Raw genomic sequence first — 288,358 nt, 5'->3', positions numbered from 1 at the left:
TTTTTTTTTCACATGGGCAGGCACTGGGAATTGAACCCTGGTCCTCTGGCATGGCAGGCAAGCATTCTTGCCTGCTGAGCCACCGTGGCCTGCCCTCATCCTGGGATTTTTGTCCTACATTACCAGGGAGAGTTACACCCCTGGGAGCCATGTCCCATGTAGGGGGGGATGGCAATGAGTTCATTTGTCACATCGACTTAGAGAGAAAGGTTGTATCTGAGAAACAAAAGAGGTTCTCTGGGGAAGACTCATAGCCTCATTTTAAGTAAGCTTAGGCTACCCTTTCCTGGAATAACTTTCAGAGAGAGAACCCCAAAACCAGGGGCTTGACCCATTGATTTGGTTGTCTCCACTGTTTGGGAGAATAACAGAAATTCTCCAAATGCGGAAGTTGAATATTTCCTCCTCTCTCCCTAGTGTCCCAAGGGTACCTTGCAAATACTTCTTTATTTATGGCTCAAATTATTCTGGGATATATCAGGGAATCACACTAATCTGGACAAACCAACAGGATGTCATACCCTATTCAAGATTCCATGTGCTTATGGTGTTCAACTAAACTGACTATACAAGTTAAATTAGGAAATGCACTACCCAGAATATAAATTTTGCACCAAATAAACATCTCTCCCTTTGGTCTCATACAGAAGTTGAAGTTTTAAAATATGGACATTATCATCCTTTACCCTGTATGGTGATTTACCTTAATCCTATCTAGATCAACTTCATTTGTATCTCTACTTCAAGTCGGATCCCTTTTTCACCTTTTTAAGCAGTTCCTGTATGGGGTATTGCTGACTTTCATAGCTTCAGAGCTCTAATTTTGAGTCTCAGGTGTCACAAAAAAACCAAAGTTTCTGGGAATCACCACGTGCAAGCACACGGGCCCCCTGTCATGTCCTCCTACTCTGGAACTCCGTTTATGACACTCCTATGCTCACGCATGCACACGGGCCCCCAATCACGTCCTTCAGCTCTGGGAGCTTCAGTTTATGGCACATCTTGACCTGTGCATGTGTACGGGTCCCTAATCACAAAATTCAGCTCTGGGAACTTTAGCTTATGGCAGTTCTAGAACCATGCATGTACATGGCCCTCAGTCACACTTCCCAGCACTGAGAAAGTGCTGACCTGCGCAGCTGACTCACACCTGCCCCTACCAAATGAAGGAAAAACACTGACCTGCTGCCAAAGCTCTAGGCATGCACACAAATGGCCCCACGCCCTAGACCAGTGCACACCAGGGTTACACCCCCCAGTCCTGTGCACCTGCACAGCTAAATCCTCCCTGGCTGCTGGGTGCCCACATTCACAAGCACCAGGGTAACATCTGAATCTGCACATATACCCATATACCTGCCCTTAAATGAATCACTGCACTGCTGTGCCTGCCCCATATCCTGCTCCCCGCTGCACCTCCATTCTGCAGACACAATGCCTTAGACTACTTAAAGATATCAACTCCCAAAGTAAGTCAATCAAGAAATTTACATGCGATGAAAACAACAAAAGATCACTAAGCATATCACAATGCTGACAGATATAGCCCTGCCTAATGACCAAATTAAAACACCAGAGGAGACACAGACATTGGAACAACTAATCAAAGATGTTCATATAGCTTTACTTAAGATAAGTGGGATGGCAAGTGATATAAAGGAGATCAAGAAGACGGTAGAAGAGCATAAAGAGGAATTTGAAAGAATAAATAGAAAAATAGAGGATAGCACAGAGATTAAAGACTCTATTGACCAAATAAAAAAACATACTAAAGGCACACAACACCAGATTTGAAAGACAGAAGAAAGAATAAGTGATATAGAGGACAAGATAGCTGACTTTGAAGACTCAAAACAAAATGGCAAAAAAGATTTAAAATTTTTGAATTGGATTTCAGGGAAATGATAGCAAAACAAAATGCACAATTATAAGAATCATTGGTGTCCCAGAAGGAGAAGAGAGGAGTAAAGGGCTAAGAATAGTAGTTGAGGATATAATGGGGGAATACTTCTCAAACCTTATAAAGGGCATAAATATACAAGTCAAAGAAGCCCAATGAACTTCAAACAGAATAAATCTAAATAGGCCTTCCCCAAGGCACATACTAATCAGTCTGTCAAATGTTGAAGAGAAGCAGAAAATCCTGAAAGCAGCAAGAGAAAAACAATCTACTACCTACAAAGAAAACCACATAAGACTAGTTCAGACTACTCAACTAGCACCATGCAGGTGAGATGGCAGTGGTATTTAAGATACTGAAAGAGAAAGACTTCCAGCCAAGAATTCTGTATCTAGCCAAACTGTCCTTCAAAACTGAGGGAGAGATTAAAGTTTTCAGACAAACAAGTCCTGAAAGAATTTGTCAACAAGAGATCAGCCCTACAAGAAATTCTAAAGGGAGTTCTGCAAGTTGAAAGAAAAGACAGGAGAGGGAGGTCTGTAGGAGGGCAAAGAAATTAAGAGTACCAGTAAGGGTAATTTAAAGGATAAAAAGAGAAAGAGGGAAAAGAATATACAGACTTGACAAATAGAGTCCAAAAGATAAAATGGTAGATTCAAGAAATGCCTTTTCCATAATAACTTTGAATGTTAATGGACCAAATTTACCAATAAAAGATTCAGATTGTCAGAATGAATTAAGAAACATAACCCAGCTATAATGCTGCTTACAAGAGACTCATGTTACACACAAGGATACAATAGATTGAAAGTGAAAGGATGGAAAAAGATTTTCTGTGCAAGTTGCAACCATAAGAAAGCAGGAGTAGCTATACTAATATTGAGCAAAATAGACTTTAAATGTAAAGATATCATAAGAGACAAAGAAGGACACCATACACTAATTAAAGGGTCAATTCATCAAGAAGCTATAACAATTATAAATGTTTATGCTCTCAATCAAGGAGCTCCAAAGTACATGAGACAGCCACTGGCAAAACTGAAGGGAGTGATAGATGCTTCAACAATAATAGTAGGAGACTTCAATACACCACCCTCCTCTATAGATAGAATAACCAGACAGAAGATCAAAAAGGAAATAGAGAAGTTAAATAACTTGATAAATAAATTAGACCTAACAGACATATGTAGGTCATTGCACCCCAAAACACAAGGATATACATTCTTCTCTAGTGTTGATGGAACATTCTACAGGATACATCATATGCTGGGAAACAAAAAGGTCTTTATAAATTTAAAAATATTGAAATCACTTTCTCTGATCACAATGGGATAAAGCTGGATCTCAATAACCACCAAAGAATGAGAACGTTCATAAATATATAGAGATTAAATAACATACTCAAACAAGTAGTGGGTCAAAGAAGAAATTCCTAGAGAAATCAGTAGCTATCTCAAGAAGAATGAAAATGAGAATACAACTTAACAGAACTTATGGGATGTGGCAAAGGCTGTGCTAAGAAGGGAGTTTCTTGCCCTAAATGCTTATATTAAAAGTCAAGAAAGAGCAAAAATCAAGGACTTAACAGCACACCTGAAAGAACTTGAGAGAGAACAGAAAACTAGCCCCAAAGCAAATATAAGAAGATAAATAACTAAGATAAAAGCAAAGATAAATGAATGGGAGAACAAAAGAACAATAGAATGAATCAACAAAAGCAAAGTTGTTTCTTTGAGAAATCAATACAATTGATGAGCCTCTAGTAAGACTGACAAAGAAACAAAGAAAGGGGATGCAAATAAAATCTGAAAGGAGAACAGGTGTGTAGCCACCCTGAAGAAATAAAAGAAATCATAAGAGGATACTATGAACAACTATATGCCAACAATCTATAGACAACTTAGATGAAATGGACAAATTCCTGGAAGCACATAAACAAGCTACACAGACTCAGGAAGAAATAGAATAACTCAGAAAACCAATCACAAGTAAAGAGATTCAATTAGTCATCAAAAATCTCTGTACAAAGAAAACCCGAGGCCAGACAGCTTCACAGGGGGATTTTATAAAACATTCGAAAAATTACTAACACCAATTCTGCTCAAATTTTTCCAAAAAAATTGAGGAAAAGAGAACTCTACCTAACTCATTTTATGAAGCTAACATCATTTTAATACCAAAACAAGGTAAAGATGCTATAAGAAAGGAAAACTACAGGTAATTTCCCTAATGAATATAGATGCAAAAATTCTCAATAAAATATTAGCAAATCGAATCCAACCACACATTAAAAGAATTATGGACCACAACCAAGTGGGGTTTATATCAGGAATGCAAGGATGGTTCCATACAGGAAAATCAATTCATGTAATACAGCACATTAACATATCAAAAGGGAAAAATTACATGATCATCTTCATTGGTGCTGAAAAAGCATTTGACAAAATTTAACATCATTTCTGATAAAAACACCCCAAAAGATAAGAATCAAAGGTACATACCTCAATATTATAAAGGAAATATATGAAAAACTGATAGCAAGCATTGTACTCAATGGAAAGAGACTGAAAGCTTTCCCCCTAAGATCAAGAATGAGACAAGGATGCCCACTGTCACCACTATTATTCAACATTGTGCTAAAGTTCTAGCTAGAACAGTAAGGCAGGACAAAGAAATAAAAGGCATCCAAACTGGAAAGGAAGAAGTAAAACTCTTATTATTTGAAGATGACATGATACTATACTTGGAAGATCCTGAGAAATCTACAGCAAAGTTACTGGAGCTAATAAACAAATTCAGCAAGTTGTTGGGATATAAAATTAATGTGAAAAAATCAGTAACATTTCTATACACAAGCAATGGCCTGGCTAAAGAGTCACTTAAGGAAAAAATTCCATTCAAAATAGCCACTAAAAGAATCAAGTAATTAGGAATGAACTTAAACAGGGACGTAAGGACTTGTACACAGAAAATTATATAACATTGCTAAAAGAAATCAAAGGAGATCTAGTTGGTGGAAGATATTCTATGCTCATGGTTAGAAAAGTTATATATAGCTAAGATGTTAATTCAACTCAAATTGATCTATAGATTCAACACAGTACTAATCAAAATTCCAACAACCTACTTTGAAGACTTGGAAAAGCTAGTTACCAAATTCATCTGGAAGGGAAGAGACCCTGTTCTAGTTTGCTAGCCGCTGTAATGCAATATACCAGAAACAGAATGGCTTTTTAAAAGGGGACTTTAATAAGTTGCTAGTGTACAGTTCGAAGGCCAAGAAATGTTCCAATTAAACAAGTCTATAGAAATGTCCAATCACAGGCATCCAGGGAAAGATACCTTGATTTAAGAAGGTCAATGAAGTTCAGGGTTTCTCTCTCAAGTGGAAGGACACATGGCAAACACAGTCAGGGTTTCTCTATCATCTGGAAAGGCACATGGTAAACACAGTGTCATCTGCAAGCTTCTTCTCCTGGTCTCATGTTTCATGAAGCTCCCCGGGAGGGATTTTTCTTCTTCATCTCCAAAGGTTGCTGGCTGGTGGACTCTGCTTCTCATGGCTATGTCATTTTCTGCTCTCTCAGAAATCTCTCTCATTCTCCAAAATGTTTCCTCTTTTATAGGACTTCAGGAACTAATCAAGACCCACCCAAATGGGTAGAGACATGCCTCCAGCTAATCCAGCTTAACAACCACTCTTGACTAAATCACATCTCCAGGAAGATGACCTAATTACAGTTTCAAACATACAATACTGAATAAGAATGAGAAGAAATGGCTGCTTTTACAAAATGGGATTAGGATTAAAACATGGCTTTTCTAGGGTACATACATCATTTCAAACCAGCACAGACCCCAAATAGCTAAAAACAACCTAAAATAGAAAAAATGGGAGGATTAACACTCCCTGACTTTAAAACCTATTATAAAGGCACAGTGGTCAAAACAGCATGATATTGGCACAAAGATAGAAGTATTGACCAATGGAATGAAATAGAGAGTACAGAAATAGACCACCAACTGATTTTTGATAAGGCTCCCAAATCCTCTGAACTGGGACGAAATAGTCTTTTCAATAATTGAGCATTGAAATTGGATATCAAGAGCCAAAAGAATGAAATAGGACCCCTATCTTACATCCTACATAAAAATTAACTCAAAGTGGATCAAACAACTAAATGTAAGAAGTAGTGCCATAAAGCTTCTAGAAGAAAATGCTGGGATACATCTTCAAGACCTAGTAATAGGAGATAGCTTCCTAAACTTTACACCCAAAGCACAAGAACAAAAGAAAAAATAGATACATGGGAACTCCTCAAAATCAAATGCTTCTGCACCTCAAAAAACTTTGTCAAAAAGGTGAAGAGGCTGCCAACTCAATGGGGGAAAATATTTGGAAATCACATACCAGAAAAAGGTTGATTTCCTGGGTATACAAAGAAATCATACAACTCAACAACAAACGAACGACCCAATTTTAAAATGGGCTAAAGATATGAAGAGGTATTTTTCTGAAAAGCAAATACAGATGGCTCAAAAATACATGAAGAGATGCTCATTTTCATTGGCTATAAGGGAAATGCAGATCAAGACTACAATGAGATACTACCTCACACCTATAAGAATGGCTGCTACTAAACAAACAGGAAGCTATATGTTGGAGAGGATATGGAGAAACTGGGACACTTATCCACTGAAGGTGGGAATTTATAGTGGTGCAGCCACTATCGAAAACATTTTGGCGGTTCCTTAGGAAATTAAATATCGAGTTGCCCTATGACCCAACAATAACACTACTTGGTATATACTCAGAAGAACTGAAAGCAATGATACAAGTAGTCATTTACACATCAATGTTCATAGCAGCACTATTCACAATCACCAAAAGATGGAAGCAAACTAAATGCTCATCAACAGATGAGTGGATTAACAAACTGGTATATACATCCTATGGAATATTATGCAGCAGTAAGATGAAATGATGTCCTGAAGCATAGGACAAGATGGATGAGCCTTGAGGGCATAAAGCTGAGTGAAATAGCCAAACACAAAAGGATAGATACTGTACTATTCCAGTTTTATGGCCAGTATAAAGGCATAATCAGAGGCTTATAATACAAAATATAGGGGAGTTAGAGATACATAGAAGCTAGAGATGGGTTAATGGTTAGTTAATGAGGTTGAATTCCAATGTAAGGGAATACATAGAAGTGAACGTAGTTCTCTAGTGGGTCTATAAGTAATATTAACTGTATTGAAGATGAAGATTGAAAGAGGTTGTATAGACCTACGTGTCTCATTGATTAACACTAGAAATATGAATTAGTTCTTCCAAGAATTACTTCAAATATATAATTCATGTAAAAAGAGTGTTAATCCTACCCAGGGTATAGGGCAAAAACCGCTATTGCATGCTATGGCTATGTTCAAAAGGAAAACATCAACATTACCACAGCAACAGCAGAGGTAAGTAATGGGAGAAGGGACAAGAGTTAAGAGGAGGTTTAGATTTCCTATTTGGCAAGGGTGTGTTTATTGGTTTTCTTTCTCTTGGGAACAATGAAATCATCTAAAATTCAGAATCTTGATGAGCTTTGGACTTGGGCACTATACATGATGCCTGATGAACGCAGATGGCTAAAGGATTCACTGACTGAGAAGTAGATTGTAGAATGATGGTGTGTTCTTATGAATGAAGGTTGTGCCACTACAAAAATTAACAAGTTATGAGGCATGCAACGATGTGAATGAACATGTGGGACATTTGGTGAGGCAAAATAAGCTAGAAACAAAAGAACAACAATGATATGGTCACCTTTAGAAAATACTTATAAGGAAACTGGGGACTAGATTGCAAACTTTTTGAGCAGACACATTAAGTCCAGAGTGGTAATTATTATTTCTGATTTTTGAGAGACTGTGTGCATATATATATATATACACACACACACATAACCTTATATTTAGAGATAAGAATGAAGCTGATCAGGTGGGGGTTAAAGTAATTCAGAGTATAGGGGTAAAGAAGACAGTGTCTATATTTTGGAACCATGCATACTCTTTGAGACCAATGGAAGAAAGGTTTATTTGGTCTGGAACTGAAATTTTCTGTAGCTCACAATCTAACTCAACCTATCTGGATAGCTCATTTGGACAGTTGACACACAGGGAGCCCAGAATAAGAAAGAGGGCCTTTAATCCTGTATAGATTATTGTAATGCCTAGATATATCCTAGAGTATATTAAGCAGATAATCAAAAAATATTGGCAAAGTCCCTTCAGGGATGGGAGAAAGAATATGGAACTATTAAACCCTGATGGTAATCAGGGAATCCCCTGACACTGTGTCAAACTTTAGGGACACCTAAATCTATAGGTTATACCCTTGATCCTGAAGCTTATTCTTGTGAAGCTTATATAGGTAGCGGAAAAGCTTAGACTATCCATAGGCATGCCTAAGAGTTACTTCTGGGGGACCTCTTTTGTGGTTCAGATGTGGCCTCACTCTCTCTAAGCCCAGCTCTGAAAGTGAAAGCATTTCCCTCTCCTTTCCATGGGACATGACACCCAGGGGTCAAAGTCTCCCTGGCAACATGGGAGATGACTTCCAGGGATGAATCTGGCCCTGGCGCCATGGAATCAACAATTCCATCCTGACCAAAAGAGGGAACAGAAGTGTAATTAATAAAGTATCAGAGAGAGTTCAAGTAGAGTCCAGAGGCTACTCTGGAGGTTGCTCTTACGGAAGCTTCAGTTTGACATTGCCACCTATCTAACCTGCCAAACCCCAAACAGGACCATTCCAGCTAATCCTAAAGAACACCTAAGGCAATATATAAGATTCCACAAGGGTTCCATGCACTACAGCAACTTTCCAGAAAGCTACAACCTCCAATGGATCCCTGGTCCAGATAAGTTCTGAAATCTAGAGGGTCCAGCCTCTCCAGAACATCAAATAGTTCCATCTCCCTACCCCATATTAGTGACAGACCCTTCCAGTACAAAAGTTTTAGAACAGCCATAGCCTGAACACCCCTAAAGAGAGGTATGGAAAGATCAAAGGTGCTGGTGGAGCTATATAGTGAAGATATGATTTAACAAATGAATATGAATGTTGAATCATTAAATTGATATCTCATTTATTCTCCAGTATCTTAGAGCAGCTAGAAGTAAAAACCTAAATTTGTGGAATTGCAACCCATGCCAAATTCTGAAATCTGTTCTATAACTAATCATGGTGCTGTGCTTTGAAATTTATTGCTTTTTTGTATAAATGTTATTTTTCACAAAAAAAGAAGGAAAAAAGTTGATTGTGATGATAAAAATAAAATTAAGCCCTCTAGTCTCCTATATTCTGGAGCAGCTAGAAGGAAAAATCTGAGAGGATCATATGGTAGCCCATGACCAACTCTGGGAGCTGGCCTGTAACTACATGTTGAAGAGTGCATTGAAAACTATTGCATTATTTCTTTGCTTTCTATATATGTTATACAATAAAAAAAATTCTAAAAAATGAACTGAGGGGTAAATATAAGAACTAAAATTATAAAACCCTCAATAGATATTTTTCCAAAGAAGGGCCAATGAATCCAGGAAAAGGTGCTCAAGATCTTTATGAATTAGGGAAATGAAATCACAAGATACCATTTCACATCCAGAAGAATAGCTATTATTAAATAGAAAAAACATAAATTAACAGTTGTTGGGCAACATATAAAGAAACATCAAGAACCATTGTACATTGTTGATAGGAATGCAAGATAGTACAGCCAGTGTGCTGGTTTGAAATGATGTATGTACCCTAGAAAAGCCATGTTTTAATCCTAATCCTATTGTAAAGGCAGCCATTTCTTCTAATCCCTATTCAGTATTATATGTTTGAAACTATAATTAGATCATCTCCCTGGAGATGTAATTTAATCAAGAGTGGTTGTTAAACTGGATTAGCTGGAGGCATGTCTCTACCCATTTGGGTGGGTCTTGATTAGTTTCTGAAGTCCTATAAAAGAGGATACATTTTGGAGAATGAGAGATTCAGAGAGTGATTCAGAAAGAGCAGAGCAGAACTACATAGCCACAAGAAGCAGTCTGCCAGCCAGCGACCTTTGGAGATGAAGAAAGAAATTGCCTCCCAGGGAGCTTCATGAAACCGGAAGCCAGTAGAGAAAGCTAGCAGATGACGCTGTGTTCACCATGTGCCCTTCCAGCTGAGAGAGAAGTCCTAACTGTGTTCGCCATGTGCCTTCTCGCTTAAGAGAGAAACCCTGAAAAAAATTCATCTGCCTTCTTGAACCAAGGTATCTTTCCCTGGATGGATGTCTTTGATTGATGTCTATAGACTTTTAATTGGGACATTTTCTTGGCTTTAGAACTGTAAACTAGCAACTTATTAAATTCCCCTTTTTAAAAGCCATTCTGTTTCTGATATATTGCATTCCAGCAGCTAGCAAACTAGAACAGCCAGTATGGACAACAGTTTGGCATGTCCTCCAAGTATTAAACATAGAACTACCATATGACCCAGGAATCCCACTTCTAGGTATATACCCAAAGGAATTGAAAGCAGGAATCAGACAGATATTTGTACAATAGTATTCCAAGCCAAAATTTGGAAGAAATCCATTTGTGCCTCAACCAATGAAAGTATAAATAAATTCTTGTATTTAAATGCAATGAAATATTATTCAGTCATAAAAAGGAATGAAGTTCTATTATATGCTACATCATGAATTAACATTGAGGGTCTCATGTTGAGTGGAAAAGGCCAGACATAAAGACCATATTGGATGACTTGACTTATGTGAAATAACTAGAATATACAAGCACACAGAGACTGAAATTAGATTATGGGTTATTAGGACTTGGGGGTGTGCTAGTTTGAAACTGTTATGTACTCCAGAAAGAGCCATGCTGTTTTCTAATCCAACCTGTGGGGGCAGACCTATTATTTAGTGAGGAAATCTTTGATTAGATTGTTTCTATGGAGATTGACCTGCTCAATTGTGGGTGTGACCTTTTGAATAGATGGATATGTGACTCTGCCCATTCAAGGTGGGTCTTTATTAGTTGACTGGAGTCCTTTAAAAGGGGAAGCATTCGAAGTTGCTCCAGAGCTGATAGAAACACAGGTGTTTGGAAATGCAGAAGCCTCAGGAGATGGCAGGAACTGAGAGAGCTGGTAGAAGCTAGACAGGAATCAGAATTAACATAGATGCAGATATTTGGAGATCGAGACAGAAACAGCCTGGGTGCTAAGCAAGGACTCACAGAAGTAGCCAGAACTTGAAGAGAAGAACTCACTGGCCACAGGAGATGAAGTTAAGAGATGAAACCCAGAGTTTTGCCCTGGAACAGCTAAATGTGAACCCACAAATATTTAGAGAGGAAGCAGCTGGAATCAGAAGCTAGAAGCAACAGAATCAGATAAAACAACCAGCAGATGCCAGGCATGTACCAGGGGAATAGTGAAGGGAAGGTTCTGAAAGAATGGGAAAGCCAGCACCCACCCAGACAAGGGATAATTGGCAGAAAATCAAAAACTCCCCAATGTAGACCATAATTGGGATAATAATGGGCATAAAGGCAGAGTACAAATGAAGGACCTTAGAAATCTCATTACACAAGGGATAAAATTGGCTATACACAAATCTCAGACGCTAAATAAAGCCTTTGAAGTAACAACAACAACAACAAAAAAGATGAGACTCCCTCTGTTTACCTGTAAAGGTTGAGGGACCAGGTAATAAAGAAAAATTTTCAGAAATGGACCCTAATAGTCCTGTGGCCCAAGGAATGCTAAAGGTCATTACATAAAGGGATTTTGGCCTAAGATTCAAAAAAAGATCCAAAAAATAAATGGGGATAAATAAACCACTAGAAAAGTTATTACGAGAGTCTCAGAAAGCGAGAAAGGAAGAAGAAAAGCAAAAGCAAAAAGCTAAAGCCATAATAAGTACAATAGACCACATGGTCAAGAAAAGATTAGAGACAAAGCAGGGAGGACACAGGCAGAGGCAAAATATAGAAGTGGTCTGAGCCAGATGGGATAAAAGAGCAAGGAGGGTACAAGACTCCACAGGGTATTATCACTGTAGGGAACCTTGTCATTTCAAAAGGGAATGTTCAAGTCTTAAGAAGGAAAGTCAAATAGTACTCATGATGAATTTTGAGGATTAAGAAAATCAAAGACTCCTCATCTCAAGAGCCCACCTGGAGCCTTTAATAAATGTGAAAGTGGACCCATATTAAAAAAAAATTACATTTTTGGTGAACACCAGGGCAACTCAATCTTCAGTGAACTGCATCCCAAAAGGGATTGAATTCTTCTATAGCTTTCTCACAGTTTTGTGGGTAAAAGGGGAAGAAATTGGTCCATGGAGAATTAATAAAACAAATACTAACCAATCTACTTTTACCAAGGGAAATATCTGAGGTGCCTTTAAATGGGCACCAAAAAGGCCATACCCTTAAGGCAAAGAGCAATAGGTTAGCAGATGAAAAGGTGAAAGACGCTTCCCTTTGTCCAGATGGCAAAAATAAAATAAGACTAAACTCACTACACTTGAATAAAATGACCAATGCCTGAGCTGGATGAAAGTACACAACAACAGTCTGATTCCTAGAAAATAACTCCAACTTCAGGCTCTTTAAAAATTACATTAAAGAGACAATAGTTGGAAAGGTAGAAGGGGTTTTTGGATTTGGGGTTGAGATTTTATATTGTAACCTAAAGTCTTAATCAAGGAAGATAGATGAGGGATTTAAAGCTCAAATTAAAAATGAAAATAATTACACTAACAAGTTCCAAATTTGGCATGCAATGAGCCCCATCAAATTGATGGTGAATGTAGCTGATGGTTTAAAGTTCCAAACTGTATAGTTTGATGCTTGCCAAATATTAGATTGCAAAGACTTAATGAGTCAATGGCAATTGAGTGGGGAAAACAAGTACCTATGTCTAAAACCAGTAGGAAGGTGTTACAGTCGAGCCTCTACTTGCCCCTCCTAGGATGATGTATGATGGACTACCCATTTTTCAAGGGTGGAATATGAACATGGGATTAATTTCACAAACCTAGGGGCCATTAAAGGATAAAATAACCATTCATAAAAAAAAGTCCCCACAAAACTGCAAAAATCTTCAATGTAACCCAGTGGTAATAACCATCAAGAAAGCAGACAAACATCCAGCAGGGGTGGCAGCAAAAACACAATTATAATTGATAAAATATATGGGATGGGGGCAGACCTCACTGGAAAATTCTCCTGTCTAGGAACATTCAGGATATAAGTCCTCTCCTCCATACCAACAATATCCTCTCCAGTTAACTCTTCAATAGCACCAAAAGAAACCCTGTTGGAGTTTAGTTCCCCAGTACAAAATAATCCCAAAGTTGGCAGGGTGGTCAAGGCAAAACAAAACAAAACAAAACTGAAGCAAACCACAAAAGTAGAGAGAAGCTATGGAAATACAAATGCCTAGATGGGATAGGTTAAATATTCAGTCCAGAGTCTAAACAAAAGCAACTGTTATGCTTGCACAACAGCCTTTATCATGCCCTTTCCCACAGTATGAGGAAACATGAAAAGGAGTTCAAATATATGGTACTCCTTTTCCAGAATTCTACTCCTAATGAAAATTACAGTATTTTGTCCTCTCTTTTCCCTCCAGTCAGGGGCAGAAAAGTAAAGGCTACCAACTTTCCACATCAGTCCAAGAAACCACTCTGCCTGTCTCTCCAGATGGGGAGAAGCCTTCAGGACCTTGGGACCGTGGCCTCATGTATCCAAACACGGGATGTGACTAAGGGTAGTACTGGCAATTTCTCCAGTGTAACCATACCCCTAGCAGACCTTTGGTGATATTGTGGAAAAGGCATCCCCTGACCAGTATTCTCTAAGAAGTAGAAGAAGACCTGTATTCTGGTCCAATTAGCCATCCCATTCACCCTGGCATTAGAAAAGGAGGAGGAAGTTCTAGCCCAAAGGAAAAAGAAAGCTCATTTGGCTCCTTTGATGATCCAATCTATTTGGACAATATAAGCATCCCATGGGGAATCCCAGATGAGCTTAAGTCTAGGAATCAAGTAGCTTATATATATTATAATCAGCAAAAATTTATCAGTTACACCAAGGATGCAGTTATGAGAATAGCACAACAGTTAGATGCTACTATCTGAATGACATAAGAAAACAGGATAGCCCTAAATATGATACTAGCTAAAAAGGGAGGCCTTTGTGTTATAATTGGAGGTAACTGTTGTACATTCACTCCAGATAATATAGCCCCAGACAGAACTATCAACAAAGCTTTGCAAGGTTTAACGGCCTTATCTAAAGAATTGGCAGAAACTTCAGGCATTAATAACCCTCTCACAGGATGGTTTTTTTAGAAAGTTGGTTCAGAAAATGGAAAGGAGTGGCACTGTCCATTTAAACTTCTTTAATCATTGTAGCTAGGATGCTAACAGTGACCAAGTATTGCATCATCCCATACACCCAGAGGTTAACTCAAAAACTTATTAAAGCTGCCCTAACCAAGCAAATGCCTATTCAATACAGACAAACAATTTGTACCTTCTTAAAAAAAAGAAAATCCCTATAATGAAAAATGTAAAAAAGCTCTTACCAAGTTTTAAACGGAACTAAGTAAGATGCGAAAGCTAAAAAGATTCAAAAGAAAAAGGGAGGAATTTGTAAGAATAAAATTTAAGTTTAGCTTTCACGCAAAATGACGTGGAACAGGGGAAACAAAACTAACTAAACAAAGGGCTGCAAAATTAGCTCAGGTCAGACACACAGACCAGGGAAGGAGAAGGCCTCTAACATAAACCCAGAATTGGCATCAAATCCTTATCTAAATAAATACAAATCTAAACAAGTAATGACCAGGGTCACTGGGATATAAAATATAATCAAAAGTGGGACCCATCAGTTAGTTAGACTGCTTGAATAGGCTGCAATCTCTGGAGTATCCAATCAGTGGAGATTTCTCTGTTTAGGGCTGGGACCTGTGTGTTAAACTTAGAAAATAAATGCTAATGCTTTCGGTTGCTTGGCATGCCAGCCACCACACTTTTGTTGCACACCCATTCTTGCAAGGTCATTAATAAATTCTTTTCTTCTCCACAATCAAATAAGTGTTTATTCTCTTTCAAGTACGGCTTTCTTTCCAATAATTCTAGGGCTTCTCTATCTGAGCCCTGCATAGTGATATGTGAAGACTTGACAATAAGCCCAAAATTGGGGATCCAGATTTGACATAAACTGGCCACTTCTAGAAATCCCCATAGCTGCCTCTTTGACTTAGGGTCTGAAATATTCATAAGAGCCTGGTGCCCATCAGGTAGGAGGGCTCTCTGACCTTGGGAGAGCAAATTTCCTAAATACTTTACACAAGGCTTAGTGATTTGAGCCTTTTTATGAGACTTTCTATATCCCCTAGCATTTACATAACAATATTTAAATTAATGAACATCAAGGTAAAGAGTGAATATCATACAAGATCTTGAATACACATTTGGGGAATGGGATAGCACATTGTCTGACGGATGCAAAACAGATGCATCATGTTAAGTGGAATTTTGACTCCATTACTATCTTTAGTTGGAGGATAAGTATGTTTTAAGGACACGCATATGGGTTCAGAGTTGACAAGGGAGGGACTATGACTGTTAATCTGAGAGTCAAGTTGCCTAGGATGAGGTACCCAGTTGTATATTCAACCACTGGCCTAGATGTTGCTGTGGTGATGATATATTGTAGAAGTGATTAGCATCTACCAGCTGTTGACTTTAAATTAAGGAGTTTACCCTCAATAATGTAGATGGATCACATCCAATCATTTGAAATCCTTAAGGAAAATACAAACTGGCATCCCGAAGAGGAATTTTTGTCTCATTTCTAGTCTTTCCTTCTTAATTTCTAGCCTGTATGTTTCCATTAGAAACTTGAAATAAAAACCCCAAAATCACTATTTCCAGAATTTCTCTGTCCCATAGAATTCACCCTGCCCTGTGGAATTCAGACTTGCCAGTACAATTCATTATGCAATTTCTTTAAATTAAATCTCTTTTACATACATGTGCATATATACTGTTCATTCTCTTTCTCTGGATATCTCTGATATTAAACATATCCATATATTGATATAATTAAAATCCATATATGAGGTTTCCTTGTCTTGAAGCAGATCAATGTTTATAACCCCAGGGGATATCCTACAAGCACACTCACCTCAAGCTTTCAGTTTTGTCCTTTCCTAAATTCATGTTGGAAAATTATGGCTTTTCATATAGATGTGATGCTACTGTGTCTCCACCAAAACCATGTGGTCCCCCTTTCCTGTGAGCACTGATAGATTTCATATATGGCAGCTTAAATAATGTGTTCAGTATGTGTGTTCAGTGGTGCTTCCAAGTTTTCTATGTCAGCAGCAGACAAAGTCAGTCAAGAGATAAATTACCACCCCCACCCCCTACACACATGCACCCACACTCTTCAGGGATGTAACTAAAGAACCAGAGAAATTACTGGCAGTAGATGTTCCTTGGCAGCAGTGCCTGTTACTGTCATGAAAGAGGTGACCCCAAATTGAGTCTCCACCTCTAAGGAGACACACATATGCCACTCCACTCTGCTGCTAATCATACAGTCATATATTGGATTTCAGTAGACCCTGTGAGGGTCAAAATCATGTGGTTCCAACAAGAAATTTTCTTTCCATGATTAAGGAAGGTTGTGCATGTGGAAGTGCTGACTGCCATCTGTTCACAGAGAACTCAGATCTTTGCAGGACGATGATCATGTTGTGAACTTTCCTATTGGTCATAGAAGTTTAATATCTTTCCAAAACAGCCAACTACCCAAGACACATCTGCAATCCAAAAGAAAATGACATCTCATTTTTGAAAAGTTAAAGACAAAGAAGGACCAGGCTATTCTGAACAGATTACTATAGGAAAAATACATTCTTGCTCTTCTAATAACAGTGAATGTCCTTTTATTGTGTATGCTGGTTTGAAAGGAAGTAAGCCCCCTAGAAAAGCCATGTTTTAATCAAAATCCCATTTCGTAAAGGTAGAATAATCCCTATTCAATACTGTATGTTTGAAACTGTGATTGGATCATCTCCCTGGATGATGTGATTTAGTTACTTAAACTGGATTAGGTGATGACATGTCTCCACCCATTTGGGTGGGTCTTGATCAGTTTACTGGAGTCCTATAAAAGAGGAAACATTTTGAAGAAAGAGATGCAGAGACAGCAGAGAATGCTGCAGCACCATGAAGCTGAGAGTCCACCAGCCAGCAACCTTTGGAGACGAAGAAGGAAAATGTCTTCCGGGGAGCTTCATGAAACCGGAAGCCAGGAGAGAAAGCTAGCAGATGACACCGTGTCTGCCATGTGCCCTTCCAGCTGAGAGAGAAGCTGCTGCAGTTTGCAAATACCAGGAGAAGAAGCTAGCAGATGACACCATGCTCACCATGTGCCCTTCCAGATGAGAGAGAAACCCTGACTGTATTCACCATGTGCCTTTCGAGATGAGAGAGAAACCCTGACTGTGTTCACCATGTGCCCTTCCACTTGAGAAAGAAACCCTGAACTTCATCGGCCTGCTTGAACCAAGGTATCTCTCCCTGGATGCCTTTGACTGGACATTTCTATAGACTTGTTTTAACTGGGAAATTTTCTTCGCCTTAGAACTATAAACTAGCAACTTATTAAATTACCCTTTTTAAAAGCCATTCTGTTTCCAGTATATTGCATTCTGGCAGCTAGCAAACTAGAACATTGTGTCTCCTTGTTGTCATGCCTTATTTTGTTATCATTTCTTACTTATTTCATCAAGATCACATGCCAGTAGGGTGGTCCACAGTGGCTCAGCTGGCAGAGTTCTCGCCTGCCATGCCGACCTGGGTTTGATTCCTAGTGCCTGCCCACGTTAAAAAAAAAGCTAATAAAACAAGATCATATGCTAGCAACTGAAAGAACAATGCATAAAGCGTAGGTTTATTCTCAAGGTAAGCATTCATACTGCTTGCAGATGAAAGACGTAGAAAACATTTTGATTTAGAGTTGTTTAAGGAGACTACACATGCACTCATGTGCAAAAATATATTAAATGGACAGAATAATAATACAATACCATGAAAAAATTAGAAAGGACTTCAGAAATTTTAACTTCAAATATTACACTGCCTTAATTATTGATATATTATTCCTTAGAGTCAGCATATTGTTTCCTAACAGTGCATGTATGTAACTGAAACTTCAGTCCCAATCACATAGGTATTGACTATAAATTCAATTCACCTGGACATCTATACAACTGCTGCAGGAAAGAAAAGAACAAGATTTTCTCCACACACCTGCCCAACAGTTTCCCTAATAGCGACAATTTCCCCTATGCTGGCACACCTTGGACAAGTCCAGAATAATAACTGGAAATAATAATCTGAAATTATTCCAGATCAGATCTGAAATGCACCCCAGTATATTGCTTAAAACTTAACTCTTCTATAAACCAAGAAAATTTGGAAAATTCACCCCATAAACTGGTCACATCCTGAAATATACCAGGCACTTCATGTTTTTTGACATGATGAGGAGGATGTCATTTTTAAGGTGTTCCACAATTGACCTGCTAGTCCTGAAACACAACACATCTGGAAAGTAATTCCCATTTATGCAATTTCTGGATAGGGACATTGCAGGAGACAGACATTAATGGGGCCTCCATGATCCCCACCTCCTGTTACATAGAGCCTTTTATAATCCACTTCTCTTGACATATGGACAGGACCTGTGAACTTCTTCTAAACACTGAGAATGGCAAACATGATGGGCTATCACTCCCACGATTGTGTTACATAATCCATTTTGCTAGTAGACTCACTGTAGTAGCACTCTCTCCGTTGCTGACATTGAATAAGTCATCATGAACCTTCATCACAAAATCTTGAATTCTGCTTACAAACAGACATTTCCCAACATGACTCTCTGATGGGAATACAGTCCAGCCTACTCTTTGATTTCAGCATTGGGAAACATTGGATATAGCACCTAACTAAGCTGTTCCTGGACAACTGACCCACAAAAGAACTACTGACCCACAGATACTTTTAGATAATGAATGTACAATGAAGTTATAAATGTGCTTCAGTAATAACTTGTTCATTACATGGGACCTAACATTAAAACAAATCCCCTGATATTACTCATTATTTCAGGACACCTTTAGCCACCCTACCTTTAAGTTCTTCTGCTAAGTCTTTGCTGGAGATACTACCCTTCCCTGGGTATAGTAGAATTCCACAAATCAGCCATTGCCAAGATGTTTCCCACTGGGATTACTGTTTTTCCTTCTATATGAATGCAAAAACAACGTCTGTACATTGTTTTGGTTTGGGACCAGAAGATTCAGCAAGATAGACCTGATGCATTTATAAAACCGAGTAGTAGACCCCTCACTGTTATTCCCATGTCCCATAAGGGAGGTTCTGTAATAATTAAGGGAATTGAGAAGGTGGAGAAAATCCTCTTGACTATTTCTTGTTTGAGGCCAAGGAAACTGTGATGGAATTTCCCAGTGCTTGAGCCTTGACTTAATATTCTGTTGGAAAATATGTGATTCCAAGTACTTTGATACACAACATCTACTAAATGTGAGAAGGTGTTTTTTTCCTGTTCTGATTCATGTGACTAACTGGCTTTAGAGGATCGTCTTCTGGCAAAAGTTATAATGTTGAAGTTATAATGGGCTGTAGCCCAATGATATTGTTTAAAGGCATGATTCCTACAAATCTAGATTATGCAGTGAATAATCACTTTCCGAAAATTTTAACTTTCTTCGGTGCCCTGGGATGCATCCCATCAAGTCTGTCCTCTCACATAATCACCACCTTCTCTCAAAGTATGCTATTCCTGTCCTAGGCACAGTCACTGCTTCTGTCCGTTAAATTATGCTATGTATTTGAATAGTATTTAAACAGTGAAATTAGTTTAAGATAGATACATTAGTAAATTTAAGATAAAATGATGAAAATGCTGCATCATGAAACTATCAACCGAAGTAAAATGATGTGGCTTTATTAAGTATTAGACAGGTCAGACATCAGAACAATGTCTATTGTGAGAAAAAAAAGGCATATTAAATAGTTTTAAAGGGGTCAATTAATCAATAAGGCAAAAACTTGCCAATCGCATATGACTCCAATAATGAGGACTTAAGATGCATGAAAGAAAAAAACTGACAGTGCTACAAAAAGGAGAGATATCCCAAATTGTAATTAGAACTTCCAACATTTTCTCAAAATCATTAGAAAATTAGATGAAAATAAATACTTATGTATAAGGCTTGAACAACATTTTCCACAAATTTGGCCTCACTGGCCTTGTGGCAAAAAATGATGAACACCCAAAGTGTAACAATCACTGGCTATTTATTCGGGCTTTGCCACATGTAATCAGCCAACAACATTTGTATTTGGCATGTGTTTCTTCCGTCTCTTGGTTTAAATTAGAATTTTTATGCTGTCATTTATCATATCCATTAACTTGATACTCATTTGCTGTTTTATTAACATTTAAGTGGTTGCTATAGGATTTATAATAAGCATTTTTGAATAATCTCATTCTACTGTTAGATATGCTCTATCATTACAGGTGTGTGCAAGGACACTCTATCAGCTTATTTCCAACACTTTCATCCTTTGGTTCTGTTTTTTTTCTGATATCTCTAACATACATTATAAACATACAATTACTGCTTATAATTATTGCTATAAATGGTTATTTCTTAGTGCAGTCAGATTGAGGAAAAGGTTAAATATCACCTCCAATAATTTAAACCGTATATTCAATTTATGAATATTCATAAATTTATGACATTGCATCATATGCATTTTCCTGATAAATTCTTGTACACATTTATCAAAGATAGGTATGCTAGAAATAAGTTACCTCACTTTTTTGCCTATCTCAGAAATTTCTTTTAAGAGGCTTGTTTCAGTGGATGCAGGAACATGGGTCGAATTCTTTCTTCTATCATCACTATGTTATCACCCCATCATCTTGCTTCCATGATTTAGGTTATCAGCATGTTGTAATTAGTTTTCTTGTTCCTTTGATAGGAGTGCATCATCCACCACTTTCAGTTGTCTTCAAGATTTTCTCTTTGTAGTTCCCCAGTTTTAGTACACTATTACCCCCCCGCCCCATGTGTATGCATGTGTGTGTAAGTGTATCTGTGTTTGTGGTTATATGAGATTCTTGATTCAGTGTTATGTTTTCTATCACTAATTTTACAAAAATTTTTAGTAATATTCCTTCAAGGGTGTCTTTATCCCTCTTCTTCCTCTTCCTCCTTTTTTTATCCCAACAATACCCATACTAAACTGCATGATATTAACAACTATTCTAGGATGTCCCATTCTCTTTTCCTCAGTCTTAATTTTTCCCCTTGATTTTTCATTTTGAGTAACTTATATTGAACTAAGTTCACTGTTTATTTTGACAGACGTGCTAAGTGTCCTGAGGAAGGCATTTTTCGTTTTGCTCCTGTGTGGCTTTTTTTGTATTGCTTGTGTATTAATTATTTTAACAATTCCCAAATTTCTGTTGAAACTGCCTATTTAACTTTGCGGTCAGACCTTTTCCTTTAACAATTTTAACATTTTAATGTGATGATATTGAGAATTGCTGATTGTATATGTAGAATGGAATGATATGTTAATATTTTTGTTTGTTGTTAATTTTTTAAATTAATAAATAAAAAAATAAAAAAAGAATTTTAACATTTTACTCATAGTTATATTAAATTTGTAATATGTTATATTTATAAATATTTATTTTATGAAAATATAAAATAAATTATAATAATATAAATACAAAATTCTTTGTTTTATAGTTTACTTCTAAATATCTTGGTCATATATTAATCTCATTCTAATAATATGTCCATTAAGACTGCTCTCTTGTTCTTCGATTTTCCTCCAAATATTCGTTGAAAAAAGATATGTTGCATGAGATAGTGGACATTGTTCTATTATTTTGTTTTATTATTCATTTTTATTATGATTTGTTTCCTACTTGAATAGACTCACAACTTACCTTCAACTAGGTCTTTATTGTGGGTGTTTGAGTGACTCTTATCAGAACTGGTTAGGAGTTTATTTTTCCCATGCTCACCAGAGTTGAAATTTGTCTGCTCTGGGCACCAAATATGTTAGCTTCCTCTAAAGATACCTTGTTTTTTGTCTCCCTGCTTGGCTTAGGATCTAGAGACCCTTGTTCCTTCCTGCTAGAACTCTCAGCTCAGTTTCACCTTCAGGTTTACTTGATCATTGTCAGTGTGGTGGAGGAGGTTGGGCTAAGGGGGCATTCTCTGAATCAGACTGAGCCTGATTCTTCCGGAGAGGCAGTTTTGGAGGAACTAGCATGAATTGCATCCCCTGAAGGTTGAGTGCTGTTTTTCCCACTCTTCCCTCTTATAGCTGTAAAGTTTTCTTTTCACTAGTGTCCCCTGCTATTGGTTTTGGTGCTTTTCTCTGAAGATAAGGTTTTCATTCTTGAGGGAAGGCAGAGGAGATATGAGAGCGTTTCAGTGTTAGAGTGTACTTCCTAACCAGTGTCTATGGGACTTCACCTGTGCCCATTGAATATAAGATGTGATGGTTTTCCCTTTTCAGATTAAATATTAAATCTGTAGTGGAACTAGGGGAAGTGGGTATGGGTGCATTTTAGCAGTGGCTGCTGTTCTCTTCCCCCAGACAGCACAACCACAGAAGGTGGGAGTCTTGCTGTGGATTATTGCCAATCCTGTAACAAAATCCTGCAAAATGGAAATGCCTACAGGATCCAGAAAGGGAGCATAAAGAGTTAAGAGATACGTCCTCTGGCTAGGAAGTGCCATCCCTAAAGGGCCCGGTTGCTACTCAGCTCCAGTTCAGTACTTTCCTTTTGGGAGAATGGACATAGTTTCACCACATCTTCCAGATTTTTTTTTTTAAGCCAGAAATTTTGAAATCAGCTGATTTTAAAAGGTTGGCTCAATTTTAAAACACCATGTGGGCCAAAGAAAACACTCTGCCTGTGGGAATGTCACACTCTTTTGATTTATCACACGTGGCCTTAAGAGATTGATTGGCTCTCTAGTTTGATCATTCAGTAGGATAAATCCCATCTGGCAGCATCTCCCCAGGTAAGTTAATGTATGGGTCCTGTTTATCCCTTCAGGCATGTGTCTCTCTCCAGCATTCAATTTGTTGCTTGTCCTGTGACTCTCATTACTAATGTGTTGAAGTCAATTAGTTAATTTGCAGTTTGTCCAGTTTTTCTTGTTGTCTTTGTTGTTGCTTTAGGAGTAAAAGAAATCTTTGCCTCAGCTCCCCACATTTTCAAGCTGAGTATCACTCTTCTTTCTAATAGCTAGAAACTAGAAACAACCTAAGTGTACATGAGCAGGCGAGTGGATAAATGTATTGCGGTATATGCATACATTGGGGTACTACTCAGTTTCAGAACAGTGAATGCTTGGAATTCAGGGCCGTGTGGATGGATTACCACAAATAATACTGAGTGAAAGTGCATACTGCATGATTCAATTTATATAAATTCTGGAAACGCAAAAGTAATCTAAAGTAACATAAAGAAGAATGGTCGATTCTGGGGCAGGGTTGGAAAATAACAAAGGAGAGACAAGGAAGAATTGTAAGGATGTTGGGTTTGCACCTTATCCTAAGTGGTGCTAGTTGCATGGATGTATGCATATATTAGTACTTATTGAAGTGTGCACTTTAAATATATGTGTTTTATCATATACCAATTATACCTCAGTGAAGCAGGTCTCAGTGAAGACAGACTGATATGGATGGAGAGATGGTGGCATAAAAATGACATGTGATATGTCAGAGACTCCTGAAAAGAATTTCCTGGACTCTGATTCTCTCCGCATCACTCAGGTAAACACTAGAATGCGGCAACACCACAGCGGGTTCTCATTTCACAAAGGTAGCTGTGGGGTATAAACCTCAGTAGGATTATCCCACTTTGTCAGTGCATATAAACATGTCACACAACCTCTATTATTTTGTTTGTATTTTTACATCTGTGAAATAGAGTTAACAATAATTTCTTCACAAATTTATAGTGGGTTTTTTTTTTTAATATGATGGGTATAAATGTTTAGCCTGGCAGAATCACAACATAAGAAATCACATTTCCCTGAATACTATCATTAAGACCCAACTACGCAAGGACAGTAATCTGCTCTGGGCACTGTCCCTGTGAAGTCATCCAACCCTAGATCGTGCCATATGGTAAGATAAATTAAGAACAGAGCCTCTCCCTCTCCTGAGAAAACTAGCCCATCCCCAACCCTGAAGGTCTGAGAGGAGAGCCAGCCCTGGGGTCCCCAGGTGTTCACATTCTGTGATAAGCACAGATCAGAGAAGACTGGTCATGGAATTTGGGCTGTGTTGGGCTATCCTTATTGCAATTTTAAAGGAATTTTTTGGAGAACATTTATTTTTGAGTATATAAGTGCACATCGTTTTAAAGAGTGATTGGCTGTGTCTGACAGTTTTCTGACCTGGATGTCTTTGGACCTGGAGGTGTCCAGTGTGCAGTGCAAATGGTCTTGTCTGGAGGAGATCTGATACAGTCTGGGTCGTCCCTGGAGCCTCTCTTGGGCAGTCTCTGGATTCAACTTCAATAGTGACTGGATGTGCTGAGCTGACAGGAGTGATGAAATTAACACACACTATACAAACTCTATGAAGGTCAAGTTCATCATCTAAAGGAAAAATGCCAAGAGCACACTGCACACACTGTGGCTGTACCCAGACAGTCTGAATGCTGAGGACATGACCATACTGACCACAACTATAGCTCAGCCATCCATGGCCAGGACATCTGCCAAAGACAGTTCCAGCTGCTCCCTAGAGCCAACAACATGAATGCTTAGGACCAGGCAATATGTGTTCTCTGGGACCTAAATTTCAGGGAAGTAAGTAGGAACCCAGACCTACAGCTCTCTGTAGGACAAGCAGGAGTGACTGCAAGGGGCCCTCAACCACAAGTCCAGGAGCTAGGACCAGGGTAGTTGCAGGGGAAGCTCAGAACCACTGAGTCCAAGGTCAAGACCAAGTTCAGGACGAGGAAGTTATCTGGACAACTGATCCAAGGGCTGGGTCCTAGATCAGGAGCAGGGGGAGCACAGAATCACTGGACAAGGGGCATGACAAAGACAGCTGCACAGAGAGTATAAGGAAGCTTCCTTTCAGCATCTAGGGTTTCTTCTTATGACTTCTCTTTTCATCTTATAGGAAGAATCAGGTAAACCTGGTCATGAGTATAATGTGTGGCTTAGGAAGAAGGTTCAGTGAAATTTCATTAATGTGTTTATATTTGAGAAATTTTATTGATAAATAAAATATATAAAGTAATGTGAAACAAACAATATACAACAAAAGTTCATCTATGAGAATATATATGTGGTAGTTAGATTCAGCTGTCAACTTGGCCAGGTGAAGGTGCCTAGATGTATTGCTGTGGATGTGAGCCAATGGCGTGTGAGCCTCATCTGTTGCTGATTACATCTGCAGTCGGCTAGGAGGTATGCCTGCTGACATGAATGATGTTTGATTTAATTGACCGGTGCTTAAAAGAGAGAGTTTAATGTAGCACAGCCCAAGCAACTCAGCATACCTCATTTCAGCACTCACAGCTCAACCCAGGCTTTGGAGATTCAGAGAGGAATCACCTGGGGGAAAGTTGTTGGAACCCATAGGCCTGGAGAGAAGGCCAGAAGAGATCGTCCTGTGCCTTCCCATGTAAGAAAGAACCTCAGTTGAAAGTTAGCTGCCTTTTCTCTGAAGAACTAATGAAATAAATCCCCTTTTACTAAAAGCCAATCCATGCCAGAAAATGTAGAGCTGTGTTCCAGTAGCCATGTTTCTTGATGATGATTGTATAATGATACAGCTTTCACAGTGTGATTGTGTGATTGTGAAAACCTTGTGTCTTATGCTCCTTTTATCTACCTTGCCAACAGATGAGTAGAACATATGGAATAAAAATAAATAATAGGGGGAACAAATGTTAAAATAAATTTAGTTTGAAATGCTAGTGATCAGTGAAAGCGAGGGGTATGGGGTATGGTAGGTATAATCTTTTTTTTTTTCTGTTTTCGTTTTATTTCTTTTTCTGTTGTCTTTTATTTCTTTTTCTGAATGGATGCAAATGATCTAAGAAATGATGAATATGCAACTAAGTAATGATATTGTGAACTATTGATTATCTATGTTAATTTTTATTTCATTTGTTAATTTTTTAAATTAATAAATAAATTTTTTTTAAAAAGCCAATCCATCTCTGGTGTGTTGCATTCCTGCAGCTAGTAAACTAGAACAATATATAACCAAATGCTAACCTCACGATAGTGCATCAAGCAGTGGGATGTGGATATATGCCATCCATGAAAAATGCACTTTGACCTGCAGCACAGTATCCTATCAGTGATAAAACTTATTCTACTTTGTGAATTTAATTTTCCTGTGTGCACATCTCCTCACAGCACCTCCATCCATGGACTTTCTGAATGCCTCATGTATCAGGTTCTAAAACTCGGAACAATCCTCATGATGTTCTCCTGAATCCCCAAATCCTGCCACAATCATTGGTAACTTTATCATCCAGGCCAAGTCCTTTATGCCTAATATTGCTGTTTCACCAACTTCGAACCAGGCTAGAGATAAATTTCTTTCTATACTTATTATTTAATCCATAATTAACATTATTGAATATCTAGGTTGCCATATGCTGCTTTTAAGTTGTATTCATGATATGATAAGTTAGAAAAACATATATAGAAGTGAGTGGATCAAGCTCTATCAATATTCAAGTGAGGAAACTGAAGGTGAGTGGTATTGACCTGCCCTATTTACACAAGTGTGACATGTCAGGAGTGGGACCAGAACAATTGGTGCTTGTGCAGTCATGGAAGTGAGAGGTGAGGGTGCACACAGGTCCTTTCTAGCTTCCATGGGGACTTGTACCACTAATAGCAGTAATCACTGACAACTTACTAAAATTTCATGCATGAACTTACAACCAAGGAATGACATCAACAAAGTGAAGAAGGTAGCACCAAACACCCTTCCCTCCACTGATACTTCAAAAATCTACCAGAATCAGTTATAGCCGATATGGTCAGGGAGTATATATTGACCATAGGGATATGGTCAGGGAATGTATATGTATACAATATATTATATACATATTACATATATGTGGAATATATGTATATAAACACACACACACTGCTACACGTATATAAACCCTAGGGGTAGGGCACACTGACCACATTCCCAGAGCCATTCTAATCATTGACCCCATCTGAAACCCCATGTGAGACATTTCCTGCCTGAAAGTAAAGGAACCAGGGATTATTGAGGGGCACCACAGGGAAAGGACAGTGTTTTCCAAGGACTCAGACAGCATTCTCCTCCCAGGATACCCCTAACACAAGGACTTCCCCTCACCCCCTTTCATTTTATGGACAGAGTTACCTCCCAAATGCAAATCACCACACAGACAAGCAGATGAAACCATAGGACCCATTTTACTTAAATTCATGTTCCCCCTCAATCTGGAAAATATTTCCTGGGCATTATGGAACTCATCCACAGGAAAATGAAACCTTTGTAGTTGATCCTTTTTTCTGGCTGCAGCTCCCAGATGTGAGTGTCTCAGGGATTTAGACATGAAGGTAATGACTCACTCTGGCTCTCCTTGTCCTAGGTGTCCTCTTCCAGGTACAAATGAAGGAATTGGGACCTGGCCTGGTAAAGCTCTTGCAGACCCTGTCCCTCACCTGCACTGTATGAGGATTTTCTTTAACCAGCTATGCTGTAAGATGGATCTGCCAGGCTCATACATGAATATGTAAAAATGAAAAGGGGCTGGAGTGGGTTGGTATCATGGATTATGATGAGATACAATAATCCAGTTCTTCATTCCCAACTCAGCATCACCCAGGACAACTCCAAGAATGAAGTTTATTTGAAGCTAAACGCCCTGAGAGCTGATGATTCGGCTATGTATTACTGTGCAAGACACAGTGAGAGGAAGTCAGGGTGAGTCCAGGCCCCAGCAGGGTACAGGAGTGGGCTGGGCTGCAGGGGGTGCTCAGGACCTTTAGAGGGCTTTCAGAGGTGATCCCTAAGCGCAGGGGCAAGAGGAGAGTGGGAGGAGTCCCTGGCCTTGCCTGGGGTTCCCTCTTCTTGCTTCACATGTAACCCTGTGTGCTGGTTTGAATCTGTTTTGTACCCCAGAAAAGCCAAGTTCTTTAATCCTCATTCAGTATTATTGGATTGGAGCTTTTTGATTGTTTCCATGAAGATGTGACCCACCCAACTGTGGGTGGTAACTTTTCATTAGATGGTTTCCATGGAGATTGTCTCCACCCATTTAAGGTGGGAATGCTTACTGGAGCCCTTTAGGAGGGAACCATTTTGGAAAAAGCTTGAGCTCAACCAGAACCGAAAAGCCGAAGCAGCTGGAGACCCCCAGAGGAGCTTCAGGAAACAAGAAGCCAGGAGAATAAGCTAGCAGACGTCCCATGTGGCCTACCAGCTGAGATAGAAACCCCGAACTTCATCAGCGTTTCTTGAGTGAATGTAACCTCTTTTTGGTGCCTTAATTTGGGTATTTTCACAGCCTTAGAACTGTAAACTTGCAAGTTAATAAATTCCCCTTTTTAAAGCCGTTCTGTTTCTGGTATATCACATTCCAGCAGTTTCAAACTAAAACACCCTGTAACATGTGAGCAGTGTGCTATTTTATATCCAAGATGTAGACAGAACAGTTATTTGATTACTAAATGTATGCTTTAATGCATACATACATGCATACGGATTATATAACATTTTATGTAAAGTGTATCCTGTCCTCTGAATCTGACTGAAATTGTGAGAAAAAAAACTTGCATTTACCATCTCTGTGAAGTTATTTCCCTCAACATAACTCACATTTCTGAGAATGTTCAGGCAAAATAATCCTCCACCCACCGTCATGTAGAGTTCCATGTCTTCAGGGGAAGGAAGCAGATATGGGAAAGCGTGACCCTCCCTAGGAGCGGCATCCAAATGCCTCACATTGTTCCCTCCTTCTCATGGGGCATCAAATATCAGGTCCCTGGGACTTGAATTAAGGCCCTTATAAATTATGATTCTATTACATAAAATGCCATCATTGTATCACACACACAGTTTTTCATTATATATTAATAGATATATAATCTAAAAATAGCAGGTTCACAAGTTATTTTTAATCTAAATAGCATTCCTGATAAAACTGATATTTAATAAATATTTTTCTTTTAATACTTCTTTCCTGTACCAATCAATCATTTGCCAATATTCTTTCCCTAAAATCATCAAATGTTTTTCTCTAAATTAAGCTCTTTGTAATATTTTTCTGTGAAGCAGATAAGGTCTCCAGAAAAAACTTGTCACATTCCTAATCCTTCCTGCACAACCACAGGCTTCTGGAGGCAGGGCTCACTTGTGTGTCCTCCTAGCAAGGCCAGACCTATTCTGGTGCTTCCTGGGAAGCCAGGCATGCCTCAAACTCTCTCCAACTGTCATGCATCTGAATCTGGGAAACAGTTTTTTCATAATTGCAACTGATCTTTAAGAAGGAGAATTCCCTTCCCAGCTGTGCAGGCCCAACTTCATCTGTATGACCCAGCAAAGAGAAGGGACACACTTCTAGGAGAATACGACCTCCTAGGAGAGGCAGGGATATGATCAGAATGGACAGGAGTGGGAACATTATCCGAGTGGCCCAGTTCCTCTTCAGGAGGCAGTGCTTAGCCTGTCATGTATTTCTGTCCCCTCCCTGGGGTTGAGTGTGTGTGTGTGTGTGTGTGTGTGTGTGTGTGTGTCCCGGATGTTTCCTCCAAAGCTGGATTGGTTTCTCAACCGTGTCTACAGGCTGCCTATCTCAGAGTCCTTCTTCTGTAAGTTAAGGCTATTATTCCCCAGTGAGGAGAGGGGACATGTTTCTGGACATACATTCCACGATAAACTCTGTCTCTTCCCACTTTTTATTGGATACCATCCATAGTGCCCACAGGATATTGGTTTCATTTGCTTTCCCTGTGCAGAGTAATTGTTTTGTTTTGTGGTAGAACGTGAGAGGTGGTTGTGGCTGAATTTCTACAATTGTTGCTGTTTTTCTCCCTAAATACCACTGAGGGATAATTATTTTGTTTGTTTTGTTCTGTTTAGCTTTTCGCTGGATTCTGACTATGCTGAAGTAAAAGCCTGCAAGACAATATGGATAGAGCTACTGTGAAATTTACTCCAGAAACTTTATCTTGCTTAAAATTTAGAAATGTATTAACAATATGTAATTTAATTTTCTTACTAATTTATATGTGATCTTGTGATATCTGTGCCAACTAAATATTTAGTTTGGGTCCTATTTCATTTTTATAGTAACTCTGTATCCATTTTTTAGGACTCTTCTTTGTTTTGTGGCTTAAGTTCTGTGATATATTGAATAGACTTTGATACTTTGCAAGTTTTCCACATCTCTTGTTTTTCCTGTTCATGCAAGAATGGAGCAAAATTTTTCTCACTTACTATATGTCCAAGATGATTGGATTGTAATTTCCATAAATTGGGAACAACAACAAAAAAACCATCAACAGATTAAAGAAGAAACAAATTTAGGCAAATAGATATATTGAAATACTACTGACTATTCAAATGAATAAATTCTGGATACATAATAACTTAAGAATGAATTGCAATAACTATGCTGAGTGAAAGAATCTAAAAAAATACAAGCATGTAAGTGGTGCTTCTTCCCAGGAAGAGCAGGATATCAGCAGGTCCCATACTGACCCAAATGCTGGTTCTGAGAGTAAGTCCAGGGTGAGTGTGATCAAGAAGTAGTGCTTCCTTCTTTTACTCAACACCAACTCATAGAGTTGATGTTCAATCTGTGTGTGGTTCCCTAAGAATATTTCTTTCTTTTTTTTTTTGTTCATGGGGCCATGAATCTAATCTAAGAGGGCAAATCTAGAGGACCTCAATTGTTTCCTCTCATTCACCTACCACTCAATTACTAGAGTGAGGTGTCTCAGAGTGAAGTTTCATTTTCCCAACCCAGCCTTAGAGATCTGATCCAAGTTCTAGGTTTAGTTCGTTTTAACTGAGTTGGGAGAGTTTAAAGCTAAGAATTGTGGTGAAGGGAGTTGGAAAAAAAATCCTGCACCTAATGAAGACACAGCCTAAATGGAAGACCAGATAGTTTACAAGTGAAAAATGCAGAATAAAGACAGCTGAGAGGATACCTTTTATGTTAGAGAAAAACACCAAACACTGACTTCATAGCTAATTATCATAAGTGAATGAAATTTGATTACATTATATTCTAGATGTATTTTAAGCATCAAAGTATAGTTGTAACAAATAGAGCAACTGGCCAACAATTAGTTATGTTCAATAATGAGGTGTGACTGGGGAAAGCTTTGAAGAGAGGACAACCAGTCCATCTCTCATTCCAGGAGGACTGTGAGAATTACCAAATCTGTAACTCCCTGAGGAAAAACATCAAAGACTTAACACAGTGGTTCAAAAATACTTCACTGATTTATTTCAGCTAGTCACTAAACAAATTAGACAGGCTTAGTTTCTTAGTTTCATCATGAAATGGACAGATTCCTAGAAATGTGCAAACAATCTATAGTAAGTCTAGAAGATATAGAAGACCTCAACCTACCATATACAAATAAAGAGATTAAATCAATCATCAGAAACATCTCAACAATGAAGAACCCAGGACCAGATGACTTCACAGGTGAATTCCACAAAATATTCCAAAAAGAATTGATACCAATCCTGCTCAAACTCTTCAAAATATTGAACAAGAGAGAACACGGCCAAAGCCTTTCTATGAGGGCAAAATCACCTAATGCCAAACCTAGGAAAAAACATTTTTACATCTATTTTCAGAGATAGATGTAAAAATCCTCAACAAAGTACTAGCACGTTGAATCCAACATCACATTAAAAGAATTATGCACGATGATCAAGTGGGATTTATCCCACTCATCCAAGGGGAGTTCAACAAAATAAAATCAATCATCTTAATAAACATTAACAAAATGTAGAATAAAACCACATGACTAACTCAATTGATGCAGAAAAGGCATTCGACATAATTGTTCATCTTTACTTGAAAAAAAAAACTTAAAATAAGAATAGAAGGAAATATCCTCAACATGTCAGTGGGTGTATATGAAGAATTCACTGCTAACATAATACTCAATGACAATTGATTGAATGCTTTCCCTCAAAGACCTGGAAGAGGACAAGGATGCACATTGTCAGCATTGTCATTTAACATTGTACTAGAAGTTCTGACCAGATTGATTAGGCAAGAAAGAAAAATAAATATCATTCAAATTGGAAAAGAAGAAGTAAAACTTCCACTACTTGCAGATGACATGATCCGGTACATAGAGAGTCCCCAAAAGTATACACTAATGCTACTAGCTCATAAAGGAATTCAGAAAGTACAAGATCAACACACAAAATTCAGTGGCATTTCTATTCACTAGTAATGGACACTCTGAGGAGAAAATCAAGGAAAATATTTCATTTATAATAGCAGATAAAATAGGCAAATATCAAGGAATAAATTTAACAATGGATGTAAAGGACGTATCTATGGAAAATCAAGAAATATGAAACCAGAAGACTCACACTTCCTGACTAGAAAATTTATTACAAAGATACAGTGGTCAAAATATCATGGTATCAGCACAGGCACAGATACACAGATCAAAGGAATCAAACTAAGAGGTCAGAAATGGACCCTTCCATTTATGGCCAATTAATTATTGACAAGGCTTCTGGGTCCACACAATTGAGAAAGAATAGTTTTTTCAACAACTGGTGCTGGGAGAACTGGATATCCATATGCATAAGAATGAAGGGAACATCTAATCACACCATACCCCAAAATTAACTCACAAGGGATCACAGACTGAAATATAAGAACCAAGGCTGTAAAAACTGTAGAAGAAAGTGTCGGGAAGCATCTTCAGGATCTTTTGTTAGGTAATGATTTCTTAGACTTTATGCAAAAAGCACAAGTGATAAAAATAAAAAAAAAAGAAAAGGATAAATGGGACCTCTCAAAAATTTTTGTGCATTAAAGGACTTTATCCTGAAAATGAAAGACAACGTACACAATGGGAGAAAATATTTGGAAACCACATGTCTGATACAGGTTTAATATCCAGAACATATAAAGATATCCTATGACTCAACAGTGAAAAGACAAAGAACCCAATTAAAAGTGGGCAAAAGAGTTAATCAGACATTTCTCCTAAGAGGATATACTAATGTTCATAAAACACATGGAAACACACTCAACATCATTAGTCATTAGTGAAAGGCAAATCAAAACCACAATGATGTACTATTTCACCTCCACCAGACTGACTACTATTGAAAAAAAAAGAACAGAAAAGTACAAGTGTTTGACATGATGTATGAAAATAAGGACACTCCTCATTGCTGATTGGAAAGTAAAATGGTACAGCCACTGTTAAAGACAGTTGGGCAGTTCCTCAGAAAGCTAAGAATAGAATTACCAATTCCACTACTAGGTATATAACCAAACAAAATAAAAGCAGAAATTCGAACAGATATTTGCACACTGATGTGCAAAATTGCCAAGAGAAGGAAGCCACCCATGTGTTCATCAGCTGATGCTGGGATAAAAAAAAAAATGTGATAATATATTGTGATAATTCAATGGAATATTATTCAACATTAGAAAGGAATGAAGTTCTGATACATGCAGCAACACAGGTGAACCTTGAAGATGTTTTGTTGAGTTAAATAAGCCATACACAAAAGGACAAATATTGTATGATCTCACTATATGAACTAATTATAATAAACTCATAGAATCAGAATCTAGAATATTTGCAACTGGGGATGGAGTAGGGGTAGGGAAGGGGAAGTTAAGGCTCAAAATGCACAGAACTCCTATCTGGAATGATGGAAATGTTTTGGTAATGGATGATGGAGATGGTAGTACAACATTGTGAATGCTATTAATAGTACCGATATATATATCATATATATACATGAATAAGGATATGATTAAGGGGGAAATGTTAAATTGTATATATGGTAACAGAATAAAAGTTTTAAAAAATCCTTGGAACAACACAATACAGTGAATCCTAAGTTAAACCACGGACTTTAATTAATAGTACAAGTATGAAAATGTGCTGTCATCAATTATAACAAATGTTCCTCACCAATGCAAGGTATTGGTGGTTAGGTGGGTTATGAGAACCCTGTATTTTTTGCATGATTGTTCTGTAAGCACACAACTTCTTTAATAAAGAAAAAAAAATAAGGTGACTCAGCAACTTAAAGTGAAATTTCTAAAGCTCTACAGTTAATAGAATAGTGGAAGTTAATGTAGTATAGGAGTATATTTCTGTGCCTTATCATTACAAATTCAGAATGACATATATTTTTTAATCGAAGGAACTTCTTCAAACTCTCTAAGAAAAAAATATATCTGTATGTGTAATACTCATACAAAAAATAGAAAAAATAAAGTATTGTTTGTTTTTAAAAATATATCAACTGTCTTCTATTTACTTGCAATGAAAGTTGGAAATTTTAATTAAAAAAACAAAGATTTATAATAATACTAACAAACCTTAAAATACCAGTAATATATTTTGGAAAATGTTAGCAATACTTCCAAACTGAAAGTCACAATGCCTTGTTTATAGAGATTTTTAAAAACCTGAATAAAGGAGGTGAATTCATTGTTTTATTTGACATGGATTGGGAGAATAATATTTTTGGATGACAGTTTTTGCCATCATTCTCTTGATTGAATGCCATTCAAATCAAAATCCCAATAGGATGTTCACTTTACAGATTTTAAAAGAGAATTCTAAAATTTATTATGAAAATGCAAATAATTTAGAATAACCAAGACAACTTTGAAGAGCAAAGTTGGAGTAGTGATAAAAACAGATTTTGGGTCTTACTGTAATTATAATCCTATAGTAACTAAGACAGAATTTTATTGGCAAGATGATAGGCATACAGATCATAGCCATCTGTCCTATTCTCCCAGTTTGTCTGTTTTTTTTCCGTTGCATTTTTACATATTCTAAATGGATTTTTAATGATGTTATGGATACTGTGATTTCAGCAAAGACACATTTGTTGCAAACCTTTTATATTTCTCTTCTGCTGAATAATCTTCTTAAACTAGAATATCATCATTAAAATTAGAGGAACACTTCTACAGACCTGGAATTCAGAAACCCAGGACTCTCTTTACAGTTAAGACTCAGGATATGTTTTCTGATCATTTTATTTCAAAGTGGAAAATTTGAGCAATAGCTTTAGAAGATTAAGTTGAGATAATTCCAGAGAATATAGAGCAAACAAGAGATATTATTTTGAAAATAAATTATAAAAATACTCCACTGCATAGAGGTACCAGAGTGTTTATCAATTCAGCTACTAACTGACATCTTGATTGCTTCCAGTTTTGGGCACTTATACTAAAGATGTTATAAATGCTCACCTGCAGGTTTTTGTGCAGACACAAATTTTCAACTCATTTAGGGAAATACTTATTTTAGATACAAGTCTTTCATCAGCTATGTGTTTTGCAAATATTTTATACCAGTATGTGGTTTGTCTTCCATTCTCTTAACAGTGACTTTCACAGGAGTTTGTAATTTTAGGCCCAGCTTACCATTTTTTTACTTCTATGTCTCCTGCTTTTGATTTTCTATCTAAAAACTCATCACCGCAAACGCCAGTCTGGCTGATGGGAACAAGCACTACTACTCCTGGCATATGTTGGCTCCTACTGCGGCTCCTTCTAATTCTTTCAGGTGGTTCTTTTCCCTGCTGTAGTTCATTCCTTCACATGCTTGTGTTGATCATGATTCCACTGAATATTTGAACTCTCCAGATGCAGAGTTCTCTTTCTCTGCAGCTATCTCCCCTTCATTTCTCTGTCCGACACACTCAAGCTAGCTTGGTCTCCCAGATCTCAACTCAATCTTGACTCTGTCGAGCTCTGTCTTTGGGCCCACACAATTTGCCACAGCCCAAAATATCCCTCAAAACAGTAAGTAAAAGCAATCTTAGGGCTCACCTCATTTATTTCTCATCTCTCAGGAATCACTGTCTGTTGTCCGAATTCCGATGCCCTAAAAATTAATGCTTCATGTACACTGTCCAGTTCTTTAATTGTTTTCGGTGGAGGGTTTAAATATGGCTCCATATTGCCCTACATTATATTTTTGAAAATAAAAAATCCTCTCCTATAAATATAATTTATATTTATCAATTTCATAAATTAAATTTTCCAATGACTTCTGTTTTCTTACAAGTCTAAGTAAATATCCTTTTTATGTACCTTTTTTATGTATCTAGTGTTAATGTTGATAAGTATATATAAGAGAGAATAACATCAACAGTATTATCATATAAGATAATACAACTATATATTCCTTTAGGAAAATTTATATACAGATTCTCAGAATATTCAAACTAAACTTCTAACATTTTTTTTAATCTCTGGGACTCTAAGTAGGATTTGACGTAGATGACCTGCTGAAAAAAAGCTTCCAATTTTCCTATTTGCATTTTATTAGTGAGGCTGAAACCTCTTATTATCTGTGTAAAACAATTGTATTCATAGCACTGTAAGTCAAAAAGAAAACCCATCACTAGGACAAAGAAAAATCCAGCACTGTAACTCAAAAAGAAAACCCATTACTAGAACAAAGAAAATTCCAGCACTGTAACTCAAAAAGAACAAAGAAATATCCAAAGGACTGCTGGGCCACACTTTACAAGATTGTATCATGTCATGCTTATGAGCATGGACACTGATACTAGAAGGTTCAGTCAACGTTTTACCATTGATTAGCAATATGATGCTGGTCAAGACACTGAACTTCTTGGGAATCAGTGTCTCAAGTCATTCATGAAGATGATACTGTAACTTCATAGCGTATTGTGAATTTTTTTTTTGCATGGGCAGGCACCAGGAATGGAACCCAGGTCTCTGGCATGGCAGGTAAGAACTCTGCCACTAAGCCAGTATTGCCAGCCCATAGATTTTTTTAAAAATTAACCCATGGAACGTTACCGGCCCAACATCTCACATATGCTGACATCCATAATAGTGCACACTCAAAGACAAAAAGAAGACTGAAATAAATATGAACCACGCCATGTTCTTCAGTATAAAACTTCATATTGTGAAAGTATACAATCCTTGTTGTAAACCAGAAATTCAATGTAATACAAATAGAATATTTTATGAATGGATTCTCAATGTCATGTGGATAGTACACAAGAATAGTGAAAATAACGGATATAGTCAAATTAATATCTTACAATGATCCCATGAAATATATGTAGATATTAAAAGAAGCGGGTTAGAAATATTTCAACTCGCTCACAGGGATATATGTATGGAATGACATCTAAGAAATGTTCTTAACTGGGGAAAGAACGTCACAGAAATATATATATGTATATATACCCTGTATACAACATAATGAACAGATGTTTCTATTATTTATATAATTTTTACATAAGCAGATGAAAATTTTTATTTTACAATTGTCTTTACATGTTTCCTGGGTGGCCGATATCATGGCCATGGGGTATTGGGACAGACCTAAAGTCCAGCACCAATCTCTTTAATGCCTGCACTGTCACAACCTGGGGGCCCACCCATTCATCCATCCACACATCAAGACGTCCAATCCCCACAAAGCCACTCATGGCCATCCCAGGGCCTTCCAAAGACAGAGATGGAGAAGAGTTTCTCACTTGAGAATGTTGGGCAAGTAACTGTGTTCTGGGTAACCAAAGAGGATCTGGGAGTGGTCACAAAGGGTCTACCCAGGCTCCTAAGTCACCGGTCCCTCTCACCTGGCTCTCAGGCGATGTTGGGTAATTGGAGGAAGACTGTGGTATGGGGAGCTGCAAACCCAGTCCAGAGAAGTGTCCTGGAACTGTTGCTGGTTCCTGAACACTGTGAACCTTTGAACCCTTTGCCAGCATTCTGAGCCACAATTTCCTATCTATGAGGTTCTGAGTCTAGAGAAATGATCTTTTTCCTACGTACAAAATAACATTTGCATTTCCCAACAGCCACATCAGCATTTGCTCCAAGTTTTTGCCTGCAAGAGTATTGCTCTTTTCTCTCAACAAGGAAGGTATGTGCAAGCTCCTTTTTCAGAGGTGTCCTCACAAGTCACTGAGGATATCTAGAGGATGTGTGGAGAAGGAACAGACCTCAGCACTGACAACACATGAGAAGGAACAAATCCATCTGCCTAAGCTATACATTCTTCCACTCCTGCTGGGCACCGGGGGCTTCCTTAACAGAGAATGTGTGTTTCAGCAGGCTGAAGAAGGACACTTGGGGGCATGACCTGGTGAGTATACCCAGAGCCTTCAGAGAAAATGACCCTAAAATCTGGGGTGGGAGGGTGGATGCATTCAGGGAAAAACTGAGAAGAGCTATGAAGGTGCCTCCTTACTATGTGATGGGCTGTGGGAGATGGCAGAAAAAAACACCATTGATATCCCCCATAGCTGTCTGTAGCATCACCCTCATTCAAGGCTCCAGCTGGGTTCATCTCTCTGAGGCCCAGGTGGCTCACAGCAATGAAGGCAGCTGATCTACTTTTGTGAGGAGGGGACACCTACTTCCCCTCTCCTTCTGCTGGGGAATGCCAACCCAGCCCTCAGTTCATCGACGGAAACTCCCACCAAGTGTCTGCACTGTCCCCTTTCTGTGACGTAGACTGGACTCAGAGTAAAAACATCTCCTGAGCATACCTTTGCCATTTCCTGAGGCCATCTGGAAGGCTGAAAAACCAACTTCAGAGAACAGACAAGACCAGCATTTTCTAGACCCCAGAGAAGGGTTAGTGAACATCTCCCTTGCACCAGATTCGATATCACTCAGGCATTTTATGTGGACTGCATAGGTGAAGGCCTGACTCATCACCTGCAGGTACACACCTACAGCAGGTGTGCATGTACTAGTGGCCTAAGTATAAAGACAAAACAAACAGCCAGTCTACCCTACAGGACCATGGCAGCCAACCTTATAGCACTCCACTGTTGCTCGAGGATATGAGAACCCCAAGGGTGAACGGGGGTAACTGAGAAGAGAAGAGATAGGCCAAAGGCTGAGGTCCACATGGAAAGATGGAAGAGGAATGTACCAGGGGAAGCTCCTCTATTATCATTCTAGTACTCTCCACAAAACCACCCCTTGCGAAACAGAGGAACTTTGAAGATCCTGGCCATGGCCTTAGCCCTCTGGAAACCTAAGCTGTGTGTTGACTGCTCATTCATCACCCTAGAAGCCACCCCTTTCACCACCATGGGTTCATGCTACCCCCTGGCCCAGCACTGTGGCTTCCACCCCTAGCTGAGGTCTCCATTTGTTACCATGGGGCCATGGTATCCCAGGACCCAGCACTGGACCATCTGACCCTAGCTCAGGACCTCTGAGGAAACATCAGGAAGATGTCTGAAGTCGAGTCTGCATGCTATCTGGAATCGAGTGAGGGCCTTCCAAGGACAATTATGAGGGTATAGACAAATCCAGTGTAACTACCACCTCAGAAGGCAACCCAAGCCCATTCACCAGAGCTACTACCAAGAATAGAGTAGAAGGACTTCTCTTGGACCATGGGAGAGCCATAATGAAAGACCAGAATTGCCCAGGAGGTGGCCAGTTCCATGACACCATATCTATTCGAGGGCTTCATCTCTTATTACCAGTTGGCTTTGAAGGTGACTTGAAGAGATGAGGGGAGAAGTCTGCTCTCCAAAGACCCCATGGTAGCTCCAACAAGGCAGCCTGATGGGTAACTGGCCAGCTGCTTTAAGGGGAAGCAGCACACAAGTGCTGTTCCTCTAGTCATGCATAGAATGTCCTCCATCCTGGAAACCTGTCCAGACCCAAGACTCATGGGCTAGGGACAGATCAAGAAGACATGACCCACATTGTCCATTCTCTGCCTTGGAATCCCAGAGTCTCTGCCCACTATGTCTTTCTCTAATCCATCCAGAAGTCAGCTCCCCTTTTCCATTCTCCCAGATAGAACTCTAATTGTGAACTAATTATCTTATCATCCAATTCTCATCCAGTTCTAGAAACCTTGCCTGGATTAAAACTTGGATTTGCTACTAGCAAGCTAGTGATCCTGTATAGATTCCTACATCTCCATTTGCCTCAGCCTCTCCCTCTGCCCAATTGGATAATGATGATAATAATGATGATGATGATGATAATAATAATAAAATAATAATAATCATCTCTCCTGGATAAGTGTTGAGGACTGTGCTGGTTTGAAAGAATTATGTACCCTAGAAAAGCCATGTTTTAATCTTGATCCAATCTTGTGGGAGCAAACATTTCTTTTAATCCCTATTCAACAATGTGGGTTGGAATCTTTTTATTAGATTATCTCCATGGAGATGTAACACGTCCAATTGTGGGAATTAACTTTTTGATTAGACGGAATGGCTCCATCCATTTCAGATGGTTCTTGATTAGTTTACTAGTTTGGAATCCTTTAAAAGAAAAGCCTGGGGAGAGCAACAGAGCCAGGAGAGCCCATGAAGCCAGGGACTTTTGGAAACGAAGAAAGAATACACCCACGGGCGAGCTTCATGAAACAAGAAGCCTGGAGAGGAAGCTAGCAGATGTCGCTATGTTTGTCCTGTGCCTTTCCAGAAGAGAGAGAAACCGTGAATGTCATCAGCCTTCTTGAACCAAGGTATCTGTGCTGGTTTGAAAGGAGGTATGTCCCCTAAAAAAGCCATGTTTAATATAAATCCCATTTCGTAAAGGCAGAATAATCCCTATTGAATACTATATGTTTGAATCTGTAATTAGGTCATATCCCTGAGATGTAACCCAATCAAGAGTGGTTGTTAAGTTGGGTTGGGGAAAATGTGTCTCCACCTATTTGGGTGGGTCTTGATTAGTTTCTAAAGTCCTATAAAAGAAGGAACATTTTGGGGAATGAAAGAGATTCAGAGAAAGCAGAGCAGAATGACATAGCCATGAGAAGCTGAGTCCACCAGCCAGTTACCTTTGGAGATGAAGAAGGAAAATGCTTCCTGGGGAGCTTCATGAAGCAGGAAGCCAGAGAGAAAGCTAGCAGATGACGCTGCATTCACCATGTGCCTTCTCACTTGAGAGGGAAACCCTGAACTTCATCGGCCTACTTGAACCAAGGTATCTTTCCCAGGATGCCTTAGATTGGACATTTCTATAGACTTGTTTTAATCGGGACATTTTCTCAGCCTTGGAACTGTAAACTAGCATCTGATTAAATTCCCCTTTTTAAAAGCCATTCTGTTTCTGGTATATTGCATTCTGGCAGCTAGCAGACTAGAACAGTATGTTTCCCTAGATGGCTTAGATTGGACATTTCCATAGGCTAGCTTTAATTTAGACAATTTCACAGCCTTAGAACTGAAAATTTGCAACTTAATAAATTCCCTCTTTTGCAAGCTATTCTGTTTCTGGTATATCACATTCCAACACCTAACAAACTAGAACAAGGACTAAATGAGACAACACACATCAAGTAACTGGTGTTGTGCCAGCCTATAGCACTCATGTTTATGGAAGTTGATTTTGTTAAATTATTGCCACCCTATTCTTCCATCCAGAACATCTTTGTCTGCTGTGCCTGAAAACCTATCCCATTCCCCTACTTTGCATGAAACAAGTGTACAATCCCCACCAATCTTCTAAAGATGTCCATTACTTGGTAAGATGAAGCTCAGCCAATAAATACCAGCACACCCACCTGTCACCTTGCATGAGAAGCAGAACAAAGCAATAGTTCTTCAAGCAGGAGGGGATGCCTCTCTCTCTCTCCCATTCTATGCCACCGTCCAACTCTTCAAGGCAGAGCTTCCTCATGCATAATCTCTGCAGGGATCTACCAACAGCACATCACTTCCTGCTGCAGGGTTGACTGCCTTCTCCTCCCTGTGGCTCTGTGCCCACCTGGATCACCTACTCCACATGGTAAGCACTATTTCTGATTTAATCACAGGATGGCTCCTATGCAGCAGAGCACATAGCACATAGGGAATGCAATTGTTTGTATAAAATTTAGTGTTAGTGACAATTTATTTGATGGAAAGTTGAACATTTCCTTTTAGAGCAATAAAATTGAAGAAAACTGACTCAAAAAGAAGTTGAAAACACAACTGGAACAATGCTTCTCAAGACAGCAGTAAAATCATGAAATAATCGCCTGCATAGAAGACTTCAGGCTCAGATGGATTTATGGGCAAGTTTTCAAATTTTCACAAAACTGATCATTTCCATATGAACTCTTATAAGACTCCGAGAAATGCAAAGATTCAATTAATGAATCATGCCCCTTATACCAAAATCAGACAAAGCCCCCCAAAAGAGAAAGATGGGTGAATTTATGTTTGAATAAAATACAATTTCCGACTAGCTCATTGAACATGGGCATAAATCAGGAATTAGGGACTATTCTTAGTTGATCTGTACACTCAGGCATATGACAATTCATGATCTTTTAGATAGAAACAAAGATGCACTCAAATTTAACTCCTAATCTGACTAAAATTTCTAAGAGACTGTCCCTAGAAGGTCTCACACCATGCCAAAGAACACTGATGCCAAACTTGCCCCTACAGAGAGGAACTGAGGCTCCAAAAAGACAGATCCAAAACCTGCACAAGTTCCAATGGGTATCATTGTAAAACCCAAATTATGAAATGAGGTAACACTTATAAAAAGTCTTTACATTTAAAAAATATCAAGATTCAAAAACAAAATAAGGAACTAAAAAAACAACAACCAATATGTAAAATTTTATACCATTAATATACAAATAACTCATTTAAGTTAATGAGAAAAATAGTAAATCCCTTAAGAAACAGGCAAACTATGAAAGTTAGCAGTACTTCTTACAGGAACTATTTAAAAAGTTGAAAAAGTGATCAGACATTGAATACAGATATGAATGAAGCTGATCTGGATAGGACTAAGGTATATCAGAAGACTGGGTAAAGGATGATATCATCCATATCTTAAAACTTCAACTTCTGTGTAAGACTAAAGGAAGAGATGCTTATTTGGTGCAAATTTATATTACGAGTATTGCATTTTCTAATTTAACTTGTATGGTCAGTTTAGTTGAACTATATAAGTGCATGGAATCTTGAATAGGACATGAGATTTTGTTGGTTTGTCCAGGTTAGTGTGATGCCCCAATAAATCCCAGAATGATTTCAACAGTGAATAAAGTAGTATCTGCAAAGTCCCCTTGGGGAAATGGGGAGAAACGGAGAAATATTCAACCTCCCCATTTGGGGAATTTGTGATATTCTCACAAGCAGTGGGGACAACCAAATCAATAGGCCAAGCCCTCAATCTTGGGGTTTGCCTCTTTGAAACTTAACCTGGCAAAGGACAGGCTAAGCTTACTTAAAATTATGCCTTAGAGTCATGCCCAGAGAACCTCTTTTGTTACTCAGATGTGGGCTCTCTCTCTAAGCCAACACAAGTGAACTCACTGCCCCCCCCCCCCCTTCGTGGGACATGACTCCCAGGGGTATAAATTTCCCTGGCAATGTGGGACAGAAACCCTGGGATGAACTGGGACCCAGTATCAAGGGATTGAGAAAAACTTCTTGACAAAAAGAGGGAAGAGAATAATGAGAAAAAATAAAGTGTCAGTGGCTGAGAGATTTCAGATAGAGTCGAGAGATTATCCTAGAGGTTACTCTTACACAATATGTATTATATATATATATATATCTTTTTAGTTTGTGGTCTATTGGAGTGGCTAGAGGGAAGTACCTGAAACTGTAGAGCTGTGTTTCAGTAGCTTTGTTTCTTGTAGATGATTATATAATGATATAGTTTTTATAATGTGACTGTGTGATTGTGAAAACTTTGTGTCTGTTCTTCCTTTTATCTAGGGTATGGACAGATGGGTAAAAAATATGGGTAATAATGAATAAATAATAGGGGGACAAAGGTTAAAGTAAATTGGCTAGATGAAATTACTAGTAGTCAATGAACGAGAGGGATAAGAGGTATGGTATGAATGAGTTTTTTCTTTTTTCTTTCTTTTTGTAGAGTGATGCATCTGTTCAAAAAAATGATCATGGTGATGATTGCACAGCTATGTGATGATATTGTGAGCCACTGACTATATGCCATGTATGAAATATTTGTATGTTAAGAATGTTTGTATGTTAAATTTTATTAATAAAAATATGGAAAAGGAAAACAATGAGAAGTTAATGGCTCATGGTGTCAAGGTCAGGAAAAAATCCTGTATCAAGGTATCATCAATGCAATGCTTCCTCCCCAAACACTACTGTTTTCTGTAGCCTTTCCCTTCTCTTCTGGGTGATGTTAATGCTCATCTTCTGGCTGCTCCTTCAGTTGGCTTTCTCTCTATGTGTCTGAGTTTCATTCTGCTTATAAACGACTCCAATAAGAAGATTAAACACATTCTGATTGAGGTGGGTCACACATAAACTGAAGTAACAGGAATGGACTAAGTTTAACAGCATGGTTTTCTGGGATACATATAGCGCTAAGTCATCACAACGACTTTTCAAAAACAAATAGCTACTGACAAAACTGAAGCATTTAAGCTGGATAAGGAACCTCATGAGGCCATACCTGAAGTTTTCCCCAAAATTATTGATGGGAGACGAATACAATGATGTACCTCAAAACCTCATGAGCCCATATATGAATATTACAATAGGTTCAAAATAAACCTTTATACAATCTCCAGTATTAACTGTGAAACCTGTACCCTATTTAATTCTACTTCTTTAATGACCTTTAAGACTAATTGAGCACCACCCTAAAATATAAACAATGATTATGCAACAGATTGCACCATTCAAAAGACAGTAAAAAAGTAATCCTCCCAACCTAAAACAGCACAAATACATTAGCACAGGTCATGAGCTTCCAAGTACAGCAGCAACATAAGCCCCTATTGAACCCTTTAAACACCAGAGTTTAGGGCACTTGTAATTGTAATTACTATAAACAATCTGGACATTATAAAAGAGATGGCCCAAAACTCAGAAATCAAAATTTTAAAAAAACCCAAAACATCAGCAATGCTTGAAAGTGTTCTTTGTCCTCTAAGAAAGCAAGTTGCCCCTCAATGTGACTGCTAGTGCTGATCTGGAAATATGTCAGAGGTTTGACCCATTGTTCATATCATATCATTAGGCAAATTAGCCCTGGCAATTGGAAATAGGAACATATAGTCTCTGACAGGCACTGGGATCACCTTCTTTGTCTTATATCCCATCACCCTCATTTATCCTCCTTCCCAAGAACAGAAAACAATTCATTTGATAGGAGTCTTCAACAAACCCATGACTATATTTCAATTCCTCTCAATTTCCCTTCAAACAGAACTTTTACAAAGCCTCATTAATGTTTGTTGGTCCCCCCTTCCCCAGTTCACCAACTTAGAAAATATTTCCTTGGATTACTCCAAGCACACATATCTTTCTCTTAAAGGGGGGAAATTAATGTGGAATTCTTAGAACCAGATTCAACAGACCAAGATAAGTAATAAAGTCCCATACAATATTCCCCTCTTTTCAGTCAAAGGGATAAAATGTAAATACCACCTTTTTCAAGCTACTATTCAAAGCCATTTATTGACCACATTGCCTATTGAAATGGTCCACATTCTTCTTTTCCACCTGTCCCTGCCTCCCAGCCTTTGACCTGATCCAAAGCACTCTAACTTTCCCTCTTCCAAAGACCGAATATCATTTAAGTAGATTTTTAGGCTTTGTAGAAATTTGGATTTCTAATTTTTCTCTAAAAATCTCAAACTTTATATTACTTGCTTAAAGCTGAACAAATTGAATACCTTATTTGGGATGCAACTATTCAAAATTCCTTTAAGCAAATAAAGCATAGTTTTCTCAGCACTGTCTCTCTGGAATACCCTAATTACAAATTACTCTTTTTCTCTTTGGCCACGAATGGGAAGGGAACACCTAGATGTCCTTACACAAAAGCATTTAGGCCACCATAGACATCTAGGATATTACAGCCAGCAGTTGGATGTGGTAGCCATGGGATTTCCCTTTTGTATGAGATCTATTGCTGTGATGACAAGCTTTTAATATCAAGTGAAGAATTAACTATAGTATCTTCCTTACTTATATTTTCCTCATTCTTTTGAAGCCATTTCTACCAATAGATTAATTTCTTCCAAAATTCTCTTACATTCTCCTCCCAATATCTCTTTTGCTTTTTGTCACAACCTTAATTCTACTACTTTTTTTCCTGCTATTTCTGATGAAAGTCCTCAGGACTACATAGCTTTAACTGACCAGTAGTTAATCTCTCTGTGTTAGCTAGGGTTCTTTAGAGAAATAGAACCAGCAGGAGATATCCGTAAATATAAAATTTACAATGGTGTCTCACGTAACCATGCGGATGTAGAGTCCAAGGTCTGTAGGGCAGGCCACAAGCTGGCAGCTCCAGTGAAGGTCCTCAAAGAACTCTCAGGAGAGGCTGGCTGGCTGAAGCAAGAAGAGTTATTGCCTCTTTTGAGTCCTCCTTAAAAGCCTTCCAGTGAAGCGATGATTAAGCATCGCTCATTTCAGAAGACACCCCCTGAGCTGATTGCAAAAATGCAATTAGCTGTGGATGCCAGCAACATGGTCATGATTTAAGTCTGTGAAATGTCCTTATAGCAACAGACAGGCTAGAGCTTGCCCAACCAGACAACCTGGCCAAACTGACACATGAACCTGACCACGACACTCTCCAATAGATTTACAAGAAATCTGAACTGATAATACAGATGTTATCTGTTATATAGGAGGTTCCTACCTTTAAGGTAACTCTGGAACCTATCATGTTGTATATGAAATAACAGAAAAAATTCCTTAACTACTGCCACACAATCTCAACCCCCAGGAAAGCCTGTATACGTTCAGAAGGAAAGACAGTAAGTATACTGAAAACCTTTGAGATTATTCATGATTTGGTGATGTTATGGAAACAAAAAGTTTTGTAACCTACAATAGAGGGGGGAAAAAGCAGTTCTTAAGTTATGGAATTATTAAAGGCTATATTTTTATCAAAGTTTTTGGCTATAATTAAAATTTATGGTCATGCTTGGGAAAATATAGAGGGAAGCACTGGCAGCCGTATGGTAGATACAGCTGCAAAATGGGCAGTTATAAATTCTAATCCTATTCCTGTTTTTATAATGACTTTTGAAGCAAATAACTTTATTAGAAACATACAAAATTATTCCTTGATGCTCAATAAAATGATCCTTCAAGGAGATAGAAAAATGGAAAAGTGCTGGCTGCTTTTATGAGCCTGCAATTAAATCATGATTAGGCCCTAGTGGTAAACCAGTCATTCCTAATTTCCACTAGGAGTCAGATTTGAAAATTATTTATAACATGCTTCACTGGAATATTGATGAAATGGTAAGCAGGGGAAAACAATATTTCTGAAACTATCGCATATCATCACTCTATAGATATATATAGATATATATCACAATTGCTTAATTTGTCCCAAGAATAACCCTGAAAAATTTTCCAAAGCTCTTAAGGAGATTTTACCATACAAATTGGACCTTTTTAAATGTGTTATTGGGCTTAAAACACTTATCCCCATTCCAAGTCCATAAATAAGTTTTTTAACTTTGTTTTTATATAATAGAACATATTTACAAATATAAATATGTTTCAACAATGATTTGTATGTACTCCCAGTGGGCTTAAACCTTTCCCTGTATACAAGATACTGATGCTACCATTGCAAAGGTGTTATCATAAAAATAATTCCAAGTCAGGGAACTGTTTTGGAACTTCACAGTAACTGAGGAGCCACTTTGAAGGACAAGTTATGAAAGCACTATGCAAAACATGGCCTATTTTGCAACATTTTCATTGTGCTTATCTCTTCCAACTCTCAGGCTTAATAGAAAAAAACAAATGGTATATTAAAACTCAATTATCAGCCAGTGTGACTGCGGCTCAGTGGCAGAATTCTTGCCTACCATGCTAGAGACCCGGGTTCGATTCCTGGTGCCTACCCATGCAAACAAGCAAAAAAAAAAAAAACAAACAAAAAAAACTCAATCATCTAACTTCATGGAATCTCTCAGTCTTTCATTGCCAAGAACCTTACTTATAGTCTTATTAAATCTATGATCCTCTTTTTTGGAAAACATTGTAACATGGAATTATAATAGGGAGACCAATGAAAATAAACATAGGAAGATAAGAGCCCTGTCTGGAATATTGAGTGCTTCCTTGGAAATTTGCTTCTTCCCCCACAATCTGCACCTATGGCATGCCCACTGTGGCCCTTGCCTTAGGCTTCAAGGTTCACCAAAGTGGCCCTCATACTCATCTTGGTGTAGCATTCATGGGGTGGCAGATCTGAAAGATGCTGAACTATGCCTGGACAGGGCAAAGCCAGAGGAAACTCTGGTGGAGTTCTGCAGCAATTCCTGTGTGCAAATCAGTCCTCTAACCTGAATGTTGAAGCAAAAGACTAATTGAGCACTCTGGTAGCTGGTTTCCTCCAAACTTTCCCTCAGGATAGCTGCTGCTCTTGCATATGACCCACGATCATGTTTTATCTGGTTAAGTGACTGATGAGAGGTCTTGGGTTTGAAAAGATCTAAATCTATTCCCAAACTTTAAATGGGTAACAAGCCAAGTTCACTGGCATAGAACCAGGCATGGAATGTGAGTGCCTAGTGGGCTACTTCTGGTGCAGAGCTGGTGCTGCAGGATGACCTGAATACGGGGTTAAGTCACCTGATGCTTATAGTACATCCCCAGGAGAGAAAGATATACGAAACCACAACCTTTAGCCTGGTAACTTTGTATATTGGAAAAGAAAGGCTGTAAAGATGCACTTAAACCTAACTGGATAAGACCTTACCAGTACCTCTAAAGAATGCATGTGCAGCTAAATTAGAAGGCATTGGTTCTTGGATTCATATTCATCATTTATAAAAGCTCTCGGCCCTGCCTGGAAATCCATAACCCCTGGGGATATGAAGCTCAAAATTACCAAATATCTGATGCAGACAACACCTGAGGCAGAAATCTAAATGGATTCCTGGGATCAGACCTGTATAATTAATACTTACAGGTAATCTTAGGGTTAAGTCACTTTGAAGTAGACAGTATATGATATAGAGGATTAATATTAGAACAAGGACCAGATCTGATTTTCAACAAATTGAATCAAACTCAATAGTACCTGGCTATATTTTCATTACTATACTTTAGTCTCTTTTACTCACATTTTACTTTCTCCTTCACTCCCTTTACTGTACCCCAGTCCATCTTTGTCCCTTCCATAATGAATCCTACCCCTTTTATTCTCCTTATTCTCACCTTTGCCTTATCTTCTTGGTTCCTTGTTATTCATCAACCTTTTTAACTCAAAGGGCTGCTGATCTAGGCAATCTATAAAATTGCTGAATTTTTGCTAACTTGGATTTCATAGAAGGGCCTCATTTATTGGCCGCACACACAAAGCATTCAAAGCTGGATAATCAAGGAATCAATGAGAAATTCAAGTATCATATGAATTTGAGAACCCTGAACTCAATACAAATAAGTAGTTGGCTAAATATTAGATCTTGGGGATACTGGATTCATACCATATTTTAAATCTTGCTGAGCTTTTACTTATTATCCTCACTGCTATGTCTCTTCCCTATTGTCTCATCTCCAGAATAACAGGCACAACAATCTCATTAGAAATGCTAATGCTCCAAGCCCTTGATCTTGAAGCTTGCACTTATGAAACTAATTTCCATAATGATCAAACTAAGCCTAATTATAATTAATGCCTGAGTCACCCCCCTCAAAACCTGCTCATTGCTCAACCGTGGCCCCTATCTAGGCCAGACTCTACAAATAAGCTCACTGCATTCCACCCAATGAGGGGTATGACTCCAAGGGATGAGGTTTCCTGGTGCCAAGGGATTAACACCCAGTGTCGATTAGCAATGCTTTCAGAAAAAGATCTTGTTCAAAAGGGAGGAATGTGATAAGAAATTTAACACGATAGAGTTAGAATGGCTAAGAGATTTCAAATGGAGTTGGGAGTCATTCTGTGTATGATTCTTATGCACATCTCAGCCAGGTATCAAAAACTGCCAAAGAATGCACAGACCCAAGTAAAAATATTTCCCAAATCTCTGAGGACATCTGGACACCAAAATCAAACCACAAAACGAAGAAATCGGTAAACTACATAAATTGAAGGGCATTTAGAATACCCACAATATCCACTGATCATAATACTTTAAAAGCAACTTACATAATCTCCTTTTTCTTTAAAAATTCTTAACTTGAAGCCTCAAAACAGGATGCTATTTAGGTTACCACATAATTCTCTGCCCCCAGTTATAGTTCTAAGACTCTAATAAATGTTTTTGTTGCCTTGGAGTTCAGCTTGCTATTCCTTGATCTACAAATGTAATTATATAATTTGTGTAAAGTATTTCATAAGCTTTTTGTTATTTTTATTTTTGCTGGTGGTATTTTTCTCTTATAAACTTTTTCTTTTGAAAAAGTTTAATTTAATTTCTTTTTCTTTAATTTACAGCAACATGAAGGAAATATCCCTCCATTCCTTACTTTCTTGCATGGTTTGATGGCAATCTTCCATAATTGGTTTTCTTTTTCTTCTGTAAGGAAAGCTTCCTTGCTCCCCCTTGTTTGCTTTCAATGTTTCCTATTTGTCTTTGTCTTTCCACATTTTTAATATGAAATGCATAGTTTGTGTCTGTGCACGTGTACGTGTGTGTGTGTGTGTTTAAGTGTGCTTCAGTTTTGGAGTTCTCCGATATTCTTGAATCTGTGATAAAGAGTCAATTAGTAAATTTGGAATAGATATGCCCAGCCATTATTTCTCCAATTATTCCTTCTCTGTTCTTTCTTTTCCTTTGAGATTGACATGCCACCTATGTTATGCTGCTTGATACAGTCCCACAGCTCTTAAAAGTTATGTTCAATTTTCATCACTGTTGTTCTCTTTTAATTTCAGTGTATTTAATTTCTGTTCACCTGTTTTCAAGTTACTGCTTCTTTTGAAAGCTGTGCCGGGTCTGCTGATGAGTGTATAGAAAGCATTATTGAAATCTGTTTTCATGTTGCTTTGTTTTTATTTCTTTTATTTCACTTGGTACATTCTTATAGATTTGTCTACCTGTTGGAATTTCTTATTTGGTTCAGAATTCTGTCTACCTTTTCCTCTAGAGTTTTTTAACCTACTAATCATTCATTTTAAATTTCCTGTTCAATTTCATCATTCTGAGAAGTTTGTCACATATGACCTTATTCTCATAATTTGCCACATATGATCTTATTCTCACAATTTGCCCAAGACTGTTTTCTTGCTCTGTAGGATGTCCTATATTTTTGTTATTCTTGAAAGTGAGAGGTGCTAAATAGAACATATCTATGGAAATATATTTTATTTATTCATTTATTCATTTTAATTTTTTTGTCTAAGAAATGATCGCACACTTCCTCTGAAAGGCCTTTGTTGTGATTGCTTGTGTGAATTTATTCAGACCTGCATACAAAATTTTTGGATGCCTTGGATACCAGAATTGAACGATGAATTGGCTATAGGTAGTAGAGACTTCAGATTCCTATAGCAATATGCTGTTATTGTCTCCCTGCTTAGCTTTGGGTCTAATGTCTTGGTTGTTTTCCTGATGGTAATGGTTGGGTTAAAGGGGCATTCTTGCTCTGCTAAGAGATTAGAACTTGCACAAGAATTTTGACACCAAACTGGGTGAGAGAAACAAGTGTTCCGGTCTCTTGTCCAGAGGTAATGCTGGGTCTCCTACTCGTCCCTGCTACTGCCCTGCAGGGAAGAGTGCTTTGTTTTCCCATCTGTTCCCCTTTGGGTACAATGGTCATTCACCTGTTTCTTCTGCTTCTAGGATTGGTGCTCTTCCCTACAGATTAAAACTTTTATTCCTCAGGGAATAAAGGGAGATAGGGGTTAAGTGGTAGATTCTGTTTCCCTACCAGATTCTATCAGATTCCACCAGTGTCCATAGAAAAAAAAAGCTCTGATGCCACTCAGCCTGCTTTATAGGGAGCTAGGAGAAGTGGGTTTTGGCCATTTCAGCAATGGCTATATTACTCTCTCTACACAACAGCACAGGATGTTGGAGGAGTTTCTACTGGAATCATCAACTGCAAGATGCTAAGAGTGCACTAGGAAATTGTGACCTGGGAACTTCTTACTCAAATGACTTCAGCACACTTGGCGTTTAGCAATTCTTGAACTACTTCCTGTTTCATCTGCTTCTTAGCTTAAATTTAACTTTGAGCATCTGCTCCAGGTAAGTTAATGTTAGGGTCTAGTTTCTCCTGGCAAACACCTGTTTGTCCAATTCTCAGGATTATTGTTTGTCCTCTGACTTCAGCTCTTGGAGGAGTTGAAAAAAGAAATTGTAAAATTGCACTTATCCCAGTTTTCTAGTTAGGGTTGTTGTCTGAATATAGATCATGGAATTGCTTAGCAGTGGCGGTTCTCTGGGGTTTGCATATTTTAAAATAAGAATAGGGAACCTTAGAACAAGGACAGGGAACTCCTCTCCAGCCCCTCTGTACCTGCCCCTCATGATGGCCCCTGAGCACACTCTCGTGGTCATGAGAGCCCCTGCAGCTCAGTCCCCTACTGTGTCCTGCAAGGGAGGTTTGTGCCTGGGCTTACCCTAACTTCCTCTCACTTTGTCTCTTGCACAGTAATAGTGGCCATACCCTTGGCTCTCAGACTGCTCCAAATTTAAATAAACTTCATTCTTGGAGGTGCCACTGGTGACACTGAGTTGGAACTGAAGATTTGGGTTGTAGCATGTTTCCACCACCCTATATTGCACAAATCCTCTCCAGCCACTTTCTTGGAGCCTGGTAGACCCAGTTCACATCATTACTGGTTAAAGCTAATCCAAAGACAGAGGAGGTGAGGAATAGGGCCTGCGAGGGCTTCACCAAACCAGGTCCCTAGTCCTGCAGCTACACCTGGGACAGGACACCTGAGGACAAGGAGACCATGGTGAGATGTGCTCAGATGCAGCATCCCCATTACCTTCATGGTTGACTCCTGAGGCCTCAAATCTGGGACTTGTTCCCAGAAAGAGGAAGAACCATAAGAGTTTCATGTTCTTGTAGATGAGGTCCATGACTCCCAGAAAATATTTTCCAGGGTGAGAAGAAGCCTGAATTTCAGTAAATATGCCCTGTGGTCTTATTGGGTTAGGGAAGTAGTGATTTGCATGTGGGTGGTATCTTTCTACATAAAGGTGAAAGGCGGAGGGAAGGTTATTGTCTCTGGTGCTGCCCTGCATGAAGGATGCTGGGGGTGCTCAGTATTCTGCCCACAGATTCCTTTTCTCTAAGCCCAGGTTTCCCTTCCTCCAGGACTGAAACATGCTGAATGAGCTGATCAGGGGCTAGACATGGCAAGAGTCGAGGATTCTTTGGAATATGGTCAATGTGCCTCTATTCCCAAGGATGTTTTATATATCAAATATCCGTCAAATCCAGGGCCCTCTAAATTTGTGGAAACAGATTCTGATATTTTTCTTTCCTCTGATGCCTAAAGTACATGGCATACTCCAAAACTTTGAGGCAGCAGCTAAAAGTAGCAATAACACTGAATTCCCAGACAACCGTGTATATTCATTTTTCTGGGAATAGGAATGGCTTTCATTGAATCACTAATTTGGGTGGGCATATGTCAAATAAAACAGCTTCATTCCAGTGCATATACAAGGGTTATTGTGCAGTTGAATTTGTTAATGTAAACCTCTCAATAAGTATTTTTGAAACAGGGTAGACATTTCTGCTTAGGTTGGTAATCAGTTTCAGTGTTGGGCAAACCATGCAAAGCCTCCTAATCCTGTTCTTTTCTTATTCAAACTGCATAGCAGTAAGAAAACTCTATACATTGAGCTCTGTCCCCGAGGCAGAACTTTTAGGAACTCAAACTCTCCACAGGTTTAAAATAGAGACAGCTACTGGCAGGAAGTCAGCCCATATATATACAGAAACCTGATCTTCACATACCAACACATATATGCTAGGCATGTCCAGTTATCACACTTAGGATTAATGAATTTGGATTCAGTGAATTTTTTTCACTCTCTCAGTTGAAGTAATATGCATAATCCTTGGCAATAGACTTACACAGAGGGGTTGAGTTTACTGTGGCCTAAGGAAAACAGATCCCTTGAAAAATCACCTGAGAGCTACCCTCCTGAGACCCTTTGTCACCGAATCCTGAGATTATGTCTGAGTTCCTGTAAGTCATGGATCCTGTGATCCTGTAAGTCATGGATCACATCACAGGTCCATCTCCTCCTTGCTGTGTGACCCTGGATATGTGACCTCACCCCTCTGTCCATGAAGCTGAAAAGCGGTAAGTTGGGAATTTCAGTAGTAACATTAATGTGAATTGCATGGGTTTCCAATCATGTTAGATGTTACCATCACTGTCATTAATATTACTATCTCCCTTGAAACTAGAGTGGGGTTGTGTGAACCCTCATCTCTGGCCACCATGATTGCACAAGGATCACGTGCTCTCTTCTTGCTCCTGACTTGTCACACCTGTGTGACAGAGGAAGGTCAACCCTCATTAGCCTCACGGTCAACCCTGATACATTAACTAATTGTTGTTGAAGTCTTTTTGAAAAAAAAATGAAAGCATGAACTCATTGAAGAAACAGAGCAGTATTCTTCACAGTAACCACATTTCACTTGAATTATGTTTTGCTATTGTATAGTTTGTGGCTTCATTTTCCTTGTTTATATTGTCTAGTCTCTATTAGAAGCCTAGTTTCTAACTTTAGAAATATAGTAGAATCAAATTCATAGCTGGTAAATTCTCACTGAGTTGGTACACACAGATTTGGGAATAGTTAAATTTAGATTATCACAAATGTTTTTTTGATAATTTAGATATCAATTTCTAAGATGGAATAAGAGGATGAAAATTGTTCTTCTAAACAGCATCATTTTCTTCTTGTCCACTGATTATAAAACCACAGAATAATTCCAATAATTGTACTTATTGGAGCTGATTCACTTCAATATAATACTTTAAAATGGTCAGCCTAACTAACACAATCTCATTTTCCCCATCAGGTGTATGTTTCTCTGTGGGCATATGACATGGTTCCAGCTAGGGAGGCAGGAGAGATTTTCTCTTGGGGCATTCCTAGACCTCCAGAAGAACTTCCTCAGAAGAAATGCCATCTTATCCAGAATTCATCACCATATCTTCATGTAGTCCTTGGGGTGCTGTTACCATGTCCATAAATGATAGTCATCAATGGGGGGATGAAGCTGACGTACCATATATTTTATAGTGTAAAATTGCTGGAATGGCTATGAAGGATGGCAATGGAGTTACTAGGGTTACAAAGAAACCATTATTGTTTCACAGGGGAAGTTGGTAGCCAGCTAGAATTATGGAAGAAGGGGAACCAAGAGCCCAGCATTCAAAACCAATGATATGTACATAAATTATATAAATTTAGAACCTATACTTAGACTAACATCCTGCACTTGTGGTTAACTACATCCTTCTTCTCTGGTCAGGAGCAGAAACTTGATTCAACTGGTTGCAAGCACAGGTGCAACAGCCCCAAGACTGTCCTTAAGGTGACACAGTAAAAGCATAATAAAACACGCAGCCAGAGGTGCAACTTCCAGTCATTTTTGAATATGCAATGTATGAAATAGTATGTAGACAACATAGAATTATACAACCCTAGGGACATGCTCATTAATAAGTAGTAAAAACACCTGGCCCCAAGCTACACAAGCCAATATAAGCCAAGGATGGGATAGCTTAGGGGTTCAGACTTCTAGAAGAGGATTGGGCCCTTGCCTCCTCAGACACAATTAAACTATTTGAAACTCCTACTTATGTTGTGATTCTTTTAACTTAGAGCTCTCACTGTTGATTTTCCTAAGAAGTTGGTAGTTCCCTAACCTAACATTATGATGGGTAAATACCCAGGTGTATGCCCCATTGGATTAATCAACCTGGAGGCTCTCACATCTTAGCTTCCTATTAATTAGATTGTGAATTTCCTCATTGTTTAGGCAGTCAGTGTTGTCTTTTCTTCACTTAATGTTGGAAAAGTCATACATATCAATGAATAAGTATTGTGATATAATTAAACAGATTTTAAAAATCAGAAGTCTGAAAAAGAAGTGTAACTAAAGTATCAGTGGCAGAGAGAGTTCAAATAGAGTCAAGAGGCTACTCTGGAGGTTGCTCTTAATGCAAATAGATATTGCTACCTATCATAACTGGCTAAACCCCAAAAAGGACCATTCCAGCCAATCTTAAAGAACACCTAGGGCAATATATAAGGTTCCAGAAGGGTTCCATGCACTAGAGTAACTTTCCAGAAACTTACAACCTCCAGATGGGTCTCTGGGCCAGATAAGTTCTGAAACCTAGAGGGCCCAGCCTCTCCAGAACATCAGATAGTTCCATTTCCCTACCCCATATTAGTGACAGATCCTTCCAATATGAAAAAGTTAGAATTGCCATAGCCCAAACACCTCTAAAGAAAGGGATAGAAAGATCAAAGATGATGGGGGAGTTATACAGAGAAGATAGGATTTAACAAATGAATATGATTGCTGAATCATTAAATTGATATCTCTTTTAGTACCCAGTATCTTAGCACAGCTAGAATCAAAAACCTAAAATTGTGGAATTGTAACCCAAGTCAAACTCTGAAATATGTTCTACAACTAATTGTGGTGCTGTGCTTTGAAATTTATTGCTTTTTTGTATATATGTTATTTTTCACACAAAAAAAGTCGATTGTGGTAATAAAAAATATTTAAGCCTTCTAGCCTTCTATACTCTGGAGCAGCTGGAAGGAAAAATCTGAGAGAACTGTATCGTAGCCCATGACAAACTATGGGATCTGTCCTGTAACTATCTGTCGAAGAGTGCTTTGAAAACTATTGCTTTTTTATTTTTTTGCTTTGCATATTTATTATACTATAAAATAAAAAAGTTTTTAAAAAATCAGAGGTCTGAGTGAGCATTGGTCAGCATAGGACAAGAAAGAGAGACATGGTTAAATCACACGATTGTACTTAGAATGATTTAAGTACACCTCTGCCAGGGAGGGAACATCAGAGCTAAAGCTGCTTTACTTGGTAATTTGATGTGTTCTGAGATCATATGGATTAGAAGCAGGGAGAATATTTGTATCTGGGTAAGAGGAGGGATGGGGTATACATTACTAACATGATGAGTTAGTGGGCCTATTTGAAACTGAAGAATAAAGTAAATGGGACATACATCACAATAATGAGGATAATTTGTGAAAATGCAGAATTTGACATGTGTGGAAAAGGAGTAGATAACTAATGCAGGGACATGTGAGTGAGACAGTGGGACCTGAAATCCCTAGGGAAGATGGGTTATGGAAAATATATCATTAACACAGAGATAAATGCGTAGGGCAGCCAGGCCAGTCATCCTTGGGATAGAGAAGGAATGGGAGATACACCAGAATCAAGAGTAAAAAGGTATGAGGGGGACAACTAAATTTGCCTGAAGAACATGAGATATACAAGGTACATCATCAGCAAGTAGGGGAGGCAGTGAAGCAAGGTCGGAAAGATTCATACTGGGCACTGAAGTGGCCAAAGGCAATGGGACAATTTGACAGTAATGGAGAAAATAAGGAGACAACTCGTCAGTTATCATGTCATCAGGGGACACTGAGAGAGGAGTGGTGAGATAAAGGTGGGGAACCTCAGAGATAGAATCTGCATGGGACAGTCTAGAAACAGAAACTAGACTCAGGTTGTCGAGTAATCATTTTGGTGCAGTACTGAGGATCGAAGATGAAAAGAACTCTTCTACTACCTTATAGAGCATGAGGCAGGAGAACATAATTACCATGGAATACGCTGGACTGACAGTTATTTCTGGAGTTAGAATGGAATCTTAGTATAGAGGTGAAGGTATATGAAGGTTGACAATCATTGAAACAGCTTCCAGAAAGTGCAAATAAATTTAAGATTGTGAAAGGGCACAGGGCAAAAGCTTGGGGAAAAGAAAAAACAGAGCAGTAGGAGAAAGAGGATGCAGGGCCAAAAAGACTTACCTGGCATAGTGTGCTCCTTTACAAAAGAATAGGTCCTAGACAGTGAATCACCTGTGATCAGTTTTGTCAGTGCCCTCGATACATGTTATGGACACCTACCAGGTGAGAATGGGGCCTGGCCATTCATTTAACAATTGTCCTACGCTTGGAAATTAGTGATTATTTCAGGTCTAAGGGACACCCGGTGTACAGAGGGAGAAAAAATATCACCCAGAATTCAAGAAACATGGCTCTGTCCTTGGAGATAGGACTGTATTGTTAGGGACGATATCCCAGCAAAGAAAGCTCCATGGGGATCAGGCCCTCCATGTTGGGCCAGGATGTAAGTTGACTCCTCAGTGTATGAGGAGCACATCAATTTCCCTTCTCCCTCTTTCAGATTGAGAAATGAGACAAGAATGGGATGATCCAGCCACAATGTCCCTGAGGCAGCCCCATGGCCCTCCATTCCAGTTGCAACACTCTCAGCACCCCGGGGGTTGTTCGGCTGGTCAATGGCCCACGGTCCTGCATGGTATCAAGGCCACCCATCAGAGATTTCCCAGAACTCATCTGGACAGGAAAAATTTGCCAGAGTTGAGCTTAGATTTTAAGACAAACTTGTCCCAGGGACAGTAATATTGGGTGAAATTCAGAGAGTTTTTCCAGTTGCAGTTTGTGAATACATCATACCTAATTTAGCAATACCCTGTTTTCCCTTACAAGATAATACATAGTCTGCCTGGAGGAGGTGTATAAGGGTAAAATTATTTATATCCCAGGATTACCCTAACATAAATAGCTTCTTGGTTTAGGGATTCCATGACAATACCTTGAGGACAATCTGCTTGAGAAAAAAATAGAGAAGTTTATTTCAGAAGAAAATTGAAAATGTTGTTCTCTCAGACCAGGTCAAAAGGGGTGGCACTGTCCATGTTAACTTCTTTAATCATAGCACTTGGGTGTTACATTATCTTATGTGCCCTAGGGCAAGGTCAGAGACTCATTAAAACTGCCCTAACCAAGCAAATGCCTGTTCAGTACAGGCAAAACAACTTGTACCCCCTTAAAGAGAAGATCTCTGTGTTGAGGAGAGTGAAAAAAACTCTTATTAAATTTGAAAAAAAAAACCAAAAACTTGAATGCGAAAACTAAAAGAGTTCAAGAAGAAAGACAGGAAATTTGCAAGAGTAAAATTAAGTTTAGGGCGGGCCATGGTAGCTCAGCAGGCAGAGTTCTTGCCTGCCATGCCAGAGCCCCAAGTTTGATTACCAGTGCCTGCCCAGGCAAAAAAAAAAAAAGGGATATTAAGTTTAGCTTTCATATAAGGTGGTACAGGATGAGAGAAATGGAACTAACTAAACAAAGGGCTGCAAAACAGCTCAGACTGGCCTTGTAGGCAGGGAAAGGGAAGGGCCTCTGATGCAAGCCTAGAATTGGCACCAAATCCTTATATAAGTAATAAGTAATAGCCAGGGTCACTGAAATGTAAAGCAGAATAAGGACCTTTCTTTTTCCTTGGGTTAGAACTTCCTCTTCCTTTTCAAATGCCAAGTGAATGGGATGGCCAATTGGACCAGAGCATAGGTTCCTTTCTGTTTCTTAGGTAGTACAGGTCAGAGAATGCCCTTTCCACAATACCACCAAAGGTCTGCTTGGGGTATGGTTAAACTGGAGAAATTGCCAGTTCTATCTTCAGTCACATCATATGCTTGGATACACGAGGCCATGGTCCCAAGGTCCTGGAGGCTTCTCCTTATCTAGAGAGACAGGCAGAATGGTTTCCTGGATGGAAGCAGGATGTCAGTATGGCCTTAACTTTTCTTTCCCTGACTGAGGGGGAAAAGAGAGGACAACATGCTACAATTTTCACCGGGAGTAGTATTCTGCAAAAGGAGTACCAGGCATTTGAACTCCTTTCCGTGTTTCTCCATACCTATTGGAAAGGGCATGATAAAGGCAGTGGGTCGGCCTGTTACGCAAGTATAGCAGTTGTTTTTGTTTAAACTCTGGACTGTATATTTAATCCATTCCACCCAGGAATTTGTATCTTCATACTCTGTCTCTATTTCTATGGCTTTCTTCAAATTTTCTGCCTTGACCACTCTGACAACTTTGGGATCATTTTGTATTGGGGAACTGACCTCCTCCTGGGTCTCCTTTGGTGCTATTGAAGAGTTAACTGGAGAAAGCATTGTTGGTGTCAGGGAGAGGACTTGTATCCTGGGTCTTCCTAGAGGGTTTTTTCCAGTGAGGTCTGCCCCTATCCTATATATTCTATCAATGACTACTGCATCTCTGCTGCCACCCCCTGCTGGATGTTTGTCTCCTTTCTTGATGGCTATCACCACCAAGTTACACTGAAGATTTTTGCAATTCGATGGGGGAATTTCCTTTACAGAAGGTTATTTTATCCTTTAATGGCTCTTAGGTCTGTGAAATTAATCCCATGTTCATGGTCCATTCTTGAAATTGGGCAGTCCATCATACATCATCCCAGGAGGGGCAAGGAGAGGTTTGACTGTAACAGCCCCTACTGATTCTGGACAGAAGTACTTGTTTTCCCCACTCAATTGCCACTGAGTCATTAAGTCTCCACAGTCTATTACTTTGCAAGCAGCAAACCACACCGTTTGGGACTGTAAACCTTCAGTTACATTCATCACCAATCTGACAGGGCTCATTGCATCCCAATTTTGGAACATGATACCTAGTATAACTATTTTCATGTATCTTCCTTGGTAAAACTCTCTGACCAAGGTCACTATTAACTATGCTAGATTAAAATTCAGAATCCAAACCCCAAATCCAAAAACCCCTTCTACCCTCCCAACAATTGTTTCTTTAACATAATTTTTAAAGGGTCTGAAGTTGGAGTTATTTCTCAGGAATCGAGACTGCATTGTTGGGTACTTATCATTTGGCTCAGGTACTGGTCCTTTCACTTGGGTTTAGTAAGCCCAGCCTTTCTTTGCCATATGGATGGCCATCTCAGTCAGTGGTCAACAGAACTTGATAGGATCCTTCTTAGCCCAGTTGGAGTTTGGATTCTTTCTGTGATTTGATGAGGATGCAACTGCCATTACATTGTTTTAACAAACAAATTCAAGAAGTGGGGTCTGGACCAGCAAGCCATGGTGCCTGAGAGATGACAGAGTAGAGGACAAAGCTAGTACATAATGCTTAAGGAAGAGATCCTTTGAGTCTAAGGAAGGGAGATATGTATTTTTCCTGAAAAAGGCAAAGGCAAGCCAAAAAGCATTTCATAGGGGGAGACACTTAATTCTTTCCAAGGAACAGTTGTTATGCTTAGCAGAACAATGGGTAGACAATAAGTCCAAGGTAATTTGGTTTTAGACCAGTTTAGAAAGACTTTTTTTAAAGGTTTGATTCATTCTTTCCACCCTTCCTGAGGACAGCAGATGCCAGGGTGTGTGGAAATCCCATGCAATACTTAAGCTTTGCATAACATCTTATAATACACAGGAGGTAAAGTGGCTACCATTGTCAGAATCAACATTTTCTACCAACCCATAGAGGGGAACAATTTTGTTCAAGGATAATTTTGGAAGTTCCTGATGCTATAGCTGAGGCTAGAGGATATGCTTCCACCTGTTAGATGGTCTACAAGAACCAGAATATATATTAGTTCTCCTACTAGAGGCATCTCCAAGTAATAACTTGAATGGTCTGAAATGGCCTGAGGCCTGATTCCCTTCCTTTTTCATTTTAATTTTGATAAGAGGAAACTGCAACTCTCCCTGTTTCACTCCCTCACCCATACTCCTTCTTGGATGTCCTTCTTATTTTCTGCAGTGAGCAAGGCTAAGACCAGTTCTATTTGACCATCCCTTACCTCCAGGTCCAGTCACATGGGTACTATTATGTCCCTTCCCAACCAGTTACTCCTAGCTTCTGGAATGTACAGCAGGGGGCTTATAATCTGGTTATCTTCCCAAAAGATATTAGTAGGTTTGAAAATTGGGACTTTAAATCCTCCGCCTTTTACCCCCAAAACTGTGAGGGAGCTACCAGAGAATTTGATCCCCTTTGGGATGTGGTTCACATTTTGGTGTCTACCAAAAATGTAATTTCTTCCTGATATGGGTCCACCTTCAGATTACCAAAGGCTCCTGGTGGGCTCTTGAGACGAGGAGCCTCTGACCCCCTAATCCTCAAAATTCATCAGGGGTATCACCCGACCTTCTTTCTTTAACCTTCTTTCTTTAAACTTGGGCACACCTTTTTGAAATGACCAGGTTTCCAATAGTGATAACACCCTGTGGAATTCTGTTCCCTCCTCGCTCTTTTATCCCTTCTGGCTCAGACTGTTTCTTTATCTTTCCTCTGCCTGTCTCCTCCCTGTTTTGTCTCTAATCTCTTCTTGAACATGCGGTCAGCTGTGCTCATCATGACTTTAGCTTGTTGCTTCTGCTTTTCCTCTTCCCTTCTTAGAAACACTTTCTGAGACTCTCTTAATAACTGTCCTAATGGTTTATCCATCCACTCATCTATTTTCTGGATCTTCTTCTGAATGTCAGGTCAAGACCCCTTTAACATAACCAACTTCTAGGATTGCTTGGGCCACAGGATTGTCAGGGTCCATCCCTGAGTATTTCCTCACCTGGTCCCTCAACCTTTGAAGGTAAGCAGAGGGAGGCTCATCTTTTTCTTAAGCCACCTCAAAGGCCTTATTTAAGTTCTAAGATTCGAGTACAGGCAATTTTATTCCCTGTATAATGAGGTCTCTAAATTCCCTCATTTATGCCCTGTCTTCCTGATCATTGTTATCCTAATTGGGATCTACAATGGAGAATTTTTGTTCTGCTGCCATTACCCCTTGTCCAGGTGTGTGCTGCCTCTCCCATTTCTTCATAGCCACCCTCCTCACCATTCCCCTTTCTTCCAACATAAAGAGGATATTTAGGATAGACATAAATTCAGCCCAGGTATATAAATTGGGGCCTAGACATTGATCTAGTTGTTTGACTAGCCTAATTGGATCATTCATTAATGATTTCATCTCTTTCTTAAAGTTCCTTACTTTTGTACTTGTCAGTGGGGCATTTACATAACCAATTTCCTTTGGTTCAATAAGTACGTCTCTCAGAGGGTATAGGGACTCAACAGGTCTATGTTCTTTCCCTTTTTTTCCTCAGGAGCCCCCGGAAATGGAAGATTCTGTACATCTTTCTTACCACTGTTCCAACTCCTTCCTCAATTGGTGGGTTGTCACAGGCAGAGTAGTTGGCCCTGATTGGCCCTCTGCTTCCCTGGGGGGTAAGGACATGGGTAAGTTCTATTGGGCCTTCAAGGTCCAGCAGTCCCTGCGTCAGGGTGGGTGGTGCATAGGGCAGGGGAAGACTCAATAAAGGATCATAGGCATTAGTTGCTAAAGATTTAGTCTTTGGGTCTGGGGTTTTAACTTTTATGGAATAAAGAGTGGCCTCACCCCCTTTTAGCTAACACGTGGCATAATCAGACTACTCTTTGGAGAAGGGTTTCTTTTCATTAACATAACGTATGAGGTTGGCACAGAGCCAATTGTTATCTGCCATGTATTTTGGTCAGAATACATTGGTTGGCACAATGCTTTCTTTTGTCCAAATGTAACAACAATATTTAATCATTTTCTTTTTGTCCTTTCCCTTGGTCCAATCACTATCAATCCAATTTTCTAACATTCTCTCTAATGGACTATCTAGAGGAATGTTCCCAGGGGACCCTATAGGTACCCCCTTCTCTTTTTCCCTGGCCAGCTGACTGCCTCTATTGCCCATGCCTGGGTTTATTTCTCTCAGCACTGTTTCACTTCATCCATCTCCAGCCCTTTCCCTCACAGAAGAAGAGAACTGCAAAATGGGACTCCACACTTGCTTATTCAACTCCACGCTCATCACAATTTTTATCAACCATCGAGGCAATACTTAATAGTCCTTTTTCTTACCTTGGTCTGTGCACAGAGTTGCCTGGTCACTGTGAGGCAGATTTTACCTTCTCACATTTCTCGTTCACAGTCAGTGGATCCAAGCATCCAGTCTCAGTCCTTCTGGCTGTTGGAAGTGGGCTCCCAATTGTGGTGTCTAAGACCGTTCAATCAGCAGGGCATGCTTTCCCTTCACCCTCCCTGAGGGTTCCCTTCTGAAGCCTTGGATCCTGGATGAGGCCCCAAAATTGCCAGAAAGAAAGCATACCTGAAAGAGAATAAATGCTCATCCGATTGTGGAGAAGAAGAGAATTTATTCACGATCTTGCAAACATGGGTGCGCAACCAAAATGTGGCTGGCATGCCAAGCAATAGACTGCCATAGGCTTTATACTTTAAGCTTAGCATGCAGCTCCCCACCCCCCCTCCCCTGATTGGATATTCTAGAGGTTACAGCCTGTCTGGATAGTCAAACTAATTCAAATTTCCTGCTGAAGGTTCCCACTTTTGATTATGCTTTACATTTCAGTGACCCTGGCCATTACTTATTTAAGCTTGTTTTTACCTATATAAGGATTTGGTGCTAATTCTAGGCTTGCATCAGAGGCCCTTCCCTTTCCCTGCCTACAAGACCAGTCTGAGCTGTTTTGCAGCCCTTTGTTTAGTTAGTTCCATTTCTCTCATTTTGTGCCATCTTGTGTGAAAGTTAAACTTAATTTTATTCTTACAAAGAGTGAGTGATTAGCAGCACAATAGAAGGGTCCCTCCCACTTACGGGAAGCTGTTCTTTGGGATATTTACTCTTCAATGTTTTCAATAACGCTAGGTCTCCCAGCTTGTAAGGGTGTAAGGCTATATCTTCAGGGAAAGAAAGTCAATTATCAGCAAACTTAGAAATCATTTTTATAGTACACTTTAGGGAGATGACTGCAACTCTTTGCAATTTATCATACAAGTCTTGCATAGATATATTCTCATTTGAATTCTTAAGGAACAGCCTCTCATAGATCATTTCAAAAGGACTCAAACTTAGCCTGCTTCTAGGGGAAACCTGGATTTTGATGAGGGCAATACACAATACTTTATACCAGGTGAGGTTAGTTTCTAGGCATATCTTCAAGTCTTTTTTCAAAGTATGATTCATTTTCTTAGTTTTTCCAGTTGATTGAGGCCTCCAGTTAGTGTGTAATTTCCAATGTATCCCCGGTGTCTGCAAAACTTCTGGAGTTATTTTTGAAACAAAGAAGTGCTATTATGGCTCTGAGTAGTGAATGGCACACCAAATGTAGGTATTATTTCTTTTAACAATACTTTTGTGGCTTCAGTTGCTCTTTCAGTATGATGGGGAAGGCCTCTATCCACCCTGAAGATGTGTTGACTAACACTAGAAGATAACAGAAGTTCCTAGTTGTTTGGGGCAAAATATGTTTACGATTCTTCTGATTTTCTTTTGCTAGATAGCTCTTTGGATTTTGATGCCCCAAACAGTGCATTACAGCAACTTCTGATGGCAGCGGTGCAGCTTCTAATAAATCTGATATGGTCTCTGGGTGATTTATTTACTAGTTGTTTATTTATAATCTTTTAAGGCTGAAAGTCCTCTTTCGTTCCAAATTGTGCCATGAGCATGCACAGATAAAGCATAGTGAGAGTCTGTATAAATATTTATTTTCATACCTCATCCAATGATCAAGGCTCAGGTCAGGGTAATGAGTTCAGCTTTCTGGGCTGATGTACGGGTCTCGGGGATTTGCTTCTAGCACCTCTGTCAGGGTTACCATGGCATATCCCAGTTGTCGATGCCTATTGTTCATAAAACTACTCCCATCCAAAAATATTTCCAGTACAATTTCTTTTAGTAAATCTGACTTACTAGAGAACACTTCTTTAATCACCTGAACACAGTTATGCAAAGCAGGTCTCTTAGATTCAGGTAACAGTGCAGCTGGATTTTAAAACTGTAGAACTTAAGAGGTGCATATTAGGGTTATTTAATAACATGGCTTGACATTTTCCTAGTCTGCTGACAGTTAGCCAAGAAACCTACTTTTTTGTTCAAGGAGAGAGAGCACTCTGTGGAGTATGTACTGTAATCTGATGCAAGGTGAAAAAATATATATATATATTTTTTGCTTTTTGTAAAATATCGTAAGTGGCAGCCACAGCCTGAAGGCAAGGGGGGCCATCCTGTGTCATCAAGTCCAGTTTCTTTGAAAAATTTTCCAGAAGTCATTGATGCACTGTAAAGTTTTGCATGAGAACACCAAGCCCTATTCCTTGCCTTTCATGTGCAACAGGTCAAAAGGCTTTTACACATCAGGCAGCCCCAAGGCTGGAGCAGTGTTCAGCTTTTCTTTAACTTGATGAAAGGCTTGATTACATTCTTCAGTACATTCCAGGACTTCTCTGTCTAAGACCTGCACTGCAATGTGCAGTGGTTTGATAATAAGCCCCAAATTGGGGCCCCAGATGCAGCAGAAACTGGCCATTCTTAAAAACCTTTGTAGCTGCCTCTTTGTCTTAGAGACTGATATATTCAAGAGGGCCAGCATCTATTAGGCAGGAGGGTTCTCTGACTTTGGGAGAACAAATATCCTAAATACTTTACACAAGGCTTGGTGATTCGAGCTTTTTTTCTGAGACATTTTATATTCCCCCAGCATTAAAAAAGTTTAGAGTTTTAATAGCACTTGCAGCTGAATCTTACACAGCTTCACTGGCTATCAAAATATTATCTATATATTGCAGAAGGGCACCTTGATGCAGCTGCAGATCATGCAAGTTTTTTGCTAAGACTTCTCCAAAAAGTGTGGGAGAATTCTTAAATTTTTGTGGTAAAACAGACCATGTAAGATGCCCTTCAACTTTAGTGCTGGGTCGTCCCATTTCTTGGGATTCAAGAGTTACAGGTATGCAAAAAAAAAGCATCTTTTACGTTTAATCAGCAAACTATTTGAAGCTGCCAGTCAGAGTTGTGAATAGAGTGTAAGGGTTAGGCATAACCAAATGAATGCTTCTCACAATTTTGTTTATAGCTCTTAACTCATGGACAAAACTATATTCTCTATCAATGCTAGGTTTCAAGTCTGAGCGTTTAGGTGTACATGGAGACTGGCAAGGCTGAATGAGGCCATTTTCCTTTACAATTTCTACTACTGGTTTAAGGCCTTTCCACTTGTAATGACAAAGGATATTGATATACCTTGGATTGGTTTGTTCCTGCTTTGAACATAATCTTTACTGGACAGGCAGTTATAACTCTTCCCAGAGTGCTAAATGATTATGCCTCAAAGGTGTCACATTAGTGTGTGACCCAGTATTGGTTCTTTTTCAGGTTCTTTAGCTTGTAGGACAGCTTGCAGATGCAGTCTTCTCTCTGGAAGTACTTGGATTTTTATTTCTCCTTTTGAAAACAGAACTTGAACATTTAATTTAGTTAGCAAATCCCTGCCCAGCAAGTGTACGGGCATTCAGGCACATATAGAAACTGATGTAGCAAACACTTTTTCCTAATTTTACAATCTAAAGACTGTAGAAGCACCCTAGTCATATTTTGGCTATTTATTCCCACTACTATAATTTGTTCATTTTTCCCAGTGGTCAGTTGCTGGTTTATCACAGAATAAGTTCCTCCTGTATCAATGAGAAAGTCCACTAGTTTGCTTTCTATGCTTATTTCTACCAAAGGCTCTTGGTGGGAAATTGGCAAGGCAAAAGAAAATGTTGCTAATGCCCTCAGGCACCCCTAATCAGATTCTTCTAGTTCAGGGCCATGGGCCATTGCATTCTTCTAATTCTTATTTGTCAGCTTGGGACAGCCTGACTTCCAGTGTCCTTCCTCTCTTTAGTAAGCACACCGATATTTACTAAGTTTCTTCTACCTATTCTCTCCTTTAGGCCTTCCTCATGCCCAGTGCCCATGCAGAACAGCTGCCAGAAGGGCAGTCTGTTGCTTCATCTGCTGTTTTTTGCTGAGCGTGTTCTCAATTGTTGAATACCTTGAAAGCACATCTATAAGCATTGCCATGGGCATTCGAAGCCCACCCTCTAGCTTCTGCAATTCACCTTGAATGTTCAGAGCACTCTGACTAATAATAGTCATGTTAATTATTCTAGTGGTTGTCCAAACTGTCCAGTCTATATCAAAATACCTGTGGTAAGCTTCAAAGAGTCTTTCTACAAAAGCAGAGGGATTTTTCATTAGGCCCTGCCACAGCTCCTGTATTTTGTTCAAAGATTATGGTTCTGAAGCCCATTCTTAAGGCCAGCCAAAATGTATGCTTTTACAGTGCTCAAAGCAGGCTTGTTCCCCAGGATCATTAGGGTCCCAGCGGGGATCCTCCTCAGGAAATGCAGCATTTGGGACAGCTGTGTAGACATGGCTTGGTGATATGCCTCGCATAAACAGTCTGCTTCCTGCCTCACTTTATCTAACACAATTAGTCTTTCCTCCAAGGTTAGTATCATATTCATCAAAGACTATTCATCTGCCTAGTTTGGGGTGTGAGGCAAAAATGGACACAAACAGTCTTTTCATTTGGTCTGAACCAATCCTGTAGCCTGGCATGCTAATTCTCCAGTTTAAAGAGTCAAATGTTGGGAACAGCATGTGGACCAACATAGTTCATTGAGTTCCTAGAGGAGCCTGATGGGTTAAAAGTTGCACTGCCGCAGAAGTGGTCACACCTTGTCCAAATTGCACACCACTGCAGGTATGAGAGGGAGAGGTCAGTCCTCTAACAGCATCATATGGGGGTGCTGGAGGAGTGCTCGGGGACTTGGCTAGGCTCACAGGTGGTAGAGGGGGTGGGAACGGCACTACTGCCAGAACTGCATTGTGAGGTGTCACTCCACCCCTTGATGCCAGAAACTTTGAGTAAGATACTGTATCTGCACCCCAGGTGGAAGAAGTGAGAGAATGGGAAGGAAAGAAAATCATTCAATGAATCCTCACATGTGAGGATTTCGTGTAAGGCTTTAATAAGCCATCTCTTTTCCCCTTGGATCTCATCTAGGCACTCCTTTTTAAAACAACTTACAATGTTTTAAAGCCTCCTCTATAGATTTCTTCTCTGTTGCAACAGGCTGCTCCTCCCATATAGCTCCCTCTGAATTTTCAAGGTGCAGTAAATTAAATATTTACAATGTCTTCATCTTTACACAACCCTAGAAGTTGTTGACTATAGCACAGTTCCTCTAATCTCTTGTTTGTCTTGCAATACATCTCTAATTGGATAATTGTCTGAAGTTTAAGGGTCCCAGTCTCTGGTCACTCCATTTCTTTACTTAACCTATATTATGGCCACACTAAGAGTTGCAATAATGTACTAACAATTCCTTATTTAAATGGCACTATAAATTTAGACCAAGCATTGAGAATAGTTACCAAGGAAGATGTAGCTGGCACACTTTGAGAGTTGCTGGGAAATATCAACAAAAATCATGAAGACAGAACTTCAGAGTAGGTGCTCCTAAAACACAATAATTTCCCACACAAATGCAAACTGCACAATTCTGCAAAATCAAAAGGAGAACCACAAATGCAGGGTCATGGATAGTGGGGCTTAAATCTGCCAAGTCCACATGCTTGTCTTCTGGATCAACTTATGCAAAGTCAAAGGGACAATCACAAATCTGCAGTCATGAGTAGTGGAGCTCAAACCCACCGAGTCTGCTCAAACCCACCGAGTTGACCCACCTCGATCAACTCAATAGCCTTTTAAACAATATGCTAATTGAAACAAAAAGAAGCAAAGTAAATATGACAGAAAAGTAAAAGGTTACACAATTACCCAGTACAGGGTAAGTATTGATTGAAAAGCCACTTCACCCAGATGTCCCTGGTATCCATCCACAGCAGGTGCTTCAACCTGGACACCCCCATCCAGGCCCACCAGGAAAAATTCCCAGGCAGCTTCTAGGCATGGAGCCAAGGAGTCTAGGAGACAGCCCCACAGCCTAAGAGACATGAATCAGGTTTGCCCTAAAAGCAGAGGTGGTGGGCAAATTGCTACCATCATAAAACGTGGTCCTAAATAGTCAAGCAGAGAAACAAGTTTCTTTATCTTGGTGAGAAGGTAAGTTTATTGAAGATGCATTATCAAGGAGCTGGAGGAAAAACTTTCCAAGACCAGTTCAGCAGTTAGAGTGGAAAGGTGGATTGGACTTTAAAACCCCAAACAGACAAAGAAATGGCCAGGACACAGAAGAAAGCAGAAGAAGGAAAAAATAGAAGAGGAAAAACTATTTGGTGAAAATGTCCTGTTATCTTGTAGGTAACTCTTGTTGTTGACTATTTGAGCTTTTGATTTTTGTCCTTCCAAAGGGAGGAAGGTGCTGATATTAGATCATATGATGTCTCATTCCTGCAAGCAGAGCAAGAGAGGGTTTCTGGGAATAAGAGTGTGAGTTTTGAGATTAGACCAAAAGCAAACTATTTCACCAATGGCTCTTTATGCTTAAGTTAACATCAAGGCTGCTTTAGTGAAGTGATAAAAATACTCTTCTAGCACTGAAGACTATACCAAGCATTTTTAGCTAAAGGATTAAATTGAATATTTTCTATTTGTCCAGCTATCAGCTTCCACCATCTACATCTCCCACTGTATGCCGGCAGGCAAAAAGATATCCAGGTCAGGAAAAATGTATATATCCAATCTTTCTCTCAGTCATATCCAATCCCATATTCAATATCATGTATTCTCCAGAAAATGACCCTTTAAAACAGCAATCTGGAAAATCTGGCTCAGCGCAAACTACTGGCACACCATTGTGTTCATACTAAGTCACCAAGTGAGAACACTTGTAAATTCCTGGCTGAAGGTCCTTTCTTCAGGGCTGAAGGCTCAGAGCTGGAATGGTTTTCACAAGCAGAGGGAGGGTCTTAATTTGCATTTTATTGTTTTATACAGCAAGTTCTATGGTTGGGCATCTTCAGAGACAACAATGCCCAGAGCAGATAGGAGTGACTTGAGAGACAAATGTTGCAACGGTAGTAGCATTTGTGAAAATGTGAATTCTTATTATGTGATTGTGCTGGTGTAAAGATTTGGCACCCAGCATCTTAATTCATCACCATATATGCATTCATTATCTGAAGTGCCTGAGGGTTCAACATTCTCAACATGCTCACCAATTCTGGATATTACATATTAGATAATAAAAGTTCTACAGGAGGGAGAGAAGTAGAAAGTAATTGTAATTTAAATTTCCTTTAATCTAATAATATTGAACAATTTTAATATGCTTATTTCACATTTGAATCTTTTCTTTTCAATCCCAATTTCGGGGTGGGAACACCTAGGAATCCTGGGATTAGGGTTTGTCTCCAAGAGAAGCAGGGTTGGGGATAGACTGGGCTTCATAAGCAGATGGTGGAGCCATATTTGCATGTCCTTTTACAGAGCAGATTCTGGGATAGGGGACCTTCAGAATGACTCGGAGCAGTGAGTATCCCAGGGAAGATGGGTGGCATTCAAGAACATATGAATTTCATTATATGACTGAACTATGCTAGACACTTAATCCCCATTATCTTATTTCATCTTTAAATATGTATAAGGAATATGTTATGAAAGTGCCCATGTTAATTTTACAGACCTAAATGCCCATACAGAAGCTTAAAGGGATGTGTTATATGCCAAAGAGTTCATTTCTGGTATGGTGAGCTCCAGTGTCTGAGCCTGTGCTCCTCTTCTCTGGACTCCACTGCTCCCCTGAAACAAATGGAGAGCAGAGATGGACATTGCAAGTGAGATTTGATAAATAGTGCATCCTGCAGTGGAAGCAAGATATCACTGCAGCTGATCTCACCTAAAAAAAAAAAAGGAGGAATAACAGGTTCCAAGCAGATGAATTTTGAGGAGTTCCTGAGATTCCACACGTCATTATCTGTCTATCTGTTCTTTCCTACCTATATTTCCATTTGTGTGTGGTGGCCCAATGCCCGGGCCCCCTCCTAAAAGTCCATAGCAGACCTGCTTTAGCTGAGAACAAAGGTCAAGGAAGTAAACAATCTCACAAAGGGGGAAGAATATAATTGCAGATGTAAAAAAAAAAAATGGCAATGATTTTATCTTAGTCTTAAACACTAGCCTTAGTAAATCTTAGGCTCCTTTAATGATTATACTAGAGATCCAATGTTCTCATACTATATGGAATGTCTTTGTTCTAAAATCATATATTGCCTCATGCATTTCTGGTCTCTTTGCAGAGTGCTGATGCCATGAGTGGCCACCATCTAGAAAAATACTCTCCTGTTCATAAGTCCCAGTAAAGCCCATGTCCACTTCTGTGCCTAGTGTATTTTTTGGTTTAGCAGCTACCCCCTCCCATGCTCTGTAGAAGATTGGTCTGGGCCCTAAAAATTGGCAATACAGCCAGGTGACCAAATCACCACCTACAGCAAAAGGCATGGGTCCAGCAAGGGGAGAATACAAGGGGGAAATCCAAAATTGGCCTATATCATCCATGTGGAGAGGGTTGGCTTCCTTCCTTGACAAATGGGGACTGCCATGAGAGTATGGAAACATTCTGAAAACTCCAGCAGGGTTGCTAACTGTTTTGAAAGAAATAGCAGAACAATTAAATTTTAGCAAATAGAAAAGAGAATGCCAAGTGGTAGCAGCCATAGCCTGGCCCTTTTTAGGAGCCTTATATATGGCCACAGAGGCAGAAAAGATGGTGAAAATAACAGCTCATGATCTAGAGAAAGAATTAAAATTAGAGAGGTACACATGATTCACTCAAGAAGATATTAGAGATGCTACAACTGAGCACTTGTGTCATGTGGATGATCAATTAGAAACATTTACCTGTAGATATGCTAGAGCCTGTGGTAGAAAATTACCCCAAGTTTGAGTCTGGAGAATACTAACTAATTTGAGGTTGGACCCAGAAGCTTGTAATCCCATAGGTTCTTCATCTGATGATGAAGAAGAGAGAAAGGAAGAGGTTTGGGAAGCAGAAGATATCATAACATCACCTTTGTATGCAACTGTTCCGAACATTGCCTCTACTACAACAAATTAATACTCAATTACGTCATTATCACTTTGTTTTAGATTTTGCTAACATTTTCTTTAGTATTCCCTTATATTAGGTCAGTCAGCTTGCTTTCACCTTCACCTGGGAAGGGTGACAATGGACTTTCACTGTGCTCCCACAAGGCTATTTACATAACCTGAACATTTGCCATGACCTAGAGGCAAAAGATTTGGCCAGTTGGGTGAAACTCAAATCTGTGACTTTATTTCATTCTACTGATGATATTATGGTAACCAGCAATTCTATTTAAGAACTAAAAGAGGTGTCAGAAATGTTAATATGCCATCTCAAGAGCCAGGGATGGGCAATCAATTGTGAAAGGCCCTGGTTGCTCTGTCAAATTCTTCTGTACTGTGTGGTTGGATAAGACAAAAATTATTCCTTCTGCAGTAATTGATAAGATACAATATTTTCCTATGCTGCATGTGTCAAAGCAAGTAATGGCCTTTCTAGGACTACTAGGATATTGGAAAACTTTCATTCCCCCATTTATCTCAACTATTAAAACCACTGTATGTGCTAATTAGAAAAGTCCTTACTTGGTAATGGGAGGCTCAAGCAGGATGCTTTTGAAAAAGTAAAAAGGGCAATAGGACAGGCACAAGCTCTGAGGAGGGGTTAGATCCTGATTTACCTTGTGAACTGGATGTGTCTAGCACTGAAATTGGCTTTGGGTAGGGTTCATGGCAAAGGCAATGTTTTAAACAAGTCCTAAGGTTCTGGTTTAGGCAGAAATGAGATATAGCCCCTTAGAAAAGCAATTGTGTTCTACTTATAATGCTCTATTGCAAGGAGAAGATCTGAAGCAGAAATGTCTTATCAACTTGAGTCCTCCCCATACAGGAATAGATTATGGACATGGCCAACAAGTCACACTCCGGCAGTGCCAAATTAAGTACCTTAACAAAGTGGAAAGCTTACTTGCTGCAATGCAGTGTTTTCAACATCAGCCCTCTTAGTGCTGAGATGCATGGAACTTTAGGACTACTGTCGTATGCAGAAGAATCAACAGCTAAAATTGCTGCATCTGAAATAGCTGTTGAAATACCCACTATAGAGGGCACAAGAACAATTCCCGAGTCTGCTTCACACTGATGGATCTGCTAGTAGGCAGCATCCCACATGGATATCGGTGGCAGTACAACCCAACAGTGACACCAAATGATGGGAGATTGGTGTTATGCAAAGGAGCCACTTTGCTGAATTAAAAGCTGTGTGGATGGTAATAGTGCATGAATGAGGAGCTGTGATGTCTGTACTGATAGCTGGGCTGTTTACAAAGGCCTCACAATCTGGATGGCTACCTGGAAGCAAGAACAATGGACAGTTGTAAGTCACCCCCTATGGGAATGAGAGCTGTGGGGCAGCTGCCAGTGATGAAAGGTTAACTATAATGCTCCCTCACACACACTAAACAGGAAGCATTGAGGCAGATGCCTTCATTTGAGTCTGGAGCCACACTACTGAAACTCAAGAAACAGCTGAGTGGCTTCACAGAAAGGTGGATACTGACAGTCTCAAACTTTATGGTGTTTAGACCAGCAGTTCCAGCTAATCATCACATGCCAACAACTTACGGACATCACATGGGAGGGCTTGTATTCTCCCTATGATGACTATATTGATTGCCCCATCAGATGGGCCACATCAGCTGATCACAGGTTCCAGTGGCCTGGTGGCAAGTGGATTACATTGGTTCCCTTCCACTCTCAGAAGGGCAAGGTATGCATTTACTGCAGTAATACTGCCATGGGATTTCTGTTAGCTTTTTCAGTGAGGAAAACTAATCAGAGAGTTATTTACACTGTCCAATAAGCAGTAAGGGCCCTCTATGGAATACCTACACAGATAGACAGTGATTGGGGTACCCCTTCCACTGGACAAATGACCCAAATATGGGCTATGGACTATGATGTAATTTGGACTTTTCATCTACCCTATAATACTACAGATGCAGGCCTTATAGACAGAATGAATGGATTTTTAAAGGAACAGTTGAAAGATGATAAGAAGTCCCTATATCAATGGACTAAAAGGCTTTATTAGGCTATAATCCACCTAAATTCTAGGCATTGCAGCCCCAGCTCCTATTGAAATGTTAATGTCAGGATTGATGGTGGCAGGAGAATACAAATTGAAGGGTCAGCTTCTGCATAGCCTAAAAGGGGGAATATGATAATAATTTATTGTTGCCTGTGCCTCAGACTATACAAATGGGGGAAAATGAAGTCCTTTAGCCTTGGTGCTGGCTTATGCAGCTATGCTTGTTGGGAATCTTAAGCCCTTTAGAAATAGGGGTCACCCAAAGTCTTGTAATCCAACCACAATTTATACAAAAAATCCCTGTAAAATATTTATCACCAATCCAGGGCCTCCTATTCCCACAAGAACCTTGTGTCACTATGTGGACACTTCTTCTTCCCAGACTAAACATTGCTGTCATTGTGGAGGGCTCTCAAGATTTACAGGGGGAGAATATCTAGTATTTAAAGCCTCTGCACAATGGCCCCCTCCCTGGTATCTTACAAACAAGCAATGGAATTCTTATATGTATATCATTGAAGCAGAGTTGAGTAAGGCATCAAGGCTGTGGCCCTTGGTTTTACATTCAGCTTTGAAAGAGTTAATACAGAGCTGCAAACATCAGCTGAAAACTTCATGGGACAAACATTTTTTTCTACAGCCCCCAAGCCTCTGAAGACCAAAAAAACCTCCCCACACCATAAAAGCTTGTACAATCCTGGGCCCAAAGCAAAGTCTTAGTTAATAACAGAAAGTCTGGGGTTGTAAAGATTGCTAAACATCTGCCCAAAGACAATTTGTGGATAAATGATAGACTGGCCACAACTGTTGATAGCTATCTCTTCTTGAAACAATGTTAGTCCTGTATGCACCTGGTTAATACAACCCATGTAAACCCCTAGTGTTCAAAGGTTACTATGGGAACTTGCATAACCCAGTATTCAAAGGTTACTATGGAAACCTGGCACCAGTGAAACTCTCCTCTAAAACAAGTTGACCTACTCCACTCAGTACATGCTCCTCCTTTGGGCATGTCTGCATTAACCTCTTTAATGTGCACTCTCTCTTTTCTTTAATTAACTTTGATACTTACTCCTACTGGCCCTCTCCTCTCTAAATCATTTTTATTGTTGAGACTAATGAACCTGGACTGGGGCTCAGCTGGCACCATTGCCAGCTGGGCACTGGTTACATATTCTATATACATATGTGCCCAGCAGGAGTGATTCCAAGAGATCCCAGGAGAGCAGCATCTTCCTCGAGACCTCCGTTTCACACGTCATGCCCCTTGATGTCAGTTCTTTCCATTCTACTTGGCCCTTTCTCATTATCTACCTTTTCCTAGACATTATGCACCTTATGCTTCATTCTCATTAGCCTCTGCCCCCCCCCCCCATATGGGTAAGCTGCTTAGCATGGATTCCTCACTAGGTCCCTTCCCTTCCTTCCCCATTTCAGGTGTACTCTCTCTTCTTTTTGCCCTGCTCTCCTCCCTTTGCTGCTGACTGCTAAGTCCAAGTATTTTCCTCCTCCTCTTTTGCCTCCTCCACTGTTCTTCATTCTTCATGCAAACTTGACGTTGGGTTTATAGTAAGGTTTTTCTTGGGGAGACTTCCTGTGGTGCAAAGGTTGTCACTTTTCCAGGGGACCATCCTTATAGCCCCTGTAGAGATATTCATCCTTGGCCATGCCCCCTCATTTTCCCTTCCCTTTCCTTAGAGGAAATTCTTCAGGATATTTTTTGCTTACTTCCTTGTTTGTACATGGCGTATGTTATCATTCCCATAAACAACCCTTATGCACCATTTGTGACATCAACCTTCTCCTCTTAAAGAAGAACACAGGCCTTAGCAAATTGGAGCTCCATTCCTTCAAGTTCTGTTTGTGGTGGTTTTAGATCTGGTCATGCACAAAACTTACCAAAAGATTTTTTGCCCACAGAGTTGGAAAAGTAGCAGAGGGTCCACTCAGAGCCACTGGGGTGATGAACTTAGCTCACCAGCCTTCTGAAACTGGCTAAGAGCCACTGGGATGAAAATTGATCTCACCTGCCCTCTGAGTTAAGCCAAGAGCCCCCTGGGTGGGAAGTCTGACTTACCAGTCCTTTGGATCTCACTTAAGAGTTAAGGGGTGAATCCTGACAGCCCATCTACTAAAGTCTAAGGTTTTCTCCCCCATAGGGATGCCCTAGGTGAGAAGATGTTTGGACGGTACTATTCAGCTCAGATCCCAGTGAATGAGTATCTCTCTCTCTACTTTCAGAATAATGCACATGCATCCAGTATCCCAGCACAGCATAGCTCCCTGTGCTGCATCCTAAACAACTGGAACAATCTGCCAATCAATGAATTGAAAAAGAAAATGTTGATTTCTCAGTGTAATGTTGTTTGGCCTCAATATAATTTGGGAGATGGAGAAGAAAACCTGTAAAATAGCACTCTTAGCTTGAAATGCCATTCTCCAATTAGGTATTTTTTGAAAAGAGAAGGGAAAATGTCTGAAACTCCCTTTGTCCAGCTTTCATGGTTCTTTATCAGAACAAGGCCATGTGGAGAGCTTGGAAATTATGTTATCTTGAGGGGGAACTAAGAGATGAATCCTTTCTGTCTCAGGAAGAGAAGGAGGCAAATATTTAAAATAACCCATTGGTAGTTAAACTCCCAAAGTTTAAAATCTCAAAAAGACTGAGGAATGATCCTCCGCCTAAACCAGACCCTGAGCCCACTGAAACTGAAACTCCTATAACCCCTCCTCTTTTAAAGGAAGAGGCCTCTAAGCCCACTGCAACCCCTCACAGTGGAGTCCCTTACTATCCCCCAAAGAAGGCAAAAAAAAAGAGCTCAGAAGGAAATGGCATGTAACCTCTCCAGGAAGTAGCCAATGGGAATATGGGATCTATAAGGATCTATGTCTCTTTTCTGTGAATGACTTAGCACAGTATAAGAAGCAATTCAGAAAAATTTGAGGGCCCCTCCAAGTTTCTGGAGGAATTTCAAAGCCTGTTCCTCACCTATGAGTTCACCTGGGGAGACATTCAAGTTATTCTTTCCTCCTGTTGCACCCTAGAGTAGAAATGTAGGATTTAGGTAGAAGCTCAAAGATATGCAGACAAGCGGCATGGGGAAAAGCCAGCACAAAATAGGGCAGGGACTGTAGCTTTTCCAAATGCAGACCCAGACTAGAACTATCAAGGAGGGCAGCGAGATCTTGATGCAAGGGACCATATAATTGCTTGTTTAATAGAAAGTATAAAAAAATGTATTATCAATTCTCTAAATTATAACATGCTATTAAGTATAACTCAAAAAGACAAGGGAAATCCTGCTTTGTTTCAAAGGAGACTAATGGAAGCTATGAAAAAATATAATAATGTAGATCCAGATTCTGAGGAAGGGAAAATCGTGTTTAAAAACTTACTTTATAGGCCCATCAGTTTCTGACATAAGAAGAAAACTGCAAAAGATGTCCTCAGACCTCCAAACATCTATGAAGAACCTTATGAGTACTGTCTTTTCTGCCTTTAATAACTGAGACAGGGCTATAGAGGAGGAGAAAGCCAGGATAGTTCACAATAAGGCAAGGCTTTAACAATGAATGGTAAGCTGCCACCTCAGGTCCATGTGGGGCAGAAGCCACCGGGAACCTGTGGAGAGTCAGGACAGTGGAAGTGGGAGTGTGCCCAAAGACCAAAAGACCCCAAAGGATGGAGAGAGTCTCCAAGGCCCTGTCCATGGTACAGGAAAGCAGAACATGGGGCCCTGAGAGTATGTTGAGCCACCAAGGGGGAACAAAGCCTCTCCAGAAGCCCTGTTGGCCACCCCCAACCAAGACTAAAGGGGTCCAGGGCCAATAGCTCCCTGGATCTCACCAAAGACTGTCAGAATTGCGGAGCCCTAAGTGTTTCTAGACACGACAGGTAAGACTGTTAATTTTAAATTAATACAGGAGCCACACATTCTATCTTAAACTCTCACTCTGGCCCTCTCTCCTCCAAAAGTAGTCCCATAGTGGGAGTTGATGGGAAGTCTCAGGTTTTGCCCCAACACTTCCCTGCAGAATGGTAGTATTCTTTTGAGTCATCAATTTGTTATAATACCAGAGTGTCCCACCCCACTTCTGGGAAGGGATATATTAAGGACATTAGGTGCCCAAACCCAAATAACAGGCTGTCTGCCAAGGCAGGAACCTGAAAGCCCCATTGACTATATTGTAGTATTAAGTACGGTGTTAACTGGGACTAAAAGCACTCTAGAGTCCGTCCCCTCAGGGTTAAAATGTCAGGTGGACCCCAAAGTCTTGGGAAAGCAATTCATATCACTCCTACTATAATCCAATACAGAAAAAAAACAAAAAAAAAAAAACAAAGCAGTATCCCCTGAAGCAGGAGGATATCGAAGGTATTCAACCTCTCATACAAAAACTTCTGAAAGCAGGGCTTCTTGTCCCCTACAGGTCCTCGTGTAACACTCCCATCCTTCCCAACAAAAAACCAAATGGATCCTACTGGTTAATGCAAGACCTTAGGGTAATAAATTAACTTGTCATTCTACTTGTCATACCTAACTCTTACACTGTAAGAGTTCGTCTCTTCTCAATAAAATCTCAAGCTCTAAACAAAATCCCAAGCTCTACCCCGTGGTATCCAGTCTTTGATTTTAAAAATGATTTCTTTTGCATACATTTATAACCAAATTCTCAGTTTTTATTTGCTTTTGAGTGGCACAGGCCCAGAGATGCAGTCCCAACTCAACTCACCAGGACAGCCCTACCCCAAGGGTTTAGGGAGAGTCCTTACCTTTTGGGAATACGCTAGCACAGGACCTACCTAGCCCTTCTGCATTTGCAGTCTAGCTCCCTTCTTATAAATGATTTATTAATATGAAGTCCTACAAGGGAATCCTCCATAGAGATACTACCCTAAATTCCTAGCCAAATGCGGGTACTGAGTTTCATCTTTGAGGGCTCAAATTGCCTTATAAAAGTTCTTTTCCTTGGGTTTGTCCTCACCCCAAGGGAGCACTCCTTGTTATCTGAGAGTCCAAGCTATAGCTTTGGTCCTACCCTGTGAGACAAAGAAACTATTAAGAGCCTTCCTGGGGATGGTAGGACATTGCAGGATTTGGATAGCCAGATTTGGAGAAATTACATGGCCTCTGTATGAAGCCATCTGGGGACTTGATAGTGGCTCCTTAGAATGGGGAGCAGATCAGTACCTTACTCTATAATTCTTTTTACTCCCATAGCAGTTAAAATCAGTGGAATATCCAGTGAAATTCATCTGTTCAAATTTAAAAATGTTTTTGCATGAGGAGGAATAAAGAAATGTCAATACTGCAGGGTGTTGAAAATAGATGGTAGTTAATATTTTAAAACTTTAACTTATGTTTGAGACTAAAGCAAAAAATGTTCACTTGGTACAAAATTTATATTTTGACTAGTGCATTTCCTAATATAACTTATGTGGACAGCTTAATTGAACACCATAAGTACATGGAACTTTGAGTAGGACATGAGATTTTGTAGGTTTGTCCAGAGTGATGCCCCGATAAATCCCAGAATGACTTGAACAGTGAATAAAAAAGTATTTGCAAAGTCCCCTTAGGGGAATGGTGACAAAGGGAGAAAACTCAACTTCCCCAAGTGGAGAATTCTTGATATTCTCACAAGCAGTGAGGACAACCAAAGCAATAGGAAGAGCCCTCAATCTCAGAGTTTGTTTATATGAAACCTAACCCCTCAAAGGATAGGCTAAGCCTACTTAAAATTAGGCCTAAGAGTCACCCCACCCCCACCCCGGGAGAACCTCTTTTGTTTCTCAGATATGGCCTCTCTCTCTCAGCCAACATGACAAGAAAACTCAGTGCCCTCCCCTTATCTACATGGGATATGACTCCCAGGGGTGTGGACCTTCCTGGCAATGTGGAACAGAAATTCTAGAATGAGCTGGGACTCAGCATCAAGGAATTGAGAAAACCTTCTTGACCAAAAAGGGGAAGAGCAAAATGAGACAAAATAAAGTGTCAATGGCTGAGAGATTCCAAACAGAGTCGAGAGGTTATCCTGGAGGTTATTCTTATGCATTAAATAGATATCACCTTTTTAGTTAAGTCACAATGGAGAAGCTGGAGGGAACTGCCTGAAAATGTAGAGCTGTGCTCCAGTAGCCATGTATCTTGAAAATGATTGTATAATGATATAGCTTTCGCAATGTGACAATGTGGTTGTGAAAACCTTGGATCTGATGCTCCTTTTATCTACCTTATCAACAGATGAGTAAAACATATAGATTAAAAATAAATAAATAATAGGGTGAATAAATGTTACAATAAATTTAGTAGACTGAAATGCTGGTCATCAGTGAAAGGGAGGGGTAAGAGGTATGGTATATATGAATTTTTTTTCTGTTTTCTTTTTATTTCTTTTTCTGAATTCACGCAAATGTTCTAAGAAATGGTCATGATAATGAATATACAAAAAAAAAAAAGAAAGAAAGAAAAAAAAAGGAAATTCATCTGTCCAGAGTCAAGGTCCTGCAAATGCTCCTGACCAGAAAGAATCCTACAGTTGTCAACCACTAGATGAATGAAAACTCCTACTAAAGAAGCAGAGCTAAGTACAATAAGCTGTCTCTCTCTCTATTTTTTACCTCTACTATTCCTTGTACCTCACATTCTATTTTAACCACCCCTAAAAAACTCTTAAGTTACACCTCCCATTACCTCAATCTGTCCCATTATTGGCTGTATCCTAAAAATCCTAAATCCACTATAGTTTGACTAACTAACAGTATATATCGGGGAATTGCAAGTTTTTCCATTTCTCCAAATCTGCAATGCATAGAACCTTGGTCTCATTATACCGCCTAGATTCCTTCCCAGGAGAACCCTCCTACCTTTTACATCAACTTAAAATTATCAACCTACCACACCTGCTGTTACAGGTGCTATATACTCCAAAAATAACAAAATAGCTCTTAGCACCACTTCCTCTTTTTGCATCAAGTAAAACTCCACCAAGGGTCCATACTTAGGAGAAATACCACCTAAGCTGTACAAGTCCATAATTTATGTCAACCCAAATGGTCAGACTTGGGGCCTCAAGGTAACAACCATAAGCCCCAAAATCCAAACCTGAGGGAACCCCCAAGGGTGTTTAAATAGTTTCAACACTCTCAACTATTTCCTCACTGCTATGTCAGTTGAAGAAGCAGCTATTTCTTAAACCAATTCTTAATTAACTGTCAGGATGAAACCCAATTCTTTCCAAAACAGGCCAAAACCCAAGTTTTTTCTGAGAAACTACAACTAAACAGGTAAAGTGCTGTAGAGTACACCCTAAAATGACAGACCTTTTCTTTAATATGACTTAGCAAAATGCAAAGCCCCCCTGGATTCTTTTTATGAACACCTGAAGGCATCATCACTTCTTCTTTCACCCATAATTGCATTGAAATAGGTCTCTTCAAAATATGCCTTCACACCCCTGAGGCAGATAAAGGTAAAAATGCCAGCAGAGTAATCCAAATCAGCTTTGGACAACCAGCCAGCTCTATTACTTCAATATGCGGGCATCTAGCTACTCTACACTTGATATCACCCTCAAAGCTGAGGAATGATTCTTTCTCTACAGTAATAATACCTATCTAACTTTATCCAGCATTTGGACTCACTTTTACTCCTTAGCCTATGCTAGCCCAGAACTATCCTATTTACCAGACCCTAACCAAGTTCCTCTCTCCTCCTGTACAATGTTCTTCTGACCAAAATGTGCATTTCCTCTCCTAATCTCTCTTTTGCTAGGCAGCATACTAACAGCCACTGGACTTGGTGTAGGAGGGCTTGTTACCAGCCACCAATTCCACCATGACCTCTCCTTTGAGCTCACACATAGTGTAGAACCCACTGCATGCACTCTAGGCCTCCTCCAAACCCAGTTAAAATCTACAGCAGTGGTGGTACTCCAGAACAGATGAGACTTGAATGTACTCACTGCTGCACAAGGGGGAATTTGCATCTTCTTACAAAAAGACTGCTGCTTTTATGTCAACCACTCAGGTGAAATTCAAGAAAACATAAAGGATCTTTGGGAACAATCCCAAAGAATTAAAAATGATGCTGAAAGTGACTGGAGTCCTTTTCCACACACTTACCTAATCTAACTACCTTTTCTGGGTACTTTAATTCCTTTCCTTCTCATTCTTTTTTTGGCCCATGTATATTTAACCTACTTGTCAAATTTTTCCAACAGACTACAAGCATTCCACACTAAGTTCATGCTCACCCATGAATATGAGGCCATTCCGGACCAGGACCAGCCTACCCCCACCCTTATTAGAATAGAAAAGAGTTTTATATCATTGCATGTAGGGTCTACCATCCTTAAGACAGCAGGAAGAAATTACAGAAGACAACCTTTGCCTTAAGATTAAGAGTGTTCTACCCTTTCAGGGGGGAAATTAAGGCAGGATAGAATAAAGCATCAAAGCTGTAGTCCCTGGTCATCTATTCAGCTTTGAAAGAGTTAATAGAGAACTGCGAACTTCATCTGAAAACTTCACGGGTCAAAATTTTTCTCTAAGGCCCCCAAATCTCTCAGGACCATCAAAATTTCCCCAAACCATAAAAGCTTGTAAAATCCTGGGCCCAAAGCAAACTCTTAGTAAATAAAAGAAAACCTGGGCTTGTAAAGATTGTTAAATATCTACCTGAAGACATATTTTGGATAAGTGGCAGGCTGGACACCATGGAACTCTGCACAAAAAAAGACACCTAGTATTCAAAAGTTACTATGGAAAACTGCCACCAGTGAAACTTTCCTATAAAACAAGCTCACCAACTCCACTCAGGCATGTTCTTCCTTGGTCATGTCCAAGTTAACTTCTTTACTGTGTACTCTCTGTTTTCCTTAATAATTTTGCTACTTATTCCTAGTGGTCCTCTCAATTCTTTTAGTGTTAAGACTAACAAACTGGATTGGTGCTCAACTGACACCATTGCCAGCTAAGCACCAATTACATTACTAGATCAAGAAAACTTATCTCTTATTTTTCCCCATAGACACTTTTCTTTTTACAAATAGCACTTTAGCAAACACCTTTCTACAGTGGATTTCAATGGTGACACATACCTACAATCAAACCCAATATTGGTTAATACTGACCTGTCATCTGTGAGTACTACTGCCCTTCCCTGGACCATAGTTCCTGCTAACTGGACTGTGTGGAATGCCCTGTTGATGTGGTAGAATTTGATGCATGGACAAGTCTGGAGTGACCCTTTCTCTCTCTCTCTCTCTCTTTTGGCATGGGCAGGCACTGGGAATCGAACCTGGGTCTCCAGTATGGCAGGCAAGAACTCTGCCTGCTGAGCCACAGTGGGCCACCCTAGCCTTTCTCTTTTAAGACTGAAATTCAATTGCCATCTCTTAATGTGACTTGGCTTACATTTTTTCTTTTGTGAGAGAACAAATAAGTAAGCCCTGGCCTGTTTTAGGGTATGCTGTATATGATAGACTAGTATGGCTTACAGCAGAAGCCATATTGCCACTGCCTGCATGGAACATCTTAGTGGGAACTGAGATATGGAGTGGCTACCCTTAAAAGTGTGTAATTTTACCATTAAGCTACAAAATGATATCCTTTTCTAACGGCAAACTGCCTCCAACAGATACAGAACACACGCTTCCCTGTTGTGTCGTTATGGACCTGTGGGCAATATGGATAAGCCTATTTACCTTACAATTGGACAGAGCACTGTACATGGGGCAGCAATATGCCCCTGCCACATTACATTATTCTTTACCACACAATCCTAGCAATTGGGAACTGGTTAAAATCTAGGCATTGACTGAAGCATAACCCCTGGTGGTTTTATCCTTCAGCTCTTCTTGTTCAGGGGAAGTAGTGATGGTTGCTGAAAAGCATATGATAGCCTTAGCTAATCACACAGTTCAGGCACTTAATGAATCTAAATTGACAATATCATTGTTAAATGATGAGGCCACCCTATTATGGAAGATAGTCTTATAAAATAGAATAGCTTTAAACATTTTAACTGAGGCACGTGGAATCTGTACCCTTATAAACATAAAATGTTGTGCATATATTCCTGATCATTCACATATTTCACAAACTTTAAATCATATGCAAGAGCACATATACAGTATTGATCAATAATCTACTGACCTCATTTTCACTTGGTGGAATTCTCTTACTCAAGTATTTCTTTATAGGATTATCTGCCTTATGTGTTGGATTGTACTAATCTTTTGTTTTTAATATTGTTGTGGTATTTAGATGCAATCTCTGTCCTATGGTCAATGCAGCCTGTTTTGCAGGTGGCAGTGGAATGTGATGGCTCAATACCTGAGCCCCCTCCTAAAAACCCATAACAGGCCTGCTTTAGCCAAGGACAAAGGTCAAGAAAGTAAACGATCTCACACAGGAAGAATGTAATTAGAGATGTAAAAAAATGGCAATGATTTTATCTTAGTCTTAAACACTAACCTTAATAAAACATCAGGTCTTACGTCCCTTTAATGATTACACTAGAGACCCAATGTCCTTGTACTATATGGAATATCTTTGTTCTAAAATCATATATTGCCTCATGCATGTCTGTTTCTTTCTTGTAGTGCTGATGTCCCAAATGGCAACCATCTGGAAAAATCTTCTCCTGTTCATAAGTTCCAATAAAACCCATGTTCACTTCTGTGCCTGGTGTGTTTTTTGGTATAACAGCTCCCCCCTCCCATGCTCTTCAGAATCTTGGTCTGGGCCCAAGAAGTGTGTTTTAACAATAGTTTCATGACATATAACTGATACGTTATGCACTGAGCAATATTTAAAGTATAAAATTTGATAACGATTGATAAATATGTACATTGATGCAACCATCACTAAAAGAAGACAGTTAGTAAATTGATCAACACAAAAGTTGCCTGTTGCTCCTTTGTAATTCCACTTCCTACCCCGTTCCCAAGTGGTCACGGAACTTGTTCCTACTTTAGATTAGGTCTCATGGTCTAGAATTTATATAAATGCAATTATAGAATATATACTTGCATGTCTTTAGTTTCACTAAGGAAAATTCTTTGGAATGTATCCATATTTTGTGTGTATCAAGATTTATTGATTTTAATGTTGAGTAGAAATTCTACATGCATATACCACAATATGTTTAACTATTCACTTGCGGATAATTCTTTGGGTTGTTTCCCGTTTCTAACTATAGCATAAAAGTGTGCTACTCAGCTTGGAGATAGACCTGAGAAGATGTTTGCTCTGTTTCTTAGACCAAATGTAAAAACAACCCTAATAAAAAAACTAGGTTAACTGCAATTTTACAAATTTTCTTCAACACCTCAGAGAACTGAAGTCACAGGACAAAATAGCAGTCCTGATAACTGGATAAAGGCAGGTGTCTGTAGGGAGAAACTAGACCCTAACAGTAGCTTATCTGTGAAAGATGGCACCAAGCGAAATTTAATCTAGTAAGCAGGTTAAATGAGAAATCATTACAGACTTGCTAAATTCCAAGTGTGCCGAAGTCATCACTGTGAGAAGTTCCCAAATGGCACATTCCTAAGGCATTCCTAAAGCTCCCCACATCAGCCTATGTTGCTGTCAGGGGAAAGTAACATGGCCATTGCTGAAATGGCCCAAAGCAACCTTCTCCAGCTCCCTCTGAACCCAGGGTGAGTGGTATCAGATCTTTATCCTAAGGGCACTGGTGATAGAAACTTGGAGGGAAACAGAATCCACCACTTAAACCCTATCTATGAACCCCACCTTTCTCCCCTGAGGACTAGAGACTTTAATCTGTAGGGAAGGGCACCAATACTGGAAGCAGAGGAAGTTGGTGAGTGATCACTGCATTCCTAGAGGGAATAGATGGGAAAACAATACGCACTCACCTGCTGGGCAACAGACAGGGACAAGTTGGGAGCCCAGCGTTGTCTCTGAACTTGAGACAGGAACACTTGTTCCTCTCATCTAACTTAGTGTCAGAGTTACCGTCCAAGTTTAAGTCTCCTGCTCCCTTAACTCTAGCTCCACCGTCAGGAAAAGAGTGAAAACGACAAAAGGCCCAAAGCTAAGCAAGGGGGACGACAACAGCATATTGCTATAGGAATCTGAAGTCTCTGGTGCCTATAGCTAAATCAATCTTCAATTCTGGTATCCATCACAATAAAAAGCTTCAAATGAAGGCCTGACCAGTGTCACACAAACATCCATAGCAAAAGCCTTGCAGAGGAATGATCATCTCTAAGAAAAAAAGTTAAAATAAATAAATAAGATAGAATACATTTCCATAAATACTGTTCTACACAGCATCTCTAACTTTCAACAACAAAAATATAGGGCAAGAAAATACAGTCCTGGGCAAATTATGAAAATAAGATTCATAGGTGGCAAAGTTATTAGAATAATAAAATTGACAGGAAGTTTTAAATAAATGATCAATAGGTTGAAACTGCTAGAGGAAAAGTTGGAGTCCCGAACCAGGTAAGTAATCCCAACAGATAGATAGATCTGTAAGAATGTACCAAGTGAAATAAAAGAAATAAAAACAAAGCAACATTGTAACAGATTTCAATAATGCCTTCCAGTGGTAGAACTGGCCAGCTTTAAAAAAAAAAAACTGATTTGAAACAAGTCAACAGGAATTGAATACACTGAAATTAAAGTGAAAAAATAGTGGTGAAAATAAAATAGATCTTCCAAGAGCTGTGGGACTGTATCAAGCATTGTAATGTAGGTCGAATGCCAATCTCAAATAGACAAGGAAGATGGAATATTGAAGAAATAATGGCTGGGCATATCTTTTCCAAATTTACTGACTGACTCTATATCACAGATCCAAGAATATCAGAGAACTCCAAAACTGAAACACACACACACACACACACACTGATGCTTTTTATATTTAAAGTGGGGAAAGACAAAGAAAAATAGGAAAACTTGAAGGCAAACAAAGGGGAGTAAGAAGGTATCCCTTACACAGGAAGAGGAAAACTTCAGGGAGATTCTCATTAAGCCATGCAAAGCAATTAAGGAATGGAGTGAATTTATAAATTAAAAATTATTCCCCCCCAAATTATAAAGGTACAAGTAATATCAAAAATAAAAATAAAAAGTTTATAGAATATATTTACAACAACTATACACTTACATTTGTAGACCAAGAAGTAACAAACTGAGCTGCCATTAGTTCTAATCTTAGAATCACAATTCAGAGAGTACAGATTCAATGCTGTCCTGTCTTGGGGTTTCAAGCAAGGATTTTTAAAGAAAATGTAGATCACGTAACTTGTTTGAGGTTGTTGGATATTCAGGGTGTTCCAAATGTCCTTCTGGTTAGATTTATGGGTTTCTTTTCCATGTGGTTTGCTCATGGTTTCCAGATATCCTTAGAATTTTGAGGAACATTGTTGATTGTAGTTCTGCATACTTGGCGGTTTGTATTATTTGACTGAGGTTTACATTAGAGTATCCTCCTGAATGACCCCTGATTCCATTTTAAATTTCTTAGCCTTAGTAATTCCATTGCTTTATTTATGTTCACACTTCCTTCCTTCCTCTCTTTCTTTTAGAGTCTGAAAGTCTTCATCTTCCAGAAACCTCAGCTTTTGCCCTGAAGTCCTCTAGTTGATTGAATGAGGGTACACCAAATAGCTGAAGGTAATTGTATTAAGGTCAACTGACTGTAGATGCTATTATAACCACATTTACAAAATACCTCCACTGTAACACCTAGCCCAGTGTTTGACACCATAGCCTTGCCAAGTGGACCCATCAAATCAACCACCATGTGATTCCCATCATATTCCCTATGCACCACACAGAGCCTGATATGAACTAGGTCCACAAGGATACTATCTGAATGAATGAGTAAATGAATGAGTGAACAAAGAAGCTTCATGACAGTGGGATTGAGTGCAAAAATAAATTAACTGTATAAAATGTAAATCGCAGAGGAATATGTGCAGAGTAATCCCATTGTTCTGTTAACATCTATTTGTAACTGGAGGGGGAAGGGATGAGGAAGGGCTAGCTGCAGGAAGGTATAGTCTCTGGCTGTGAAAAGGAGGGACTTAGAACAGTTTGGGGCATAAAAGACGCAGGAAAGGGGACTCACAATTTCCTTGAGAACTATGTTATAGGACTGTGCTGGTGTCCAGCTTACTTGCCTCCTGTGTACTGCGGAAAGGGATGGGGAGAAAGGGGGAACAGTGAAGGCAGCCTGTGCCAAAACCCAAGCTTCAGGGAGAAAGCAGGTAGCTGGCAGCTGGCAAGAACCAGAAGCAACAGTCAGAGCTTCTTTCACCTGTGACTGGGACTGGCCATTCCCTTTACCATGGCAGAGACCTCTACAAAGATGAAAGTACTGGGGGACACATGCCTGTTGCCCTCATCCAGCCCCTGCCGAGGGGTCCTCTAGTACAGTGGGATCTTGGGCCAGAGCCCAAGCTGAGCCACCTGTGCCCTAGGCCTATGTTCTAGGCTTCCTGAGAAAAGGCTGGTGACTCCTTGGTGTTTGCTGGCTGTCATTTCTCCACCTGACCCAGAATCTTGCCCCTTTGCAGGGGGTAGGAACTGTCTACCTGAGTGGCCGGTACCTTTGTCTGCCACATGAAATGGTTAGGCATGGAGCCCCATTGGTCAGTGCCAGCCAGAAGCCTTGGCTGCCAGTCTGGCTGGATTCCTCAGGGCAATTTTGGACAAAGCCTCTCAGTATATCCATTTTAGCTTCAAGCCTCCCAGAGTCTTCTAGGTACTGTGGATACCATCTCAAAATGGGTGTTCTTGGCAAGAGGCAGCCAGTGAGGGTCTGCATTGGGATGGATTTCTGTCATTATATGTTCATAATCATCAGCCCTGGGCTCTGGGCAGCCACCAGGACAGTTTTACATGGGGCATGTGTCACTGTGACTCCCAGATATTACTGTTCCACAGGTCTTCACAAATTCTGCTTTGGCATGTGTCATGCTCAGGCCACCCCTGTTCGAAACTTTGTTTTTATCTGGCATCGGCAGTGGGTAGGGGGATTTTGCAGCCCCTTTGTGTATTCCCAGTCCAGCCTCTATCACGGGGGAGCTGGTATTTGCCCTGATGTCTACCACAATGGTAGCTGCTACTACAGTATTACAGTGATAGAGCCTCATACTAAATCCTCCTTGCATGCCCTGCATCTGTGCTCACCCACCCCTACCCATTGGTGGTATATTGGCACTCAACAAAGATGCCCATAGAGAAAAAGAGGGAAGAGAATGGAGGCTAGAGGAAGAAGAAACAAGATTGGGGGTGCCCTGTGTTCCTGGGGTGGGGATGTCACTCCCTGAGACGAGTAGTGTGTTTCCTAAAGGCAATGACCCTGGCCATGACCTGTCCCACATTCCTGTACCCTCTGGACAGGAGAGGGTGATGGATGGGCTTCCCAGGGCAGAGGCTGGGACTGACTTGGCTCTTCTGGCATAAGAACAAGACTGAGCAGCAGGCAGAAGTCCAGGTGGCTCAGAGCTTAGGGTGACACCCCATTAACACCTTTCCTGGACAGCATACTCCTAGGAGCACATAATCCCTGTCCCTGAGGAAAAAATCCCTGGAGTACCCAAGGCTCCCTCACAGCCTAGAATCAAGACCTTCTCTCTTTGAACTGGTTACTTCACCATGGAGTCTGTGCCCCCTGCTCATTTCAAACTCCTGAGCACATGCACACAGCCCCAGCTCCAGCGTCTGCTCCTCACTAGGACTCTCAGAGGCCCCACAAGGAAAGGCCAGGGCTCTCTTTTGTGCTGGAGAAGCCAGGGACTCCTTCCTTAAAGGTCTGCTTGAACTACCAGACTAGGAATTTTCTCGATGGTTCAATAGATGGGAAGAGAACTCCATGTCTGAATCATGGCACTGAAGGTTGTGGGGGCATGTCATAGGGGTCCATCCCCCTGGTAGCTTGCCCATAAAATATGGTTTGCCCTAAATCTGTCTCTGTGTTCCCAAAGGCCAGGAAAAAGTCTCATGCTGCAGAGAGCATGGCAATCTCTGCAAGTCTTGCATGGGTCCAAGTATGACTGTTGGAGAAAGGTGGTGGAAGGGGTCAGTTGCTATCTCAGTCCCTGGTTCTTTAAAACCCTAAGTTGGCAGGGTATATTGCACATGGACACAAGGTCATTGGCTGGCCTGAACCTCAGAAGGTGAGAATAGGCAGAGGGTAAAAGCGTTTCCTGCCATGTGGGGGCAGATTCATAGTCAAGGGAACCAACACTGCACCAGTGGGTTTTCTAGCATGTTCTTGCTCTTAGGTCTATCTCTATTATAGCTATTTCTGGGATGTTTTCAGTTATTTTAGGACATGATGTGACTTTGGTCATCCTGTAGAGTAATCCTCTGAGTTCTCCTAGGCAATGAGTAGAGAACTCATAGTCTTTAAAATTATCCCCTATAGGCAACATAAAACGAAAACCATCTACGTGATAGCTGGAAAATATGCTTGCCCTAGCTGAGCTTAGCAATCTAGTCTTTGTACTTATTTCCCAAAACATTAACCAGTTCTGCTTACAGAAATAAGATAACAGAATAACATCAAGGACATCCTATGACATAGTGAATCATTGACTCCCTTCTCAAAATATAAGTTTACATTTCTGAGGGTCAACTAAGAAAAGAGTCATAAAGACCCTGCACATAAGATATCGTGCATCAACATCAACAGCTAATCATTGAAGCTGGAACAAGATATGCTTAAGACAACACAGAATGAGACATTCGCCTGTACCCTCCTCACAAAGACACAATGTCATTGCTGTACTGACAAAAATGGATCGTGTGGATATTACTTAGTTTTTGGCCCCTTTCTCCTTCCCTTTACCTATATAAACCCTAAATCACATCCCCACTTTGAACTGATTTGGGGAAGATTCCTCCAGTTCTTTGCAAACTGCACTTGCAATAAATCATCCTCACACTGAGAGACATGTTTCTCCATTGCAGCACTGGGTCAGGCAAGCCCCTCTATGGAAAGTGCCATGCTTGTGGTAACAATTTGGTAACTGCCAGGACCCCTGTGTTGCTCTGAAATGCATCTCTAATCCATGTTATGTCTCCTGCAGGGCTTTCCTAGATCCCTCAGCTCCATGCCTCGTAGCTGTCTGGGGTTTCCTCTGGAGGACCGAAGCTGGAGATTCTGGGTGAGCCTTCTGCTGTGGGTGGAAACATTTGCTTGATGGTGACTTTAAAGTTAAGACTTTCCCTGTGTGAGGTAAGCATACGATATTTTCTTTTCTGATCTGTGTTTGCTTTCACTCTGTCAGTCTTTTTCTGCTATGTTTACTTTCATTTTGCCAGTCTGCTTATGAGGAGGAGGCTGTTGAAATGGCCTGGTTCTGTAAATGTAGACTCAGTGGGTTTGAGTTCCTCTATCTACGATCCCAGATTTGTGGCTTCCCACTGGTTTTATATTTTGTACTTTTGAATTGAGGGGCCATTAGTTATTGAGGAATTGCTTGCTTGCATGTTTTGTTTTCATGGTTTTTCTTTAGTTAGAGAACCTGTTGACTTTGAGGAATTCCTTCTCTGCATATTTTGCCTTCTTTGTTTTTCCTTTTGTTTTAAGTTAGAGAACCTGTTGATTTTAAAGAACTCTTGTCTTGGTGTTTTGTCTTCATGTTTTCTGTTGATGTTACCTAGCCTTAGGACACTCTCGGGATGTGCCAGCTATGTCTCCCTTGGGTTATTTTGAATAATCCGTCTAAATTTGAAGGAGACTCCCTTAAGAAGAAATCAATTTTCTCTTGTAACGCTGCCTAGCAATGGTATAAATTGGAAAATGGTGAAAAGTACCCCAAGAAGGAGACTTTAAATTTCAATACATGGAAGGGTCGGGTCCGCAGGGCAGGGCCCAGAGGCGGAGCGAAGCCACCCGGACAAGGCACTTGCAAAATTCTCCTCTGGCTCTGAACTTATAAAAACTCAAAACAGGGGGCCAAGATGGTGGCTTAGTAAGGTACGTGCGTCTTAGTTCCTCCTCCAGAGCAACTACTAAGTGAACAGAAACAGTGCAGAACAGCTCCCGGGGCCACGGCAGGGAATGGACACACGGTGTACCCCAGTCTGGACTGGCTAGTCTGACTGCGAGACTTGGCTGTGGTGAGATCCCCGAGCGGCACGCGACCCCCCGAGCAGCGGCAGCTGTGGCGGCCGGAGCTCCTCCCTCCCTCCTTCCCGGGCCGGCTGAGAGTCTCGAAGAGGCAAGTTTCCCAAGCCGCGGCAGCCGGCGCCCCTCTTTTGCGGGCGGCTTCCTGGTCCGGTAGTGAATTCCCCGGACCCGCTGCAGCCGCGACCGACACCCCTCCAGGGAGAGGAAGGAATTTCCGACAGTGGCAGGGACTGGGTCCAACCAAACACCAATAGGGAAATTAATAAAGGAGCCACAGGGTCCCCTCAAGCCGCGGCAGCTGACGCCCCCACCACGCGCGCCTCCCCGAACCAACTGAGAGAATTGGATTGGAAATCCCCAGGCCACGGAGAATGGTGACCAGGGGGATCCCTTCCAAACACGTGAGACAAACGTGTGCCACGAACGCCACCTACTGGGCAGGATAAGAAAAACAGAACCCAGAGATTTCACAGAAAAATCTTACAACCTTGTTGGGTCTGACACCCAGGGAAATCTGACTAAATGCCCAGATGCCAGCAGCAGAAGATAACGGTGCATGCTCAGAAGATTGAGAATATGGCCCAGTCAAAGGAACAAAAAAATAGTTCAAATGAGATACAAGAGCTGAGACAACTAATGCTGAATATACGAACAGAAATGGAAAACCTCTTCAAAAAGGAAATCGAGAAATTGAGGGAGGACATGAAGAAGACATGGGCTGAACAAAAAGAAGAAATAGAAAAACTGAAAATACAAATCACAGAACTTATGGAAGTGAAGGATAAAGTAGAAAAGATGGAAAAAACAATGGATACCTACAATGATAGATTTAAAGAGACAGAAGATAGAATTAGTGATTTGGAGGGTGGAACATCTGAATTCCAAAAAGAAACAGAAACTATCGGGAAAAGAATGGAAATATCTGAACAGGGTATCAGGGAACTCAAGGACAATATGAACCGCACAAATATGTGTGTTGTGGGTGTCCCAGAAGGAGAAGAGAAGGGAAAAGAAGGAGAAAAACTAATGGAAGAAATTATCACTGAAAATTTCCCAACTCTTATGAAAGACCTAAAATTACAGATCCAAGAAGTGCAGCACACCCCAAAGAGATTAGACCCAAATAGGCGTTCTCCAAGACACTTACTAGTTAGAATGTCAGAGGTCAAAGAGAAAGAGAGGATCTTGAAAGCAGCAAGAGAAAAACAATCCATCACATACAAGGGAAACCCAATAAGACTATGTGTAGATTTCTCAGCAGAAACCATGGAGGCTAGAAGACAGTGGGATGATATATTTAAATTACTAAAAGAGAAAAACTGCCAACCAAGACTCCTATATCCAGCAAAATTATCCTTCAAAAATGAGGGAGAAATTAAAACATTCTCAGACAAAAAGTCAATGAGAGAATTTGTGAACAAGAGACCAGCTCTGCAAGAAATACTAAAGGGAGCACTAGAGTCAGATACAAAAAGACAGAAGAGAGAGATATGGAAAAGAGTGTAGAAAGAAGGAAAATCAGATATGATATATATAATACAAAAGGCAAAATGTTAGAGGAAAATATTATCCAAACAGTAATAACACTAAATGTTAAAGGACTGAATTCCCCAATCAAAAGACATAGATTGGCAGAATGGATTAAAAAACAGGATCCTTCTATATGCTGTCTACATGAAACACATCTTAGATCCAAAGATAAACATAGGTTGAAAGTGAAAGGTTGGGAAAAGATATTTCATGCAAATAACAACCAGAAAAGAGCAGGAGTGGCTATACTAATATCCAACAAATTAGACTTCAAATGTAAAACAGTTAAAAGAGACAAAGAAGGACACTATATACTAATAAAAGGAACAATTAAACAAGAAGACATAACAATCATAAATATTTACGCACCGAACCAGAATGCCCCAAAATACGTGAGGAATACACTGCAAACACTGAAAAGGGAAATAGACTCATATACCATAATAGTTGGAGACTTCAATTCACCACTGTCATCAATGGACAGAACATCTAGACAGAGGATCAATAAAGAAATAGAGAATCTGAATATTGCTAAAAATGAGCTAGACTTAACAGACATTTATAGGGCATTACATCCCACATCAGCAGGATACACCTTTTTCTCAAGTGCTCATGGATCATTCTCAAAGATAGACCATATACTGGGTCACAAAGCAAGTCTTAACAAATTTAAAAAGATTGAAATCATACACAACACTTTCTCGGATCATAAAGGAATGAAGTTGGAAATCAATAATAGGCAGAGTGCCAGAAAATTCACAAATACGTGGAGGCTCAACAACACACTCTTAAACAACGACTGGGTCAAAGAAGAAATTGCTAGAGAAATTAGCAAATACCTCGAGGTGAATGAAAATGAAAACACAACATTTCAAAACTTATGGGATGCAGCAAAGGCAGTGCTAAGAGGGCAATTTATTGCCCTAAATGCCTATATCAGAAAAGAAGAAAAGGCAAACATGCAGGAATTAACTGTCCACTTGGAAGAACTGGAGAAAGAACAGCAAACTAATCCCAAAGCAAGCAAAAGGAAAGAAATAACAAAGATCAGAGCAGAAATAAATGAAATTGAAAACATGAAAACAATAGAGAAAATCAATAAGACTAGAAGTTGGTTCTATGAGAAAATCAAGAAGATTGATGGGCCCCTATCAAGATTGACAAAAAGAAGAAGAGAGAGGATGCAAATAAATAAGATCAGAAATGGAAGAGGAGACATAACTACTGACCTCACAGAAATAAAGGAGGTAATAACAGGATACTATGAACAACTTTACGCTAATAAATACAACAATTTAGATGAAATGGACGGGTTCCTGGAAAGACATGAACAACCAACTTTGACTCAAGAAGACATAGATGACCTCAACATACCAATCACAAGTAAAGAAATTGAATTAGTCATTCAAAAGCTTCCTAAAAAGAAAAGTCCAGAACCAGACGGCTTCACATGTGAATTCTATCAAACATTCCAGAAAGAATTAGTACCAACTCTCCTCAAACTCTTCAAAAAAATCGAAGAGGAGGGAAAACTACCTAATTCATTCTATGAAGCCAACATCACCCCCATACCAAAACCAGGCAGAGATATTACAAAAAAAGGAAACTACAGGCCAATCTCTCTAATGAATACAGATGCAAAATTCCTCAATAAAATTCTAGCAAATCGTATCCAACAACACATTAAAAGAATTATACATCATGACCAAGTAGGATTCATCCCAGGTATGCAAGGATGGTTCAACATAAGAAAATCAATTAATGTAATACACCATATCAACAAATCAAAGCAGAAAAATCACATGATCATCTCAATTGATGCAGAGAAGGCATTCGACAAGATTCAACACCCTTTCCTGTTGAAAAGACTTCAAAAGATAGGAATACAAGGGTACTTCCTTAAAATGATAGAAGGAATATATGAAAAACCCACAGCTAATATCATCCTCAATGGGGAAAAATTGAAAACTTTCCCCCTAAAATCAGGAACAAGACAAGGATGTCCACTATCACCACTATTATTCAACATTGTGTTAGAGGTTCTAGCCAGAGCAATTAGACAAGAAAAAGAAATACAAGGCATCAAAATTGGAAAGGAAGAAGTAAAACTATCACTGTTTGCAGACGATATGATACTATACGTCGAAAACCCGGAAAAATCCACAACAAAACTACTAGAGCTAATAAATGAGTACAGCAAAGTAGCAGGTTACAAGATCAACATTCAAAAATCTGTAGCATTTCTATACACTAGTAATGAACAAGCTGAGGGGGAAATCAAGAAACGAATCCCATTTACAATTGCAAGTAAAAGAATAAAATACTTAGGAATAAATTTAACTAAAGAGACAAAAAACCTATATAAAGAAAACTACAAAAAACTGCTAAAAGAAATCACAGAAGACCGAAATAGATGGAAGGGCATACTGTGTTCATGGATTGGAAGACTAAATATAGTTAAGATGTCAATCCTACCTAAATTGATTTACAGATTCAATGCAATACCAATCAAAACCCCAACAACTTATTTTTCAGAAATAGATAAACCAATAAGCAAATTTATCTGGAAGGGCAGGGTGCCCCGAATTGCTAAAAACATCTTGAGGAAAAAAAACGAAGCTGGAGGTCTTGCACTGCCTGACTTTAAGGCATATTATGAAGCCACAGTGGTCAAAACAGCATGGTATTGGCATAAAGATAGATATATCTACCAATGGAATCAAATAGAGTGCTCAGATATAGACCCTCTTATCTATGAACATTTGATCTTTGATAAGGCAGTCAATCCAACTCACCTGGGACAGAAAAGTCTCTTCAATAAATGGTGCCTAGAGAACTGGATATCCATATGCAAAAGAATGAAAGAAGACCCATATCTCACACCCTACACAAAAGTTAACTCAAAATGGATCAAAGATCTAAACATTAGGTCTAAGACCATAAAATAGTTAGAGGAAAATGTAGGGAGATATCTTATGAATCTTACAATTGGAGGCAGCTTTATGGACCTTAAACCTAAAGCAAGAGCACTGAAGAAGGAAATAAATAAATGGGAACTCCTCAAAATTAAACACTTTTGTGCATCAAAGAACTTCATCAAGAAAGTAGAAAGACAGACTACACAATGGGAGACAATATTTGGAAATGATATATCAGATAAAGGTCTAGTATCCAGAATTTATAAAGAGATTGTTCAACTCAACAACAAAAAGACAGCCAACCCAATTACAAAATGGGAAAAAGACTTGAACAGACACCTCTCAGAAGAGGAAATACAAATGGCCAAAAGGCACATGAAGAGATGCTCAATGTCCCTGGCCATTAGAGAAATGCAAATCAAAACCACAATGAGATATCATCTCACACCCAGCAGAATGGCCATTATCAACAAAACAGAAAATGACAAGTGCTGGAGAGGATGCGGAGAAAGAGGCACACTTATCCACTGTTGGTGGGAATGTCAAATGGTGCAACCACTGTGGAAAGCAGTTTGGCGGTTCCTCAAAAGCTGAATATAGAATTGCCATACGACCCAGCAATACCATTGCTGGGAATCTACTCAAAGGAATTAAGGGCAAAAACTCAAACGGACATTTGCACACCAATGCTTATAGCAGCGTTATTTACAATTGCAAAGAGATGGAAACAGCCAAAATGTCCATCAACAGACGAGTGGCTAAACAAACTGTGGTATATACATACGATGGAATATTATGCAGGTTTAAGACAGGATAAACTTATGAAGCATGTAATAACATGGATGGACCTAGAGAACATTATGCTGAGTGAGTCTAGCCAAAAACTAAAGGACAAATACTATATGGTCCCAATGATGTGAATCGACATTCGAGAATAAACTTGGAATATGTCATTGGTAACAGAGTCCAGCAGGAGTTAGAAACAGGGTAAGATAATGGGTAATTGGAGCTGTTGGGATACAGACTGTGCAACAGGATTAGATACAAAAACTCAAAAATGAACAGCACAATAATACCTAATTGTAAAGTAATCACGTTAAAACACCGAATGAAGCTGCATCCGAGCTATAGGTTTTTGTTTTGTTTTGTTTTTACTATTATTACTTATATTTTTTCTCTATATTAACATTCTATATCTTTTTCGGTTGTGTTGCTTGTTCTTCTAAACCGATGGAAATGTACTAAGAAACGATGATCATGCATCTATGTGATGATGTTAAGAATTACTGATTGCATATGTAGAATGGTATGATTTCTAAATGTTGGGTTCATTTCTTTTTTCCATTAATTAATAAAAATAAATAAATAAATAAATTTCAATACAATCTTGCAATTAGATTTTTTTTGTAAAAGATATCACAAGTGAGATGAAGTGGCTTATATTCAAGTTTTTAAAAAAATTATAAATGATCATGAAACATGAAAGAGTGCAAATTCTAGTTAAAAATATATATTATCATTTCAAAAAAGCATTGACTAGAGCCACTCTTCCCAGCTCTGAGAAAGTGCTGAACTGTGCAACCAGATCACATTATGCCCCCAGCCTATGAAGGCCTAAGGTCTACCCACTACATAACTCTGCACATGCACACTAGACCAGTGCACACCAGGGCTATATCCTCCAGACCTGTGCACTCACACAACTCATCCTTCCTGTCTGCTGGGTGCCCATGTTCACAAGCCCCAGCTTAACATCCCCAACCTGTGCTTATATGCACTACAATGCATCACTGCACTGTTGTGCCCTGTCCCATACCCTGCATCCTACTACACACCCCCTTCCAAACACAAGGCTTTAGGCTACTGAAATAAGTCAACTCCCAAAGTAAATCAATCAAGATATTTACATGTGACAAAACAACAGAAGATCACTAAGCATATCACAATGCACATAGATATAGCCCTACCTGATTACCAAATTAAAACACCAGAGGAGACATAGACATTGGAACAACTAATCAAAGATATTCATACAATTCTACTTAATAAAATAAATGGGATGGCAAATGATGTAAAGGAGATCAAGAAGACAGTAGAAGAGCATAAAGAGGAATTTGAAAGAATAAATAGAAAGATAGCAGATGTCACAGAGAGTAAAGGCTCTGTTGGTCAAATGAAAAACATACTAAAGGCACACATAACCAGATTTGAAGAGACAGAAGAAAGAATAAGTGATATAGAGGACAGGATAACTGACTTCATAGACTCCAAACAGCAAATGGCAAAAAAGATGGAAAAATTTGAATTGAATTTCAGGGAAATGATAGACAAGACAAAGTCTTGTCCAAGCTCTTATTAAGGACATAAATATACAAGTCAAAGAAGTTCAACAAACTCCAAACAGAATAAATTCAAATAGGCCTTCCCCAAGACTGATCAGTCTGTCAAATTTGAAGAGAAGCAGAAAATTCTGAAAGCAGCAATAGAAAAACAATCTGCTACATACAAGGGAAACTACATGAGACTGAGTTCAGACTACTCAACTAGCGCCATGGATGCAAGAAGACAGTGAGTGGTATGTTATAATTAAGATGCTGAAAAAGAAAAACTTCCAGCCAAAAATTCTGTACCAAGCCAAATTTCCTTCAAAACTGAGGGAGATATTAAAATTTCACAGATAAACAAATCCTGAAAGAATATGTCAATAAGAGGATGGCCCTAAAAGAAATACTAAAGGGAGTTCTTCCACTTGAAGAAAAAAGATAGGAGAGGGAGGTCTGGAGGAGGGCACAGAATTGAAGAGTACCAGTAAGGGTATCTGGAAGAATAAAAAGAGAAAGAGGGAAAAGAATATAAAAATCTGACAAATAAAATAAAAAAGATAATACGGTGGATTCAGAAACACCTTTTCAGTAATAACTTTGAATGTTAATGGACAAAACATACCAATTAAAAAATAGAGATTAGCAGATTGAATTAAGAAACATAATCCAGCTATATGGTACTTACAAGAGACTCATCTTAGACACAATGATACAAATATATTAAAAGTGAAAGGATGGAAAAAGATTTTCCATGCAAGTTGTAACCAACAGAAAGCCAGAGTAGCTATACTAATATTGGACAAAATAGACTTTAAATGTAAAGATATCACAAGAGACAAAGAAGGACACTATATATATGCATTTTTTTATTAATTAAAAAAAGAGTTAACAAAACAATTAGAAATCATTCCAATCTACATGTACAATCAGTAATTCTTAATAACATCACATAGTTGCATATTCATCATTTCTTAGTACATTTGCATCGATTTAGAAAAAGAAATAAAAAGACAACAGAATAAGAATTAAAACAATAATAGAAAGAAAAAAAAACAAAAACAAAAACAAAAAACCTATACCTCACATGCAGCTTCATTCAGTGTTTTAACATAATTGCATTACAATTGGGTAGTATTGTGCTGTCCATTTCTGAGTTTTTATATCCAGTCCCGTTGTACAGTCTGTATCCCTTCAGCTCCAATTATCCCTTCTCTTTTTTTTTTTTTTAATTAACGGAAAAAAGAAATTAACCCAACATTTAGAGAGCATACCATTCTACATATGCAATCATTAATTCTTAACATCATCACATAGATGCATGATCATCATTTCTTAGTACATATGCATTGGTTTAGAAGAACTAGCAACATAACCGAAAAAGATATAGAATGTTAATATAGAGAAAAAAATAAAAGTAGTAATAGTAAAATCAAAACAAAACAAAACAAAACAAAACAAAAACCTATAGCTCAGATGCAGCTTCATTCAGTGTTTTAACATGATTACTTTACAATTAGGTATTATTGTGCTGTCCATTTTTGAGTTTTTGTATCTAGTCCTGTTACACCGTCTGTATCCCTTCAACTCCAATTGGCCATTATCTTACCCTGTTTCTACCTCCTGCTGGACTCTGTTATCAAGGACATATTCCAAATTTATTCTCGAATGTCTGTTCACATCAGTGGGACCATACAGTATTTGTCCTTTAGTTTTTGGCTAGACTCACTCAGCATAATGTTCTCTAGGTCCATCCATGTTAATACATGCTTCATAAGTTTATCCTGTCTTAAAGCTGCATAGTATTCCATCGTATGTATATACCACAGTTTGTTTAGCCACTCTTCTGTTGATGGAGATTTCGGCTGTTTCCATCTCTTTGCAATTGTAAATAATGCTGCTATAAACATTGGTGTGCAAATGTCCATTTGTGTCTTTGCCCTTAAGTCCTTTGAGTATATTCCCAGCAATGGTATTGCTGGGTCGTATGGCAATTCTATATTCAGCTTTTTGAGGAACCGCCAAACTGCCTTTCACAGTGGTTGCACCATTTGACATTCCCACCAACAGTGGATAAGTGTGCCTCTTTCTCTGCATCCTCTCCAGCACTTGTCATTTTCTGTTTTGTTGATAATGGCCATTCTGCTGGGTGTGAGATGATATCTCATTGTGGTTTTGATTTGCATTTCTCTAATGGCCAGGGACATTGAGCATCTCTTCATGTGCCTTTTGGCCATTTGTATTTCCTCTTCTGAGAGGTGTCTGTTCAAGTCTTTTTCCCATTTTGTAATTGGGTTGGCTGTCTTTTTGTTGTTGAGATGAACAATCTCTTTATAAATTCTGGATACTAGACCTTTATCTGATATATCATTTCCAAATATTGTCTCCCATTGTGAAGGCTGTCTTTCTACTTTCTTGATGAAGTTCTTTGATGCACAAAAGTGTTTAATTTTGAGGAGTTCCCATTTATTTATTTCCTTCTTCAGTGCTCTTGCTTTAGGTTTAAGGTCCATAAAACCGCCTCCAGTTCTAAGATCCATAAGATATCTCCCAACATTTTCCTCTAACTGTTTTATGGTCTTAGACCTAATGTTTAGATCTTTGATCCATTTTGAGTTAACTTTTGTATAGGGTGTGAGAGATGGGTCTTCTTTCATTCTTTTGCATATGGATATCCAGTTCTCTAGGCACCATTTATTGAAGAGACTGCTCTGTCCCAGGTGAGTTGGCTTGACTGCCTTATCAAAGATCAAATGTCCATAGATGAGAGGGTCTATATCTGAGCACTCTATTCGATTCCATTGGTCGATATATCTATCTTTATGCCAATACCATGCTGTTTTGACCACTGTGGCTTCATAATATGCCTTAAAGTCAGGCAGCGCGAGACCTCCAGCTTCGTTTTTTTTCCTCAAGATGCTTTTAGCAATTCGGGGCACCCTGCCCTTCCAGATAAATTTGCTTATTGGTTTTTCTATTTCTGAAAAATAAGTTGTTGGGATTTTGATTGGTATTGCATTGAATCTGTAAATCAATTTAGGTAGGATTGACATCTTAACTATATTTAGTCTTCCAATCCATGAACACGGTATGCCCTTCCATCTATTTAGGTCTTCTGTGATTTCTTTTAACAGTTTCTTGTAGTTTTCTTTGTATAGGTCTTTTGTCTCGTTAGTTAAATTTATTCCTAAGTATTTTATTCTTTTAATTGCAATTGTAAATGGAATTCGTTTCTTGATTTCCCCCTCTGATTGTTCATTACTAGTATATAGAAACACGACAGATTTTTGAATGTTGATCTTGTAACCTGCCACTTTGCTGTACTCATTTATTAGCTCTAGTAGTTTTGTTGTGGATTTTTCCGGGTTTTCGACGTATAGTATCATATCGTCTGCAAACAGTGATAGTTTTACTTCTTCCTTTCCAATTTTGATGCCTTGTAACTCTTTTTCTTGTCTAATTGCTCTGGCTAGAACCTCCAACACGATGTTGAATAATAGTGGTGATAGTGGACATCCTTGTCTTGTTCCTGATCTTAGGGGGAAAGTTTTCAATTTTTCCCCATTGAGGATGATATTAGCTGTGGGTTTTTCATATATTCCCTCTATCATTTTAAGGAAGTTCCCTTGTATTCCTATCTTTTGAAGTGTTTTCAACAGGAAAGGATGTTGAATCTTGTTGAGTGCCTTCTCTGCATCAATTGAGATGATCATGTGATTTTTCTGCTTTGATTTGTTGATATGGTGTATTACATTAATTGATTTTCTTATGTTGAACCATCCTTGCATACCTGGGATGAATCCTACTTGGTCATGATGTATAATTCTTTTAATGTGTTGTTGGATACGATTTGCTAGAATTTTATTGAGGATTTTTGCATCTGTATTCATTAGAGAGATTGGTCTGTAGTTTTCTTTTTTTGTAATATCTTTGCCTGGTTTTGGTATGGGGGTGATGTTGGCTTCATAGAATGAATTAGGCAGTTTTCCCTCCACTTCGATTTTTTTGAAGAGTTTGAGGAGAATTGGTACTAATTCTTTCTGGAACGTTTGGTAGAATTCACATGTGAAGCCATCTGGTCCTGGACTTTTCTTTTTAGGAAGCTTTTGAATGACTAATTCAATTTCTTTACTTGTGATTGGTTTGTTGAGGTCATCTATGTCTTCTTGAGTCAAAGTTGGTTGTTCATGTCTTTCCAGGAACCTGTCCATTTCCTCTAAATTGTTGTATTTATTAGTGTAATGTTGTTCATAGTATCCTGTTATTACCTCCTTTATTTCTGTGAGGTCAGTAGTTATGTCTCCTCTTCCATTTCTGATCTTATTTATTTGCATCCTCTCTCTTCTTCTTTTTGTCAATCTTGATAGGGGCCCATCAATCTTATTGATTTTCTCATAGAACCAACTTCTGGTCTTATTGATTTTCTCTACTGTTTTCATATTTTCAATTTCATTTATTTCTGCTCTGATCTTTGTTATTTCTTTCCTTTTGCTTGCTTTGGGATTAGTTTGCTGTTCTTTCTCCAGTTCTTCCAATTGAACAGTTAATTCCTGCATTTTTGCCTTTTCTTCTTTTCTGATATAGGCATTTAGGGCAATAAATTTCCCTCTTAGCACTGCCTTTGCTGCATCCCATAAGTTTTGATATGTTGTGTTTTCATTTTCATTTGCCTCGAGGTATTTACTAATTTCTCTTGCAATTTCTTCTTTGACCCACTCGTTGTTTAAGAGTGTGTTGTTGAGCCTCCACGTATTTGTGAATTTTCTGGCATTCCGCCTATTATTGATTTCCAACTTCATTCCTTTATGATCCGAGAAAGTGTTGTGTATGATTTCAATCTTTTTAAATTTGTTAAGACTTGCTTTGTGACCCAGCATATGGTCTATCTTTGAGAATGATCCATGAGCACTTGAGAAAAAGGTGTATCCTGCTGTTGTGGGATGTAATGTCCTATAAATGTCTGTTAAGTCTAGCTCATTTATAGTAATATTCAGATTCTCTATTTCTTTATTGATTCTCTGTCTAGATGTTCTGTCCATTGATGAGAGTGGGGAATTGAAGTCTGCAACTATTATGGTATATGTGTCTATTTCCCTTTTCAGTGTTTGCAGTGTATTCCTCACGTATTTTGGGGCATTCTGGTTCGGTGCATAAATATTTATGATTGTTATGTCTTCTTGTTTAATTGTTCCTTTTATTAGTATATAGTGTCCTTTTTATCTCTTTTAACTGTTTTACATTTGAAGTCTAACTTGTTGGATATTAGTATAGCCACTCCTGCTCTTTTCTGGTTGTTATTTGCATGAAATATCTTTTCCCAACCTTTCACTTTCAACCTATGTTTATCTTTGGGTCTAAGATGTGTTTCCTGTAGACAGCATATAGAAGGATCCTGTTTTTTAATCCATTCTGCCAATCTATGTCTTTTGATTGGGGAATTCAGTCCATTAACATTTAGTGTTATTACTGTTTGGATAATATTTTCCTCTGCCATTTTGCCTTTTGTATTATATATATCATATCTGACTTTCCTTCTTTCTACACTCTTCTCCATACCTCTCTCTTCTGTCTTCTCGGTTCTGACTCTAGTGCTCCCTTTAGTATTTCTTGCAGAGCTGGTCTCTTGGTCACAAATTCTCTCAGTGACTTTTTGTCTGAGAATGTTTTAATTTCTCCCTCATTTTTGAAGGACAATTTTGCTGGATATAGGAGTCTTGGTTGGCAGTTTTTCTCTTTTAGTAATTTAAATATATCATCCCACTGTCTTCTAGCCTCCATGGTTTCTGCTGAGAAATCTACACATAGTCTTATTGGGTTTCCCTTGTATGTGATGGATTGTTTTTCTCTTGCTGCTTTCAAGATCCTCTCTTTCTCTTTGACCTCTGACATTCTAACTAGTAAGTGTCTTGGAGAACGCCTATTTGGGTCTAATCTCTTTGGGGTGCGCTGCACTTCTTGGATCTGTAATTTTAGGTCTTTCATAAGCGTTGGGAAATTTTCAGTGAAAATTTCTTCCATTAGTTTTTCTCCTCCTTTTCCCTTCTCTTCTCCTTCTGGGACACCCACAACACACATATTTGTGCGGTTCATATTGTCCTTGAGTTCCCTGATACCCTGTTCAAATTTTTCCATTCTTTTCCCGATAGTTTCTGTTTGTTTTTGGAATTCAGATGTTCCATCCTCCAAATCACTAATTCTATCTTCTGTCTCTTTGAATCTATCATTGTAGGTATCCATTGTTTTTTCTATCTTTTCTACTTTGTCCTTCACTTCCATAAGTTCTGTGATTTGTTTTTTCAGTTTTTCTATTTCTTCTTTATGTTCAGCCCATGTTTTCTTCATGTCCTCCCTCATTTTATCAATTTCGTTTTTGAAGAGGTTTTCCATTTCTGTTCGTATATTCAGCATTAGTTGTCTCAGCTCCTGTATTTCATTTGAACTATTGGTTTGTTCCTTTGACTGGGCCATATTTTCAATTATTTGAGCGTGATCCGTTATCTTCTGTTGGCGTCTGCGCATTTAGACAGATTTCCCTGGGTATTGGATCCAAAAGTTTGGAAGATTTTCCTGTGAAATCTCTGGGTTCTGTTTTTCTTATCCTGCCCAGTAGGTGGCGCTCGTGGCACACGTTTGTCTGCGGTTCCCACCAGTAAAAGGTGCTGTGGGACCTTAAACTTTGGAAAACTCTCGTCGTCCAGGGGGTTCGCTAGCTGAAGCGGCTTGAGCCGGCCCGTGGTCCGAACGCAGGAAGGGTTGCTGGTCGCCACAGCCCGGGAAAGAGCCCGTCCGAATTTCCTAGTCGGCCCTGGGCGACAAGCGTGGCAGGAGGGCGCCAGCGGCAGCGGCCCACCCGAGAGAGTGCACATTCCCCGGGAGTCACGGGTTTGGAAGGGGCCTCCCCCACCCGTCACCGTTCTCTGCGGCCTGGGGGTTTCCGATCCAATTCTCTCAGTTGGTCCGGGGGGCTGCGCGTGGTGTGGGCGCCAGCCGCCTTGGTTTCAGGGGACCGCCTCTCCAATTCTCCCAGCCGGCCCGGGAAGGGGGAAGGGTGTAACTCCAGCCGCTTGCCGCCCCGCCTGGTGAAGCCCACGCGCCTCGGCGATGTCACCCCAGCTGCTTCTCTCAGCCAGCCAGCTGTTCCAGGATGGGGTATGCTGTCTTTTTTATCTCTGTTGTGGCTTTGGGCGCTTTCTGTATCGTTTCTACTCCCCTAGTAGCTGTCCTGGAGAAGAAACTAAGATCTGCGCGTCTTACTAAGCCGCCATCTTCCAGGAAGTCCCATAGTAGTTTTCTTTCAGGACACTATATATTAATAAAAGTGACAATTCAACAAGAATTTATGACAATTGTAAATGTATATGCTTCTAATATGAGACAGACACTGGCAAAACTGAAGGGAGCAATAGATGTTTCAATAATAATAATAGGAGACTTCAATACACCACTCTTCTCTATAGATAGAACAACCAGACAGAGTATCAACAAGGAAATAGAGAAGCTCAACAACATGATAAATGAATTAGATCTAAGAGACATATACAGGACATTGCACCCCAAAACACAAGGATATACATTCTTCTCCAGTGCTTATGGAACATTCTCTAGGATAGATGGTATGCTGGGGCACAAAACAGGCCTTTATAAATTAAAAAACATTGAAATGATTGAAAGCACTTTCTCTGATCACAATGGAATGAAGCTGGATCTCAATAACCATGAAAGAATGCGAACATTCACAAATATATGGAGATTAAGTAACACAAACTTAAACAACCAGTAGTTCAAAGATAAAATTGCTAGAGAAATCAGTAGCTATCTGGAGATTAATGAAAATGAGAATACAACATCAGAACTTATGAGATGAGGCAAAGGCTGTGTTGAGAGGGAAATTTATTGCCCTAAATGCTTATACTAAAAAACAAGACAGAGCAAAAATCAAAGACTTAACTGCGTATCTGGATGAACTTGAAAAGGAACAGCAAACTAACACCAAAGCAAATAGAAGAAGAGAAATAACAAAGCTTAAAAGAGAGTTAAATGAATGGGAGAACAAAAGAACAGTAGAAAGAATCGATAAAACCAAAGGTTTGTTCATTGAGAAAATCAATAAAATTGATGGGCGACTAGCAAGACTGGCAAGGAAAAAAAGAGAGAGGATGCAAATAAACAAAATCAGAAATGAGAAGGGGTGCATTACCAAAGACCCTGAAGAAATAATAGTATACACCAGCCTGGACCAGGTGGAACAGCTGAGATCCCACACAGAACTGTAAGTCCCCCAAGCCATGGAGGCTGGCCCCAACAGGCATGGCAGGTTGATACCCCAAGGGGAAAGGAAACAATCTTTACTAGTAGCAAGAAGTTAGATAAACCAAGCTACAAATGTGGAATTAATGAACAACTCCTAACTGCTGAACAAACCAACAGTTCAAATGAGATACAGGAGCTGAAACAACCAATTCAGGATGTTCAAACGGACATGCAAAACCTCATAAAAATCAAATCAATGAGTTGAGGGAGGACATAAAGAAGACATTGGGTGAACGCAAAAGAGAATTTGAAAGCTTGAAAAAACAAATCACAGAACTTATGTGAATGAAAGCCACTATAGAAGAGATGAAAAAAAAACAATATATTTGAAGAAGCAGAAAAAATGACTAGTGAACTAGAGGACAGGACACCTGAAATTAGGCACACAAAAGAAAATATAGGGAAAAGAACGGAAAAATATGAGCAGCATTTCATGGAATTGAATGAAAACATGAAGCACATGAATATATGTGTTCTATGTTTCCCAGAAGGAGAAGAGAAGGGAAAAGGAGCAGAAAGACTAATGGAGGAAATAGAAGATAGGAAATCACTGAAAATTTCCCAGCTCTTATGAAAAACATAAAATTGCAGATCCCTTCACCAAGAAATTTACTAATCAGATTCTCAAATGAAAAAAAAAACCAACAACAAACAAAAAAAAATGAAAGAAATATTGAAAGCAGCAAGAGAAAATCAATCCGTCATATTCAAGGGAAGCTAAATAAGACTATGTGTGGCTTTCTCAGCAGAAACCATGGAGGTGAGAAAGTAGTGGTATGATATATATAGGATTCTGTAAGAGAAAAACTGCCTACCAAGAATTCTACATCCAGCAAAACTGTCATTTAAAAAATGAGGGGGAGGGCAGGCCATGGTGGCTAAGCAGGCACAGTTCTCAACTGCCATGATGGAGACCTGGGTTCGATTCCCGGTGCCTGGCTAAAAAAAAAATCAGGGGGAGATTAAAATATATTCAGACAAAACATCACTGAGAGAATTTGTGACTAAAAGACTGGCTCTATAAGAAATACTAAAAGGAGCACTACCAGGAGATAGGAAAAGACAGGACAGAGAGTTCTGGAGAAGAGTGTATAAATGAAGACTATCAGGAAAGGTAAAAAGAGAAAAAAAATAGATATGACAAATAAAATTTAAAAAAAATATTAGGAGAAAATACTCTCTTTACAGTAATAATATTAAATGTTAATGGATTAAATTCCCCAATCAGAAGATCTAGACTGGCAGAATGGATTAAAAAAAAAAAACAGGAGTGCACAGGTGGTCCAGTGGTAAAATGCTCTCCTCCCATGTTGGAGACCTGTTTGACTCCTGGACCATGCACCCCCACAAAAATAGTACATGAACCCTAATATTTAAGGGGGAAAGGAAGTGTAGCAAATAAGGTATCAGGGGCTGAGATAGTTCAGGTGGAATCAAGAGGCTACACTGGAGGTCATTCATATGCATGCTTCAGTTAGACATTGCTATCTATCATAACTTGCCAACCCACAACCAAAACCATATCTGACAATCCTAAAGAATACCTAGGGCATTATATAAGATTCTACAAAGGTTCCATGCACAAGGGTAACTTTCCAGAAATCTACAACCTCTTGATTGGTCTCCAGACCAGATAAGTCCTGAAATGCAGAGGGGTCAGCCCTTCCAGAACATCAACTAGTTCTATCCCCCTGTCCCATATATTGACAGCCCGTTCCAACATGAAAAAGTTAAATGGATATAGCCCAAATACCCCTAAAGAGTGGGAGAAAGATCAAAGTTGATGATGGAGTTATACAGAGAAGGTTGAGTTTAACAAATGAGTATGAGTGATGAATCATTACACTGATATTTCTTTTAGCTTCCAGTACATGAGAGCAGCTAGAAATAAAAACCTAAAATTGTGGAAATTAACCCATACCAAACTCTGACATCTGTTCTATAACTAATTGTTGTGATGAACTTTGAATTTATATGCGTTTATGTATACTATTCAAAGAGAAGGAGGAGTATAACAGAGAAGATAGGATTTATCAAATGAGCATGACTGCTAAATGATTATATTGATATTTCTGTTGTTCTCCAGTGTCTTGGAGCAGCTAGAAGAAAAAATGACAAATCGTGGAACTGTAACCCATATCAAACTTTGAAATTTGTTCTATAACTACTTGTTAAAATGAACTTGGAAATGTGTTGCCTTTTTGTATGTATATTTCATACATTCATTTTAACATAAAATGTTGAAAACAAACAGGACCTATATGTAGGCTCTCTACAGGAGACTCACTTTAGACCCAAGGACAAAAACAGGTTGAAAGTGAAAAGTGAAAAAATTACTTCATGCAAGCAATAATCAGAAAAAAGCAAGGGTAGCTATACTAATATATGACAAATTAAGGTTCAAATGTAAAACAATTTAAAGAGACAAAGAAAGACACTATATTTTCTTTTTGGGTACATGGTCTGGGAATCGAACCCGGGTCTCCCGCATGGAAAGTGGACATTCTAATAATTGAATTACCCATGCACCCTTGACACTATATTTTAATAAAAAGAACAATTCAACAAGAAGATATAACAATCATAAATATTTATGCACCAAACCAGAGTGCTCCAAAATACATGAGGCAACACTGAAGGGAATAGACACCTCTACCATAATAGCTGGAGACTTCAACTTCCAGCTCTCATGAATGGATAGAATATATAGACAGAGGATCAATAAGGAAACAGAGATTTTGAATGAAACAATAAATGAACTAGATTTAGCAGACATTTACAGAATATTATAGCAAACAACAGCAGTGTAACATTTCTCAAGTGCTCATGGATCATCCTCAAGGTGACAATATGTGGGCCACAGAACAAGTCTCAATAAATTTTAAAAGATTGAAATTAAACAGACTACTTTCTCTGATCATAATGGAATGAAGCTGGAAATCAATAACAGGCAGAGAGCCAGATAATTCACAAATATATGGAGACTAAACAACACACTCTTAAACAACCAGAAGGCCAAGGAGAAAATTGTAAGAGAAATCAATAAATATCTCAAGGCATATGAAAATGAAAACACAACATATCAGAATTTACGGAATGCTGCAAAGGCGATGCTGAGAGGGAAATTTATTTTCTTAAATGCCTATATTTTAAAAGAAGAAAGAGCAAAAATCATGGTATTAATTGCCCACTCGGAAGTACTAGAGAATGAACAGCAAACTATCCCAAAAGCAAACAAAATGAAAGATACAATGAAGATTAAAGCAGAAATAAATAAGATCGAGACTATGAAAACAATAGAGAAAATTAACAAAACCAGAAGTTGGTTATCTGAGAAATTAGATAACATAAATGGACCTTTAGCTAGGCTGACAAAAAAGGGAGAGGATGCAAATAAATAAAATCAGAAATGGAAGAGGGGATACAACCAGTGACCCCCAGAAATAAAAAAGATAATGAGAGGATACTATGAGCAACTATATGCTAATAAACCAGAAAATGTAGATGAAATGGACAACTTCCTAGAAAGGCATGAACAACAAACATTGACTCAAGAAGAAACAGACAACCTCAACAAAGCAATGACATGTAAAGAGATTGAATCAGTCATAAAGAAGCTCCCAAAAATGAAAAATCCAGGACCAGATGGCTTCACACATGATTTCTACCAAGCATTCAAGAAAAAATCCTGCTCATACACTTCAAAACAGTTGAAAAGGAAAGAAAGCTACCTAACTCATTTTGTGATGCCAACATCACTTTAATAACAAAGCCAGACAAAGATACTACATGAAAAGAAAATATGAACAATCTCTTTAATGAATATAGATGCAAAAATCCTCAACCAAAATACTTGCAAATTGAATCCAGCAGCACATTGAAAGAATTATATACCATGACCAAATGGGATTTATTCCACATATGCAAGTCTGGTTCAATAGAACAAAATCAAATAATGCAATACACCATATCAATAAGTCAAAGTGGAAAAAATACATGATCATGTTTTTGATGTAGAAAAGGCATTTGACAAAACACAACATACTTTCTTGATGAAAACATTTCAAAGAATAAGAATAGAAGGGTACTTCCTCAACATGATAAAAAGAATGAAAAACCCATATTTAACATCATCTTCAATGGGAAAAGACTGAAAGCTTTCCTTCTAAGACTAGGAACAAGACAAGGATGCCCATTGTCACCATTGTTATTCAATATTGTGCTGGAAGTTCTAGCCAGAGTAATTAGACAATGAAAAGAAATAAAAGGCATCTAAATCGGAAAGGAAGAAGTAAAACTCTCACTGTTTGAAGATGACATTATATGTCAAAAATCCAAAAAAATCTACAGCAAATCTACTAGAGCTAATAAATGAGTACAGCAAAGTGGCAGGTTACAAGATCAACACCCAAAAATCAGCAGTGATTCTACACACTAGTAATGAGAAATTTGAGGGGGAAATCCCATTTACAATAGCAACCAAAAGAATAAATATTTAGGAATAAATTTAACTAATGATACAAAATATGAATACACAGAAAACCACAATAAATTGCTAAAAGAAATCAGGGAAGAACTAAATAAATGAATTGGTATTTGATGTTCATGGATTGGAACACTAAATATAGTTAAGATGTCAATTCTATCCAAATTAATTTATAGATTCAACATAATACCAATTAAAATTCCTGCAATTTACTTTTCAGAAATAGAAAAACCAATGACCAAATTTATTTGGAAGTGCACAGTACCCTGAAAAGCTAAAAATTTCTTGGGATAGAAAAATAAAGTTGAAGTCTCACATTACCTGACTTTAAAGCCTATTCCAAAGCCACAGTGATTAAAACAGCATGGTACTGGCATAAAGATAGATATACCGACCATTGAATTGAATTGAGTGTTCAGAAACAGAGCCTCTCATCTATGGACAATTGGTCTTTGATAAGGCAGTCAAGCCATCCCAACTGGGATAGAGCAGGCTCTTCAATAAATGGTGTTTGGAGAACTGGATATCCATAAGCAAAAGAATGAAAGAGGATCCATATCTCACACCTTATACAAAAATTAACCCAAAATGGATCAGAGACTTAAACATTAGTGCTAACACCATAAAACTTTTAGAAGAAAATCTAGGAAAATATTTTATAAATCTTGTAATGGGAGGTGGTTTTCTAGACCTTACACCCAATGCATGACCAATGAAAAATAAATATATGAATGGGATCACCTTTAAATTAACACTTTTGTGCTTCAAAGAACTCTGTCAGGAGAGTAAAAAGGCAGTGTATGCAATAGGAGACAATATTTGGAAACCACATGTCAGATCATGGTTTAATATCCAGAATATATAAAGATATTACACAAATCAACAACAAAAAGAGAAACAATCCTATTTTTTTTTATAGGCAAAAGTCATGAACAGACCTTTTCAGAAGAGGAAATACAAATGGCTAAAAGGCACATGAAAAGGTACTCAACTTCACAAGCTATTAGAGAAATGCAAATCAAAACAACAGTGAGATATCATCTCACTACCACTAAAATGGCCATTATCAAAAAAAAAAAACCAAAACAGAAAATGAGAAGTGCTGGAGAGGATAAGGAGAAAGAGGCACACTTATCCACTGTTCATGGGAATGTAAAATTGTGCAACCACTATGAAAGGCAGTTTGGTGGTTCCTCAGGAAGCTAAGTATAGAATTGCCACATGATACAACAATCCCATTATTAAGCATACTCAGAGGAAGTGTAGGGAAGGACACAAGAAGACATTTGCACACCGATTTTTATAGCAGCATTATTTACAATTGTCAAAAAATGGAAACAGCCCAAATGTCCATCAATGGACGAGTGGCTAAATAAGCTGTGATACATGCATATGATGGAGTGCTATGCAACTGTAAGACATGAAGCCTGTAACAACGTGGATGGACATCATACTGAATGAAATTAGCCAGAAACAAAAGGACAAATACTGTATGGTTTTACTAATATAAACTAATATATTAATATTAATAATATATTAGTAAAATATACTAATATATTTTACTAATATATAACATGAATAAGTGAACTTTGAGAGCTTGTGTTAACAGGTTATTAGGAGATAGAAAGCAGGTAGAGATTTGGTATTGAAGGAATACAGAGTGTGCAACAGGACTGATTGTAAAAATTCAGATATGGATAGCACAATGCTATCTGGTGGCAGCACAATATTATAAACTACAATGAAGGAAGCCAAATGTGAATATGATAGAAGGAGAAGGGCTGAAGGCACCAGAATGAAAGATAGAGGATAAAGACTGAGATGGTATAACTTATGAATTTCTAATTTGAACAAGGATGATGATTAAATGTACACATATAGAAATGTTTTTGCATGAGGAGAACAAATGAATGTCAACATTGCAAGGTGTTTAAAAGAGGTGGTATACAGGAAAAATACAATAACTGCAAGCTAGGTTCTGTTGTCAACTGTAACATTGTAATATGCTTCCACTGAACGTAACAAAGGCATTACGCCAAAACAAATGTCAACAAGTGGAGGATATGCAGGAAGAATATGGATTCTTTGCAGAAGGAAAGGAAAGGTCTTCATACAGATTATGGTGGTGAAGGCATGGCTATTTACTTAGGTTGGATTGTAGCATGTGCAAATAAAACTCTAAAAATGAACAGAGAGAAAAAAGTGCTAGAGAAAATGGGGAGAAAGAGATGTACCTATTCACTGTTGGTGGGGGGGTTGAAAGGCACAGCCCCTCTGGAGGGGAGTGTGGTGGTGTCACAGCAGTCTAGGGTTGGGGTTGTCATACGATCCTGCAACCCCATTGCTTGCTATATAACTGTAGGAACTGAGAGGACATGAATGAACATTTGTACGCTGGTGTTTATGGTAGCAGTGTTCATGATTCACCATGGATGGAGGTGGCCTCAGGGTCCAAAGACTGAAGAATGGAAAGGGGAACTGTAGTGTATACATGCAATGGACTACCGCATGAAGGAATGCGCTGCAAGAAGGAATGAAGTTGTCAGGCATGAAGTTAGGTTAATGAAATTTGAGGACATTATCTTAAAGGGAATGTCAGAAACAAACAGACAATTATTATCATGCCTTATTCATAGGCCTAACTAACAACCTCAGAGAACTGAAGTTGCGAGCATGGGTTATCAGGTTGGAGCCTATCGAAAAGGGTCCTAGACTGTAAACTCTTTCAGCAGTCACAGTTGTTCTGGAGTTATAATTGTTATTTCCAAATTCTGAGATACTGAGCTATTTGGGTATAACCTGGTCATTCCCAGAAACTTCGGGTATTTATGTGACACCTGAGACTCATAGTTAGAGCTCTGAACCTATGAAAGTCAGCATTACCCCATATAGCAACTCTTTAAACAGTTGAAAAAGTAATCAGACTTCAACTAGATATATGAATGAAGCTGATCTGGATAGGACTAAGGTAAATCAGAATACAAGGTAAAGGTTGATATGGTCCATATTTTAAAATTTGAACTCTGTGTGAGACCAAAGGGAAAGATGTTTAGTTGGTGCCAAATTTATATTTTGGGTAGGCTGGATTCCGAGACAATGTGAAATGGTTCATACATTGTATGATTTCCACCCCCATCCCTACCTTTGACCCTTGAGTGTGAAGGGACCTATGAATAAAATGGATGTTAATCATGTTTCATGACTCTGCTAAGGTGCAATTATGCTGGACTGCCTAATATAATCAGATGAGCCTTTTAATTCTGATTCTAGTGGTCAGAAGCAGAGGAAGTCAGAGAGATTTGAAGCATATAGTAGATGCAATGTGTTTGGGGGTCTTTGAAGATGAAGAGTGTCATGTGATGAGGAATTTGGGGAACCACTAGGAGTTGAGAGCAGTACCAGGCTCACAGCTAGCAAAGAAATGGGGACCTCAGACCTATGGCCACAAAAAAACTGAATTCTGCCAGCAATCTGAATGTGTGTAACTCTAGATTCTCCCTGAGGACCTCCAGGAAGAGCTCAGCTGGCCAACACCTTGATTTTAGCCTTGTAAGATGTTGAACAGAGAATACAGCCACTTTGTCCTCAGATGTCCGATTTTAAAGAACCATGAGCTTATGAATGTGTACTAAATTTGTAGGTATTTGTTAGCACAAAAACTAACATACTTGTGTATTTGAGGACTGCAGTTTGCTGTTTTCTTCATGTGAACTTTCCAGGATCTTCAAAGCTGTCATTCAACACCATAGTCACTGCAGTAATCTTTGTTACTACGATGGCTGTTTTCCAATACTTTGCCCTCCACTTAGATTTCACCTGAAGCCTCCAACAGTAATGAACTGAACATTCACAATGTCCCTGTACAACTTGGATTACCAGGCCCCATTTCCTCCTGGCAAGATGGTTATCAATACATCCCTCACTTCTGTGGGCAACCCTGAACCCCAGTATCTTTTTTTAAGGTCTGGTGCCAATGATTTTACCTGTTACTGTCATGGTAGGAGATGAGGGGATGCTTCAACAGGCTCACTAAGAAGGCGGCATGGGAGATAATGTATTGGACTGTGGGTGGTGGAACACATAGACTAACACAGAGGAGACTTTACACTCCTGGTACAGATGAGAGAAGGGAGTACATGAACCCAGAGACCTAGTATCTGGGAGAGGACCAAGGATGGGGACCATGGCACTGGGGGATGGGCACAACCTCTGACCAGCAGGGTAGGAGTCAGATGAAGACACCCCAACCTACTCCTCTTCCACCTCTGACTTGTCAGTGGCCCCTGCTTGGTCTGGTCAACAGAAAGCAAGGAGCTGGCTGCTCATGGACACAGCCTGTACAGGTGAGACCACAGAGGTAGGGCATAGAGCAGTCGGGAGTGTGGATAGAGGAGAAGGCTCACTGATGTGCATGGTGACACACACTTCATGCACTGAAGAGCATGTTACACAGGCATTTGCTCACATGGGCACCATCAATGTGGCCAGGGGCTTGGTCTCATTTGTTTCTTGTTCTGTACTCACCATATAGAACTGTGCTTGCATTATTGCAGGGATAATATATTTGTTGGATGAGTGAATGGTTGATTGTCATGTAGGGGTAGCTTGCATCAAACACTGGAGAAAGTCTTGATTGGGCTAGGCAATGCAAGGTCAGCTGTCTGCAGATTGTCTAGGCTTCCAGGGGTCTCAAAAGGGGCAATGCCAATATTCATGAGGTGCGGGAGTCCTGAGGAAACAAGTGAACACACATTAACCTCCAACATACTGTTCCAGCAGAGCCGAAAGGTGCTCTCAGTGTGGACGGGACGGTCACAGTGCACCCTTTGCCACACTATTGTTCACTGGCTGTGCAATTTGAATTATGGCAGTGAACCACTTTTGGTCAGAATCTTCACTAGGACTTTATATCTTAATATTACATTCTCTGCTTGGATGATGGTGAGGATTAGAGATGATGCTGGTCTGGAACACAGTCATTGTTCAACCAATGCAGGGGATTCTGTGACCATTACTTGTCTGGCATAAGAAAGTGTGAAACTGACTTATGGATTAAAAAATTCAATTTTTAGTAATTGAAGAGATAACATATACAACATACTTGATGCAGTGTGGTTCCCTGGGAATACTCAAGAAAGAGAAATAAATGACCTAGAGGGGCGGGTTTAGGAATGAAAACCAGCTCCCTGTTTGGTGAGTAGACAAAGAGGCAGGAAGCCTGGGTTTTGGGGGAGAGGAAGACAGAAGAGACATAGAAGGCTGCTTTCACACAAGACAGTTTCTCCTGGAAACAATGGAAGGCTCACCCCAAGCTCATCCTCTCTCTCACAGAAACTTCCTGGCCCACCTCTGTCCAATCCCCCATTCCTAGGTCACCTCACATCATCCCTTCTATCCTGACCTCATCCTACCTCCCCAAGTCCTTCATCATTTTAGCCCCACTTTCATAATTTCACACACCCTCACCCATTTGTCTGTGCTGCTTGGGGAAGTAAGCCCAACTGCTGTGCGTTGTATTGCTATGTCTGACACTCCTGCTAAAATTAGGAGAGGAGAGCCTCTGGAGAAGCAGGTTACTGACCATTGAGGAAGGTCCTCACCTAGCCCCTGCCCTGGAGCTCAGCTCCCTGCCTCCTGCATATGGAACTGGGATTGGTGGAACTGCTTGACTGCCATTGAAGCAGGTTAGAATAGGACAACTGCAGGTCCATGATCCATCCAGCTCTGACAAAGTTAACAGAAAACTGCAAATCCCTGGTTTCCTATCCACCTCTTAAAAGAATTAATGGACAACTGCAAAGTCCCTTGTTTCATATCTAGCTCCAAAGGAATTTCAAGCATTAGCTACAAACTTCATAGGACAAAAAATTCCTCTAAAGCCCCAAAACATGAAAGCATATAAAATCATGGACCCAAAGCAATTTCTTAATTAATATCAGAAAGCCTGGGGTTGTAAAGATTGCTGAATATCAGCCCATAGACAAATTTTGGATACATAACAGGCTGGCCACAAGCAGCAATAGTTATCTCTTCCTAAAACAGTGCTAACCATGTAAACACCTGGTTAATACAAACCGTGTAGGCCCCTAATGTTCAAAGGTCACTCTGAGAACCTGAGCAAGGAAAACATCTGGCATTCAAAGGTTACTATAGAAACCTGCCACCAGTAAAACTTTCCTATAGAATAAGCTAACTCACTCCACTCAGGGCACGTTCCTCCCATGGACATACCCATGTTAACATCTTTAAAGTGTACTCTCTTTCCCTTTAATAAACTTTACTACTGATTCCCACTGGTCCTCTCATTTGTCTAAATTCTTTTAGCAGAGAGACTCCCGTATCTGGAACAGGCTCTGCTGGCACTGTTTACACCATGACCCTGCACGGAAGGCCAGCCGTGGGCTCTGTCCTCATGCTTAGGGGACTGATCTCTGCACACCTGCTCTGGGTATGTCCCTGTAGGTGGTGAGTCAGGTCTAAATTGCCTGAGTGATATTGCATCTGATGCAATGGAGATGCTTGACTTCTTTCCCTAGGACCTGGAAGACCCATATCTTGTCTAGTTTCTGAGGCTGTATCATGAGCTTCCCAGGTGACCACAGGAAAAAACTGAGGTGTGCTTAGGAGATGTTCTCACTGAGTTCATCTTGGGTCACAAAAAGGGATCTGTGCAGGCAGGCAGTGGGGGCTCCCTTTGCAGGGCTGAGGGCAGGGCTGACATTCCCAAGCCAAGGCGGAGGAGACAGTGGATGTTCCCCTATCCACAGAAGTGTAGCAACTGCATCCTTTGCTGTGGGCCTTCTGGGCCTCAGAGAGATGACCCCCACCTGGAGCCTTGGTTGAGAGTGATGCTCCAAAGGCCCATGGGGGGCAAACCTTATATTCATTGTACCTCACCCAGCCCTTCTCAGAGCGGGAAGGCACATTAAGGACTCCTCTCAGTCTTGCATTGAACCATCCCACCCACCTCAGGGATCTAGGGTAGCTGCCTGTGCTGGCACTGGGCATACTAACCAGCTCATATCCTTGACTGTTCCCAGGCTTCTGAGCCACATATTCTTTGTTAGGGAAGCCCCTGGTGCCCAGGAGACTTAAGATTTTTTACGAATGGAGAGAGTTGTTCCTTGTGTTCTCCTCAACCTGTAGATATCTTTAGGGACTTGTGGGGCCACTTCTGAGAGTAGAGCTTGCTCATATCTTGCTCATTAAGAGAAAAATGCAATGCTTTCACAGGCAAAAACATGGAACAAAAGCCTATGTTTATGTTGGGAACTGCAAGCGCTATTTTTTAGGTAGGTAAAAGATCATTTAGCCCAAAGTTCAGCACTTCATAGATAGGACAATGAGCCTCAGAAAACTGGTGAGGGGCCCAAGCACTCACGGTGAATAGGAGCTGGGAGCAGGTTTAGGATGCCTCTCTGGCTGGGTTTACAGCCCTCCATGCCACAGTCTCCCCTTCAATTTCTCAACAGTATTCAAGATCCAAGTAAGAGGTACTCCACCCCTGGATGAGCCTAGCCTGACTCTTTGCACTCACCTCTAGGTACTTTCTGGGTACCCAGGACCCAGAATTACATGCCTAAACATTTGCAAGTGAGAAACTCTTAATCAGTCTTTTGAGGGCAGTGGGATGAGTGTGAAAATCTTTTTGGGGATTTGACAAAGTCTTGATGTATGGATGGATGCATGGGGAGACCCCCAGATTGTGACAGGGCAGGGATCAGAAAGATGGGTGCCCAGCTTGGGGTCCGTCCCATGATATGGGATGCCTTTCAAAGGGGATATGATTCTTGGGTGTGAATAAGAGATATTTACCAGAGGAGCTATCCCATTTGATGCATAGATACTGGATAAATTTTGAAATCTCCACATTTCCAACATGTTGGGAGATTTTGCTCAGGCCACTGCCAAGATAGGGCTGCCTGTGACTACAAACACCACTGTCCTCAAGGAATTCAGTCTTGTTTCACAGGTCTATTCTCTTCTCCCCCAATTCAGAACTGACATCTAAGGAAATAACAGCAATTTCTGAAACACACTAACTTGGGTTCAAATTATGTTCCTGTTGCTTGTATACTTTCCTTAGGTCCTCTAGGTCCTGGGGAGAATTCCCTTAGAGAACAGTTTTCATAAGTCTCCTACTAGGACTTAGGATAATGTGGGGTCAGTGTCAGAACCTTCTCTCTTTCTACGGGAGAAGTAACCTTGGTTTACATGTCTCAGAGACCAAGGCACAGAGCAGAGGGCCAGTCCCTGGGCATACCTTGCATGTGTTCATGTCTTTTGTCCATTTTGTAATTGGGTTGTCTGTCTTTTTGTTGTTGAACTGAACAATCTCTTTACATATTTTGGATACTAGACCTTTATCTGATATATTGTTTCCAAATATTGTCTCCCATTGTGTAGGCTGTCTTTTTACTTTCTTGATGAAGTTCTTTGATGCACAAAAGTGTTTAATTTTTTTAAACTTTTTTATTAATTAAAAAAATTTAAACATAACAAACACATTCTTACCATATTATCATTACATTCTACATATATAATCAGTAATTCACAATATCATTACATAGTTGTATATTCATCATGATCATTTCTTAGAACATTTGTATCAATTCAGAAAAAGAAATAAAAAGAAAACAGAAAAATTCATACATACCATACCCCTTACCCCTCCCTTTTATTGATCACTAGCATTTCAATCCACTAAAAGCTTTAATTTTGAGGAGTTCCTATTTCTTTCTTTCTTTCTTCAATGCTCATGCTTTGGGTGTAAGGTCTAGGAATCCGCCTCCTAGTATAAGATTTATAAGATATTTCCCAACATTTTCTTCTAAAAGTTTTACGGTCTTAGATCTAATGTTTAGGTCTTTGATCATTTTGAGTTAACTTTTTTATAGGGTATGAGATATGGATCCTCTTTCATTCTTTTGCATGTGGATATCCAGTTCACTAGGCACCATTTATTGAAGAGACTGTTCTGTCCCAGGTGAGTTGGCTTGACTTCCTTATCAAAGATCAATTGTCCATAAATGAGAAGGTCTATATCTGAACAGGAAATACAAATAGCCAAAAGGCACATGAAAAGATGTTCCACTTCCCTAGCTATTAGGGAAATGTAAATCAAAACCACAATGAGATATCGTCTCACACCCACCAGAATGGCCATTATCAATAAAACAGAAAAGACAAGTGCAGGAGAGGATGTGGAGAAAGAGGCACAGTTATCCACTGTAGGTGGGAATGTGAAATGGTACAACTACTCTGGAAGGCAGTTTGGCAGTTCCTCAGGAAGCTAAGTATAGAATTGCCATATGACTCCGCAATACCATTGCTAGGGTCTACTCAGAGGACATGAGGGCAAAGACACAAAAGGACATTTGCACACCAATGTTTATAGCAGCATTATTTACAATTGCTAGCTATAATTCCAAGAGATGGAAACAGCCTAAATGTCCATCGACAGACAAGTGGCTAAACAAGCTGTGGTATATACATATGATGGAATATCATGCAGCTTAAGACAGAGTAAAGTTATGAAGTATGTAACAACATGGATGAACCTTAAGGACATTACGCTGAGTGAGATTAGCCAGAAACAAAAGGATAAATACTGTACAGACTCACTGATATGAACTGACATTAGTGAATGAACTTGGAAAACTACAGTTGGTAACAGAGACCATCAGGAGATAGAAATAGGGTAGATATTGGGTAATTGGAGCTGGAGGGATACAGATTGTACAACAGGACTGATTGTAAAAATTCAGAAAAGGATAGCACAACACTACCTAACTGTAATACAATAATGTTAGACCGTTGAATGAAGCTGAATGTGCGAATGATAGCAGAAGGAGGTCTGGGGGCATAGATGAAATCAGAAGGAAAGATAGATGATAAAGACTAAGATGGTATAATCTAGGAATGCCTAGAGTGTATAATGATAGTGACTAAATATACAAATTTAAAAATGTTTTTACATGAGGAAGAATAAAGGAATGTAAATACTGCAGGGTGTTGAAAATAGACGGTCATCAATATTTGAAAACTTTAACTTCTATGTGAGACTATAGAAAAAAAGTTTATCTGGTACAAAAATTTATATTTTGACTAGTGCATTTCCCAATATAACTTATGTGGAGAGCTTAATTGAACACCATAGTGCATGGAACCTTGAGTAGGGCATGAGATTTTGTTGGTTTGTCCAGAGTGATGCCCTGATAAATCCCAGAGTGATCTGAACAGTGAATAAAAAAGTATTTGCAAAGTCCCCTTGGGGGAATGGTGAGAAAGGGGGAAAATTCAACTTTCTCAAGTGGAAAATTCTCGATATTCCCACAAGCAGTGGGGACAGCCAGAACAGTAGGTTGAGCCCCCAATCTTGAGGTTTTTCTCATATGAAACTTAACCCCGCAAAAGATAGGCTAAGCCTAACTAAAATTAGGCCTAAGAGTCACCCCCCAAGAGAACTCTTTTGTTGCTCAGATGTGGCCCCTCTCTCTCAGCAACATGACAAGCAAACTCACTGCACTTCCCCTCTCTATGTGGGACATAACTCCCAGGGGTGTGGACCTTCCTCGCAACATGGGAGAGAAATCCCAGAATGAGCTGGGACTCAGCATAAAGGAATTGAGAAAACCGTCTCAACCAAAAGAGGGAACAGTGAAATGAGACAAATAAAGTGTCAATGGCTGAGAGATTCCAAACAGAGTCGAGAAATTATTCTGGAGGTTATTCTTATGCATAATACAGATATCACCTTTTTAGTTAAAGTGTAATGGAGAGACTGGAAGGAACAGCCTGAAGAAGTAGAGCTGTGTTTCAATAGCCATGTTTCTTGAAGATGATTGTATAATGATAAAGCTTTCACAAGGTGACTGTGTGATTGTGAAAATCATGTGTCTGATGCTCCTTTTATCTACGATATGGACAGATGAGTAAAAAATACGGATAAAAAATAAACAAAAAACAGGTTAAAATGATAATTAAAATAAATTATTCTATTTATAAAATAAAATAAATTGATGGTCCTTTTATCTACCTTATCAACAGAAGAGTAAAACATATAGACTAAAAATAAATAAATAATAGGGAGAACAAAAGTTAAAATAAATTTAGTAGATTTAAATGCTTGTGATTAATGAAAGGGAAGGGTAAGGGGTATGATATATATGAATTTTTTTCTGTTTTCTTTTTATTTCTTTTTCTGAATTGATGCAAATGTTCTAAGAAATTATTATGATGATGAATATACAACTATGTGATGATATTGTGAGTTACTGGTTATATATGTAGAATGGAATGATCACATGGTAAGAATGTTTGTGTTTGTATGTTGGTATGTCTAATAAATAAAATTTTAAAAAAAGAGAGTATGAAAAGACAAGCCATATCCTGGTAAAAAAATATTTGCTAATATTTTAATATTAGCAAAACACATAGCTGATGAAAGACTTGTATAAAATTAGGTATTTACTCAAATGAGTTGAAAATTTGTGCTTGCACAAAAACATGCAGATGAGTGTTTATAGCATTTTTAGTCATAACTGCCCAAAACTGGAAGCAACTATCATGTTCTTCAATAGCTGAATTGATAAACACACTGTGGTACATCCATGCAGTGGAATAATTCTTTCTTTCTCTTCAAAATAATATCTCCTGTTTGCTCTATATTCTCTGGAATTATCTCAATCTTCTAAAGCTTTTGCTTAAGTTTTCCATTTTAGAACAAAAAGATCAGAAAACATATTGCTGAGTTTTAATTGTAGAGAGTCTTGGGTTTCTGAACTCCAGGTCTTTTAGATGTGTTCCTTTATTTTTTTTTAACTGTTTTTATTGTACAATATAACATATATAAAAAGCAAAGAAAGAAAAAAGCAATAGTTTTCAAAGCACTCTCCAACAAGTAGTTACAGGACAGATCCCAGAGTTTGTCATGGGCTACCATACCATCCTCCCAGATTTTTCTTTCTAGCTGCTCCAGAATATAGGAGGCTAAAAGGAATAAATATTTTTTTATCATCACAATTGACTTTTTTCTTTTTTTATGAAAAATAACATATATACAAAAAAGCAATAAATTTCAAAACACAGCACAACAATTCGTTGTAGAACAGATTTCAGAGTTTGGTATGGGTTACAATTCCACAATTTTAGGTTTTTCACTTCTAGCTCCTCTAAGATACTAGAGACTAAAATAAATATCAATTTAATGATTCAGCAATCATTGTCATTTGTTAAAACCTACCTTCTCTGTATGACTCCACCATCACATTTGATCTTTCTATTCTTCTCTTCACGTGTATTTGGGCTATGGCCATACTAAAGTTTTCATGTTGGAAATGGCTGTCAATAATATGGGGTAGAGAGATGGAACTAGCTAATGTTCTGGAGAGGCTGGGCCCTCTAGGTGTCAGGACTTATCTGGTCCAGGGACCCATCTGGAGTTTGTAGGTTTCTGGAAAGTTACCCTAGTGTATGAAGCCTTTGTAAAATCTTATATATTTCCCTAGGTGTTCTTTTTGATTGGCTGGAATGGTTTTGGTTGGGGTTTGGCAAGTTATGATAGGTAGCAATGTCTAACTGAAGGTTGCCTAAGAGTGACCTCCAGAGTAGCCTCTCGACTCTATTTGAAATCTCCCAGCCACTGAAACTTTATTAGTTACAGCCTTTTCCCCATTTTGGTCAGGATGGCATTGTTGGTACCATGGTGCTAGGGCTGAGCTCATCCTCTGGAGTTATCACTGATGCTGCCTGGGAGATTGCCCACTCCTTCGGGGGAGGGTAATGATTTCTCTTGCAGAGTTGGGCTTAGAGAGAGTGAGGCCACATCTGAGCAACAACAGAAATCCTCCAGAAGTAACTCTTAGGCATATCTGTAGGTGGGTTAAGCTTCTCTGCTACCTACATAAGCTTCACAAGAGTAAGCCTCAAGGCCAAGGGCTTGGCCTATTGATTTGAGTGTCCCTAATGTTTGACACAGTATCAGGGGATTCCCTGATGGTAAAGTTTAACAGTTTCATATTTTTTCTCAAAGGACTCTGCCAATACTTAATGATTATCTGCTTACTATATTCTGTGGTGTATCCAAGCATTACATTAAGCTATACATGATTAAAGACCCTCATTCATATTCTGGGCTTCCTGTGTTTCATTTGTTCAAATGAGTTATTCAGATATGTTGAGTTAGATTATGTGCTACAGAAAATTTAGCTTCTGGACAAAATAAACCTTTCTTCCTTTGGTCTCACAGAGCAGGTCTCGTTCTAAACTAAAGGCTGTCTTCTTTCTCCTGGGTTCTGAATTACTTTAATCCCGACCTGATCAGCTATGTTCTTTTCTCTAAATACCAGGTTATAGATACATAAAAAAAACCTTTCAAAATCCTCAGACAATAACTACCACTCCAAACTAAGTGTATTTGCTATAACAGCTTACAATCGAGGGCCCCGTTTCTTATGAGTATTTTCTAAATGAGACCATACGATAATTATTGTTTCGTTTCTGGCTTATTTTGCCTTGCCAAATGTCCCACAGGTTCATTCACATCATTGCGTGCCTCACGACTTCATTCGTTTTTGCAGCAGTACAATATTTGACCATATGTATTCACCATCGTTCACCAATGTACTCAGTCAGTGCATCCTTTAGCCACCTGCATTCTTTCGGCATCAGGTATAATGACCAAGGTCCACAGTCCATCAACACTCTCAATTTTAGATAATTTCATTGTTCTGAAGAGAAAGATAACCAATAGGAAATCTAAACCTCCTCTTAACTTTTGTCCCTCCCATTATTTGCCTCTGCTGTTGCTGTGGTACTGCTGATGTTTTCCTGTTAAATAGCCCACAGAATGTAATAGTAGTTTCTCCCTGTACCACGGACTTAAACACTCTTTGTACATGAGTCATACCTTTGAAGTAGTTCTTGGAAGAACTTATTTATATTTCTAGTGTTAATCAGTGTGACACATAGGTCTACAAAACCCTTTCAATCTTGTTCAATTTCCACATGGTAAATTACTTATAGACCCACTAGAGAACTACCTTCACTTCAATCTATTTCCTTGTATTTGAGTTCAACCTCATTAGCTAATGGTTCACTCATCTCTAGCTTCTATGTATCTCTGAGTCCCCTATATTCTGTTTTATAAGCCTCTGATTTTACCTTTACCATGGCCATAAAAGTGGGGTCATACATTATCTATCCTTTTGTGTCTGGCTAATTTCACTCAGCATTATGCCCCCAAGGCTCATCCATCTTGTCATGTGCTTCAGGATGTCATTTTGTCTTACTGCTGCATAATATTCCATCGTATATATATATATGCCACATTTTGGTAATCCACTTGTCTGTCAATGGGCATTTGGACTGTTTCCATCTTTTGGTGATTGTGAATAATGCCACTGTGAACATCAGTGTGCAAATGACTGTTTGTGTCACTGCTTTAAGTTCTTCTCCAAGTAGTGTTATTAGTGGGTCATAGGGTAACTTTATATTGAGTTTCCTAATGAATCGTCAACTGTTTCCATAGCAGCTGTACCATTATACATTCCCACCAGCAGTGCAAGTGTCCCAATTTCTTCACATCCTCTCCAACATTTATAATTTTCTGTTTGCTTAATAGCATCCATTCTTATAGGTGTGAGATGGTATCTCATTGTAGTCTTGGTCTGCATTTCCCTTATAGCTAATGAAAAGGAGCATCTCTTCATAAGCTTTTGAGCCATCTGTATTTGTTCGTCAGAAAAATTCCTATTTATATCTTTAGCCCATTTCATAATTGGGCTGTTTGTCTTTTGTTGTTGAGCTGTATGATTTCTTTACATATACAGGATATCAAACCTTTGTCAAATGTGTGATGTCCAAACATTTTCTCACATTAAGTTGGCTGCCTTTTCAACTTTTTGACATGAGGTACAGAATCATTTGATTTTGAGGAGTTCCTATTTATCTATTTTTGTTGTTGTTTCTTGTACTTTGAGTGTAAAGTTTAGAAAGCTACCTCCTGTTACTAGGTCTCAAAGATTCTTCCTTACATTTTCTTCTAGAAGCTTTAAGGTACTGGTTCTTATATTTAGGTGTTTGATTCACTTTGAGTTAATTTTTCTATATGGTATAAGGTAAGGGCCCTCTTTCATTCTTTTGGCTATTGATATCCAGTTCTTCCATGCCCATTTATTGAAAAGGCTATTTTGCCCCAGTGCAGTGGATTTGAGGGCCTTGTCAAAAATCAATTGACCATGGATTTGGTGGTCTATTTCCGCACTCTCAATTCAATTTCATTGGTCAATACTTCTATCCTTGTGCTAGTAACATGATTTTTTGATCACAGTGGCTTTATAATAAGTTTTAAAATCAGGAAGTGTTAATCCTCCCACTTCGTTCTTCTTTTTTAGGATGCTTTTAGCTATTTGGGGTGTCTTTCCCTTCAAGATGAATTTAGTAACTAGGTTTTCTGAATCTTCAAAGTAGGTTGTTGGAATTTGGTACTGCATTGAATCTGTAGATCAATTTGGGTAGAATTTACATCTCAAGTATATTTAATCTTCCTATTGAAGAGAAGAGAATGTCTTTCTATCTATTTAGATCTTCTTTGATTTCTTTTAGTAATGTTATTTAGTTTTCTGTGTACAAGTACTTTATGTCCCTAGTTCAGTTCATTCCTAAGTACGATTGTTTTAGTTGCTATTTTAAATGGATTTTTTTTCCTTAACTGACTTCTCAGCTAGGTCATTGCTTGTGTATAGAAACATTACTGATTTTTGCACATTAACTTTATATCCCACCAATTACTGAATTTGTTTATGAGCCTAAGTAACTTTGTTGTAGATTTCTCAGTATTTTCCAAGTATAGTATATTGTCATCTGAAAATAGTGAAAGTTTTATTTTTTCCTTTCAAGTTTGGATGACTTTTATTTCTTTGTCCTACCTGATTGCTCTAGCTAGAACTTCTAGCACAATGTTGAGTGATAGTGATGACAGTGGGCACCCTTGTCTCATTCCTGATTTTAGGAGGAAAGCTTTCAGTCTCCCTCCATTGAGTATCATGCTAGCTATCAAATTTTCATATATGCCCTTTATCATATTGAGGAAGTTATGTTTGTTTCTTATCTTTTGAAGTGTTTTTATCAGAAAAGGATGTTGAATTTTATCAAATGCTTTTTCAGCATCAATTGAGATGATCATGTGTTTTTCCCTTTTGATATGTTAATGTGCTGTATTACATTAATTGATTTTCTTGTGCTGAACCATCCTTGCTTTCCTGGTATAAACCCCACTTGGTCGTGTTGTACAATTCTTTTAATGTGTTGTTGGATTTGATTTGGTTATATTTTGTTGAGAATTTTTTCATCTATTTCATTAGGGAGATTGGCCTGCAGTTTTCCTTTCTTATAGCATCCTTACCTGTTTTTGGTATAAAATGATAATAGCTTCATAGAATGAGATAGGTAGAGTTCCTCTTTCCTCAATTTTTTGAAAATATCTGAGTAGGATTGCTGTTAGTTCTTTTTTGAATGTCCCATAAAATTTCCCTGTGAAGCCATCTAGCCCTGGGCTTTTTTTGTAGGAAGATTTTTGATGACTGATTGAATCTCTTGTGATTGGTTTGTTGAGATCTTCCATTTCTTCATGAGTCAGTATAGCTTTTTTGTGTGTTTGAAGGAATTTGCCTATTTCATCTAAGTTGTCTAGTTTGTTAGCATATAGTTGTTCATAGTATCATCTTATGATTTCTTTTTATTTCTTCAGGGCCTCTGGTAACGAATCCCTTCTCATTTCTGATTTTGTTTATTTGCATCCCGTTTTTTTCTTGCTAGTGGCCCATCAATTTTATTGATTTTCTCAAAGAACAAACTTTTGGTTTTATTGATTCTTTCTATTGTTCTTTTGTTCTCCCATTCATTTAACTCTCTTTCAATCTTTGTTATTTCTCTTCTTCTATTTGCTTTGCAGTTAGTTTGCTGCTCTTTCTCAAGTTCCTCCAGGTGAGCAGTTAACTCCTTGATTTTTTTGTTTTTTAATATAGGCATTTAGGGCAATAAATTTCCCTCTCTGCACAGCCACTGCTGCATCCCGTAAGTTCTAATATGTTGTATTCTCATTTTCATTCATCTCCAGATAGCTACTGATTTCTCTAGCAATTTCTTCTTTGACCCACTGGTTGTTTAAGATTGTATCATTTAATCTCCCTATATTTGTGAATGTTCACATTCTTTGGTGGTTATTGAGATCCAGCTTCATTCCATTTTGATCAGAGAAAGTTCTTTGAATAATTTCAATGTTTTAAATTTATAAAGACCTGTTTTATTTCCCAGCATATGATCTATCCTGAATTTGATCTATCCATGAGCACTAGAGAAGAATATATATCCTGGTGTTTTGGGGTGTAATGACTTATATATGTCGGTTGAGTCTAATTCATTTATCAAGTTAACTTCTCTATTTCTTTGTTGATCTTCTGTCTGGTGGTTCTATCTATAGAGGAGAGTGGTGTATTTAAGTCTCCTACTATTATTGTTGAAACATCTATTGCTCCCTTCAGTTTTGCCAATGTTTGTCTCACGTACTTTGGAGTTGATTGGGAGCATAAACATTTATGATTGTTATTTCTTCTTGGTGATTTGTCTCTTTAAGTAATACATAGTGTCCATCTTTGTCTCTTATGATGTCTTTACATTTAAAGTTTATTTTGTCTGTTATTAGTATAGCTACTCCTGCTTTCTTTGGTTACCACTTGCATGGAGCATCTTTTTACATCCTTTCACTCTCAATTTCTTTGTGTTCTTGTGTCTAAGATAAGTTTCTTGTAAGCACCATACTGCTTACAAGCTTATATTTCTTATATCAATTCTGCCAATCTGAGTCTTTTAATTAACATTTGACAGACTGATTAGTATGTGTCTTGGGGAAGAACTATTTGGATTTATTCTTTTGGAGTTCACGAGCTTCTCTGATGTGTTTATTTATGTCTTTTATAAGGGTTGTGAAGCCTTTCCCCAGTATATCCTCAACTAATCTTCCTAGCCCTTTACTCTTCTCCTTCTGGGACACCAATGATTCTTATGTTCATTTATCTGAGGTTCAATTCAAAAATTTCCATCTATTTTTGCCATTTGCTGTTTTGAGTCTTCGAAATCAGTTGCCCTGTCCTCTACTCCACTTATTCTTTCTTTTGTCTCTTCAAATCTGCTGTTGTGTGTCTCTAGTATGTTTTTTACTTGGTCTACAGCATCTTCAATTTCCATGATATTGGATGTTTTTTTCTATTTATTTTTTCAAATTCCTCTTTGTGCTCTTCTAGCATCTTCTTGGACTCCTTTATGTCATTAGCCATCCCATGTATTTTATTTTATTTGCTTTTCCATCCTATTTATTTTATTTAGCAGAGTTAGATGAACATCTTTAATTCGTTGTTCCAATGTCTGTGTCTCCTCTGGTGTTTTAATTTGGTTGTTAGGCTGGGCTATATCTGTTTGTATCATGATATGCTTAGTGATCTTCTGTTGCTTTTGCAGCATTTAAATATCTGGATTGGTTTACTTAGGAAGTTGATTTCCTTCAGAGGTCTAAATTCTTAAATCTGTGGTATGGATGTGGTGCAGGATACAGGTACAAGGCAGGGCGCAACAGTGTGGTGATGCATTACAGCGCAGTATAGGCACAGGCTTGGGATGCTACACTGGTGCACAGGTCTTGGGGACAGGGCCCTGGTGTGCGCTAATCTAGGGTGTGGGGTTCTTTGTGCACATGTGCAGAGCTATGTCAGCAGGTTGGCATTATGTTTGCATGGGTCACCTTCCCTTCCCTTCTCCAGGTGTTCCTTGGAGCAAGGTTGAACTGTATCTATCCTATTCTGCCACCTTCCTGAAACTCCCTGTTCCTTAATTCTAACAGTGATGCTCTCATTTAAGATTATTCAACAGTAAAGAAATTTAAAAGGTTTTCAATAGATGTGTCTTTGCAGAAATCACAGTATCCATTACATCATTCAAAAATCTATTCATGGGTAGGCCACGGTGGTTCAGCAGGCAGACTTCTCGCCTGCCGTGCCAGAGACCCAGGTTCGTTTCCCTGTGCCTGCCCATGCAGAAAAAATATATATATTCATAACATGTAAAAAACTAAAACCTAGGGGAAAAAAACAAGCTGGAGGAATAATTTAGATTACTATGATCTATATGTCTATCATCTTGCCAATGAAATTGTCTTAGTTGATATAGGATTATTATTACAGTAAGAGCTGAAATCTGTTTTTATCAGAAGTTTGTTCTTTAAAGTCATCTTGGTTATTCTAAATTACTTGCACTGTCACATAAGTTTTAGAATTCTTTTGGATTTCTGTAGCGTGAACATCTTATTGGGATTTTGGTTTTGATTGCATTCAATCAAGTGACTGATGCAAAAATTGCCACCCCAAAATATCATTCTCCCAATGCATGCCAAAGATAGTAGCACTCCTTTATCAGGTCTTAAAACCTGTCTAAACAATGCATTGCAATTTCCAGTTTGGAAGTCTTGCTAACATTTAAAAAAATATTTTACTGGTATTTTAAGGTTTGTTAATCTTTTATAAATCTTATTGCTTTTCAAAATTAAATTTTCCAACATTCGTTGCTAGTAAATTACTTTTTTCTGAAAACAAAAAAATGCTTTATTTCTATTTTTAATGAGTATTACATATAAAGATTTTCTTAGAGAACTAGAAGAAGGTGCTTCAATTAAAAAAAAATTCATTCTTAATATGTGGCCCAAGAAATGTTCTTATACTACACTAACTTCAACTATTCTATTAACTGTGTAACTTCAGAAAATTCACTATAAGTTGCTGAATCATTTTATCTTTCTTTAAGAAGTTTACTAGAAACTTTTTCTTTATTTAAGAAGTTTATTAGAGAGAAGTTTTGAACGAGTAGAAATCATGCAAAAAATACAGTTTCCCATAACCACCTCATCACCAACACCTTGCACTGGTGTGGAACATTTGTTACAATTGATGAGAGTACATTTTTCTATTAGCACTATTAATTAAAGCTTAATTGGTTTAACTTAGGTTTCACTGTTTGTATAGTGTAGTTCCATGGATTTATGGATTTTTAAGAATTTTTATGTTACAGTATATACAATCAAACATTCCCCCTTTCAATCATATTCTGACATTATATCTGAGATTATACCTGAGATATATATATGCTGTTATTACCATTCACAATGTTGTACTATGATCTCTGCCAGCAACTACCAAAATATTTCCATCATTCCAAATAGGAACCCTGTTCATTTTGAGCCTTAATTTCCCTTTCCCTATCCCTACTCCATCCCCCCATTACCAATATTCTAGATTCTGACTCTGAGTTTGCTTATTATAATTAGCTCATACCAATGAGATCATACAATATTTGTCATTTTGTGTATGGCTTATTTCATTCAACCTACTTTCAAATTTCACCCATTTTACTGCATGTATCAGAATTCGATTCCTCTCTAATGTTGAATAATATTCTGTTGTATGTATTTACCACATATTTTTTATCCAATCATGAGTTGATGGGTACATGGGTTGTTTCCATCTTTTGGCAACTGTGAATAAAGCTGTTAAGAACATCAGTGTACAAATGTCTGTTTGAATCCCTGCTTTCATTTCTTTTGGTTATATACCTAGTAGTGGGATTGTCAGGTCATATGCTATTTCTATACCTAGCTTTCTGAGGAACTGCCAAACTGTCTGCAAGAGTGGCTGAACCATTTTACTTTCCAAGCAGCAAAGAAGGAGTGTTCCTATTTCTCCACATTTTCTCAAACACTTGTAATTTACTGTTTTTTTCATCTTCTTCAGCATTTGTATCCTTCTGTTTATTTATTTATTTATTTTTGCATGGCCAGGCACTGGGAATCGAACCCAGGCCTCTGGCATGGCAGGCAAGAACTCTGCCTGCTGAGCCACCGTGGCCCACCCCTTCTATTTATTTATTTTATTTTTAATTAATCAATTAAAATTTTCCTTCTGTTTATTTTTATTTATTTATTTTTGCATGGGCAGGCACCGGGAATCGACCTGGGTCTCTGGCATGGCAGGCGAGAACTCTGCCTGCTGAGCCACCATGGCCTGCCCTCTGTTCACTTTTAAACAGCTTAAATCATACAATCCATCCCAAGTATACATTCAATGGTTCCTGGTATAAACATATAATATGTTATACATTCACCACCACAATCCATCTCCATTTCTTCTGCAAAGAAAGAAAAAACCAGGGGGTCCAAGGGTAGTTCAATGGTAGAATTCTCGCCTGGCATGCAGGGACCCAGGTTCAATTCCTGGTCCATGCACTTTCCCAAAAGCAAACAAAGAACACAAACAAAAATTCAAGAAATGATGCTGCAATAATGGGATATTCACATGGAGAAATAATGAAATGTGACCCTGCCATAGAGGGAAATAAAAAAGGAAAATCACATACTTCTCCCCTATATCCTTTTTCTCTCATTGACATGTTCAAATGAGAACTGTTAAACAGCCTTCCAGAGAAGTTGCACCATTCTTCATTCCCACCTTCCCACCAACGGTGAATGAGTGTACTTATTTCTGCACATCCTCTCCAGTACTTGTAGTTTTGTTTTATGGCCTTTCTAGTAGGTATGAAATGATATTTGCATTTCCCTAATCGCTAGTGAAGTTGAACATTTAAAAATATATTTTAGAACCATCTGTATTACAAAGAGCTTAATATTACACTTAGAGAAAAACATTTGATGATTTTAGGGAAAAAGAATATGTGACAAATGATTAATTGGCACAGGCATGACAAATTAAATGTGTTAAATATATATTGTTGTCAGGAATGTTATTTAGATTAGAAATGATAAATTGTGAACCTGTTAGTTTAGATTATATAACATACATGTATTAATATATATTGAAAAGCTGTGTGTGTTACAGTGATGGCATTTTATGTCACAGAATCATAATTTATAAGGACCTTAATATCAGTGCAGGGACCTGATATTTGATGCCACATGACAAGGCGGAAAGCGTGAGGCACCTGGATGCTGCTCCGGGAGAGTCAGGCTTTCCCACCTCCTCCCCTTTCCTGAGGACATGGGGCTCTACGTAATGGTGGTGGGAGATTATTTTGTCTGAACATATTCAGAAATGTGTTACATTGAGGGAAATAACAGAGATGGTAAATGCATGTTTTTTCCCACATTTTCAGAAGACAGGAAAATTCCCACAATTTGTATGAAATTCTATATATATACATATATTAACTTATTTTATTATACATCCATTTTTGTGACATGTTCTGTTTGAATCCTGAATACTGTGCACCCCAGGAAAGTCATGTTTTGATCTTGATCCAATCTTGTGGAGCCAGACCTATTTCTTAGGGTAGGAAACTTTGGATTATTTCTGGGGAGGTGTGACATCCAATTGTGGGTGTGGCCTTTTGGTTAGATAGAGATGTGACTCCACTCATTCAATGTGAGTCTTGATTAGTTACTAGAGCCCTTTAAAGGGGGAAACATTTGGAGAAACCTCAGATGCAGATGCTTGGAGAACAATTGCTTCAGAGCTAATAGAAACACAGATGTTTGGAGACACCTGGAATGCCAACAAAGACAGCAGATGCTTAGCATGGGCAGAGCCCAGCACACAATGCCATGTGCCTTCCCGTGAGATGCTAAGCAAGCCAGAACCCGGAGAGAGCCGAGGAAAACCATGAGATGAAACCCAGCCAAGTGAGGAACCTCCACAGGAAACAGAGGCTGAAAGCAATGCAGCCCACAAGCAAGGGACCAGTAAATGCCAGCCACATCATGAGAGAGGTTTTCCAGATGGCATCAGCCTCTCTTAAGTGAAAGCAACCTCTTGCTGGTACCTTAATTTGGACATCTCCATGGCTTTAGAACTGTTAACTCGCAACTTAATTACCTTTCTAAGAGTTGTTCCATTTCTGGTATATTGTATTCTGGTAGTTTTAACAAACTAAGACAGATTTAATATAGCAGTGTTTACATGTTATGGGGTTACATGTTGTGAAGCAACAGGGAACCCCAAGCATGGCCAGGAAACTTTTCCTGAGCTTCTCTTTGCACCTGCTTTTAGAGATGGCTCCTGAGCACCCCCTGGTGATCCTGTGCACCCCCTGCAGCCCAGTAGCCAGCTGCACCCTCAGGGAACATTTGTGTCTGAGCTCACCCTGACTTCTTCTCTCTGTGTCTTTTACACAGGAATTCATGGCTATGTCATTGACTCTCAGGCTGTTCATTTTTAAATAAACTTTATTCTTTGAGGTGTCCTTGGTGATGCTGAGTTGGGACTGAACAGTTTGGTTATTATAATCCATGGTACCAACCCATTCCAGCCACGTTCCTAGGGTCTGGTGGATCCAGTTCACAGCATAGTTAGTTAAAGAAAATACTGATAGAGTACAGCTGAGGGATAGGGTCTGCAAAGGCTGCACCAGGCCAGGTACCAATTTCTTCAGTTGTACCTGGGAGAAGACACCTGAAGACAAGTAAAACCACAGTGAGTCATGTGCTCAGATGCATTACCCCCATTACTTTCATATCTGAATCCCGGAGATACTCCTATCTGGGAGTTGCCACCAGGAAGATGATGAACAACAAAGGTTTCATGTCCCTTTGGATGAAATCCGTGATGCCCAGGAAATATTTTCCAGGCTGAGGGTGAACCTGAATTTTAAGTACCTTTGTTCTGTGGTTTCATCTGTTTGTCCATGTGGTGATTTGCATTTGGGAGGTAATTGCATGTAAAATGAAAGGGGATGAGGGGAAGTGTTTGTCTTAGGAGGACCACTGGGAGGAGGATGCTGGTGGTGCCCTTGGAGAACACTGTTCTTTCCCTGTGGTGCCCTTCATGAATTCCTGGTTTCTTTCATTTCAGGCAGGAAATGTCACATGGGGTTTCAGATGGGGCCAAGGATCAAGAATGGCTCTGATAATATGGTCAATGTGCCCCTACCGCTAAGGATTATATATGTACTTGTGTGTTATATATATAAAACATAATATATATATTCACCTATTTTGAATATATAGTACATATCTATTACCTGACCATGTTGGATGGATTCTGGTTGATATTTGGTTACTCACTTGAATATTGATGGGGTTTGATCTACTCATTTCTGGATGTTTTTCTACCTCATCACATCCTGATTATAACTTGAAAGCAGTATACTTCAACCTAGCTATTCAATATTAATTAAAGATGAAATAATAAATATAGTAAGAAATTCATCTGTAGCCTGGCTTCAAGATGGTGAAATAGAGACATGAGGTGTAAAGGACTTGGCCTGGATGAAGTCACTAATGGTTGTGGCAGGATATGGGGATTCAGGAGAACATAAGGCATGTTCCAAGTTTTAGGATGTGGTACACGAGGCATTCACAAAATCTATGGATGGAGGTGTTGTGAGGGGAGGTGCAGGCAGGAAAATCAAATTCACCTGTGGATTAAGTTTTATCACTGTGAAGATACAGTGTTGCAGTTCAAAGTGCATTTTTCATGAGTGGCATATATCGACGTTTCCCTGTTGCACTAATTGCGAGGTTGGCATTTGGTTACGCGTATTGTCAGATAAACTTCTTAATATACTGTTTCACATTACTTTATGGTTTTACTTTAGCAACATAATTTTTCAAAAACAAACAATATTTCATCAATATAAACATCACTGAAATTTCACTGAACCTTTATCTTAAGCCACGTGTGCTGGTTTGAAAGGAAGTATGCCCCCTAAGAAAAGCCATTTGTTTTAATATAAATCCCATTTCATAAAGGTAGAATAATCTCTATTCAATACTGTATGTTTGAAACTGTGATTGGATCATCTCCCTGGTTGATGCGATTTAGTCAAAAATGGTTGTTAAACTGGATTAAGGGACGACATGTCTCCACCCATTTTGGTGGGTCTTGATTAGTTTCTGAAGTCCTATAAAAGAGGAAATATTTTGGAGAAGGAGAGATTCAGAGAGAGTAGAACGATGTAGCCATGAGATGCAGAGAGTCCACAAGCCAGCAACCTTTGGAGATGAAGAACGAAAACGCCTCCCAGGGAGCTTCATGAAACCAGAAGCCACGAGAGAAGGCTAGCAGATGACGCCGTATTCGCCACATGCCCTTCCAGCCGAGAGAGAAGCCCTGACTGTGTTCGCCATTTGCCATTCCACTTGAGAGAGACCCTGAACTTCATCGGCCTTCTTGAACCAAGGTATTTTTCCCCAGATGCCTTTGATTGGACATTTCTATAGACTAGTTTTAATTGGGACATTTTCTCAGCCTTAGAACTGTAAACTAGCAACTTATTAAATTCCCCTTGTTAAAGGCCATTCCATTTCTGGTATATTGCATTCCGGCAGCTAGCAAACTAGAACACCATGTAATAGACTCATGACCAGGTTTACCTGATCCTTCCCATTAGATGAACAGAGAAGTCATAAGAAACCCCAGATGCTAAAAGGAATCTTCCTTATACTTCCCTTGCAGCTGCCTTTGTTCTGCCTCTTGGCCCAGTGGTCCTGAGCTCCCCTGCTCCTCCCTGTTTCACGAAGACACACATGCCAAATGCAAAGATTGTTGGGTGACTACAGGAGGCAAAGTCTGAGTAAATACCCAGTGATTGTGACCCTTTGGGTGTTCATCACTTATTTCCACAATGCCAATGAGGCCACATTCGTTGAAAAAGATGTTCAAGCCTTATATATTATTTTTTATTTTTGTCTAAATTTATATTGATTTCAAGAAAAAGTTGGAAGTTCTAACTATAATTGTGGGTGTCACTTTTTTGTAGCACTGTCAGTTTTTTTCTTTCATGTATCTTAAGGCTCCATTATTGATGTCATACGCAAGTGGTATGGTTTTGTCTTATTAACTGACCCCTTTATAGCTATGAAATATGCCTCTTTCTCATAACAGTCATTGTTCTGTTGGGACTTGTTTAATTATTAAAGCCACTTCATCTTATTTTGAATAATTTCATGATGCAGTGTTTCTATTATTTTATCTTAAATTTATTAATCTAATTTCATTGTTTAAATACCACTCAAATACACAGCATAATCTAATGGATAGCGGCAGTGATGATGCCCAGGACAGGAACAACATACCTTGAAAGAGGTGGTGAATATGTGAGCACAGACTCCATGAGGATGCATCCTGGTGCAAAAGCTGCATGGGGCCCCCAAAACTGACATTTTCAGTAAGTGATTACACTAAATAATCTAGATTTGTAGGAATTATACCTTAAATCATATCATTTGGCTATAGATCCCACAATTTCAACTTTCTAACATTTGCCACAAGACAGCAAAAATGTTAGTCATGCGAAACAGAACAGGCAAGAAAGAATCACCTTCTCACATTTAGCAGACATTGCTTATCAAGGTACTTGGAATAACATTTTGCCCAATTGTGTATTTAGACAAGGCTCAATCACTGGGAACCACAGTCTTACTGGCCTAAAACAAGAAATAGTCAAGAGGATCTTTCTCCACCTTCTCAATTCATTTAATTCATTACAGAGCCTTCCTTATGAAACATGGGAATAACAAGTAAGGTGTCTTCTAAAATTCATCAAATGGAAATCCAGGACCATAATAGTCTTTGTCTTGCTTTATTTTCTGGTTCCAAACTAAAATAAAGTGCAGAAAGCTGTTTTTGCATTAATATAGAAGGAAACACAGTAATTCCAGTGAGAAACATTTTAGCAACGGTTGAGATGTGGAATTCTACAATACCCAGGAAAAGGTAATCTCTCTAGTGAAGACTGAGCAGAATAAGAACTCAAGAGAAGGGTGGCTAGAGTATCAGGGGATTTGTTTTAATGTTAGGGCTCATGTAATGAACAAGTTATTACTGAAGTACATTTGTAACTACATTGCATGATTATCTAAAAGTTTATGTGGAAAAAAAATTTTTTTTAAAAGTTTATGTAGGTCAATAGTTCAGGAACAGCTTAGTCAGGTGCTATACCCAAAGTTTTATAATGTTGAAATCAAAGTAGGCTGGGCTATATTTCCTTCAGAGGGTTATGCTGGGAAATGTTTGTGAGCAGAACTCAAGTTTTTATGATGAGAATTCAAGATGACCTGTGGATTCAATGCCAGCAATGGAGAGAGTACCATTACATTGAGCATATTAGCAAAATGGAGTACAATATTATGGAACATAATCATGGGATTGTTAACTTATCATCTTTGCTATTTTCAACGTTTAGATGAAATTCACAGGTCCTGCCCACACCTCAAGAGAAGTGGGTTATAAAAGTCTATGTCAGAGGATCATGGAGGCCCCAATAATGCATATCCACTGCAATGTCCCTATCCAGAAACTGTATAAATGGGAATTATTTTCCAGATGTGCTGTGCCTCATGTCTAGCAGGTCAACTGTGGAGCACCTTGAAAACGACAACCTTCCTCAATACTGTAACATGAAATGCCTGATATATTTCAGGATGTGAACAGTTTATGGAATGAACTTTCCAAATTTCCTTGGTTTATAGAAGGGTGAAGTTTTAAGGTATATACTGGCGTATATTCCAGAACTGCTATGAGCTGGTACTGGTTCAGGACTTGTCCAAGGTGCACCAGTAAAGGGGAAATTGTTGGTATTGAGGGAAACTCTTAGGAAGTTTTGCGGAGACCAACCTTTTCTTCTTTCCTACAGCAGTTACACACATGTTTGGGTGAACTAAGTTTGTAATCGATACCTGTGTGATTGGGACCGAAGCTTCAGCTATGTGCATACACTGTTAGGAAAAAATACATTGCCTCTAAGGTATAAGAAGTTAAAATCTTAGTCCATTCTATTTTTTCACAGTATTTTAATTATTGCCCACTTAATATATTTTTCCATGTGTGTATAGATGTATAGTCTCTGCCAACAGTAAATCAAGTACTATTTTGTATGTCTTTCATCTCTAAGTAGTATATATGCTTACCTTGAGAATAAACCCATGCTTTATGCACTGCTCTTTCAGTTGCTGGCATATGTTCTTGATGAAATAAGTGAGAAACAATAACAATGTAAGTGTGACAAGGAGACACAAGAAAGAGACATTCACTATAATTAGGAGCACTAGATTATATTTTTCCTATGATAATCTGTTCAGAATAGCACGGTTCTTCTTCTCTGTCCTTAACTTTTGCAAAACGGGTAGTCAATTTCTTTGGGATTACAGGCATGTGCCAGGTAGTGGGTTCTCTGCGAAAGAGCATCATCACTGTCCTGCAAAAAGCTGAGTTCTATGTGAAAAGATAGTAGTCAGTACTTCCACATGCACAACCTCCCTTCAACATGGAAAGAAAATTTCTTATTGGAACCACATGATTCTGACTGCATCAGGGTCTACTGAATTCCAATATATGATTAGCAGCAAAATGAAGTGCTATTTATGTCTCCTTAGAGGTGGAGACTCAATTAGCAGAATATAGGTCAGGTCTTTCACGATAATAACAGCCATTACTGCCAAGGAGCGCCTACTATCATATCAGTAACATCTCTGGTTCCCTAGCTATATCCTGAAGGTTGTGGGTGCATGTTGGGGGGGGGGGATTTAATCTCCTCTCAATTGACCTTAGTGCCCGCTGATAGAGAAAACCTGGAAGCCACCAATGGTCACATATAATGAATACATTATTCAGGTGCCATATATGAAATCTATCAGTGTTCACAGGGAAGAGGGACCATATGGCATTGGAAAAGACACAGTAGCATCAAATCTATATGAAAAATACGGAAGTTAGTCCATTATTTCTCCACCATGAACATAAAGACAGAACTGACTAGGTTTGGGGTGAAGGTACATATGAAATCTTGAAGTGAATTTGCTGTAGGATATCTTTTGGGGATATAAACATAGATCTAAGTTTCAAGACTAGGAAACCTCAAATATTGATTACAATTACTTCAAGATACAGATATGTTTATTATCAGAGATTTCCCGAGAAATAGAATGAACATTATATATGCACATGTATATAAAAGAGATTTGGTTTAAGAAATTGCATAATCAGTTGTGCTGGCAAGTGTAAATTCCACAGGGCAATGTGCCTTCTGCAAGACAGTGAAACTCTGAAAATAATGATGCTGAGGTTTTTATCTCAAATTTCTCATGGAAGTCAGCAGGCTAGAAATTAAGGAGGAGAGATTATAACTGAGGCAGAAATTCCTCTCCTTCTGGAAACCACAGTTCATCTCTATTTTCCTTAAGAATTTCAAATGGTTGGCTGAGGTCCATCCACATTATTGAGGGTAATCTCAATTTAAAGTAAACTGTCTGTAGATGCCAATCACTTCTGCAATATATCATCACCACAGCAACATCTAGATGAGTGATTGAATATAAAACTGTGTACTATATCCTAGGCAAGTTGATTTCTAAAACTAACAATTGCAGTCCATCCCTTGTCAACTCTGAACCCACATGCATATCCTCAAACCATACTTACCCTCCAAGTAAAAATAATAACAAAGTTAAAATTCCACTTAATATAATACATCTTTTCTGAACAGATCAGACAATGCATTATCCCATTTCCCAAATGAGGATTCAAGATCTTGGATGATATTCACTCTTTTCCTTGATGTCCATTTATTTAAATACTGTTATGTAAAATTAACACAATTTATGCTATATAATGATGTAAGTGGCACGAAAACAAAGGTGATACACACAAAACATATTCATAACGTATAAGAAAATAATACTCATAACTTTATTGCTCATTTCTGTAACTTGTCATTTATATGCTAGTAACGTATATTTATAAATAGTTTCTCTCACTACCCATTATCTATTTTCTTTTACAAGTTTCTCAGGTTACTGTGGTTCTTTGCCTGATGGATGACCTAAACCCATTCCTTAATGGAATGGCATTAGTAGTCCTCTTTAATTGGGTTATTGTCATTTCCATCAAATTAAGTCAAAGGGCATAGTAGTACTAAGATATACCCTATGTGATCTCCTCTGTTTAAGACATTCTGTTATTTACCCCTCTTGTGTAGTAACAGTCAATGTCCCCTTGGTAATCAGGAGAAATCACTTCAGACAGTTCAGTAACTTTCTTCTTTGACATTCAGATACATGAGGAGCTAAGTGTTTAGGAAGCTTTCTTATTTTCCAGTTCAATGGAATAATTGCTATGTCTCCTGTTGGAAGCACCCCATCTCCCTTTGGGAGTAACAACTCCAGAGCAGCCAAGTGGAAGATCACAGGGACAGGAGCAAATATTTTGCTAGTGGATCACTAGCAGTGATAGTGAAGATGACACTATTTTCAAAACTTGATTCATAGACCCATGAATCCTAGCTAAGTTAAACAACACCTTATATTGGATGTTGCTACAGAGTGTATATGGCCTAGAGATCACTGCCTCAGTCACTGCGAGGTATTTTGGCACAGCTGGCTCCATAAATGAGCCTTCAAATGTCATTCCATTGATTTAACATTCTAGCTGCTTCAGGATGGTGAGTTCCATGAGCATGAGTTCAAATTCATACTTCTTTCCTGTGAAGTGGTTTCCTTGATCAGAAGAAATGCTATGTGGAATCTCAGGAGGGTGGGAAAAGCATTCTATAAGTTCATGGATGGCAGCTATGGCAGAAGTACTGCATGCAGGAAAGACAAATTCATGTCTTGAATAAGTATCTATTCCAGGTAGAACAAAACACTTCTCTTACTAATGGAAGTGGCCCAGTGTAATCAAATTGTTACAGCTGAGCACCTCATATAATGGCGTCATGAGGACTGAGTGTTGGTCTTTGATGCTAGCAAATTGGGCACACAGAATCATCTATAGCCAGATCTGCCTTAATGATGGAAGTATAAGTTGCTGAACCCATGAATAACCTCTATCCCTGCCATTATACCCACATTATTCATGAGTTCATTGGGGAATGAAATGAGCAGCTGAGTAAACAGGAGTCCTGGTGTACACAGAAGGGGTAATCCTATCATTTGATTTTTAAAATCCTCTGATAAGGTCACTCTTTGGTGACCATTCACTTGGTACACTAATACCTTCATTGTGCCCATTCAGATGTTTACCTTATTAATTCTCTCACAGAACTCCTTGTCACCAATTTTCAAATGTTCTTTCCAAGTTTTTAACCACACAGTTCCATCAGCCTCAGTCCATGAGTGCATATACAAATTCACCTCTAGCTCTTACCCCTTCCAAGCAATATAAAAAGACCAGATGAACTCCTTGAAGTTTTGTCCACAGGAAGCCTTACCCTTCCCACTGCTCTTCTAGGATGTGCCAGAATGAGGTTCAGGGCTGCAGTTCTCTACACTGGGGTGGTGATTAAATATCAAATTGTGTGTAATCCAGGCTCAGGCTTCTCATCCCAATCAAATTCACTTCATGACAGTCAATTCAGCTAACATAGTAGTTGTGGCTAAAATTTAGTCTCTAAAGACCCAGTGGTAAACAAAACTCTATTTCTCAAAAGGAAGGCAGATCATTTCTCCAATATCATAATAAGGTTGTACACTATGATTCACTTAAAGTGGTCAACCAAAGTTTCTAAACTGCAAGAATGAGATTTGGTTGAAATCACAAACCTCGCATCCTTTAAGTCCTTGATGTCAGATATTTGAATTTCTTTAAAGTCAACCAGTTGTTATGGCAATGGTTACTAAAAAATATCTTCACAGCAACATCTCTGCCATTGTTTGGCCAAACAACTGTGCACCATTAGCCAAGATGTCATGTAAAATTAATCAACACCTTATGTTCAACTGTATTATGATTATATACAATATATAAAAAAGTGATTGATGAAATTTTAACTGATATTCCTTAAATGCATGCTCCTTCTCCTTAAGTCTTCCCTGTCCCAATTATCTGCAGTTGTAGCAACTGCATCTGTCCCAGCTGTCAGAGCAAGCTGCCAGTCCTATCACATTGACATTCAAGATATATCCTAGTCTGACAACATACCATTTTTTTAATTTTTTCTTTTTGTATGGGCAGGCACTGGTATGGCAGGTGATAACTCGGCCTGCTGAACTACCGTGGCCCACCCAAAATATCATTTTTGAACTCACCCCTTCTATGCTCTAAATCACCATCATCTCTCACCCATGTCAGTGTAGTTATTTCTGAAAATTTGCAACCCTCTGCACCTCTGGGTATTTTTTTTTCTCCTGAGGATTTATTATTATCTTTTACACTATTACATATTTGTTATTTATCTTATTTTTTCAACATGTAACTGAGCTATCAAGTGGTAAATGAAAAGTGGTAGAAATAGGAAGTGATGAATGAGAAGGAGAACTGAGAGAGGAACTAGAGAACCACTTAAGAGATGATCCAAATTGATTGAGGTTCAGAGGTAGGTGCCTGAGAGGTGGGTGTCTAAGAGATGGCAGCAACTGTTGAAGAAATATTTGAAAGATGAGAGATGCTACTGCAGAGGAGCTGAGCATTGTTCTTTTTTGCTGTTTTGCTTTGGCTTGACACAAACAAGCAATAAGCACTTAGGCAAACATTCATATTATGGTGCATGTACATATATATAAACTTGCACACATGTACATTCATAAATAAATGGCTTTGGATATACCATTCCAATTCAAACTCTTTATTGGTGGCACATCACAGGGCATTTGTATTCCTCTTGATCCTTTGTTCTGTTTTCCAGGTTTAAATTCTATAATACCCTTTATTTTTATCACTGTACATTAACCTAGTAAATCATCATCTAAGTAGTTTTTCTGAGAATAGGCAATGATAATAGGAAATTATGAAATAAATAAACAGAATTACACTTCAGCTCTGACACTTAAAGGTGATATGAAATGATGACTCCCTTGTATATAAAATGGAAAGCTGAACATAGCTAAAAGAAGCCATAAAACCTTTTTTTTTTCTTTTTCTTTTTTTTTTTTAACTTATCAGTGAACTGAGATCACTAGGAAAACCACTAACTTGACACGGAACCAGGGGCATTCAGAGAGACATATCTGAGATCTGTTTACCTGGAGCTGAATCTTCTGGAGCCATACAGTAGTAGGAACACTTCGATGTAATTTTGTTTATGGGCTTGAAGCTGAGTTTGGACAAGCATAAGAGTGTGAAACTCTTGGATGCTATGGTCTTAAGAGGGACTCTAAATTTTGTGCGATTTCCCTGCAAAACTCACCAAGTTCTCAATGTGAGGATCCAAAAGATATCCTTGTTCCTCTGGCAGGGGGAGATGAACAATCACTGGGAAATACACTCAGACCTTCCTTATTGAATTCTACTTCCCAAAGAAAGGACTTTTCCAGAGACATATTCCAGCTTGGGGACTAAATCCTTCCCTGATCCATACTTCCTATTGGCTTCTTTTATTTCCTAAATGAAGGGCATATTAATGGAAGGAAATAGACTGGGGACTCTGCAGTCAGGGAAAGGTGTAAAGGGCAAGGGGAATATTTACAACTGGAACATATTTGTGAAGCTGACAGCTCAGACACAGACCCACTAAAACACTGGGATTTAGTCTTAAGGCTATATAGAATTCTCTCTCCCCATAACTCATAAACACACTTATAGTCTTCTACACTAATATCAGACCACTAATAAAAGAAGATTGCTGAATGAGCTACAAGACACAGACTCTCTGAGGAGAACATAAGGAAGCTCAAATTCAAATGCAAAGACAAGACAAGGTCAATTGAAGCATTATTTTTTTCCTTTAGAGAAGTTGTGGGTTTATGGAATAGTCATGCATAAAATGTAGAATTCCCTTAAAACACCTTGCACTGGTACAGAATATTTGTTATAACTGATGATAGCATATTGCTACAACTGTACTATTCAACTATGGTTTAACATATGGTTCATTATTTGGGTAGACTAGTTTCATGGACTTAAAAAAATTTTATTGTTACTACATGTGCAATCTAAAATGGGGCCTTGTAATTCAGATCTATATATTTCATTGCTGTTAATTACATATGCAATGTTGTGTTAGCAAAACCACCATCCATTACCACAACATTTTCATCATTCCAAATAGGAATCCTGTACATTTTAAGACTTAACTTCCCATTCCCTATCCCCACCTCCTCCCCTTATAACATTTATTCTAGATTCTGACTTTAAGAATTCACTTATTCTAATTATTTTAAGTCAGTAAGATTCTACAATCTTTGTTTCTTTTTGGGCCTGGAATATTAAACTCAGTTTTATGCCTTCAAGGTTAATGCATATTGTTGCATGTATCAAGACTTCATTCCTATTTATGGCTGAACAATATTCTATTGTATGTATATACATTTTATTTATATATTCATTGGTTAATGGACAGTTGGGTTGTTCCATCTTTTGGCAACTGTGAATAATGTTGCTATGGATAGGGGTGTGCAAATATCTAATCAGGTCTATGCGTTAGTTTGGATATATACCTAGTAGTGGGACTGTTAGGTCAAATGGTAGTGCTATACTTAGCTTTCTTAGGAACCTCTAAACTGTCTTCTACACCAGTTGCCTGTATTACTTTGCCACAAGCAAATTCAATGAATAGACCTATTTATCCACATCCTCTCCAGTTTGTTTTTTTCATTTTCATTTTCTTTCTTACTCTAAAGAATATTTTACTGACAAATCTTCACACACACAGAGTCCATATATGGTGTAGAATCAACGGCTCACAATATAATCACATAGTTGTATATACATCACCATGAAATTATTCATCACCATGATAATTTTTAGAACATTTGCATCACTCCAGAAAGAGAAATAAAAAACTCATACATCCCATGCCCCTTACCACACCCTCTCATTGACCACTAATATTTTCATCTACCCAACTTATTTTACCCCTTATCCTCCCTATTACTTTTTTATTTTTTTATCCTTATTTCTTTTACTCATTCATCCATACCCTGGATAAAAGGAGCATCAGACACAGGTTTTCACAAGCACATAGTCACATTGTAAAAGTTATATCATTATACAATTGTCTTCAACAATCAAGGCTTCTGGAACATAGCTCAACAGTTTCAGGTGCTTCCCTCCATCCATTCCAATACACCATAAGCTAAAAAGGGATATCTATATAATGCATAAAAACAACCTCCAGGTAAACCTCTCAGCTCTGTTTGAAATATCTCAGCCACTGAAGCTTTATTTTCTCTAATCTCACACTTCCTCCTTTTGGTCAAGAAGGCTTTCTCAATCCCTTAATGCTGGGTCCTGGCAAATTCTGGGAGTTCTGTCCCAGGTTGCCAGGGAGATTTACAACACTGGGAGTCTTGTCCCATGTAGGGGGGAGGGCAGTGAGTTCACTTGTTGAGTTGGCTCAGAGAGAGAGGCCATACCTGAGCAACAGAAGAGGTTCCCTGGGAGTGACTATTAGGCATAATGTTAAGTAGTTTAGCCTATTCTTTGCAGGAATAAGTTTCATAGGGGTGAGCCCCAAGATCGAAGGCTCAGCCTATTAATTTGGTTGTCCTCACTACTTACAGGAATATCAGGAATTCTCCAAATGGGTAAGTTTAATATTTTCTCTTTTCCCCGGACCCCCAAGGGAATTTCGCAAAGACTTCTTTATTCACTGCCCAAATTACTTGGGATATGTTGCGGCATCACATTAACCTGGACAAACCAACAAGATCTCATGATGTATTCAAGATTCCATGTACTTATGGTGTTAATAAACTGACCCTACAAGTTAAATTAGGCAATGTGCTAACCAAAATATAAATTTTCTATCAACTAAACATCTCTCCATTTGGTTTCACAGGCTTTAAAATACGGACGATATCATCCTTTACCCTGTACTCTGATCTACCTCAGTCCTATCCAGATCAGATTCATATGTAATCCCTTTTTCAACTTTTTAATATTTTAAATAGTTCATGTATGGGGTAGTACTGACTTTCATAGTTTCAGAGCTCTAACTCTGATTGAAGGTGACAAATGAACATCTGAATGTTCTGGGAATGATTAGGTATTATTCAAAGAGCTCAGTATCTCAGAATTTAGAAACAGCAGTTATAACTCGAGAACAGATGTGACTGCTGTAAGAGCTTACAATCTAGGACTCTTTACAACAGGCCCCAACCTGATAACCCATGCTCCTGACTTCAGTTCACTGAGTTTTTATATTATAGTCTATATGAATGAGGCATGATATTGTCTTTTGGTTTCTGACATTTCATTCAATATACTGTCCTTAATATTCATTCACCTCGTTGCATGACTCAATAACTTCATTCCTTCTTGCAGCTGCTCAGTAGTCTGATGTATATATACACCATAGTTCCTCCTTCCATTCCTCAATTGTTGTACCCTTAGGCAGCCTCCATCCATTGTGGATCACAAACACTGCTGCCATAAACACCAGTGTGCAAATGTCCATTCGTGTCCCCACACTCAGCTCCTCCATGTATATAATAAGCAAAAGGATTTCAGAATCATATGACAACCCCACCCCTAGTCTTCTGTGGAAGGGGCTGGACCTCTCAGTTTCCCTACTGACAGTGAATAGATACATCTTTTTCTCTGTATTTTCTCTAGCACTTGTTTCTCTTCATTTTTTTTTTTTAGGTGCATGGTCCAGGAATTGAACCCGGGTCTCCCACATGGAAGGCAAACATTCTACCAGGGAACCACCGTGCACCCTCTGTTCATTTTTTAAAAATATGTACACATGATACAATCCAACCTAAATAAATAGACATGCCTTCGTCCCCATAATCTATATGAAGACATTTCCTTTCCTTCCAGTGGAAGCATATTATGATGTTAGTATTGACTATAGACCCTAGCTTGCATTGACTTTTCTTTTTCCCTTATACCATCTATTTTCAACCCCTTGCAACACTAACATTCATTGGTTTTCCCTCATCCAAAGACTTTTTTTTTTAATTTATACATTTAATCACCATCATTGATCACTTTAGGCACTCCTAAAATATACCATCTCAGTCTATCCTCTAGCTTTCCTTCTGGTTATGAAACCAGCCCTTCTCCTGCAATCATACTCATATACAGCTTCATTCAGTATACTTATATTATTGTGATACAGTCAGATAGTATTGTGCCATATATTTCTGAATTTTTTTTTTACCTTTCTGAATTTTACAAACAGTCCTGATGCACAATCTGTGTTTTTCAGTATCAAATGCCCAATTTCTACCCTATTTCTATCTCCTGATAACCTCTGTTCTTTTTTTAAATAGGGTACGTCTTCTATTATTTATTGCAAAAAATAACATATATATGAAAAGGGCAATATATTCCAAAACACATCACAACAATTAGTTATAGGATGGATTTCAGTGTTTGATATGGGTTACAGTTTCACAGTTTCAGGCTTTTTGTTCTGGCTGCTCCAAGACACTGGAGACCAAAAGAAATATCAATATAATGATTCAAGAGTTATCCTCATTTGTTAAATCCTTTCTTCCCTTTTATAACTCCACCGTCTCCTTTGATTTTTTTAGTTATTTATTTTTTATTGATATATATATTAACATACCATGTAATCATCCAAAGTGTATATCAATGGTTCACAATATCATCATAGAGCTGTGCATTTATCATCACAATCAACATGTTTCTTTTTGTGAAAAAAATGCATATACAAAAAAGCAATAACTTTCAAGGCACATTTCAACAATTAGTTGTGGAACAGATTTCAGAGTTTGGTATGGATTACAATTCTACAATTTTAGGTTTTTATTTCTGGCTGCTCTAAGATACTGGAGACCAAAAGAAATATCAATATAATGATTCAGCAGTAATCCTCATTTGTTAAACCCTATCTTCTGTGTATAACTCCACCATCACCTTTGATCTTTCTCCCACTCTTTATGGGTATGTGGGTTATGGCCATTCTATATTTTTCATGTTGGAAGGGGCTGTCGATAATATGGGATGGGGGGTGTAACTAGTTGATGTTCTCTTCTGAGAAATGCCTATTCATGTCTTTTCCCATTTTCTTTCTGTTTCTTCTTTTTTTTTTACCTTTTTTTTTTGCATGGGCAGGCTCTGGGAATCAAACCTGGGTCTCTGTCATGGCAGGCAAAAATTCTGTTGCCCATTTCTTAATTGGGTTGTCTGTCTTTTTGTGGTTGAGTTGAAGAATATCTTTATATATTCTGGATATTAAATCCTTATTTGATACGTGGTTTCCAAATATTGTCTCCCAATGCATAGGCTGCCTTTTCACTTTCCTGAGAAAGTTCTTTGATACAAAAAAGTGTTTAATTTTGAGGAGAACCGACTTATATATTTCTTTTTTCAATGCCTGTTCTTTGAGTGTAAGGTCTAGGAAAATGCCTCTTATTACAAGATATATAAGATATTTCCCCACTTTTCCTTCTAAAAGTTTTATGGTCTTAGCTCTAATGTCTAGGTCTTTGATACATTGTGAGGGTATTTTTGTATAGGGTGTGAGATATGGATCCTTTTTCATTCTTCTGCATACAGATATCCAGTCCTCCAAATACCACTTATTGAAGAGGTTCCAGTGTCCCAGTTGGGTTGGCTTGACCACCTTATTAAGGGTCAATTGTCCATAGATGAGAGGGTCTATTTTTGAACACTCAATTTGAGTTCATTGGTCAGTATATCTATCTTTATGCCAGTACCATGCTGTTTCGATCAATGAAGTCATTTAATATGCTTTAAAATTAGGTACTGAGAACTTCCACTTCATTTTTCTTTGTCAAGATATTTTTAGCTATTCAGGGCAACCTGCCCTTCCAAATAAATTTGGTTACTGGTTTTTCTATTTCTGCAAAGTAAGGTGTTGGAATTTTAATTTGTATAGCATTGACTATAATGAATTCGGGTAGAAGTGACATTTTAACTATATTTAGTGTTCCAATCCATGAATATGGTATGCCCTTCCACTTATTTAGGTCTTCCATGATTTTCTTTAGCAACTTCTTATAGCTTTCTGTGTATAAACTTTAGTATTCTTAAATTTAGTCCAAATATTTTATTCTTTTGTTGCTATTGTAAATGGAATTTTTTTCTTGATTTCCTCCTCAGATTACTCATCACTAGTGTATAGAAACACTACTGATTTGGGGATGTTGATCTTGTACTCTGCACTTTGCTGTACTCATTTATTAGCTCTAGTAGCTTTGCTATAGATTTTTTTTCGATTTTCAACATATAGTACCATGTCATCTGTAAACAGTGAGAGTTTTACTTCTTCCTTTCCAATTTGGATACATTTTCTTTCTTTCTCCTCTCTAACTGTTCTGGTTAGAACTGCCAGCACAATGTTGCATAACAATGGTGACAGCAGGCACCCTTATTTTAGAGGGAAAGTTTTCAGTCTTTCCCCATTGAGGATGATGTTAGCTATGGCTTTTTCATATATTCGCCTTATCATGTTGAGGAAGTTCCCTTCTACTCCTATCCTTTGAAGTGTTTTTATCAAGATGAGATGTTTGATTTTGCCAAATGCCTTTTCTGTATCAATCAAGATGATCATGTGGTTCTTCTGCTTTGATTTGTTAATAGGGTATATTACATTAATGGATTTCTTATGCTGAATGAGCCTTGAACACCTGGAATAAAGCCCACTCGATCACATGTATAATTCTTTTAACATGCTGCTAGATTCAATTTGCAAGTATTATGTTGAGGATATTTGCATCTATATTCATTAAAAGGATTGGACTGTAATTTTCTTTTCTTTTTGTATTTTTATCTGGCTTTGGTATTTGGGTAATGTTGGCCTCACAGAATGAGTTAGGTAGATTTCCCCCCTTCTCAATTTTTTTGAAGAGTATGAGCAAGGTTGGTCCTAATTCTTTCCTGAATGCTTGATAGAATTCATATTTGAAGCCATCTGGTCATGGACTTTTCTTTTTTGGGGAGCTGCTTGATCACTGACTCAATTTCTTTACTTGCCATTGGTTTAAGGCTATTTCTTCTTGAGTCAATGTTGGTTGTTCATGCCTTTCTAGGAAGTTGTCCATTTCATCTCTGTAGTCTACGTTATTAGCATGTAGTTGCTAATAGTATCCACTCAGTATACCTCCTTTATTTCTGTGGGGGCAGCGATTATGCCTCTCCTTCCATTTCTGATTTTATTTATTTGCATACTCTTTGTTTTGTCAACCTAGCAAAAAGTCCATCAATTTTTTTTTTCTCAAATGAACTTCTGGTTTTGTTGATTTTCTCTATTGTTTTCATATTCTCAGTTTCATTTATTTCTGCCCTAATCTTTCAACTTCCATCTCTGTAGTCTACGTTATTAGCATATAGTTGCTAATAGTGTCCACTCAGTACCTCCTTTATTTCTGTGGGGGCAGTGATTATGCCTCTCCTTCCATTTCTGATTTTATTTATTTGCATACTCTTTGTTTTGTCAACCTAGCAAAAAGTCCATCAATTTTTTTTTTCTCAAAGAATGAACTTCTGGTTTTGTTGATTTTCTCTATTGTTTTCATATTCTCAATTTCATTTATTTCTGCCCTAATCTTTGTTATTTCTTTTCTTTTGTTTGCTTTATGGTTTGTTTGCTGTTCTTTGTCTAGTTCTTTCAAGTGAACAGTTAATTCTTCATTTTTTCTTTTTCTTTTTTAATATAGGCATTTAAGGCAATACATGTTCCTCTCATCACAGCCTTTACTGCACTGAATAAATTTTGATATGTTGTGTTTTCATTTTCATTTGCCTTGATATATTTACTGGTTTCTCTTGTAATTTCCTCCTTGACCTACTGGCTCTTTGAGTGTATTGTCTAACTTCCATATATTTGTGATTTTTCTGGCCCTCTGTGTGTTAACTGATTACCAACTTCATTCCATTATGGTCCAAGAAAATGTTTTGTAGGATTTCAATCTTTCTAAATTTCTTTAGAGTGGCTTTGTGGCCCAGCATATGGTCTATCCTTGAGACAATCAGTAAAGATAACAAGAAAAAAAATTAAGCTATGACATATAAAATCCCAAAGATAAAATGGTAAGAAAAAGTACTGCCTTTACAATAATAACATTAAATATTAATGGACTGACCTCCCCATAAAAAGTCATATACTTGTAGAATGGATTAGAAAACAGGACCCATACTTATGCTGTCTACAAGCATAAGCATGTCCTTTTGTTCTGAATTGAGTCTCTTGTAGACAGCATAAGTATGGGTCCTGTTTTCTAATCCATTCTACAAGTATATGACTTTTTATGGGGAGGTCAATCCATTAATATTTAATGTTATTATTGTAAAGGCAGTTCTTTTTTCTACCATTTTGTCTTTTGGATTTGATATATCATATCTAAATTCTTATTTAATTTTTTTTTTACCTTTACTGATTGTCTCATTTCTACACTCTTCTCCAGACATCTTTCTCCTGTTTTTCCCTATCTGCCTGTAGTGCTCCTGTGCTGTTTTGAAAGTGTTATGCACCCTAGAAAAGCCATGTTTTGATCCTGACCTCTAATCAATTCTAATTAAATTACCTAAATGGAGATGTGGCATTCCCAACTGTGGGTGTGACCTATTGATTAGACAGAGATGTGACTCTAACCATTTCAGTAGGTTTGATTAGTTTACTGGAATCCTTAAAAGAGTAAACATTTTAGAGAGTGTCAGAAATGACAGAAGCCTCAGAGCCAAAAGAGCAGATGCAGATGCTTGGACACCCGTTACTTCAGATAACAGACATGGATGTCTGGAGATGCTTGGAGCCCAGCAGACATCATCATGAGATGTTAAGCAAGCTAGAACGTAGAGAGAGCCAAGGGAAGCCAAGAGATAAAAGCCAGTCCTGGAGAAGCAAAGTAAGAAAGCTGACAGGAACAGAGGCTGAAAGTAACAGAGCCCAGGAGCAAGGGACCAGTAGATGCCAGCAACATGACTACTCAGCTGACAGAGTTGTCCCTGGCCCACTGACCTTCCTTCAATTAAGGTAATTTTCCTTAGATGCCTTAGTTTGACATTTTCATAGGTTCAAAACTGTAAACGTGTAAGTTATTAAATTCCCCCTTTTAAAAAAGCTGTTCCATTTCTGGCATTTCACATTCTGGAAGCTAGCAAACTAACAGAGCTCCCTTTAATATTTCTTGTAGATCCATTCTCTTAGTCACAAATTCTCTCAGTGTGACACCCTGAAAATATTTTAATCTCTCCCTTTTTTTGAAGGACAGTTTTCCAGGGCATAGAATTCTTGGTTGGCAGTATTTCTTTTCTTTTTTTTTTTTACATGGGCAGGCACCAGGAATTGAACCCGGGTCCTCTGGCATGGCACGTGAGCATTCTTGCCTGCTGAGCCACCGTGACCTGCCCAGGTTGGCAGTATTTCTCATTCAGAATGTTAAATATATCATACCACTGCCGTCTCACCTAGATGGTTTCTGCTGAGAAATCTACACATAGTCTTATCAAGCTTCCCTTGTATGTGATGGATGGATTTTCACTTGCTGCTTTCAAAATTCTCTTTGTCTTGACACATGACAATCTGATTAGTAAGTGTCTTGGAGTATGTCTATTTGGATCTATTCTATTTGGGGTATGCTGCACTTCTTGGGTCTATAATTTTGTCTTTCATAAGTGATGGGAAATTTTCAGACTGTATTTCCTCCATTCATCTTTCTGATCCTTTTCCCTTGTCTTTTCCTTCTGGGATACCCACAACACATATTTGTGTGCTTCATGCTTTCAGTCAATTCCCTGAGATCCTGCTCATATTTTTCCATTCTTTACCCTATATTTTCTTTTTTGTGTCAAATTATAGATGTCCAGTCCTCTAATTCACTAATTCCTTCTTCTCTCTCTTCAAATCTATTTTAGGTTTCCATTGTTTTATTTCATCTCTTCTACTAAGACTTTCATTCCCTTAAGATCTGTGATTTGTTTTTTTTCAAACATTCAAGTTGCTCTTTATGTTCACCCAATGTCTTATGTGTATCTTCTCTCAACTTGTTGATTTTTGATCAAATTTTGCATGTTTATTCAAACATCCTGAATTAGTTGTTTCAACTCTTGTATCTCAATTGAAATGTTGGCTTATTCTCTTGTCTGGGTCATATCTTTGATTTTCCTAGAATGACTCATTATTTTCTGCTGGCATCTAGGCATTTGATTTCCTTCTTGGTTGGTAATTCCAGACTCTGTACAGTACCATTCTTTTTTGATTACCATGACTTTCTAATAACTTTTAAGAACTTCATTCTGGTTTTCCAAACTTCATTCTTCTTCACTAAGATGGCTATAGATATTTAGAGCCTCTAAATTTGATGACTGGCTTTTCTATTTCTGAAAAGAAGGCTGTTGGAATTTTGTTTGGAATCACATTGAATCTATAAATTGACCTGGGTAGTACTGACATCTTAACAATCCATGAACACAAAATATCTTTTAATTTGTTTAGGTCTCCTTTGATTTCCTGTAGCAAAAAAAAAAAAAAGTTTTCTAGCCATTCTGATACATCATTGCAATCTTAATTTGCCATTTCCCTTACAGCTAAAGAAGATGAGCACCTCTTCATGTGATTTTTAGCCATCTGTATTTGCTCTTCAGAAAAATGTCTATTCATATTTTTTGCCCATCTTATAATTGGGTTGTTTATTTTTTGTTGTTGTTGGGTTGTACAATTTCTTTACATACATGGGATAGCAAACTTCTATTTGATGTATGGTTTCCAAATAATTTTTCCCATTAAGTTGGCTGCCTCTTTACCTTTTTGACAAAATCCTTGGAGGCCCAGATGATTCTGAGGCACTTCCATTCATCTTTTGTGTGTGTGTGTGTGTGTGTGTTTCTTGTGCTTTGGGTTTAAAGTTCAGGAAAATACCTCCTATTGGTGGGTTTTGATGATGTTTCCCTGGATTTTCAAACAGTTCTATAGTAATGGCTCTTATATTTAGTTCTTCAATCCATTTTGAGTTAATTTTTCTATAGGGTGTAAAATATGCATCCTCTTTTACTCCTTTGACTGCTGATATCCAATTTTCCTAAGTCCATTTATTGAAAAGACTACTCTGTCTCAGTTCAGTAGATTTGGAAGCCTTGTCAAAAGGTCAAATGACCATAAATTTGGTGGTTATCTCCACACTGTCAATTCAGTTTTATTGCTCAGTACTTCTATCTTTGTGCCAAAACCATGCTGTTTGATGTCTATGGCTTTGTAGTAAGCTTTTAAGCTGGGAAGTGCTAATTCTCCCACTTTGCTTTTCTTTTTTAGAGTATCTTTAGCTATTCAAGACAGCTAATGAATTTGGTACCTAGCTTTTCCAAGTCTTCAAAATAGGTTGTTGGAAGTTTGGTAATGCATTGACTCTAAAGATCAATTAAGGTAGGACTGACATTTTAACAACATTCCTACTTCCTATCCATGAGCACAGAATATCTTTCCATCTGTTTAGATCTTTAATTTTGTTAAACAATATTTTGTAGTTTCCTCTGTAGAGGTCCTTTACTTCATTGGTTAAGTTCATTCCTAAATACCTGATTCTTTCATTGGCTAATTTGAATGAATTTTCCCCCCTTAATTGTCTCCATATTTAGATCATTATTTGTATATAGAGACATTTCTGATTTTTGTACATTAATCTTGTATCCTACCACTATATGAAATTTTATTTATTAACTCAAGTAGCTTCATCTTGGATTTCTCCAGATTTTCCAAGTATAGAATGAGATCATTTGTGAATAATGAAAGTTTTACTCCTTCCTTTCCTATCTGGATGCCTTTTATTTCTTTCTCCTGCCTAATCACTCTAGTTAGGACTACTAGTACAATGTTGGATAACTGTGGTGACAATGAGCATCCTTGTCTTGTTCTTGATTAAGGGGAATGTTTTCAATATCTCACCATTGAGAATGATGCTGGCTATGGGTTTTACATATATGCCCTTAATGAAGTCGAGGAAGTTTCCTACAACTCCTGCATTTTGTAGTGCTTTTACCAGAAAAGGATACCGAATTTTGTTGAATGCTTTTCCAGTATGAATAGATATGATCATATGATTTTCCCACTGAATTTATTAATTCACTGTATTACATTAATTCATTTTCTTATGTTGAACCATCCTTGCATTCCTATTATAAATCCCATTTGGTTGTAATGTATAATTCTTTTAATGTATCACTGGATTTGATTTGCTAGAATTCTGTTGAGAATTTTTGCATCTATGTTCCTTAAGGAAATTGGTCTCTAGTTTTCCTTTCTTATAACATCTCTATCTGGTTTTGTAATTAAAATGATATTAACTTCATAAAATGAGTTAGCAAATGATCCATTTTCCTCCATTTTTTGAAAGAGGAGTTTGAGCAGAACTGGCATTTGTTCTTTTTGCAATGTTTGATAAAATTCCCCTGTGAAGCCATCTGGCCATGGACTTTTCTTTGTAGGAAGATTTTTGATAATTAATTCAATCTCTTCACTTGTAATTGGTTTGTTAGGATCTTTCTCTAGATAGATTGAGACAGTACTGGTAAGTCTTGTTTCTAGAAACTTGTCTATTTTGTATAAGTTGTCTATTTTGTATGCATATAGCTGTTCATAATATCCTCTTATGATTTTAAAAATTTATTCAAGATCCATTGTAATGATTCTCTTCTCATTTCTAATTTTGTTTCTTTGCACCCTCTCTTTTTTTTTCTTTCTCAATCTAGCTAGGAGTCCATTGATTTTATCCACTTTTTCAAAGAACTTTTAATTTTGTTGATTTTTTTTTTTGGTTGTTGTTGTTCTCCAGTTCATTTATTTCTGCTTTAATCTATGTTATTTCTCATCTTCTATTTACTTTGAGGTTGGTTTGCTGTATATTTTGATATTTTAGGGTGTAATGATCCAAAAATATAAATTAGGTCTAATTCATTTATCACATTGTTTAAATTCTCTGTTTCTTTTTTGATCCTCTGTCTGGATGTTCTATCAACAGAGGAGCATGGTGCATTGAAATCTCCTACTATTATTGTTGAAATAATATTGTTCAATATTTAAGTACTTTATAAGAGTTGGCAAGTTCTCTCTATCATTATCTCTTCACCTAACCTTCCAATCCCTTTACTCTTCTCCTTCTGGGATACCAATAATTCTGCTATTTGCAAGCTTTGTGTTATCTGTTGCTTCCCTAAGCTCTAGTTCCATTTTTTTTCTTTCTTGCCATTTCTTCTTTTGTGTTCAAGTGCAATTGTCCTATCTTCTAATTCACTTATCCTTTCTTCTGCTTCTTCAAATCTACTGTTGTATGTCTCTAGTATACTTTTAATTTGGTCTACAGTACCTTTTATCTCTATGAGACCTGCTATATCTCTATTTATTCTTTTATATTCTCTCTTATGCTCTACCAGTGTCTTTTCAGTATCTTTTATGTTACTATGAACACCCTTGATTAGTTGTTCCACATTCTCTGTCCCCTCCGGTGATTTATTTGACGGGGCCATATCTGCATGAGTTAACGTGCTTTATGATTTTTTTGTTACACATGGGGCATCTAAATGTTGTAATAAGGTTATTGCTGTATTATAAGCATATTATAACTTGCAAAAGCTAATTTCTTTCACGCATCTGTGGTTTTGCATTTAGATTTGCATTGAAAGTCTTCTTGACTTGGTTTGTCAGTCCTTCTCCCCCAAACCAAGTCCAAGATTTCAGATGGGGGCTGCAATTCTTCTTACAGTTCTACTGAAAGCAGGGCAGATAAGCCATTTGCATGACTACACTTTCCACCTTCCCAGCAGATGGTGCTCTTGAGCTGCCTCTTTCATTCAGACCCAAACTAATTTAATTAGAAACCCAACGTAATTTCAGCCAGTGCCCACTGCTTGATTGCCTGATGGTCCCCAAACTCCGACTCGGGATGGTCTTGAACTGTGGAACTGGGTATTTCAACTTTACCTGCCCACGGCCAATCTGGAAATGTCTGGTAGGTGGTCACAGTGCACAGCTGGACATGCTTTTTGGCCCTGCCTCTCTGTCCATGAACACCCAAGGTTGCCGGGCCTCCATGGAGGGAGGGGAATGATATCTGTGATTCACAGAGTCTGGGTCTCCATCCATTTTTGAAATCTTGCAATCTCACAATATGATCACACAATCCTTTCCTGTCTAAATCAACATGAATTGTTTTGTTACTTGAAATTAAGCTCTATGATGGCTGTCACTTTCTCTGTTTTCTCCCCTGTAGTTCTATATTAAGATAAATCTTACATTAACCTCTTGCCTCTGTAACTTGAATCTTCCGGTCTAGCTGGAAACATGGTCAGTGAGAAGTGGCTGGGAGAAGAGGGTGTATGACCTTAATGAGCCTGAGGCAGAGAGAGCCCTGCTGGAGGTCCATTCTAAATCAGGCCAGCCACAAGGACACACTCCTCTTTCATTACTGTTCCCACAAAAACATTCGTCCAATCACATATCACTGGATTATAACAATATTTCCCAGTTTCTATTTTCTTCTGCTCTTGTCCCCATAACACTTTCTTAAAACAGTGATCCCACTAAAATGTGTCAGATTATGTCAGTTATCAGGGCAAACCCTGTATACCTTCCCAATTCTCTAAGATAAAACTCTTCATGAGGCTTAATGCCCCACACTGTGTTTCTGTCCAAAAAATTCCTATTGTGTTAGCTAGGAAAAGCTAGTGCAGGATGGGAGTTGGATATGGAAAGTCTACCTTGTTGGGTACCCCTAGCCCCCATTCACTTTAGTAACCAAGCTATAGCCTCCTGGGACCTTCAGAGCACTGGGCTGTTCCACAGGGCAGGAAGGGAGAGGTAAGGGAGTGCATATCCTGAATAGGGAGTATAATAAACATTTGGGAAACAGAACTAGAAAACTACAATAACCATTGTCAGGTTCAAGTTCCTCAGCTACAGAAGGGCACCCTGGTCCAGAGGTGAACTGATAGAAAGTACGAGGAGTCACCAATAGAGTCGTCATCCTTTAATGTTTTCTCTGCGCTGCAACCTACACAGCAACGTGCTTCTTATATTAAATCACACAAAAGTGGCAATTTACCAAAAGAATACATCATATGCAAAGCATATCATTGGCTAAACATGTGCTGTGTCGTGGTTATATAACAGACGCTGAATCACGGTTATATAAACTATGCTGGATTATTCATCCCCAGAACTCCAGACCTGGAAGGACTTCAGGCAGCCATTTTGGCAGGCTGTTTATATATATATTTTTTTAAATTCCCTGGGCTCCAAAACATAAACATTTATAGTTTGAAAGATTATCAAAATGTGAAAATACATTTTATTTTCTGGATTGGGACACTGTACTCTTGTTCTACCCAAAGCTAGGACCATCGGGGGCCAAAGGGAGTTTCTTCAAGGTTATATGCAGATCACATTTAACAAAAAGGAATCTCAGTGAACCTCAAAGGAAATACTAGGGGGGATACCCAATCCTCAAAAAGCCAGGCTTCCAGGAATATGTGAGAGTCAAGTTGAGGGCCAGTGGCCTTTGTCACCAGGCTGGGAGAAGGAAAGGGAAGAGAGCAGGCCTCCAACAGAAATATACCAGTGCAGCTTCTGGAGGTCTGTTGGAGAAATCATATAATGTCACTAACATGGCTGCCGTGCCTGATGCAAGGCAACATGAAATGGCTGACCTGAAATCTGCCCTCCGCCCTAGCAACAACGACCACCAATCCCAGCCCGACACGTGTCCCTGCATGCTTCCCAGCCTATATAAGCCTGTGCACTTCCTGAATAAAGCAGATGCCTTCCATTTTCCTCTGAGGGTTGTCTCCTGAGTCGTGTACTGTGTGTCTGTGTCTGTGTAACTGACTCAGTACGGCCGCTTACCCCCAGCCATCAGCTAACCAGCCATCAGTGAGACAACAGAGGTTCACCCAGGTGGTGTGTAGTGTGGCCGCCTGGCAGCAAGGGCCTGCAGTCCTCTTGCTTCCCAGTTGGCTCCTGGAAGCCCTTTAAAACTGAGCTCCCATTGTAGATTGCTAGGAATGGTTTTGAAGGCCCTCAAGGTCTAGGGGGTAAACTGGTTCCTTCAGGGTCTCCTAGGGGCTAACAGCTAGGGGGCAATTGATTCCTTCAATGTCTCCATCCCCACTGCAATTGCTGTGGAGAAAGGGTAAAGTCATAGGACTAAGCCAGGGGCCTGCGCTGGGCTGCACCAAGATGACTGAGAGTTTCTGGTGTAGGTGGAATACAGCTGGGGTGTCTGCAGTTGAAGTAGAAGTACTAGAGGCTCCTGTTTCTGGTGTGTTTTGCCTTACTCTGCCCTTCTCAATGATGGCCTGGTCAAGGCTAATCCTCTCCACAAGAGGGGTATTACAGGGTTGAATGGTGGTGGGGAAGAAGTGTGTGGAGGGAACAGCACACAGTTTCTTACAGCAAGTTTATAATTATAATGACTAGAAACTAGAAGAAAGAAAAAAAGATGTCCTCCTCTAGGTGAATGGAAAACCAAACCCTGTGGTATTACCCAGTAATCAAAACAGAAGCACTATTCTGCCACATAAAGACACAGATGCATTTCAAATTCATATTGCTAAGAGAAAGAAGTCAGTCAGAAAAGCCTATATAATGCTTTATTATGGCTACAGCTATTACATTCTGTGAATGGAAAAATTAGAGATGGTAAACAGATGAGTGGTTGCCAAGGATTCATTGTGGTGGGCTAGAGGACTGAACAGGTGAAGCATTCTGTATCATATTTAGTTATGGATACCTGCTTCTATGAATTTTCCAAATCCACAGAATTTTTACAGCACAAAGAGTAATTCTACATGTATACAACTTTTAGAAAATCTATTAAGAGGTAGATAAAATTTTAATGTGAGTTACGAATCTAACTGAATTATGAATGTATAAAGCAATTTTACTGCAAGTGGGAATGGAAAATGTGATGACCTAAGTAACTTTGAAATAAGTGAAATTGGCATGGCTGTGGACAAAGAGAACTGTGCGTAAGCACTGGACTCTGTTAAATTCTTGCCCACAGGCGGACTGGTTAACAACTGTGAAAACACTGAACATAAACACTGGAAACGAAAAATCAATTCAATAAATGGGAGATGGTGGAGACAGATTTTCACTGTTTGAGGGAGAAGTTACAGATAAGTCATGGGAGAAAGGTGAAAAGATACATTTGGTGATGGAATAGAGTTTGAGACTTGGTCATGAGCTCCAGTCTCAAATTCTATTTAAATAGTTAGTTGTATATACAAAGCTTAGTATAACCACATGAATCTCCTGACACCGTCAACAGAGAGGGTGAAGATTCAAGGACACACCTGATTCAGGTTTTTAATGCTTTTCTCCAATAAAAGGAGCCAGTTCTCCTTCCAGAAAGGGCTCATTCTAGTTCTTAGGAGGAAATATAAAAGGCAGTCTGTGAGAATCTTCTAGTGAGAAACTAAGGAATTAAGAAGCAACAATGACAACTGAATAAACACACTTACACACTAACTCACACATATATTAAAACAGGAGCAAACTGAAATAGCTCCCAGTGGCCAAACCTGGAGTAAATTGAGCAATCAAATAAATCACATGGGATTACACTATAGTCCAAAGTACAAGATGAATATGTGAAGACCAAGATGATACAAATGATTAAATTGATGAATAAATGGGGAAGAATACAATTATCCTATCCTAAAAAACTCCAATTTATTGGTATAGTTACTTATCCATCAAGGAGATGGAACATAATTTCCAACTCCTTAATGGTGGGCTGTGTATAGTGACTTCAAAAAAGTACAGACACTTTAGATGGGGGGCAAAAGAGTAACTTTACAGTGGAGAAACATGACAAATAACACCTCAGTTGGGTGGCGAAGAAGGCAAACTACCATAAGTCATTTTGAGAGTTATGTACCCTTGGTATGGAGTGATGAGGAAGGCACTTTACCATTTTGGTTTTCTTCCCCCAAAATACACAGAAAAGATAAATGGAAAAAAATCTTTCTCAGTATGTTTAAGGACATGAAAAACCAATGGATAACATCATACTTACTGTGGTAAGACTAACACTTTTCCTGCTAATATTGGGTATAAGAAAGAAAGCTGTTTTTACCTCTACTGTTAAAATTTGTACAAGAAGTTCAAGCTGAACAAAAAGAAATGAAAGACAACCAAATAGAAAAGGAATAAGTAAAACTATTTCCATTGACAGATGACATGACCTTATATATATAGAAAATCCCAAAGAATCCAAAGAAAAATTATTCCTAGGAAAATCAGTCAGAAAATCTGTGGAATACATCATGAACATAACAAATATTAGTAGATGTGGTATATACACACTATGCTGGTTGAAGTGTTTATATACCCCCCAAAACCATGCCCTTTTTCTTGATTCATTATTGTGGGGGGAAAACTTTAGGTTGTTTCCCTGGAGCTGTGACGCACCCAATTGTGAGTGTGGCCCTTTGATTAGATGGAGATGTGACTGCATACATTCAAGGTAGGTACTGATTAGTTTACTGGAGTACTTTGAAAGGGGAAACACTTTTGGAGAAACCTCAGATGCTTGGAGAAAAGTTGTTTAGAGCCAACAGGGTCACAGACATTTGAAGATGCTTGGAGTGTCAACAGAGAGCAGATGCCTAGACATGGACATTAGGAGATGCAGAGCTCAGCAGAAACTGCAATGTACATTCCCATGAGATGCTAAGCAAGCCAGAACCCAAAGTTGTGTCCCAGAGAAGGTCAGTGAAGATCCACAGACACTTAGAGAGGAAACACCATTGGCATCAGAAACTGGAAGCAACTGAACCGAGAACTAAGATCAGCAGTGGCCAGCTATATGCCTTCCCTCATTCTGGGAAGGCACGTTCTAGGGAGGGGAAAGTTCTGGAAGAGAATGACAATATGGCCCAACCAAACGAACAAACTAACACCACAACTGAGATGCAAGAATTGAAACAACTAATTAATGATGGTAAAACAGATCTTCTAAATCACTTCAATAACTTGAAGGAAAATATGGAAAAAGACATGAAGGATATAAAGAAGACATAGGGCATCCATACCGAGGAACCTGAAAGTTTGAAAAAAAAAATGGCATAACTTATGAGAATGAAAGTCACAATAGAAGAGATGAGAAAAAAAAAAGGACTATAGACCCTAGTTTGCACTGATTACTTTTCCCCATATACCATCTATTTTTGGCACCCTGAAATGTTGACGTTCATTTGTTCTCCCTCTTACAAAAAGGTTTTTTTTATTTGTACACTTAATCATCATCACTGTCCACTCCAGGCATTCCTAAATTATACTGTCTCAGTCTTTATTCTCTATCTATCCTTACTGTTGGTTTATCCAGTTTAGTGTGATACTCCAGTATATCCCAGAGTAATTTGGACAGTGAATAAAGAAGTATTTGCAATGTCCCCATGGGAGACTGGAGAGAAAGGAGGAAATATTCAACTTCCCCTTTTGGAGAACTGATATTCTTGCAAGCAGTGGGGATACACAAATCAATAGGCTGAGACCTTGACCTTGGGGTTCAACCCTATGAAACTTATTCCTGCAAAGGATAGGCAAAGCCTACTAAAAATTAGGCCTAAGAGTCATGCCCAGAGAACATCTTCTGTTGCTCAGTTGTGGCCTCTCTCTCTCTAAGTCAACTCAGCAGGGGAACTCATTGCCTTCCCCACTATATGGGGCATGACTTCCAGGGGTGTAAACCTCCTGGCAATGTAGGACAGAAATCCCAGGATGAGCTGGGACCTAGCATCACAGGATTTGAGAACGCATTTCTGAACAAAAGGGGTAAGAGAGAAATGAGACAAAATAAAGTGTCAGAGGCTGAGAGATTTCAAACAGAGTCAAGAGGTTATCCTGATGTTATTCTTATGCAGTATCTAGATATCCCTTTTCTCAGTTTATGGTGTAGTGGAGGAGGTATCTGAAACTGTTGAGCTGTGTTCCAGTAGCCTTGATTCTTGAAGATGACTGTATAAAAATATACTTTTACAATGTGACTGTGGAATTGTGAAAACCTTGTATCTGTTGGTCTTTTTATCCAAGGTATGGACAGATGAGCAAAAAAATATGGATAAAGAATAAATACTTTTATTTATTTATAAATAAATTTTATAATTTATAAATAAATTAAAGGGGAGGACAAAGTATAAAATAAATTGGGTAGAGGGAAACACTAGTGGCTAATGAGAAGGAGGGGTAATGGTATGATATGTATGAGATTTTTCTTTTTATTTCTTTTTCTGAAGTGATGCAAGTGTTCCAAAAAATCATCATATGGGGCCTTGGGAGGACAAGATAAATATGGACTTTATTCACAAAATCTCCATATGGAAAGAAGGCACATTGAATAATATTGTGATGGGATGGAAGAAGGGGCAGAGCAGCAGGATATAATTTCACACTCATTAGAATGGCCATGATTAAAAAACAAAAAATTACAAGTGCTGGAAAAGATGTGGAGAAAAAGGACCTAATCATTTTTTGTTGGTAGGATTGTAAAATGGTACAGCCTTTGCAGAAGATAGTTTGGCAGTTCCCCAGGAAGCTAAATACAGAATTACAATATGGCCTAGCAATCCTTTACTGTGACTGTAATTAACAGTACTGAACTATGTATGTGACTGTAGTTGAAAGGGGAACTTCTGCATCATACATATCATCAGAGTGAAAGAAGATAAAACATGACCATAAAACAGTGAACCCTGTTTTGGACAATGGAATGGGGTTAATAGTGTAATACCAATGTTTTCTCATTAATTATAATAAATGTATAACACTATTACAAGGTGTTAATAATGGGGTATATTTGGAATAAATGCATGTAATGAAAACTAGGGACTAGGGCTAAAAGCATTTTTCAGTATCCTTTCATCAATTGTATCAAAGGCATCAAACATGCAAAGTGTCAACAATAAGAGGAATATGGGAACACTGGATTACACACATAACTTTTCTATAAACCAAACTTCTTTAATTAAAAAAAATTTCTGCTTAAGAACCAAAGTACCACACATTGTATGATTCAATTTATATAAAGTGTAAATATAATTAAGTCTAAAGAAACAGGAATAAATTAGGGGTTATCTAGGGATGTGGAAGGATGGAGAAATTGAGAAGTGACTGCTAAGGGGCTTGGGATTTTTCTTTCTGAAGTAATGAAAATACTCTAAAATTGATGGTGGTGATGACTGCACAATTTCATGATAATACTAAAAGCCACTGATTGTTTATATATCTTGGACAAGATACAGCAATAAAGCTGTTTTTATTAGAAAAAACATGAGGGACATTTTAACACATTCCCAGATAAAAAAGAAAAATACTAAGTGTGTTCATTACTGTAAGACATACCCTGAGCTATGCTAAAGAGTTTTTAAGACTAAAAGGTAAAGCGGACACTAAATAGCAGTTCAAAATAGCACAAGGAAATAAAAACCTGTTATCATATGGGTAAGTAAAAATGCTGGTGTAACGGAACAGTATTTTTTGGAACGTAACTCCACGTCTTATATTTTACATGTCCTACCTATAATTCAAATGTGTAAAAAGTAATGATAAATTTTTTGGTTTAGGACAAGGTGTAACGATGTAATTTGCAAAAACTAAAACAAAAAGGTTGGGTAAGAGGGAGATATAGGAACAGTGTGTGTGTGCTATTAAAATTAAATTCACTGAATTAAAATTAAAATCAACTGAATAAACCTTGGGGACAATGTGTTGTGCAAAATAAGCCAGAAACAAAACAACAAATATGCTTAAGTCTCTTTCAGAAAAATATGAAAATGGGAGCTTAGATTAAAAGCCCTTAGAGCAGCCACACTTATAGTCTGAAGGTGTAAATGTATTTCTAGATTCTGAGACACTGAGCTATACATGTATCAGCTGTTATTTCCCTGGAATTTTAAGTAACACCTAAGACCCAGAAATGGAGTGCTGCAGCCCTGAAAGTTAGCATAGCTATATATAATAATAGTGAAAGTAACCAAAAAAAGAGGTCAGACCCCAATTAGAGTTTAAAATGAAGCCAATCTGCCAATCTAGCTGGGTCTCAGGTAAATTAGAATACAGGGTAAAAGATGATAGTGTATGTACTCTAGACCTTCACCTATACTGTATGAGACCGGCAAAGAGGTTTATTAAGTCTAGAATAAATTTTCTGTAACACATAATCTAAATCAACTTATGTGGATAACTATAAACAACCCAAATTCCTGGAGCTCAGAATGGAAACAAACCGTTGATTCTGTATAGCTTAACATACCAGGACACATTTCAGACTATAGTGGGCTGATAAGAAGCCCTAGATTTTGAGGCTTGCCCTTATGAAACTTATTTCTGGAGGGGAGAAGCTAAGACTACCCATAATAAAGCATAAGTGTTGCTTTCAGGAAGCTCTTTGTTGCTCAGATGTGGCCCCTCTCTCTCTAAGCCCAACTTGGCACGGAAAATCATTACCCTACCCATTACATGGGACATGACTTTCAGGGCTTAAAATCTTCCTGACAATGTGGGGCATGACTCCTAGCAATAAGCCGGGCCCTGACACCTTGGAATTAACAAAGACTTCTTAACTCAAAGGGGTAAAAGAAATGTAACAAAATAAGGTATCCATGGCTAAAAGAGTTCAAATAGAGGTGAGAAGCTACTCTGAAGGTTACCCTTATGCAAGCTTCGGCTAGATATTGCTAATTGCCATGGTTTGCCAAACCCCAATGAATATCATTTCTGCTAACCCCAAAAAACACCCAGAGCTCTATCTGAGATCCTACAGAAATTTACTTTTCAGAAATTCAAAGCCTTTAGATGGTTCCTAGGCCAGGTAAGTCCTGAAACCCAGTGGTGCCATTCTCTCCAAGACATCAGCCAGTTCCATCTCCCTATCCTATATTGTCAATATCTCTTTGCAATGCAAAAAAAATTAGTATGGGCACAGCCCAAATATCCCTAAAGACTGGGAAAAGGAGGAGTTATAATAGAGAAGTTAGGAGTTAATAAATAAGTAGGACTACCGAATCATCCTATTGATATTTTCTTTAGTCTTCAGTGCCTTGGAACAGCTAGAAGGAAAACCTGAAATTAGAGAACTATAACACATACCAAAATTTGACATCTGTTCTATAGCTACTTGTTAAAATGTATTTTTGAAATGTATTGCTTTTGTGTATATATATTTCATAATAAATGATGTTAAAAAAATTAAGTTCATGTATCAAAATTGTTATAGATATATGATTTAAAATTTAGCCCATTAGAAATCACAAAGAAAATACATGGTAAATACATACAGAAAACAATGAGAAGGAGCTCTAGGCAGGTTTGAAAGTATTATGCACTCCAGAAAAGCCATGTTTTAATCCTGATCCACTTTTGTGGGGACAGCTGATTCTTTTAATCCTGACTGAGCACTGTAGGTTGAAAACTTGATTAAATTATCTCAATGGAGATGTAAGCGACCAGTTGTGGATGTGACCTTTGATTAGATGGAGATGTGACTCCACTCATTCCAGGTGGGTCTTGCTTAGTTTACTGGAATCTTTTAAAAGAGGAAACATTTTGGAGAGATCAGAAAGAACAAAAGCCTCAGAGCCCAGAGACAAGCATGTTTGGAGCTATCTGCAGCCCAGCACACATCTCCATGACGTATTAAACATTAAAGATGCTTGGAAAGGTAAAACAAATTTAATCTAATAAGTAAAAGAAAGGAAATAATACTGACAACTGTGGAATTCTTGGAAATAAAAATAAATAAAAACTTGGTTCTTTGAAAAATGATTAAAATTAATAAACATCTAGCTGGATAGAGAAAGAAGATAGGAAAGACAATAACAATATTGATGATGAAAGAAGGGAATATAACTAGACCTAAAGTCATTAAAAGGAAAGTATAGAAACACTATGAACAATTTCATGCAAATAAATGAAACCTTTCAGACAAACTGGAAAATTTCCTTAAAATACACAAATTACCAGAACAGACAGAAGAACCAATAAACTGAATTGCCCAGTGAAGAAATTAAATTTGTAATTAAATATTTTCATGCAAAAAACAGTAGGCCCAAATATTTCTGTGCTTAAATCTATTAAACAGTTGAAGGGAAAATAATGCCAATCATCCTCAACTATTTCAGAGAAATAAAAGAGGAGAGAATTCTTCAGAACAAATTTTAAATGTTAATGTTAAATATCATTTAAAAAAAAAATTACAAGTCAGCCTAACTATAATAATCAAAACCAGGCAATGATACTAAGGAACAAGGGAAATTTTGGAGTTGATTACATTTTTTATTGTAATGGTGGTTTCATGACTGCTGGCATTTGTTAAACTTAGAAAATATACCAGAAAAGTGTGAATTTTACTGTATGTAAATTAAACTTCAATTAATTAAAAATGTGGTACATATACCCAACAGAATATTATGTATCCATAAAAAGCAATGTAGTTGTGATAATTGTGACAACATGGATGAACCTTGAAGACATCATGTTGAGTGAAATAAGCCAGACACAAAATACGAATCCAGAATATAGATCAAAAGGAGGTTGTTGGTGGTAGGGAATAGGGAGGTAAGGCTTTAAAAAAAAAAAAAATTAAAAATTGTCTGAGACCTGAAAAACAAGAGAGCTACTGCCAGAACTATACCTTGCTTCAAAAGTGAGCATCAATGGCAGAGAGTCTTGGAGACAATGATGCACAAATTCCTATCAATGATGGAAAAGGCTTAGGCTGGTGGTAGCCTCCCTCCCTAATCCAATGTTCCAACCCCTGGCGCTTCCTGGCTGTTTTAACCAGAGAGGACATGGAAATTCCATGATTAATGCCTAAGAGATTAAAGCAAGACCCTCAAAACCAGTTGGCAGTGTTGGGCCCTTGAAAAAGTGGGTAGAAAGTCAGTGAAAGTGAAAAACGATTCCTGTTTCAGATTAGACAGGAAAAAGGCTATAGAGCTGGTGACCAATGTTCTGTTTTGTGCCTGCTGCTCAAACATCTAGGCAACACACTCTCTTACTCTCAAAATGGACCCAGTTTGTCTGATAAATCCAACTACGAGACTTCTAGCTCCAGTCAAGATTAGAGCAGTCCCATTCCTCAGGCATCATACAACACACAAATGTAGGAAAGGCTCTGAATTGTGGAAAGAAAAAGGTGAGTTGGCTAGGGACCTCAGGACTTGGTGGAAAATGTGGCGGTGAGCTCCCTGTGCCTCCCATATAGCTCAAGTGGGTGGGTTAGAGAAGGCCACAAGCCAGAATCAAGAGGTGCAGACAGAGGCCTGCCCCTCTCACCAAATGATCAAGAAAAGGCACAAGAAAAACGTTTTTGATAATATAAACTAGGAAAAAAGGGAATCTTCTTTAACAAACACCCGCAAAAAACATTATAGCAACATTGGAAGGATTCTTTTCAAAAGCAAAATGTTCATTATCACAATTTATAAACAATCTTTTCTAGAGGTCCTAGCCAAGAAACTAAGTTGACCAGAGATTACCAGTATACTGAGATAGAATTATATCTGAAAACCCGAAGGAATCTACAGATAAATTTTTGGAGTAAGAGAGTTTAACAAGATTGAGGGAATTTAGACCAAAAAAGTACACAAACAGGAGGAGTTTCATAAAGTTTAGAATATTAATATTAGTAACTTCTTTTCATCAAAAGACACTGTAAGGAAAGTGAAAAGCAAGTCATAAACTGGGATAAGATATTTATGATACTGATAAGCATCAGTATCTAGACTATAAGAAGAATTAAAACTCATTTTTAAAATGACAACAGAGGAGAAAAATAGGAAAAAGACATGAAAAAGCATGTCACACAAAGGAAATATGACGGGCCCATAAACATACCAAATTGTACTCAGATTTACTGAGAACCAGAGATATGCAAATTAAGGTCACTGGAAACAATTTTACATTTATCAGATTGATAAAATTAAAAAGGATGTAGAATAGCATCAACTATTATAAACTGTTGTTTGAGGGGTTCTGTCATTTTGAAAAAGCAATCTGGTATTAAATTATGATGCTGAACAATGTTGTATTCATTACCCAGCAATTCCATTACAAGGAAAACACCCCAGAAAAACCCTTTCTATTTACAAGCCCAGAAGATATATGTAAGAATCATCTCAGTTCCTAGTCCCTCTTCCTTTGTTTCCTTCTCTACTCTGTTGTTTGAGGACCTTGGGATTTTCAGTGGCATGACAAGTGAAATATTCTTAGCACCTGGGGCTGCTGACTTTTGAGTCCAGGATCTGGCTGAGCCATTCTTCTGGGGGACCTATAACTGCTAGTCTTTTCTTTTGAGGTGGGAGTGCTGCAAACAGGGGACCTTCTTTCCAAGGAGTCTCAGAACAGGGCTCTGCCCCTAGTCAGCTGGGCTTCTGAGCTCTTCTTCTGGAGCTCACTTCGCAGTCACTGCTGGGCAGGGGGCCACATCTATAAGAGGCACGGGTAGGGAGAAACTTCTTCCAGCTGCAGTCTCATGCAGGATGCCTTAGCCACTGGCCTCCATGCTCCATTCTTCTAAGGCAGTGACCACTGTCCACCTAGCTCCAGTTCCACAAGATTCCTACCTTTCTACCCTCATGGATTTTTGCCTGAATTAAAACCCTGGAAAAGGAGGCAAATCTGCCATATCTAACAAGTGGTTTTCTATATTAAACTCTAAACTTTGCCAGGATAGGAAAAAGAGTTGTCCCACTGGGGAAGCCACTTTGCTGTGGTTTACTAGACCAACAAACTCAGGTGCCTGAGTTCACAGAAACGGTTTCTCCCGGATGGGAAAACTGAATTCCAAGCTTGGGACTGGGGCCATCCCGTGGCAATTGCTCAGAGCAGCTTTTCCAAAACCCGTAATGACCAGGGTGAGCCCTTTTAGGGGTCCTGCAGAATCGTCACGACGGATTGTTCTCACACGACCCGTCAACGGGGTTGAAGTTCTACCTACTGTGTTTCACCGAATCTACGATTCCATCAGTTTTAAGATGTACGATTATTTCCAGAGTCGCTAAGGAAAACAAAATGCTGTCAATATAGCAAGAACACACCATTCATTGTTAGACACGTTCTGAGTTTTCAGAGATGTTATGATGCAAACAATACGCACCTTAAAATCTAAGAAATATAGTGGCTCTTTCGTCAGTTTTCTCATTGTTATGGTTTAGGGAGATGGCCTTCTGCGGCTGAACAAGCTCCTTCGCCCGGGAAAAACCCGCCTTCCCTCTCCCGGCCTCACTGACAGGACTGCGCGGGGACACCGGAAGCGCGTTCCTTCCGGCTTCCTCTTCCCGGGACGAAAGCCCTGTTATCGCGAGAGTTTCGTGCTCCAGGGCTCTTAATTTGAGCTCGGGTCCCGTGAGACCGCAAACGGAGCGGCGGCTTTGAGCAACCGGGGCGGCTGGGATAGACGCTAGGCCGCGACGGCTGGTGTAGCTGTAGTAGGTGAGTCCGCAGCTCCCGAGAGCCGCCCTTCGGATGGCGGGAGCGTGTCGCTGGCCCAGCCTGGGGTGCAGAGGGTCTCCCAGGATCCAGGCCCGCAAGGACCTACGCCGCCGTTCTTAGAAAGCGGGATGAGGGAAGGCGGAGGGAGTGCGCTGTCAGCACCCACTCGCGGGGGTACCAGGTAAAAGTTTTTAATCATGTTATTTTATTTTCAGTAATTAAAAACCAACTTGTAGAAGGTTCTGATAACGCAATAAGGTTTCAAAAAGATGGTAGCTATTAAGAAAATTGTGAGCAGTCGCTCACATATTTTAGGTGATTGAAGGTACTTTGTAGGTCTGTTGAATTGCGAGTTCAGTTCTTCCGTAGGGTTCTTATTTATTTACATACATTTTTCCAATTTGGTAAAAACGTCCCAAAGGGGAGCTAAGCTTTCTTTTGAAAGCATAGGAAGTTATCAGGTCATAATAAATCTTACTTGAAACCTTAACGTACATCAGACAAAATTATGCGTACTTAGAATGTGCCAACATTATTTCTCACAGAATGTAAGGTATAAGATAGTGATAAATGAAAAATCGTAGGTCATAGTCATCCTCGGGGTCTCAGAATTAACCTTTATAACCCTAAGTAATGGGTAGGTGGTCCTCTTATTGTTATCACTCCATAGAGAGTGGAAAATGAGAGCATAGGAAGGCCAAGTCACCCAAATTATTCTCACCTGTTGTGTTCATGTATTCTCTTACAGCTTTTCTTCTGGTAACGTACAGGATCCGAGTTTTCCTCTTTGAACTGCACTCAAACTCATCTTTCTTTGTTAATTATTCTTATCGTATGTGGTGCCACACAGTATTGTGCTATCCATTTCTGAACCTTTACACTCCACCTTATTAAATATTCTGTACTCCTTAAACACCGATTGCCCAGTTGCTACACTCTTCGTACCTCCAAATACCAATGCTCTCAAAATTAACCCCCAGAGTTTGCTCATTATAGTTAGTTCCCGTTAGTGAGAGCATACAATATTTGTCCTTTTCTTTCTGGCTTACTTTATGCAGTGTAATGTCATCAGGGATCATCCACATTGTTGCATGCATCATGACTTCATTCCTTTTTACTGCTGCATAATATTCCATCGTTTGTTTATCCACTCACCAGTTGATGGACATCTGAGCTGTTTTCATCTGTTGGCAACAGTGAATATTGCCGCTGTTAACATTGGCATGCAAAAGTCTATTCATGCCCCTGCTTTCAGTTCTTCCAAGTATATACCTACTAATGGGATTGCCAGATCACGTGACATTTTTATTTTTTGGCATGGTCAGGCACTGGGGATCAAACCCAGGTCTCCTGCATGGCTGGAGAGAATTCTGCCTGCTGAGCCACCATTGTCCACCTTATATGACAATTTATAATTAGCTTCCTGAGGAATGACCAAACTGTCTTCCAGAGTGGCTGCAGCATTTTGCTTTCCCACCAGCAGTGAGTAAGTGTTTCTCCACATACTTTCCAGCACTTTAGTTTTCTTGTTTTTTGATAACAGTCATTCTAGTATGTGTGACACGGTATTTATTTCACTGAGGTTTTGGTATGCGTTTCCCTGACAGCTAGTGAAGTTGAACATCTTTTCATATACTTTTTAACTATTTGTATTACCTCTTTGGAAAAGTGTCTATCTCTTTTGCCCATTTTATCCATGCAGATTTTGTTGAAATATATTCATGTACCATATAATTCATCAAAAGTAGACAGTGTTTCACAGTATCATCCCCTAGTTGTATAATCATCACCACATTAAATTTTCAATGCTCCAAAATAAAAAATAATAGTAATAAAAAGAAAATCCATTTGTATTTCCTCCTTGGGAAAGTGTGTATCCATGTCTTTTGTCCTTTTTTTTAATTGGGTTGTTTGTCTTTGTTGCTGAGTTCTAGGATTTCTTTATATGTTCTGCATATTCAACCCTTATTGGTTAGATAATTTCCAAATATTTTTTCTCATTGAGTACACTACCTTTGTACTTTTTTGACACAGTCCTTTGATGCACAAAAATGTTCAGTTTTGTGGCAATCCCATTTATCAATTCCTTCTTTCATTGCTTTTGCTTTGGATATAAGTTCCAAGAAAGCACGTCCTATCACAAGATTTTTAAGATCTTTCCCTGCATTTCCTTCTAGAGTTTTATGTCCTCTAATGTTTTAGGACTTTGATCCATATTGAGTTAATTTCTGTATATACATAAAAGATAGGGATTCACACAGATATCCAGATCTCCCAGTGCATTTGTTGAAGAGGCTATTCTGTGCCAATTGGGTGAATTCGGTCTCCTAGTCAGAAATCAGTTGGCCAGAGATAAGAGATAAGGTTCTTTTTCTGAACTTTCAGTTCAATTCCATTGGCCAGTATAACTAACCTTAGGCCAGTACTATGTTATTTTGACCACTCTAGCTTTGTAATATGCTTTAAAGTCAGGAAGTATGAGACTTCCAAGTTCATTTTTCTTTCTCAAGATGTTTTTAGCTGTTCGGGGCACTTGGCCCTTCCAAATAAATTTGATTATTGTTTTTTCTATATCTGCAAAGCATGCTGTTGGGATTTTGATCGATATTGGGTTGATCTGAAGATCTATTTGGGTAGAATTGACATCTTTATGACATTTAGCCTTCTACTCCATGAACATGGAATGTCTTTCTACCTTTTTAGGTCTTCTTTAAATTTTTTTTTGAGCAATATTTTCTAGTTTTCTGTGTACAAGTCCTTTACATCCTTGGTTAAGTGTATTCCTAGGTATTTAATTCCCTTAGTTGCTTTTGTAAATGGATTTTTTTTCTTGATTAGCTCTTTGGATAACTCATTACTACTGTGTAAAAACTCCATTGATTTTTTTTGTGTGTTGGTCTTGTAGCCTGTCACTTTGCCAAACCTATTAGCTCAAGTAGTTTTGTCATTTTTTTTTTTTTTTTTTAGAATTTTCTAAATACAAGATCATGTCATCTGCAAACAGTGACAGTTTTGCTTCTTCCTTTCCAATTTGGATGCCTTGTATGTCTTTTTCTTGTATACTTGCTCTAGCTAAAACTTCCAATGTAATATTAAATAATAACGGTGATTGGACATTCTTCTCTTGTTCCAGATCTTAGAGGGAAGAGTTTCAATCTTTCTCCCTTGAGTATGATGTTAGCTGTGGGTTTTCATATATGCCTTTATCATGTTGAGGAAATTTCCTTCAGTTCTATCTTTTGAGTGTTTTTATTGAGAAAGGATGTTTGATTTTGTCAAATGCCTTTTCCACATCGATCTGGATGACCTGTGGTTCTTCCCTTTCAATTTGTTAATTGATTTTCTTGTGCTGAATCTCCCTTGCATACCTGGGATAAAACCCACCTGATCACGGTGCATGATTCTTTTACCATGCTGCTGGATTCAATCTGCAAGTATATTTTTGAGAATTTTTGCATCTATATTCACTAGAGAGATTGGTCTGAAGTTTTCTTTTCTTGTAGTATTTTTTGTCTGGCTTTGGTATTAGGGTGATGTTGTCTTCATAGAATTAGTTACAAAGCATTCCTCTTCATTGTTTTTTGCATGAGTTTGAACAGGACTGCTATTCTTACTGGAATGCATGTTAGAATTCACCAGTGAAGCCATCTGTTCCTGGATCTTCCCTTGCTGGGAGATTTTTGATTACTGATTCAATGTCTTTACTTGTAATTGGTGTTTTGAGGTCTTCTATTTCTACTCTCGTCAGTGTAGGTTGTTCATATGTTTCTAGGAAGTTTTCCATTTCATCTAAGTTCTCTAGTTTCTTGACATTCGGTAGCTTATAGTATCCTCTTGTGATCTCTCTTATTTCTGTGGAGTCAGTTGTAATATCCCCCCTCCCATTTCTGATTTTATTTATTTGCATTCTCTCTTTTTTTTCTTTGTCAGTCTAGCTAAGTGCCCATCATTTTTATTGATTTTCTCTAAGAACCAACTTCTGGTTTTCTTGATTTTCTCTATTGTTTTTTTGTTCTCAGTTTCATTTATTTCTACTTTAATCTTTATTTCATTTCTTCTGTTTGCTTTGTGTTTGCTCTTGTTTTTCTAACTCCTCCAAGTTGTGCATGTGCAGTTACATCTTTGATTTTAGTTCTTTGTTCTTTTTGAATGTAGGTGTTTAGAGCAATAAATTTCCTGCCTTTGCTGCACCCTGTAAGGTTTGATATGTTGTGTTCTCATTTTCTTTTGCCTTGAGATGTTTTCTAATTCCTCTTGTAATTTCTTCTTTGATCCACTGTTTGTTTAACTGTGCTTTTAGACTCCATAATGTGTGAATTTTCTAGTCCTCCTCCTGTTATTTTCAGCTTGATTTCATTATTTCAGAAGCAGGGTTTTGTATAATTTCAGTCTTCTTTAAATTTCTTGAGATATGATTTGTTACCCAGCAGGTGGTCTATCCTAGAGAATAATCCATCAGTACTTATAAAGAATGTATATCCCGTTGTTTTGAGGTGCAAGATTCTATAAATGTCTTTTAAATCTAATTCATTTATCATATTATTCAACATCTGTTTCCTTATTGGTCTACTTCTAGATCCTTTGTCCACTGATGAGAGTAGTTTATTGCCGTAGCCAATTATTACTGTGGAGATGTTTATTTCTTCTTCCAGTATTGCCAGTTTTTGCCTCATGTATTATTGACACTGTGGTGAGGTTCATATTGTTCTTTCTACTTGGTGGATTGCCCCTTTTATTAATATTTAAGGTTCTTCTTTGTCTCTTTTAACATTTTTGCATTTAAAATCTATTTTGTGTGATATTGGTATAGCAACTCCTGATTGTTTTTGGTAACTGCTTGCGTGGAATATCTTTTTCCAGCCTTTCACTTTAAACCTATTTCTGTTCTTGGGTCTAAAGTGAGTCTCTTGTGGACAGTGTATAGGTGGATCATGTTATTTTATCCATTCCACTAGTCTCTGTCTTTTGATTAGGTAGTTTAGTCTGCGTCATTTAGTGTTATTATTGTACAGGCAGTACTTTCTTCAACCATTTCATCCTTTGCATTTTATGTCATATCTTATGTTTTATTCTTTTTACATTTTTAGTTATCTGTACTCATATTTTTCATTTCTACACTCTCCTCCAATCCTCTCTCCCCTGTGTTTTTCTATCAACTGTTGTACTCCTTTCAGTATTTTTTGTAGAGCAAGCTTCTTTTTAACAGACTCTCTCACTTTCTGTTTATTTGTGAATGTTTTAAACTCCCCCTCACTTTTGAACTACAACTTTGCTGGATATAGAATTTTTGGTTGGAAGTTTTTTCTTTCAGTATCTTAAACATATCATGCCTTCTTGCCTCTCTTTTTTTGATGAGAGAAATCTGCACTTAGTTTCAGTATCTTAAACATATCATGCCTTCTTGCCTCTCTCTTTTTTTGATGAGAGAAATCTGCACTTAGATTTCCTTGCTGTCCTTGCATGTGCTGGATTGCTTTTCTTTTGCTGATTCTAGAATTCTGTCTTTCTCTTTCACATTAGGTAACCTGATTAGTAAGTGTCTTGGACTAGGTCTATTTGGGTTTATTCTTCATAAGGTACATTGCATTTCAGAAACCCCTCTAAATGAACTCACCTGAATAGTTGAGGATCCAGTAATCTTTAAGCCATTCAAGATGGACATGTGATGGAAGGAAAGAAACAATCAGCTCAGACTCATGATGTCAAACCTCATGGCTTGAATGTGTGTATGCCCACTGGGTTTTAAAGTATATTCTATTCCAGTAACTCTGGCTAGAGGGGTATATTGCTTCCAAATCCCTTTTTACCTTGACTGTGACATACTAAAACTATATTTTTTAAAACCTTTTTAAACTGAGACTAAAGCTGGAGAAATAATTGGCTTCTGAGAAACATTAGTGCAAACCTTGCCCTGATTATTTGGAAAAATCCATTTTGTACTGCTTTAGCTTCAGGTTAGACTAAATAATCTTAGTGATGTATTGGGAACTTCATTACCTAATTTTGTGTTATCTTGTCCTAAACAAGAACCTTAATCATTGCTTCCTAGGTAAATAATGCATGTGATGTGCCACAAGTAACATGTACATTAACAAATCATGGAGTAGTGGTATTCCCTGACTACTTTAAACAACCTTGGCCCCTGTGCTGGTTTGAAAGGAAGTATGCCCCCTAAGAAAAGCCATGTTTTAATAAAAATTGCATTTCATAAAGGTAAAATAATCTCTATTTAATGCTGTGTGTTTGAAACTGTAATGATATCATCCCCCTGGATGATGTGATTTAGTTAAGAATGGTTGTTAAACTGGATTAGGGGATGACATGTCTCCACCCATTTGAGTGGGTCTTGATTAGTTTCTGAAGTCCTATAAAAGAGGAAATATTTTGGAGAATGAGAGATTCAGAGAGAGCAACACTATAAAGCAGAGAGTCCACCAGCCAGCGACCTTTGGAGATGATGAAGGAAAACGCCTCCCGGGGAGCTTGATGAATCCGGAAGCCAGGAGAGAAAGCTAGCAGATGACACTGTATTCGTCATGTGCCCTTCCAGCCCAGAGACAAGCCCTGACTGTGTTCACCATGTGCCGTCTCATTTGAGAGAGAAACCCTGAACTTCATTGGCCTTCTTGAACCAAGGTATCTTTCCCTGGATGCCTTTGATTGGACGTTTCTATAGACTTGTTTTAATTGGGACATTTTCTCTGTCTTAGAACTATAAACTAGCAACTCATTAAATTTCCCTTTTTAAAAGCCATTCCGTTTCTGGTATATTGCATTCCGGCAGCTAGCAAACTAGAACAGCCCCCTTGATACTGTTCTGAAACAATGCTCTGGCCTTGTCAGGGAGGGGTGCCTGAGATCTGTTTGACATCTGGGTACAGTTAAAAGCCAGACTTGGCTGCCATTTCCTATGCAGCAAATGCACTTTCCTTATTTTTTTGACATGCGCAGGCACCAGGAACTGAAATCGGGTCTCCGGCATGGCAGGCAAGAACTCTGCCACTGAGCCGCCGTTGCCCGCCTTACACTATCCTTTTTGATAGTCCTAATGCATCACTTTGTCCTGCATCCAGTGCTTCACGCATTACTTCTTGGGCATGTACTGTAGGAAGGGTGCTTATCTTTTATGCGTCATAGAGAACAAATAGAAGTCTTGCATACCCTTTCATGCTCTTGAAAGTGATATTAATTTAACTCCACTTTTAGTGAAAAACTCATAAGGGAAATCATGCTGGGTACTGGTTGATCTAGATAAAAAGATATTAAACTTTTTTAAGTAAGGAAGATGGCTACCCCAGTTAGAACATAGTTTTCACATTTGTGTGAGACTAGTGTTACTATGTTTTTATTTCATTGCCCAGCACAGAACCAGAAGACTTTTTTCTTTTTTCTGGAGTATTGAGGAAATTAAGATGTTGCTATTGAAAATATTTTTACCCGCAATGTACCTCATCCTTTTATAAGCATTCATATCTTACTTATGAAAGGAGAGAGCAAAGCTGCTTTTTTATTTCTTTTCACTTTCCATATGTTTAGTCATTGTCTTGAAACCTGACTCAAATTCCTGTTGCTTTATGTTTTGGATATTATCTTGTCTCCATAAGGAGGTCACCTTTCCATAGAGTGATCTGGGAGCCCAGGATGAGCAGATTAATAAAATTTATTAATTTATTAATAAAATTAATACAAATTAATTTGTGATGTTCTTGTGTCAATACACCAAAAAAATATCCATGGGGAATTAATTGTTTGAATGTCAGAGTGTTCTGACATTCTGGGGTCAGATGGAAGACAGAATTTGGAAATGACAAGCTTGGATATTTAGCTAAGGAAATTTCCAAGCTAAATATGAAACATTTATATTTAATATAATGACTTCTCATTGCAGCGTATAGTAAAATTCAAGAGGAAAGGGATAAGCTGAGAACTGAACTCTGGGGTATAAAGAAACCAGAAATTGATAGTTTGGAAAATTTTGAGATTTTGGAAAACAAGTACCCCATATGAGGATTTAACCAAACATGGAACAACTTAGCCATTTCATTGCAAGTCAGGATTAGAGATAGAGTTATCCAGAAAGGATTTGGGGAAATCCTCTTGTTTGACAGTCAGGACCCTTGTGTGCTACATGTGAAACCAATGGGTTTTCCATGAGATCTGTATGAATGGAACCACTACCAACTTGAACTAAATGGGACAGAATGAAGGAAAAATAACCTCTGGCAGAACCATGAAAGCTTAGGTCTGGAATCAAGAAACCTGAGTCCAGAAGGGTGTACTCACCCATGCATGTGGAAAGTGTGAGTTTGCAGAAGGCAGTTGTTCTAGTTTGCAAGCTGCCAGAATGTGATGTACCAGAACTGGAATAGCTTTTAAAAAGGGGAGTTTATTAAGTTGCATATTTATAGTTCTAAGGCTGTGAAAATGTCCAAATTAAGGCATGGCTATAAAAATGTCCAAGTTAAGGCATCTAAGGAAAAATCCTTTGTTCAAGAAGGCCGATGATGTTTGGAGTTTCTCTCTCAGCTGGAAAGGCACATGGCTACGTCTGCTAGCCTTCTCTCTCGGCTTCTTCAGTGGCTTTCCAGGGGCTCTGTCCATTCCATTGGCTTTGTCTGTTCTGGTGGCTCTAAAGCTTTTTCTAGAATGGTTTCCTCTTAAAAGGCTCCAGTAAGCAACCTCACCTTGAATGTGTGGAGACACTTCTCTATGGAAACCATCTAATCAAAAGTCACCACATTTAGGTGGGCCATATCTCCATGGTCATATCTCCATGGAAACAACAAAAAAGATTCCATCCAGCAATACTGAATGGGGTTAAAGGATGGGGTACAGAAAAGCCATGTTTCAATCCTGATCCAGTTTTATATGGGGTAGCAGTTTCTTTTAATCCTGTTTCAGTATTGCAGGGAGGAAACTTTTGATTAGATTTTCTCCACTGAGATGTGATGTCCCCAGTTGTGGGTGTGGCCTTTGATTAAGTAGAGATTTGACTTCACCCATTCACGATGGGTCTTGATTTGTTTCTTGGAGTCCTTTAAAAGAGGAAACATTTTGGAGAAAGTTCAGAGCTGACAGAGAGAACTGATGTAGGCATTTGAAGATTGAGACAGAGCCCAGATGCTATGTGAGGGCTCACATAAACAGCTAGAACCTGAAGAGCAAAAATCTCCAGCCCTGACATGATGCTGAGCTAAGTAATGAAACCCAGAGTTTTATCTTGGAGCAGCTAAGTGAATGCCCACAGATACTTAGAGAAGAAAGCACTGGCATCAGAAGCTGGAAGCAATGAAACTGGGAACAAGGTGCACCAGATGCCAGCCACATGGCTTCCCAGATCACCCTTCTTTGAGCCAAGGTATCTTTCTCTGGATGCTTTAGTTAGGACACATTTATGGCTTTAGAACTGTAAACTTGTACCTCATTAAATTCCCATTTTTAAAGCCTCCATTTTTGGTATATTGCTTTTTGGCTGTTTTAGCAAACTAATACACAGGCCTTCCAAACCACTTGGTTGTTTAGGAAGTGTGTTGCTGCCCTAGGGCTTCAGATCCCTGGGGAAATTAGGAGACTTGGCTGCCCCATTGTTCAGGAAGAACAGAGAGGGTGGAGCCCATTCCTCTCGGATTGGAGACAGCCTGGCCACCACCTAACTATTTTGAGGGGGCTGAGTCTTTGCCTCTGAGAAGGTAGAGAGTCTAGCTGCCCCCAGATGCTTGAGGAGGGTGGGGTTGAGTATGTGGTCTTCTTCCCTGTCTTTGGAGATATTGGAGCCCCAGTGTTTGGAGATGTTGGAACCCTCAACCCAGTGTTTGGAGAGAGCAGGGCTGCTGTGTACACCCTTAGAAACGGTGGAACTGCAAGTCTTCTCAAACACCAAGGATAAAACATCATTCTATAGATAATTCTCAGATCTTAACGTCTAATGAAGTATGCCCTGCAGGTTTTCAGAGCTGTTTGGATCCAATGTCCCCTGTTTTCCTTCCAGTTTTGCGTATGGAAATGGGAGCATTCACTCTATGACTCTCCCTCCTTTGTATATTGGTAGCGTATAACTTGTTTTAAGTTTCACAGATTCACAGCCAGAGGAGAATTTTGCCTTAGGACAGACCACATCTGTAATGGATTTCTTTTTTAATACAATTTTAAATTTTTGTTATAATGCAGTTTTACTGAGATATACTCACACACCTCAGTAATCCATCTGAAGTATATAATCATTGGCTTCCAGTATCATATAGTTGTGCATTCATTACCACAATCAATTTTAGAACATTTTCATTACTCCAAGAAAAAAAATAAAACCAATAAAAACATCCCATACCCCTTATCTCTGCCTTTATTTATGTATTTTTTGTCTTTATTTTATTACTCATCTGCTCATACACTGGATAAAGGAATGTCATTCACAAGGGTTTAAAATCACATGGGTGGGACCTTTTGATTGAGATGTACCCTACCTGGTTCAGGGTGGGTCTTAATCCTTTTTTACTGGATTCCTTTATAAGGATAAAAGATGCAAAGACCCAGAGCGCTCAGAGAGAAACACCCAGAGAAGTTTGGAGAGAACCATCGAAAACAAAACCCAGGGGAGAAGGACCAGTAGGCATCACCATTTGCCTTCTCATGTGACAGTCCCAGACACCAGCATCCTTTCTTCAGAGTTCAGGTATCAAACTTTTGATGCCTTTAGGACATTTTCATTGCTTTAGAACTCTAACTTTTAAGTTAAAAATTCCCCATTGTAAAAACGAATCCATTTCTGGTTTATTGCATTCTGGCAGCTTTAGCAAACCAAAACAGGTAATATCCAGTCCATAAAACAGAGGTCGTCTGAAGACAAGAGCAATGCTTATAGAAGCAGACCAAGGAAGTCTTAAAGGAAATAGTCTTATGACTGAAACAGGCAAGTTTTCCTTGGCTTAGCCTAGAGTTAGAGGATGTAAGGAAAAAAACAGGAGATGTTGATTATTATTGTGTATTCTCCGGTTTCAGGTCCTGGGAGAATAGGCACTTGAAAGAAATAGGAACTTAGGTAAACCTCAGTTTGCTGAGATAGGGCTTAGCATGAGAGACTCCATGTTGAGCCTACTTAATATTTTTAACAATTTCCCCCATTTTGATCTGGCTCTCAACTATTGATAGCTGTGATCCAAATCTTGCTGTTGAGCTCCACTCTCAGTTACTGCCTAAGGTGTTGTAGTAGTAATTGTAGGTTGTTTTGATGTTGGGCTCATAGGTGGAGTACCTGTTTCAAAGTATTATGTACCCCAGAAAAGCCAGGTTTTAATCTTGACTCAAGCTTGTGGGGGCATTCATTTATTCCCTAATTCAATACTGTAGGAAAGGACCTTTTGATTAGATTATCTCCAAGGAGATGTGGCATGCCATTTTGTGGGTGTGACCTTTTGATTAGATGAAGATGTAACTCTACCCATTCATAGTGGGTCTTGTTGTGTACCCCAGAAAACCATGTCCTTTAATCCTCATTCAGTATTGCTTGGTAAGATCTTTTTTATTGTTTCCATAAAGATGTGACCCACCCAATTGTGATTGGTAACCTTGGATTAGATGGTTTCCATGGAGATGTGTATCCATCCATCCAAGGTGGGCCTACTTACTCGAGCCCTTTAAGAGGAACCATTTTGGAAAAAGTTTTAGAGTCACCAGAACCAACAGAGCCCACACAGCCAGAGACCATTAGAGATGAAGAAAGAAAATGCCCCTAGGAAGCTGTTGGAGAGCCTGGAGAGAATGCTAGCTGATGTTGCCATGTGCCTTTCCAGTTGAGAGAGAAACCCTGAACATTATTGTTCTTGAACCAAGGTATGTCTCCCTGGATGCCTTAATTTGGACACTCTTAAGCCATGCCTTAATTTGGATATTTTCATGGCCTTAGAACTGTAAACTTGCAACTTAATTAAATTCTACTTTTTAAAAGCCATTCCAGTTCTGATATATCACATTCCGGCAGCTTGTGTACTATAATAGTTAGTTTACTGGAGTCCTTTAAAAGGGGAATCATTTTGAAGGAACCTCAGAACTGACAGAGCAGATGTAAACCCTTGGAGAACAGTTTCTTCAGAGAATAGAAACATGGATGATTGAAGATGTTTGAAGCCCAGCAGACATTGCCAGGTGCCTTCCCATGAGGTTTTTTTTTTGCATGGGCAGGCACTGGGAATTGAACACGGGTCTCCGGCATGGCAAGTGAGAACTCTGCTTGCTGAGCCACCATGGCCTGCCCTTTCTCATGAGATTGTAAGCAACCCAGAACCCCAGGAAAGCCAGGGGAAGCCAAAAGATAAAAGCCAGTCCAGGAGAAGCAAAGTGAGGAACCCCCACGGGAACAGGCTGAAAGCAGTGGAGCCCAGGAGCAAGGGGCAAGCAGATACTAGCCATATACCTTTCCAGCTGAGAGAGATGTACCAGACCCATTAACCTTTTCTTGAATTAAAGTATTTTTCCCTGGATGCCTTACTTTGGACATTTTTATAGGCTTAGAACTGTTAACTTGTAACTTATTAAATTCCCTTTATAAAAGCTGTTCCATTTCTGGTATATTGCATTCTGGCAGCTTAACAGACTGATACAGGTAATCATGATCTTGTCAGCTTTTCCTTGTTCATTTTATAGGCTTAGAACTGTTAACTTGTAACTTACTAAATTCCCTTTATAAAAGCTGTTCCATTTCTGGTATATTGCATTCTGGCAGCTTAACAGACTGATACAGGTAATCATGATGTTGTCAGCTTTTCCTTGTTCATCTCATTTTCTTGTCATTCCAGGCATAAAAAAGACCATTTGCTGGTTCATATGTAGCTGGATACCCCCATTTAATTCTTGGTAGAGAAAAACGTACACCAGAGAGACTATAATGATGAGTACCATGATCAACTATCCAGATACCTGTCTCTTAATATGCTCCTAAGCTCAGGTCACATATTTTAAACCAGCTGAAATCGAAGAAATTTAAAAATGGCCCTGAGGAAGACCACCTGTTTGAGCCATGTGGCTTGTTCAGTTATTTCTTGCAATTGTGTCTCATTTCCCCAGAGGTGTTTTCCCAAGTACAGGAGGTGGTTTTGGCTATTGCAAAATGATATAGGTAGAGACTGTGGTAAGGATTTGATCCATCATCTTGGGAGTAAGTAGTCTATCTTGTGACATGGTCTACTTCACTTGGCTAATTGGATTAAGTCTCCAGAATTAAAACAAGTGCAGGACTCCGCAAGAGCCTTTTTCATTTTAAATATATGGACCCTTGGTTTAACACATGGTAATTTAATTGCAGTGTCTGAAGTCCCTCGCAATTGGTAGGTTTCTTTTAATAAAGATTTTGGGCAGTGTTTTGTTGGTTTCATTTCCAGTAGACAGACCCAATTTCCTGGCTCCAGATTATGACTGATGGGATGCCTATCATGTCAGTCAGGAAAGGCGTCCTTTACCTGTAGGAGATTATTTTTACATAATGCTTTTAAGGATTTTCAAATGGATCACATTATGGTTTGACAATAAGTGATCAATGTCAGTTTTTGTCACAGATCCATAGATCTGTCAGTAACATTTACGTATAGGTTGAGTTTGTATTTCAAAAAGGGAAATGCTATGAATAATCATGGCAAAGGTGAAATTTGGGAACAGGGAAGGCTTTTTTCTTCAGTTAATTTAGACAGTTTCCTTTTAAGTCTGTAATCTCAGCTGTTTTAGTGAAGGCTGTTTCTGCATGAAAATCTGCAAGAGCATTTTTTTTTTTTAATTCAGTGTCAGTTCTTTCTATGTGAGCCTCTTTCTTGATGGCAGCCATAGATGGGAGTAAAGAGGGAAAAAGGACATATTTGTGTATTTTGACTTAGAGTATCAGAATAAGTGAGGAACTGTCTTTGTTTCCACAGTTGATATCATGGACTGCACCAAAAGCGTATGTGTTATTAGTATAGATGTTAACAGATTTTCCTTCAGAAAGCAAGCTAGGATAAAAGCATAGTGGTCATCTGTTGACCAGAAGAAAGTTGTGGAGGGTTACCTCATTCCGTCAGTATACTCCGTCAGGGTAGTACCTGAATAGGCTACTTATAATTTATCATCAGAACTTCTATCAGAAGAAGGAATGACAAACTATCTAGGATAGTTAAGGGAGTATATCTGGAGTCATTTATGAAGTTTACCAGTTTACAGTTATGAGGTTCTGCTTTATCAGATAAAAGCGTTAAGAATACTGTAGCACTTTAGGTGAAGATTAGAAGGTAAAAGTATAAGGATCTCATAAGTCAGATTTCTGGAAGAAAAATGTTGGGTCTACTTAAGAGTTAAGTTTGCTAAGGCTTTAACTAATTTGGCAGCCTCTATAGCTTTTATACATTTTGAGTAAGCAGAAGCAACTGCATCAAGTTGTAGGCTACAATAGGCAATAGGTGTGGAACTTCCTTTGGGTTTTTGAGTTATCATTCCTAAGACTTAGTTATATAACCAGTGTCTCCTAGTATTTCCAGTTACAAGGAGGACAGATTCTGATTGGCTGTGTAAATTATTATATTGCCAAAAAAATAACATTCATAAGAGTTTTCCAAATTCTGGAGGAGTCAGGCACGGAGATAAAGATGAATGTTTCATGAATTTTAGGTATTTTAAGGGAAAAGGATAAGGGATTTCTTGTATCTGGAAAGTAGAATAGTAAGACATTAGCATGAATCCAAAGAAAACTATATTTCTTTATCAGTTCACTTAGTCCTAGGTAATTAATCCTTGTTTCACTTGGTTTAGTATTAGCAATCTCATGAACCCATCAGCTTCTTCACTAGAATTTTTCACTGGAATCTTGACTCAGTCCAATAGTATGCTTTCAAAGTTATTTAAACAGTGCTATTAGAAGTCTGTGCCTCAGAGAACTTGGCATTGTCCTCTTCATAGATCTCTCAGATAATCCTTTATATTGAAGATGAAGTACAGTGGTCTGTGGCTCATTGCATATATTTTCAGAGAAGCACCATAAGAATGCTGAGTGACAAAAGACATAAAATGGCCATGGTTGTTAGCTTATTGCTGTTTTACAAATTATCTGATGAGAGTCCATTAAACATTTTTTTAAGAATAACTGAATTTATGAATAATAATACTGTTGTCCAATATCAGGTACATAAGTGCTTGGACATCTTAGAGAGTGAGGATATTGAGAAATCTCTAAAACTTTATGTAATTTCTGAAATGTTTATATGAATAACATGATATTCCAAAAATTTAACCCACAGAAGGGTAGAAAATCCTTTCTAATTTGATAATACTTCCTGTACAACTAATGCCATAGTACATAACTAACTAGTTATAACACCTATCTATTTATAAGGTGAAAGGATTTACCTGGAAAATCCCAATGCGTGAGTAAAGAAGACATCATCTAGGGTTAAAGTTTGGGAAGGCAATCCATCAAAAGTTACCAGGTTTTAACTGTTAAGTAGGATTATGGGTCTCTGAAAAAATATTTAGTTCCCTTTGTTGTGGGGCCCACTGAAAGGGAGACCACATAATTCAAAACTGCAAGCCAATTTGGAGTCTTTATTAGCCGGCCAGCAACTGCCTCAGAAACTTCGAAGAAGGAAGATTCAGAGAGCAGCCTCCAGAGGTTTTCAAGGTGTGCTTATAAAGGCTAAAATCATGTTGTGGTTTTGCAGTTGCTAGCAAGCAAGTGTATCATAGGAGCAGAAAAATGCCATTAGCTGTTGCCAAAACACATCCCGTTCTCTCAGTTCCCTCACACTGGTTATTGTTTAACTCTTGGGGACATTCTGCTCCAATGTTGTGGGGGGCTTTCCCTGCTCGGGCCTGACTGATTGCTCCTGGCCCTTCACGCCCTTGTAACCAAATTGACAATAAAATATTTTAAAAGTAAAAAGAGAAGGTAGCAAATACATAATTATTTCAAAAGTGAGAAGAATTATTCTCTAAAACAAAGAATGATTCAGTCAATGTAAAGCACAGGAGAATTCTGATAAGATAAAGAATGTCTGGTAAGCAGGTTACTGAGAATTAAGAAAAACCTTCTGGATAAAATGGCAAAAGGGAGGAGCCAAGATGGCGGCTTAGCAAGGTGTGGGATTTAGTTCTTCCTCCAGAACACCTACTAAATAACTAGAAACAGTACAGAACAGCTCCAGGGGCCACATCAGTGACCGGACACACACTGTATCCAGTCTGGACCAGCTGCAAGCCCCCCCCAGAACTGTGAGTTCCCCAAGCTGCGGCGGCTGGTGCCCCTCCCCCATAGGCTGCTTCCCAGAGGGGAAAAGAAAGAGATTTTTCCAGCATCAGGGGCTGAGCACAACTAAGCTTCAAGTGTGGAATTAAATCACAAATTCTGACTACTAAAAATAGGCCCCCAGCTCAGGTGAACCTGATCAAAGCGGAGGTGACTGATTTTTGCCCTGGCACTAAGGGGGCAGGGCTGATGGAAAAAGAAAAAAAAAAAAAAAACAGGTTTTTGTGGCTGTGTTCTACAGAGGCTTGGCTGCCCTTGGATACAGCGGCAGGGCTTCTCAGGCTGCAACTGCCCCAGGCAGAAACAAGCTTCTTTGAGAGCTTGTCTGGTGCCAGTGTCTTCCCTAGGGGAGGGGTGAGGCCCAACTCAGGTGGAATCCCTCCCTCAAGGAATTCAGACCCCAGGGCTTGGTAATTTGAAGCCATTAAAACCAGCCAACAACCTCTCCTCTATCTCCACCACACCCCGAGCAGGGAGAGTCTGCCAAAGTTAAAGGTACCACATCATCTTATGCTGATGGGACCTACAGGGAGACAAGTGCCACATACTGGGCAGGATAAGAAAAACAGAGTACACAGACTTGAGAGCAAAGTTTTTCAACTTGCTGGATTCTCACCCTCAGGGAAAACTGATGCAGGTGACTCTTTCCTCCTGACAGGAGGCCAGTTTGGTCAGGGAAAATCTGGCAGCGGTCTATAATAACTATGTAGACCCTCCTAAGGGCGGGGGGGGGGGGGGAGGCACCATACAGGCAGGGCAAGAAACTGAAGAATTCTCCTCTCTTAAACAAAGCCTAAGCTAATGGTCCAGAAAAAGCTGAACTGAATGTCAAAGAACAGACAGACAACAAATTCATCCAGAAAGAAAACTCTAACTCTAGATATAAGAAGTGAAAACAATCTCCAGAATAAATTAATTAAGGTAATTAGATGCCTAGACACCAGCAAAAAAATAACAAATCACACTAGGAAAACTGAAGATTTGGCCCAGTCGGAGGAACAAACCAGCAATTCAAATGAGATACAGGAGTTGAAACAATTCAGAATGTATGAACAGACATGGAAAACATCATCAAAAATCAAATCAATGAATTGAGGGAGGACATGAAGGCAAGTAATGAACAAAAAAGAAATCAAAAGTCTGAAAAAACATATCACAGATCTTATGGGAATAAAAGGCACAGTAGAAGAGATGAAAAACAATGGAAACCAACTGTTAGATTTCAAGAGGTAGAAGATAGAGTTAGTGAACTGAAGGATGGAACATCTGAAATCCGACAAGCAAAAGAAAATATAGGGGAAAAAAATGGAAAAATATGAGCAGGGACTCAGGAAATTGAATGACAATATGAAGTGAACAAATATACGTGTTGTGGGTGTTCCAGAAGGAGAAGAGAAAGGCAAAGGAGGAGAAAAACTAATGGAGGAAATTATCACTGAAAATTTCCCAACTCTTATGAAGACTTAAAATTACAAATCCAAGAAGTGCAGCATACTGCAAAGAGAATAGATCCAAATAGATATACTCCAAGACATTTACTAACCAGAATGTCAGAGGTCAGAGAAAGAGAATCTTGAAAGCAGCAAGAGAAAAGCAATCCATCACATACAAGGGAAGTCCAATAAGACTGCAGATTTCTCAGCAGAAACCATGGAGGCAAGGAGACAGTGGGATGATATATTTAAGTTACTAAAAGAGAAAAACTACCAACCAGGAATTCTATATCCAGCAAAATTGTCCTTCAAAAATGAGGGAGAAATAAAAATATTTTCAGGCAAAAAATCACTAAGAGAATTTGTGACCAGGAGACAGGGTCTGCAAGAAATACGAAGGGGAGCACTAGAGGCAGATATGAAAAGTCAGAAGAGAGAGGTGTTGAGAAGAGTGTAGAAACGAAGACTATCAGTAAAGGTAAAAGGAAGAAAAATTAGATATGACATAAAATCCAAAAGGCAAAATAGTAGAAGAAAGTACTACCTGTACAGTAATAACACTAATGTTAATGGATTAAACTCCCCAATCAAAAGACATAGACTGGCAGAATGGATTAAAAATCAGCACCTATCTATATGCTGTCTAAAGAAACACATCTTAGACTCAAGTATAAACATAGGTTGAAAGTGCAAGGTTGGGAAAAGATATTTCATGCAAATAACAATCAGAAAAGAGCAGAAGTAGCTATACTAATATCCAACAAATTAGACTTCGAATGTAAAACAGTTAAAAGAGACAAAGAAGGACACTAAGTATTAATAAAAGGAACAATTTAACAACAAGACATAACAATCATAAATATTTATGCACTGAGCCAGAATGCTCCAAAATACATGCGGCAAACACTGAAAACACTGAAAAGAGAAATACACACATCTACCCTAATAGTTGGGAGACTTGAATTCCACACTCTCATCAACACACAGAACATCTAGACAGAGGATCAATAAAGAAACAATTTGAATAATGCAATAAATGAGCTAGACTTAAAAGACATTTATAGAACATTACACCCCACAACAGCAGGATACACCTTTTTCTCAAGTGCTCATGGATCATTCTCAAGGATGGACCATATGCTGGGTCACAAAGCAAGTCTCAATAAATTTAAAAAGACTGAAATCATGGAAAACACTTTCTCAGATCATAAAGGAATGAAGTTGGAAATCAATAATAGGCAGAATGCCAGAAAATTCATAAATATGTGGAGGTCAACAAAATAGTGTTTAACAACCAGTGGGTCAAGGAAGAAATTACAAGAGAAATCAGTAAATATCTTGAGACAAATGAAAATGAAAACACAACATATCAAAACTTATGGGACGCAGCAAAGGCAGTGCTAAGAGGGAAATTTATTGCCCTAAATGGCTATGTCAAAACTCAAGAAAAGGCTAAAATCGAGGAATTAACTGTGTACTTGGAAGAAGTAGAGAAAGAACAGCAAACTAACCCCAAAGCAAGCAAAAGGAAAGAAATAATGAAGATTAAAGCAGAAATAAATGAAATTGAGAATAGGAAAACAATTGAGAAATCAACAAAACCAGAAGCTGATTCTATGAGAAAATCAACAAGATTGATGGACCCTTAGCAAATTGACAAAAAGAAGAAGAGAGAAGTTGCAAATAAATAAGATCAGAAATGGAAGAGGAGACATAACTACTGACCCCACAGAAATAAAGGAAGTAATGACAGGATACTATGAACAACTTTATGCTAATAAACACGACAATGTAGATGAAATGGATAACTTTCTAGAAAGGCATGAACAACCAACTTCGACTCAAGAAGAAATAGACAACCTCAAGAAACCAATCTCAAGAAATTAAAACCGTCATTAAGAAGCTCCCCAAAAAGAAAAGTCCAGGACCAGATGGCTTCACAGGTGAATTCTACCACACATTCCAGAAAGAATTAGTATCACTCCTGCTCAAACTCTTCAAAAAAATTGAAGGGGAGGGACAGCTACCTAATGAAGAAAGCTTCATTCTACAAAGCCAACATCACCCTCATACCAAAAGCCAGACAAAGATATTACAAAAAAAGAAAACTACAGACCAGTCTATCTAATGAATATAGATGCTCAGATCCTTAACAAAATTCTAGCAAATCGAATCCAGCAACACATTAAAAGAATTATACATCATGACCAAATAGGATTCATCCCAGGTATGCAAGGATGGTTCAACATAAGAAAATCAATTAATGTAATACACCATATCAACAAATGAAAGCAGAAAACCACATGATCATCTCGATTGATGCAGAAAAGGCATTTGACAAAATTCAATATCCTTTTCTGTTGAAAACACTTCAAAGGATAGGAATAGAAGGGAACTGCCTCAAAATGATAAAGGGAATATATGAAAAACGCACAGCTAACATCATCTTCAATGGGGAAAAACTGAAAACTTTCCCCCTAAGATCAGGAACAAGACAAGGATGTCCACTATCACCCCTGTTATTCAACACTGTGTTGGAAGTTCTAGCCAGAGCAATTAGACAAGACAAAGAAATACAAGGCATCCAGATTGGAAAGGAAGAAGTGAAACTCTCATTGTTAACAGATGATATGATACTATATGTTGAAAACCCTGAAAAATCCACAGCAAAACTACTAGAGCTAATAAATGAGTACAGCAAAGTGGCAGGTTACAAGATCAACTCTCAAAAATCTGTAGTGTTTCTATACACTAGTAATGAACAATCTGAGAGGGAATCAAGAAAAGAATTCCATTTACAATTTCAACCAAAAGAATAAAATATTTAGGAATAAATTTAACTAAAGAAACAAAAGACCTATACAGAGAAGACTACAAGAAATTGTTAAAAGAAATCATGGAAGACCTAAATAGATGGAAGGGCATACCGTGTTCATGGATTGGAAAACTAAATATAGTTAAGATGTCAATTCTACCTAAATTTATTTACAGATTCAATGCAATACCAATTAAAATCCCAACAACTTATTTTTCAGAAATAGAAAAACCAGTAACCAAATTTATCTTGGGGGGCAGGGTGCCCCGAATGGCTAAAAGTATCCTGAGAAAAAAAATGAAGTTGGATGTCTCACACTACCTGACTTTAAGGCATATTATGAAGCTACAGTGGTCAAAACAGCATGGTACTGGCATTAAGATAGATATACTGACCCATGGAATAGAATAGACTGTTCAGAGATAGACTCATCTATGGACAATTGATCTTTGATAAGGCAGTCAAGCCAACTCACCTGGGACAGAACAGTCTCTTCAATGAATGGTGCCTAGAAAACTGGATCGCCATATGCAAAAGAATGAAAGATGACCCATATCTCACATCTTATACAAAAATTAACTCAAAATGGATCAAAAACCTAAACATTAGATCTAAGATCATAAAACTGTTAGAAGAAAATGTAGGGAAATATCTTGTAAATCTTGTACTAAGAGGCCTTATTCTAGACCTTACACCCAAAGCAAGAGCATTGAAGAAAGAAAGAAAGAAATGGGAACTCTTCAAAATTAAACACTTTTGCACATCAAAGAACTTTGTCAAGAAGGTAAAAAGACCACCTACACAATGGGAAACTGTTTGGAAATGATAGATTAGATCAAGGTCTAGTATCCAGAATTTATAGAGATTGTTCAGGTCAACAACAAAAAGATAACCAATCCAATTACAAAATGGGAAAAAGACTTGAACAGACACTTCTCAGAAGAGGAAATACAAATGGCCAAAAGGCACATGAAGAGATGCTCAACTTCCCTCGCTATTAGAGAAATGCAAATCAAAACCACAATGAGATATCATCTCATACCCACCGGAATGGCCATTATCAATAAAACAGAAAATGACAAATGCTGGAGAGGATGTGGAGAAAGAGGCATACTTATCATCTGTTGGTGGGAATGTCAAATGGTACAACCACTTTGGAAGGCAGTTTGGCGGTTCCTCAAAAAGCTAAATATAGAATTTCCATATGACCTAGTAATACCATTGCTACGTATTTACTCAGAGGACATGAGGGTGAGGATACAAATAGACATTTGCACACCAATGCTTATAGCAGCATTATTTGTAATTGTGAAGAGATGGAAACAGCCAAAATGTCCATCAGCAGACAAGTGGCTAAGCAAACTGTGGTATATACATATGATGGAATATTATGCAGCCGTGAAACAGAATAAATTTATGAAGTATGTACCAAGGCCTTAAGGACATTATGCTGAGTGAGATTAGCCAAAAACAAAATGACAAATACTGTATGATCTCACTGATATGAACTGACATTAGTGAATAAACTTAGAGAATTTTAGAAAAATGCAATTTCTTAATATAGTCTGGCATCCCAATTGACTGTTGGGCTTGGGAGTGCCTTTTCTAGATTGCACTTTTGAGATGAGTAATTTTGTCTATTTGGAATATTTCCATAATAGACGTTGAAATTCTAGGTTGTCTTTTGTGAGATGTTGCCATTTTGTTAGATAGGCATAACTTCTGACCCCCTACTTTTTGAACATGCCAATGCCAGAGTGCCAGAAGGTAGAGAATCACAATTTTAATTTGAGGACTCCATCTTTGTCTTTTCATTTCTTACCTAGTACTTAGGCAAAGAAACTATGAGTAACAAAAATGAAACTGTGGACTGCATAAAAGCCTAGCAACTCAGACTATTTTGGATCTCACACCTTTATTAATGAATAAATCCATGTGTTAGGCAATATCCAAACCATGAGATAGAGAGGAGCTCTGTAGAGGGAGAGCAAGAGCAAGGATTATATAGGCAGAATAGTGTATTCTAAAAGAAAATCATCCTATTAATTGGTGCAGGATAGTTTTTTCTTATTTTGCTAAGCCTTGACATAAAGGAGTGTAAACTACAGAAGAAAAAGGGAGCTGCCAAGGTGTGAGTGGTTGTCCTCAGGTTTCAGGTTTTAGGAGCAGGAGTATTGACAGCAGATTGAAATATAGTTAAGCTTTGGTCTGCTGACCTGGGCTTGGCATGTAGGACTCCATCTCAGGACTACATAACTTATCTTTTGTTATACTTGTGTCTCAGACTTGCTTTGGCAATACAAATCCTTACTGCTTTCTCAAAAAAAGAAGTAGAATGAAATTCTACAGTTATTCAACAAATGTATATACGAAAATATCACATCTAAAATAGAAAATCTATCTTTGAAGAGCTCATGGGCCCAGCACACAAATGATTAATAAAATAAGATGAAGGAAAACCTAAAATTTGAAAGGGATAACCAGTATTTCCGAATCAGAAGGAAATAAAACCATAAAACAGTGGCATACAGAAAATATAATCCAGGAGCTGGATTTTAGCAGGGACAGGGCCTCTAAATAAACTGCACACAAAATTTTTAAATGTACATTATGGAAAAAACAATAGTTGAAATATTTCATAAAATTGCCGAAGTCACAAAGCTAAACCAATATTCCCAGGGAAATTATTGGCCTTATACTGTGAAAAACATATTAATTAAAATAAATAATTTAATGATATTAATCCCCACCTCAGAAGTTAAAAGAAATATAATAAATCATAATTTGAGGAAAGACAGAAGGGAAATAGTAGAATGGAGCAAAAAATAAATAATTTATACATAGAAAAAAATACAAGAAATATCTAAGATCCACATCAGTGTGCCTAATGGTATTTTCTGCAATGAAGATAATGTTCTGTATTTGCACAGTCCATTACCAAAGCCACATGTGGCTAGTGAACCTTTGAAATTTAGCTAGTGGTACTGAAGAACTCAATTTTTTAGTTTTAATTAAATTGTATTAATTTAAATTTAATAGCCACATGTGGTTTAAAAGTATTCAGCACTTGCAGTATTGAAGAGCAAAGACTTAGATTCTTGGAGGAGGCAATTAAAAGCAATAAAATAGGTTTCAAGAGAAAAATGGGAAAAGAACGCAAATAGTCAAAATAGGAAATGAGTTTTGTGAGGCAAAAGTTGACATGATAAAATACAGGATATTAGTGATACAACAGGTATGAATATACTCAGGACTTTATAAGTGAATGAGACCTGCTCATATGTATATTTTGGAGAACTCAAAAAGTGAAAGACTTGGTGAGGTCGACTTGGTTCTGAGACGGGTTTAAAAGGAAAGCAGCACTTTGTTCTTCTCCCCATGTTCTGCCCTGTTCAATTTCTTCTGAAGGTGAGCATAACCTATGTTTTGTATTCCTTTAAAACATTCAGTAAATCTAATAAGGGCTTTATTCCAGGGGTAAAGTCCTGATTACATAGATAATAAATGTAGTCAGTGCTTCATTCTGTGGGACACTCACCTGTTCATCTGGAGTAAACATACCAGACAATTATAAAATTATAACCTTCATGATGTGTAGGATATGTGAGACTATTGTGAAGAGAAGTTTTGAAATTTCATTCATTTATTTATTCATTCATAAGTCCTTTTGGCTGCATTCTCATACTAGGAAATGGTCCCTATCCTGGAGATTAAGCAGGGAACATAACACTGGATCTCTACCGAGAAATGGCTGAAATTCTTGGAAAGAAAACAGGTTATTCAGATGAAGAATGGAGGATGGGAGTGGTAGGGTAGAGGCCACTGATTATAGAGTAGATTAAAAATGTTATTAATTATCCTAAGACATATGGATGCCAATTTTGTACTTTTGAAAAAAATGCATTTACTGAGATATTTTTATGCACTTACGGTCCATCGAAAGTATACAATCAGTGGCTCACAATATTACCACATAGTTGTGTGTTCATCACCATGATCATTTTAGAACATTTGCTTTACTCCAGAAAAATAAAAAGAAAAAGGAAAAAAACTCATCCCATACCCCTTACCCCTCCCTCTCACAGACCCCCAGTATTCCAATCCATCCATTATTTTTTACACCTTATCCCCCCACCATTATTTGTTTTACTTATCTGTCCATACTCTGCATTAAAGGAAGCATCAGACACAGGTTTTTACACTCACGTGGTCACATTGTAAAAAGCTATATAGTTGTACAGTCATCTTCAAGAATCTACTGCTACTGGAATACAGTTCAGCAGTTTCAGGTACTTTCTTCTAGCCACTCCAATACACCATAAACTAAAAAGGGATATCTGTATGATGCATAATAACCTCCAGGATAACCTCTAGACTGTTTGAAATCTCTCAGCCATTGAAAACTTTTTTTTTTTGTCTCATTTTGCTCTTCCCTGTTTTGCTCAAGAAGGCTTTCTCAATCCCATGATGCCAGGTCCCAGCTCATCCTTGGGAGTCCTGTCCCACATTGCCAGGGAGATTTACACCCTTGGAAGTCATGTCACACATATTGGGGAGGACAGTGAGTTCATCTGCTGAGTTGGCTTAGAGAGGCCACAACTGAGCCACAAAAGAGGTTCTCTGGGGGTGACTCTTAGACCTAATTATAAGTAGGCTTAGTTTCTCTTTTGCAGGAATTAGCTTCATAGGGGCGAGCCTCAAGATCGAGGGCTCAGGGTATTGAATTGGTTGTCCTCAGTACTTGCTAGAATATCAGGAATTCCCCAGATGGGGAAGTTTAGTATTTCCTCCTTTCTCACCAGTCCCTCAAGGGTCTTTCAAATACTTTTTTATTCTCTGCCAAAATTACTCTCTGATGTATTGTGGCATCACACTAACCTGTAGAAGCCAATAAAATCTCACGCCCTGTTCAATATGCCATATAATTATGGTGTTCAAATTAACTGACTGTACAATTATACTTGTTTTTGGTAAGAGGAAATTATATTAAAATTGTAGTACATAACAATGCAGGACATAATTCTGTTGCCCTTTCTGACACAATTGAATATTTGAGAGGAATTGAAGTGTTTAATTTCCCCTTCTTAAATTTTTCTCTGAATATTGTGTCATTTTCACATGAAAAAGAAATATTAGAAAGTAACTATTAAAATGTTGAACTATTGTTTATATTCATACATAAGCACTAAAATGTACATGTTTTATATTCCATAGAAAATTAGATTTTTTGAATAAAATTTCATGCAGTTACTGTGGTTGGGCTTATCTATATTTTTTTACTGAGATGAAATTCTCAAAATATAAAATAAAACATTATAAATTGTATAGTCAGTCATGTTTAGTACATACACAGTGTAGTGCATCAGCTTTATTTAGTGTCAGAGCATTTTTATCACCCTCAAAAAAAACCTCATACCCATGTAAAGGGCCACTCCCTATACCCCACTCCCATGAACCCCTGTCACCTATTAATCTTACTTCTGTCTCTGTTGATTTCCCTATTCCTGATATTGCAGGTAAATGGAATCTAAAAAAAAAATTTTTAATGGCTTCTTTCACTTCTGTTGTTGAGATTTGTCCATGTTATAGGTTGTACCATTACTTCATTCTTTTTTGTGGCTGAACTGTATTCCAGCGTATGGATATAACATACTTTGATTATTCATTCATTAGATGATAGATACTTGGTTAGTTTCTACCTGTTGGATATTGTGAATAGTGCTGTTATAAATATTTGTATATAATTGTTTGAATATGTTCTTTCCATTTTTGGTATATATCAAGGAGTAAAATTGTTGGATCATCTGTTAATTCTGTATAAAAATTGAGGAATGCACAGATATTTTCCACAGTGGTGGTACCATTGTACATTTCCATCAGTAGTGTAAAAGGTTTCCAATTTCTCCACATCCTCCATGTCTTTTAGCAGCTAGAAGAAAAAATGAAAATCATGGAACTGTAACCCATACCAAACTTTAAAACCTGTTCTATAACTACTTGTTAATATGTACTTGGAAACTTATTGCTTTTTTGTATATATGTTATGTTTCACAATAAAAAAAAGTTTTAAAAAATCCTGTTATTTTAGATTTTCAAAAATTATCCTAGCATGTATGAAGTGGTGTCTGATAATTTTATTTGCGTATTCCTTACAACGAAAGATGTTGAGCATCATTTCATATGCCTTTTGGCCATTTACATATATTCTTTAACAAATGGTATTTTCAAATCTTTTGCCCATGTATCACTATATTATTTGTCTTTTTTTTTAATGGTAAGAAATTTTTATAAATAGTCTGGATATTAGACCCTTACAGATATATGATTTGCAAATATTTTCTTTCATTCAGTTGGTTGCCTTTTCAGTTTCTTGAGAGGGTCCTTAATGAACAAAAGTTTTTATTTTGTAAAGTTCAATTCATCAATTTTTGGAGGGGGGGTTCTAGTGCTTCTAATGTCATATCTAAACGTTGTTAACCAAATCCAAAGACATAAAGATTTACTTCTATATTTTCTTATAAGAGTGTTATAGTTTTTAAATTACATTTAACTCTCTAAATGACTTAACTTTTTACAAGTACTGTAAGATAAGAATTAAACTTCATGCTTTGTATATGAATATCCAATTGTCTCATCCCCATTTAGTGAAGTCACTGTTCTTTCCAGAGTGCAGGATCTTGGTGCCGTGTTTAAAATTAATTGACCATAGATGGATGGGTTTATTTCTGGCCTATCAATTTTCTTCTATTGGTCAATGTTATGTTTTGTTTTTTTTTTATTCTAATATAACAATATATCAATTTTTTCTAATTTTCTTTTTTTTAATTAAAGAGGTTGAGTGTTTGCAGAGCAGTCATAATACACAGGATTCCCGTACACTACCCCACCACAAACACTAGTATTGGAGTGGAAATTTTGTTTAAATTGATGATACCACTTTTTTGGTAATTCTCTTTTGTAAGCATAGTTGCATTCGTTACAATTGATGAAAGATTACTAAAGTGGTACTATAACCATTGTCCATAGTTAACAGAGGAGTATTGCCATATTCTCGCCCTATTCTTTTTTTCATGCATGTCTTTATTACTCATCTAACCTCACATCCTGTAAATGGAGTGTCAGTTACAAGATTTGACAATCACACAGTCACACAAGAAAAGCTCTAACTTATATAATTACTACCAAGGATCAAGGCTGTTGTATTACAGTCAACAGTTTTTCCTTCAGGCTATTCTAGTCTACTAGAAACTAAAAAAATATATCTATATAATGAGTAGGTAGTACAGATGTTTGTTAAAGCCTTTCTCGGTTATACCTCCTCCTCCTCATTTGATCATTCTCCCGATCTTCAGGCATATCTGGGTAATGACCATTGTAACTTTTTCGTGCTGGAGAAACATGCCGACCTTATGGGATCAGTGAATGAAACTGGTTGATTTTTTGGAGAGACTGGTACCTCTGGGTTTCAGGACTTATCTGTCCTAGGAACAGTCTGGAAGCCTTAAGTTTCTTGAAAAATAAACTTACTAAGTAAAGCTTTTATAGAGTCTTAAATAGAGACAAGGGTATTCTTTAGGGTTTTCAGTAATACTCTTGGTTGGGGTTTGGCATTCTGTGGTGGTTCCACAGGAGGGTAACTATAGGGTTGTCATATGATCCTACAACCCTGTTTTTAGGTATATAATTGGAAGAACTGAAAGCAAGGACAAGAATAGACATTTACACCCTGGTGTTGAAGGTGATGTTATTCGTGCTTGCCAATGGATGCAGGTAGCCTAAGGGTACGTCTGTGATGACCAGAAGGGTGTACTGTGGTGTATACAGCAGAATTTTGAACAGCTGTTGAAAGAAATGAAGTCATGAGGCAAGTGACTAGGGGACTAAACCTTGAGGTCATTATGTTGAGTGAAATAAGCCAGAAACAAAAGGATAAATATTGTATGGTTTCACTATTATAAATTATAATGAGCAAACTCAGTATATTTTGATTAAGGTAGACTTGTGGTATGCATCGAAATAGAGAATTGGTTGTCCTTTAATTTTATTATTTTATAATATCATTTTAAATATTCCAGGTCTCTTATAATTCCATGATTTTAAGGGATAACTTTTACCTTTTTTTTTGAATGTCCTTTTCTGGAATGAATCTCTCAGTCATTTAGGGGAGTATTGCCACCTGAAGTGTATTAAACTTCCCAGTCTATGAAATGGGATGGGTGTCTTTCCATTTAAGTACTCTTTAATTTATTTCAACCAGAGTTTATAGATAGCAATATACAATTGCATACCTCAGTTAAATTTACTCCTAGGAATTTTAATCTTTTTGATGCCACTGTAAATTCATTTTTTTCTCAAGATCCTTTTTGGACTGCTCATAATTTACATGCATAAATACAACTTATTTATGCAAGTTAAACTTGTACTCTGCCATGTATGTACTGCTTTCATTTATTAGCTTGAATAGCTAGCATGTTTTTGTATGCATGAGTGTAAGAGTGAGTATGTGTGTATGTGTTCTGTAGGGTTCTTTCTCTCTAAGATCATGTCACCTCTCAAGAGATAATTTTACTTCTTCCTTTCTAGTTTGCATACCTTTTATTTCTTTTTATAGATGAATTACTCTTTCAGGAATATGCAGTACAATGTTTAATAACAGAAAATGAAAGCAAACATTCTTTCAGGCTTTCTCTCTTGTTTACTCTAGCTGTGGATTTTCATGAATCCCCTTTATTAAGTTAAAGAAGTTCCTATCAAGTCCTAGTATGTTGTTTTTATCATGAAAAGTATTGGGTTTTATCAGCTGTTTTTTTTTCCTGCATCAAACTAGATGATCTTATTTTTTTAATACATTAATATGGAATATTATATTGGTTGATTTCTATATTTCAGTGCACATCCCTTGCATTCTTAAGCTAAGCCCCACCTAGTCATAATGTGTAGTTCTATTAACATTCTGCTGGATTTAGTTTGATAGTATTTTCTTGAGGATTATAGCATCTATATTTATGAAAGATAATTGTCTGTAGTTTTGATTCCTTTGTATGGCATTCATAAAAGCACAATGCTGGACTTAGAGAATTAGTTAGAAAGTATTCCCTTATCTTCTATGGCTTGGAAGAGTTTTAGAAAGATTGTTGCTAATTCTTCTCTTAATATTTCATAGATTTCAACATTGAAATGATCTTGTTCTAGACTTTTCTTTGGACATTTTTAATTTCTGGTTTACTCTTTCTGTTTGGTATGGTATAGTTTTAAGATACTCTGTTTCTTCTTGAGTCAGTTTTTGTATTTTGTATGCTTGTAGTAGTGTTTCCATTTCAACTCAGGTATCAAATTTATCGGTGATCAGTTCATAGTATCATCTTATGATATTTTAATGTCTATAGTCAATAGTAATTTCATAATTTCCTTTTTGATTTCAGTTACTCATGTTTTCTTTCTTTCCTTCACAACAGTCTAGCTAAAGGTTTGGAAATTGATCTTTTCAAAGTACCAACTCTTGGCTTTGTGATTTTCTCTGTTCTCTCTCTTCCCTATTCCGTATGTGTCTATCTAATCTTTATTATTTCCTTCCTTCTCATAATTTTACATTTAGTTTGCTTTTCTTTTTATAGTTCTGAATATATAGAGTTATCTACATATTATATGTAAATTTTTAAGTTATCAGATTTAATTGAAAATATTTTTTAATGACAAGTCTTCACACATATACAATCCATAAGTGTAGAATCAGTGGCTTACAATATCATCACATAGTTGTGTACCCCTCACTACGGTCAATTTTTAGAACAGTTGTAGCAGTCCAGAAAAATAAATAAGAAAAAGTAAAAACTCATACATTCCATACACCTTACCCCTCCCTCTCATTAGCCACTAGTATTTCCATTTACCCAATTTATTTTAACCTTTCTCCCCCTTATTATTTATTTTTTATGTGTGTGTGTGTGTGTGTGTGTGTGTATATATATATATATATTTTTTTTTTAAACTCATCTCTCCATACCCTGGAAAAAGTAGCATCAGACACAAGGTTTTCACAATCACACAGTCACTTTGTAAAAGTTTTATCTTTATATAGTTGTCTTCAAGAATCAAGGCTACTGAAACACAGCTCAGCAGTTTCAGGTATTTCTCTCTAGCTAGTCTAATACACCATAAACTGAAAAAGGATATCTACAAAATGCATAAGAATAACCTCCAGATAACCTTTTGACTTTTTTTGAAATCTCTCGGCCACTGAAACTTTGTCTCATTTCTCTCTTCCCCTTTTTGGTCAAGTAGCCTTTCTCAATCCCTTGATATGGAGTCCCGGCTCATCCTGGGATTTCTCTCCCATCTTGAGAAAGAAAATGAAGTGGGAGGTCACACACTACCTCACTTTAAAGCATATTATGAAACTACAGTGGTCAAAACAGCATGGGACTGGCATAAAAATAGATATATGGACCAGTGGACTTGAATATAGTGTACCAAAACAGACTTTCTCATCTATGGACAATTGATCTTTGATAAGGCAGTCAAACCAACCCACCTGGGACAGAGCAGCCCCTTCAGTAAATGGTGCTTTGAAAACTAGACATCCATATGCAAAAGAATGAAAGAGGATCCGTATTTCACACCCTATACAAAAATTAACTCAACTGGACCAGACATTAGATCTAAGACCACAAAACTTTTAGAAGAAAATGTAGGGCAATATAAATCCTCTTCCAGACAGTGAATTTCAAATATCAGGTATCAGGTCTGTCTGTCTCACCTTTGAACACCAGAATTTGGCATATGAAGAGGCTCAGGAACTTTTATTGACAGAATGAGACACTGTTTTGACATTTGTAATTTATTAAATCCCAGGTTTGGGGATTCATGTTTAAGGAAACCACTCCTAAGGGAAGTATTTGAAGAACTTGAAGGAGATAGTGCCCAATCAAGGAATGCTGGAGAGTAATTTGGATGTATATGGGGCTACCTGAGTCTGTTTCAGAGATGGTTAAATGAAAGCCAGTGATGTTCACTGATCCATCCCCTTTCAGTGAAGCCTAAATTGAGATGACTGGCATTGGGACCATAAAAGAGACCAGGTGGTTCAAACTGATTAAATTAATGAACACTTAGATGCTTAAATTTCAGATTCAAAACAAAATATAATAACAGCAATGACAGTGACTTTTTATCAGGAAATCATTTTTATAGCAAATATACTTTTGTCCCATGTTCTTTATTATTAATTTTTAATATTTTTATTTAGAAATCTTCACACACATATATACCATCCACAGTGTACAGTGGCTTACAATATCATCACATAGTTGTGTATTCATTGCCATAATAATTTTTAGAACATTTGCATCACTTCAAAAAAGAAATAAAAAGAAAAAAACTCATACATCCCATATCCCTTACCCCTCCTGCTCAGTAACCACCAGTATTCACATCTACCCAATTTTTTTTTACCCCTTATCCTCCCGTATTATTCATTTATTTATTTTTCCTTACTTTTTACTCATCTGTCCATACCCTGGATAAAAGGAGCATCAGACATAAGGTTTTCACAATCACACAGTCACTGTAAAAGTTATACAGTTATCTTCAAGAATCATGGCTACTGGAACACAGTTAAGCAGTTTCAGGTACTTACCCCTAGCCACTTCAATATACCATAAACTATAAAGGGATAGTTATATAATGCATAAGAATAACTTCCAGGGTAACCTCTCGACTCTGAAATCTCTCAGCCACTAAAACTATTTTGTCTAAACATTTCTCTCCTCCCCCTTTTGGTCAAGAAGGATTTCTCAATCCCTTGATGCTGGGTCCCAGCTCATTCCTGAAGTCCTGTGCCATGTTGCCAGAGAGATTTACATCCCTGGGAGTCATGTCCCATGTGGGAGGAGGGCAGTAAGTTCAGCTGCCACGTTGGCTTAGATAGTTGAGTCCACACGTGAGCAACAAATAAGTTCTCTTTGGGGGTGACTCTTAGGCATAATCATAAGTGGGCTTAGCCTCTTCTTTGTAGGAGTAAGTTTTATAGGGGCAAACCCTAAGATCGAGGGCTCACTTATTAAATTGGTGGTCCCCAATGCTTGTGAGAATATCAGGAATTCTCCAGATGGGGAAGTTGAATCTTTCCTCCTTTCTCCCCAGTCCCCCAAGGGTACTTAGCAAATATTTTTTTATTCCCTGCCCAAATTACTCTGGGATATATTAGGGCATCACACTAACCTGTACAGACCAACAAGATCTCATGCCCTATTCAAGATTCCATGTAATTATGGTGTTCCAATAAACTGACTTATCATAAAAGTTAAATAACACATTACCCAAAATATAAATTTTGCACCAAGTATCTCTCACTTTGGTCTCACACAGAAGTTGAAGTTTTAAAATATGGTCCATGCCATCGTTTACCCACTATTGTGATTTACATTAGTCCTATCCAGGTCAACTTCATATCTCTAGTCAAAAGTCTGATCCCTTTTTCAATTTTTTAAGTTACTGTATGGGGTAATACTGACTTTCATAGCTTCAGAGCTCCAACTCTGAGTCTCAGGTGTCACATAATACCTGAAGTTTCAGGAAACAACCAGATTACTCACAAATAGCTCAGTATCTCAGAATTTAGAAATAACAGTTATAACTCCATAACAGATGTTAACTGCTGTTAAGAGCTACAAGAGGCCCCAACCTGATAACCTGTGCTTTTGACTTCATTTCACTGTTTTTATATTATAGATACTTCATTTGAGTGAGGTTTCATATTTGTCTTTTGTTTCTGACATTTCATTCAACATGCTGTTCTCAAGATTCATTCACCTAGTTACATGCCTCACAGATTCATTTTTTCTTTCAGCCACTCAGTAGTCTGTTGTATGTATACTCCATAGTTCCCCCTTCAGTTCTTTGGGCATTACATCCTTAGGCCACCACCATCCATTGTGAATTGTGAACACTGCCACCATAACCACCAGTGTGGAAATTTCCATTCATGTCCCTACTCTCAGTCCCCCAGTTTTATACCTGTCAACGGGTTTGCAGGATCATATGGAAACCCCAATCCTAATCTCCTGTGGAATCACCACACTGTCCTCTGGAGGGGCTGTCCCTCTCAGCTTCTTTCCCAACAGGGAATAAGTACATCTCTTTCTCCACATTTTCTCTCTAGTATTTGTTTCTCTGATCTCTTTTAAATAATTTTATTTGCACATTGTATAATCCAACTTAATAGCCAGGCCTTCGCCATCATAATCTATATGAAGACATTTCCTTTTCTTCTACAAAGAATCCATATCCTTCCTCCATATCCCCCATTTACTGACATTTAGTTTTTGCATAATGCCTTTTTTACATTCAGTGGAAACATATTACGATGTTACTGTACACTTAGATTCTTTAATTTCACTTTCAAAAGAATTTAAAATAACAATGATAGTGAATTTTTATCAGGATGTCATTTATTTTTAGAGCTGTATAGAAAGTATATTTTTGTTCCATGCTCTTTAGAAGCCCATTAGATGATTCAAAGTGTTCCCTTTTCTATTTTATCAAAATTGTTTTCATGTTTCATGTCTGATTTATTAAGAGTTTTTGTTGGATAACTTAGTTTAAATAATGGCATTTTTTGTGATGATCCCTTTTAGGTATTTCAATAACAAATTCAGATTTTCAAATATTGAAAATAGAAATTTTTCTATAAAAGTGCCTCAATTCATTCATTTGATCTTGTTAAAATTATTCCTTCTGTGAATAAATAATTTACTTGGAGACATTTGATAATATTTAGGAAATCTGAAAAATTGTAAGTCTCCCCTCCTTCTTTAAGGACTGATCTATTGCCTATGACATATATATGGGCAGGCAGCAGGAATCGAACCCAGGTTTCTAGCATGGCAGGTGAGGATTCTGCCACTGAGCCACCACTGCACCACTGTATGACTATTATATTTTAATCACTAATCAAATATTTCTATAAAATTTGGTTCAGTTTCCATGTAAATTTTTCTGAATTGATAAAATATCTTAGGGCTCCAATTTCATAGTTCTAATAGGGAGAACATGAGTGTGAACATCCTGGGTTCAGAAAGAGCTTCTGGCATTGAAAGCTCAATAATAATAATGGTAATATAAGTTATTGTTATAACTAACAGCATTAATTAAAAGTGTTTATCAAGCTTACTTCAAAGCACTTTACATGTATCAAATTATTTTATTAAGAATATATGAGTTGGTTAAAATATTACCCAAATTAGGCCAGGAAAGTGCCACAGCTAGCAATCCTCCATCCCAGGTTATTCCAACTTAAATTGATCAGGAACCTGCTTTGTACTGGACAGGCCAGCAGGCACTAAGCTCTGTGCTGGAGAGTCTAAAGACAAGTAAGACCTAGCCAATGCCCTGCCCTCCTCATGGATATCATCACGGAGGTGGTATTATTCTAAATTATGGACATTATTCCTCATTAGGGACTGAGGTTAACAAAATGAATGTGATTTAATAAGTACCATTTTTTCCCTATGTAAAAATATTTTTATTCTGTTAACAATTATAAGCATATTACCCAAATTTTACAGATGAAGAAATGAAGGCAGAGAAGAAAGATGACCTTCCATCATGTAAGGAATTTAATTATGTCTTCCACAAAAAATATGTTCCAATCCAAGTCCTGGTCCTGTGGATATGAACCCATTTGTAATGAACTTTAAGACGTTATTACTTGGCAGGTGTGAACAAACTGAATGAGCATGGGCCTTAATCCAGTATGGCTAAAGGTCTTAAAAGGAAAGGTAAATTGACTCAGGAGAAGCCACAGGAGCATTAACAAGCCAGAAATTAATGGACACCAGAAGAAAATAAGACCACCCAATGGACACTGCCATGTGACAGAAACTGGGGAATGCCACAGATTGCTAGCCAGCCAAAGATAACAAGACAAGTAGCATGTAAGTCTTCTAAATTCAAAACTGTGAGCCACTCCTTTTTCATTGTTTAATCCATCCCATTGTATTGTATTTGTTTTAGTAGCAAGGATACCGAAACACCTGGGTTACATATAATTTATCTTGGAACTCTACAAATATCAGAGCTTTGGAGAATTTCTCAGAAATTCCAGGCAATCTAGTAAGTCTTGAAGGTCAATTCCATCCCTTTTGCTTGATAAATATTCTTTTAAACCTGTGCGTTAAGCTTTAGTCACCTCAGTTTTGCCCTTCCTCTCACATTAAACAGACAATTTGAAACTGTTTCAGAAATGAAATAGATAACTTTGGAGAAAGATAATTTTGACCATTAAAACTGAAAGTATCTCTAGACTGGCATCTTTTATTTATGCCATCTCTCCCATAGGAGGCAAGGCAATATCCTTAATCCAAGCTATGATTTTCATCTATAAATTTGAGTCTAATTCAGTAATATTCCTAAAATATCAGTAATTATATACTATCATTAATAAATTATAGACCAAAAAATTAGTCCCTATCATCATCTGATCCATTATCTTAGATTTAAACATGTTCCAGTATCTTCCATTCTGAAATTTGAGTAAAAATTTAAACACTTTTATGGGTCATCAAAGAGGTGGAGTGAAGCTGTTCCAGGACTCCATTACCCCCAAAGAAGTTTTTGTGTTTTTGTCAAGTTTTTTTATTTCAAGAAAATATAGACACAGATGTCTTTACAATTAACATGAAAATCTTTTATCACATACCATTTTAAATCTGCTTTATCTAATATTAATAGCATACTTGTTCTTTCTGTCAGCTACAACTAAGAACATCTATTTCCTTTTTTTCACTTTTTAAAATTTATTAAACATACCAACATACAAACACATTCTTACCATATGATCATTGCATTCTTGATATATAATCAATACCTCACAATATCCTCACATAGTTATATATTCATCATCATGATCATTTCTTAGAACATTTTTATCAATTCAGAAAAAGAAATAAAAAGAAAGCAGAAAAAATTCATACATACCATACCCCTTATCCCTCCCTTTCATTGATCAGTAGCATTTCAATGTACTAAATTTATTTTAACATTTGTTCCCCCTATTATTTATTTATTTTGATCCATATGTTTTACTCGTTTGTTGATAAGGTAGATAAAAGGAGCATCAAGCATGTGGTTTTCACAATCACACAGTCACACTGCAAAAGCTATATCATTACACAATCACCTTCAAGAAACATGGCTACTAGAACCCAGCTCTACATTTTCAGGCAGTTCCCTCCAGCCTCTTCATTACACCTTAACTAAAAAGGTGATATCTGTATTATGTGTAAGAATAACCTCCAGGATAACCTCTCAACTCTTTGGAATCTCTCAGCCACTGACAATTTATTTAGTCTCATTTCACTCTTCCCCCTTTTGGTCGAGAAGGTTTTCTCTATCCCTTGATGCTGAGTCCCAGCTAGGACTCTGTCCCATGTTGCCAGGAAGGTCCACACACCTAGGAGTCATGTCCCATGTAGAGAAGGGGAGGGCAGTGTGTTTGCTTGTCATGTTGGCTGAGAGAGAGAGGTCACATCTGAGCAACAAAAGAGGTTGTCTACCCCCAAAGAAGTTTTATACCACAAACAGCTGGCAGAACCAACTTTCTCAAAGTTCTAGAAGAGACTTAAAAGGCAACTTCAAAACAGTAAAAACTTATGGTCCCTTAGCTGGCCCCTCCCCAAATCCCTCACTGGCTTACAAAGTAGCCAGCCAATACTCCCACTAAGGATCCCTTGTCTTCTTTCCAGAGGGAGCAGAATAACCATTGTGCATACCCTGGAAACATGTATGTTGCCAATTTGTCTACACACAGAAACACTTACAAAGTCTTATAGTCTCAGAACTTGTACTGCTTGTAATGAATGGCATCTCACAGAGCTCTCTAACAGAAAGCTGTGGAATAGCAGTCAAATTGTAGCTGGTGCAATGATTTGCTTACTGTGGGACATACAGTGCAGTGCATTGTTCCTTTGGGAAAGTGTAAATTCAGATTTGCTTAAACAGAGAAATACCAGGGCCATACACATATTTCCAGTTCAAGACACGTGCAAAAAAACACCCGAGAAGGTCCTATGCTTGTGCCTTAGGCTCTTCTCTAAAATTATTTTTAAAAAGCTAAGCTTTGAAGAAGAGCACATGCCAAGATCAGACTGCAGAGATTGAGGAAGATGATTTTTTCTTTTCCATTTTCTCTGTCATAACACTAACTGGATACAAATGTAAGGAACATAAATGTCTTAATTTCATAGATAATTCATTAAACTCTAAAATATTTAAATTGCAACAAAAGATTACAAAACATACAAAAAGGGAGGGGTAGCGCTGTTCCATGCAAAGGAAAAATACTAAAGCATTAGAAACCTTCAAGAGGAGGACCAGACCTATTACACATGAAAGATTTTTTAAACTGGTCTAAGTATGTTCAAAGAGCTGAAAGAAAATGTGGCCAAACAAAAGCTTAATACCCAACAACAGAAACCAAAAATTCCCTAGAGGACTTCAACACAAGATTGGAGCTGGTAGAAAATTGAATCTGAACTTGAAAATAGGAAAATTGGATTCATTCTGTCTGAGGAACAGAAAGAAAATAAGTGAAGAGAGCCTGAGAGACCTGTGGGACACCAGCAAGCATGCCACTGTGCACACTGTGGGAGTTGCAACAGGAGGAGACAACGGGCAGAAAGAATATTCAAAGACAATAATGGTTGAAAACCTGCCAAATTTAACAAAAGTCATGTATATATACAACCAAAAGGCTCAGCACATTCCTAACAGGACAAGCCCAAATAAACCTTCAGCAAGGTATATGATAATTAAACTCAGATGCCAAAGATAGTGAAAGAATTCTGAAAAACCAAAGGAGAGAGGCAGCATACCATGTGCAAGTCAGCCTCAATAAGACTAAGTGCTGTTTTCTCTCAAAAAACTTTGGAGATTCTAAGGCAATGGGATGGCATAAAGGGCTGAAAATAAAATACTGCCAACTAAGAATTCTATATCCAGACAAACTTTTACAAATGAAGGAGAGGGAGTTCTGGGAAAATGAAGGAAGAGGATAGGTCGAGTTCACATCCAAGGAATAGCTTGGATGTGAAGGGATGGGAAGGCAACTGAGACAGGAATCCTGGGTGAAAGTGACCTGCAAGGGTCTTCTACACCACATAGGAGGCCTTGGTTGCAAAAGCTGAAGAACTGAGATGCAGAGAATTGGACCTAGTGCAAACAGCTTAACACATCCCTTTCCAAACAGAACCCTGGAGCCCTCAGGAGTATACAGAAAGGGAGACCGAGACAAGGAAGTAAGGCAAACTACCTTCCTTGAACGCATTATCCTCATGCATGCAGTCCTGTGACCTGTGACTCAACCCCACACCCCACACACCTGAACCTCATCACTGGCCCCACTCAGGCACTACACATGCCCCTGCGCTGATCCCCCAACCACACATCCCCGCCCCACATCCCCACCCCAAGTGCACACACGCATGTCCCAGTCTAACCATCTTCCATACATTCCATAAATGCCACCTTGCCCCTCCCACCCAAGACCTGCCAACCTGCGCCCAGCACCTCAACCTCCATCTCTCCCTCTCTCCCCTCCCACAAGTGGTTGTTAGTGCATCAACACTGTGTGTGCTTGCTTTTATACCCAGACTACACCCCCAGCCTATAAATTTGCACACCCTCCTCAACCCCCCAAGCTATGCACATACATGGACTACAGTCATGCCCCCTGGCTCTGGGCAAGTACTGATATGTGCATCAAGGCCACACTCATCCCAGCCCATGCAAGGGCAACCCAGCCCTGCTGCCTTTGAGCTCTGTGCATGTGCACATCAGGGCCCTGACCCCAGACCCTTGGACCAGCATAGCCACATCTTTCCCCTCATTGGGCGCCCCTGCATTTGTGCACTGATTTCTTGACCCCTGTACTCCAACCACCTCTCTCACACGACTGCACCCTTACCCCACCCCCCAGCACAAGCACCATGTTCCCAGATCTAGAAGGTGCTTATGTGTGCATATGTGATATATAGTCCCCACCCTGCACACACATGCCCACCAGCTCCACCTCCATCCACACCTATGCACTTGCACCATGTACCTGTCCATCTGACATTATCTATACCCAGCCCATGTCCTACAACCCATGTGATCTGTGTCCCACCCCTACACACTCCCGCATCTGCATCTGGGCCCCTAGATGACTGCCCCTTCAAAAGGACACACCTGCAATCCGCCCCCTCATGCACTGACCTCTGTGCCCCTACCCTACAAACTGATACTCATGATGCCACACTCCCCACACCCACCCACAGCCTATCTGCACACCAGCTACCTGCATCTTCACACCCCACAATCTATCTTGCACCATACCCTACATCTACGTCCCCCACAACACATTCCGCTCCTGTGCTCCAAAACCTGCCTGAGCTGCATTCTATCCCCACAGCTCTTGCACCTTATCTCCACAACCCTGCACCCTGAACCCCATGCTCACAATCACCAGCGTAGCATCCCTTACTTGTGCCTATACCTGTGCTGCAACCCATCACCACACTATTGTGTCCTGCACCACATCCTGCCTGATGCGCCACATCCATTCCACAAATACAAAGCTTTAGACTACTGAAGGAAATCAACTTCCAAAGTAACCCTATAACATATTTACATGCTTCAAAGACAACAGAAGATTACTAAGCATATCAAGATGTAGACAGATATAGCCCAGGCTAATGACCAAATTAAAACACCAGAGGAGCCACTGACTTTGGAACAACTAACAAAAGATGTTCACATAACTCTTCTAAGTAAAATAAATGAAATGGCTAATGACATAAAGGAGATCAAGAAGATGCTAGAAGAGCATATAGAGGGATTTGAAAGAATAAATATAACAGATATCACAGACATTAAAGATGCTGTAGGCCGTGCAAGGGTAGCTCAGCTTTAGAATGCTCAACTGACATGCTGGAGACCTGGGTTCGATTCCTGGAACCTGCACATGCCAAAGGAAAAAAAAAGAAAAAGATGCTGTAGACCAAATAGAAAATAAACTAGAGACAAATGGCAGCAGATTTGAAGAGGCAGAAGAAATAATAAGCGAAGTAGAGGACAGGACAACTGATTTCAAACACTCAAAACAGCAAATGGCAAAAAAGATGAAACAGTTTGAATTGGATCTCAGGGAAGTGATGGGCCTTCCCCAAAGCACATACTAATCAGTCTGTCAAATGTTAAAGAGAGGGCGGGCCGCGGTGGATCAGCGGGCAAAGTGCTTGCCTGCCATGCCGGAGGACCTCGGTTCGATTCCCGGCCCCAGCCCATGTAAAAAACAAACAAACAAACAAAATACAATAAAAACAAGAAGATGTTTCCCTTTCTTCCTTCCTTCCTTCTCTCTGTCTTTCCTTCCCTTCCTCCCTTAAAAAAAAAAAAAAAAAAAAATGTTAAAGAGAAGCAGAAAATCTTGAAAGCAGGAAGGGAAAAACATCTACTACATACAAGGTAAACCACATAATACTGAGTTCAGACAACACAACTGGCACCATGGAGGTGAGAAGGCAGTGGTATGGATATATTTAAGATCCTGAAACAGAAAGTCTTCCAGCCAAGAATCCTGTACCCAGCCAAATTGTCCTTCAAAACTAAGGGATAAATTAAAATTTTCACAGACAAACAAATCCTGAAAGAATCTGTCAACAAGAGACTGGCCCTAGAAGAAATACTAAAGGGAGTTCTGCCAGTTGAAGAAGAAAGATAGAGAGGTCTGAAGGAGGGCACAGAATTGAAGAGTAACAGTAAGGGTAATTTAAAAAGAGAAAGAGGGAAAAGAATATATAGATCTGACAAATAAAATCCAAGTAATAGGATGGTGAATTCAAGGAACACCCTTTCAGTAATAACTTGCTAGTGGATTAAACTTAGAAATTAAAAGATACAAATTGGGGTGGTGCAGTAGTGGCTCAATGGCAGAATTCTTGCTTGCCATGTTGGACATCCAGGTTTCCTGCAGCCTGCCCATGTTAAAAAAAAAAAATACAGATTTGCAGAAGGCATGAAGAAATAGAATCCATCTATATACTGCTTACAAGAGACTCATCTTAGACCCAAGGATACAAATAGATTGAAAGTGAAAGGATGGAAAAACATGTTCCACACAAGTTGTAAACAGAGGAAAGCAGGAGTGGCTATGCTGATATCGGACAAAACAGACTTTAAATGTGAAGACATCATAAGAGACAAAGAAGGACACTATGTATTCATCAAAGAGACAGTTCACCAAGAAAGAATAACAATCATAAGTTATGCTCCCAATCAAGGAGCTCCAAAGTACATGAAATAGACATTGGCAAAACTGAAGGGGGCAATAGAAGTTTCAACAATAATAGTACGAGGCTTCAATATTCCATTCTCCTCTATAGATAGAACAACCAGACTAAGTATCAACAGGAAAATAGAGAAGTTCACTTGATAAATGAATTAGATCTAACAGAAGTATATAGGTCATTGCAGCCCAAAACACCAGGATATACATTCTTAGTGCTCATGGATAGATAATATGCTAGGAGACAAAACAGGTCTTTATAGAGTTAAAAACATCGAAATTATTCAAAGCACTTTCTCTGATCACAACGGAATGAAGCTGGATATCAACAACTACCATAGAATGAGAACATTCACAAATGTTTAAATAACACACTTTTTTTTCCAGAAACAAGAACGAAGTTTTATCGAGCAAGAGTAACATGCATATGGGACAGAGCACCTACCCGAGGGATGGGGCTCAGGGAGCAGCTTATTTGAGCTATCTGGGGATTGCGCTGCTTTGAGAAGGGGAGCACAGTGCTAGGTGGGGTTTCAAAGTGGGTGTCCTTGGACATGGCTGGGCAGTTCAGACACCACAGAAGCAGACTGCTCATCAGTGGGCATTCCGAGGCTAGCTTAACTGGTTTGTTTTCTGGCGCTGTGGTTCCTGAAGCTGCAGAAGTGTCCTGGGCAAGCAGGGGATTGTGGTTATGTCAAGCTGGAGCAGCTTTTCAGTTGGTTTCACTGATTCTAAGTTGTCTCGATTCTCCTTTGAATATCTTGGGCACTTAAGCAAATCAAGATGACTAGTCCTTAACCATCCCATTTTCACATTCCCTCCTTTTGGCCGACAGAGTCTCAAGACTCCCCAGAGACCAACAGGGATTATCTTTTTGTTAAGGCCTTGGTAACCTAAGGAGATAGCTGAAACGAGAAAGAGTCCAGTGGCTCTTCTTGGACCACAAAGTCTGCCAGTCATCAGAGGATTGTAGGGCCAAAGAGAAGCAGGTGCATCTGCATAAGCTGGGGTGGGGGTGGGGGGTCAAAGAAGAAATTGGTAAAGAAATCAGTAGCTATATGGAGATGAATGAAAATGAGAATACAACATATCAGAACTTTAGGGATGTGGCAAAGGCTGTGCTGAGAGGGAAATTTACTGCCTAAATGCCTATATTAAAAAAACAAGAAAGACCAAAAATCAAGGATTTAACTGCTCACCAGGAAAAACTTGAGAAAGAACCACAAACTAACCCACAGCAAATAGACAAAGAGAAATTACAAAGATTAAAGCAGAGTTAAATGAATGGAAGAGCAGAATAGAAAACTCAATAAAACCAAAAGCTGGTCCTTTGAGAATATCAGTAAAATCGATGGACCACTGGCAAGGGTGAAAAACAAAATGAGAGTGAGGATGCAAATAAAATCAGAAAGGAAAGAGAGGTTGTTACCACAGACCCTGAAGAAATAAAACAAATCATCAGAGGATTTTATAAACAACTATACACCAACACACCAGTCAACTTAGATGAAATGGACAAATTTCTGGAAACGCACAAACAAGCTATACGGATTCAGGAAGAATTAAAAGATCTCAACAAACTAATCAAGAGTAAAGAGATTCAATCAGTCATCAAAAATCTTTCTACAAAGAAAAAGCTCAGGGCCAGAGGGTTTCACAAAGGAATTTTATCAAATATTCCAAAAATAACAAAACCAATCCTGCTCAAACTCTGACAAAAAATTGAGCCAATAGGAACACTACCAAACTTATTGTATGAAGCTAACATCACTTTTGTACCAAAACCAGGTAAAAGTGCTATAAGAAAGGAAAAATACAGGCCAATCTCTCTAGTGAACATAGATGCAAAAATCCTCATCAAAACAATAGCAAATGGAATCTAACAATACATTAAAAGAATTATACACCACGACCAAATGAAGTTTATACCAGGAATGCAAGAATAGTTCAACATGAGCAAATCAATTAGTGTAATACAAGCATATTAATAAGTCAGAAGGGAAGAATCACATGATCATCTCCACTGATGCTGAAAAGGCATTCAACAAAATTCAACATTCTTTTCTGATGTAAGTACTTCAGAAGATAGGAATCAAAGGTACCTTTCTCAGTATGACAAAGGGCATTTGTGAAAAACCAATAGCCAGCATTGTACTCAATGGAGAGAAACAGAAACCTTTCCTCCTAAGATCAGGAATGAGATCATGATGCCCTGTAACCATTATTATTCAACATTGTACTAGAAGTTCTCACTAGAGTAATCAGCTGGAAAAAGAAATAAAAGGTATCCAGATTGGAAAGGACAAAGTAAAACTCATTATTTCCAGATAACATGATACTATAGTTGTAAAATCTTGAGAAATCTACAACAAAGTTACTTGAGCAATAAACAAATTCAGCAAGTTGGCAGGATATAAAATTAATGTGCAGAAATCAGTAATGTTTCTACACATAATCAATGGCCTAACTGAGGAGTCAGTTAAGGAAAAAATCCCATTCAAAATAACAACTAAAAGAATCAAGTACCCAGAAATTAACTTAACTAGGGACGTAAAGGACTTATACACAGAAAACTACATAATCTTGCTGAAAGAAATCAGAAGATCTAAATAAGTGGAAAGATACTCCCTGCTCATGGATAGGAAGGTTAAATATCGTTAAGATGTCAGTTCTACGTAAATTGATCTACAGATTCAATGCTGTACCAATCAAAATTCCAGCAACTTACTTTGAAGATTTGGAAAAGCTAGTTACCAAATTCATCTGGAAGGTAAAGAGACTCCAAATACTAAAAGCATTGTTAAAAAAAAAAAAAAAGAACACAGTGGGAGGATTAATACTTCTTGGTTTTAAAACATTATATAGCCACCGTGGTCAAAACAGCATGGTACTGGCAAAAACATAGTATTGACCAATGGAATCAAATCTAGAGTGCAGAAATATACCACCAAATCTAGAGTCAACTGATTTTTGCCAGTTCCCCCAAATCCCCTGAACTGGTACAAAATAGTCTTTTCAATAAATGGGCATGGGAGACCTGGATATCAATGATGAAAAGGATGAAAGAAGACCATACCTTACACCCTAATGCAAAAACTAACTCAAAGTACATCAAATACCTAAATATAAGAACTAGCACCATAAAACTCCTAGAAGAAAATATAGGGGAACATCTTTAAGACCTAGTATTAGGAGGTAGCTTCCTATAATTTAAACCCAGAGGGCACACAACAAAAGAAAAAATAGATAAATGGTACCTCCTTAAAATCATACACATTTGCACATCAAAAACCATCAAAAAGGTGACGAGGCGGCTAAATCAATAGGAGAAAATAGTTGGAAATCACACACTGGAAAAAGGTTTGATATCCTTCATACATAAAGAATCATACAACTCAACAACAAAAGAATAAACAACCCAATTATAAATGGGCTAGACATATGAATAGGCATTTTTCTGAAGAGCAAACACAGATGGCTCAAAAGCACATGAAGAGATGCCCATTTTCATTAGCTATAAGGGAAATGCCGATCAAGACTACAATGAGATACCACCTCACACTTATAATAATTGCTGCTATTAAACAAATAGGAAACTACAAATATTGGAGAGGATGCAGAGAAGTGGGGACACTTACACACTGCTGGTGGGAATGTTTAATGGTACAGCCACTATGGAAGACAGTTTGGCAGTTCCTTAGGAAACTAAATATCAAATGCCCTATGACCCAGTAATAGCACAACTTGGTATACAATCAGAAGAGCTGAAATTAGTTACACAAACATATCTTCACACTGATGTTCACAGCTGCATTATTCATAATCACCAAAAGATGTAAACAATTCAAGTTCCATCAGCAGACAAATAGATGTACAAAATATGGTATATACGATGGGATATTGTGTAGCAGTAAGACAAAATGATGTCCTGAAGCACATGACAAGGTGGATGAGCCTTGAGGATATACTGAGTTAAATAAGCCAGACACAAAATGATAGATACTCTATGACTCCACTTTTGTGACCATGGTAAAGGTAAAATCAGAGGCATATCATACAGAATATAGGGGACTTAGAGATACATTGAAGCTAGATATGAGTGAACATTTAGCTAATGAGGTTGAACTCAAATATAAGTGAATAGACTGAAGTGAAGGCAGTTCACTAGTGGATCTGTAAGTAATATTACCATATTTAAGGTGAACATGATTGAAAGGGTTTGTATAGACCTATATGTCCCACTGATTAACACTACAAATATAAATAAGTTCTTGCATGAACTACTTCAAAGGTATGATTCTTGTAAAAAATTGTATAAGTTCGGGTTATGGGGGAAACTGCTATTGCATATGTTGGTCTATGTTTAACAGGAAAACTTTAACAATACCACAGCAACACCAAGGGCAAATAATGGGAAGAGTGACAAGAGTTAAGGGGAGGTTTAGATTTTTCCGTTAGGTGAGGGTGTGTTTATTGGTTATCTTTCTCTTGGGAACAGTGAAATTATCTAAAATTGAGAGTGTTGGACTGTTTGGACATTATATATGATGCCTAATGAATGGAGGTGGCTGAAGGATGAACTGACTGAGAAGTAGATTGGGGAACAATGGTGTCCTAGTTTGCTAGCTGCTGGAATCCAATATACCAGAAATGGAATGGCTTTTTAAAAAAGGTAATTTAATAAATTGCTAGTTTAGTTCTAAAGTCGTGAAAATATCCCATCTAAAGCATGGTAATAGAAATGTCCACTCTAAGACATACAGAGAAAGATACCTTGGTTCAAGAAGGCTGATGACATTCAGGATTTCTCTCAACTGGGAAGGAACGTAGGATGAACATGGCGGTGTTTGCTAGCTTTCTCTCCAGGCTCCTTCTTTCATGTAGCTCCCACGGGACCATTTTCTTTCTTCATCTCCAAAGGTCTCTGGTTGTGTCAGCCTTGTAACTCTTTCCAAAATGGTTCCCTCTTAAAGGGCTCCAGTAAGCAACCCCACCTTGAATGGGTGGAGACACACCTCCAAGAAAAACATCTAACCAAATCACCACCCACAATTGGGTGGGTCACATCTCCATGGATAATTAAAAACACCCACCCAGCAGTACTGACTGAGGATTAAAGGACATGGCTTTTCTGGGGTTCACAGATTCAAACCAGCACAGATAGTATGTAGATATGATCGAAAATTGTGCTGCTACAAAAAAGAATGAAGTTGTGCTGTATACAACATTGTGAATGAACCTGTGGGACATTTGGTTAGGTAAAATAACCCAGAAACAAAAGAACAGTTATGGTATGGTCTCCTTTCTAAAATGCCTATAAGAAAACAGGGGCCTGGATTTTAAACTCTTATAGCAGTCATATTTCTTCCAAAGTGGTAATTATTTCTGAATTTTGAGAGGCTGTTTTATATATGTATAACCTAGTATTTAGAGATAAGAATGAAGCCAATCAGGTCGGTATTAAGGTAATTAAGAACAGAGGAGTAAGCAAGACATTGTCTATATTTTAGAACCCTACCTACTCTTTGAGGCCAAAGGAAGAAAGTTTTATTTTCTCCAGGACCTAAATATTTTGTAGCACATAATCTAACTCATCCTGTATGGAGAGCTCATTAATAATCGAAACGCATGCAGCCCAGAATAAGAATGAGGGCCTTTAATCCTTTATACCTTAATGTAATTCTTGAATACATCTCAGAATTTATTAAGAAGATAATCTAAAAGTATTGGCAAAGTTCCTTGACAGATGGTAGGAAAACTATGAAACTATTAAATTTACAACCAGGGAAACCCCTGATATGTGTCAAATATCAGGGACAGCCAAATCAATAAGCCAAGCCCTTGATGTTGAGGCTTACTCTTGTGAAGCTTATATAGGTAGCAGAGAAGCTTAGCCTACCTATAAATACGCGTAAGAGTTACTTCTGGAGGACATGTGTTGTTGCACAGATGTGGCCTCACTCTCTCTCTAAGCCCAACTCTGCAAGTGAAATCATTGCTTTCCCCCTGCGTGAACATGACATCCTGGAGTGAAAATCTCCCTGGTGACGGGAGATGACTCCCAGTGATGACAATCACCCTGGGACCATGGGACCAACAATGCCATCCTGACCAAAAGGGGGTAAAGAAGTGTAACATATAAGGTATCAGAAAAGAAGTATAACAAAGTATCAGCTGCTGAGAGATTTCAAATAGAGTGGAGAGGGTACTCTGGAGGTCACTCTTATGCAAACTTCAGTTAGATAATGCTATCCATCATAACTTGCCAAACCCCAACCAAACCATTGCAGCCAATCCTCAAGAAAACATAGGGCAATATATAAGATTCTACAAAGCTTCCGTGTACTAGGACAATTTTCCAGAAACCTACAACCTCCAGATGGGTCCCTTGACCAGATAAGTCCTGAAACCTAGAGGGGCCAGCCTCTCCAGAATGTTAGCTAGTTCCGTCTCCCTACCCTGTATTATTGACATCCCCTTCCAACATGAAAAAGTTAGAATGGACATAGCCCAAATATCCCTAAAGAGTAGGGAAAAGATCAAAGATGACAGTAGATTATACAGAGAAGGTAGGGTTTAACAAATGAGTATGACTGCTGAACCATTCTTTTTTTATTCTCTAGTATCTCAGAGCAGCTAGAAGCAAAAACCTAAAATTGTGGAATTGTAACCCATACCAACTTTGAAATCTGTTCTAGAAATAATTGTTGCTATGTGCTTTGAAATATATTGCTTTTTTGTATATATGTTATTTTTCACAAAAAAATTAAAAAGTCGATTCTAGTGACATGAAAATATATATCCCTTCTAGACTCCAATGTTCTGTGACTCTAGAAGTGAAAATCTGAAATGATGTTATTGTAGCCCATGACAAACTCTAGGATCTGTCCTATAACAACTACTTGTTGAAGAGTTCTTTGAAAGTTACTGCTTTTTTCTTTCTTTCTTTTTATGTTATATTATGCAATAAAATTTTAAAAAACATAAAAAATGCAGGAGAGATTGTAGCAAGATGATGCAGAAAGGGAGCTGTAGGATTCTCCTTCTACAAGAATAACTATTAAACAGGCAGGAACTGTCTGAAACAATTTCAGACTCTGGAGGCCAGTAAAACAGCCTAGCATCCAGGGAAGAGCAGGAGGAAGAGACTGATGAATTGATGAATTACAGTAAAAACTACTCTCTATTACTGTTACAGGTACACTCTACCCCCCCCCCCCCCCCCCCCCAGCAGACTGCTTGGCATTCAGCCTCTGGCTGTTTCACTGGTGAATGAAAGGCGGGGGAGGTGAATTAAAGATGCAGTGCTTCCTCAGGGCTCTTGGGGATAAGCTCAGGGGCTGCATTTGCTTGGCAGGTCAAGAAGGCTCATGTTTGGGGAAATGTGGAGGTGGCTTCTGGTGCCATTTCTGATGCACTCCCCACGACACTTTTAAACTAGTCTGCCTCCCCTCCATGAGTCCCTGTCCCTGTTGCAGGTGAGAAAGACCAACGTGGGAAACATTTCTCTGGCATCACTGTCTCTGTCCACATCAAACAGCCCTTCAGGAAAAGTGGCTGAGGCAGTGAAAAGAGTCTAAGAGGGAGACAACCTAAGGCAAAGGCTTGACTTTAAAGACCTAGGAGAGCAGGGATCTGTCTTCCATACAATAGAGGGAGCAGTCAAACTCCTGCCAACTGGCGAACTCCAAGACAACTAACATGCAAAACCCCAGGAAAAGACCCAATCCCAGAGAACATAGGGTGACAATGCACACTTCATATTTGGGTAGACCTTCATGATAGGAAGATTGAAGCTCAGGAAAATCTCTCTTATTACTAAAAGGTTACAAAAATCACAAAAGACATTTTGGAGAATAAATCCCAGAGTTAATGTTTTAAAACATTGAAAATGTACAGTGTGAGTGAAAATGTCCAGTGACAGTCTAAGAAAAAGAAACAACAAATTATGGCTCATCCACAGGAAGAGGCTAAACATCCAGAAAACATCAGTGAATAAAACCAGAAAGTGGACATACCAACAAATTGTGTAAAACAGTGACAATGTTTTTGCATTTTTCAGTATCCTTGAACTCTTCCAACTTTGTCCCCAATTATATACATTCTTACACAAACTCTTTCAGTTCTGTGCCTTTATCTTTACCTAAGGTTAACTCCATGAGAATTTGTGCAAACATTAAGAAACAGTTATCTTTATTAGCAACATATGCATGCACTCTCTTGGCACTGTGCTTTCTTTGTCTGTTCTCACTATAAAACCCTGATTCCCTGTCTGATCAGTGTATTGCTTTCACACTGAGCTCAAAATTGACGCTTTTGGAGCTGCTTGCCTTTGAGATTGACTTCTTTTTTCACTCCTGTAAATAAAGCCGTATAATAAAGTTTCATGTTTCAGTCCATGCCTGGTGTTTTCTTTGGTCTCTGAGCTGGAAGTTCCCTTTGGCCGAAACAATTGACCAGCCCACCAGGAGGCTAATGAGATCCTGGCCTCTGATGGCATGAACCCTGGGAAAGAAGATTCCTGAGGTGGGATACTGGGATGGCCTCTAACATCCATGTGGGGAGGGGTGGCCACCCTCCTAGATGAATGGGATCTGCCAAGGGAGTGTGGAGATGCTCATACCTCCTTGGCTGGACTAACAGCCCTCCTGCAACAGGCTACAGGATTGTTAGGATTCATGAGAGTAGTCCTGGGGTGGCCTACTTTCTCTATGCGGGGAGAGGTTGCTGCTTGCTTGACAGCACTGCAGTTGGTTTGCCTTTGTGTACAATACGGCCAGCTACAGCTTTGTCTCAAGGAAGACAGACAAATCCACGGTTCGAAAGAAGAGTTACACTTAGAGATATGCAGACTTCCACCTCCACTTTAGTAACAAGTGTTTGAAAGCAATTAAATAAATGATAATGGAAGTGCTGGCCTGTCACATTTTAAATTTAGAAGGCCAAAGAAAGGACCCATCCAAAGGTTAGAGGTGTGTTGGCTTAAAAAAAAAAAAGGGAATCCAAAAATCTGGAATCTCTGGGAGGACAAGAAATAACTGCAGTAATTTAAAATTTCATAAAAGTGAAAGTTGTCAGACTGGCACAAAATCCCCTTAACAGCCCTGTTTGGCCAGTAAACAGAACTATGGTTATGAGGACATACTCTGCCAGAAAATTAATTAAATTGGGAAAAAACTCCTCTTGGTAACCAGGAAGCAAATGCTAGAGCCCGTGTCTGCCTAATATTTCCCACACTTGCTGAGGAGGTGCCTTATGATTGCATTTAAAAAGGGTAGGCAGAAAGGAGCAGCCATGGCGGTGGCAAATAGCAAAAGTGTTAGAAATCCCTCTAAATACTGATAACTTATACAGAATTGTAAAGCTCGTTCCCAGCTCTGCCCTTGTTTGGTGCCCTATAGTACTGGGCATATACATAAGTAATCTAATATTCCTCCAAGGATTTAATGAAAGTGTAAAAACAAAATACCTGTTTGTGCCATTAATTCTTATTAAAGATTGTATATTACTGTTTAAAAAATGCATTGATTAGGATGATTTAAGTATTGAGCATTATTCTGATGAGTTCGATTATGATAATTATATGTTGTGAGATGTTTGCTTAAAGATAGTTTCCAAAATTATGTTGGTAACTTAAGTATGAAGGATATAAAGGATATGTTTTTTATAAAAAAGAAAAAGAGGGTAGTTTTGTCCTAAGATAAAATGAATGGTTGGTTGTTACAAAATGAGGAAAATGTGGGACAAAACCTGAATAGATACAGTAAGTCACAGCAAGTTTACAGAAAAGGAAATTATGGTCAAAGTTGGGTAAAATTTAATGCATCTCTCAATAAAATATTTTAAAACTTTATTATTAAGTAATATACTTAGGCAGGGCTAAAGTTTGGTTTTCTCTCTATTAAAGCAACAAAGTTTCCTTGAATTATGGTTTTTCCTGAACAATCAGTATAAAATGCAGAAGGTCTGTGTTCTATCAGAATAGCTTCTTGTACTTTATGTTGACTTGATCATGTTGGTGGTTTAAGAAAAACAAGTTATCTCACTTTTTTTTTTGCATGGGCAGACACCAGGAAACGAACCTAGGTCTCTGGCATGGCAGGCAAAAATTCTGCCTGCTGAGCCACCAAGGCCTGCCTCATCTCACTTTTAAAAGAGCTAAGTCTTCAGTTAAGTAAGAAACAAAATATTGTTTCAAACCTGACAACTTTAACATTATGCTTTCTCAAGGTCAAGCCCTAAAAGATTAATTTTTTATTCTAAGTAGTTGCAAAGGATTTGTTCTTTCACCTTGAAAGAAAATGGAGCTGTAAAAATAGTTAAGTTCATTTGATATGTTGTAAATTGCATAAGAAATGCTTAGACAATGTTATAAAATTAAAAAAATATTTTCTAATCTTGTGTTACTGGTCTGCAAAATACTAGACAGTAATATAGTACTGCTAATTGTGGCTTTAGTTATTTTAAAGATTTCTGTGTCACAGAAACAGCCAAATTTCCTGGTCAGTTACACTGTTTTAATCTGATACTTCTCAGAAAGTGCTTGCAGTCAGCTATAAGTCAGAGCTTCATCTTCAACAAAAAGAGACTTCTAAAAGAAGCAAGGCAAGTATATAAATTATGTTCTACTCATTAACTAACATAACCCTGGCAAAAATGTAAAGAAGAAATTGGACATCTGAACTAAAGAGCTTACATGTTTCAACTAGGTTCCTAGTGCTGTTCATGGTGTCTCCATTTGCATAATTGACATGGCCAGTTTCTAAGGCCCTCAAACTATAAAAGTGTCAGCCATCTTCTGGTTGTGCCTCAAAGGTGGAAAGCACCTTGCTACTACAGACTCCTGCAGCTCTGCCTGCTGGAAAAGGCTTTGCCACCTTGGCTGTTCAGTGAACACCACCTCCATACTGTTTCATAGTACCGGAGGCACTGTGAGACAGGTCAGTAGAACCCTGGATCCCATCCTCCTTTTCTCAGAAGGACCAACGATGTTACAATGTATCAGAGATATATCCACCAGGGAAATAATGGCCAGAATCATATGGTTAGAACCTAAAAGAATGTACTTGGCACTAAAGCCTCCTTTAGTGGGAAGGGGACAGCATGTGTAGCATAGTAAGGCTGGAACTTGCCAACTGGCAGCCAATATCCTAAGTCTTCCAGGAAAACATTTTTACAATAATTTTACTCAAAAAAAAACCTTCCCTTTAGAGTACCCATTAAACATATGTTTGAGCCTCTAGGCTTCTTTTCTCCTTCATAAAAGTTCATTTCTCTTCCTTGATTGAGCTGTAGCCTTAACAGTATTCTGCAACCAGACTGATTGCTGGATCTGCACTAAGTTGCTGTTGTCCAGCACCACCAGCCTCCTGTGGACCATTACTCTTGTCAATTGAACAATACGGAACTCCATCCTCATGCAGCAAAACACTTGTCAGTGGCAAGTTTTGAAGTTTCTTCTTTCTCTTCATCACCAAAGACTTCATCTTCCCAAACTGAGACTTATTCCTATATATATATATTCTCTAGTTCAAAGCAAATCAACAAGTCCTTCCTGTACTTGAGTACTCAGTGTTTGTTAGGTTGCGATGGCTTGATCTGGATGGTTGCTTAGTATGGCATCCTACGCACTGCAACTCATAATGCTTCTAATTTAACTGCTCACTGACACAGTGAATGGCTGTCCACATTGGAATGTCTTTGAAATGTCATGGTATGGTAAATTGTGTTGTCAGGAAAACAAAACAGCTCTAAATGAGCCAGATCATATTTGCCTCTCTCTAGTGCTGACACTTTAGATGCCCTCAAACAAGTAACAGCTCTATCCAATTTTACTGCTCATGTTCTCAAAGACACAAAATACAGTATAATTCTTTAAATGAAAAAAGTAGTATTCCAAACCATATGGCCTCAGACATGCTCACTGTCACTCAAGGTGTTACTTGTATCATGACTGGAACCACTTGCTTCTCATATGTATCTGATGAAATGTCACCCAATGCCTTAGCATAAATTACAAATGTCTATAAACCATATCCAAAAGTTAACTGTAGACTCCTTTTCCTCTTGCCTCACTCACCTACCCTTGAATTGAAGTTATACTCTTCCTATTGGCACACTAACAGTATTGATTATTTGTCTGTCTTTTTACTGTTTATATTGTAGTTTTAATCTCATGTCTTAATATCGCAAGCTTTAACCCATAACTTCCCATTATGCTTACAGACTTATACAGAGAGGTGATGGAAAGATTGTAAGAGTTGTAAGACAGAGTGCCTTGTAACACAACTTTTTTGGATTTTTCTGTATCTCCCAACTTTGTCAGCAATTGTGCACATTCCTGCACATAATCTGTCAATTCTGTGTCCATGTTATTTTCCCCTAAGACAGAAAAGAGAAGGCACTTAAAACAGTGTGGCACAAGAAATAAAATAAATATAAATGTAGGCACTAATGAAAGAACTGATGTATGAAAAAAAAAATCCTAGATCTTAGGCTAAACAGCAAAATGGAAGAAGAAATTCCTGCATTATCAGCAGTGACTTAAATATGAATAGGTTAAATTTTCTAGTCAAAAGGCTCACATTGGCACACTGGATCAAAAAGCATGCGCAAACCCAAACTATATCCTCTCTGCAAGTAACTAGCCTTATACTGAAAGATACAAGTAGGCTGAAAGTGAAAGGATGGATAAAAAAATATACCATGCAACTAGTAACAAAAACAGAACTGGAGTAGCTGTACTAATCAAGTAGCTACTAATCACAGCAGCTGCACTAATCATATGATGAACTAAGTCAAAAACAGTTATGAGAGACAAAAGTATTCATAATATACAGATAAAGGGATCAATTCAGTATGAAGACATAATTATTATAAACATATATGTACCTAATAGCAGATCCCCCAAATATGTGATACCAATACTGTTAGATTTGATCAGAGAAATTGATGGTTCTGCATTGATAGTAGACTTTTCTTCTTCTCACACTTTGTCTTTTTAAACTTGTATAAAGTACACAGGTATAAAATTCAATTAATTTGTGCATATCTGTGAATACTTTTTTAATGGTTTATCCTTTTAAAAGCACAACACATTAGTCTTTTATTTTATGGTTATGGGTTTTCTGTCCTGTTGAAGACAGCTCTACCTACCTCAAGGTCACTGTACTGGTTTGAAAGTGTTGTGTGCCCCAGAAAAAGCATATTCTTTAATCCTGACTCAGTATTGCTTGTGAGACCTTTGATTAGGTGGTTTCCATGGAGATGTGTCTCCACCCATTCAAGATGGGGTTGCTTACTGGAGCCCTCTAAGAGGGAACCATTTTAGTAGAAGCTTCAGAGCCCACAAAGCCAGAGATTTTTGGAGATGCAGATGAAAACCTTATAAAATAAGGAGAAAAAGCTAGCAGATATTGCCATGTACCTTCCCAGATGGCATCAGCCTTTAAGTGAAGGTTTGTGCCTTACTTTGGACATTTTCACAGCCTTAGAACTGTAAATTTGCAACTTAGTAAAATTCTCTTTTTAAGCCATTCTGATATGATCTATTACATTCTGGCAGCTTTAGTAAACTGAAACAGTCCTTGTTCTTTTTTTTTTTTTTTTTCTTCTAGAAGCTTTATAGTGTTAACTTTTACATTAAGCTTATGGTGAATTTTCAACTCATTTTGTATATTTTGTGAAATATGGGTTGATTTATTTTTGCCACATAAATAGCCACTTATTTCAGCACTATTTACTGATGTGACTTTTTTTTCATCATCGAATTGCTTTGTGCACACCTTGGGCAAAAATCAGTTGACCTCAGAAGTGTGATCAATGCTGGACTCTGTTCTGGTCCGCTGAGATCAGTGTCTATCTGTCCTTACCACGATTGTACACTATCTTTAATACTGTAATTTGATAGGTAGCCTTGAAGTCAGATAGTGTAAAGCCTCCTACTTTTTCTTTTTCATAATCATTTTCGCTCTTATATGTCCTTTGCTTTTGCATGTAAGTTTTAGAATCAGCTAAAAAGATTTCCATGAAAAATTTTGTTGAGATTTTGATTGAGATCGCATTGTGTCTAAAGATAAATTTGGAAAGAATGGAAATCTTTACAATAAATTGTCATTTAATTTTTACATTTTTTATTTACATCATGTACAATCCCAAAACCTCATCTGATTGACAGTTTTGTTTTTTTTTTTTGCTCCCAGTCTTTATATTATAGTCTCTTTTCTTTTTCCTTTTTTTTTTTTTTTTTTGCCTTATTTCACTTTCTTGGACTTTTTAGTACAATGTAGACTAGAACAGATGATATGATAGTGGATATCCTTTCACTTGTTCCTGATCACAGAGGGAATGTACTCAAAATCTAACCCTGACAATGTTTTTAGATTCCCTTTATCAGATTAAGGAAAACCCCTTCTATGCCTAGTTTAAAACAGTTTTTTATCTTTTATCTCTTCTTTATTGAGATAATCCTATGGTTTTTCCTCTTATTTGCTAAATTTCATTGATTTTCATGTTAAATTACTTTGAATTCCTGGAAGAATCTTAATATACTGCTCATGCTATTCTCATAAAACAAGTTGGCAACTGTTCTGTTTTTCTCCTCTTTAGGATAATTCGTAGAGAATAGTATTTCTCCTGTAATGATTAGAAGACTTCACCTGCGAAGCTGTACTTATTAGGATGTTTTGGAAAGGCTTTTAATTACAGATTTAATTCCCTTAATAGACACACAAAAATTCAGATTGTCTTTCTTTTTGTGACACTTTTGGCAATTAACATTTTTAAAGGAATTTATTTCATCCAAATTGTCAAATGTATTGGCATTAATTTGTTCATATATTCTTATTTTCATTCCTGATACTGGTAATTGTGTTGCTTCCTTCCATCTCTGTCTCCTCACTCTCTTACCAATCTTGTGAGGGGTATGGTAATTTTATTAATGTTTTCAAAAATGAGTTTTGTGGCATAATAGATTTTCACATATTCGCGTGTTTAATTTGTAGTTTTTGATTTCTGATCTTATCTTTATTATTTCTTTTCTTATACTCTCTTGGGGTTTGATTTGGCTATCTTCCTCCAGATTCTGGAGTTTGAAACTTTAATCACTTATCAACTTTCTAGCATTTCTTCTTTTTTAAAATACATAGTTGGAGTTAAAGGTTTGAACCTTTAACCTTTAACCTTTAAAGGTTCAAAGGTTTCTCTTTGAACCTTACTTTAGCTGTGTATCCCATGAGTTTTGACATATCATATTTTCATAATTTATCTAACAACATTTTAAAATTTTCATGATAATTTCATCTTTGACCTATAGGTTATTTAGAAACATGTTGCTTGATTGCCAAAGATTTGAGAATCTGGTTATCTTTTTGTTGAATTTCTAGCTAAATTCCACAGAGTAAGAGAACATACTAAATATGATTTCAATCTAAAATTTTTTTGGTTTTTGCTTTATAACATGGCATATGTATTTTGGTAAATGTTTCATGTGTACTTAAAAAGAATGTGTTTCTGCAGTTGTTGTATTCCTTTAGCTCTTTGAGCAATTTTAGGACCATTTGTAAACAGTCCTTTTCTGGTGTAGCCCAGTTCTAGTCTTTCTTATTACTGGTTTCTGAAACTCCCAGGAGAGTTCAGTTTGAAGATGGGTTTTGAGGCCCATTTCTTTAGAGTATGCAATGCAGTATGGGAAATTTCTACTTTAAATATGTAAGCAGTCACAAGGAAACAATTGCCTGTTTTCTGATAAAAGGAAAATTATTTTCATCTATATATCAGCATAGGTTTTATATATCTCATTGATTTTTCTAATGTTATTTGCAACCATATTTAGATTTAAAATCTACTTAGAGAATAGGTGATTTCCTTGAATTCCATGCAAACATAAATTCAAATTCTTAGTGAGAAAACTGTGAAGTATATAGTACTTAAATTTTTACTTCTGCAAAATACTTATGAAATAGATTTCCCACTTTATCTTGTAAACAGGTTTAACAAGTCCTAGCAAGTACTATATGGCTTCTGCCCACCCCGTCCCCCCAACTTCCCTTCCCTATATTCCATCTCAGTAACCTGTTTCATTTTTTTGCCACATTTATCTCCACCACAAATTTTCATATTTCATTATTTTTCCTTTATTTTTAATATGAGCCTTCCTTCAGGAAATTCTAGGTTTTTGTCCAAATAGACCCAACACAACTAGTTCCCTTTTGTATTTTCAGGACTTTGTATAGTTTTTGTTAGCTGCAAAGTATTTAGTAATTAGTACTTAAGTTAACCTTTTTTTACCCAACCTTTTCTATGAGGATTTAATTTTAACTTATCTCTTAAATACAGTCAAGATGAATAGAATCTGTCCCATGGAATGAAACCCTCAACAGGTTTGGTATCTATACAATCAGGATTTGTTCCCTGAATGTAGCAGTCATTAGATTTATTAAATATTTTTCTCTATACAAATAGAATACAAACAGAGGTTGAATTCTCCCATTAAAAAAAAGGTATATAGTTCAAGTTCTAGTCACTCCTTCCTCCTTTGTCAGTTTCCATATAATCTAGCAAAATAGTATCTTAAAATATATTGGTATGTGATTTTTTTTTAATTCCCCAGTTACTTCTCCTCTTTCAGAGGAGAGCAAAGTTGTACTATTCTGTGTAACTTACCTCACAATTGAGTTGAAATCAATGTCCCCTCTTAATTTTGCATTCATTGTGATGTGAGCCATCCTTATTTCCATTTTATTCATTTTGTCAGTTTCCATATAATCTATCAAAATAGTATCTTAAAATGTTTAAAATATATTGGTATGTGATTTGTTTTTTTAATTCCCCAGTTACTTCAACTCTGGAAACTGGAAAGAGGAGAGAATAGGATTGAGTCTTGAGATGCTCCAGTATTTTTTTAAGGACTACCATGCAGAACACAGGAGGAAGGAGTGACTAGAACTTGAATACACTCAGGGAACTGAGATGTCAGAGAATTCTAGGAAAAAGAAAGTTACCAAAAGCAGGTCATGTTCCAGCAGTTCTTTGGAACCAAGTTTTACACTGAAACCCACAAGCTGGATTCATTTATGGGGAGTTCACTGGAAATGGTAGCACGATTTATTTAAGAGGAATCTTTAGTGATGTTGGGAAGTCATCATTTGAAGCAATGTGAGGAAAGGTGCAAGTGGTCATACAATTTGTCTGTGACAGGAGAAGCAGGGTTATCAGGCATGAGAGGAAATTTTACAGGGACATTTTGCTTCAAAATAGATGAGACAATGAGTTTAAGTAATGAGGGGGTTGACTGAGATAAAAGGAGAGGTTGCTGGTAAAGATTTCAATTTTATTCACCATTATGGCTTCTGAAATAATGGGAAAGATAGGAATTAAATCAGGGTTAACTTGCCCCTTCTAGAGAGAAAAAGAATAACTAATGGATATGAACGCAGGAATAATTGTAGAGCTTTTGGTTCTGAACTGAGGTGATTTGTCAAATTACATTATTCATCTCATTTTTATGAGCTCATTCCTATCTGCTGAAGGAATGTGAGATTTAAAACTATGGGACGAGAAATGATTACAGAATGTGGAAGAATGACTCAATTATCAAGGTATACCTGAAAGTACTAATCATCACTCCACATTTTGCCCTAAAACAATAGCTTAGCAATGTGCTTTGTCAGATGGAATAATGGACAAAGCAAGTAATTAGTCACCTCCCATGGGGCAGATCTGGTAAATACTCATTACTGGGGTAAATACTCAAAGGAAACTTAGAAATATTCTTAGGAAATACATGGAGTAAATGCATCTTTATCATCAGGGTTAGTATGAGGATTATACTTTTAGGAAATATGTAATTCTCCAAGTATATTTAATAAACCATTTTTTCCCTAGACTTCAGTTAAAAATGAGTAAATTAATCTTACCTCTCTTCATGACACATTATTTTTCCAGGAAATGTGTGTAATTATTGATATTTTAGAGGAGCATTTACATTATACACATCAGTTCATATATATATAAAGAATGAAATTTGTGGGGTCAAAGCTGCTGTTAACTTATATATGAAAGACTCCAGCTATCCCTTCACAAAAATACCAGAATAAGCAAGTAGATTTTCTCCCAAATCTCTTCATTCTGTATCTTCTGAGCCTCATAATATACTATGATGATGGTGGGAGATGACAATGACATTTGACCCATCTACTTGTGCTATTTTCTGACACGGGATTTTCATGATTAGATTTGTATTATGGGACTCATTGATCCTCCAAATTGATCAATACCTTGAATAGATCCACCTCATAAATTTAAGTTTCTTGGCTGATATCCACATCCACTGGGGTGAGATCTAGAACTTACCGTGGATGGGGTTACATTGGTATACATCACTTGTGAAAGAACCAAGATGATTTAGTGTCAGTGTACCCAAAAGCACCGGTGTGTTAAGAGTAGGGAGGTAGTTAGACTCCGGAGAACAGGGATGGGATTTAGAGAAACAATGCTTGTGTATCAACCAAGCATATTTATATCTGAGGAATTTCAGACTGCTTTCTCTGATGGTGGAGACTTCCACATGAATCACGGGTCAGGGGATCCCATGTTTTGGAGTCAAGGAGGGAATTAAAAGTCTCTGAACACGATGGGATAATTCATACATGCAATTCAGTGACTTTCGTGTCCTATGTGTAAAATGAATGTATTCATATCTTCATTATTTGCTAGAGAAGCCAGGATCACCTATGTCTTGACCCAAGGAGAGGGGAAACTTCCCCATGTTTCTCCTGGAATACACTTCCTGTTCCTTTTGATTGGACTGGGTTTCAACCCAGGTAAAGGTTTTGGGATTCATGACAGGTGACTCTAGAAATCGTTATCAAGCCTTGAGTCTGAAGGTCTCTCTTTTCTCAGCTTTGCTCACCTACTGCTTGTCTGGCTGGAGTGAAAATCCAAAGGAAGACAGTTGTCAGCTGAGCTACTGACCATGCAACCATGGGTGAGTAAGGAATTCTTCAACTGAAGTTACAGCACTGTGGCCAGCAGATAGGGGGATTTCTACTATTGGTATGAATATTCTGAGTCCATTCATGAGATATTCAAGGATCTGAGCCTCAGTGTAGTTTATCCGGACTCTAGAATAGTTATGGTAAGTTTGGGGCCCATCAATAAGTAATCGCCTTCTGAATATTACAATAATTTGTTACAGCTTCCATTAGGATTGTGTATTCTCTTAATAGATGAGAGATGTTTACTTTTTCTCACCAACCCATGACCTTATTAGAGAGATAATGCACTCAAAGATCATGTCAGTGCCTGCAGTTAGCTTAGACATGTGGTGAACTTACGTGATAGAGATGAATAAGAGCAGAAGTTAACAGTCAGTTTCAGCGGGTACATGCAGTCAATCCAGCCTTACCCATGATGGGGTATAAGACTATGTATTTTTAACCAGAGCCTAAGAAAAGGTTAGAAATAAAAGGAAATGAAGAATTATTTACTTATTTTCCCCCATTTAAATTTTCTTAAAGTTTTGATAGTACATATTTGCACATTTTGAAATATTCCAAAAACAAAAACTGTAATTATCCTTACAAATATTGTTCCTAATTTCCCTTCAATTTTTGTAAATCAGCTTTCTTAAGATGTTATAAATGGACGCAATGTATAAGAAATATTGTCCCCTTACAATGGATAAAGTTTATGGTACTGTGAAAAATTTTCAAGATTGAAACAGACTAGAAGCAACAAAGGGGCTTCTTTTAATCTTGAGCAGACAGATGAGATGAATTTATAAAAAGGACAACAAGCTGTTGTAGGCTCCAGAAAATGTTGAGAAGGGGAGGTCTTTTACCACAGTAATGGTCAGAGTAGGGCCATCTTTTAGTACAACTGTTTCAGTGGTCCCTGACTTCTGATCCTGTACCAACTGTACTTAACATTGTCACAAACATCTGAGTTATATAAAATTGAGGGAGGCAGCAGGTACTAATCCAGAGTTCTGTATGGAACCAGTTCAGTTCTGCAGAATTCTAAATATTGCTTCAACATTCTATTAATAAATAATAGATCAGCGAATTGCATTTAGATTGAAAGCACTTCACACATTAGCACACTGGTTTTGTTGAAATGCTTAATATAATGTTAAACAATTTTACACATGTGAGGAAAGTGAGGTCATCCACATACAGGAATAATTCAACCCTAGGTATTTTTTTTTAATGATATGTCAGATGTCTCTTGCCTTTTGATGAGTCTGTAGATTTATCTGAAATTGGTCAATAGATTGGTTTAGTTATTGATGCTCTAGAACAAGTATTAATAATCAGCATCAGGAAGTCATGATTACAAGTCTTTTGGGAAATTTCCAGGCATCTAACATACCCCATTGTCATGTGATTTTCCTTTATCATGGAGTCGTGTCCATGACTTTATTAGACTGTCTCAGTTTCTGTGAGTGTATCTGAAAGGCATACAGCAGGTAAGCATTGAGATTGATCTTATTGGAACTTCAAACACATTTTCACCTTTATATACACTGTTTATTCTGCTGTCATTTTGAGCATCACACTCAGTATTTTGTTAAGGATGGCCTTCTGTGAATGCAAATTTCTGTAATATGTTAGGAGGTAATGACCTTCAAAGATGTAGCTGTAGACTTCACCCAGGAAGAGTGGGCATTGCTAGACACATCCCAGAGAAAGCTGTTCAGAGAAGTGATGCTGGAAAATATCAATCATCTGGTCTCAGTGGGTGAGTCTGCAAATTTATCTATCACCGGTATGTGTCTATCAATCATCTGTCTAATCTATCTCCTATCTACTTGTGTATTTATCATATATCATCTTCTATTTATTTCAAGAACCTAGGTCAACTTCTCCATAGTGTTGTATAACCTTTTTATAGTCTTACATTATTATATTTTATACTAATATACTTAAATTATTTTATAACAAATTCAACCACTTAAAGGAAACATGTTTTTAACTTTTTACTTTCATCTAGTTGAACCACATAAAATTTAAACTTCTTGACAACAAATTAATGTCTTTCTTACATCTCAAGGATCTCCAACACTTCCACTGCTGGGAAGTTAATGCATGATGTTTGAATGGATAAATAAGGGACTATACAGTTTGAAGTAATTATGCTGATGTAAGGGCTATGCTGAGGCTTCCGAACCCACCATATGTATAATTTCCCACATAGAATTTAAATTGTTCTCATGGATTTTGTTTATTCGATTATTTTTGAAAATAATAATCAACTGTGGAAACATGGAATTTCTCCTTATTCAGATTATGGAGGATTCTGCAGTCTGTTTGAACTTTTGCATGAGTAGTAAAACCAGAGGTTCCCACTATGGGAAAAAAGGTCAGAAGTAATTTTTTCTAGGGAAATATTGTCAGTGTTCTATATTCAAAGTAATTTTGTTTGCTGAACTTTAATTGATGCTTACCTTTTTCTTTGGTAACACATCGTGCACTTGATAATGAACTGTCAACACTTAAATGAAATTCCAGGTATCTTTTCTCCTACAAACAGGATGTCTGGTTGGGAAATCAGATGTGTTTTCCCAGTTGGTACAAGGAGAGACAGTGTGGAGAGAAGGAATGGAATTTCTCCAAAAGCAGAGTCGAGGTGAGTTCTAGGAACCTGTGCATCAGTAATGGAGGGGCATCTTGCATGAGTAGTAGGTCCTTGGAAATATTAATTTCAGGTTCCTTAAGTGAGTTATGATTTCTGAAATGTAGACAAGGATATTGGAGAATTTTCTTCATATGTGGTCATTATTTTATCAACTTAACTTCTATTCAAGTGTGTTTGACTTTGGAAAGCAGATATTCATGTACTATTAGAATTTAATTTTCACATAATGAGTCTTGTCCTGGTCTTACTCTCAGATGATTTTCCATCTTTTTTCCTCCCTGATATCCCAACTTCTTTTTATTTTTGTTTATATTTCAATCCTGAAAATCTTCTGTGATTTCTAATGCACCATAATGTTTCCTTCTGTTCAGACTTTTCCCCAATTTGGTATTCTTTTTCAGCCAAATGTTAGTGTTTAAAATGTACTGATGGATATTTTGGAATTTTCAATGTTTTTATTTACATAATCATACTCCAATATTTTACTGTTTTTTTACCCAAATAATTCTAGGCAGGAAAATTGCCTTTAAAAAGCAAGATACAATAATAATGCAACCTAATTACAGAAAAGACAGTTCCAACATCATGTCTTTGGTAAGCTTTATTTGCGTGAACCTTAGTTTTCCAAATAAATATGTGGGGACTGCAAAAAAGAGGAATTGAGTACAGTAACCTAGCTGTAATTAATGTTGGAATTAGAAACTAATTCACCAATCCTGTGATAGTTTAAATTAAGGGAAAATAAAGCTGAACACAAAACTCTGAGTTCTTATTAAAGATGACTGCATAAACATAGTTCATCTACATAAACTTTCAAACACGAAGCTCAAAATTTATTGAACAGCTATGCAATTTCATGTTATATTAGAGAAAATCTCCATGCTTGAAGGTCAGTAATGTGTATATAAAACTGAAATGGGAAAAATTTTAATTAGAGACTTTCATTGAAGGATTAGTTGAGAATTTATTTGTAGGGAAATGAAAAAATGTATGTATATGAACAAATGCTTGACAGTCTCTCATCTAATTTTCTACAGCAGATATCTCACATTCAAAAAAATTCCTTTCAGTGTAATGATTTGCATGAAGATTCCACACACAGACCCACAGTGACTCAACATGCATTATATCCCATGAGAAACAAACCATATTTAAGCAAATCACTTCTAAGTGTACCCAATGACTGGTCATCTTTCAATCAACATAAACAGATTCATACTAGAAATAAATCATATGAATGCCATCAAAGTGATATGGGCTTTATTACAAGCTCTGGCAACAGAGAATATACTGGAACTCAAACTGGAGAGAAACCCTATGAATGCCGTACATGTGGCAAAGCCTTCATTCACTGTTATATCCTCAAGCAACATGAGAGAACTCACACTGGAGAGAGACCCTATGAATGTTATCAGTGTGGGAAAGCTTTCAGTCAATATTCTTATCTTCAGCAGCATGTGAGAACTCACACTGGAGAGAAACCCTACGAATGCCATCAATGTGGGAAAGCCTTCAGTCAACATTCTCATCTTCAGAAACATGAGAGAAGTCACACTGGAGAGAAACCCTATAAATGCCATACCTGTGAAAAAGCCTTCAGTCAACTTTCCTATCTTAGAGAACATGACAGAACACACACTGGAGAGAAACCCTACAAATGCCACACATGTGGGAAGGCCTTCATTCATTATTTTGGTCTTAGACAACATGAGAGAACTCACACTGGAGAGAAACCTTATGAATGTTATCAATGTGGGAAAGCCTTTACTCAGTATTCACATCGTCAACAGCATGAGAGAACTCACACTGGAGAGAGACCGTATGTGTGTGAGCAGTGTGGGAAGGCTTTCACTCAATATTCTCATCTTCAGAACCATGAGAGAAGCCATACTGGAGAGAAACCCTATGAATGTCATACATGTGGTAAAACCTTCAGTCAGTATCAGAATGTTAGACGACATGAGAGAACACACACTGGAGAGAAACCCTATAAATGTCATACATGTGGAAAAGCCTTCAATGATTGTTCTTCTTTCAGAAAACATGAGAGAACTCACAATGGAGTGAAATCCCCTGAGTGTCACCTATGTGGGAAAACCTTCAGTTGTTATTCTTATTTTAGACGACATGCAAGAACACACACTGGAGAGAAACCCTATGAATGCCAAACATGTGGGAAAGCCTTCATTGACTGTTCAGCCTTAAGAAAACATAAAAGAACTCACACTGGAGAGAAACCCTATAAATGTCATTTATGTGGAAAAGCTTTCAGTCAATATCATAATCTTAGACGACATGATAGAACCCACACTGGAGAGAAACCCTATGAATGCCATACTTGTGGTAAAGCCTTTATTGATTGTTCTTCTGTGAGGAAACATGAGAGAACTCACACTGGAGAGAAACCCTATGAATGTCATACATGTGGTAAAGCCTTTAGTCGATGTTCTCATCTTAGACAACATGAAAGAATACACACTGGAAAGAAACCCTATGAATGTCATATATGTGGGAAAGCCTTTATTGATTGTTATACTCTCAGACGACATCACAGAATACATACTGGAGAGAAACCCTATGAATGCAATACATGTGGAAAAGTCTTCATTAATTGTTCTGCCCTCAGACGACATGAGAGGACTCATACTTGAGAAAAACCATATGAATACAATCTATGTGTGAAAATTTTCAGTCAGTTTCACCTTAGAAAATGTGAGCAAATACACACTGGAGATAAATGCTATGAATGCCATCTTGTGGGAAAATCATCAGTCGATATTTTAATCTTATATAACATGAGAGAACACACCTAGAAAGAAACCCTGTGATTGCCATACATCTGGGAAGGCCTTCAATCAATGCTATACCCTCAGACAACATGAGAGAATCTAAACTTGAGAGAAACCCCATGAATGTCATCTATGTGGGAAAGCTTTAGCTCATAGTTCTGCCTTCAGGAAACATGAGAGAATGTGTAGTGGACAGAAGCCATAGGAATATCATCTTTATGGGAACACCTTAATTTTTCTAATTTAAGATAGCATGAAATTATTTGAACTGGAGAGGAAACCCTAAGTCAATATCCTGGCATTAGATAGAGTGAGAGAACTCACACTACACTGTTTGAGTATAGAAGAGGTTTTAACCATAGCTTTAAACTCTAAACACACCAGAGAATGCACATGGTGAAAAGCATCATGTAATCAACATGGTAGTGCCTTTAATCATCAAGTACTATTGCAATTAATATAAAAGAAACTTACACAGGGAAGAATCCATATGAGTTTCTAACTTGTAGAAAAATCCTTAGTAGTGGGCTGATGAACTACCATATGAAAGAAGTCACAGAAAAACTCCAGTGAAAGTGGAAAGTCCTCATCTACCATTCTGCTAAGCAAGCAGAGTAATTACATATGAGAAATTCTGTATCTGTACTCGAGATGGGAGTGCCTTATTTGTAACCAACCCTTTAAATAAAATTAGTGGGTTCCATAGGAATGAATCATGAGGTCTGTAGTTACTGTGTATGAATAATTACTGGGCAGGAGTTACTGTGTCTGTGAGGAACAACATTATTTTGTTTGATGGGACTGTGCAAATTATTGTATGTTTGGTGGCTGAGTTATAGATTAGCAGTAGAAATGCTATATTTCAGGAGAATGTGAAGTCTGATTTGTGAATTTCCTGGAATAAATGAATACGCTTCTGTGGTTGCCTTTAATGGACCAATGATGGACATTATTTGGATCAGTGATTAAATATCTGAAGGGTAGGAACAATTATGTTTGCTTTGTTTCTGACCTTAGAGGGAACAATACTTCATCTGAATAACAGTATTTATGAATGGGTGAAAGGGTCCTGCACACAGGAGTTCACTGAGTCAAGCAGACATTGACAGTTCCTATTTCTCCTCACTAATAACTGATCAGGCAATATCAGTCCAAACCCACTGGAACGGTTATCCTAACAATCAGAGTAACAATATATTCCAAAACCTATAGGGCAAAACCATTATAATGGTCCAAATTTGGAAATCCAGTCCTTGATATTAATTTTGGAAAGGTTATCCAGAGCATGCAAATATGAAAAATTTCCAGCTCATTTCATAATTGTAAAAGATTAATCAATGATTTTCCAATGATTTTCGGGCTACGTTCGGGCACTAGAAGTATTTCTATTCTCATCAGCAAACCTGACATTTCATGAAATACTGAAAAATTGCTTTGCCTATAGACCAAGGAAATTTTGTCTTCTCTTGTAACTTCCATTACATAAAGACATAGGAATGGACTTGTATAGTGTATTAATTCAGAATGAAAGAAATGCAGAAATCTTGGGGTTAAAAATAGGTGACCTTCTGGTTGCAGATGACATTAGGTATATAGAAACCATTATTAAATTTGCTAAAGAAAACTAGAGGCCATTACCAATTTTAAGAATGACACAGAGCCTGAAGTAACAGTAGAATTCAATTTCTATATAGTAGAAATTTATTGAGAGAGGCAATCTATGTTACTGAGCCCATAAATTCATGGTGCCAGAATTTGCATGTCCAGTTTAGAATTATATCCACCCTGCATAAGAAGCTGTCGTGGGAAATTCAGCTATTTCATGGATGTCATTTAGGTTAAGTCTCATTCTCCTAGAAGGGATTGTCTTCACCCTCTCACTCACCAGGATCTCTTGCCTCACTGGGTGTGAAAAGTTGTATATTCCCAATTGACTATGTCATGCCACAGACATCCATCGTAATGAGATCCTTGTCATATACATAAGTATGTGTAATATAAAAGGTTCCTTTTCACACCACCAACTGTTCCAGAGGTCCCTCTGCTACACTAGGAAAAGTGTTTAATTTTCTAATCACATTCTATCCACAAACCAGACTAGACTGCTAAGCCATTGACAGGTACATGGGGATGCTTAGATCCAAGTGTTCCAAGTTTATTATGATCACTTGCAGTTCAGCCCATTGGGCACTTTTTCCAATGCCAGGGGTGGTATATCATCTGATTGATGCAAGGGAAATAGCAGCATCTCCCCCAAAAGATACCAGATGGCTTTAGCTTGGCTTACTCTAGTGAATCAGCACAGAGCATCTGGTGGGATGTCCATGAGTCAGGGTCCTCTGGTACTGCAGCAGCCCATATTTGCTGGGCATATTGCCAACCACTCATGCAGGCATGTCACTTCCTGGGCATGTAGGCAAGCACAGTCCTAAATTTACCACTTCCATCCGATGATATGTTATTGGGTATTTCCTGGGTAAAAGTACTGATTACTCAGAATGTGGTATGTGATGAGGATTTCGATCCTCAGGAGTACCTCAGAGCCCCTGGTAATCCTTTCCATTTCCATCACAGACCAATAGAACACAAGGAGTTGTCTTTCACAGGAGTTATGCTGGGCTGCATAAAATCCTATGGCTGTTTGTTCTGTATGATCTGTTTTCATGTTTCCCTTCTACTGGAACGCAACATCAATGTCTCAGTAGCTTTAATTGCAGAGTGGTACCACTCAATGAGTCCTTACTTTTGGCCATTGTGATTTGTTACTTGAGTCATTCATTCCAGCATTCTGTTGCCCACTTGAAGGTAATAAGGAGCATGAAAGGCTGCCATTATGCAATGGGAATACTGTGCCACATGAATTGTAAATGAGATATTTTTATTTGATTGGAGTACTGTATGTCAGTTAACACAGCTGCCTAAACACCTTATGGGAGGGCACATAATGACAGCTGCTTGGCTCTGCCTATTTCTACACATCTGCTCTTTCTATTGATACTGCCAAGCATCCCCGAACATCTGTGTCTCTGTCAGTTCTGAAGTAAATGTTCTCCAAGTGTCTGCATCTGAGGTTTCTCCAAAATGTTTCCCCTTTTAAAAGACTCCAGTCAAGACTCACCATTAATGGGCGGAGTCACATCTCTAATCAAAATGTCACACCCACACTTGGGTGTGCTACATCTTCATGGAAATCATCTATTCTAAAAGTCACATGCACACAACTGGGAGAGTCACAGCTCCATAAAGGTAATCTAATCACAAGCACTTCTTTGTTCCTTCCCTCCTCTCAAACCCCCCTCATTTATTGCTGATCTTCTTCCTGTAGGTACTTGGAGGGGTCCTCTCCCATGGTCTTCCTTCCTCCTTTCCTTTTCCCTCCTTTATCCTTATGGTTCCCTCCTCCCCCCTGTATTAGAGCAGCTGGGAGCTTACAGAACAATCATACATCAAAATAAGATTCCTATATACCACCCTATTATTAATGCCTTGCATTGGTGCAGAACATTTGTTACAATTGATGATAGCACATTTTTATAACTGTACTATTAACTATAGTCCATGGCTTAATCTGGGGTTCACCATTTCTGTATGGTTCCATGGACTTTTTAAAGTTGTTTTTTGTTGTTCTTGTTTTTTAACATGGGCAGGCACCGGGAATCGAAACTGGGTCTCTGGCATGGCAGGCGAGAACTCTGCCATTGAGCTGCCACGGCCCACCCTAAAATATTTTCATTTTGTTACCCTTTGTTCCAGTTTACTAACTTCCAGAATGCAATGTACCAGAAATGGAACGGCTTTTAAAAAGGGGGAATTTAATAAGTTACTAGTTTAAAGTTCTAAAGCAGAGAAAATGTCCCAATTAAAACAAGTCCATAAAAATATCCAATCTAAGGCATCTAGGTAAATACATCTTGGTTCAAGAAGGCTGAAGGCATTCAGCGTTTCTCAGCTGCAAGGGCACGTGGTGAACATGGCGGTATCTGCTGGCTTTCTTTCCAGGCCTCTTGCTTCATGAATCTCCCCAGGAAGTGTTTTCCTTCTTCATCTCCAACAGTCGCTGGCTGGTAGACTCTCTACTTCATGGTTCTGCAGCATTCTCAAAAAGAAACTTTCTCCAAAATGTCTCCTCTTCCAGTAAACTAATCAAGACCCATGCAGAATGGGTGGAAACAAGTCTCCATTTAATCAAGCTTAATAACCACAACTGATTCACAGCTCTGTGGAAATAACCTAATCAAGTTTCCAATCTATACTGCTGAATAGGGATTAGAAGAAAACGTTGCTCTCATAAAACTGATTAGGATTAAAACATGGCTTTTCTAGGGTACATAAATCCTTTCAAACTGGCACACCCTATAAATAAACAAACATTTCCCCTTTTAACTACATTCAGATATATATTTCAGGGCTCTTAATTATGTCAGAGTGTTGTGCCACCACTTCCACCACCTATTACAAAACATTTCCATTGCTCCAAAAGGACCACTGTATATTTTAAGCCTTGATCTCTCATTCCTTATCCCCACCCTGTCCAACTAACTTTCCCCTTTTAACCACATTCACATATATATTTCAGTGCTGTTAATTATGTCACAGTATTGTGCTACTACCTCCACCAGCATGGTTCCAAACAGGACCACTGTACATTTTAAGCCTTGACCTCCCATTCCCTATCCCCGCCCTGTCCCCTGGTAACTTATATTCTACAGTCTGACTCTGAGTTTGCTTATACTGATTAGTTCCAATCAGTGCGATCACACAATATTTTTGTGATTGGCTTTTATCATTCAACATGATGTCTCAGGATTATGACTTGATCAGCTACTGCCTTTTGTCTTAGCAGGTTCTCTTTGCCTTTACTCTTCAGAGTAGAGAGCCAGAAAAACAAACAAATCTCTCTTCCTAGTATAAATCACCTCTCATTACATTTTTATTCTGGTATTCTGTTAAAAAAAAAAACCCACTTCCTCAACAGAGGTTAGAATGGAATAGAGAACCACTTCATATCACATATGGAAATTACCATATATCTTTCTAATTATAAAGATTAGTTCTTCTTTTTATCTCTTTCCCTTTTCTTCATATACTTTGCCCTTCTGTTCTTCCTTACCAGGTCAACTTTTTGTTGCTCCAGCAGAAAGGACTTCTATTTGTTCTACCCAGAACAGCTCACAGAGAGACCAGGAAATATTCTACAGGCAAGGCAGAAGCCATGCCCCTTATTACCAGTACTAAACTCAGTGAACCATTTAGTGTGCTCCTTCTCTTTATCCTGAAAGCTAAGTAGGCTTCCACGTCCACTCCTTGAAAACATTACAAATCAGACCAAGATTAAAAATAATTTTTAAACAAATTAGTGTTTAGTTTTAGTACTGACTACAGTGAAGGTGGTTTTCATACTGGTACTACATGGTCATCATCCTGGTTTTCCTCCCACTTCTCAAGGCATTGATTTTCAGTCTCCATGGTCAGCTCAGTCCCCTCTGCGTGACATCAGCACTAACAGGTTTCAAGTTTACAGTCCTTGGTTCTGCTCTTCTCACTCTTGACTCTTCTCCCTACACAATCTCACCTATGAACATAGTCTCGTCTGTTACCATGGTTTCAGTTATGCTCTGGAGGAGTGACTCTCAAACATACACCTCCAGCACAGACTTCTCTGATCTCCATGCTCGCATATCAAATAACCTACTCAATATCTACCTCATATATCTCAAACTCAACATGCACACAAATGGATCTGTACCATCCTTTTATACCCTCATTCCAAAACCTGGTCCTCTTCTAGGACTCCCCATCTCAATGAAGGGTAATACCACCCATCCTTTGTATCTGGACACTTCACTCTCATCCCCTGTAACAAATTTTGTTTTGCCAGTTTATAAATACTTGTAGAGTCCATAAATTTCCCTCTATCAATTCCAAGTCCATCTTTGTCTTTTTCTCAAACCACGTCCCCCTGCCCCTCAACTTGCTCTTCTCTAATCTAGTTTCTACGCTGTAGCTAGAATGGTCAGCTTTTCAACAGGCAAATGTAATCGTGTCACTTCCTTCTTAGCACGTCAACAAATTCCCATTGCTCTTAAGAGCATTTTTAGAATGCTTATCAGGCCCTGCATGACCTTCCCCTGCCTACCCGTCCAGCTGCATTTTGGGGACTCTTCCCCTCTCTCTGAACTCCAGTCAACTGGCATTCTTTCAGGTCTTTCAACAGCTCATGATGCTTCCTTCCCTCAGGTCTATTGCACATGCTGTTCCCTCTGCCTGGAACACCTTAATTCCCTAAAATCTACTCTAACTTCTACTAAAAAGTTATTTCCTCAGGAAACTTTTCCAGATTGCCTCCTTACCTTACAGGGAAGAACTTTATATGCATACATATTTTCTGTGCTCTGTAGGTACAGAAACTCACTCCCTCACTGCTGGGAACATACACAGAAATAGGGATGGCCCAGGTACTGTAAAAAACACATACATAGCCAAGGATTCTCCAGTGAATGTTTACATATGCTCTGAGCAAAATTGGAAGGAATGAGCCAACAGGCCATTCATTTTCGACATCTTCAATTTGAGAATCAGAAGTTTCAAGAAAGAACTTGCCATTGCGAAATACAAGATAAATAGTCCTGGCATTCACTGGAGTATGGATGTAACTAAAAACCAGCAACAGAAGTGGAGATGAAGTGCAAAGCTTCATCCCTTGGCCATCCTACACTTGGTAATACTGAGCAGCACAGACCATCTCCCAGTAGCTTCCATTCTCTCAGTATGTAGACCATCCCCAGTTAGATTGTGGTCTAATAATTCTTTTTTTAATAACTGTATTAGCTAGCGTTCTCTAGAGAAACAGAATCAGCAGGAGATATCTGTAGATACAAAATTTATAAAAGTGTCTCACATAAGCATGAGAATGTAGAGTCCAAGGTCTGTAGGGTAGGCTGCCAGCTAGTAACTCTGATGAAAGTCCACAACAAACTCTCAGGAGAGGCTGGCTGGGCAACCATGGGAATGGAAGAGTCCAAAATCCATAGGGCAGGCTGTGAAACTGATGACTCCGATGAAGGGTCTGGATGAACTCCACAGGAGAGGCTCGCTGGCTGAAGCAGGAAGGAAGGACTGTCTCTTCTGAATTCTCCTTAAAAGGCTTCCAGTGATTAGATTAAGTGTTACTCACTGGAGAAAACACTCCCCTGAACTGATTACAGATACAGTCAACTATGGATGCAGCTGACATGATTTAAATCCATGAAATGTCCTCATAGCAACAGACAGGTGAGTGCTTGACCGACCAGACGACTGGGCACCAGCACCTGGCCAAGTTGACACATGAACCTGACCATGACAAGAATATAGCTCAAATTTCCATTCGATATTTATTGTATATATTACCTCTGGTAAAAATGTTTATTGCTATGGGTAATGAAAGGAGTGTTAAAAAACATGAAGAAGGAGAAGAAGAACACTAGCAGATTAACATTCCCTGAGGAGGAAAAGATACCTTTTTCCTGGAGATAACCACACTGTACCAGAAAAGAGCAATCTCAAAAAAAGAAAGAGAGAAAACATTCAACATATGCAGGGCAAGAATGAGACAAATAACTGAAAACTTTTATCAGGGCAGTGCAATGGTGGCTTGGTGGCAGAATTCTTGCCTGCCATGCCAGAGTCCCGGGTTTGATTCCTGGAGCCTGCCCATGTAAAAATAGATAAATAAAAATAAAATAATTTAAAAAAAAGAACTTTCGTCAGTTAAAAGGAAGGTATGCTAAAGGTCTAGAATAACTTGAACCAGATGTCAAATAACTGCAGAAATCCAACCAACAAGTAAACTGAAGATGAGAGAAAAATGACCTAAACTAATCCAGAAAATCAGTTACCTAGATAACAGCAAAAAATCACAAATGGGGTGGGCCACGGTGGCTCAGCAGGTAAGAATGCTTCCCTGCCAAGCCCGAGGACCCGGGTTCAATTCTCGGTGCCTGCCCATGTAAAAAAAAAGATAGAAAAAATCACAAATGACACTAGAAAGCCCAAAGATACTGCACAAAAGAACAAAATTCATATAAGATACAGGAGTTGAAATGAGTAAAATTAAGGATATGTAAACAAATCCTCTAAATCAATTCAATGAGGAGAAGAATGTGGCAAAAGAGATGAACACCTTGAAAGCCATAATTACATGGAATCTGGATGAGGCCATGAGATCTTGGTGGTTTGTACAGGTTACTGTGATGCTACAATATATCCCAGAGTAATGTAGGCAAAGAATAAAAAAGATTTACAAAGTCCCCTTGGAGGACTAGAGAGAAAGGAGGAAATACTAAACTTCCTTATCTGAGGAATTGGGGACAACCAATTCAATAGGCTGAGCCCTTGATCTTTTGGCTCACCCCTATTAAACTAATTCCTGCAAAGGAGAAGCAAAGCCTACTTATAATTATGTCTGAGTCACCCCTGGGGAACCTCTTTTGTTGCTCAGATGTGGCCTCTCTCTCTAAGCCAACTTAGATGAACTCACTGCCCTCCACCTTATGGGAGACATGACTCCCAGGGATTTAAATCTCCCTTGCAACATGGGACAGAATTCCTGGGATTCACTGGTATCATGGAATTGAGAAAGCCTTCTAGACTAAAAGGGGGAAAAGCAAAAGAGGAAAAATAAAAGTTTCAATGGCTGAGAGATTTTAAACAGTCAAGAGGTTATTCTGGAAGTTATTCTTATACATTATACAGATATCCCTTTATAGTTTATGGTGTATTGGAGTGGCTAGAAGGAAGTTCCTGAAACTGTTGAACTATGTTCCAGTGGGAAAACTGTACAACTATATAGCTTTTACAGTGTGACTATGAAAGCCTTGTGTCTGATGCTCCTGTTATTGAAGGTATGGGCAGATAAATCAAAAAGAAAAAAGGATAGGGCAGTGCAATGGTGACTCAGTGGGTAGAACTCTCACCTGCTATGCTGAAGACCTAGGTTCGATTCCCGGTGCCTGCCCATGTGGGAAAAAAAGTGATTAAAAAAAAGAAATGAGGATAAAAGTATGTAAATAATAGGTCATGATATAGGGAAAGAAACTGGGTAAATTGAAATGCTGGTGGCCAATGAGAGGGAGAGATAAGGGGTACTGGATGTATTAGTTTTTTCTTTTTATTTATTTTTCTGGAGTGACACAAATGTAAAAATGATCACGGTGATGAATATACAACTACTTGATATTGTATAATTTGGATGGACTGTATGTGTGTGAAAATTTCTCAATAAAAATATTAGAAAACAAAAAGAGAGAAAGATGAAGGATATAAAGAAGGAGACACTAGGTGAACATAAAGAAAAGCTAGGAAGTTTGCCAAAAAAAAAAACTTATGGGAATGAATGGGACAACAGAAGATAGGAAAAACACAATGGAAACATACGACAGCAGATTTGAAGAGGCAGATAATGGATCAGTGAACTAGAGGACAAGATATCTGAAAACTTGCAGAAGAGAAAGGGAAAAGAATAGAAAAACTTGAGAAGGATCTTAGGGAATTGATATCATGAAGAGTATGAATATATGTGTTGGAGGTGTCCCAAAATTAGAAGATAAAGGAAGGGGGGACTAAAGAATAACAGGAATAATCACCAAAAATTTCCCAACTCTTTGTTAATGGATTAAACTCAATCAAAAGTCATAGACTATCAGAATTGATAAAAACAGGATCCAACTATATGCTCTCTATAAAAGACTTACTTTAGACAAAAAGGGAAAATACAGCTACCCATGCTCTTTTCTGGTTGCTGTTTGCATGGAATCTATATTTCAAATCTTTCACTTGCAAAGGACTATTGCTGAAATCCTTAGTTAGTTCTTGGTTTTCTTGTTCTCCTTAAGGATGCTGAACTTTTTGATGCTTGGAAAGTGTGGTAAGAAATACTTTTTCCATAAAATCTGACATCTCAGATGGTTTGTTGCAAGTTGAGCTTGATTTGTTTCCATAAAATCTGATATCTCAGATGGTTTGTTGCTAGTTGAGCTTGATTTGCATCTACCATTTGAACAAGGCCTTTTCTTTCTTATTAAACATAGTCTTCACACACTCCCCAACAGAATAAGTTATACGTTGTGATAAGATGAGGACTGAGATTGGTGATGAGAACAGGAATTTCCTGGCATCCCACTAGCTCCAGGAATGGCCATCCCTCCAGTGCAGCAGAGGAGGTGATAGTGAGAGAACTAAGAGTTTCAGAAGCCTGAAGAAATCCAATGGCTGGGGCAAACCCAGCAGCCCCTGCATATGGTGAGGAAATTATACTGGTTGTACCAAAAGCAGCAACTGTGGGGGCTCAAGATTTGGCTGGCCATCATTAGTAGGAAGTTCTAAGTGCATAAAATCTCTGCTTTTGTCATTATTATATCTCACATTAAGGCTGGTGAGCTTGGAGAAGTCATTGAGCAAAGTGCAGCATGCATTACTGACATTCTGGCCATCCAGAACCACTTTGGCATAATTTGCATTATCATCAGCACACTGAAGCAAGGCTTAAAACTGATTATTCTTTTCAAAGATGGTAATCTTCCAGACTGAACCAAATTTAGAAAATATCCAATGAAGAGCTTCTAGAATAAGAGGATAAAATAGGTTTTCAATAATTATTTGGCAGGACTGTGCCTTCATATACAGGAGCTCCTGTAAGGGCCAGGGTTCCTGACTGACAGCACTGATGGCCTGCAAGGCACCTTGGGCTCTGGTTTGATTAGGCAGATTATCAGTCTTCAGTTCTCTGTGGCTGAAAGACTGAATATAGACAGACTAGCTTTAAAAGGCGAGTCATCATAGGTAGTGTAATAGTTCGTCATGGTTACAGCAGCTTCCTCAGAAGCCATATCTAAGAAAGCCTGGTTTTTCCTGTCAACATCAAAAGATCACTTTGCCAAATGGCAACCCAATGATATGACCTCTGCTTTGGTGACATCCCTTGGAATTTATCAAAGACAGAGAACACAGGAAGACAAGCAGGGAGGTCTATTTCCTTTAAATTTCTTGTCATTCTATTAGCATAGACTATAGGAGGAGAATTGTTCATGGAAAAATGTCCCATTATGGTACCAGGAGAAAGATGCTCATCAGATTCCCCACCATACACAGAACTGAGGGAGGAGTGCACTATGTGGGACCGATGGCTCACAGTAAGCAGAGAGAGGAGGCAGTAGTAACAAGGTGGCTCTGGGGATGAGCAGGCGGAGCCTCTTCTGAGAGCCCTAGCGTGCCAGAGGTGGGACAGTGGGAACCTGGTAGAGAATGAACAAGCTCTGGTCACTGCCTTCCCCTCCCTGAAGCTTGTTCCATTCACCTAGCCCACTCCTTGGAGCCCACCCCATCTGTGGAATTTTTAATTGGGTTCTTTGTTTTGTAATTTTTGAGATTTAATATTTCTTTGCATATTTCCAGTCCAAACATTTTATCATGTTTTATGTGTTCTGCCTGTTTGTGGATCATCTGTATTCTCTTAATACTGTCTTTGACAGAGTAAGAGTTTTTACTTAAATAAAGTCCAACTCATGAACTTTTTCTTTCATTGTCTGTACTTTGATGTATCTTAAAAAATGCAAAAATTTATTGCCAAAGCCATGTTTGCCTAGTTTTTCTAATATATTTTCTTTCAGAAGGTTTTCATTTTATGTTTAGGTCACTGATCCATGTGAGTTCATTTTTGTGCAGAACTTAAGTGTAAGTTACTTTAAAACACTTTGTACCTTATTGTGAATAGTTGGGTAATCTGTGATCTTTTTCTCCATTAAGTTCAAGGCACATATATTTCAAGGCACAAATATACTTTGTTATTATCAGTGTTTACCCCAAACTACTATATTTTTCACCTAGATTTATTTCAAATAGTGCTCTCACTTCTTCAGTAGGCACGAATGCTCTTCCAGTGAAACTGTACTAATTAAGTTAAATTTGGCTTTCTTAGTCAATGTCTCATTAACTGAGCTGTATAAACAGTTCTCTGGAATCAGACAATATTGACAAGTAATTTTCTGCTTAAAATATTTTAAATGAAAATTAACATATTCAGGTCAGAGTTAACTCATTCTGCTTACAATGACATATGTCTCTCCTGATACAATGTTCTATGGAAACATTAGAGCCCTGAAGATAAGTTGCATGAAATAAGCCTGACAGTAAAGGGCAAATATTGTGAGCTCTCACTGATATGAAATAATTAGAATAAGCAAATTCAAAGGGTCATAAACTAGACTAGAGGATATAGGGACTAGGATGGAGGTAGGCAATAGGGAGTTAATTCTTATTCTTATTTAAGAATTTGGGGTAATGGAAACTTGATGGTATCACAACATTGTAAATGTAGTTAACACTACTGAATTATGTCTTTGAATGTGGTTAATGGGGGAAATTATGGGTTGTCTAGATATTACTAGAATAAAAAATAAAACAAAAACATAGGCCTCCACAACATGAACACTGAAACCTGATGTAAATTATGTTCTACATTTAATAGTACAATTTTAATATTCTTTCATCAGTTATAACAAAGACACCCTAATAAAGAAAAGTAATAATGGGAGGGGGTATATGGAAATTGTATTATCTGCACGACTGTTCTGTAAACTTACAACTTTTCTAACAAAAATTATTTTTAAAGTTAAAAAATACAATGTCATCTATAATCTATCAAAAGAAGTATGGTAAGATGACAGCATAGGGAACTCTAGGACTCAAGTTTTCCACCAAAACGACTAATAAACAGGCAGGAACTGTTTAAAACAACCACTTTAGAACTCCTGAAGAACAGTTTAAAGATCCAAGGAAGAGGAAGAGGATGATACATTATCAGAAGGTATGGTAAATTTCTCTCTCCATGCAGCTACCACTACTACCAATCCCACTTCTCATGCAGGCAGCTGGGGTACCCGTTCCCTGGCTAGCTCACTCGTGACAGAATGACAGAAAAGAACATAAAATTCCTCTCTTCCAAACCAGGGGTGCACATGGCCAAACACTGACCACAACTTTTTATTTACTTCATTAGAGAAGTTGTGGTTTTATAGAACAATCATTCACAGAATACATGATTCATATATAACACACAACCTCCAACACTTGCAGTAGTATGTAACATTTGCTATAACTGATAGCACATTTTGTAATTTACTGTTTTTAACAGCAGAACCCAGCATTTAGTGAGAAATACCATATTCCCAGCACTGTGTGAAACAATTTACATGGTTTATTTAAAACACCCAGTAACAAGTCTATGAAATATGTCCTATTACTAACATTATAATTGTTTAGGAATTTGTAAGTTAATAGAAAAATCATGTAAAAAATACACCAGCAGCTAACATTGTAAACAGAATTCCTGCATTAAACTATTTTTACTTGGCTTGAGAAGCATCACAAAAAAAATATTAGCAAAATTGGCTTCCTCTAATCAAACAAGTCAATTACAACTGTTTCAAAATTCTGGGGTGACACCAATGTCCTTTCCCCAACTAACAAGAAAAATGCCTCACACTTCATTGTATTCAGAGAATACTGGAAAACTGGCAGAACTCTATTTTATTCATTTCATGATCTAAAAAAATGTATTATTTGGCTGAAGACATGCTGGCCACGGAAAACTGATGCTTACTAGTGAGCTGGTCTTGCTTTACCTGTTCTCTATGTGATGCAGCAGTGTTCCATCCACTTTGTCTTTTGTTGGCAAATCCAACAAAATCCAATGAGTTGACATGTCTCATGTAGGGCTCAACCTACCACAGATGTCTCTTCCCCAAAAGGTTTGGCACAGCGAGAATGAGCACCAACAATGGCATTGTGGAGGCATAACAGTTCTTCAGTTCAGTAATTCTGGAATGGTTTTTGTACCCTGGGAGATGACAGGCTGCCTGAGTTACCTGCCTTTTGTAGCTGAATGGGACAACAGAAATATGCGAAAATTTCTTAACAAGGATGAACTGGTTTGATGGCTGAGGATGGATATGTGACAAGTGGGTCCCAGAAATGGTAAGGAATCTTTACCCTGTCTCCTAGTTGCATACTCCAATGCCACCCGCCAACCATCATGTCGACTCAAAGATGCCAAACGTCTCCCAAAGGGAATCTGAGATATTTTTCCACAAAAGTAAAAAGACATAGAAAAAAGCCAGGAGCATATCATGTGTCTTGGTTAGTGCATCTTGGTTAGTGCATCTATTCAATAAAGGGCCACTGCAGAGTCAGATGTTTTGAGCTAAATGGCACAGTGGGGAAATTAATAGCTGATCCTTGCTGTTCTAGTTTGCTAGCTGCCGGAATGCAACACACCAGAGACGGATTGGCTTTTAATAAAAGGGGATTTATTTTGTTGGTTCTTCAGAGGAAAGGCAGCTAACTTTCCACTGAGGTTCTTTCTTACGTGGAAGGCACAAGATGGTCTCTGCTGATCTTCTCTCCAGGCCCCTGGGTTCCAACAACTTTCCCCAGGGTGATTTCTTTCTCCATCTCCAAAGGCCTGGGCTGAGCTGCAAGTGCTGAGATGAGGAATGCCAAGCTGCTTAGTTGTGCTACGTTGTGATCTCTCATTTAAGCACCAGCCAATTAAGTCAAATGTCACTCATTGCAGCAGACATGCCTCCTAGCCGACTGCAGATGTAATTGGCAACAGATGAGGTTCACGTACCATTGGCTTATGTCCGCAGCAACAAGATTAGGTATGTTCACCTGGCCAAGCTGACAACTGAATCTAATTAACAAACTTGCTAAAACATATTTTTGCCCAAATTGAACAACAGAATCAAGAGGATAGACAAACCTACGCCACTTTTAGCCTGAGTTCCTTGGCGCATAACATTATTCTTAAATGCAGGGAACTCCTCCTCAAAAAAAAAAACCACCATGGAAAATGTAAACTATCCTTTATGTTAACGTTAAGGTGATAGACATGGCTATATAATTCCACTCATGGACAGGATGTGGATGGGACAGACTTGTATCAAACAGCACTGGAGGCATTCATGAGACAAGAGAATCTCCAGTAGAAGACACCCCTGTCCATCTTTTTCTCCCTAGGGATGATGGTGGGCAACGTCATGGAAAATACCAACCACTATATCTCATTTTTGCGTGGAAGCAGCAGCATGGAAGCAGGGCTAGATGGATGGAAGTCAGGCAACAAGAAAATGCACTGAAGAACCATACAGGGAAGACAAAGACCACTAGGGAAAGACAAAAGAAGGGATGAGGCCCAATTTCAGGGTACTGTGGCTTTGGTACAAAAACAGAACAGACAATACAGAAACTGATGTGATGCCTCTGGAATATCAACACTAATGCCAACACTATCAGGAGAAGTGGGTCCCTCTAAATTAGAGGTTGAGGCCATCATAAGACCCAATAAAAAGCAGGAAAATGAGGGCTGGAAGGACTGGGAAGATTTAGAATACTTCACAATTGCTCTCTGAGCACTGAGTACTGAGGACTGAGTGTTACACATGGGTTGCTAAGTCTTCCTGTGCCCCTACCAGGACAGTGAGGAAGACAATTCCACAATTCCAACTGTGAGCACGAGACAGATAATGAAGTGGATTCACATTGACTATAGCCCAATTTTACTCCTTATCCATGGTAGCCATTAAATGCCACCCACTATTTTGAATAGCAGCTTTTAGCTTGTTACTGGAACTTAGTGGAGACTGAACATACAATGACTGATGTGCTCTCTGTGACTCTAAAGCCAGAATTGCCCATAATCATATGGGCACTCATTAATCCTACTAAAAAAGTAGGGCATGTTCAACAAAGCTTCCTCTTCCAAGAGCAAGCCTCAGTAGGATTTCAAAGTTCTACTTTGCTGGATGGGGGCAAGAAGCACACAGAGCATGATCATGCCCTACCCTTGGTTATGTGGGGTAGTCAAGCTGATGGTACAGCTTGTTTCACAGATCAAATTGCAAAACCTGGGACATGGTGACTCAGTTCTCGCCTGCCATGCCAGAATCTTGGGTTTGCTTCCCGGTGTCTGCCCATGTTAAAAAAAAAAAAAAAAAAAATGTAAAACAGAAATTGCAAAATTTATAGCTCACAGAATCCATTGGGCCACTGTGGGAATCTATTCCAAGAGTAACCAACTTTTGATTTACGCTGGATGATAATGTTCTGTCCAATGTGGTGAACACCATGTGGTGGTGATGGCTGTATAGCCTACTCTGACAACATTCTGCTACATATTTAGGAGTCACTGGCTGTTACAATCTGTCCATACGGTCCAGTGACTGGCAAAACGATTGGATTATAAACTCCTCCATGTGGGTACAGGGGTTATAGTAACAGTTGTGAGGTGGGAAGATGATTTTATCATTGTTGACACTCATTGCAAATGACTATTTGAAGAACACAGAGAATTTCCATGCTGACCAACCATGTAACCAACAAACTGCTTATGATTGCATACAGGAGCCACCACAGAACCAGACACATAAGTCCAGCTCAGATGTAAGAATTAACCAAATCATGAGAACTCACTCTAGAAGAGGCAGAGGCCAAAGACAGAACAGTCATGTGATATCATGTTGTGATTCACCCTGGGAATGGAAGAGTTCAAAAATCCATAGGGCTGGCAGTTGAGCTGGTGACTCCAAAGAAAAGTCTGGACAAACTCCAGAGGAGAGGCTCACTGGCTGAAGCAGAAAGAGAGACTATCCTTCTGAATCCTCCTTAAAAGCCTTCTGATGATTAGACTAATCATCACCCATTGCAGAAAACACTCGCCTTAGCTGATTACAAATGCAATCAGCTGTGGATGCAGTCAATGCATCATGATTTAAGTCCATGAAATGTCCTCATTGCAACTGACAGGTCAGCACTTGCCCAACCAGACAACTGAGCACCACCAAGTTGACACATGAACCTGACCATGACAGTCCACTCCCTGTCAACCTGGCAGCCTATACACATCACTTTAAACCACACTTAATCTCTAAATAGAAAATAATAACAGACACACTTTTTTCTCACCTGACAATACTCAGCTGTCCCTGGTACAACCAGAAGCATACTGAATCTTCCCAGAGTAGGATGCAACTCTTTAGGAAATATTCACTCTTAAACTTGATCTCATACAATTTAAATACTATAAAATGAACAAAACAGAAGTATAATCCTTGTTTCTGTAACTGATCATGTGGTCGTAGTTCATATTTATCACTACAATCTTCCACTAACCATTCCATGTTCCCTTTACCCTCAGCAAGTACTTCATATGCCATGGTTCTTTGTCTGGTGGGGTGACCCATTCCTGAAGTTTGAGAGCCATGGGTAGTCCTGCCTGGATTGGGTTGTTGCAGTTTTCCACTGATTGTCAACACAGGGCATGACAGTACTAAAAGACTATATTCCTATATTCCAGGGAAACTCTTTACCTCCATTTTGTAGTTGCAGTCCCATTCACCCTTGATACTCAGGGTCAATCACCCTAGCCAGTAAAGGAATACGTATCTTGGCTTTTTGATCCAGAGAAAGGAATAGCCCAAAGGGACTAGCTGGAAGTCTTAGATTCCAGTTCAAAGGAATCATTGTTTCTCCTGGTGGAAGCACTTTCCCTTCTGGAACTAAAACCTGGAAACCAGCAGCGCACAAAGTTGCAGGGATAGGGAGCATAAATTTTCCTAGTGGATCACTAGGGGTAATAGTGAGTAGTGCCATTCCCATTTCCACCCCTTGGTTCCTGATCCCATGCATCCTGGCTATGGGAGAAACAGCATCATACAGTGGACACTGATTCAGAGCAAACCCACCCTCCTGGAGAACATCACCCCAGCTCTGCAAGGTACTGCCACCTAGTTGGCACCATAATTTGAGTTTTCAAAAGGCCATTCATTCCACCATTCTATCAATCCAGCTACTTCTGCATGACCAGGAATGTGGTAAGACCAGAGAACTTCATGAGCATGTGCCCATTCCTGCACTTCATTTGCTTTGAAGTGTGTTCCTTGATCAAAAGCAATGCTATGTGGTATACCATGACAATGGATAAGTTATTCTGTAAGTCCACAGATGGTAGTTTTTGCAGAAGCATTGTATGCAGGGAAAGCAAACCCATACCCAAAGTATGAGTCTAATCCACTTAAAACAAATAGCTGCCCCTCCCACAATGGGAGTGTACAATGGAATCAACCTGCAACTCTATAGCCGGCTGATCACCTTGGGGAATGGTGCCATATCAGGGGCTGAGTGTGTGTCTCTCCTGCTGGCAGACTGCACACTCAGCAGTGGTTGTAGTCAGGTCAGCCTTGGTGAATGGAAGTCCATGTTTCTGAACCCATGCATAACCTCCATCCCTACCACCACAAGGACTTTGTTCATGAGCCTATTGGGCAATGACAGGAATTGCTGGGGAAAGAGGCTGAGTGGTATCCACAGAAGGGGTCATCTTATCCACTTGACTGTTAAAACTTCCTCTGCTAAAGTCACCCTCTGGTGCACGTTCACAAGGGACACAAATATCTTCCGTTTTTTAGCCAACACAGAAAATCTATCCATATACCTCTTCCCCTGACCTATCACCAATCTTTCAATTGTGTTCTTTCCAAGTCCCTGACCATTTAGCCAAACCATTAACAACAGCTCATGAGTCAGTATACAAATGCACCTCTGGCCAGTTCTCCTTCCAAGCAAAATGAACAACCAGGTGCACTGCTCGAAGTTCTGCCCACTGGGAGGAATTCCCCTCACAACTGTCCTTCAAGGACTCCCAGAAAGAGATGTCCACTTTTGGGTCGTGCCTGCATATCATGCTGAACCATCTCTAAACCAGGCCCCCGTTTTCTCTTCCTCAACAATTCACTGTAAGGAACTCCCCAAGAGGCCATAGCTCTGCTCTGGGAAACAGAAGGTAATGTGTCAGGAGTGGAAACCATGGGCATCAAGGCCACTTCCTCATGTAGAAACTTAATTTGTGCCTTCAGGACCTGCTCTGGCCCTGTCTTGTGTATGCCATTTCCATTTCATGATGGAGTGCTGCTGTGCATGCCCAACTTTATGGCTTGGTGGGTCGGAAAACACCCAGCTCATGATAGGTAACTCAGGTTTGATGGTAACTTGGTGGCCAATGGTTAAGTTTTCAGTCTCTGTGAAGGCCCGGTAGCAGGCCAAAAGCTGTTTCTCAAAAGGAGAGTAATTATTTGCAGCAGACGTAAGGCTCTGCTCCCAAACCCTAAGGGTCTGTGTCGTGATTCTCCTATAAGGGCCTTCCAAAAGTACTACACAGCATCTCTATTTGCCACTGACACTTCCTGCACCATTGGATCTACTGGTCGAAGTGGCAGAACAGCTTATACAGCTACCTTGACCTGTTGAAAAGTCTCCTCTTGATCAGGTCCCCACTTAAAATCAGCTGTTTTTCTAGTCACTTGACAAATGGGCCAGAGTAGCACACCCAAATGAGGAATATGTTGTCGCCAAAATCCAGAGAGACCAACTAGGTGTTATGCCTCTTTTTTGGTCATAGGAGGGGCCACATGTAGCAACTTACCCTTCACCTTAGAAGCGGTATTTCAACAAGCCCCACACCACTGAACACCTAGAAACTTCACTGAGGTGATGGCCCCTGTATTTATGTTGGATTTATCTCCCATCTTCTGACATGCAAATGCCTTGCCGATAAGACTAGAGTAGTTGCTACTTCTTGCTCACTCAGTCCAATCAACATGATATCATCAATACAATGGACCACTGTGATGTCTTGTGGGAGGGAGAAATAATCAAGGTCTCTGAAGATAAGATTATGACATAGGGCTGGCGAGTTTTTATACCTGAGGTAGGTCAGTGAAAGCATATTGCTGATCTTGCCAGCTGAAAGCAAACTGTTTCCGGTGTTCCTAACAGAACTGAGAAAAAAGCATTTGCCAGATCAACAGCTGCATACAAGGTACCAAGAGATATTCTGATTTCCTCAAGCAATGATTCCACATCCAGAACACTAGCTGCAATTGGAGTTACCACCTGGTTGAGCTTACGATACTTCACTGCCATCCTCCAAGACCCATCTGTTTTCTGCACAGGCCAAACAGGACAGTTGAATGAAGAGGTGATGGGAATCACCAACCCTGCATCCCTCAAGTCCTAAAGAGCGGCAGCAATCTCTCCAATCCCTCCAGAAATCTAGTATTGCTTCTGATTTACTATTTTGCTAGGTAGGGGCAGTTCTAGTGGCTTTCACTAGCCTTTCCTACCATAATAGCCCTCACTCCATGAGTTACAGAGCCAATGTCTGGATTCTGCCAGTTGCTCAGTATGCCTATTCCAATTATGCATTTTGGAACTGGAGAAATAACTACAGAGCAGGTCTGGGGACTCACTGGACACACCATGAGATGGAATTGAGCTAAAACTCCATCAATCACCTGACCTCCATAAGCCTCCACTCTGACTGGTGGACCAGAGTGACATTTTGGATCCCCTGGAATTAATGTCACTTCTCAACCAATGTCTAATAATTCCCAAAATATCTGATCATTTCCTTTTCCCCACTGCACAGTTACCATAGTAAAAGACCATTGGTCTCCTTGAGGAAGGCTTGGAGGAAGATTAACAATACAAATTTGTGGTACTGCAACAGGGTCCTCCCCCAAAGGAACCTGGCCTCCCCCTGATTACGGAGGGTCTGGGTCTATAAACTGTCTCAAGTCTGGAAACTAATTAAGGAGCTATGACTCTCTGTTTTTGTAATTCAAGTTAGACTTCTTTTCACTTGATCTAGAATTCTTTTTGCTAATACCACTGAAAACAAGTATTCAGTAGACTGCCCATCTACTGTGCCTCTACGTACCCAACGATCTAGCCAATGCTACAAGTCTCTGTGAATCAGATTATTCTGACACCTACTTTGAGTCTGCTGTCAATTATGATAGCCATGTTCACCTTCTCCTTGGTGATTAAGTGCTGCCTCCTGCCTTTCACCAACACAGGATTCAATCATCCCCCATTGCGTTTAAGGATTCCAGACAGCAGTTCCCATAGTAATATCTGACCTACAGAGAAGGGCAACTACAGACCTCTTCAGGGATGATGGAGCTAGTCTCACGAATTTATTATCTCTTGCAGTTCTGGTAAAACGTGCATACTCCAGAAACTCCTGGGGTGTATGACCAGGCTTTTCATCATAAACTGACTCTAACATTTCAATCTCTCTAAGCCATTGGATTCCCTCATCTACATTATAATTGGGCAGTTCTAGCATTTTAACCTCAGGTAATGTCAGCCACCTTTTGACACACGTTTCAGACAACCATCTAAACTGTTAATGCCTTTTCTAACCCCTCAGGCTGTAATACTGAATGCAGAATCTCTACTTAGTGGACCCATATCAATAAATTCAGCCTGATCCCACTTTATAGTCCTCCCAACATTATTTCACACCCTTAAAATCCATTGCCACACATATTCCCCTGATTTCTGTCTATATGAGTTGGAAAACTCATGCAATACTTTTGGACTATAACATACCTCCTCATGGTTGACACTTTGTACCTCACCTTTTAGGGACTGTTAGGATTTCTGTCTAGTCTGGAAGAAACAAGGGGTTGGGGGGCGTAGATTATGAAAAGAATTAAAAGGATCTTCCAAGTCAGTTGCTTCAGGGTATTCATTTGCAGTTTCATCTGGTGAAAAAGGATTAATCATTCTAGGGTTAATTCCTTCAGATGGAGGTTAGGTGGCCAACTCCTCAGGGAAGGCTGAAGGTAGGGTGGTAGTCCTCAGGACAGACTATTACAGGGTTATCTAAAAAACTCAGCACAACATAGGTTTTCAACCTCTCCACCGCCATCATTATCAATCCATGTCAACATCCTAATTTTCAGGGTCCCACTCCTTTCCAATCAATGCCCTCACTTTAATGGCAAACACCATACAAGACTGAGATTTCAGCTAATGTTGTAAAGTTGCTACTTTAACAACATTATGAGTCTGATTTTTGGATATCTCAAGTCTGTGGCTATAGGAAATAAGATTTTCCCTCAGGCACTCATAGAAACATTTACATCTATCATATGGTATGTAAGCTTCTCATTTGAAGCCTTCAGCTCTTCTGTTTTCCTCATCAATGTATACAATGTATCTAACAACCACCACCCAATAGTCTACATATCCTATTTCTACAAAACTCCATAAAGGTGTCAAAAACCCAATGAGGATACAGAGCTTCGTGAGGGTAGGAGGATACCTTCCAGGAGAATGAGTATAATGGACTTAACCTAAGTGACATACATGAAATAGCTGAACTTCCCATGACAGCTGCTGCTGCACAGTGTATCCAGCCCTGAATTGGACATGCAAATTCTGCAGCATGAACCTATGGGCCCACAGATTACCCTTTTCAGTAAATTTCTAGTATGCAGAAATTGAACTCTGCTGTTACTTCAGGCTCTGTGATATTCCTAAAATTGGTAATGGCCTCTAATTTTCTTTAGCAAATTAGTAGTGGTTTCTACACACCTAATGTCATCTGCAACCAAAAGGTCTATTTTTAACTCCAAACTTTCTGCTTTTTTCCCCCACTCTGACTTAATACACTACACAAGTCCACTTGTATGTCTACATATTGTGGAGAGCAAGGAGCAATCAATCAGGCCCAAGCAGGGAATGTCCCCAAGAGTTAAACAATAACCAATGTTAGGGAACTGAGGGAACTGGATGTGTTTTGGCAACAGCTAACGGCATTTTCTTGCTTCTGTGATTACGCTTCTGTGATTTGCCAGCAACTGCCAAACCACAACATGATTTTAGCCTTTATAAGCACACCTTGAAAACCTCTGGGGGCTGCTCTCTGAATCTCCCTTCTTGGAGGTTTCTGAGGCAGTAGCCAGCCGGCTAATAAAGACTCCCAATTGGCTTGCAGTTTTGAATTGTGAGGTCTCTCTTTCAGTGCGCCCCACAACATTTGGAGGCCCCAGTGAGATCATCCCTAATGGGACATCTGGTGAACACAGGTCCTGGGGATTGCCCCCGGAACCAAGGTCCAGCCTAGGGGAAGGCCTTGGAGAGACGTTCATCTGACCCAGGGACTGGGCCGGTTCTACAGGACCCTCCGAAATTATACAAAATCTGGTGGAGTCATCTGTTCATGGAAACCTCACCGGTGAGTAAAGATCTATTATTGGATCCAGTGAGGACCTCTGGAAGGCTGGACACAGCATTACTTCCAAGGTCTAGTCCTGGAGCAAGACGTTGCCCAGGATTCTGGTTAGGAATCAATTAGGGATAATGCTTTTTTTTTGTCTTGGTTCATTTTGTCCCTCCTCTCAATTGCTGGTCTCGTCACACTCTGTGTCATTCTTGTCATAATTGCCATGGGTCAGTTAAGTTCATCTGTCTGTACTCCCCTTCAGTGTTTTTTGAAACATTCCCAGGAATTTCAGCAGAAGGCTGGAGACTATGGAACCCCGTCAATGCCTTCGACTTGGAAAAACTGTTAACGGGAGTGGCTGACTTTTGGTTCTGGGTGGCCTTCTGAGGGAACCACAGACCTATCTATAGCTTATCAAATTCAAAGGACAATTTTTGGTAATCCAGGCCACCCTGACCAAATCCCCTATATACTAATTTGGATTGAAATTTTAACAGAAAAACCCAAGTGGTTACAGTCTTGTCTGGAGTCCCAAAAAGAAAGCCCCCCCCACCACCACCACCAGAGCTAAAATGGCCCTTTTAATAAAAACCTTTCAAAAAGAAAGGACTAATAGGATCCCAGTACTGACAGGACCATCAGAGGACCCTCTCTTGATGGACTCTCCCCCATACCCAACAGCCCCTCCGACCCTCTAAGACCAGAGGGGAGAAACGGCCAAGAGGCGGCAAACAGCCCCTCTAATAGCTGGGAGGTGACCTTCACTCTCCTCCATACCACCCTTCCTCTGGTTCACAATCTGATTCTTCCAGAGCTCCAATTTTACCCTTGAGGCAGGTTGGCCCTGCCCTGGGGGACAACCGCCCACCTTTTATGATCTATGTCCCCTTTTCCTCTAGCGATCTGTGTAACTGGAAGAACCAGAATCCCTCTTTCTCTGAAAAGCCCCAAGGGCTCATCTCCCTCTTGGAGACTGTCTTTTTTACCCACCAGCCCACCTGGGATGACTGCCAACAGCTCCTCCAGGCCCTCTTCATCTCCGAGGAACGAGACCAAGTCAGGAGAGAGGCGAGGAAGTTAATTCTTGGGCCTGATGGACAACCTACTACTGAATCAACTCAATTAGAGGCTGTGTTCCCCTCCACCTATCCCGGATAGGACCCCAACACTGATAGAGGTAAGGAGGCTCTTGATTGGTATTGCCAGACTCTGCTCCGGGGAATACGAGCAGCGGCCAAGAAGCTGACCAACTTGTCTCGGGTAAGCGAAACAATACAAAAGCCAGATGAATCTCCAGCCGCTTTCCCTGAGCGCCTCCTTGAGGCATACCGCTTGTACACCCCTTATAGATCCAGAGGCACCCAAAAATAGGCGAGCCATAAATATAGCTTTTGTCACCCAGTCGACCCCAGATATAAGAAAAAAATTACAGAAATTAGAAGGATTTAAGGGTAAAGTGCGGTCCGAACTGATAGAGATTGCCCAAAAGACTTTTAATAAGAGATGACCCTGGGACCATGCAGTCCAAAAAAATGGCCAAAATTTTAGTATCCGCAATGGCTGAACAGGAAAAACAAAAAGGTAGATGGAAAACTGTTGAAAAAAGAATGGGAGACCAAGGAAAAACATTAGGCCTAGGTGCAAACCAATGCACCTACTGCACAGAGAACAGACACTGAAAAAATGAATGCCCTAAAAGAGGACTTAAAGGACTGAAACCGAAGCCCATTCTAGTTGAAGAGGCGAACTGATGGGGCTGGGGCTCCATTCCGTTGAGCCCCTGGGAGCCCAAGGTCACCTTAGAAATCGGAGGCAACCCTATAAATTTCTTGTGAATACTGGGGTGACCTTCTCCGTCCTCCAGCAAGCAGAAAGGCCCATATCTAAGGAAAAAATCCCCATACAGTGAACAACCAGTGATAGACATTGACATTTCCTGTTTCCCCTCAGAGCAAAGCAATTAGGTTTTCAATATTTCATAAATATCAAGTGTACCAATGAGAACAAAAATACTGCTAGTGCCCCAACTTAATTGGAAAAGCATTAACTAATCTTTTAAAATCATGAAATTAGCTGAACATTTTTCATATTTCCATGTTCTGGATAACTTTTCCAAAATTAATGTCAAGGACTGGATTTCCACATTTGGCCCATCATAACGGCTTTGCCCTATAGACTCTGGGATATATTATTTTTCTGATTATTAAGATAACTATTTCAGTGGATTCAGACTGATATTCCCTAACCAGCCATTACTGAGGGGAAACAGGAAATGTCAATGTCTACTTGACTCAATGAACTACTATGTGCAGGACCCTCTCACCTACTCATAAATAGTGTTATCCAAATGTAGTATTGTTCCAAGATCGTAAACAAAATGAACATAACTGTTCCTCCCCTCCAGATATTTAATCACTGATCCAAAAAATGTCTATCACTGGTCCATTAAACACAATAAAGAAAAAGAAGTATATTCATTTATTCCAGGAAATTCACAAATCAGACTTCATATTCTCCTATCCTGAAACACAGAATTTCCACTGCCAGTCTATAACATAGGCACCAAACATAGAATAATTCGTACAATTCCCTCAAACAAAACAACGTTCCTCAGAGACACAGTAACTTCTGCCCAGTAATTACAGACCTAGTGATTCATTCCTACAGAGCCCATTCATTTTATTTAAAGAGTTAGTTACAAATTGAAGCGCTCTCATACTGAATACAGAAAGAATTTTTCACATGTAATTTCTCTGGCTTGCTTAGTAGAACGGTAAAGGACTTCCACTTCCATCGGATTTATCTGGTAACTTCTTTCATAAGGTAATTCATCAGCCCAACTACTAAGTATTTTGCTACAAAGATGACACTCACATGGATTCTTCCCTGTATAAGTTTTCTTATATTAACTGCAATGGTGCTGATGATTAAAGGCACTACCACAATGATTACATGGTGTTTTTTCAGCATGTGCATTGTCTGGTGTGTTTAAAGTTTAAAGCTATGGCTAAAATCTCTTTCATATTCAAACTGTGTAGTGTGAGTTTTTTCATCCCATCTAAAGTCAGAATATGACTGAGGGTTTCCCATAATGATGGCATTCAGAGATTTCTTCACAAGTTCAAATAATTTCATGCTGTCTTCAATTAGAAAAATTAGGTTGTTCCCATACAAATAGCATTCTCATGGCTTCTGTTCACTGCACATTCTCTCAAGTTTCCTGAAGGTAAAACTATGAGCAAAAGTTTTCCCACATAGATGGCATTCATGGTGTTCTAGTTTGCTAGCTGCTGGAATGCAGTATGTCAGAAATGGAACGGCTCTTTAAAAAAGAGGAATTTATAAGTTGCTAGTTTTCAGTTCTAAGCCAAGAAAATGTCCCAATTAAAGTTCTACCAGGGGCATTTTCCTTCATCTCCAAAGGTTGCTGGCTGGTGGACTCTCTGCTCCATGGTTTGCAGCATTCTGATGTTTTCTCCAAAATGCTTCTTCTTTCAAAGGATTCCAGGAAACTAATCAAAACCGACATGGAATGGGTGGAGTCATATGTTATATCTCTTTCTATTCAAAAGTTAATACCCACAATTGGGCAAGCCACATGTCTGTGGAGATAATCTAATCAAGTTTCTGGCATAAGCGCTGAATAAGGGTTAAAAGAAACGGCTGCTTCCACAAATGGATTAGGATTAAAACAAGGCTTTTTTAGGGTACATAAATTCTTTCAAACTGGCACACGTGGTTTCTCTTGAGTTTCAATTCGCTCATGTTACCTAAGGGTAGAACACTGACTGAAGGCCTTTCCACATGTATGTCATTCATAGGATTTTTCTTCAGGTGTGTTCTCTCATGTTGCATAAGATGAAAATATTGACTGATGATTTTCCCACAAGATGGCATTCATAGGATTTATCTCCAGTAGGTTTCCACTCACATTTTCTAAGGTGGATTTGACTGAAGGTTTTCCCACATAGCTGGCATTCATGAGTTTGGTCATGTTGTCTGAGGGTATAACAATCAATGAAGGCTTTCCCCCATGTGTGACATTCATAATGTTTCTCTCCAGTGTGAATCCTCTCATGTTTTTTAAGATTAAGAACATCGACTGAAGGCTTTACCATATGTATGGTATTCATAGGGCTTCTCTCCGGTGTGGGTTCTCTCATGTTGTCTAAGATTTTAAGACTGACTGAAGGCTTTTCCACATGTATAACATTTATGGGGTTTCTCTCCAATGTGTGTTCTCTCACATCTAAAGTAAGAATTACAACTGAAGTTTTTCCCACATAGATGACATTCAGGTGATTTTACTCCAGTGTGAGATCTTTCATGTTTTCTAAAGGCAGAACAATCATTGAAGGCTTTTCCACATGTATGGCATTTATAGGGTCTCTCTCCAGTGTGTGTTCTCGCATGTCATCTAACATCCTGACATTGACTGAAGGCTTTCCCACATTGCTGACACACACAGGGTTTCTCCCAGTGTGAGTTTTCTCATACTGCTGACTGTGAATACTGAGTGAAGGCCTTCCCACACTGATGACATTCATAAGGTTTCTCTCCAGTGTGAGTTCTCTCATGTCGTCTAAGGTGATAAACTCTAGTGAATGCTTTCCCACATAAAAAGCATTCATATGGTTTATCTCCAGTTTGAGTTTCATTATATTCTCTGTCACCAAAACTTGTGACACAGGCCTTTGCACTTTGATGGCATTCATAAGATATATTTCTAGTGTGAATCTGTTGATGTTGATTAAAAGATGACTGGTCACTGAGGACTTTTTGAAGTGATTTACTTAAACATGGTTTTTTTCTCATGGGATTTAATGCATGTTGAATCACTGTGGATCTGAGTGTGGAATCTTCATGCAAATTGTTATATTAAAAGGAATTATTTTGAGTGTGAGATATCTGCTGTAGGAAATTAGATGAGAGACTGCCAAGCATCTGTCCATATATATACATTTCTTCATTTCCCTACAAATAAATTCTTAGCTAATCCTTCGGTGAAAGTCTCCAACTAAAATGTTTCCCATTTCAGTTTCATATACACGTTGTTTACCTTCATGCATGCAGATTTTCTCTAATATACTATCCCATTGCAGAGCTATGTGATAAATTCTGAACCTTATGATCTTTCAAAGTGTATGTATGTGAACCATGTTTCTGCAATCATCTTTAAGAATTCAAGAGTTTTGTGTTCTGTTTAATTTTCCCTAAATTCAAACTGTTACAGATTACTGAATTAACTTTTAAGTCCAATATTAATTACAGCTAGGTGACTGTACTCAATTCCTCATTTATTCAATCCCCAGATATTTAATTGGAAAACTAAGGTTCACACTAATGAAGCTTACCAAAGACACAATGTCAGAATCCTTTTTTCTATAAGAAAGTTGCATTACTATGATTTCCTGCTGTTTACAGGCACTTTTCCTGCCTAGAATTATTTGGGTAAAAAAACATAATAAAATTTTAGAGTATGATAATGTAAATAAAAGCATGGAAATTTCAAAATACCCATCAGTACATTTCAACAATAATACCTGGCTGAGAAAGAATATCAAATTAAGGAATACTCTAGGCAGAAGAAAACATTAAAGGGCATTAAAAATCAGAGAACATTTTCAGGACTGAAACATAACAAAAATGAAAAGTTGGTATATCACAGAGGTAAAAAAAGGGAAAATCTTCTGAGAGTAAGACCAGGACAAGACTCATTATGTGAAAACTTAATTCCAATAATACATGAATATCCTCTTCCCAAAGTAAAACACACCTGAATAGAGGTTAGGTTTATAAAATAATGACCACATACAAAGAAAATTTCCTCAATATACTCAACTATATTTCAGAAATCATAACTCATTTAAAGAAAACTGATATGAATATTTCCAAGGACATATTCACTTATGCAAGATCCCCCTCCACTACTGATGCTCAGGTTCCCAGAACTCACCTTGACTCTGGTTTTACAGAAATTCCATTTCTTCTTTCCACAGTCTTTCCTTGTACCAACTGGGAAAACACATCTGATTTCCCGACCAGACATCCAGTTTACAGAAGAGATGATACCTGGAGTTTGAGCTAAGTGTTGATCATATATTATCAAGTCCACGATAGGTTACCAAAGAAATAGGTAAGCATTAAAGGTCAGTAAGCAAAAGTACTTTGAATATAGAATACTGACACTACTTCCCCAGCAAAGAGGAACTTTTGACCTTTTTTCTCATAGCGGGAACACCTGATTTTGAACATAAGTTCAAACAGAAAGTGCAGAATCCTCCACATTCTGAATAAAGAGACATTCTGTTTCCAGAGTTGATTATTATTTTCAAAAATAATCAAATAAACTTAAACTCCAAGAAAACAATCTAAAGTCTAAGTGGAAAATTATACACGTGGTATGTTCTGAAGCCTCAGTATGGCCCTTACAGCAGAATAATCGCTTAAAAAACTGTACAGTTTCTTATTTAGTTATTCAAACATCATTCATTAACTTCCCAGCACTGGGAGTGTTGGAGATCCTTGAGATTCAAGAAAGACATTAAGTTGTAATCAAGAAGTATAAATTTTATGGGGGTCAACTAGATGTAAGTAAAAAGTTAAAAACATGTTTCATTTAGTTGGTTGAATTTGTTATAAAATAATTTAAGTACATTAGTATAAAATATAGGAAGGTTATGCAACATCAAGGAGAAGGTGACCTAGATTCTTGAAATAAACAGGAGATTATATATGATAGATATGATAGATATACAAGTAGATAGGAGATAAACAGATTAGGCAGATGACTGATAGATACATACTGGTGACAGGTAAATGCTCAGAGACTCACCCAGAGACCAGATGATTGATGTTTTCCCACATTACTTCTGTGAATAACTTTCTCTAGGATGTGTCTAGCAATGCCCACTCTTCCTAGGTGAAGTCTACAGTTACATTTTTGAGGGTCATTAACTCTTAACACATAACAGAAACCTGCATTCACACAAGGTCATCCTTAACAAAGAACTGAGTGTGATGCCCAAATGACAGCACTAAGGAAGGAGAGACAGTGTATGTAAAGCTGAAAATGTGTTTGAAGTTCCAATAAGATTAATCTCAATGCTTACCTGCTATATGCCTTTCAGATACACTCAGAGAAACTGAGACAGTCTGAATACACACAACTCCAGCTATCGAACAATTTCAGGTATAGCTAGACTCATCATAAGGCAAGAGATATCTGACATATCACTTTAAAAAAATGACTAGGGTTGAATACAGATGACCTCCCTTTCCTCTCATGTATAAAACTGTTTAACATATTATTATGCATTTGAACAGATTCAATGTGTTTTTGTGTGAGGTGCTTCCAATCTAAATTTCATTCACCGATATGTTATTTATTAATGTGTCATAGATTGTAGAATCAATATGTAGAATTCTGCAAAAGCAAACTGGTTGCATACATAACTCTGGATTAGTACCCACTGCCTCCCTCAGATGTCTGAAACAATGTTAAGTGCAGTTGGTGTAGGATCACAAGTCAAGGGACCACCAAGACAGTTGTACTGAAAGATGACCCCAGTTTGATCATTCCTGTGGTAAAAGACCTTTCATTCTCAGCATTTTGTAGGGCCTACAAGCGCAATTTTCATTGTCCCTCTTATACCTTCATCTCATCTGCTGTTCAAAATTAAAAGAAGCCCCTTCATTGCTTCTGATCTCTTCCAATCTTGAAAAGTTTTCACAGTGCCATAAATTTTATTCAATGTAAGGGGACAATAGTTCTTATACACTGCATACATTTATAACATCTGAATAAAGCTGATTTACAAAAATTGAAGGGAAATTAGGAACAATATCTGTAAGGAAAATTATAGTTATCGTTTTTGGAATATTTTAAAACGTGCAAATATGTACTGTCAAAACTTAAAGAAAATTAAAATGGAGGAAATAAATAAATAATTCTTCATTTCCTTTTATTTCTAACCTTCTCTTGGGCTCTGGTCAAAAATGCATAGTCTTATACCCCGTCATGTGTAAAGCTGGATTGACTGCATGTACCTGCTGAAACTGACTGTTAACTTCTGCTCTTATTCAACTCTATCACCTAAGTTCACCACATGTTTAAGCCAACTTCAGATACTCACATGATCTATGACTGAATTATTTTTCCAATGAGGTCATGGTTGGGTGAGAAAAAGAAAACATCTCTCATCTATAAAGAGAATACATAATCCTAATGGCAGCTAGAAAAAACTATTACAATATTCAGAAGATTACTTATTGATGGGCCCCAAACTTGGCAAAACTATTCCAGAGTCTAGATAAACTAAACTTACGCTGAGATCCTTGAATATCTCAAGAATGGCCTCATAATATTCACACTAATAGTGGAAACCACCAAATCTGCTGGCAACAGTGGTATAGCTTCAGTTGAAGAATTCCCTACTCACCCATGGTTGCATGGTCAATAGCTTAGCTGACAAGTGTCTTCCTTTGGATTTTCATTCACAACCAGACAAGTAGTAGGTGAGCAAAGCTGAGAAAAGAGATGGAAACCTTCAGACTCAAGACTTGACCACAACTCCTAGGATTTACCTATCACAAATTACAAAACCTTTACCCGTGAGGAAACCCAGTCCAAGCAACAGGAACATGAAGGGCACTCCAAGAGAATCAGAGAGGTTTATCCTCAACCTGGGGTCAAGACATAGGAGGTACTAGCTTCTCCAGCAAACAATGAAGATATGAATGCCTTCATTTTACAGATAAGAACATGAAAATCACTGAATTGTATGTATTAATTATCCCACGGTGTCCTGAGATTTTTAATTTCCTTCCCAACTCCAGAACATAGGATTTCCTGACCAATGATTCATCTGGAATTAAGTCTCCAGTATCAGAGCAAGCACTCTGGAACTTCTCAGATATAATTATGCTCAGTTGATATGCCAGCATTGTTTCTCCAACACCCATCCCTGGTCTCCATACTCACTTTCTCCCTACCCTAACCTACACCTGCACTTCTGAGTACACTTGCACTAAATCATCTTGGGTCTTTAACAAGTGATATATAACAATGTAAGCCCATCAACAATAAGTTCTAGATCTCACCCAAATGGATTTGGGTATCAGTCAAGAAACTTAAATTTATGGGGTAGATCTATCCAAGGTACTGTTCAATTTGGAGGATCAATGACTCCCATAATTCAAATCTAATCATGAAAATCCCCTATATCAGATAATAGCACAGGCAGATAGGTCATAATGTCATTGTCATGTCCCACACTCATCATACTATTAGGATGTTCACAAGATAAAGAATGAAGAGATTTGGAAGAAATTCTACTTGCTCACTCTGATATTTCTGTTAAGGGGTAGCTAGAGTCTTTTTCATATATAAATAGATCATCATCAGCTGTGGCCTGCTGATGAAAATACAATAATTTCATATATTCATATATAAATTTCATATAATAAAATATAATTTCATTATTTATATGAATTGATGTATATAATGTAAATGCTCCTCTAAAACATTAATTACATTTCATGAACAAATAGTGATAATGTGCAAGAGGTAGGATTAGCTTACTTATTTTTACCTGAAATCCAGAGAAAAATGGTTTATTAAATATTCTCAGAGAATTATAGATTTCTTAGAAGTATAATCCTTATTCTAACCCTGATGATAAAGGTCAATTTACTCTATGTACTTCCTGAGAATATTTCTAAGGTCCCTTTGAGTATTTATTCCATCAATGAATAAACTTTTGAGCATTTACTAGATCTGCCGCATGGGAGATGACTCTAATTACTTGCTTTTGTCCATTATTGCATCTGACATAGCACATTACTAAACTATTGTTTTAGGGCAAAATGCAGAGTCACAATTCCTAGTACTTACAGATATATCTTGATAATTGAATCATACTTTCACATTCTATAATCATTTCCGGTCTCATAGTTTAAAATCTCACTCTCACATTTCTTTTGGCAGATGTGAATAAATGCATAATAATTAGATGAAAGATATAATCTGACAAATCACCTCATTTAGAACCAAAATCTCTACAATTATTCCTGTATTCATATCCATTAGTTATTCTTTCTCATTGAAGTGACAAGTTAACCCTGATTTAATTCCTGTCTTTTCTGTTTCTTCAGAAAGGATAGTGGTGATTAAAATCTTTACCAGCAAGTCTCCTCTTATCACAATCAATCCTCTTATTACTTAAACACATTTTTTCATCTATCTTGAAGCAAAATGTCTCTGTAAATTTTCCTCTCATGCCTGATATCCTGTTCCTTGTATCACAAACTGCATGACCATGATCACCATTTCTCATACTGCTTCAAATGATGACTTACCAACATCACTAAAGATTCCTCTTCAATAAATCATGCTACCATTTCCAATGATCTCCCCATAAATCCAGTCTGTGGGATTCAGTGTAGTTTCAAAGAACTATTGGACCATGACCTGCTTTGGGTAACTTTCTTTTTCCTAGAATTCTGACCTCTCAGTTAGTTCCCTGAGTGTATTCAAGCTATTCTAGTCACTCCTTCCTCCTGTACTCTGTATGGTAGTCCTCAAAAAAATATTAGAACATCTCAAGACTCAATCCTAGTCTCTCCTCATTCTAATTCTAGAGTTGAAATAGCAGGAGAAGTAAAAAAAAAATCACATACCAATAAAATTTTAATATTTTAAGATACTATTTTGATGGAATACATGGAAATGGACAAAATGAATAAAATGGAAATGAGTAATGACAGCTCACATCTCACTGAATCCAAAGTTAAAGAGGGGGCATTGGGTTCAACTGAATTATCAGGCAAGTTGCACAAAATAGTATAATTTTGCTCTCCTCTGAAAGTTCTGAACTATTCACCTTTTTTTTTTTAACATGGGTAGGTACCAGGAATCAAGCCCAGGTCTCTGGCATGGCAGGTGAGAGCTCTGCCACTGAGTGACCATTGCTCTATTCACCTTTTTTTTTAAATGGGAGAATTCAACCTCTGCAGTCCATTTGTATAGAGAAAAATATTTAACAAATCTAATGACTGATACATTTCAAAAAAACTCTGATTGCACAGATATCGAACCTCACCAGGGTTTCATTCCATGGGTCAGATGCTATTTGTACTGACTGCATTTATAAGATGAACTAAAATTAAATCCCCATACAAAAGTTAGAGGGAAAAGGTTGATTTAAGCACTAATTAAAGCACTAATTAGTTACTTAATACTTTGCAGCTGATTCTTTATAACAAGACATATACAAAGTTCTGGAAATACAAAAGGGACGAAATGTGCTGGGTCTATTTGGACAAAGAGCCAGAATTTCCTGACTAATACTGAAAATAAAGGAAAAATGACAAAATACAAAAATTTGTGATGGACATGAATGTGGCAAAAATGAAACAGGTTACTAAGGTGGAATACAGGAAAGGGAAGTAGGGGGCAGAGGCCATACAGTACTTGCTAGGACTTGTTAAACATGTTTACTAACTCTCCCAAGATAAAGCAGAAGTTCATTTCATAAGTGTTTCTGCAGAAGTAAAAATCTAAATTTAAGTACTATATACTTCACAGTTCCTTACTGAGAATTTGAATTTATGCTTGAGTGAAATTCAACAGAATCACTTCTACTAATGACCTAATTTTAGATTTTAAATCTAAATACGGATGCAAATATCACTAGAAAAATCAATGAAATATATAAGCCTATACTGATAAATACATGAAAATAAGTAGAAATTTCCCATTCTGCATTGCATACTCTAAGGAAATGGACCTCAAAAGCTACCTGCAAACTGAAAGCTTCTGGGAGTTTTTCAGAAACCAGCAATGAGGAGGACCAAAACTGGGACATACCAGACAAAGACAGTTTCCAAATGGTCCTAAAATTGCTCAAACAGCTAAAGGAAAGTGACTGTAGAACACATTCTTTTAAGTGAACATGAAACATTTACCAAAACACATATGCCATGCTATAAAGCAAGTACCAAAACATTTTAGATTGAAATAATATTTAGTATATCTCTCACCCTGTGCAATTTAACTAGAAATTCAACAAAAAGACAACCAGATTCTCAAATCTGTGGCAATCAAGCAGTATGCTTCTAAATAACCTAAAAGTCAAATATGAAGTTAAAATGAAAATCTTTAAATATTGTTAGAGAAATTATGAAAAATATATGTCAAAACTCATGGGGTGTACCTAAAGCAAGGTTCAGAGACAAAGTTATAACTCCAAATGCATATCTTAGAAAAGAAGAAATGCTGGAAACCTGATGATCAGTGATCTAAGTTTCAATCTCCAGAATCTGGAAAAAGACAACCAAATTGAATCCCAAGAGAAGATAAGGAAATAAATAATAAAGATGAGAGCAGAAATCAATAACTATAAAATAAACATGCAAATAAGAGAAAATCTATGAAGCCACAAAATTCGATTTTTTAAAACTTTAATAGAATTACCATACACCTCACAAGACTGGTAAGAGAGAGTGGGGAAACATACATGGAAGAAGGGAGGAAAACAAATTACTAATATCAGGAGTGGAAATAAGAGGTTATATGAACAATGCCAATAAATTTGTCAATTTGGATGAAATAAATTTCTTAGAAAATATTAATTACCTGTGCTGGTTTGAAAGGATGTATGTCCCCTAGAAAAGCCACATTTTAATCAAAACCCTATTCCCTATTCAATACTGTATGTTTGAAACTGTAATCAGATCTCCCTAGAGATGTGATTTAATCATGAGTAGTTGTTAAACTGGATTAGGTGACAACATGTCTCCACCCATTTGGGTGGGTTTTGATAAGTTTCTAAAGTCCTATAAAAGAGGAAACATTTTAGTGAATAGGAGACTTGGATTGAGCAGAGAATGCTGTAGCACCACGAGGCAGAGGCCAGCAGCCAGTAACCTTTGGAGATGAAGAGGGGAAACGCCTCTTAGGGAGCTTCATGAAACTGGAAGCCAGGAGAGAAAGCTAGCAGATGATGCTGTGTTCGCCATGTGCCCTTCCAGCTGAGAGATAAGCCCTGGCTGTGTTTGCCATGTGCCTTCTCACTTGAGAGAGAAACCCTGAACTTCATCAGCCTTCTTGAACCAAGGTATCTCTTCCTGGATGCCTTAGATTGGACGTTTCTATAGACTTGCTTTTACTTGGACATTTTCTCAGCCTTAGAACTGTAAACTAACAATTTATTAAATTCCCCTTTTTAAAAAGCCATTCTGTTTCTGGTATATCGCATTCCAGCAGCTAGCAAACTAGAACATTACTGAAAGTGTCATAAAAAGAAAGAAAAGCTGAATTATTCTTTGTCTATTAAAGGAAATAAATCTGTAACTAAAAACCTTTCCAAAACACATCTCTAAGCACAGATTCACAGGTGAGTTCTCCCAATTATTAAAGGAGAAATACCATTCTTTACAAAATTATCCTAAACAAGAGAAAAACAGGACAGCTGCCAAACTGTTTTATGAGGATACAATAAACATATTAAAAGATTCTTCCAGGAATTCATGTTAACATTAATTTCATGTTAAAAGGTAGTTTAACATATGAAAATCAATCAATGAAATTCAGCAAACAAACAATAAAATCAATCAATGAAATTTAGTAAATAAAATAAGAGAAAAACCATAGGAATATCTATCTCAATAAAGAGATAAAATTGATAAAAAATAAAATCTTTTCTAGATGGAAATACTAGTGGTCAATGAGAGGGAGAGGTAAGGGGTATGGTATGTATGAGTTTTTTCTTTTTTTCTTTTTATTTCTTTTTTCTGGAGTGATGCAAATGTTCTAGAAAATGATCATGGTGATGATATCACCATCCCAACTATGGGGTGGTATTGTGAGCCACTGATTGTATACCATGTATGGAATGTTTGTATGTTAAGAATGTATGTGCTTGTGCACTGTTTTTCAATAAAAATTAAAAAAAGAAATTATAAAATCAAACCTTTCCAAACAAAGCATAGAAAGAAGTCTCCTTAATCTGATAAAGGGAATCTAAAAACATTGGCAGGGTTAAATTTTGAGTACATTCCTTCTGAGATCAGGAACAAGTCAAAGGATATCATCACATCATCTGTTCTAGTCACTCTACATTGTACTATAAGGTCCAAGAAAGTGAAGGCAAAAAAAAAAAAAGAAAAAAAAGAGGTGAAAGATATAAAGGCTCACATGATGGAAATCCACAATAATCTAAAAATTATTACAATTTATTGTAAAGATGTCCATTCTTTCCAAATTTATCTTTAGATACAATGCATTCTCAATCAAAATCTCAACAAAATTTTTCATGGAAAACTTTTTAGCTGATTCTAAAATTTATGTGGAAAGCCAAAGGACACATAAGAGACAAAATGATTATGAGAAAGAAAAAAAAAATAGGAGGCCATACACTATCTGAATACAAGGCTGCCTATCAAATTACAGTATTCAAGATGGTGTGCTATTGTGGTAAGGACAACACTGATCTCAGTGGACCTGAACAGAGTCCAGAATTGATCATACTTCTCAGGTCAATTGATTTTTGCCCAAGGTGTGCACCAAAGCAATTCAATTATGAAAAAAGTCACATCAAAAAGTGCTAAAATAAATGACTACTTATGTGGCAAAAATAAATCACAGACCAGGCACCAGATGGCAGCTTAATGAAGTATGGAATTTAGTTCATCCTCCAGAGCAGCTAGTAAATAGACAGGAACAGTACAGAACAACTTCTTGGGCTATATCAGTGACTGGACACATGCCCCACGCAAGTCTGGAAAGCTGGACCAGCTGAGACTCCACACAGAACTGTAACTCCCTCATGCCACAGAGGTTGGTGTTCCTCCCCCAGGGATGCAGCAGCCTGGATCCACAAGAAGAAAGGAAACAGACTTTACAAAGAGCAAGGGTTTAGCTCAACCTAGCTCCACTTGTGGAATTAACAGATTTTTTATTACTAAAAATAGGCCCCCAACACAGATAATCCTGAAATAAGTGCTAAAGGTACCAGGAGTTTTGCCATGGCAGGGAGGAGGCAGGGCTGATGGAAAAAGAAAAAAAAAATGAGGCCTTTTGAGTTGCATAGCACAAAATACTGGAAAAGGACTGGGCCCTAAAAAACAGAGCTGGGAGATGCATAGAGCCACATATTAACTTAAGCTCTTGATTGATAAACTCAAGGTGTGGGGGTCCTGCTCTGAAAAGGATTTCCCCCAGCCCCACCCCCACCTGTACCCCCTGCTTTGTTTTTACTACTTAACAGCTCATTAGATAGAACTGGAAACCTTCTCAGGCACTAGCTCTAACCCAGGCAAGGACAGAATTAAGCATCTCCGAGAAACAAAGTAACTAGTGAGGTGAAAGGAATTTTTAGAAGCTGTACCTTCCCCAAGAAAAAGGGTGGATCCAGCTCACACCGACTCCTCCCCCCAAGGACTTCATGCCCCAGGGACTGAAAAACTGAAGCAGCTATAGGTAGTTGCCAACCTACAACCTCTTCTCTGTCTCAACCACACCTGGCAGGGAGAATCTGCTGAAATTAAAGGCATCACACCACTTTATGCTGGTGGGAAAGTGTGGGCAGACAAGCACCACATGCTGGGCAAAACAGGAAAAACAGAGTCTAGAGGATTCTTAGCAAAGTCTGGCAACCTTCTGGGTCTCACCCTCAGGGAAAACTGAGTCTGGGGACTCTTTCCTCCTGAGGCATGGGCTAGTCTGGTCAAGGAAATCTGTCTGGGGTCTATAGCATGAGGAGACCCTCCTCAAAAAAAAAAAAAAGAAAAAAGGCTCCATATAGGCAGGAGAAGAAACAGAAAAACAACAACTGAAAAATTCTGATAAGTTAAATAGAACCTTTGCTAGATATCTAGAATAAGTTGAACTGAATATCAAAGAACAGATAGATAACAAAGCCACCCAGAAAGAAAATCCTAGGCAAAAGAGTGAAAACAACCTCCAGAATAAACTAATTAAGGAAATCAAATTCTTAGTCCTCAGCAAAAATCACAAGTCATACTAAGAAAACTGAAGATATGGCCCAGTCAAAGGAACAAACCAACCAATTCAAATCAGATAAAGAAAATAAAACGACTAATTTAGGATGTCTGAACAGACATGGAAAATCTCATCAGAAATCAATGAGTTGATTGGGTGGGTCACATCTCTATGGAAACAATCCCATAGCTTCAAAAAAAAAAAAATCAGTGAGTTGAGGGAGGATATAAAGAAGGCATTGAACAAACAAAAAGAAGAAATCGAAAGTCTGAAAAAACAAATCACAGAACTTATGGGAATGAAAGGCACAGCAGAAGAGATGAAAAAAAATGCAAACCTACAATGACAGATTTGAAGAGGCAGAAGAAAGGATTAGTGAACTAGAGGACCGGAAATCTGAAATCCAATGCACAAAAGAAAATATAGGGAAAAGAATGGAAAGATATGAGAAGGGTCTCAGGGAACTGAATGAAACATGAAGCACACAAATAAATGTGTTGTGGGTGTCCCAGAAGGAGAAGAGAAGAGAAAAGGAGGATAAAGGTTAATGGAGGAAACAGTCACTGAAAATTTCCCATCTCTTATGAAAGGCATAAAACTACAGATCCAAGAAGTGCAGCATTCCCAAAACAGAACAGATCCAAATAGATACTCAAAGACACCTAATAATCAGGCTGTCAGATGTCAAAGAGAAGAGAGAGTTTTGAAAGCAGCAACAGAAAAGCAATCTATCACATACAAGGGAAGCCCAATAAGACTGTGTGGATTTCTCAGCAGAAACCATGGAGGCGAGAAGGCAGTAGTATGATATATTTAAGACTCTAAGAGAGAAGAACTGCCAACCGAGAATTCTATATACAGCAAAACTGTTCTTCAAAAATGAGAGGGAGATTAAAATTTCCAGACAATCACTGAGTGAATCTGTAACCAAGAGACGAGTTCTACAAGAAATATTAAAGGGAGCACTACAGGCAGATAGGAAAAGGCAGGAGAGAGAGGTCTGGAGAAGGGTATAGAAATGAAGAATATCAGTAGAGGCAAAAAGAGAAAAAAGCATTAGATATGACATATAAAATCCAAAAGGCAAAATGGAAGAAAGAAGTACTGCCATTACAGTCATAACACTAAATGTTAATGGAAGAAACTCCTCAATCAAAAGACAAAGACTGGTAGAATGGATTTAAAAAACAGGACACATCTATATGGTGTCTACAGGAGACTCATTTTAGACACAAAGACAAAAATAGGTTGAAAATTGGGAAAAGATATTTCATGCAAACAACAATCAAAAAAGAGCAGGAGTAGCTATACTAATATCTGACAAATTAGATTTAAAGCATAAAAAAATTAAAAGAGACAAAGAAGGACACAATGTATTTATGAAAGGAACAATTCAACAAGAAGACATAACAATCATAAATACTTATGCACTGAGCCAAAGTGCTCCAAAATACATGAAGCATGCTCCAGTAAGCAAACCTGTCTTGAAGGGGTGGAGATATATCTCCATAAAAACCATCTAATCAAAGATTACCACTCACAACTGTGTGGGTCACATCTTTAAGGAAACAATCAAAACGATCCTACCCAGCAATATTGAATGAGAATTAAAGGACAAGACTTTTCTGGGGTACACAACAGATTCAAACTGGCACACTAATCAAGACCCACCATGAATGGGCAGAGTTACATCTTCATTTAATCAAAAGGTCACAACCACAATTTGGCACACTATATTTCCTTAAAGATAATCTAATCAAAGGGTTCTGACCTACAGTATTGAGTTAGGACATAAGAAATGGTTGCCCCCAACAGAGTCAGGATTACAACAATGCTTTTCTGGAGCCCAACATAAAAACAACCTGGAATTACTACTACAAGACCTTAGGCAGTAACTGAGAGTGATGTGTAATAGCAATAATTTTTATCACAGCTGTCAATGGTTGAGAGCCAGATCAAACCTGGGGAAACTGTTAAATATATTAAGTAGGCTCAGATGGAATGAGCTAACCCCTATGTCAGCAAACTGAATCTTATTTAAGTTCCTATTTCATTCAAGTGCCTGTTCTCCCAGGACCTGACATGTGAGAATACACAATCATAATCCCCATCTCCTGTTTTTTACCATAGCTTAGTTCCTCTAACTCTAGGCTAAGCCAAGGAAAACTTTCCTGTACCAAACCAATTAAGACTATTTTCTCTAAGACTTCCTTGGTCTGCATGCGTAAATGTTTTGGACTTCAGACCAAGAACATTTTTGTGCATCAAAGGAGTTTGTCGAGAAAGCAAAAAGATAGTGTACTCAATAGGAGAAAATATTCTGAAACTACCTATCCAATAAAGGTTGAATATCCAGAATACATAAAGAAATCCTACAACTCAACAACAAAAAGACATTCTAATAAAAAAAATAGACACTTTTGCAGAGAGGAAATACAAATGGGTTTTCTTTTTATATTACTATTATTTTTTATTTTGGAGCAACGAAAATGGTTGCAAATTAAATGTGGTGATGATACTGTGAGTCACTGCCTACTTTGGATGAATTATATGGTATACGAACATATCTCAATAAAATCTGCAGGGATAAAATGGGCAAAGAGGGAATACAGATGGCTAAAAAGATGCTCAACTTCACTAGCTGTTGGAGAAACTAATACCAAAACCACAGTGAAATATCATTTCACATATAATAGAATGGCCATTATCAAAAAAAAGCCAAAACTACAGCTGCTGGAAAGCATGTGGAGAAATAGGTACATTTATTCACTGCCAGTGGGAATGTAAAATGGTGCAGTCACTCTATAAGATAATTTGGTCATTTCTCAGGAAGTGAAGTATAAATTGCCATATGATATGCCAATCCTATCAGTAGGTATATACTTGGAAGAATTGAAAGCAGGGACATGAATAGAAATTTACATGCCATTGTTATTAGTGGCATTATTCACTATTGTCAATAGATGGAAAAAGCTCAAATGTCCATCAACTGATGAGTGGATAAACAAAGGGATGGAATATTATGCAGTAGTAAGAACGAATGAAGTCATGATGCATGCAACAACATGGATAATCCTTGATGACATTATGTTGCATGAAATAAGTCAGAAAGAAAAGGGCAAATATTGTATGGTCTCATTAATGTGAACTAACTATAATGAGCAAACTCTGGGAGTTAATTTTGACAGCATAGGTATCTGGAGATGGATAGAGCGTAGCAACTAGGCAACTGATGGTTAAGGAATATAGAATATTTAATAAGGCTGAGTGTAAAGGTCCAGAAATGGATAGCACAATACTGTATGATGGTAGCACAATAGTATAACTAACAAAGCTGAGTTTGAGTACAGTCGAAATGGGAAAACTAGGATACTGTATCTACCAGAAGAAAAGTTATTGGAGAAAACATAAACACACAAGTGAGAGTTTGGGGGGACTTGGCCTTTCTATCTCCTCATTTTCCACTCTGAATTGGGAACAACAAGAGAACCTACCTACCTATTACTTAAGCTTACAATCATTGATCCTGAGACCCCGTGGATGACTATGACCTAAGATTTCTCAATTGATCAATGTGAATAATAATTATGAGTTTCTTCTTGGTAACATTCTATGAGAAATAATGTTAGCATTTTCTAAGTACATAAAATTTTGTCTAACGTACGTTAAGGTTTCAAGTAAGACATTTATTATGACCTGATAAAAAAAAGGCTAACATCCCTTTGGGACGTTTGTACTGAATGAGAAAAATGTATGTAACTAAATAAGAGCCATATGGAAGAACTGAACTAGCAATCCAACAGACCTATAAAGTACTTTCAATCACCTAGAATATGTAAACGACTGCTCACAATTTTCTTAATACCTACTACTTTTTGAAACCTTACTGCATTATTATCAGAACATGTCTGCAAGTTGGTTTTCATTGATTAAAAATAAAATAATTTAAAACTTTTACCTGTTATCCGCGTGTGGGTGCTGCCAGCGCACCCTCCCCCCTCCCCACCCCCACCCTCCAAGAATCGCAGCGCAGGTTACGCGGGTCGGGTCCGGCCGCCGCGCCACTGGGAGACCCTCTGCGCCCCAGGCCGGGCCAGCGACACGCTCCCGCCATCCGAACGGCGGCCCTCAGGAGCTGTGGACTCACCTACGAGAGCGGTGCCCGCCGTCGCTTGTCGAGTCCATCCCAGTCGCTCCTGTAGCCCAAAGCTGCCGCTCCGTTTGCGGTCTCACGGGATCCCGGCGCTAGTGAAGAGCCCTGGAGCACGGAACTCTCGCGGTAACAGGGCTTTCGTCCAGGGAAGAGGAAGCCGGAAGGAACGCGCTTCCGGTGTCGCCGCGCACTCTCTGCAGTGAGGCCGGGGGAGGAAAGGTGGCCTGTTACTGGGCCAAAGGGAAGAGGGAAAAGTGACGAAAGAACTGCCATATTTCTTCGATTTTAGGGTGCGTATTCTTTTCATTTTAGCATCTCTGAAAAGTCAGGACGTGTCTAACAATGAATGGTGTGTTCTTGCTGTATCAGCAGCATTTTGTTTTCCTTACTGACTCTGGAAATAATAGTGCATCTTAAAACTAATGGAATCGTAGATTCGATGAAACACAACAGGTAGAACTTCAGCCCAGTTGATGGGGCACGTGAAAGCAATCCGTCGGGAAAATTCTGCAGGTCCCCTTAGTCCCCTGAATGACCACAGCGTGGTCATTCCGGGTTTTGGAAAAGCTGCTGTGGACAATTGCCACGTGATGGACCCAGTCCCAAGCTTGGAATTCAGTTTTCTGACCCAGGAGAAACTGATTCTGTAATCTCAAGCACCTGAGATTGTTGGCGCAGTAAACTTCGACAAAGGCGCTTCGCCAGTTGGACATCTCTATTTCAACCCTGGCAGAAGTTTAGAATTTAATATCTAAAACCTCTTGCGAAATATGGCAGATTTGCCTCCTCTTCCAGGGTTTTTAATGAAGGCAAAAACCCATGAGGGCAGAAAGTTGGGAATCTTGTGGAGCTGGAGCGAGATGGACAGTGTTGCTGCCTTAGAAGACTACAGCATGGAGGCCAGTGGCTGAGGCATCGTGCATGAGAATGCAGCTGGAAAAGGAAGAGAACCAGACCTCTCCCTACCCGTGTCTCTTAGCCCCCTGCCCAGCAGTGGCTGGGAAGTGAGTTCCAGGAAAGGAGGTCAGAAGCCCAGCTGACCAGGGGCAGAGCCTTGTTCTGAGGCTCCTTGGAAAAGAGGTCTCCTCTCTGCATCACTCCCAGCTCAAAAGAAGACTGGTAGTTATAGGTCAATCGGTAGAATGGACAGCTCCTGGTCTCAAAAGTCAGCAGCTCCAGGTGCTAGGAATATTTCACGTGTGATGCCACTGAAGATCCCAGGTCCTCAAACAACAGAGCAGAGAAGGAAATAACCAAGGAAGAGGGACTAGGAACTGAGATATTTTTGGGGCTTATAAATAGTAAGGGTTTTTCTGGGGTATTTCCCTTGTAGTGGATTTGTTGGGTAATCTTCAGCATCATAATTAATACCACATTGTTTTTCAAAAATGACAAAACCCCTTCAAACAACAGTGTATCAGGTTCATGGTATTCTACATCCTTTTTAATTTTATCAATCTGGTAGTGTAAAATTGTATTTGGTGACCTTAATTTGCATTTCTCTGGTTCTCAGTAAAGCTGAGCACAATTGGGTATGTTTATGGACCCATCATATTTCCTTTTTTGTGACATACTTTTTCATGTCTTTTTCCTGTTTTTCTCCTTTGTTGTCTTTTTAAAAGTGAGTTTTAATATAGTCTAGGTACTGATGCTTGACAATTAGTATCAGAAATACCTTATCCCAGTTTATGACTTGCTTTTCACTTTCTTTACAGTGTCTTTTGATGAGAAGTTACTGATACTAATATACTAAACTTTTTGAAACTCCTCCTGTTTTTTATACTTTTTTTTTTGTCTAATTTCCCTCCATCTTGTTAAACTCTCATATTCCAAAAGTTTATCTGTAGGTTCCTTGAGGTTTTTAGATATAAGTCCACCTCTGCATAGTGGTAATCACTGGTCAACTTAGTTTCTTGGCTAGGACCTCTAGAGAAGATTGTTTATAAATAGTGATAATGAGCATTGTGCTTTTAAAGAGAATCCTTCCAGCATTGCTATAATGTTTTTTGCAGGTCTATGTTAAAAAAGATTCCCTTTTGTTCCTAGTTTATGTTATCAAAAATGTTTTTCTTGTGCCTTTTCTTGGCCATTTGGTGAAAGGCGCAAGCCTCTTTGTCTGCACCTATTGGTCCTTCGACTGTGTGGGAGGCACAGGGAGCAGTACCACCATATTTTTCCTTCAGTCCTGTGGTTCCCTAACCAACACAACTTTTTCTTTCTACAATTCAGAGCCTTTCCTACATTTGTTTGTTGTATGATACCCAGTGTTTTTTGATGTAAGAGGGAAAACTAGTGAGGAATGGGGCTACTCTATTCTTGACTGGAGCTAGAAATCTGATAGTTGGATTTATCAGACAAACCGGGTCCATTTTGAGAGTAAAAGAGTACATTGCCTGGATGTTTGAGCAGAGGCACAAAACAGAGCTCATTTGAAACAGGGATCACTTGTCACTTTCACTGAAGTTCCACCCACATTTTCTTTTCTTTTCCTTTTTAATATTTTTATTATAAACAAACAAATACACAAACATTCTCGACATGCAAACATTCTTGTATGGCTCACAATACATCACATAGTCGTGTATTCATCACCACGATCATCCCTTTTGAACATTTGCATTTCTCCAGCAAAAGAAATGAAAAGGAAAAAAGAAAAAACTCATACATACCATACCCTTTACCCCTCCCTCTCATTGATCCCTGGTATTTCAATATAGGTATCCCTTTTTTAGTTTATGGTGTATTAGAATGGTTAGAGGGAAGTATCTGAAACTGTAGAGCTGTTTTCCAATAGCCATGTCTCTTAAAGATGATAGTATAAGGATATAGCTTTTGCAGTGTGACTGTGGTTGTAAAAACCTTATGTCTGATGTTCTTTTTATCTACAGTATGAGAGTAAAAAATATGGATAAAAAATTAACAAGTAGGACTTCCGGAGAAGATGGCGGCTTAGTAAGACGCGCGGGTCTTAGTTCCTCCTCCAGAAAAGCAACTAAAGAAACAGAAACAATACGAAACAGCTCCCGGAGTCACGACAGAGACCAAAAAGACAGCGTACCCCATTCTGGAACAGCTGAACGGGCAGGGAGAATCTGCTGCGGTGAGATACCCGAGGGGCGCGCATTTTCCCGGCCGGGGCGGCTGGCGACTGGGGTCCCCTCCACGCACGTGGCTCCCCGGTCTGACTGGGAACGTTGGATAGCGGGGCCCTCCCATCACGCTTGGCGTTTTGGGCCAGCTGGGCAATTAGGACCGGCACTCTCCCAAGCCGCGGCGGCCAGCGACCCCCCACCTCCACGCGCGGTTTCCCGGGCCGACTGCCGTGCAGACAGACGAGCGCCACGAGCGCCACCTACTGGGCAGGAAAAGAAAAACAGAGCCCAGAGATTTCACAGAAAAACCTTTCAACCAGCTGGGTCCCACACCCAGGGAAATCTGATCAAATGCCCAGACACCAGCAGAAAATAATGGATGACGCTCGGAAAATTGAAGATATGGCCCAGTCAAAGGAACAAACCAATAGTTCAAATGAGATACAGGAGCTGAGACAACTAATGCTGAATATACGAACAGAAATGGAAAAACTCTTCAAAAACCAAATCAATAAATTGAGGGAGGACATGAAGAAGACATGGGCTGAACAAAAAGAAGAAATAGAAAATCTGAAAAAACAAATCACAGAACTTATGGGAGTGAAGGACAAAGAAGAAAAAATGGAAAAAACAATGGATACCTACAATGGTAGATCTAAAGAGACAGAAGCTACAATTAGTGAACTGGAGGATGGAACATCTGAATTCCAAAAAGAAACAGAAACTATAGGGAAAAGAATGGAAAAACTTGGGCAGGGGATCAGGGAACTGAATGACAATATGAAGCGCACAAATATACGTGTTGTGGGTGTCCCAGAAGGAGAAGAGAAGGGAAAAGGAGGAGAAAAACTAATGGAAGAAATTATCACTGAAAATTTCCCAACTCTTATGAAAGACCTAAATTTGCAGATCCAAGAAGTGCAGCGCACCCCAAAGAGAATAGACCCAAATAGGCGTTCTCCAAGACACTTACTAGTTAGAATGTCAGAGGTCAAAGAGAAAGAGAGGATCTTGAAAGCAGCAAGAGAAAAACAATCTGTCACATACAAGGGAAACCCAATAAGACTATGTGTAGATTTCTCAGCAGAAACCATGGAAGCTAGAAGACAGTGGGATGATATATTTAAATTACTAAAAGAGAAAAACTGCCAACCAAGACTCCTATATCCAGCAAAATTGTCCTTCAAAAATGAAGGAGAAATTAAAACATTTATAGACAAAAAGTCACTGAGAGAATTTGTGACCAAGAGACCAGCTCTGCAAGAAATACTAAAGGGAGCACTAGAGTCAGACACAAAAAGACAGAAGAGAGAGGTATGGAGTAAAGTGTAGAAAGAAGGAAAATCAGATATGATATATATAATACAAAAGCCAAAATGGTAGAGGAAAATATTATCCAAACAGTAATAATACTAAAAGTGAATGGACTGAATTTCCCAATCAAAAGACATAGAATGGCAGAATGGATTACGACCCAGCAATACCACTGCTAGGTATCTACTCAAAGGACTTAAGGGCAAAGACACAGACGGACATTTGCACACCAGTGTTTATAGCAGCACTATCTACAATTGCAAAGAGATGGAAACAGCCAAAATGTTCATCAACAGACGAGTGGCTAAACAAACTGTGGCGTATACCTACGATGGAATATTATGCAGCTTTAAGACAGACTAAACTTATGAAGCATGTAATAACATGGATGGACCTAGAGAACATTATGCTGAGTGAGTCTAGCCAAAAACTAAAGGACAAATACTGTAAGGTCCCACTGATGTGAACCGACATTCGAGAATCAGCTTGGAATATATCATTGGTAACAGAGACCAGCAGGAGTTAGAAACAGGGTAAGATAATGGGTAATTGGAGCTGAAGGGATACAGACTGTGCAACAGGACTAGATACAAAAACTCAAAAATGGACATCACAATAATACCTAAGTGTAATGTAACTAGGTTGGAACACTGAATGAAGCTGCACCTGAAATATGGTTTTTTGTTTGTTTGTTTGTGTGTTTGTATCTTTTGTTTTTGTTTTTTTTCTTTTTCCTTTTTATATATATATATATTATTAGTATCATTATTTTAATTCTCTTCTCTATATTAACATTCTATATCTTTTTCTGCTGTTTTGCTAGTTCTTTTCCTAAATCGATGCAAATGTACTAAGAAATGATGATCATACATCTATGTGATGATACTAAGAGTTACTGAGTGCATTTGTAGAATGGAATGATTTCTAAATGTTGTGTTAATTTCTTTTCTTTTTTTTGATTAATAAAAAAAATTTTAAAAAAATTAACAAATAATAGGGGGAACAAAGGTTAAAATAAATTAAGTAGATCCACCCACCTTTTTAAGGGCCCAACACTGCCAGATGGTTTTCAGGATCTTGGTTTATTCTCTTAGGTACTAACCATGAAATTTCCATTCAGCGTTTGTCCTCTCTGGTTAA

At 38.4% G+C, this 288,358-nt stretch overlaps 2 protein-coding genes and 1 pseudogene across 12 annotated transcripts; 1 reads left to right on the top strand and 2 right to left on the bottom strand.

The window, feature by feature from the left end:
* Positions 1-135,141: 135,141 nt before the first annotated feature.
* Positions 135,142-282,957, bottom strand: LOC143681249 (uncharacterized). Of its 8 annotated transcripts, XR_013174487.1 has the most exons (6): positions 282,807-282,957; positions 271,098-271,183; positions 234,459-234,568; positions 140,922-140,975; positions 139,089-139,149; positions 136,221-136,464 (listed from the first exon to the last, which is right to left on the bottom strand). XR_013174487.1 is itself a non-coding variant. In XM_077158102.1 (5 exons), exons 2-5 carry the CDS (start codon positions 182,020-182,022, stop codon positions 135,935-135,937), a joined length of 681 nt encoding a protein of 226 aa, XP_077014217.1. In that variant the 5' UTR covers positions 182,023-188,299; positions 282,807-282,957; the 3' UTR covers positions 135,142-135,934. The 8 variants fall into 8 exon arrangements, 3 of the variants coding, with proteins under 3 accessions (XP_077014217.1, XP_077014215.1, XP_077014216.1); XM_077158102.1 differs by lacking the exons at positions 234,459-234,568; positions 271,098-271,183 and adding an exon at positions 181,987-188,299 and having other exon boundaries at positions 135,142-136,464; XR_013174488.1 differs by lacking the exons at positions 136,221-136,464; positions 139,089-139,149 and adding an exon at positions 139,170-139,612.
* LOC143681245 (uncharacterized) lies at positions 173,161-247,418 on the top strand. 4 transcript variants are annotated; one of them, XM_077158096.1, is made up of 7 exons: positions 173,161-173,483; positions 183,811-183,971; positions 234,025-234,109; positions 235,737-235,863; positions 236,656-236,751; positions 237,272-237,354; positions 237,798-247,418. In XM_077158096.1, exons 3-7 carry the CDS (start codon positions 234,098-234,100, stop codon positions 239,409-239,411), a joined length of 1,932 nt encoding a protein of 643 aa, XP_077014211.1. In that variant the 5' UTR covers positions 173,161-173,483; positions 183,811-183,971; positions 234,025-234,097; the 3' UTR covers positions 239,412-247,418. The 4 variants fall into 4 exon arrangements, 3 of the variants coding, with proteins under 3 accessions (XP_077014211.1, XP_077014210.1, XP_077014212.1); XM_077158095.1 differs by having other exon boundaries at positions 235,737-235,890; XM_077158097.1 differs by lacking the exon at positions 237,272-237,354 and having other exon boundaries at positions 234,025-235,863; positions 238,215-247,418.
* LOC143681248 (polypyrimidine tract-binding protein 3 pseudogene) lies at positions 244,236-256,914 on the bottom strand (annotated as a pseudogene).
* Positions 282,958-288,358: the final 5,401 nt, after the last annotated feature.

This window comes from Tamandua tetradactyla, chromosome 4, assembly GCF_023851605.1.
Source record: "Tamandua tetradactyla isolate mTamTet1 chromosome 4, mTamTet1.pri, whole genome shotgun sequence".
NCBI classification, from domain to species: domain Eukaryota; kingdom Metazoa; phylum Chordata; class Mammalia; order Pilosa; family Myrmecophagidae; genus Tamandua; species Tamandua tetradactyla.
Note: the sequence above shows the minus strand (reverse complement) of the source record. Positions and strands in the feature narration are given on the sequence as shown.

Excerpts from the sequence above, each read along its gene's own strand:
- LOC143681249 (XM_077158100.1), bottom strand. The coding sequence starts at position 178,964 with ATGTCCATCTTGAATGGCTTAAAGATTACTGGATCCTCAACTATTCAG. Across the intron at positions 139,150-140,921 it reads AGCATGGGTTTATTCTCAAG|CTTTTGCACCAGGATGCATC; the intron begins GTAAGCATATAT and ends GGCCCCATGCAG. Across the intron at positions 136,465-139,088 it reads TATTCACCACCTCTTTCAAG|GTGTCTTCTCCCAGGTACAA; the intron begins GTATGTTGTTCC and ends ACTTGTCTTCAG.
- LOC143681245 (XM_077158095.1), top strand. Across the intron at positions 235,891-236,655 it reads TGCAAATTTATCTATCACCG|GATGTCTGGTTGGGAAATCA; the intron begins GTATGTGTCTAT and ends TCCTACAAACAG. Across the intron at positions 236,752-237,271 it reads TCTCCAAAAGCAGAGTCGAG|GCAGGAAAATTGCCTTTAAA; the intron begins GTGAGTTCTAGG and ends AAATAATTCTAG.